The sequence below is a fragment of the Ranitomeya variabilis genome, chromosome 6 (genome assembly GCF_051348905.1).
Source record: "Ranitomeya variabilis isolate aRanVar5 chromosome 6, aRanVar5.hap1, whole genome shotgun sequence".
Lineage (NCBI taxonomy): Eukaryota > Metazoa > Chordata > Amphibia > Anura > Dendrobatidae > Ranitomeya > Ranitomeya variabilis.
Genome location: NC_135237.1, coordinates 577,559,892 through 577,848,249, shown reverse-complemented (window position 1 = coordinate 577,848,249; position 288,358 = coordinate 577,559,892). Strand labels below are relative to the sequence as shown.

Here is a 288,358-nt window from a genome sequence, read left to right as displayed (position 1 = left end):
AAGCCCGGGTGCCACACTGAATCAAAGGCCTTTTTAAAGTCCACAAAGCAGGCGTATATCTTCCCATTCTTTGTATTGTAGACGTGTCTCTGAATGAGGCTGTGCAGAGTGTAGATGTGGTCAGTGGTTCGGTGGTTCGGCATGAACCCTGCTTGGCTCTTGCTGAGGACGTTGTGCTCGGTGAGGAAGGTGAGGATCCTCTTGTTCAGGATACTGTTGAACAGTTTTCCCAGGTTGCTGCTGACACATATGCCTCTGTAGTTGGCTGGGTCATACCTGTCCCCACTCTTGTGGATGGGTGTGATGAGGCCTTGGTTCCAGGTACGAGGGAAGTAGCCAGCGCTCAGCACAATATTGAAGAGTTTAACCATTGCAGCCTGTATTTCTGGTGGGCTGTACTTCAGCATTTCTGGTAGGATTCCGTCCAGGCCACTGGCTTTTCTACATCTTATGGAGGAGAGTCTCTCGGCTACTTCCTGTAGTGTTATAGGTGTATCCACCGGGTTTTGGAAGTTTTTGATTTTTTCCTCCATTGCTTTTAGTTTCGCCATTATGTTTTCCTGTTCTTGGCTTAGCTCTTCCTTTGGAATGTCTTTATAGAGGTCTCTGAAGTATTGGAGCCAGAGGTTGCCATTTTGGATATGGGTGTTGTTTTTCTTGTCTTTGGTGCCCATGTGGTTCCATAGTTCCCAGAAGGAGTTGTCTTGGAGGGCGTCTCGGAGTTGGTTAAGCTTGGTAGAGATGTAACTCTGCTTCTTCCTCCTGAGGAGGGTTTTGTACTGCCTTTGTATGGAGTCATAGGCTTCCCTCAGACCCAGGTGGTTGGGGTCTCTGTGTTTCTTGTTGGAGGCTGTTCTCAGGGTCTTCCGTACAGCTTTACATTCTTTGTCAAACCAGCCATTGACCTGTGTTTCTTTTGGTCTCTTGTAGTCGACTTTTTTAAGGTCGGACAGTCTGGCCATTGCGTAGAATATATTGTTGAGGTCCTTTGCGGCTTGGCTCACTCCCTCTGGGTTTGGCTTGTACTTGAGGTTGTAGAAGTGGTGGAGCATCCGCTGTATTTCAGGTCTGCTGGAAGCTTCTTTATACTTTAGTGCCGACATTTTGGACCATTTATAGGATGGAGGCCGGGTGAAGAGGCCGCTCTGCTGTGGCTTCTGAGTGGATGGTTTCTCTGTAGATTTCATGTACAGAAGAAGTTGGCTGTGGTCTGACAGGTGCGTTTGTGGGGTGACTATGAGGGCGCTGACATCTGCCAGGTTCAGATCTGTAATGGCGTAGTCTACTACACTCCTCCCTACATGGGAGTTTAGTGTATACCTTCCTAAGGAGTCGCCCTTGCTTCGTCCATTAAGGATATGAAGTCCTAGACTTCTACATACATTCAGGAGCTTTCTGCCACTTTTGTTGACTGTAGTGTCATAGCTGTTTCTCTCAGTGTGTACAGGGTCTTGGTCGTCATTCTCTGCTCCAAGTATGTAGATGTTTCCATCCGTGGTCAGGAAGTCTCTCTCTCTCCCTGTTCTTGCATTGAGGTCTCCAAAGATGAGAACTTTGCCCAGGACCTGATAATGGGCGGCTTCTCTTTGTAAGATCTCGAAGCAGTCTGGATTGAAGTAGGGGGACTCTGGCGGTGGTATGTAGGTGGCACAGAGGTGGACATCAGACTGGCAGGTGAGGATGGAGCTGCTGATTCTGATCCATATGTGGCTGCCTCCTTTCTTCACCGGTTTGATGTACGGGTGGAGCTCCTCTTTATACCAGATCAATACTCCTCCTGAGCCCCGGCCCTGTTTGGTGTTTTTATTTTTCTGGGCATGGACCGAGAATTCCTTGTATCCAATAGGCACCAGGGATTCGTTTTCGGCTCTGGTCCATGTTTCCAGGAGGATCTGTATGTCTATATTTTTCAGTCTTTGTATAAAATCAGGGTCCTTTGTTTTAGATCCAAAGGTTGAGGCGTTGAGACCCTGAATATTCCAGCTGCTGATTGTAAGTGAAGACATTCTTCTGTGTATTTTGTGTGTATATACCTTGTAATGAGTATAGCTGTGTGGGACAAACTGGATTTCTGACTGTTTTATGGAAGTGCTTGGTTCCATCCAGTCACATTAGAATTCTGCACAGTGCATTGAGCAGGGTCTTTATCTCACCCCTATCTCTGCTCTGCATGTGTCTGTGCGGGCTCGGTGGTCCCCTCCATGGAGGTCTCCTCCTCTGATGGTCTGACACTGGGTGAAGAGCTTTGTTTCCAGCTTCAGGAGGTAGCATTGGGGTTTTCTGCTCTTTCGTTCTCGGGGGTCTTTCAGTGTGATTATGGCCACTGTTGGATCCAGGCCTGGGGTCTCTGTTTAGCACGATGTCCTTCAGCTCTTTGGCCAGGAGGCTGACCCCTTGTTTGTTGAGATGTTTATTATCGTGCAGGTGACTGGTGTTTATGGAGAGGTGTTGTGCCAGGGTCACGTTTGGCACAGTCTTGATCCATTCAGTCAGTTCTGTATTGATGGTTTGGGTGGTTTGCCTGGGTGTGTCCTTTCTTGGGAGCAGCGATGACAGAATGATTTTACTGTCCGGGAATTTTTGTTGTGCCATCCTTGCCAGGTTGATCAGTTGTTCTGCGATCTGCTGGTGCTGGTCTGGTAGATTGTTTGTACCCGTGTGTATAATAATGTGCGTTGGGTTGGTGAACCGTGGTTTACTGATGACCTCGGTCACCTGTTCAATATTCGCACAGCGGATTGTACGGACCTGTTTTCCTGGGAATAGCCGCTGTGTATTTAGGTACTTCCCATTTGAGTCCATTATTAGGACAATGTCAGGACTTTGTGATGTCTTGGGTGGGCTACGGTGCTGCTGTCGGGGGTCTGTGATGCTGGTGGCTGGTTCTCTTCTCTCTTCCATCTCTCTGGTTTCAGGATCAGTCATATTGTTGGTTATTATTTTAGTGCTAGTAGGTGTCCCTACATTCTGTTCAGTGGTGGCCATGTTGTCTGCTCTCTGGCTTGGTTCCATTGCCCCCTGCGGGTTCAGATGCCCAGGGCTATGGGCTTTTAATTCTGCAATCTCCTTTCTGAGTTCATCATTGTCTTTTTTCAGGTCACCCATTTCCTGTAGAGCTGCCTGGTGTTGACATTTCAGGTCACACATTTCTTCCCTTATTTTCTGTAGGGCTGTGTCATTTGTTGCTTGGTAATTTGCATTCCGTTGTGAGTTTCTTTCACATTCTAATTTCAGTTGGACCAAGTCTCTTTCTAATTGAGATAAGAAGTCTCTGATGTTATCCTGCGAGAGGTGTGAAGTGTCGGGGGATAGGCGGCTCTGTCTGGGAATCTCTATGTGAGCATTAGAGGTAGCATTGGAGGTAGCTGCTGGGGCTTGTAGTCCTTTAAAGGTTTGTGCCTGCTCTTTGATATCAGAAAAACAGTTTTCAAATTGCTGCAGAATCTCCTCCGTCCCCTGCACCATGACTGTGCCATTGTTGTACAGGCTTATGGTGAGCCCATTGGTGTCATCATCGGCTTGGCTGGTAATTTTAATCCGCTGGGCATTATTGGTGTTGGATTTAGTTACATGTTTATATCGATTGCACAGGGCAGTGTGCCAGGCTGAGAGCTGGTCTGTATAGAATAATACATTGGTTTTTCTTTTTGGTCCTTCCTTTGTGAAATCTGCATAAAGAGTCTCTGGATTCTCTCTAATATAGTCCTTCTTGGGTTTATTGCCCCACTGTGTTATCTCCAGATCTGACCCCAAGCATTCCTGTGTCTCTGGGCTTTGTTCCTTTACTTGTTCCAAATTTGTGTTCTCCATTTTGTAGTTATATGTTAATTATAATCCTTATTTCTAAGAAGATTAATTTGTAACAAGTCTATAGGTTGTGTTGTAGTTAAGGAATTCTCCTACCTTTTATAGGTCCAGGTATCAGGAGGTCAGATGTATGATGCCAGCTGTTTCCAGTCTGCTTCCTCCAGGGGATTCTTGTTTTCTCCTTTAAATCCTCCAATTCTTCCTTTTTTCATAAAGTTTAAAGTCCAGTTCGGTCCAGATCACTTTTATGTTCCACAGAGTTGAGTTTTTCCAGGATATGTCTTACAGTTGCCTCATTACAAGGTATAAAGTGATGGAAATTCAGGAGCTCATGTTCAGTGCTTCTTACTCCTAGGAATGGTCAGTATATATATATATGTGTGTACAGTATTATATATATATGTGTGTACAGTATTATATATATGTGTGTACAGTATTATATATATGTGTGTACAGTATTATATATATGTGTGTACAGTATTATATATATATGTGTACAGTATTATATATATGTGTGTACAGTATTATATATATATGTGTGTGTACAGTATTATATATATATGTGTGTACAGTATTATATATATGTGTGTACAGTATTATATATATATGTGTGTACAGTATTATATATATATATGTGTGTACAGTATTATATATATATATGTGTGTACAGTATTATATATATGTGTGTGTACAGTATTATATATATATGTGTGTACAGTATAATATATATATGTGTACAGTATTATATATATGTGTGTGTACAGTATTATATATATGTGTGTACAGTATTATATATATGTGTACAGTATTATATATATGTGTGTACAGTATTATATATATATGTGTGTACAGTATTATATATATATATGTGTGTACAGTATTATATATATATGTGTGTACAGTATTATATATATATGTGTGTACAGTATTATATATATATGTGTGTGTACAGTATTATATATATATATGTGTACAGTATTATATATATGTGTGTACAGTATTATATATATGTGTGTACAGTATTATATATATATATATGTGTGTACAGTATTATATATGTGTGTACAGTATTATATATATATATGTGTGTACAGTATTATATATATATGTGTGTACAGTATTATATATATGTGTGTACAGTATTATATATATGTGTGTACAGTATTATATATATGTGTGTACAGTATTATATATATATATGTGTACAGTATTATATATATGTGTGTGTACAGTATTATATATATGTGTGTACAGTATTATATATATGTGTGTGTACAGTATTATATATATGTGTGTACAGTATTATATATATGTGTGTGTACAGTATTATATATATGTGTGTGTACAGTATTATATATATATGTGTGTACAGTATTATATATATGTGTGTACAGTATTATATATATATATGTGTACAGTATTATATATATATGTGTGTACAGTATTATATATATGTGTGTACAGTATTATATATATGTGTGTACAGTATTATATATATATGTGTACAGTATTATATATATATATGTGTGTACAGTATTATATATATGTGTGTGTACAGTATTATATATATATGTGTACAGTATTATATATATGTGTGTACAGTATTATATATATATGTGTACAGTATTATATATATATGTGTGTACAGTATTATATATATATGTGTGTACAGTATTATATATATGTGTGTACAGTATTATATATATATATATGTGTACAGTATTATATATATGTGTGTACAGTATTATATATATGTGTGTGTACAGTATTATATATATGTGTGTGTACAGTATTATATATATGTGTGTACAGTATTATATATATATATATGTGTGTACAGTATTATATATATATATGTGTACAGTATTATATATATGTGTGTACAGTATTATATATATGTGTGTGTACAGTATTATATATATGTGTGTACAGTATTATATATATGTGTGTACAGTATTATATATATATGTGTACAGTATTATATATATATGTGTGTACAGTATTATATATATATGTGTGTACAGTATTATATATATGTGTACAGTATTATATATATGTGTGTACAGTATTATATATATGTGTACAGTATATATATGTGTGTACAGTATAATATATATGTGTGTACAGTATTATATATATGTGTGTACAGTATTATATATATATATATGTGTGTACAGTATTATATATATATGTGTACAGTATTATATATATATGTGTGTACAGTATTATATATATGTGTGTACAGTATTATATATATGTGTGTGTACAGTATTATATATATATGTGTGTACAGTATTATATATATATGTGTGTACAGTATTATATATATGTGTGTGTACAGTATTATATATGTGTGTGTACAGTATTATATATATGTGTGTGTACAGTATTATATATATATGTGTGTACAGTATTATATATATATGTGTGTACAGTATTATATATATGTGTACAGTATAATATATATGTGTGTACAGTATTATATATATGTGTGTACAGTATTATATATATGTGTGTGTACAGTATTATATATATATGTGTGTACAGTATTATATATATATGTGTGTACAGTATTATATATATGTGTGTGTACAGTATTATATATGTGTGTGTACAGTATTATATATATGTGTGTGTACAGTATTATATATATATGTGTGTACAGTATTATATATATATGTGTACAGTATTATATATATATGTGTGTACAGTATTATATATATGTGTGTGTACAGTATTATATATATATATGTGTGTACAGTATTATATATATATGTGTGTACAGTATTATATATATATGTGTACAGTATTATATATATGTGTGTACAGTATTATATATATATATATATGTGTGTACAGTATTATATATATGTGTGTACAGTATTATATATATATGTGTGTACAGTATTATATATATGTGTGTGTACAGTATTATATATATATATGTGTGTACAGTATTATATATATATGTGTGTACAGTATTATATATATATGTGTACAGTATTATATATATGTGTGTACAGTATTATATATATATATATATGTGTGTACAGTATTATATATATGTGTGTACAGTATTATATATATGTGTGTACAGTATTATATATATATATATATATGTGTGTACAGTATTATATATATGTGTGTACAGTATTATATATATGTGTGTACAGTATTATATATATGTGTGTACAGTATTATATATATGTGTGTACAGTATTATATATATGTGTGTACAGTATTATATATATGTGTGTGTACAGTATTATATATATATGTGTACAGTATTATATATATGTGTGTACAGTATTATATATATATATATATGGGTGTACAGTATTATATATATGTGTGTACAGTATTATATATATGTGTGTGTACAGTATTATATATATATGTGTACAGTATTATATATATGTGTGTACAGTATTATATATATATATATATATGTGTGTACAGTATTATATATATATGTGTACAGTATTATATATATGTGTGTACAGTATTATATATATGTGTGTGTACAGTATTATATATGTGTGTGTACAGTATTATATATATGTGTGTGTACAGTATTATATATATATGTGTGTGTACAGTATTATATATATATATATGTGTACAGTATTATATATATGTGTGTACAGTATTATATATATGTGTGTACAGTATTATATATATATATGTGTGTACAGTATTATATATATATGTGTGTACAGTATTATATATATATATGTGTGTACAGTATTATATATATGTGTGTACAGTATTATATATATGTGTGTACAGTATTATATATATATATGTGTGTACAGTATTATATATATATATGTGTGTACAGTATTATATATATGTGTGTGTACAGTATTATATATATGTACAGTATTATATATATGTGTGTACAGTATTATATATATGTGTGTGTACAGTATTATATATGTATGTGTACAGTATTATATATATGTGTGTACAGTATTATATATATATATATGTGTGTACAGTATTATATATATATATGTGTGTACAGTATTATATATATGTGTGTACAGTATTATATATATGTGTGTACAGTATTATATATATGTGTGTACAGTATTATATATATATGTGTGTACAGTATTATATATATATATGTGTGTACAGTATTATATATATATATGTGTACAGTATTATATATATGTGTGTACAGTATTATATATATGTGTGTACAGTATTATATATATATATATGTGTGTACAGTATTATATATATATATGTGTACAGTATTATATATATATATATGTGTGTACAGTATTATATATATGTGTGTACAGTATTATATATATATGTGTGTACAGTATTATATATATATATGTGTGTACAGTATTATATATATATGTGTGTACAGTATTATATATATGTGTGTACAGTATTATATATATGTGTGTGTACAGTATTATATATATATATATGTGTGTACAGTATTATATATATGTGTGTACAGTATTATATATATGTGTGTACAGTATTATATATATGTGTGTGTACAGTATTATATATATATGTGTGTACAGTATTATATATATGTGTGTACAGTATTATATATATGTGTGTACAGTATTATATATATGTGTGTGTACAGTATTATATATATATATATGTGTGTACAGTATTATATATATGTGTGTACAGTATTATATATATGTGTGTACAGTATTATATATATGTGTGTGTACAGTATTATATATATATGTGTGTACAGTATTATATATATCTGTGTACAGTATTATATATATGTGTGTACAGTATTATATATATGTGTGTACAGTATTATATATATATGTGTGTACAGTATTATATATATATATATGTGTACAGTATTATATATATGTGTGTACAGTATTATATATATATATATGTGTGTACAGTATTATATATATATATGTGTGTACAGTATTATATATATGTGTGTACAGTATTATATATATGTGTGTGTACAGTATTATATATATATATATGTGTGTACAGTATTATATATATATATGTGTACAGTATTATATATATATATATGTGTGTACAGTATTATATATATATGTGTACAGTATTATATATATGTGTGTACAGTATTATATATATGTGTGTACAGTATTATATATATATATGTGTACAGTATTATATATATATATATGTGTACAGTATTATATATATGTGTGTACAGTATTATATATATATATATGTGTGTACAGTATTATATATATATATGTGTGTACAGTATTATATATATGTGTGTACAGTATTATATATATGTGTGTACAGTATTATATATATGTGTGTACAGTATTATATATATATATATGTGTGTACAGTATTATATATATATATGTGTGTACAGTATTATATATATGTGTGTACAGTATTATATATATGTGTGTACAGTATTATATATATATGTGTGTACAGTATTATATATATATGTGTGTACAGTATTATATATATATATGTGTGTACAGTATTATATATATATGTGTGTACAGTATTATATATATGTGTGTACAGTATTATATATATATGTGTGTACAGTATTATATATATATGTGTGTACAGTATTATATATATGTGTGTACAGTATTATATATATATATGTGTACAGTATTATATATGTGTGTGTACAGTATTATATATATGTGTGTGTACAGTATTATATATATATGTGTGTACAGTATAATATATATATGTGTGTACAGTATTATTAATGGTGATGATTCTGCTGTTTTTTTGTTTCTTTTTTTGTCAGTTATAAATAAAGTTTGAACAAATCAGAAAAAATCAGCTCTCGCGCGTACGAATCTCGCGGGAGCAGCAGACACGTGACTTCCTTCTTCCTTCTCTCGTTGTTCTGCTGTAGATCTCGCGGTATCATGGATTTGCTGCTGTTAAGCCCGGAGCACCGGATGGCGGCCGCGGTAATGTTGGTGAGTGCGAACCGGAGACCTAACGTGAGGAGGACGGCGGGGAGAAGACGGGGGAGAGGGGAGACCGGGAGCAACGGAGAGGAGAGGAGAGCGGGGAGCGGGGGGAGACGGAGAGGAGTGAGGGGAGACCGGGTGGTGGTGACGGGACGATGGAGAGGAGCGATGGGGCGGGGTATCCTTGAGGGTAGACATGGTGGCTGGGAGAAGCGAGGGAGTGCTGGGGGCGGCTGCGGAGGTGATGGGTGAGAGAGGGGAGAGAGGGGGGATGGGCAATGTGAGGGGACATCGGGGAGGGAGGGAGGGCGGTGACAGGGGCAGTGGAGGGGAGACGAGGGGCGGCGGAGAGGGGCGACCGGGGGGCTGCACAGTGATTGGAGGGAGACCAGGGATGGAGAAGGAGTGAGGGGGCGCACTACCGTAGGGGGGGGGGCGCACTACCGTAGGGGGGGGGGCGCACTACCGTAGGGGGGGGGCGCACTACCGTAGGGGGGGGGCGCACTACCGTAGGGGGGGGCGCACTACCGTAGGGGGGGGGGGCGCACTACCGTAGGGGGGGGCGCACTACCGTAGGGGGGGGCGCACTACCGTAGGGGGGGGGGCGCACTACCGTAGGGGGGGGGGGGCGCACTACCGTAGGGGGGGGGCGCACTACCGTAGCGGGGGGGCGCACTACCGTAGCGGGGGGGCGCACTACCGTAGGGGGGGGGGCGCACTACTGTAGGGGGTGACGGGGTTGTTGCAGAGGAGGTGTGAGGGGAGGAGGCTGCAGTGATTCTGCCAGTGGCTGCTGCTCCTCTTGGTGCGCACTGACTAGCGGCTGTACCGGAGTCACATGATGTCGCCTGCGTTGTCACGTGCTGCCTGTGATGTCGCCTGCGTTGTCACGTACTGCCTGTGATGTCGCCTGCGTTGTCACATGCTGCCTGCGTTGTCACGTGCTGCCTGTGATGGCGTCCTGCGTTGTCACGTGCTGCCTGTGATGTCGCCTGCTTTGTCACGTGCTGCCTGTGATGTCGCCTGCGTTGTCACGTGCTGCCTGTGATGGCGGCCTGCGTTGTCACGTGCTGCCTGTGATGTCGCCTGCGTTGTCACGTGCTGCCTGTGATGTCGCCTGCGTTGTCACGTGCTGCCTGTGATGGCGGCCTGCGTTGTCACGTGCTGCCTGTGATGCCGCCTGCGTTGTCACGTGCTGCCTGTGATGTCGCCTGCGTTGTCACGTGCTGCCTGTGATGTCGCCTGCGTTGTCACGTGCTGCCTGTGATGTCGCCTGCGTTGTCCCGTGCTGCCTGTGATGCCGCCTGCGTTGTCACGTGCTGCCTGTGATGGCGTCCTGCGTTGTCACGTGCTGCCTGTGATGTCGCCTGCTTTGTCACGTGCTGCCTGTGATGCCGCCTGCGTTGTCACGTGCTGCCTGTGATGTCGCCTGCGTTGTCACGTGCTGCCTGTGATGTCGCCTGCGTTGTCACGTGCTGCCTGTGATGTCGCCTGCGTTGTCCCGTGCTGCCTGTGATGTCGCCTGCGTTGTCACGTGCTGCCTGTGATGTCGCCTGCGTTGTCACGTGCTGCCTGTGATGTCGCCTGCGTTGTCACGTGCTGCCTGTGATGTCGCCTGCGTTGTCACGTGCTGCCTGTGATGTCGCCTGCGTTGTTACGTGCTGCCTGTGATGTCGCCTGCGTTGTCACGTGCTGCCTGTGATGTCGCCTGCGTTGTCACGTGTTGCCTGTGATGGCGGCCTGCGTTGTCACGTGCTGCCTGTGATGTCGCCTGCGTTGTCACGTGCTGCCTGTGATGGCGTCCTGCGTTGTCACGTGCTGCCTGTGATGTCGCCTGCTTTGTCACGTGCTGCCTGTGATGCCGCCTGCGTTGTCACGTGCTGCCTGTGATGTCGCCTGCGTTGTCACGTGCTGCCTGTGATGTCGCCTGCGTTGTCCCGTGCTGCCTGTGATGTCGCCTGCGTTGTCACGTGCTGCCTGTGATGTCGCCTGCGTTGTCACGTGCTGCCTGTGATGTCGCCTGCGTTGTCACGTGCTGCCTGTGATGTCGCCTGCGTTGTCACGTGCTGCCTGTGATGTCGCCTGCGTTGTCACGTGCTGCCTGTGATGTCGCCTGCGTTGTCACGTGTTGCCTGTGATGGCGGCCTGCGTTGTCACGTGCTGCCTGTGATGTCGCCTGCGTTGTCACGTGCTGCCTGTGATGTCGCCTGCGTTGTCACGTGCTGCCTGTGATGTCGCCTGCGTTGTCACGTGCTGCCTGTGATGTCGCCTGCGTTGTCACGTGCTGCCTGTGATGTCGCCTGCGTTGTCACGTGTTGCCTGTGATGTCGCCTGCGTTGTCACGTGCTGCCTGTGATGTCGCCTGCGTTGTCACGTGCTGCCTGTGATGTCGCCTGCATTGTCACGTGCTGCCTGTGATGTCGCCTGCGTTGTCACGTGCTGCCTGTGATGTCGCCTGCGTTGTCACGTGTTGCCTGTGATGGCGGCCTGCGTTGTCACGTGCTGCCTGTGATGTCGCCTGCGTTGTCACGTGCTGCCTGTGATGTCGCCTGCGTTGTCACGTACTGCCTGTGATGTCGCCTGCGTTGTCACATGCTGCCTGCGTTGTCACGTGCTGCCTGTGATGGCGTCCTGCGTTGTCACGTGCTGCCTGTGATGTCGCCTGCTTTGTCACGTGCTGCCTGTGATGCCGCCTGCGTTGTCACGTGCTGCCTGTGATGTCGCCTGCGTTGTCACGTGCTGCCTGTGATGTCGCCTGCGTTGTCACGTGCTGCCTGTGATGTCGCCTGCGTTGTCCCGTGCTGCCTGTGATGGCGTCCTGCGTTGTCACGTGCTGCCTGTGATGTCGCCTGCTTTGTCACGTGCTGCCTGTGATGCCGCCTGCGTTGTCACGTGCTGCCTGTGATGTCGCCTGCGTTGTCACGTGCTGCCTGTGATGTCGCCTGCGTTGTCACGTGCTGCCTGTGATGTCGCCTGCGTTGTCCCGTGCTGCCTGTGATGTCGCCTGCGTTGTCACGTGCTGCCTGTGATGTCGCCTGCGTTGTCACGTGCTGCCTGTGATGTCGCCTGCGTTGTCACGTGCTGCCTGTGATGTCGCCTGCGTTGTCACGTGCTGCCTGTGATGTCGCCTGCGTTGTCACGTGCTGCCTGTGATGTCGCCTGCGTTGTCACGTGCTGCCTGTGATGTCGCCTGCGTTGTCACGTGCTGCCTGTGATGTCGCCTGCGTTGTCACGTGTTGCCTGTGATGGCGGCCTGCGTTGTCACGTGCTGCCTGTGATGTCGCCTGCGTTGTCACGTGCTGCCTGTGATGGCGTCCTGCGTTGTCACGTGCTGCCTGTGATGTCGCCTGCTTTGTCACGTGCTGCCTGTGATGCCGCCTGCGTTGTCACGTGCTGCCTGTGATGTCGCCTGCGTTGTCACGTGCTGCCTGTGATGTCGCCTGCGTTGTCACGTGCTGCCTGTGATGTCGCCTGCGTTGTCCCGTGCTGCCTGTGATGTCGCCTGCGTTGTCACGTGCTGCCTGTGATGTCGCCTGCGTTGTCACGTGCTGCCTGTGATGTCGCCTGCGTTGTCACGTGCTGCCTGTGATGTCGCCTGCGTTGTCACGTGCTGCCTGTGATGTCGCCTGCGTTGTCACGTGTTGCCTGTGATGGCGGCCTGCGTTGTCACGTGCTGCCTGTGATGTCGCCTGCGTTGTCACGTGCTGCCTGTGATGTCGCCTGCGTTGTCACGTGCTGCCTGTGATGTCGCCTGCGTTGTCACGTGCTGCCTGTGATGTCGCCTGCGTTGTCACGTGCTGCCTGTGATGTCGCCTGCGTTGTCACGTGCTGCCTGTGATGTCGCCTGCGTTGTCACGTGCTGCCTGTGATGTCGCCTGCGTTGTCACGTGCTGCCTGTGATGTCGCCTGCGTTGTCACGTGTTGCCTGTGATGTCGCCTGCGTTGTCACGTGCTGCCTGTGATGTCGCCTGCGTTGTCACGTGCTGCCTGTGATGTCGCCTGCGTTGTCACGTGCTGCCTGTGATGTCGCCTGCGTTGTCACGTGTTGCCTGTGATGGCGGCCTGCGTTGTCACGTGCTGCCTGTGATGTCGCCTGCGTTGTCACGTGCTGCCTGTGATGTCGCCTGCGTTGTCACGTGCTGCCTGTGATGTCGCCTGCGTTGTCACGTGCTACCTGTGATGTCGCCTGCGTTGTCACGTGCTGCCTGTGATGTCGCCTGCGTTGTCACGTGCTGCCTGTGATGTCGCCTGCGTTGTCACGTGCTGCCTGTGATGTCGCCTGCGTTGTCACGTGCTGCCTGTGATGTCGCCTGCGTTGTCACGTGCTGCCTGTGATGTCGCCTGCGTTGTCACGTGCTGCCTGTGATGTCGCCTGCGTTGTCACGTGCTGCCTGTGATGTCGCCTGCGTTGTCACGTGCTGCCTGTGATGTCGCCTGCGTTGTCACGTGCTGCCTGTTATGTCGCCTGCGTTGTCACGTGCTGCCTGTGATGTCGCCTGCGTTGTCACGTGTTGCCTGTGATGGCGGCCTGCGTTGTCACGTGCTGCCTGTGATGGCGTCCTGCGTTGTCACGTGCTGCCTGTGATGGCGGCCTGCGTTACTTTTGCTTCTAATGTGTCTTTTCCCTTCCTTACAGGGTGGTGACACCATTAAATTGGATAATGGACAGAGCACCTCGTCTAAGCTTGGTCTCCCCCCTCTCACCCCAGAGCAGCAGGAGGCGTTACAGAAGGTAAGCTCCCCCCCCCCCTATTAGGACAGACGTGAAGCCCCCCGCACGCTGTACCCTCTACTCATGGACGAGTTCCTGATTGCCGCCCCTGCTGGGTAGCGCTGGATGCGTTGTGCCCGTCTTTACAGCTCGGGAGATAACTTTCTACTTTGTGAAGTCTTCTGGGAAAATAATGAGAAAATAAATAATGGATGTTCTTGTCTGCGTCTCCTGGCTAATGTGCGGAGCTGGCGATACTGTGGAGCGTGATGAGGAGAGCAGCGCCTCTCTGCCGTTTGTTTAGGTTTTTCATTTGTCCCTTTCCCCCAAACCACAAGAGTAGTTCAGTCGTCTGATAACCGCAACAGATGTCTCCTGTGACTATTGTGAGTGGTCTCTGATATCGCCTCTGGTCGGCGGTGGTGCTGCGTCTCCTGCACGCCTCTGGTCGGCGGTGGTGCTGTGTCTCCTGCGCGCCTCTGGTCGGCAGTGGTGCTGCGTCTCCTGCACGCCTCTGGTCGGCAGTGGCGCTGCGTCTCCTGCACGCCTCTGGTCGGCGGTGGTGCTGCGTCTCCTGCGTGCCTCTGGTCAGCGGTGGTAATGCGTCTCCTGCACGCCTCTGGTCGGCGGTGGTGCTGCGTCTCCTGCGCGCCTCTGGTCAGCGGTGGTAATGCGTCTCCTGCACGCCTCTGGTTGGCGGTGGTGCTGCGTCTCCTGCACGCCTCTGGTTGGCGGTGGTGCTGCGTCTCCTGCACGCCTCTGGTCGGCAGTGGTGCTGCGTCTCCTGCACGCCTCTGGTTGGCGGTGGTGCTGCTTCTCCTGCAAGCCTCTGGTCGGCGGTGGTGCTGCACCGTCTCCTGCACGCCTCTGATCGGTGGTGGTGCTGCGCCGTCTCCTGCACGCCTCTGGTCGGTGGTGGTGCTGCGCCGTCTCCTGCACGCCTCTGGTCGGCGGTGGTGCTGCGCCGTCTCCTGCACGCCTCTGGTCGGCGGTGGTGCTGCGCCGTCTCCTGCACGCCTCTGGTCGGCGGTGGTGCTGCGCCGTCTCCTGCACGCCTCTGGTCGGCGGTGGTGCTGCGCCGTCTCCTGCACGCCTCTGGTCGGCGGTGGTGCTGCGCCGTCTCCTGCACGCCTCTGGTCGGCGGTGGTGCTGCGCCGTCTCCTGCGCGCCTCTGGTCGGCGGTGGTGCTGCGCCGTCTCCTGCGCGCCTCTGGTCGGCGGTGGTGCTGCGCCGTCTCCTGCACGCCTTTGATCATTGGTTCTGTGCTGACGTTCAGCTCTGCGTCTCCTGTCCAGGACAATGGATATAAGACGTCTGCGTGCGGCTCTTGCACTTTATTTGGGACTGAAAGGACTTGGTAAAATACGTTTTATTATTATTATTATTATTTTTTTGTATATAAATAATTGAAGGCTGAATACGATGTAAAGCTGCAGAAACCAAGTAATATATATTGTATACGGCATCGCGCCCATTACAGTCTCGTATACTCCTAAATATAGGGGGCTGGGTATTTTTTTTGGCGTTTGTCATGTCTGTCCTGCGGAGCGCACAGTACACGTGTGATCGCAGCGTACAGCAGTGCTCCGCCATTCACCGGTCATCTGTGCCTCTAGAGGTTCGGAGTGCGGAGGATTAACCTCTTCCCACAAATGCCGTACTGTAGGTGCCGTACTGTTGGGTCACGGATGGGACTGGCGCAGGAGTTGTGCCTGAGCATCCGCAGCAGAAGCCGAGCGAGCTCATCCCAGCACTGTGACCGCTCAGATGCTGCAGTCAGTCGTGATGTCGGCACAGGAGAAGGAGTCTCACAGAGGGAGGCAGCTGCCGACCCCGGTGATCACTGCCCTCAGTGACTGCCAATCAGACCCCACCCAATCTAATAGGATGTCAGACAATTCACTCACAACGTGTGTATTATCGGACACTAATGAAGAGAAAAACGTTCAATTCTGATTTTATTTCTATCAAAGGTTATTTTTTTTCCCCCTCCGTTTCATCTCCCAAAGAATGTATTAAAAAGTGAAAGCCCAAATCACCAGTGACAAAGTGGTAAACGTTCTGGGTTTATTCCAGATATGACCCATGTAGGTGCAGGATCACAATGCGCTAGGAAGAGAGTCTTGCGCTGGGAAGAGAGCCTTGCGCTGGAAACGCTCTGGGAAGAGAGCCTCGCTCTGGGAAGAGAGCCTCGCTCTGGGAAGAGAGCCTCGCTCTGGGAAGAGAGCCTTGCGCTGGGAAGAGAGCCTTGCACTGGAAACGCTCTGGGAAGAGAGCCTTGCGCTGGAAACGCTCTGGGAAAGAGCCTTGCGCTGGAAACGCTCTGGGAAGAGAGCCTTGCGCTGGAAACGCTCTGGGAAGAGAGCCTTGCGCTGGAAACGCTCTGGGAAGAGAGCCTTGCGCTGGAAACGCTCTGGGAAGAGAGCCTTGCGCTGGAAACGCTCTGGGAAGAGAGCCTTGCGCTGGAAACGCTCTGGGAAGAGAGCCTTGCGCTGGAAACGCTCTGGGAAGAGAGCCTTGCGCTGGAAAGAGAGCCTTGCGCTGGGAAGAGAGCCTTGCCCTGGAAACGCTCTGGGAAGAGAGCCTTGCCCTGGAAACGCTCTGGGAAGAGAGCCTTGCCCTGGAAACGCTCTGGGAAGAGAGCCTTGCGCGCTGGGAAGAGAGCCTTGCGCGCTGGGAAGAGAGCCTTGCGCGCTGGGAAGAGAGCCTTGCCCTGGAAATGCGCTGGGAAGAGAGCCTTGCGCGCTGGGAAGAGAGCCTTGCGCGCTGGGAAGAGAGCCTTGCGCGCTGGGAAGAGAGCCTTGCGCGCTGGGAAGAGAGCCTTGCGCGCTGGGAAGAGAGCCTTGCGCGCTGGGAAGAGAGCCTTGCGCGCTGGGAAGAGAGCCTTGCGCGCTGGGAAGAGAGCCTTGCGCGCTGGGAAGAGAGCCTTGCGCGCTGGGAAGAGAGCCTTGCGCGCTGGGAAGAGCCTTGCGCGCTGGGAAGAGAGCCTTGCGCGCTGGGAAGAGAGCCTTGCGCGCTGGGAAGAGAGCCTTGCGCGCTGGGAAGAGAGCCTTGCGCGCTGGGAAGAGAGCCTTGCGCGCTGGGAAGAGAGCCTTGCGCGCTGGGAAGAGCCTTGCGCGCTGGGAAGAGAGCCTTGCGCGCTGGGAAGAGAGCCTTGCGCGCTGGGAAGAGAGCCTTGCGCGCTGGGAAGAGAGCCTTGCGCGCTGGGAAGAGAGCCTTGCGCGCTGGGAAGAGAGCCTTGCGCGCTGGGAAGAGAGCCTTGCGCGCTGGGAAGAGAGCCTTGCGCGCTGGGAAGAGAGCCTTGCGCGCTGGGAAGAGAGCCTTGCGCGCTGGGAAGAGAGCCTTGCGCGCTGGGAAGAGAGCCTTGCGCGCTGGGAAGAGAGCCTTGCGCGCTGGGAAGAGAGCCTTGCGCGCTGGGAAGAGAGCCTTGCGCGCTGGGAAGAGAGCCTTGCGCGCTGGGAAGAGAGCCTTGCGCGCTGGGAAGAGAGCCTTGCGCGCTGGGAAGAGAGCCTTGCGCGCTGGGAAGAGAGCCTTGCGCGCTGGGAAGAGAGCCTTGCGCGCTGGGAAGAGAGCCTTGCGCGCTGGGAAGAGAGCCTTGCGCGCTGGGAAGAGAGCCTTGCGCGCTGGGAAGAGAGCCTTGCGCGCTGGGAAGAGAGCCTTGCCCTGGAAACGCGCTGGGAAGAGAGCCTTACGCTGGGAAGTGAGCCTTGCGCTGGAAACGCTCTGGGAAGTGAGCTTTGCGCTGGAAACGCTCTGGGAAGAGAGCCTTGCGCTTGGAAGAGAGCCTTGCCCTGGAAATGCTCTGGGAAGAGAGCCTTGCGCTGGGAAGAGAGCCTTGCCCTGGAAATGCTCTGGGAAGAGAGCCTTGCGCTGGGAAGAGAGCCTTGCCCTGGAAACGCTCTGGGAAGAGAGCCTTGCGCTGGGAAGAGAGCCTTGCCCTGGAAACGCTCTGGGAAGAGAGCCTTGCCCTGGAAACGCTCTGGGAAGAGAGCCTTGCGCTGGGAAGAGAGCCTTGCCCTGGAAATGCTCTGGGAAGAGAGCCTTGCTCTGGGAAGAGAGCCTTGCCCTGAAAACGCTCTGGGAAGAGAGCCTTGCTCTGGGAAGAGAGCCTTGCCCTGGAAACGCTCTGGGAAGAGAGCCTTGCGCTGGGAAGAGAGCCTTGCCCTGGAAACGCGCTGGGAAGAGAGCCTTGCGCTGGGAAGAGAGCCTTGCGCTTGAAACGCTCTGGGAAGAGAGCCTTGCGCTGGAAACGCGCTGGGAAGAGAGCCTTCCGCTGGGAAGAGAGCCTTGCGCTGGGAAGAGAGCCTTGTGCTTGAAACGCTCTGGGAAGAGAGCCTTGCGCTGGGAAGAGAGCCTTGCCCTGGAAACGCTCTGGGAAGAGAGCCTTGCCCTGGAAACGCGCTGGGAAGAGAGCCTTGTGCTGGAAACGCTCTGGGAAGAGAGCCTTACGCTGGGAAGTGAGCCTTGCGCTGGAAACGCTCTGGGAAGTGAGCTTTGCGCTGGAAACGCTCTGGGAAGAGAGCCTTGCGCTTGGAAGAGAGCCTTGCCCTGGAAATGCTCTGGGAAGAGAGCCTTGCGCTGGGAAGAGAGCCTTGCCCTGGAAACGCTCTGGGAAGAGAGCCTTGCGCTGGGAAGAGAGCCTTGCCCTGGAAACGCTCTGGGAAGAGAGCCTTGCCCTGGAAACGCACTGGGAAGAGAGCCTTGCGCTGGGAAGAGAGCCTTGCCCTGGAAATGCTCTGGGAAGAGAGCCTTGCGCTGGGAAGAGAGCCTTGCCCTGGAAACGCTCTGGGAAGAGAGCTTTGCGCTGGGAAGAGGGCCTTGCCCTGGAAACGCTCTGGGAAGAGAGCCTTGCGCTGGGAAGAGAGCCTTGCCCTGGAAACGCGCTGGGAAGAGAGCCTTGCCCTGGAAACGCTCTGGGAAGAGCCTTGCGCTGGGAAGAGCCTTGCCCTGGAAACGCTCTGGGAAGAGAGCCTTGCCCTGGAAACGCTCTGGGAAGAGAGCCTTGCGCTGGGAAGAGAGCCTTGCCCTGGAAACGCTCTGGGAAGAGAGCCTTGCGCTGGGAAGAGAGCCTTGCCCTGGAAACGCTCTGGGAAGAGAGCCTTGCGCTGGGAAGAGAGCCTTGCCCTGGAAACGCTCTGGGAAGAGAGCCTTGAGCTGGGAAGAGAGCCTTGCCCTGGAAACGCTCTGGGAAGAGAGCCTTGCGCTGGGAAGAGGGCCTTGCGCTGGAAACGCTCTGGGAAGAGAGCCTTGCCCTGGAAACGCTCTGGGAAGAGAGCCTTGCGCTGGGAAGAGGGCCTTGCGCTGGAAACGCTCTGGGAAGAGAGCCTTGCACTGGAAAGAGAGCCTTGCGCTGGAAACGTGCTGGAAAGAGAGCCTTGCGCTGGAAACGCTCTGGAAAGAGAGCCTTGCGCTGGAAACGCTCTGAAAAGAGAGCCTTGCCCTGGAAACGCGCTGGGAAGAGAGCCTTGCGCTGGGAAGAGAGCCTTGCGCTTGAAACGCTCTGGGAAGAGAGCCTTGCGCTGGAAACGCGCTGGGAAGAGAGCCTTCCGCTGGGAAGAGAGCCTTGCGCTGGGAAGAGAGCCTTGTGCTTGAAACGCTCTGGGAAGAGAGCCTTGCGCTGGGAAGAGAGCCTTGCCCTGGAAACGCTCTGGGAAGAGAGCCTTGCGCTGGGAAGAGGGCCTTGCGCTGGAAACGCGCTGGGAAGAGAGCCTTGCGCTGGGAAGAGAGCCTTGCGCTTGAAACGCTCTGGGAAGAGAGCCTTGCGCTGGAAACGCGCTGGGAAGAGAGCCTTCCGCTGGGAAGAGAGCCTTGCGCTGGGAAGAGAGCCTTGTGCTTGAAACGCTCTGGGAAGAGAGCCTTGCGCTGGGAAGAGAGCCTTGCCCTGGAAACGCTCTGGGAAGAGAGCCTTGCCCTGGAAACGCGCTGGGAAGAGAGCCTTGTGCTGGAAACGCTCTGGGAAGAGAGCCTTACGCTGGGAAGTGAGCCTTGCGCTGGAAACGCTCTGGGAAGTGAGCTTTGCGCTGGAAACGCTCTGGGAAGAGAGCCTTGCGCTTGGAAGAGAGCCTTGCCCTGGAAATGCTCTGGGAAGAGAGCCTTGCGCTGGGAAGAGAGCCTTGCCCTGGAAACGCTCTGGGAAGAGAGCCTTGCGCTGGGAAGAGAGCCTTGCCCTGGAAACGCTCTGGGAAGAGAGCCTTGCCCTGGAAACGCACTGGGAAGAGAGCCTTGCGCTGGGAAGAGAGCCTTGCCCTGGAAATGCTCTGGGAAGAGAGCCTTGCGCTGGGAAGAGAGCCTTGCCCTGGAAACGCTCTGGGAAGAGAGCTTTGCGCTGGGAAGAGGGCCTTGCCCTGGAAACGCTCTGGGAAGAGAGCCTTGCGCTGGGAAGAGAGCCTTGCCCTGGAAACGCGCTGGGAAGAGAGCCTTGCCCTGGAAACGCTCTGGGAAGAGCCTTGCGCTGGGAAGAGCCTTGCCCTGGAAACGCTCTGGGAAGAGAGCCTTGCCCTGGAAACGCTCTGGGAAGAGAGCCTTGCGCTGGGAAGAGAGCCTTGCCCTGGAAACGCTCTGGGAAGAGAGCCTTGCGCTGGGAAGAGAGCCTTGCCCTGGAAACGCTCTGGGAAGAGAGCCTTGCGCTGGGAAGAGAGCCTTGCCCTGGAAACGCTCTGGGAAGAGAGCCTTGAGCTGGGAAGAGAGCCTTGCCCTGGAAACGCTCTGGGAAGAGAGCCTTGCGCTGGGAAGAGGGCCTTGCGCTGGAAACGCTCTGGGAAGAGAGCCTTGCCCTGGAAACGCTCTGGGAAGAGAGCCTTGCGCTGGGAAGAGGGCCTTGCGCTGGAAACGCTCTGGGAAGAGAGCCTTGCACTGGAAAGAGAGCCTTGCGCTGGAAACGTGCTGGAAAGAGAGCCTTGCGCTGGAAACGCTCTGGAAAGAGAGCCTTGCGCTGGAAACGCTCTGAAAAGAGAGCCTTGCCCTGGAAACGCGCTGGGAAGAGAGCCTTGCGCTGGGAAGAGAGCCTTGCGCTTGAAACGCTCTGGGAAGAGAGCCTTGCGCTGGAAACGCGCTGGGAAGAGAGCCTTCCGCTGGGAAGAGAGCCTTGCGCTGGGAAGAGAGCCTTGTGCTTGAAACGCTCTGGGAAGAGAGCCTTGCGCTGGGAAGAGAGCCTTGCCCTGGAAACGCTCTGGGAAGAGAGCCTTGCGCTGGGAAGAGGGCCTTGCGCTGGAAACGCGCTGGGAAGAGAGCCTTGCGCTGGGAAGAGAGCCTTGCGCTTGAAACGCTCTGGGAAGAGAGCCTTGCGCTGGAAACGCGCTGGGAAGAGAGCCTTCCGCTGGGAAGAGAGCCTTGCGCTGGGAAGAGAGCCTTGTGCTTGAAACGCTCTGGGAAGAGAGCCTTGCGCTGGGAAGAGAGCCTTGCCCTGGAAACGCTCTGGGAAGAGAGCCTTGCCCTGGAAACGCGCTGGGAAGAGAGCCTTGTGCTGGAAACGCTCTGGGAAGAGAGCCTTACGCTGGGAAGTGAGCCTTGCGCTGGAAACGCTCTGGGAAGTGAGCTTTGCGCTGGAAACGCTCTGGGAAGAGAGCCTTGCGCTTGGAAGAGAGCCTTGCCCTGGAAATGCTCTGGGAAGAGAGCCTTGCGCTGGGAAGAGAGCCTTGCCCTGGAAACGCTCTGGGAAGAGAGCCTTGCGCTGGGAAGAGAGCCTTGCCCTGGAAACGCTCTGGGAAGAGAGCCTTGCCCTGGAAACGCACTGGGAAGAGAGCCTTGCGCTGGGAAGAGAGCCTTGCCCTGGAAATGCTCTGGGAAGAGAGCCTTGCGCTGGGAAGAGAGCCTTGCCCTGGAAACGCTCTGGGAAGAGAGCTTTGCGCTGGGAAGAGGGCCTTGCCCTGGAAACGCTCTGGGAAGAGAGCCTTGCGCTGGGAAGAGAGCCTTGCCCTGGAAACGCGCTGGGAAGAGAGCCTTGCCCTGGAAACGCTCTGGGAAGAGCCTTGCGCTGGGAAGAGCCTTGCCCTGGAAACGCTCTGGGAAGAGAGCCTTGCCCTGGAAACGCTCTGGGAAGAGAGCCTTGCGCTGGGAAGAGAGCCTTGCCCTGGAAACGCTCTGGGAAGAGAGCCTTGCGCTGGGAAGAGAGCCTTGCCCTGGAAACGCTCTGGGAAGAGAGCCTTGCGCTGGGAAGAGAGCCTTGCCCTGGAAACGCTCTGGGAAGAGAGCCTTGAGCTGGGAAGAGAGCCTTGCCCTGGAAACGCTCTGGGAAGAGAGCCTTGCGCTGGGAAGAGGGCCTTGCGCTGGAAACGCTCTGGGAAGAGAGCCTTGCCCTGGAAACGCTCTGGGAAGAGAGCCTTGCGCTGGGAAGAGGGCCTTGCGCTGGAAACGCTCTGGGAAGAGAGCCTTGCACTGGAAAGAGAGCCTTGCGCTGGAAACGTGCTGGAAAGAGAGCCTTGCGCTGGAAACGCTCTGGAAAGAGAGCCTTGCGCTGGAAACGCTCTGAAAAGAGAGCCTTGCGCTGGAAACGCGCTGCCTCTTTTTTTTTTTTTCTGTTTTTTTTTTTCCCTCTGCTCTTTGTTTCATATAGAAAATAAACCCAGAAGTTTTTGTGCCTTGTCACCCGCGGTGATGGGTTTTCTTACAATCTCTCATGATCTTGGCTTTCACAAGTCTCTGGTTAATCGGCCCCTGCAGAGGCGGTGAGAGCCGGGGTTTGCTGTAGACACAGTGACTGCAGCAGTGGTACGGCCGAGCGGAGTCAGTGCTCAGAGGGGCCGCTGACACTATTAATCAGGGGGCTCCCATCTTACAGGGCTTGTCCAGTTATTTCATATAGTTTTTATTTTATTGCGCTTTTATTGTCTCTCCTCAGGGGCCATGACGTTTTATTCTTTCAGCGACAGTCACACGAGGGTTTATATTTTCTGGACGCCTTGTATTTATCAGTGGACTCCTTTTTGGGCTTCGTCTAATGTGTAAGACTCGTCAATGCTCGGCACTTTCTTGTATTTTTATACAACAAATTTTGGTTTTATTTTAATCACAATCTTTATTAAAGAAGCAAAATGAGTTATCTTGTCATTTTCCCACTGGGGCTTTTTAGACTCATATTTCATATATTTTCTGGAAAAGGTTAGCACTAAGCTTCTCATTATCTGAGGCTGGAGAACAATGGCTGATGGCACCTTGTGTCACAGCTCATCTCCTCCTATATAATGACTGGTAACACCCGATCCACCATTCACAATAGGTGATGTCACAGCTCTCCTCCTCCTGTGCAATGACCGATAACATCTCTATATACAGGTGATAACACAGGATCCACCATTCACAATAGATATCACAGCTCCACTCCTCCTCCTGTACAATGACTGATAACACCTCAATATACAGTAGATAACACAGGATCCACCATTCACAATAGGTGATGTCACAGCTCACCTCCTCCTCCTGTACAATGACTGATAACACCTCTATATACAGTAGATAACACAGGATCCACCATTCACAATAGATGATGTCACAGCTCACCTCCTCCTCCTCCTGTACAATGACTGATAACACCTCTATATACAGTAGATAACACAGGATCCACCATTCACAATAGGTGATATCACAGCTCACCTCCTCCTCCTGTACAATGACTGATAACACCTCTATATACAGTAGATAACACAGGATCCACCATTCACAATAGATGATGTCACAGCTCACCTCCTCCTCCTGTACAATGACTGATAACACCTCTATATACAGGTGATAACACAGGATCCACCATTCACAATAGGTGATGTCACAGCTCACCTCCTCCTCCTGTACAACGACTGATAACACCCCTATATACAGCAGATAACACAGGATCCACCATTCACAATAGATGATGTCACAGCTCACCTCCTCCTGTACAATGACTAATAACACCTCTATATACAGTAGATGACACAGGATCCACCATTCACAATAGGTGATGTCACAGCTCACCTCCTCCTCCTGTACAATGACTGATAACACCTCTATATACAGCAGATAACACAGGATCCACCATTCACAATAGGTGATATCACAGCTCACCTCCTCCTCCTGTACAATGACTGATAACACCTCTATATACAGTAGATAACACAGGATCCACCATTCACAATAGGTGATGTCACAGCTCACCTCCTCTTCCTCCTGTACAATGACTGATAACACCTCTATATACAGTAGATAACACAGGATCCACCATTCACAATAGGTGATGTGACAGCTCACCTCCTCCTCCTGTACAATGACTGATAACACCTCTATATACAGTAGATGACACAGGATCCACCATTCACAATAGGTGATGTCACAGCTCACCTCCTCCTCCTGTACAATGACTGATAACATCTATATACAGGTGATAACACAGGATCCACCATTCACAATAGGTGATGTCACAGCTCACCTCCTCCTGTACAATGACTGATAACACCTCTATATACAGTAGATAACACAGGATCCACCATTCACAATAGATGATGTCACAGCCACCTCCTCCTCCTGTACAATGACTGATAACACATCTATATACAGGTGATAACACAGGATCCACCATTCACAATAGGTGATGTCACAGCTCACCTCCTCCTGTACAATGACTGATAACACCTCTATATACAGTAGATAACACAGGATCCACCATTCACAATAGATGATGTCACAGCTCACCTCCTCCTCCTCCTGTACAATGACTAATAACACCTCTATATACAGTAGATAACACAGGATCCACCATTCACAATAGGTGATGTCACAGCTCACCTCCTCCTCCTGTACAATGACTGATAACACCTCTATATACAGTAGATAACACAGGATCCACCATTCACAATAGGTGATGTCACAGCTCACCTCCTCCTCCTGTACAATGACTGATAACACCTCTATATACAGTAGATAACACAGGATCCACCATTCACAATAGGTGATGTCACAGCTCACCTCCTCCTCCTGTACAATGACTGATAACACCTCTATATACAGTAGATAACACAGGATCCACCATTCACAATAGGTGATGTCACAGCTCACCTCCTCCTCCTGTACAATGACTGATAACACCTCTATATACAGTAGATAACACAGGATCCACCATTCACAATAGATGTCACAGATCACCACCTCCTCCTGTACAATGACTGATAACATCTATATACAGGTGATAACACAGGATCCACCATTCACAATAGGTGATGTCACAGCTCACCTCCTCCTCCTGTACAACGACTGATAACACCCCTATATACAGCAGATAACACAGGATCCACCATTCACAATAGATGATGTCACAGCTCACCTCCTCCTCCTCCTGTACAATGACTAATAACACCTCTATATACAGTAGATGACACAGGATCCACCATTCACAATAGGTGATGTCACAGCTCACCTCCTCCTCCTGTACAACGACTGATAACATCTATATACAGTAGATAACACAGGATCCACCATTCACAATAGGTGATGTCACAGCTCACCTCCTCCTCCTCCTGTACAATGACTGATAACACTTCTATATACAGCAGATAACACAGGATCCACCATTCACAATAGATGATGTCACAGCTCACCTCCTCCTCCTGTACAATGACTGATAACACCTCTATATACAGTAGATAACACAGGATCCACCATTCACAGTAGGTGATGTCACAGCTCACCTCCTCCTCCTGTACAAGGACTGATAACACCTCTATATACAGGTGATAACACAGGATCCACCATTCACAATAGATGATGTCACAGCTCACCTCCTCCTCCTGTACAAGGACTGATAACACCCCTATATACAGTAGATAACAGGATTCACAATAGGTGATGTCACAGCTCACCTCCTCCCCTCCCTTCACAACAACCTTTGCACGCGCTCAGTAGAAGATGCCGTCTCTACATGACGTCTGATGTACATTTCCTGATACAGGGAAGTTGGGGTCTAAAATATCCACAGCAGTCGATGTGAAAATCGCAGGATTTCTGTTTTTTAGTTTAATACAGATTGTGATATCTAACAAAAAAAATAACAAATGAATAAAAAATAATTTGACACTAAAACCGAATATAAACAGGTTATTTACTGAAACAAACTTCCCTGTAATCACTACCAGGGCAGACTGAAGGGGAGGCAAAAAGAAACCTGGGAAGATGTATGTGGGGAGAGAGGAGGCCGGAGAGGCGTGAATGGGGGGAGAGGAGGCTGGAGAGGCGTGCATGGGGGGAGAGGAGGCTGGAGAGGCGTGCATGGGGGGAGAGGAGGCTGGAGAGGCGTGCATGGGGGGGAGAGGAGGCTGGAGAGGCGTGCATGGGGGGGGAGAGGAGGCTGGAGAGGCGTGTATGGGGGGAGAGGAGGCTGGAGAGGCGTGCATGGGGGGAGAGGAGGCTGGAGAGGCGTGCATGGGGGGAGAGGAGGCTGGAGAGGCGTGCATGGGGGCGGAGATGAGGCTGGAGAGGCGTGCATGGGGGGGAGAGGAGGCTGGAGAGGCGTGCATGGGGGGGGAGAGGAGGCTGGAGAGGCGTGCATGGGGGGAGAGGAGGCTGGAGAGGCGTGCATGGGGGGGAGAGGAGGCTGGAGAGGCGTGCATGGGGGGGAGAGGAGGCTGGAGAGGCGTGCATGGGGGGAGAGGAGGCTGGAGAGGCGTGCATGGGGGGGGAGAGGAGGCTGGAGAGGCGTGCATGGGGGGGAGAGGAGGCTGGAGAGGCTTGCATGGGGGGGGAGAGGAGGCTGGAGAGGCGTGCATGGGGGGGTGAGGAGGCTGGAGAGGCGTGCATGGGGGGGTGAGGAGGCTGGAGAGGCGTGCATGGGGGGGTGAGGAGGCTGGAGAGGCGTGTATGGGGGTGAGGAGGCTGGAGAAGCGTGCATGGGGGGGGAGAGGAGGCTGGAGAGGCGTGCATGGGGGGGAGAGGAGGCTGGAGAGGTGTGTATGGGGGCGGAGATGAGGAGGCTGGAGAGGCGTGCATGGGGGGGGAGAGGAGGCTGGAGAGGCGTGCATGGGGGGGAGAGGAGGCCGGAGAGGCGTGCTTGGGGGGGGGGGGACGAGAGGAGGCCGGAGAGGCGTGCATGGGAGGGACGAGAGGAGGCCGGAGAGGCGTGCATGGTGGGAGAGTAGGCTGGAGAAGCGTGTTTGGGGGAGATGAGAGGAAGATGGAGAAGCGTGTTTGGGGGGGGGACGAGAGGAGGCTGCAGAGACGTGCATGGAGGGGGAGGGGTTGAACGGAGCCCGGGGGGGGGGGGGGGGAGAGGACAAAAAGAGGCAGGAGAAGCACGTGCAGGTGTATGATGGGAGCCCAGGAAGATGTGCGCAAGGGGAGGGTGGAGGGTGAAAAGAACTTGTAGAGACAAAAGGGGTCTCGGGACCGAGGTGCCCAGGGAGGCGTGGGCTGTGACTGAGGGGCCCAGGGAGGCGTGGGCTGTGACTGAGGGGCCCAGGGAGGCGTGGGCTGTGACTGAGGGGCCCAGGGAGGCGTGGGCTGTGACTGAGGGGCCCAGGGAGGCGTGGGCTGTGACTGAGGGGTTCTTACAACTGGCCATCCTTATCACACAGTAGACTCCCAGGCTTTTGTCTCCGGCCACTTTAGAAGATCATCTCATGTGTGATGTGAATAGTGAGATCCTCAGATACAGGGAGATTAGATCAGAAATGTGCAGAAAAGCAGCGAGAGGCGAATCCAAAATCCCAGCAGATCCCCAGACTTCATTTCATACAGGAATTAACCCCTTTACCCCCGAGGGTGGTTTGCACGTTAATGACCGGGCCAATTTTTACAATTCTGACCACTGTCCCTTTATGAGGTTATAACTCTGGAGCTTCCACGGATCCTGGTGATTCTGACATTGTTTTCTCGTGACATATTGTACTTCATGATAGTGGTAACATTTTTTTAATATTACCTGCGTTTATTTGTGAAAAAAACGGAAATTTGGAGAAAATGTTGAAAATTTCGCAATTTTCCAACTTTGAATTTTTATGCCCTTAAATCACAGACATATGTCACACAAAATACTTAAGTAACATTTCCCACATGTCTACTTTACATCAGCACAATTTTGGAACCAACATTTTTTTGGGGTAGGGAGTTATAAGGGTTAAAAGTTGACCAGCGATTTCTCATTTTTACAACACCATTTTATTTTAGGGACCACATTTGAAGTCATTTTGAGGGGTCTATATGATAGAAAATACCCAAGTGTGACACCATTCTAAAAACTGCACCCCTCAAGGTACTCAAAACCACATTCAAGAAGTTTATTAACCCTTCAGGTGTTTCACAGGAATTTTTGGATTGTTTAAATAAAAATGAACATTTAACTTTTTTTCACAAAAAATTTACTTCAGCTCCAATTTGTTTTATTTTACCAAGGGTAACAGGAGAAAATGGACCCCAAAAGTTGTTGCACAATTTGTCCTGAGTACGCCGATACCCCATATGTGGGGGTAAACCACTGTTTGGGCGCATGGCAGAGCTTGGAAGAAAAGGAGCGCCATTGACTTTTCAATGCAAAATTGACTGGAACTGAGATGGGACATCATGTCGCGTTTGGTGAGCCCCTGATGTGCCTAAACATTGAACCCCCCCACAAGTGACACCATTTTGGAAAGTAGACCCCCTAAGGAACTTATCTAGATGTGTGGTGAGCACTTTGACCCATTAAGTGATTCACAGAAGTTTATAATGCAGAGCCGTAAAAATAAAAAATCATATTTTTTCACAAAAATGATCTTTTCTCCCCCAATTTTTTATTTTCCCAAGGGTAAGAGAAGAAATTGGACCCCAAAAGTTGTTGTACAATTTGTCCTGAGTACGCCGATACCCCATATGTGGGGGTAAACCACTGTTTGGGCGCATGGCAGAGCTCGGAAGGGAAGGAGCGCCATTTGACTTTTCAATGCAAAATTGACAGGAATTGAGATGGGACGCCATGTTGCGTTTGGAAAGCCCCTGATGTGCCTAAACAGTAGAAACCCCCCACAAGTGACACCAATTTGGAAAGTAGACCTCCTAAGGAACTCATCTAGATGTGTTGTGAGAGCTTTAAACCCCCAAGTGTTTCACTACAGTTTATAACGCAGAGCCGTGAAAATAAAAATTCTTTTTTTTTTCCACAAAAATTATTTTTTAGCCCCCAGTTTTGTATTTTTCCAAGGGTAACAGGACAAATTGGACAACTTTTGGGGTCCAATTTCAACTGAGTACGCTGATACCCCATATGTTGGGGTAAACCCCTGTTTGGGCGTACAGGAAAGCTCGGAAGGGAAGGAGCGCTGTTTTACTTCTTCAATGCAGAATTGGCTGGAATTGAGATCGGACGCCATGTCGCGTTTGGAGAGCCCCTGATGTGCCGAAACAGTGGAAACCCCCCAATTATAACTGAAACCCTAATCCAAACACACCCCTAACCCTAATCCCAGTGGTAACCCTAACCACACCCCTAACCCTGACACACCCCTAACCCTAATCCCAACCCTATTCCCAACCGTAAATGTAATCCAAACCCTAACTTTAGCCCCAACCCTAGCCCCAACCCTAGCCCCAACCCTAGCCCCAACCCTAGCCCCAACCCTAGCCCCAACCCTAGCCCCAACCCTAGCCCCAACCCTAGCCCCAACCCTAGCCCCAACCCTAGCCCCAACCCTAGCCCCAACCCTAGCCCCAACCCTAGCCCCAACCCTAGCCCCAACCCTAGCCCCAACCCTAGCCCCAACCCTAGCCCCAACCCTAGCCCCAACCCTAGCCCCAACCCTAGCCCCAACCCTAGCCCCAACCCTAGCCCCAACCCTAGCCCCAACCCTAGCCCCAACCCTAGCCCCAACCCTAGCCCCAACCCTAGCCCCAACCCTAGCCCCAGCCCTAGCCCCAACCCTAGCCCCAGCCCTAACCCTAGCCCTAGCCCCAGCCCTAACCCTAGCCCTAACGGGAAAATGGAAATAAATACATTTTTTTTTAAATGTTTCCCTAACTAAGGGGGTGATGATGGGGGGCTTGATTTACTTTTATAGTGGGTTTTTTAGCGGATGTTTATGATTGGCAGCCGTCACACACTGAAAGACGCTTTTTATTGCAAAAAATATTTTTTGCGTCTCCACATTTTGAGAGCTATAATTTTTCCATATTTTGGTCCACAGAGTCATGTGAGGTCTTATTTTTTGCGGAACAAGTTGACGTTGTTATTGGTAACATTTTCGGGCACGTGACATTTTTTGATCGCTTTTTATTCCGATTTTTGTGAGGCAGAATGACCAAAAACCAGCTATTCATGAATTTCTTTTGGGGGAGGCGTTTATACCGTTCCGCGTTTGGTAAAATTGATAAAGCAGTTTCATTCTTTGTGTCAGTACGATTACAGCGATATCTCATTTATATCATTTTTTTATGTTTTGGCGCTTTTATACGATAAAAACTATTTTATAGAAAAAATAATTACCGTATTTTCCGGCGTACAAGACGACTTTTTAACCCCTGAAAATCTTCTTAAAAGTCGGGGGTCGTCTTGTACGCCGGGAATCGCCTTGTACGCCGGGTGTATATGGTGGGTGGGGGGGGGAGTGATCCTGATGACGACGAGGGGGCGTCTCACAGGAAAGTGAGTATCCCCCATTACCTTATCATAGCGCTGCAGCGTGGGGTCTCTGTGCTGGGAGCGGCGGCTGCTGTGCTGTGCTGTGCTGTGGCGACTCCTCTTCTGCAGTGTGGGGCCTCTGGTGCTGTGGGGCGGTGGCAGCGGTGGCGTATCTTCATGCAGTCGGGGCTCCTCCGGCATCTCAAAGCCTAGAAGCCCCGCCGGCAACTCCATCGGTGTAATGCGCTGGCCTCCGGGAAAATGGCCGCTGCTTAGATTCAGATCTCGTGTCCCGAGATTTCGGGACGAGATCTGAATCTGAGCATGCACAGCCCCCAGCGGCCGGGCCACCGCATCGCACCTATTGAGCTGCCTCCGGGAAAATGGCCGCTGCTCAGATTCAGATCTCGTCTCCCGAGATCTCGGGACGAGATCTGAATCTGAGCAGCGGCCATTTTCCCGGAGGCCACCTGACCGCATTGTACCGATGGAGTTGCCGGCGGGGCTTCCAGGCTGAGATGCCGGAGGAGCCCCGACTGCATGAAGATACGCCGCCGCCACCCCACAGCACAGAGGCCCCACACTGCAGAAGAGGAGCCGCCACAGCACAGCAGCCGCCGCTCCCAGCACAGAGACCCCACGCTGCAGCGCTATGATAAGGTAATGGGGGATACTCACTTTCCTGTGAGACGCCCCCTCGTCCTCATCAGGATCACTCCCCCCCCCCCCCCCCCAAAAGGCACATATTCACCGGCCCTATAAGACGACATACGGTGTATAAGAAGACCCCCAACTTTTAAGAAGATTTTATTTTTTAACTGGTAAAGTTGGGGGGTCGTCTTATACGCCCAGTCGTCTTATACGCCGGAAAATACGGTATTTTTGCATCGCTTTATTCTGAGGACTATAACTTTTTTTATTTTTTCGCTGATGACGCTGTATGGCCGCTTGTTTTTGCGGGACAAGATGACGTTTCCAGCGGTACCATGGTTATTTATATCCGTCTTTTTGATCACATGTTATTCCACTTTTTGTTTGGCGGTATGATAATAAAGCGTTGTTTTTTTTTTTTGCCTTTTTTTTTTTTTTTTACGACCACTGAAGGGGTTAACTAGTGGGACCGTTTTATAGGTTGGTTCGTTACGGACGCGGCGATACTAAATATGTGTACTTTTATTGTTTGTTTTTTTTAGTTTAGATAAATGTATTTATAGGAACTAATAAATATAAATATATATATATAACACCACTCCTGTAATTTGCACAATTGTGTGTTATGGAATAAATGAGTTCTGGCTGCAGACAGGATGTTATCATGTATCTCTGTATACAGGGAGCTCCCCCTAGTGGTGGCTGCAGACAGGATCTTATCATGTATCTCTGTATACAGGGAGCTCCCCCTAGTGGTGGCTACAGACAGGATGTTATCATGTATCTCTGTATACAGGGAGCTCCCCCTAGTGGTGGCTGCAGACAGGATCTTATCATGTATCTCTGTATACAGGGAGCTCCCCCTAGTGGTGGCTACAGACAGGATCTTATCATGTATCTCTGTATACAGGGAGCTCCCCCTAGTGGTGGCTGCAGACAGGATCTTATCATGTATCTCTGTATACAGGGAGCTCCCCCTAGTGGTGGCTGCAGACAGGATCTTATCATGTATCTCTGTATACAGGGAGCTCCCCCTACTGGTGGCTGCAGACAGGATCTTATCATGTATCTCTGTATACAGGGAGCTCCCCCTAGTGGTGGCTGCAGACAGGATGTTATCATGTATATCTGTATACAGGGAGCTCCCCCTAGTGGTGACTGCAGACAGGATCTTATCATGTATCTCTGTATACAGGGAGCTCCCCCTAGTGGTGACTGCAGACAGGATCTTATCATGTATCTCTGTATACAGGGAGCTCCCCCTAGTGGTGACTGCAGACAGGATCTTATCATGTATCTCTGTATACAGGGAGCTTCCCCTAGTGGTGGCTGCAGACAGGATCTTATCATGTATCTCTGTATACAGGGAGCTCCCCCTAGTGGTGGCTGCAGACAGGATCTTATCATGTATCTCTGTATACAGGGAGCTCCCCCTAGTGGTGGCTGCAGACAGGATCTTATCATGTATCTCTGTATACAGGGAGCTCCCCCTAGTGGTGGCTGCAGACAGGATCTTATCATGTATCTCTATACAGGGAGCTCCCCCTAGTGGTGGCTGCAGACAGGATATTATCATGTATCTCTGTATATAGTGAGCTCCCCCTAGTGGTGGCTGCAGACAGGATCTTATCATGTATCTCTGTATACAGGGAGCTCCCCCTAGTGGTGGCTGCAGACAGGATCTTATCATGTATCTCTGTATACAGGGAGCTCCCCCTAGTGGTGGCTGCAGACAGGATCTTATCATGTATCTCTGTATACAGGGCGCTCCCCCTAGTGGTGACTGCAGACAGGATCTTATCATGTATCTCTGTATACAGGGAGCTCCCCCTAGTGGTGACTGCAGACAGGATCTTATCATGTATCTCTGTATACAGGGAGCTCCCCCTAGTGGTGACTGCAGACAGGATCTTATCATGTATCTCTGTATACAGGGAGCTTCCCCTAGTGGTGGCTGCAGACAGGATCTTATCATGTATCTCTGTATACAGGGAGCTCCCCCTAGTGGTGGCTGCAGACAGGATCTTATCATGTATCTCTGTATACAGGGAGCTCCCCCTAGTGGTGGCTGCAGACAGGATCTTATCATGTATCTCTGTATACAGGGAGCTCCCCCTAGTGGTGGCTGCAGACAGGATCTTATCATGTATCTCTATACAGGGAGCTCCCCCTAGTGGTGGCTGCAGACAGGATCTTATCATGTATCTGTGTATACAGGGAGCTCCCCCTAGTGGTGACTACAGACAGGATCTTATCATGTATCTCTGTATACAGGGAGCTCCCTCTAGTGGTGACTGCAGACAGGATCTTATCATGTATCTCTGTATACAGGGAGCTCCCCCTAGTGGTGGCTGCAGACAGGATCTTATCATGTATCTCTGTATACAGGGAGCTCCCCCTAGTGGTGGCTGCAGACAGGATCTTATCATGTATCTCTGTATACAGGGAGCTCCCCCTAGTGGTGGCTGCAGACAGGATCTTATCATGTATCTCTGTATACAGGGAGCTCCCCCTAGTGGTGGCTGCAGACAGGATATTATCATGTATCTCTGTATATAGTGAGCTCCCCCTAGTGGTGGCTGCAGACAGGATCTTATCATGTATCTCTGTATACAGGGAGCTCCCCCTAGTGGTGGCTGCAGACAGAATCTTATCATGTATCTCTGTATACAGGGAGCTCCCCCTAGTGGTGGCTGCAGACAGGATCTTATCATGTATCTCTGTATACAGGGAGCTCCCCCTAGTGGTGGCTGCAGACAGGATATTATCATGTATCTCTGTATACGGGGAGCTCCCCCTAGTGGTGGCTGCAGACAGGATCTTATCATGTATCTCTGTATACAGGGAGCTCCCTCTAGTGGTGACTGCAGACAGGATCTTATCATGTATCTCTGTGTACAGGGAGCTCCCCCTAGTGGTGGCTACAGACAGGATCTTATCATATATCTCTGTATACAGGGAGCTCCCCCTAGTGGTGACTGCAGACAGGATCTTATCGTGTATCTCTGTATACAGTGAGCTCCCCCTAGTGGTGGCTGCAGACAGGATCTTATCATGTATCTCTGATAGATAGCTCTCCCTAGTGTCCAGCATGTTCTGTTTTTAGTGCATTTCTCTTCTGGGCATTTATGTAATCGGCGCGGACCTGTCGCCCTTCTCCCTGTATATATGACTGGCGATACTTCCTGTTGACTCTCCGTGGGTGGAAGGTGTAGTACTTGCAGTTCTTGTCTTTATGCTGGGTCGTGCTGTGTCTCTGGTGGAGTTTGTTGGTTTCGTACTTGTCGGGAAGCTGTCAGGCCTCTGTCTGTTCTTGTTTCTGTGGGTACGGACCACCGACCATCATGTGAGAATCATAATGGGCTCATTATCACTAAAACCAGCGCCAGAACCTCCTTGGGCTTCTCCCGCTTCTATTTTATAGAGCTCGCCCCAGTGCTGGACGACCACCGTGAGTGGGACAGGTGACCCTCCTGGCCCAAGTCCTAGAGAGGTAAGGTGAGGGCGCTCTGTAGTGCAGCGTGACTCTGGACCGAAGCTGGCACTGCTGGACGTGGAGGCGTTTCGCCAGCCGTGGTACCCCCTCTGAAGTCTGGCTTCTTGTGCTGTCGGCTGCCCGTTTCGCCCTGTTCTCATGTTTGTTTATGGCTTCTTCACAGGCAAAGAAATATGCAATGGAGCAAAGTATCAAGAGCGTGTTGGTGAAGCAGACCATCGCCCACCAGCACCAGCAGCTCACCAACCTCCAGGTAGGTGGCGCCGCCTCCGTCCAGCTCCTCCTGGGCACTGTGCACACTGCTGTTACTCCGGACTTTTATTTCCTCCCTTTCTTTATTTACTGTGATGTGGATTATTTTTGAGTGAAGTGCTAGAACTCCGAGAGGTCCTCTCCCCTCCCCGACGGGTGAATGGCCACCTGTAGACTATTGTCTGGGGCTTGTTTTCCTCCCGAGGCTGTAAGCCCCCTGCCCCAATTGCGTAGCCAGTAAGCCCCTCTCGGAGGATGCGCAGACCCCCATTGTTTCTACAGGTTCTCTGTGACTTGTCTACTTGAATAGAGCGGAGCGCGGAGGAGCGGCGCGGACTGAACTCTGTCTTTACTGTCTTTCAGATGGCAGCAGTGACAATGAGCTTTGGAGATCCACTCTCACCTTTACAATCGGTCAATAGAAATATTCACTTCTTCTGGGGCACCATTCCTGTGTGGTGGGCGGCGGGGTGGGCTGGGTGTGGATACCTGAGGAGGAGAGGGGCTTAGACATGTACCCAAGGTGGAAGGTAAGGGGTCAGCACGCTCCGGTGCCGCCACTGCAGCAAAGATTCCATTGCACATCATAAGTGTTGGTGTAAGGGCGGCGGGTGATCAGGGGGCGAGCAGGGGCCACTCGTTCATCTGGCCATGTCCCCAGGGGGTGACAATGAGAGAGTGCACGGGGGAGGGGCCTGCACCCTCATATTCAACGCTGTGCGCAAGGCTCAGGCCGATGCAAGCTCCAGACACAGAAGGGTTAAAAGATCGTTATCAATTACCAAGCAATGAAAAGGAGTGAATTGTCAGTCTGGTGACCGCCCGTCACCTCCACCGTCGGGGTCTGGTAACCGCCCGTCACCTCCACCGTCGGGGTCTGGTAACCGCCCGTCACCTCCACCGTCGGGGTCTGGTAACCGCCCGTCACCTCCACCGTCAGGGTCTGGTGACCACCACCAGATACTGATGGAGGTGAAGGGCGGTCACCAGATACTGATGATGGAGGGGACGGAGGTCACCAGACACTGATGGAGGAGGAGACGGGCGGTCACCAGATACTGATGATGGAGGTGACGGGCGGTCACCAGATACTGATGATGGAGGAGACGGGCGGTCACCAGATACTGATGATGGAGGGGACGGAGGTCACCAGATACTGATAATGGAGGAGACGGACGGTCACCAGATACTGATGATGGAGAGGAAGGGCGGACACGAGATACTGATGATGGAGGGGAAGGGCGGTCACCAGATACTGATGATGGAGGGGACGGGCAGACACTAGATACTGATGATGGAGGGGACGGAGGTCACCAGATACTGATAATGGAGGAGACGGACGGTCACCAGATACTGATGATGGAGAGGAAGGGCGGACACGAGATACTGATGATGGAGGGGAAGGGCGGTCACCAGATACTGATGATGGAGGGGAAGGGCGGACACTAGATACTGATGATGGAGGGGACGGGCATTCACCAGATACTGATGATGGAGGGGACGGGCGGTCACCAGATACTGATGATGGAGGGGACGGGCGGTCACCAGATACTGATGATGGAGGGGAAGGGCGGACACTAGATACTGATGATGGAGGGGATGGGCGGTCACCAGATACTGATGATGGGAGGGGACGGGCGGTCACCAGATACTGATGATGGAGGGGACGGGCGGTCACCAGATACTGATGATGGAGGGGACGGGCGGTCACCAGATACTGATGATGGAGGGGACGGGCGGTCACCAGATACTGATGATGGAGGGGACGGGCGGTCACCAGATACTGATGATGGAGGGGACAGGCGGTCACCAGATTCACATTTCTCTTCACCCTTCGTGTTCTGGTCGCTGATAATGATATTAACCCTTCTGTGTCTGCAGCGTTTCTCCGCGGCGGCCTGAGCCGTCTGCACAGTGCTGTATGTGGGTAGATTTGCGGCGCCCCCTATAGGTTGTGGTGGTGATAGCCGGGCGGTGACCTGCAGGATGAGGCTCCTGTACACGCTGTGTGTGACTGTGCAGACGCTGCTGGCCGGGTTATGCTCTGGCCGGGTTATGCTCTGGCCGGGTTATGCTCTGGCCGGGTTATGCTCTGGCCGGGTTATGCTCTGGCCGGGTTATGCTCTGGCCGGGTTATGCTCTGGCCGGGTTATGCTCTGGCCGGGTTATGCTCTGGCCGGGTTATGCTCTGGCCGGGTTATGCTCTGGCCGGGTTATGCTCTGGCCGGGTTATGCTCTGGCCGGGTTATGCTCTGGCCGGGTTATGCTCTGGCCGGGTTATGCTCTGGCCGCTGTGATGAATGTGCGCTGTCCCATCAGTTACTTTACTCATTTTACCATTAGGTGGATTTCTGAGAGCAGCAGAGCGCAGGACAGCAGGGAGAGCGAATACCTGAGCGGGGCAGAGCCACCCGTCCGGGCCAGCACGAACCCTGCACGTGTCCCCGTGTGCTGTGAAGGTGCTGGGGAGATGGAGAAAAGCTCCAAGATAAAAGCCAAAAATAATTCTTGGGCTAAGTTCACACTGGGCGTTTTTTGCAGCGTTTTTTTATGCAAATGTTCAGCTGCGTTCTCCGGCCCCAGCAGAAGCCTCGTGCACACAGCTGGGTTTTATGTCATCCGGCTTTTGTGCTTTGTGTGGCTTTTTGCACAATGGTGCAGTCTGTTCAGCGGTTTTCACCCATTAAAATGAATGGATGGTGAAAAAAAAAAAAAAAAAAAAAACGCATCAAAAATGCAGGTATCGGGTTTGTTGCGGTTTTTTTGTGTGCGAAAACCTGTTTCTATAGAATAGGACTTAATTATCAGCATGCACAAGAGACAAATCTACCATTCCAAAACCGCCGCAAAAACGCAGGAAATTCCAACGAAAACATCAGGGTTTACTGCAGAAAAAATAAAAACGCACAGTGTGAACTTACCTGTAATCTCAGAACCTGTAACATGAAAATCAGAACGAGCAGCGGAGATCACAGGCTTCAACGTGTGCGGAATCGTCTCACCCGAAACCCCGGATATGTCATAAATGTCCAACAGATGCAAGTCCCATCAATGGGGACACATGGGGTCCTAATGGACATCTTCCAAAATGGAGCTGGGGGCCAAGTATAGATCAGCAATAGGAACATCTGTAAAAACATCAATGTCATCAGCTCCAACAAGCTGCACTCACTATTCTGCTGGTGCAGTCACTGTGTACATACATTACATTACTGACCCTGAGTTACATCCTGTATTATACCCCAGAGCTGCACTCACTATTCTGCTGGTTCAGTCACTGTGTACATACATTACTGATCCTGAGTTACCTCCTGTATTATCCTCCAGAGCTGCACTCACTATTTTGTGCTGGTGCAGTCACTGTGTACATACATTACATTACTGATCCTGAGTTACATCCTGTATTATACTCCAGAGCTGCACTCACTATTCTGCTGGTGCAGTCACTGTGTACATACATTACTGATCCTGAGTTACATCCTGTATTATACCCCAGAGCTGCACTCACTATTCTGCTGGTGCAGTCACTGTGTACATACATTACTGATCCTGAGTTACATCCTGTATTATACTCCAGAGCTGCACTCACTATTCTGCTGGTGCAGTCACTGTGTACATACATTACATTACTGATCCTGAGTTACCTCCTGTATTATACCCCAGAGCTGCACTCACTATTCTGCTGGTGCAGTCACTGTGTACATACATTACATTACTGATCCTGAGTTACATCCTGTATTATACTCCAGAGCTGCACTCACTATTCTGCTGGTGCAGTCACTGTGTACATACATTACATTACTGATCCTGAGTTACATCCTGTATTATACTCCAGAGCTGCACTCACTATTCTGCTGGTGCAGTCACTGTGTACATACATTACATTACTGATCCTGAGTTACATCCTGTATTATACTCCAGAGCTGCACTCACTATTCTGCTGGTGCAGTCACTGTGTACATACATTACATTACTGATCATGAGCTACATCCTGTATTATACCCCAGAGCTGCACTCACTATTCTGCTGGTGCAGTCACTGTGTACATACATTACATTACTGATCCTGAGTTACATCCTGTATTATACTCCAGAGCTGCACTCACTATTCTGCTGGTGCAGTCACTGTGTACATACATTACATTACTGATCCTGAGTTACATCCTGTATTATACTCCAGAGCTGCACTCACTATTCTGCTGGTGCAGTCACTGTGTACATACATTACATTACTGATCCTGAGTTACATCCTGTATTATACTCCAGAGCTGCACTCACTATTCTGCTGGTGCAGTCACTGTGTACATACATTACATTACTGATCCTGAGTTACATCCTGTATTATACCCCAGAGCTGCACTCACTATTCTGCTGGTGCAGTCACTGTGTACATACATTACATTACTGATGCTGAGTTACATCCTGTATTATACTCCAGAGCTGCACTCACTATTCTGCTGGTGCAGTCACTGTGTACATACATTACATTACTGATCCTGAGTTACATCCTGTATTATACCCCAGAGCTGCACTCACTATTCTGCTGGTGCAGTCACTGTGTACATACATTACATTACTGATCATGAGCTACATCCTGTATTATACCCCAGAGCTGCACTCACTATTCTGCTGGTGCAGTCACTGTGTACATACATTACATTACTGATCCTGAGTTACCTCCTGTATTATACCCCAGAGCTGCACTCACTATTCTGCTGGTGCAGTCACTGTGTACATACATTACATTACTGATGCTGAGTTACATCCTGTATTATACTCCAGAGCTGCACTCACTATTCTGCTGGTGCAGTCACTGTGTACATACATTACATTACTGATCCTGAGTTACATCCTGTATTATACCCCAGAGCTGCACTCACTATTCTGCTGGTGCAGTCACTGTGTACATACATTACATTACTGATCCTGAGTTACACCCTGTATTATACTCCAGAGCTGCACTCACTATTCTGCTGGTGCAGTCACTGTGTACATACATTACATTACTGATCCTGAGTTACATCCTGTATTTTACTCCAGAGCTGCACTCACTATTCTGCTGGTGCAGTCACTGTGCACATATATTACATTACTGATCCTGAGTTACATCCTGTATTTTACTCCAGAGCTGCACTCACTATTCTGCTGGTGCAGTCACTATGTACATACATTACGTTACTGATCCTGAGTTACATCCTGTATTATACCCCAGAGCTGCACTCACTATTCTGCTGGTGCAGTCACTGTATACATACATTACATTACTGATCCTGAGTTACCTGCTGTATTATACCCCAGAGCTGCACTCACTATTCTGCTGGTGCAGTCACTGTGTACATACATTACATTACTGACCCTGATTTACATCCTGTATTATACTCCAGAGCTGCACTCACTATTCTGCTGTTAGTCACTGTGTACATACATTACATTACTGACCCTGATTTACATCCTGTATTATACTCCAGAGCTGCACTCACTATTCTGCTGGTGCAGTCACTGTGTACATACATTACATTACTGATCCTGAGTTACATCCTGTATTATACCCCAGAGCTGCACTCACTATTCTGCTGGTGCAGTCACTGTGTACATACATTACATTACTGATCCTGAGTTACCTCCTGTATTATACTGCAGAGCTGCACTCACTATTCTGCTGGTGCAGTCACTGTGTACATACATTACATTACTGATCCTGAGTTACCTCCTGTATTATCCTCCAGAGCTGCACTCACTATTCTGCTGGTGCAGTCACTGTGTACATACATTGCATTACTGATCCTGAGTTACCTCCTGTATTATACTGCAGAGCTGCACTCACTATTCTGCTGGTGCAGTCACTGTGAACATACATTACATTACTGATCCTGAGTTACATCCTGTATTATATTCCAGAGCTGCACTCACTATTCTGCTGGTGCAGTCACTGTGTACATACATTACATTACTGATCCTGAGTTACACCCTGTATTATACTCCAGAGCTGCACTCACTATTCTGCTGGTGCAGTCACTGTGTACATACATTACATTACTGATCCTGAGTTACCTCCTGTATTATACCCCAGAGCTGCACTCACTATTCTGCTGGTGCAGTCACTGTGTACATACATTACATTACTGATCCTGAGTTACATCCTGTATTATACCCCAGAGCTGCACTCACTATTCTGCTGGTACAGTCACTGTGTACATACATTACATTACTGACCCTGATTTACATCCTGTATTATACCCCAGAGCTGCACTCACTATTCTGCTGGTGCAGTCACTGTATACATACATTACATTTCTTATCCTGAGTTATCTGCTGTATTATACCCCAGAGCTGCACTCACTATTCTGCTGGTGCAGTCACTCTGTACATACATTACATTACTGATCCTGAGTTATATCTTGTATTATACTCCAGAGCTGCACTCACTATTCGGCTGGTGCAGTCACTGTGTACATACATTACATTACTGATCCTGAGTTACATCCTGTATTATACCCCAGAGCTGCACTCACTATTCGGCTGGTGCAGTCACTGTGTACATACATTACATTACTGATCCTGAGTTACATCCTGTATTATACCCCAGAGCTGCACTCACTATTCTGCTGATGCAGTCACTGTGTACATACATTACATTACTGATCCTGAGCTACCTCCTGTATTATACTCCAGAGCTGCACTCACTATTCTGCTGGTGCAGTCACTGTGTACATACATTACATTACTGATCCTGAGTTACATCCTGTATTATACTCCAGAGCTGCACTCACTATTCTGCTGGTGCAGTCACTGTGTACATACATTACATTACTGATCCTGAGCTACCTCCTGTATTATACTCCAGAGCTGCACTCACTATTCTGCTGGTGCAGTCACTGTGTACATACATTACATTACTGACCCTGATTTACATCCTGTATTATACTCCAGAGCTGCACTCACTATTCTGCTGGTGCAGTCACTGTGTACATACATTACATTACTGATCCTGAGTTACATCCTGTATTATACTCCAGAGCTGCACTCACTATTCTGCTGGTGCAGTCACTGTGTACATACATTACATTACTGATCCTGAGCTACATCCTGTATTATGCTCCAGAGCTGCACTCACTATTCTGCTGGTGCAGTCACTGTGTACATACATTACATTACTGATCCTGAGCTACATCCTGTATTATACTCCAGAGCTGCACTCACTATTCTGCTGGTGCAGTCACTGTGTACATGCATTACTGATCCTGAGTTATCTCCTGTATTGTACCCCAGAGCTGCGCTCACTGTTCTGCCGGTGTATAGATGACATATTTCCTGATGTTTGCACTCTGCGAATGCTGAAGTAACAGGGGCTGCTGGGAGATTTCAGCAGTGGATTAGCTTTATGTGGAGCAGGTTTCCGTCCTGTCCGTTATGTTCTGCGCTTTGCCTGCTGTTTGCACCTTTAGTCCGACCATGACGAGACCCCCCTCATACTGCAGGGTCTGTGCTGTGCTCCGGATGGCGACTCCACACCACACACTATACAGTGATGGAGACAGCAGCACAGAGTATTTCAGCGCCGTGGCCTTTTATGAAGATGAGGGGAGGATTAGTGGCGCGATGCTGGATCTTGTCTGTGACGAGGGTGTTGTCACCCGCAGCCACGCTCTTCCTGCTGCCACTCCCTTTTCCACTGCCCCCATTGCGCCTTTTCTTTTTTATGAGGCGGTTTTTCCTTGGACATTTATGACAAATCCACATCCTCGTCGGCAAAGGTCTGCGGGGTCTGGGCGCTCATTCTCCAGGACTGGGCTTTATTAAACCGTGCCCAGAATGGAGAGGGGGTCGTGTAGGTGGGGACCTCTGGGTGGTCCCAGCGTCGGCCCGCATTCATGACACAATTCATGGGTGTCCGCTGTCAGACTACCCCTTTATATCTTGAGGATCGGAGGTTGCGTGCAGGAAAGTACCGGGAGACGAGGTCACAGATGTGTGGAGGACACAGGTTGTGGATGGCTTTGTATGTCATGGTTAGGGTTTTGTAGTGGAGTCTCTGGGTAATGGGGAGCCAGTGAAGGGATTGACAGAGGGGAGAGGCCGGGGAATAGCGGGCTGACAGGTGGCCTAGTCGGGCAGCTGAGTTTAGAATAGATTGGAGGGGTGCAAGAGTGTTAGAGGGGAGGCCACAGAGCAGGAGGTTTCAGTAGTCGAGGCGGGAGATGATGAGGGCATGGACTAGGGGTTTGTAGATTCTTGGTTGAGGAATGTATGGATCCGGGAAATATTTTTGAGTTGAAGTCGGCAGGAAGTGGAAAGGGCTTGGATATGTGGTTTGAAGGAGAGATCAGTGTCAAGGATTACCCTGAGGCAGCGAGCTTGTGGGACTGGGGAGAGTGGGCAGCCGTTTACTGTAATGGATAGGTCTGATGAAAAATGATGAATTCTTTTTAATCCATGTAAAGTTTTAGAAATCTAGCGGAGAAGGATGAAATAGCTGACAGACATTGTGGGATTCTGGTTAGTAGGGTGGTGATATCTGGGCCAGAGAGGTAGATCTGTGTCATCATCATAGTTCCTCGGGTTTCAGTATAACCTCTCTGAGGAGTCCCAGCCCAGAAGTGTAGATGGAGAAGAGCAGGTGTCCTAGAACTGAACCTTGAGGACACCAGCAGGGGCGAGATGAGGAGGTGGTCTGTGAGTGGGAGACGCTGAATGTCCGGTCTATTAGGTATGACGAGATCTAGGATAGGACCGAGTCCGCGATGCCAAGAGATGAGAGGGTCTGTAGTAAGGCTGGTGTCACACTTGCAACTGCAATGCGAGAATCTCGCGCCTCAATACCCGGCACTGCCGCTGGCTCTCGGGACCGGAGTGTGAGGCTGCAAGTATTTCTATGCAACTGAACGGTCCGAACCCCCAGGCGACAGTGCTGGGTATTGGGGCGAGAAACTCTTGCAAGTTTCTCGCATTGCAGTTGCAAGTGTGACCCCGGCCTAAGAAGGAATAGTCCCCTATGTCGAATGCAGATAACAGGAGGAGGAGGACCGATTAGTGTCTCTTGGTATTGGCAGTTAGGTCATTGGTGACTTTAATCAGGGCACTTTCGGGGGAACAATGCAGTCGGAAGCCAGATTATAAGGTGTCGAAGAGGGAGCAAGAAGAGAGATGGGAGGACAGTTCAAGATGGTCGAGTTGTTCCAGTAGTGTTGAGGCATGGGGAGAAGTGATATAGGGCGACAGCTAGACCGAGACGATGGGTCAAGAGAGGGCTTTTTGAGGATGGGTGATCAAGGCATGTTTGAAGCATGAGGGGAAGACACCAGTTGTTAGTGACAGGTTGAAGAGATGGCTTAGGATGAAGACTGGTGAGGTTTGGTATGAGGCGAGATTGAATTGGGTCAAGTGCACAGGTGGTGAGATGTGATCTGGAGAGTAGAGAGGAAAGTTGGTCTTCCATAATGGTGGAGAAGCTGGTTTTAGAGGAGGGGGCAGAGTAGTTATGATTAGGGGCAGTGGGGGACTTTAGGCAAAAGCTTTGTCTGATGTTGTCAAAGTCTTCAGCTGAGATGATAGGAGAGGAAGGGGCTACTGGGGGACGGAGGAGAGAATTGAAAGTGTTAAATAGCTGTTTAGGGTTGTGAGACAGAGATGATATGAGAGATGAGAAATGTTTATTTGCTGCAGTGAGTGTGGACTCGAAAATAGAGAGGGACTGTTTGAATGTTATGAAGTGCAGTTGGAATGGGATCTTTTCCATCTGCGCTGAGCAACCATGGGAGCCCGCCTCAGTTCTTTAGTCATGGCTGGTGTGCCAGGGTTGCCTGTTGATTGTGCAAGCTTTGATATGTGAGGGGAGCGTCCGATTCGAGAGCTGCAGGTGTTGTGATGTTATATAGAGCGGTATCCGCATCCGCATTGTGTAAGGATCTTACGTTTGCAAGTGGGAGAAGGAATTCGGAGAGTGAGTGTAAATCAAAGTGTTTTCTGTGAGGGTGTGCAAGTTTCTGGAGTGTGGCTTGTGCACTAGGAGGGGGAAGAGAATGTAAGTAGCATGTGGTCAGAAAGCGGGAGAGGTGAGTTAGAGAGGTTAGATAGGGAGCAGAGACGGGTGAAGATTGAAGTTGAGGTCCAGTGCGTGGCCATCTTGTGAGTAGCTGCGGAAGACCATTGAGCGAGGCCGAAGGAGGAAGTACTGTGTCATGGTCGTGTCTGACCGTGATCCTGTGCTGTAATGTTTGTAGACTCTTCTTTGTCCTCCCCTGCCCAGGAGATGTGGTATGATCAGACCATGACCCTGTACGGTCGGACACGACCATTACACAGAACATAGAGACACATGTATAAGATTATCTCGGCACAGGAACATTTTATTTACATATCCAATTGTGGAAATGATTATTATTCCAACATTAATTGATTAAAATATACTTTTTTTCGTGGGGAAACACCTGTAAATATAGGGGTCCACTTACCGTACTGCATTGTGGATGATTGCTCAATGTGCTCATTACAATAAATGATTGGGTCCGCTGTCTGTATAATAGGAGCCTGCAGAAATAACGGGCTGAAGAAGTAATTCCTCTGTGATTCCATGTAACGAGTGTCGGACCTGCTGCTTGGGACCTCGTCCTAACGGAGGTTCACATGGGGTCTGCACCGACTGCAGTAGTTGTGGCTGTGACTCCACGTTCGAGTGGACCCCACATCTACGAACCTTCATCTCTGCTGTATGAGCTGCCGGACAGATTTCGTAGAGCGCGGCCCTTGGACCTCTGTCTACACTGTGCAGAATCCTCAGCAGTGCGCATGTCACCAGATCATCATTCCCTGCAGATTTCCCACCTCCACCTGTATAAACCTTTATGCTGATTGGATGAAGCAGGTCAGGTGATGGGCAGTTGTGTAATGAGGGGGTGTAGCCTCAGGATGCCTCTCCCTTTTAGAAGAATGAATAGAATTATTAGGAGCTTGTTCTCCAAAATGGGCCAAAAAATAAATGTAATGTCTTGCAAAAGTCTTAATGGATTTTATTGGGATATTCTGTGACGCAAACCTTAAAAAACATGGATTTATGACTTGTAAAAGAAATGATACAAGGTTTTGTAAATATTGTAAAAATATAACTCTGAATATTCTGATGTGCATTAGTATTGATCCCGAGGCAGTATGTTGTAGGACCACCTTTCACTGTAGTTACTGCTGCAGTCTTTTGGTGATATTTTGCACACTCGCTCTCGCTCAGTGACATTGGATGGAGACGTCGGTGGTCAGTAATTTTCACGTCTTGTTACAGATTCCCTGAGATTTGGGTCTGGACTGTGAATGGGCCGTTCACACACAGGAATATTCTCTGATCTAAAACCTCCATTGTAGGTATTGCGGGATATTGAGTCGTCCTGCTGAAAGGTGAACCTGTATTTATCTCCATCCATCTTCCCATCAATTCTGAGAAGCTTCCCTGCCCCTGCGGAAGAAGTCTCCCCACAGCAGCATGCCATGTGTGACAGTGGGCATGGTGTTTTCAGGGTGACGTTCAGTGTTAGTTTTCCACCACACATAGCGTTTTACATTTAGCCCAAAAGTTCTCCTTTGGTCTCATCTGACCAGAGCCCCTTTTTCCACATACTCGCTGTGTCACCTACATGGGACTTCTTATTTATTTCAAAAATGGCTTTTTCTTGCTGCTCTTCAGAAAGCCAAATTTGTGGAGTATACAACTAAAATCCGTCCTGTGGACAGATTCTCCCCACTGAGTTGTGAATCTCTTGAGCTCCTCCAGTGACCATGCTTCTCTAATTAGGGCTCTCCTTGCTTGGGATGTCTGGTTAGGTGGATGGCCATGTCTTGGTAGGTTTGCAGTTGTCATACTCCTTCCATTTTTGGATGATGGATTGAACTGTTCTCTGTGAGATGTCCACAGCTTGGGCTGTTTTTTTGTAACCTAACCCTGCTTTACTCTTTTCCACAGCTTTATCCCTGATCTGTCTGGTGAGCTCCTTGGTTTTCATGATGCTGTTTGCTCCCTAATGTTCTCACACAAACCTCTGAGGCCTTCACAGAACAGCTGTAGTTATACTGAGAAGAAATCACACCCAGGTGGATGCAGTGTACTAATTATGTGACTTCTAAAGGCGATTGGTCACTCAGGATTTTATTTAGGGGCATCAGACTACAGGGGGCTGAATACTAATACACAATGTTCAGATTTATATTTTTATAATGATTCGTAAACGTGGTATAATTTCCTTTACATGTCACAAATACTTGCTACTTTGTTTTGTATCACAGAAAATCCCCCAAAAATACATTTAAGTTTGTGGGTGTAACTGGAAAGAAGGTAGAAAAGATCAGATTATGAAGACTTCTTCAAGTCATTGTACCTGACTCTGAAAAGTCAGATTGTTCTCAGTCTGACAGAGAATGCTGCTCCTGAGATTGTCGGATATTGGGGTAATCACAAAACCAGCAAAAGTTTTGTTGCAAAAAGTCTCCAGAGGGCAAAAAACACGAGGAAAAAAAACTGTCAAAGGTACAAAAATCAGAGGCTAAGCGACCAGGAGCCATTATTCCCCAGTGCTGTCATATTCTAAATCTTCAGCCTCCCTGAAGGCCAGAAATACAAGGTGCTCGGAGACACGGCGGAGGTGTGGAGGCCGAGCCCTATGACCATTGAGCAAAGCACAGAAGTACAAGGTGATCAGTGCTCACATACATTGCCTAGTAATTGGACAATTATTTCAGATGCTCTTTACTAATCTACATGAACTTTTCCCTCATTAATCCATCATCTATTCAACAAGTAAAAGGTCTGGAGCTGATTCCAAGTGCGGCATTTGTATTTGGAAGCTGTTGCTGTGAACCCACAACATGCAGACAAATGAGCTCTCAATGGAGGAGAAACCGACCATCATTAAGCTGAAAAAAAGAAGAAATCCTTCAGAGAGAGCAGAAATGTTAGGAGCGACTAAATCTACAGTTTAGTACATTCTTTTAAAAAAAAAAAAAAGCGTCCTGGTGAGCAGGAATCTCAAAGGCCTTGATGACACCAGTTATGGATGTTCTCAAAACTTCCCACAGTGGAGAAAACACCTCACAACATCCCCCCACGAAACTCTCCAGGAAGTCTGGGTCTCATATCTAAGTTCACCATACCACATGGTGCAAACCATTAATCAGCCATAAAATGCTGTAGCATCTGGACACTGCAGGTTGGATGCTGCGGAGGAATGCAGCGTCTAGCCCGCAGCGTTTACTGACTGTGTGCACCTACCCCTACAGTTTGCTGTTCTGTTACTTTGCAAAACAGGGCTGCGGGATCACTGAACAAAATATTTGCTGATATGTTGATTACACATTATACCAGGCCATGCAGTTTGTTAACTTGCAAACATTGAAGGATAAACTAAACGATCAATGCGAGTTAATCTCCTCACCCTTTCCCCTTGACCTGTGAATAATGACTTGAAGAACAGTTGTGAACTATAAATAGGGGATTTGCTTCTGTAACAATATACATCCAGACATCTAAGGCATCCAAAAGATCCAAAGAACTAGACTCTTTACAAAACCACAGCCAGGAACACTCTACAGGAAAGCTGTCAGATCATGAAAGACACAGATTTGACATTCTACAGGATGCCAGCTTTTGGGGCCACTGCCCGGCTGAAAGAATATAGATGTGCTCCATTGACCATTACTGAACTCATGGATACGTTTGGGGTAGTCAGGATTTGGACCCACCGGTCACCTGAACCCCACTGATACATTTAGGAAAGCCAGGTTTGGGATCCACCGGTCACGTGTCTCCATGGAATTGTTTGTAGAAGTCAGGTTGTGACCCTCTGGTCAACTGACCTTGTACCTGAATGGACTGTGCTCTTCCTAAACTTGTCGTTACCTTCTGTTTGTGCGTGCCACAGGTGGGGTAGTCGGCCCTGGAAGTTCCAGAGTCGCAGCTGCTCTTATCCTGGCGAGTCAGCGAGACTCTGTAATTTTGCACCATCTTGGGTATTTTGCTGGGACTATTCTATGTGGTTTTTGTCTGTTTTGTGGTTCAATAACGTTTTACTCTCACCCTGTGTTTTCTAAGTAGTATTAAGCCCACGGTGAAAGGAGAGCGGGCGCTTGGTAGGATGATCCCTGGTACATGCGGTTTCGGCCCACTGACCCTCGTGTCTTCACAGGTCACTAGTGGTTATTGATGATGAGACTGAAGACAGAAGCAGCTGGATGAATCCTGTGTGTACTGGGCGATACTTTTTGCTCAGATTCACCCAAATGCAGCAAGGATGATTGGTCGGAGCTCCACAGGACAGGCAGACAATGACCCAAAGCATCCTGCGAAAGCAAAGGAGTGGAATTTTCTGCAATGGCCGAGTCCTCACCAGACAAAACTTAAAGCAGAAAGAACCACAAGCAAGCGAGAATTGAAATCACTGCAGTAAAGCGCTGAGGACACCAGCGAGGGTGACATCCATGGCCTCTAGACTTCAGGCCTTTATTGCTGCAAAGCTTCCCACCGGAGAGACCAGCTATGACAGGGGTGGGCAATTAATTTTGCCATGGGGCCGCATGAGAAATTGGGATGGTTTTAGAGGGCCGGACTAATATAATTACCGTATTTTACGGACTATAAGACGCACCGGACCATAAGGTGCACCCCAAATTTGGGGTGAAAATTGCAGAAAAAAAGATTTTTTATAAGATGGGGGTCCGTCTTATTGTCCGAATTTACAGTATCTTACCTGAGGGCTGGCGGTGGCAGAGCAGGGTCACAGGAGGCATGGTGTCGGCAGAGGTGGGGTGATGCGGTGTGGCGTGCACCTGAGCAGGGTCCCTTCCTGCTTAGGTGGGTGACGCCATGGCCTGGTGTCCATGGGGGGGGGGGGGTTTGCGGCAGAGGTGCGGTATGGTGTGCGCAGGGTCCCTTCCACCGGTGAGGTGATGCAGCGGCCCGGAATGCAATGTGAGCAGCAGAGCCGGGTTGAATATCGGTGGCGGCGGCGGCGGCCATCTTCCTGAGGCCGCGCGTGCGCAGATGGAGTGCTCTGCTTCACGGGGCTTCAGGAAAATGGCCGCGGGAGGCCGCGCATGTGCAGATGAAGATCGTGGCGGCCATTTTCCTGAAGCCAAGATCTAAATCTGCAAACTCGGCTTCAGGAAAATGGCCGCCACGATCTCCATCTGCGCACGCGCGGCCTCCCGCGGCCATTTTCCTGAAGCACCGTGAAGCAGAGCACTCCATCTGCGCACGCGCGGCCTCGGGAAGATGGCCGCCGCCACCGATAAACCGGTGATCAACCCGGCTCTGCTGCTCACAGGCAGGCAGCTGGCGGGCCGTTTAAAATCATCAGGTGGGCCGGATGCGGGCCGCATCTTGCCCAGCTCTGAGCTATGATGATGGTGACAGCCATGGCCTCCAGACTTCAGGCCATCATTGCTGCGAAGGTTCACACAGGAGGACACCAGCGATGGTGATATCCATGGCCTCCAGACTTCAGGCCGTCATTTCCGGTATGAGGCTTTGCAGGCAGAGACCAGAGATGGTGACGTCCGTGGCCTCCAGACTTCAGGCCAGCTTTGCCTGCAAATGATTCTATACAAAAGCTTAAACATGAACATTTTATTATGGAAAAGTGAATTTGTCCATTTACTTCTGAGCTCCTGAAATGAGGAGGATTTCGAGAAAAATGGCTGCAATTCCCTAACATTTCACAGGAAATCTCTGTTCAACCCCTTTAATTAACCCTGAAAGTCTCCACTTCAATTGCGGCCTTCAGAGCTGAAATCATGAGGATTCGTTAGTGGACAAAGATTTCTGGACGTAACTGTAGATGTCGTCTCTGTAGCATGAGGCGCTCGCTCCGACTACTGTACCCCTGTCCTTTTTGTATGATGAGACACTCGCTTCATCCTTTATACCCATTCCTCTCTGTCGGCTGAGGTACTCGCTCCATCCGTTATTCTCCATCCTCTCTGCAAGCTGAGGCGCTCACTTTGTCTGTTATACCCCCATCCTCTCTGTAGGCTGATGCGCTTGCTCCGTCCATTATACATTATACCCCCTTCCTCTCTGTCGGCTGAGGCGCTCGCTCCATCCGTTATACCCCCATCCTTTCTGTAGGCTGAGGCGCTCACTCCGTCCATTACACCCCCTTCCTCTCTGTAGGCTGAGGCGCTCGCTCCGTCCGTTATACCCCCTTCCTCTCTGTAGGCTGAGGTGCTCACTCCGTCCGTTATACCCCCTTCCTCTCTGTAGGCTGAGGCGCTCGCTCCATCTGTTATACCCCCTTCCTCTCTGTAGGCTGAGGCGCTTGCTCTGTACGTTATACCCCCTTCCTCTCTGTAGGCTGAGGTGCTCGCTCCGTCCGTTATACCCCCATCCTCTCTGTAGGCTGAGGTGCTCGCTCTGTATGTTATACCCCCATCCTCTGTAAGCTGAGGCGCTCGCTCCATCCGTTATACCCCCATCCTCTCTGTAGGCTGAGGTGCTCGCTCTGTACGTTATAGCCCCATCCTCTCTGTAAGCTGAGGCGCTCGCTCCGTCCGTTATACCCCCATCCTCTCTGTAGGCTGAGGCACTCGCTCCATCTGTTATACCCCCATCCTCTCTGTAGGCTGAGGTGCTCGCTTTGTACGTTATAGCCCCATCCTCTCTGTAAGCTGAGGTGCTCGCTCCGTCCGTTATACCCCCATCCTCTCTGTAGGCTGAGGCGCTCGCTCCATCCGCTATACCCCCATCCTCTCTGTAGGCTGAGGTGCTCGCTCCGTCCGTTATACCCCCATCCTCTCTGTAAGCTGAGGTGCTCGCTCCGTCCGTTATACCCCCATCCTCTCTGTAGGCTGAGGCGCTCGCTCCATCCGCTATACCCCCATCCTCTCTGTAGGCTGAGGTGCTCGCTCCATCCGTTATACCCCCATCCTCTCTGTAGGCTGAGGCGCTCGCTCCATCCGCTATACCCCCATCCTCTCTGTAGGCTGAGGCGCTCGCTCCATCCGCTATACCCCCATCCTCTCTGTAAGCTGAGGTGCTCGCTCCATCCATTATACTCCCATCCTCTCTGTAGGCTGAGGCGCTCGCTCTATGTTATACCCCCATCCTCTCTGTAAGCGGAAGCGCTCGCTCCATCCGTTATACCCCCATCCTCTCTGTAGGCTGAGGTGCTCGCTCTGTACGTTATAGCCCCATCCTCTCTGTAAGCTGAGGTGCTCGCTCCGTCCGTTATACCCCCATCCTCTCTGTAGGCTGAGGCACTCGCTCCATCCGTTATACCCCCATCCTCTCTGTAGGCTGAGGTGCTCGCTCTGTCCGTTATACCCCCATCCTCTCTGTAGGCTGAGGTGCTCGCTCTGTACGTTATAGCCCCATCCTCTCTGTAAGCTGAGGCGCTCCCTCCGTCCGTTATACCCCCATCCTCTCTGTAGGCTGAGGCGCTCGCTCTGTCCGTTATACTCCCATCCTCTCTGTAGGCTGAGGTGCTCGCTCTGTCCGTTATACCCCCATCCTCTCTGTAGGCTGAGGTGCTCGCTCCGTCCGTTATACCCCCATCCTCTCTGTAAGCTGAGGCGCTCGCTCCATCCGTTATACCCCCATCCTCTCTGTAGGCTGAGGCACTCGCTCCATCCGTTATACTCCATCCTCTCTGTAGGCTGAGGCGCTCACTCTGTACGTTATACCCCCATCCTCTCTGTAGGCTGAGGCGCTCGCTCCATCCGTTATACCCCCATCCTCTCTGTAAGCTGAGGCGCTCGCTCCATCCATTATAGCCCCATCCTCTCTGTAAGCTGAGGCGCTCGCTCCGTCCGTTATACCCCCATCCTCTCTGTAGGCTGAGGCGCTCACTCTGTACGTTATACCCCCATCCTCTGTAAGCTGAGGCGCTCGCTCTGTACGTTATACCCCCATTCTCTCTGTAAGCTGAGGCGCTCGCTCTGTACGTTATACCCCCATTCTCTCTGTAAGCTGAGGTGCTCGCTCCGTCCATTATACCCCCATCCTCTCTGTAAGCGGAAGCGCTCGCTCCGTCCGTTATACCCCCATCCTCTCTGTAGGCTGAGGCGCTCACTCTGTACGTTATACCCCCATCCTCTGTAGGCTGAGGCGCTCACTCTGTACGTTATACCCCCATCCTCTCTGTAAGCTGAGGCGCTCGCTCCGTCCGTTATACCCCCATCCTCTCTGTAAGCGGAGGTGCTCGCTCCGTCCGTTATACCCCCATCCTCTCTGTAAGCGGAGGTGCTCGCTCCGTCCGTTATACCCCCATCCTCTGTAGGCTGAGGCGCTCACTCTGTACGTTATACCCCCATCCTCTCTGTAGGCTGAGGCGCTCACTCTGTACGTTATACCCCCATCCTCTGTAGGCTGAGGCGCTCACTCTGTACGTTATACCCCCATCCTCTCTGTAAGCTGAGGCGCTCGCTCCGTCCGTTATACCCCCATCCTCTCTGTAAGCGGAGGTGCTCGCTCCGTCCGTTATACCCCCATCCTCTCTGTAAGCGGAGGTGCTCACTCTGTCCGTTATACCCCCATCCTCTCTGTAAGCGGAGGTGCTCGCTCCGTCCGTTATACCCCCATCCTCTCTGTAGCGGAGGTGCTCGCTCCGTCCGTTATACCCCCATCCTCTGTAGGCTGAGGCGCTCACTCTGTACGTTATACCCCCATCCTCTCTGTAAGCTGAGGCGCTCGCTCCGTCCGTTATACCCTCATCCTCTCTGTAAGCGGAAGCGCTCGCTCCCGTCATTGCCGCTCAGGTGTTATAGTAGCTCAGTGATGGCTGCTCCTGTATCTGCTGCAGTTACCCTTTGTTGACCATGACTATATTATCTCGGGCAGGTAGCAGATGCCCACTCGGGAAGGGGGAAGGGTCCATTTTTAGGCTGGTAGTTCTCTTGCTCGGCCGGCTGAGGAGGTGCGGAGACTGGAGGTAACGAGCCCTGGTCCTGTGATTTCTCACGTGTCTCTAACCAGTTTCCTCCTCCTGCAGGTCGGGAAGGGCTGTCCGCGGCCTCCGCTGGCAGCACTCACAATTGGGCGGTGGTGAGATATTGGGGTTAATTGTCCTGTGGATGGGGGAGGTGGTCAGGGTCAAGGATGATGAGATTTCAGTGTTTTGCTGATGGCTCCTGTCGGTGGCGCTGCTCCTGATTTCTGGCTTTCCCTTCTAGGTCGCTGCCCAGCGGCAACGTGCCCTCGCCATAATGTGCCGCGTCTATGTGGGCTCTATCTACTATGAGCTGGGAGAAGACACCATTCGACAGGCGTTTGCACCTTTTGGACCTATTAAAAGTATTGACATGTCCTGGGACTCTGTCACAATGAAGCACAAGGTAAGGAAACCTAAAAGTGTAAGTAGTCAGTGGTCCTCGCCCCGGACGTGCCTTCCATGGTCCACGTACGTCGATCTGCAGCTACATTCACTGTTGTCAGCTGGGAACACTCTCCGGAGACGTCCCCTTTATTATGGGGCAGTTAGTGTTCTCCTTATCCAGATTCTGACAACTTGCAGGATGTGGTCGCCATCTTGGCCGCCTGACGGAGTTGCATCTTCATTCTAATCTTGTTTTCCTTCAGGGATTTGCATTTGTAGAGTACGAGGTCCCAGAAGCTGCACAGCTAGCGCTCGAGCAGATGAACTCCGTCATGTTGGGCGGAAGGAACATAAAGGTGAGAGGATGGCGGCTTATATCGATGCGGATCCCATGTTATAGCAGCCTGTGCAGACTCTGGTCCGGGCAGCCGGTGGTTTCCATCATTGTGTGCCCTGGCACAGCTTCATGCAGTCCCCCACAAACAATGTCACCGCACAAAACATCATGGACCCCCACCCTCTGCAGGTTACTTGTCTTCACATGTTGTGACGTCTGGTCTCTCTCCCTCCAGGTGGGCAGACCCAGTAACATTGGCCAGGCGCAGCCCATCATCGATCAGCTGGCGGAGGAGGCACGTTCCTTCAACAGGATCTACGTGGCCTCTGTCCACCAGGACTTGTCCGACGACGACATCAAGAGCGTGTTTGAGGCCTTCGGAAAGATTAAGTCGTGTATGTTAGCCCGGGACCCCACGACCGGCAAACACAAAGGTTACGGCTTTATAGGTGAGTGCTTCCGTAGGGCGAGCTGTGGGTATCGGATGCTTTACGGGTGACATATTTGTCTGCAGCCGGGACTGAGCTGCGTTACCAGACACGGGTGCTGTCGAGAGCCATGCAATGTCTGCACTTACCGCTGAGGTGAATGCCCCCAGAGAACAGACATTGGTGCATTCTGCAGCACCCATGCATCTCATTGTCTGTACCACATGTGAAATAAAGGGGGTCCCTGCCCCGAGAGCTCACCAGTACTTCCTCCTCTACTTCCAGAGTATGACAAGGCGCAGTCCTCGCAGGATGCAGTTTCCTCCATGAACTTGTTTGATTTGGGCGGTCAATATCTCCGAGTAGGAAAAGCAGTAACGCCGCCCATGCCCCTGCTGACGCCCGCCACACCTGGTGGTCTGCCACCTGCTGCTGCGGTAGCTGCCGCCGCTGCCACCGCCAAGATCACAGCTCAGGTGAGGAGGACTATGGTTTCTGAGGTTGGAGGCTCAGGTTCCCTCTTGTGTCCTTTCAGTGGCCGATGCGTCCTGTATCGAGCTGCTCCCTACAGCCGCTCTTTCACTACGTTGTTTCTTGAACACAGATGTTTATTTGACCTTGTGTCGCTTCTGTATCTCCGGTAGGAAGCAGTAGCTGGAGCGGCGGTCCTCGGCACGCTGACCAGTCCTGGGCTTGTCACACCGACACTAACCCTGGCACAGCCACTTGGTGTATTACCTCAGGCAGTGATGGCAGCACAAGCCCCAGGGGTTATTACAGGTAGGTGACCGGTGTGAGATGGGGAACAGATTGTACTGCCACAGGGGGCTCTAATCAGTGCTGTACCAGAAGATGGGGGCACAAAACTGATTTGTAGAACAGTTATTTGATACCCGTTGGGTGGCTCAGTCCTGTCCTCTGTTTGTCGGGCAGCTCAGTTGCTCGGATCTCTGTCCGTCTGGCAGCTCAGTTGCTTGGTCCTCTGCCCATCAGGTGGCTCAGTTGCTCAGTCCTCTGCTCGTCGGGCGGCTCAGTCCTATTCTTTGACCCGTCGGGTGGCTCAGTTGCTCAGTCCCCTGCCCGTCGGGCGGCTCAGTCCTATTTGACCCGTCGGGTAGCTCAGTTGCTCAGTCTTCTGCCCATCGGATGGCTCAGTTGCTCAGTCCTCTGCCCGTCGGGCGGCTCAGTTGCTCAGTCCTCTGCCCGTCGGGTGGCTCAGTTGCTCAGTCTTCTGCCCATCGGATGGCTCAGTTGCTCAGTCCTCTGCCCTTCGGGCGGCTCTGTTGCTCAGTCCTCTGCCCGTCGGGCGGCTCTGTTGCTCAGTCCTCTGCCCGTCGGGCGGCTCTGTCCTATTCTTTGACCCCTTGGCTGGCTGAGTTGCGCAGTCCTCTGCCCGTTGGGCGGCTCAGTTGCTCAGTCCTCTGCCCGTCGGGTGGCTCAATTGCTCAGTCCTCTGCCCGTCGGGTGGCTGAGTTGCTCAGTCCTCTGCCCGTCGGGTGGCTGAGTTGCTCAGTCCTCTGCCCGTCGGGTGGCTGAGTTGCTCAGTCCTCTGCCCGTCGGGTGGCTGAGTTGCTCAGTCCTCTGCCCGTCGGGTGGCTGAGTTGCTCAGTCCTCTGCCCGTCGGGTGGCTGAGTTGCTCAGTCCTCTGCCCGTCGGGTGGCTGAGTTGCTCAGTCCTCTGCCCGTCGGGTGGCTGAGTTGCTCAGTCCTCTGCCCGTCGGGTGGCTGAGTTGCTCAGTCCTCTGCCCGTCGGGTGGCTGAGTTGCTCAGTCCTCTGCCCGTCGGGTGGCTGAGTTGCTCAGTCCTCTGCCCGTCGGGTGGCTGAGTTGCTCAGTCCTCTGCCCGTCGGGTGGCTGAGTTGCTCAGTCCTCTGCCCGTCGGGTGGCTGAGTTGCTCAGTCCTCTGCCCGTCGGGTGGCTGAGTTGCTCAGTCCTCTGCCCGTCGGGTGGCTGAGTTGCTCAGTCCTCTGCCCGTCGGGTGGCTGAGTTGCTCAGTCCTCTGCCCGTCGGGTGGCTGAGTTGCTCAGTCCTCTGCCCGTCGGGTGGCTGAGTTGCTCAGTCCTCTGCCCGTCGGGTGGCTGAGTTGCTCAGTCCTCTGCCCGTCGGGTGGCTGAGTTGCTCAGTCCTCTGCCCGTCGGGTGGCTGAGTTGCTCAGTCCTCTGCCCGTCGGGTGGCTGAGTTGCTCAGTCCTCTGCCCGTCGGGTGGCTGAGTTGCTCAGTCCTCTGCCCGTCGGGTGGCTGAGTTGCGCAGTCCTCTGCCCGTCGGGTGGCTCAGTTGCTCAGTCCTCTGCCCGTCGGGTGGCTCAGTTGCTCAGTCCTCTGCCCGTCGGGTGGCTCAGTTGCTCAGTCCTCTGCCCGTCGGGTGGCTCAGTTGCTCAGTCCTCTGCCCGTCGGGTGGCTCAGTTGCTCAGTCCTCTGCCCGTCGGGCGGCTCTGTTGCTCAGTCCTCTGCCCGTCGGGCGGCTCTGTCCTATTCTTTGACCGCTCGGCTGGCTGAGTTGCGCAGTCCTCTGCCCGTCGGGTGGCTGAGTTGCGCAGTCCTCTGCCCGTCGGGTGGCTGAGTTGCGCAGTCCTCTGCCCGTCGGGTGGCTGAGTTGCGCAGTCCTCTGCCCGTCGGGTGGCTGAGTTGCTCAGTCCTCTGCCCGTCGGGTGGCTGAGTTGCTCAGTCCTCTGCCCGTCGGGTGGCTGAGTTGCTCAGTCCTCTGCCCGTCGGGTGGCTGAGTTGCTCAGTCCTCTGCCCGTCGGGTGGCTGAGTTGCGCAGTCCTCTGCCCGTCGGGTGGCTGAGTTGCGCAGTCCTCTGCCCGTCGGGTGGCTGAGTTGCGCAGTCCTCTGCCCGTCGGGTGGCTCAGTTGCTCAGTCCTCTGCCCGTCGGGTGGCTCAGTTGCTCAGTCCTCTGCCCGTCGGGTGGCTCAGTTGCTCAGTCCTCTGCCCGTCGGGTGGCTGAGTTGCTCAGTCCTCTGCCCGTCGGGTGGCTCAGTTGCTCAGTCCTCTGCCCGTCGGGCGGCTCTGTTGCTCAGTCCTCTGCCCGTCGGGCGGCTCTGTCCTATTCTTTGACCGCTCGGCTGGCTGAGTTGCGCAGTCCTCTGCCCGTCGGGTGGCTGAGTTGCGCAGTCCTCTGCCCGTCGGGTGGCTGAGTTGCGCAGTCCTCTGCCCGTCGGGTGGCTCAGTTGCTCAGTCCTCTGCCCGTCGGGTGGCTCAGTTGCTCAGTCCTCTGCCCGTCGGGTGGCTCAGTTGCTCAGTCCTCTGCCCGTCGGGTGGCTCAGTTGCTCAGTCCTCTGCCCGTCGGGTGGCTCAGTTGCTCAGTCCTCTGCCCGTCGGGTGGCTCAGTTGCTCAGTCCTCTGCCCGTCGGGTGGCTCAGTTGCTCAGTCCTCTGCCCGTCGGGTGGCTCAGTTGCTCAGTCCTCTGCCCGTCGGGTGGCTCAGTTGCTCAGTCCTCTGCCCGTCGGGTGGCTCAGTTGCTCAGTCCTCTGCCCGTCGGGTGGCTGAGTTGCTCAGTCCTCTGCCCGTCGGGTGGCTCAATTGCTCAGTCCTCTGCCCGTCGGGTGGCTGAGTTGCTCAGTCCTCTGCCCGTCGGGTGGCTCAGTTGCTCAGTCCTCTGCCCGTCGGGTGGCTCAGTTGCTCAGTCCTCTGCCCGTCGGGTGGCTCAGATGCTCAGTCCTCTGCCCGTCGGGTGGCTGAGTTGCTCAGTCCTCTGCCCGTCGGGTGGCTCAGTTGCTCAGTCCTCTGCCCGTCGGGTGGCTCAGTTGCTCAGTCCTCTGCCCGTCGGGTGGCTCAGTTGCTCAGTCCTCTGCCCGTCGGGTGGCTCAGTTGCTCAGTCCTCTGCCCGTCGGGCGGCTCAGTCCTATTCTTTGACCCGTCGGGTGGCTCAGTTGCTCAGTCCTCTGCCCGTCGTGCGGCTCAGTCCTATTTGACCCGTCGGGTAGCTCAGTTGCTCAGTCCTCTGCCCGTCGGGTGGCTCAGTTGCTCAGTCCTCTGCCCGTCGGGTGGCTGAGTTGCTCAGTCCTCTGCCCGTCGGGTGGCTGAGTTGCTCAGTCCTCTGCGTCGGGTGGCTGAGTTGCTCAGTCCTCTGCCCGTCGGGTGGCTGAGTTGCTCAGTCCTCTGCCCGTCGGGTGGCTCAGTTGCTCAGTCCTCTGCCCGTCGGGCGGCTCTGTTGCTCAGTCCTCTGCCCGTCGGGCGGCTCTGTCCTATTCTTTGACCGCTCGGCTGGCTGAGTTGCGCAGTCCTCTGCCCGTCGGGTGGCTGAGTTGCGCAGTCCTCTGCCCGTCGGGTGGCTGAGTTGCGCAGTCCTCTGCCCGTCGGGTGGCTGAGTTGCTCAGTCCTCTGCCCGTCGGGTGGCTCAGTTGCTCAGTCCTCTGCCCGTCGGGTGGCTCAGTTGCTCAGTCCTCTGCCCGTCGGGTGGCTCAGTTGCTCAGTCCTCTGCCCGTCGGGTGGCTCAGTTGCTCAGTCCTCTGCCCGTCGGGTGGCTCAGTTGCTCAGTCCTCTTCCCGTCGGGTGGCTCAGTTGCTCAGTCCTCTGCCCGTCGGGTGGCTCAGTTGCTCAGTCCTCTGCCCGTCGGGTGGCTCAGTTGCTCAGTCCTCTGCCCGTCGGGTGGCTCAGTTGCTTAGTCCTCTGCCCGTCGGGTGGCTCAGTTGCTCAGTCCTCTGCCCGTCGGGCGGCTCAGTCCTATTCTTTGACCCGTCGGGTGGCTCAGTTGCTCAGTCCTCTGCCCGTCGGGCGGCTCAGTCCTATTCTTTGACCCGTCGGGTGGCTCAGTTGCTCAGTCCTCTGCCCGTCGGGTGGCTGAGTTGCTCAGTCCTCTGCCCGTCGGGTGGCTGAGTTGCTCAGTCCTCTGCCCGTCGGGTGGCTGAGTTGCTCAGTCCTCTGCCCGTCGGGTGGCTGAGTTGCTCAGTCCTCTGCCCGTCGGGTGGCTCAGTTGCTCAGTCCTCTGCCCGTCGGGCGGCTCTGTTGCTCAGTCCTCTGCCCGTCGGGCGGCTCTGTCCTATTCTTTGACCGCTCGGCTGGCTGAGTTGCGCAGTCCTCTGCCCGTCGGGTGGCTGAGTTGCGCAGTCCTCTGCCCGTCGGGTGGCTGAGTTGCGCAGTCCTCTGCCCGTCGGGTGGCTCAGTTGCTCAGTCCTCTGCCCGTCGGGTGGCTCAGTTGCTCAGTCCTCTGCCCGTCGGGTGGCTGAGTTGCTCAGTCCTCTGCCCGTCGGGTGGCTCAGTTGCTCAGTCCTCTGCCCGTCGGGTGGCTCAGTTGCTCAGTCCTCTGCCCGTCGGGTGGCTCAGTTGCTCAGTCCTCTGCCCGTCGGGTGGCTCAGTTGCTCAGTCCTCTGCCCGTCGGGTGGCTCAGTTGCTCAGTCCTCTGCCCGTCGGGTGGCTCAGTTGCTCAGTCCTCTGCCCGTCGGGTGGCTCAGTTGCTCAGTCCTCTGCCCGTCGGGTGGCTCAGTTGCTCAGTCCTCTGCCCGTCGGGTGGCTGAGTTGCTCAGTCCTCTGCCCGTCGGGTGGCTGAGTTGCTCAGTCCTCTGCCCGTCGGGTGGCTCAGTTGCTCAGTCCTCTGCCCGTCGGGTGGCTCAGTTGCTCAGTCCTCTGCCCGTCGGGTGGCTCAGTTGCTCAGTCCTCTGCCCGTCGGGTGGCTCAGTTGCTCAGTCCTCTGCCCGTCGGGTGGCTCAGTTGCTCAGTCCTCTGCCCGTCGGGTGGCTCAGTTGCTCAGTCCTCTGCCCGTCGGGTGGCTGAGTTGCTCAGTCCTCTGCCCGTCGGGTGGCTGAGTTGCTCAGTCCTCTGCCCGTCGTGCGGCTCAGTCCTATTTGACCCGTCGGGTGGCTCAGTTGCTCAGTCCCCTGCCCGTCGGGCGGCTCAGTCCTATTTGACTCGTCGGGTAGCTCAGTTGCTCAGTCTTCTGCCCGTCGGGCGGCTCTGTCCTATTCTTTGACCCCTCGGCTGGCTGAGTTGCTCAGTCCTCTGCCCGTCGGGTGGCTGAGTTGCTCAGTCCTCTGCCCGTCGGGTGGCTGAGTTGCTCAGTCCTCTGCCCGTCGGGTGGCTGAGTTGCTCAGTCCTCTGCCCGTCGGGTGGCTGAGTTGCTCAGTCCTCTGCCCGTCGGGTGGCTGAGTTGCTCAGTCCTCTGCCCGTCGGGTGGCTGAGTTGCTCAGTCCTCTGCCCGTCGGGTGGCTGAGTTGCTCAGTCCTCTTCCCGTCGGGTGGCTGAGTTGCTCAGTCCTCTGCCCGTCGGGTGGCTGAGTTGCTCAGTCCTCTGCCCGTCGGGCGGCTCTGTTGCTCAGTCCTCTGCCCGTCGGGCGGCTCTGTCCTATTCTTTGACCGCTCGGCTGGCTGAGTTGCGCAGTCCTCTGCCCGTCGGGTGGCTGAGTTGCGCAGTCCTCTGCCCGTCGGGTGGCTGAGTTGCGCAGTCCTCTGCCCGTCGGGTGGCTCAGTTGCTCAGTCCTCTGCCCGTCGGGTGGCTGAGTTGCTCAGTCCTCTGCCCGTCGGGTGGCTGAGTTGCTCAGTCCTCTGCCCGTCGGGTGGCTCAGTTGCTCAGTCCTCTGCCCGTCGGGTGGCTCAGTTGCTCAGTCCTCTGCCCGTCGGGTGGCTCAGTTGCTCAGTCCTCTGCCCGTCGGGTGGCTCAGTTGCTCAGTCCTCTGCCCGTCGGGTGGCTCAGTTGCTCAGTCCTCTGCCCGTCGGGTGGCTCAGTTGCTCAGTCCTCTGCCCGTCGGGTGGCTGAGTTGCTCAGTCCTCTGCCCGTCGGGTGGCTGAGTTGCTCAGTCCTCTGCCCGTCGGGTGGCTGAGTTGCTCAGTCCTCTGCCCGTCGGGTGGCTGAGTTGCTCAGTCCTCTGCCCGTCGGGTGGCTGAGTTGCTCAGTCCTCTGCCCGTCGGGTGGCTGAGTTGCTCAGTCCTCTGCCCGTCGGGTGGCTGAGTTGCTCAGTCCTCTGCCCGTCGGGTGGCTGAGTTGCTCAGTCCTCTGCCCGTCGGGTGGCTGAGTTGCTCAGTCCTCTGCCCGTCGGGTGGCTGAGTTGCTCAGTCCTCTGCCCGTCGGGTGGCTGAGTTGCTCAGTCCTCTGCCCGTCGGGTGGCTGAGTTGCTCAGTCCTCTGCCCGTCGGGTGGCTGAGTTGCTCAGTCCTCTGCCCGTCGGGTGGCTGAGTTGCTCAGTCCTCTGCCCGTCGGGTGGCTGAGTTGCTCAGTCCTCTGCCCGTCGGGTGGCTGAGTTGCTCAGTCCTCTGCCCGTCGGGTGGCTGAGTTGCTCAGTCCTCTGCCCGTCGGGCGGCCTGTCCTATTCTTTGACTTCTCGGCTGGCTGAGTTGCTCAGTCCTCTGCCCGTCGGCAAGCTGAGTTGCTCAGTCCTCTGCCCGTCGGGTGGCTCAGTTGCTCAGTCCTCTGCCCGTCGGGCGACTCAGTGTCCGTTGGGCGGCTTGTAAAGTAGTCTATTTGTGAAGTGCGTGCACTAATGATTTGGTGTTCGTTGTTGCACCTCACATTTTAGGGGTTCTCAGGATTTTCCGTGGCTCAATCTGGCAAATAAAGCGCTGGGTGGTCTGGTTGGTCTCCTTAAATTCTCCTGCTGCGGTTATTTTGGTGTCTGCACTTTTTTAGTGTTTTTTTGTTAATGGTCTTGCCTTTGCTTTAGGTGTGACCCCAGTACGACCGACACTGCCAGTGACTATCCCCCAGGTGGGACTGGTGAACCCCATACTGTCCAGTCCCCCAGCCCTGGCGCAGATGGAAGTGAAGAAGGAGAAGGAAGAGGAGGAGCTGGCGCCGGAGTCAGAGCGGCCGGAGATGCTGAGTGAGCAGGAGCACATGAGCATCTCTGGGAGCAGCGCACGGCACATGGTCATGCAGAAGCTCATGCGCAAGCAGGAGGTGAGAGGGGCTCTGTGGCATCATCTGAGGGGCCCATCTAGGGCAACGGTTGTCATCCATGTCTCTTCTCTCCTCCACAGTCCACAGTCATGGTTTTACGTAACATGGTGGATCCCAGAGATATTGATGACGACTTGGAGGGGGAGGTAACAGAAGAATGTGGCAAGTTTGGCGCTGTGAACCGGGTGATCATTTATCAGGAGAAGCAGGGCGAGGAGGAAGACGCCGAAATCATTGTTAAAATATTTGTGGAGTTCTCCATGGCCAGCGAAACGCACAAAGCCATCCAGGCGCTGAATGGACGCTGGTTCGCCGGACGCAAAGTGGTGGCGGAAGTTTATGACCAAGACAGGTTCGACAACAGTGATCTATCAGCGTGAGTCCTGGACTATCACCCCCATCCTCCCTCATCTGTCCACGTACTGTTTATTTTTAATGATTGTGAATTTGTCCTTATTCTGCTGCGTAGAATTCTGGGTAATAAAATGTCTGTTTTTTTTTTTTTTTTTGTCGTTGTCTATTTCACTGAGAATCCCAGCTGCTTGTACTGAGGGAAGTGTTCACTATGGATTCCCCAGTATCAGTACTGAACCTTGTAATACTATATCTTCCACACAGCTCATAAGGGGTTAATGCCTTCCCAGCATGCACCTGACCTGTACTGCACAGGTGGGCGCAGAGGTCGGACCAGGAGCTGTTACGCATCCAGGGTCTACAGCAGCCCTGACCAAAGCAAAGGTCCGAATCCTGCCGTGAGTGACCCGGAAACCAGGAATCGAAGCACGTGCCTTCTGGGAAGAGTGAAAAGTCGCTACGAGTCTGAGGATCTTTGGTGTAGCCGGATCAAGCTGCTTGGAGGATATCCTCAAACCGGCAATTCCACAGACATTTTAGTTCATTATGGTGCTGCAATGTGCTTACAGACTTGCTAGAGGAGAAGACAAACTTTACGATCCAGAAATACAAGCTTGTGACTCTTAGAGGAATAGGTGCAAAGTCTTCAGGAGAGAAGAGCTGCACTGAAGCTCATCACGGAAGATGAGGATTTCCTGACAGAAGAATCTCTTCAGAATGTTCCAAGAGAAGAACTTCTCAATGTTCCTGCAGAAGGTAATGACAGAGTAGAGATAAGTGTTCAGAACGTTGGAAGAGAAGCAGCCTTCAATGTGTCTGCAGAAGAAGAGAACTGGAGCATGTGACCCAAAGAAGCAGGAGGATGAGGAGGCTGTCACCACCCATACATAATTTACCTGATGGATTGGTACTGGGGTTTCCATGGTTGCAGATTCACAATCCAGTTATTGATTGGTGGCAGAAGGAGATCATGCCCCAATTGTTACACGAAATGTCTAAAAAATGTACAGATATGCTCCTCTAATCTGGAGGGTCTTCCAGGGAACCTGAAGGACTTCAGAGATGTGTTCTCGGAAAAAGAGTCGGCGATATTACCTCCCCATCATCCCTATGATTGTGCTATTGATCTTTTTCTTAGCGCCAAATTGGCAAAAGTTTGCCTTTACAATTTGTCGGGGCCTGAACGGACCGCCATGAAAGAATGTTAGCGAAAGTTTACGGAAGGGTCATATCGTCCTTCCTCCTCCCCTATAGCTGCTGGATTTTCTTTGTTAAAAAGAAAGATGTTGGCCTCCATCCTTGCCTTCATTACCAAGAACTAAATAAGATCACGGTTAAAAATACTTACCCACTTCCACTCATCCCCAACCTATATAATCAGCTTCTGGGGCCAGGGTGTTTTCTTGATCTTAGAGGGCTTACAATTTGATACGCATCCGGAAGGGTGATGAGTGCAAAACAGCGTTTTTAATGTCTGAGGGTCTTTTTGAAAACCTTGTCATGCCTTTTGGATTATCTAATTCACCCGCTGTGTTTCAAAACTTTATGAAATTTTTTCTCTGATTGCATTGGAAGATTTGTCGTGTTTTACCTCGATGACATTCTAATTTCCTCGAAAGACTTGGACACTCACCAGGAACATGTCCTTGTTGTGTTACAGAGATTGAGGGAGAACTCGCTGTTTGCTAGATTATAGAAATGTGTTTTTTCTGTTCAGGAAATCTTTCTTGGGGTTTATCTTGTCAGCAGAAGAGTTTAAGATGGACCCTGGGAAGGTGCAGGCCATAATTGATTGGGTTCAACCTCATGATCTTAAGGCTTTGCAGCATTTTCTGGGATTCGCCAAGTATTATAGAAAATTATTCAAGGGGTTTTCACAGATTGCTAAACCACTTCCTGACCTTACACGTAAGGGGGCGAATCTCAAGGTTTGGTTGCCGGGTGCTATCAGGGCTTTCAAAAGATTCTGATCCAACCTGATCTCCAAGAACCATTCATTGTGGAGGTGGATGCGTCGGACATTGGAGTGGGGGCAGTCTTATTGCAAAACTCTGACTAACCTGCATCCATGTGCATTTTATTCTAAAATAATTTCACCGGCGGACAGAAATTATGATATTGGGAATCGGGAGTTACTTGCTGTCAAATTGGCCTTTGAGGAATGGGGGCATTTTTTTGGAGGGGGAGGTTCATCCAGTTACAATGATCACTGATCACAAGAATTTAGCTTGCATTGAATCAACTAAAAGGTTAACTCCTAGACAGGCCAGATGGTCCTTGTTTTTCTCTCGGTTTAATTTTTCTATTGCATTCAGGCCAGGGTCTAAGAATGGGAAAGCTCATGTCGTAGTCTACATTCAATTTCAACTCCAGAACCTCCATCCTCCATTATTCCTCAGGGTATTGTGGTTTCTTTGGAAATCTCAGAATTGGAAGTGGAGATTCATAAAGTCCAGTCGTTGGCTTCTTTTGCTTCTCCCCGGTCCAAAGTAGTTGTGCCAGTGTACCTAAGATTGCGGGTTTTACAGGAATTTCATGATTCTGTTTTAAGTGGACATCCTGGGATTACTGCTACGTGGAAAGCTGTTGCTAGACTTTTGGTGGCTGTTCATGGATAATGATTTTAAAGATTTTGTATCTGCTTGTGAAGTCTGCACGCGCCAAAGTCAGTCATAGCCGGCCAGCTGGGGAATTGGCTCCATTGCCAATTCCAGAAAGACCATGGGTTCTTTTGTCCATGGATTCATTACAGATTTGCCCCTGTCTGATGGGAAGACTGCTATTTGAGTGGTAGTTGATAGATTCAGCAGATGAGCTCATTTTGTTCTTTTGTCAGGATTACATAATGCAGAGACTCTCAAGACTGTTTATTTCTCATATTGTAAGGTTACATGGGATCCCTCTGAATATGGTGTCTGATAAGGGAGTACAATTTGTCTCTAAATTTTGGAGAGCTTTTTGTAGTAAACTCAGGATTGACTTGTCATTTTCATCTGCTTATCACCCTGAAAGCACTGGTCAGACTGAGAGGACAAATCAATCTTTGGAACAAGTTTCAAGGTGCCTTGTGGCAGCTGAGCAGGAGGACTGGTCTTTGCTCATCGAGAGGTAAAAGCGGTCTACTGGAACCTCCCCATTATTCTGTAATTATGGTTTTCATCCCCATTTTCGTAAATTTTCTAGGATTAGTTCTGAATATCCTGGGGTGGAGGTTGCCGTACAGAGACTTGGGGATGTTTGGAGGGAGGTTCAAAAGAATATTGGGACTGCTCAGATTCGCCAAAAACAAAAGGCCAATAGACGTTTGATGGGTCCTGTTTTTAAGATTGGGGATAAGGTTTGGTTATCATCTTGGAACATTAAACATCTAGGATCATTAAAGTGCCGTCGGCGAATTTGGGTCCAAAATGTATTGATCCATATGAGATCCTAGAGGTGTCCCATCCTGTAGCATTTAGTTTCCTCCATCGTTTTGCATCCCTAACGTGTTCCATAAATCCCTATTAAAGTAGTATTTACCTTCTGCATTCTCCCTCATCCCCACCTCCGCTTTCAGTAGACCGTATGAGGTTCAAAGGGTTGTGGATTCTCATAGGGTCTGTAATTCCCTCCAATACCTCATCCACCGGAGGGGATACGGACCAGAGGAGAGATCCTGAGTCCCTGCTCGAGATTTGAAGGCTGATCAGTTAGTCAGGGCTGTCACAGGGTCCTTCTTTGATACCACACAATCAACAGAGCGAGGGAAGTGTGTATAATCCCAAGACCTTTATTATAGGCAAAACTAAAAGGTCCATAAACAATCCACCACACTCACTGAGGATACAATAGTCCAGAACACGAATGCAGTTTAGTAACAGGATAAAATGTCCAAGGAGATGAGTCCACTAATCCAGTAGACAGAGGATAAAAAAATCCATATGCTTCCCTTTCTCTCTGACATGCTGTGTTCACACCATCCTCACCACACAGGAACTGACTTCCCAGCTCCTTTCCTCCCCAGCCCCCTCCTTCTGGCCGGGGTAGTCAGACAGGTTGGGGTGGTTTTCAGGCCTCCCAGACCTGACAAAGGTGCCTCGGGGATTAAGGCACTATAGGGGGTCATCAAGAGGCATAGATACAGTCAGGCTGCAGACAGTAAGTGAGCTAATTCAATTATCAGCCTTTTGGAAGGTAATTGATACTCTAGACAATATGGGGAATACACGGAATGATACAGGGCAACAAGAGAACACTATGAAAATTAGTAAAACATAAATATACACAAAATGATACCCACATAACATATCACACCATCACAACCTCTCCACCCTCATAATAAGTGAGCACACCTTGAGGTCTACACAGACCTCTTGCCTGCTCAGTTTTGTCCACATTGATCAATCGTTTAGTTCCTTGTACAGTGGCAGGGTAGGTCGGCCTGGGGAGCCTATGGTTCTTCTTGTCGAGACAGCCCATCAGCGTTCTGGTGTTGGCTTCCCCGCTTGTATTGGATGGAGAAGCTGTAGGGTTGTAAGGACAAGCTCCACCGCAGCAATCTTCCATTGTCCCCTGATACGCGGTTCAGCCATGTGAGGGGGTTGTGGTCTGTAACAATTGTAAAGTCTCTGCCATACAAGTATGGCTGCAATTTTTTTAGCACCCATACGATGGCAAGGCATTCCTTTTCAATAGTAGCATAGGCAACTTCCCGATCCAGTAGTTTCCAACTGGCAAAAGCAACAGGATGTTCTTCTCCGGCGGCGTTCAATTGGCTAAGTACTGTCCCAATCCAAAAGGTGGATGCATCTGTCTGCACAAGGAACCTGCGCTTATAATCAGGGGCAGCCAAGACAGGAGCAGTTTTGGTCTTTAAAGTTGAAAAGGCATCCTCGTATGCCGTCGTCCACGTCACATTCCTAGGCATGTTCTTGCGGGTTAGGTCGGTTAGGGGCTTGGCCAAGGTGCTGAAGTTAGAAACAAATTTTCGATAGTAACCAGCAGTTCCTAAAAATGCAAGTACCTGCTTTTTAGTCTGGGATCTACACCAGTTGCTAATGGCTTCCACCTTGGCAGGCTCAGGCCTTAGGGTCCCACCCCCTACTCTATGCCCGAGGTCCTGCACCTCAGCCATCCCTATTTGGCATTTATCAGGGCGAATGGTCACTCCTGCAGTAAGGATACAGTCTAGTACTATGCCCAAGTGTTTAAGATGTTCCAGGTGGTGCTAAAAATGGCAATGTCATCCAAGTAAGCACAGGCAAAGTCCTGACATTGTTCTAACAGTCAACCTACCAGTCTCTGGAAAGTAGCAGGGGCATTTTTCATCCCAAAGGGCATTCCCAGGAACTCAAAAAGCCCAAATGGAGTAATGAAGGCCGAGCATACTCTGTTAGGGGTATCTGCCAGTACCCCTTGTTCAAGTTTAACATGGTTACAAATTGGGCACTGGCCAGACGATCCAATAGATAATCAATCCTGGGCATGGGGTAAGCATCACTCTTGGTGGCATAATTTAATTGTCTGTAATCAACGCAGAATCGTGCTGTACCATCCTTCTTGGGGACCAGGACGACTGGAGAGGCGCAAGAACTGTAAGATGGCTGAACAACTCCCAGTAGTTTCATCTTCTCCAGTTCGTTCTTTATCATACCTTGAACAGCCTCTGGAACCCGGTAGGCAGCCTGCTGGATGGGGCGTTGTCTGGGGGTTTCCACATGGTGGCTGGTAAGAGTAGCCTTCCCCGGCTTTGAGGAGAAAGCAGCAGCCCTCGGCCTTAGTACGGCGAAAATATCATCCTTTGTATATCCGATAAATGGGAGCCCAGGGGCACTTGTTCCAGTGATCCTCCTGCTTGGGCGACCTGGAGAAGATCGGGGATATACTCGGCGGCGGTGGTATCACTAGGGGGTGGCAGAGGGCTAGAACAGGCAGAGATCGGTCGTGGTAGTCTTTCAGCATGTTAATGTGGACGGTTTTCTGTCGTCGACCACTAGAGTCCGGGGCCATAACGTAGTTAGTGTCATTAATTTTCTTGACAACCTGATAAGAGCCTTCCCACACTGCTTGAAGCTTGTTGGCAGCGGAAGCAGTAATCATGAGCACTTGTTGTCCTTCCATAAATTCCCGGGTCCTGGCATTACGGTCATACCAGGTTTTTTGTCTGGACTAGGCCATTCGCTGATGTTCTTTAGCCAAGGTAGCTAGCTGGGCGAGACGGTCTATGAATTCTAGAATGTAGGGAATGATGGGCATTCCGGTGTCTGAGATATCTCCTTCCAAATGTTCTTTCAGATGATTAAGAGGCCCACGGACCTTCTGGCTAAACAGTAGTTTGAAGGGAGAGAACCCTGTGGACTCTTGGGGAACCCTCCCGATAGGCGAAGAGGAGATGTGGCAGGTATTTTTCCCAGTCTTTTTAACTTCAACAAAAGCCCTCAGCATATTTTTTAGGGTTCCTTTAAAGCATTCATATAGTCCATTGGTCTGCGGGTGGTATGGGGTGGTGCGAATAGCTCGAACACCACAGGTATGCCATAGGGACTGGACCAGATCTGACATGAACTGAGTGCCTTGATCCGATAATATTTCACTAGGAAACCCTACCCGGGTAAAGATGGTAACAACGGCCTTGGCTACCTTTACTGCTGTAATACTGGATAGGGCCACAGCTTCAGGATACCGAGTGGCATAGTCCACCACTGTCAGGACATATTTTTTCCCTAACCTGCTCGGGTGGGCCAGAGGACCTATGATGTCGACAGCTATACGTTGAAATGGTTCTTCAATTGTGGGCAGGTATTGCAGGGGTACCTTATGTCGAGCTCCTGGATGCCGCATTCACTGGCACACATCGCAGGTGCGGCAATAATGGGCTACCGACTGCGACATGCCAGGCCAGTAAAAACTTTGGGCGAGTCTCTTTTCAGTCCTTTTCCTCCCTTGATGCCCAGCCAAGGGGATGTCATGGGCCAGTTGGACTAGCTGTGCTCTGTACTTCTGAGGGACAATGAGTTGCCTGGTCGTTGCATCAGGGTTGCCCTTGTCACTGACTTTTGTTACACAATAATACAGTCCATTTTTTTTGAGTGAAGCCATCCCCATTATCTCCCATGTGTCCAGTTTCTACCCTTAGCCTAAGGGCTGCTAAGGTAGCGTCATCCTCTATTTCTCTCCTAAACTCCTCTCTATCCCAAGACTCTCCCAATGTAGTAGCAGCGAACGTATTGCTTACCAACTCTGATGCAGTTCGTCGTGGTTGCTTCCCGGTGAGGTCCGGATGGCGTAGTGCTTGAAGGGCCTGTAGTCGGGTGACTGCTCCCATAATTTGGCACTGTAACTCCCCAATGTCATTCCCAAGGAGGATATCTGCAGGAAGTCCTCCCATAACTCCAATCCAACACAGTTTTTCTCCACAATCATAATCCAAACGCACAGAAGGTCGCTGTACATATTTGTAGGCATCCCCTGCCAGGACAATGGAAATTCCCGGACCCTGGTGACTTGCCTCTTGTTGAACCACACGGGGGTCAGTGGTAGTCAGAAATGCCCCCGTGTCTCTAAATCCTGACACATTATATCCATCAATGAAGACATCCTGCAGGTGGCATTGCCCCTTCTCTGGGTAGCTAGAGGCCGAAGGCTAGAGTCCGTACACTCAAGGAGGGGGTATCTTTGGTGCCGTGGACGAGGTGGGGCTCCCTCCGAATCCTTGATGGACAGCCAGACTGCAAATGTCCAGGTTGCCCACACCCATAACATCTCTCTGTGATACCCCCAGGTCGTGGTCGGAACCGTTGGGGCTCAGGATTGTGAGGCGTGATTGTCATCGGCTTGTGACTAGGTGGAAGGGCCGATATAATCGGAGGGGGACGGGGTGCTGGAGCAGGTTGTGGTTCATTGTCCAGAAGCCTCCTCCATTGCGGTCGGATAGTAAGGGCTTCATCGGCCAGGGCTGCAGCTCTATCCATGGTACACGGCGTGTGCTCCTGGACCCATTCCCATACCTCTGCGGGGCACTTGGCAAGAAGTTGTTCTATAAGGAACGCCTGTATAACATCTTCCACAGTAAAGGTGTTTTCTGCTTTTAGCCATCTCCGACATGCCTGGGACATCTTATGTGCATACATCCTAAACGATCCCCCCGAGGTGCATGGGAGCTCTCGGAAATTGGCCCTATATGAGTCTGGGTTGATAGCATGGTAATCCAGGATAGTCCGCTTTACAACGTTATAATCCCGATTCCTCTGTGAGTCAATGGTTCGGTAAGCCTCCACCATGCTACCGTTCAGGATTCCCACTAACAAATGCATTCAGCCAGAGTGGGGCACCTTCATCACAGCACACTGCTGCTCAAAGTCCTTGAAGAACCCCTCCACATCTCCGGAAGCCTCATCAAATGGATTAAACTCTGTCCGGGTGATCCGTACAGGCTACCAGATCGTTGGGTTTACACTCCACATTGCATTACTCCCTCTTTCAAGCTCCATTGCTTCTTATCTCCGCTGGGCCCGGCAGGCAGCGTCCACCTTATACTTCTGAGAGCTTTTTTTGCGGTGGGGATCCCTGTCTCCAGTGCTTGTCCTTCAGACATCTGGGAGGAGGTGGCCGTGCTAGCACCCACCAGTAGGTCAATTAAGGCTTCTTTAGTCAGTCCCTGATAGTTCAGGCCCAGGTCTCTGACTCTCTCCTGTAAACTGGATACAGTCCAATTTCTGTACTCACTGTGTGTGGTTCTCCATTGGGTTACACTCTGTTGATCGCACTGCTGCCACCAGTTGTCACGGGGTCCTTCTCCGATACCACACAATCAACAGAGAGAGGGAAGTGTGAACAATCCCAAGACCTTTATTATAAGCAAAACTAAAAGGTCCATAAACAATCCATCACATTCACTGAGGATACAATAGTCCAGAACATGAATGCAGTTCAGTAACAGGATAAAATGTTCAAGGAGATGAGTCCAATAATCCAGCACAGGATAAAAAATCCATATGCTTCCCTTTCTCTCTGACGTGCTGTGTTCACACCATTCTCACCACACAGGACTGACTTCCCAGCTCCTGTCCTCCCCAGCCCCCTCCTTCTGTCCAGGGGTAGTCAGGCAGGTTGGGGTGGTTTTCAGGCCTCCCAGACCTGACAAAGGTGCCTCGGGATTAAGGCACTACAGGGGGTCATCAAGAGGCATAGATACAGCTAGCCTGCAGACAGTAAGTGTGCTCATTCAATTATCAGCCTTTTGGAAGGTAATTGAGACTCTAGACAATATGGGGAATACACGGAATGATACAGGGCAACAAGAGAACACTATGAAAATCAGTCAAATATAAATATACACAAAATGATACCCCCATAACATATCACACCATCACAAGGGCCTTCCACCTATTATTGCCTGGGAAGCCTAGAGGTCTGGTGGCCCCCTAGAAGAGTGGGTACTGTCACAGTTCCACCCCTCCGTGTGTCGGGGATGCAGTTAGGATGGCTCAGCTGTCAATATCTGGTACAGGGGTGTGCTGAGCTGTCAGTGTGTTGATTGACAGCTCAACTATCCAATCAGACTGGGAGGCATCGGCTGTTTCCAATTGTTCATTATCCCAGGTGATTGCCGTGACACTTAACTGAGCTGTTTCTACCAAAACTGTGCCAAATTTACATTCAGCCTGTGAGGCTTGTGCTTCCTGTGCGTTGAGTTCTGTATGCTTGATCATTTGCTGCCTGACCTTGGACTTCCTTTAATCCCTTCTGCTCTGATCCGCTATTTTCCTGGTATTCTGACCTTGGAACGTTACCTGACCACGCTTTTGTCTCTTCATTCTGTTTGATGTACCCTGCTGGCTTCTGACCTTTGACTCCTTGACTATTCTGACTTGCAGCTTGGCCGTGAAAAGTGAGAAGTGACTAGCCTCACAAGACGACATAGAAGACCTCGATTGTATCATCACTATATATAACATTATTACTATACTGCATATTATAATATAACTCCATTACTAACCCCAGGGCTTGATGTCTGATAGACCCCTGTTGTGAATTCTGCTCTTGGGTTCCCTCCGGTGGTTGTTGGTAGTAATGCAGTTGTCCCTGGGTTGCAATCCTGGGCAGGTGTCCCTGCTGATTGCAGCTCTGACTGGGATATTTAGGTGTGCAGGATTCATTAGCCCTTGCCAGTTGTCCATTGTTCTTGGAGGTTTTGCATCTCTGTCTTGTTCCTCCTGCCCTGCTGCCAAATCAGCAAAGATAAGTGTCTGGTTTTGTTTCTACAGCATACATGCTGTGTGCTTTAGGCTAGGGTCACATTGTGTTAGGGCAATCCGTTAAGCGCATAGCGCTAGCGCAATGCTTCTCTAGGGTCCGCGTTAGGCGTCCCCGCTAGCGCAGATCCCCGATCTGCACTAGCAAGGAATGGACCTCGGGCGCGCCAAGCAGCGTCCGAGGTCCGTCACTCAAATGACGGCACATCGCTAGCGCACGCCCAATGTGGGCGGGCGCTAGCGACGCGTTCACCATTACAGGCTATGGCGACGTTAACGGACTACGTTAACACCGCGTTATGCCGCGGTGTAACGTAGTCCGTTAAATGCGGTCACATAACGCAATGTGACCCTAGCCTTACAATTCAGTACTATTCAATGTTTTTTCTTGTCCAGCTTAGACTGTGTTTGGATATTTCAGTCAAGTTGGATTCTCAGGAGATGCAGATATACATTCCATGTCTTTAGTTAGATGGTGGAATTTTTGTATTATCTGCTGTGGATATTTTTAGGGTTTTAATACTGACCGCTTAGTATTCTGTCCTATCCTTTCCTATTTAGCTAGCGTGGCCTCTTTTGCTAAATCCTGTTTTTCTGCCTGCGTGTGTCTTTCCTCTTATACTCACAGTCAATATTTGTGGGGGGCTGCCTATCCTTTGGGGTTCTGCTCTGAGGCAAGATAGAATTCCCATTTCCATCTATAGGGGTATTTAGTCCTCCGGCTGTGTCGAGGTGTCTAGGATGTGTTAGGCACACCCCACGGCTACTTCTAGTTGCGGTGACAGTTCAGGGTTTGCGGTCAGTACAGGTACCACCTACTCCTGAGAAAGTCTCATGCGGCTCCAAGGTCACCGGATCATAACAGACCCCTCTCCATTACTAACCCCCCAGGGCTTGATGTCTGATAGACCCTTCCTTATGGGTTGATAGACCCCTAACCTTATGGGTTGATGCCTGATAGACCCCTCTCCCTTACTAACCCCAGGGGTTGATGTCTCATAGACACCGCTCTATTACTAACCCCAGGAGTTGATGTACGATAGACCCCTCTCCATTACTTAACCCAGGGGTTAATGTCCGATAGACCCTTCTATGTTACTAACCCCAGGGGTTGAGGTTCGATAGACGTCTCTCCATTACTAACCCGAGGGCTTGAGGTCTGATAGACGCCTCTCTTACTAACCCCAGGGTTTTAGGTCCGATAGACGTCTCTCCATTACTAACCCCATGGCTTGAAGGCAGCTATGATTTTTGGCAAATCATAGCTGCCAGCAACTCTACTGCCATTACCATGATAGTCACCGCACTATGGCAATCAGGAAAGCGCCAGAATCTCATGTCTTTTGCCATTTCTGGTGTGGCTGCTGGCTGGTATTTTTAGTCTGGGAAAGGCCCAATAACCAGGGACTTTTCCAGCCTGATAATTTAAGCCCGCAGCTGTCTGCTTTACCTTCGCTGGTTATCAAATATAGGGAAGACCCCTCGTGGTTTTATTTTAATTATTTAATACTAGATGGCAGCCCGATTCTAAAGAATCGGGAGTCTAGAATCCATATATACTTTATTTATTCAAATGTAAGAATAATACAATTAATAAATAATAGTAAGAAAGAACAAAAAATGGCTGCACTCATCAGCTCTTGACAATTCTTGACAGTACGGCACATTTCTGATTGGTCGCTCGCGGCAGGCGGCAACCAATCAGAAAAGTGCCGCGCACCACGAAGGCATATATCTTTGTCCACCCTGAGCGGGTGTAGGACGCTGGTGACGTCACTTATCTCCGGACATTATCTCCGGACAAAGCCACGGAAGTTGGCACAAATTGCCGGAAGTAGTATTCTAGGCAATTATATATTAGATTTTAATGTTATCAGTGTTTACCTTTGAACGTTTATATTGTATTGTCCTGTCACCAGCCATGTGTACGATTATCGGCCGAAAGCCTCTCTGGAACCAATAATCACCCCATGTAAAGGTATCTTTATAAGTTAAAGATTCAGAATACTATGACTTTTATCATATCCTGAACAGTCAAGTTTTTTTATGAACCGTTAAGGTTTTCTGGTTGAAGTAAAAAAAACTCTGAGTGTTTACAGTTTGAAACCATAAAATGTTGAAAAATTATGTCATTCTTGAGTATATCACTCAATGGTGCTCATAAACGTGTCAAATTTGATCTATAATATACTTTAATATACGTTACTTTAATCTTTAATATACTTAAGAACAGGGCCCCAGACATCACACAGGGGGTCTGAAACACCGCACAGTGGTCCAAAATATCGCTGTGCTCTGCCTGGGGCCCCATATGCTGCCTGGGGCCCCTGTGCTCTGCCTGGGGCCCCATATGCTGCCTGGGGCCCCTGTGCTCTGCCTGGGGCCCCTGTGCTCTGCCTGGGGCCCCTGTGCTCTGCCTGGGGCCACTATGCTCTGCCTGGGGCCTCATATGCTGCCTGGGGCCCCTGTGCTCTGCCTGGGGCCCCATATGCTGCCTGGGGCCCCTGTGCTCTGCCTGGGGCCCCATAGGCTGCCTGGGGCCCCTGTGCTCTACCTGGGACCACTGTGCTCTGCCTGGGGCCCCATATGCTGCCTGGGGCCCCTGTGCTCTGCCTGGGGCCCCATGTTCTGCCTGGGGCCACTGTGCTCTGCCTGGGGCCCCATAGGCTGCCTGGGGCCCCTGTGCTCTGCCTGGGGCCCCTGTGCTCTGCCTGGGACCACTGTGCTCTGCCTGGGGCCCCATATGCTGCCTGGGGCCCCTGTGCTCTGCCTGGGGCCACTGTGCTCTGCCTGGGGCCCCATATGCTGCCTGGGGCCCCTGTGCTCTGCCTGGGGCCCCATATGCTGCCTGGGGCCCCTGTGCTCTGCCTGGGGCCCCTGTGCTCTGCCTGGGGCCCCATGTTCTGCCTGGGGCCCCTGTGCTCTGCCTGGGGCCCCTGTGCTCTGCCTGGGGCCACTGTGCTCTGCCTGGGGCCCCATGTTCTGCCTGGGGCCACTGTGCTCTGCCTGGGGCCCCATAAGCTGCCTGGGGCCCCTGTGCTCTGCCTAGGACCACTGTGCTCTGCCTGGGGCCCCATTTGCTGCCTGGGGCCCCTGTGCTCTGCCTGGGGCCACTGTGCTCTGCCTGGGGCCCCATATGCTTCCTGGGGCCACTGTGCTCTGCCTGGGGCCCCATATGCTGCCTGGGGCCCCTGTGCTCTGCCTGGGGCCCCTGTGCTCTGCCTGGGGCCCCATGTTCTGCCTGGGGCCCCTGTGCTCTGCCTGGGGCCACTGTGCTCTGCCTGGGGCCCCATATGCTGCCTGGGGCCCCATATGCTGCCTGGGGCCCCTGTGCTCTGCCTGGGGCCCCATATGCTGCCTGGGGCCCCTGTGCTCTGCCTGGGGCCCCATAGGCTGCCTGGGGCCCCTGTGCTCTGCCTGGGACCACTGTGCTCTGCCTGGGGCCCCATATGCTGCCTGGGGCCCCTGTGCTCTGCCTGGGGCCACTGTGCTCTGCCTGGGGCCACTGTGCTCTGCCTGGGGCCCCATATGCTGCCTGGGGCCCCTGTGCTCTGCCTGGGTGTAGGACACTGGTGACGTCACTTATCTCCGGACATTATCTCCGGACATTAGCTCCGGACAAAGCCACGGAAGTTGGCACAAATTGCAGGAAGTAGTATTCTAGGCAATTATATATTCCTGAAGGAAATACATGGTGCTTGAACAGCGCTACCAGCTTTACAGCAGCACTTTTCACACGGGACTGGGGGGCGCGCTTACTTTTGCACCCGGGGCCGGGGGCGCGCTTACTTTTGCACCCGGGGGCGCGCTTACTTTTGCACCCGGGGGCGCACTTACTTTTGCACCCGGGGGCGCACTTACTTTTGCACCCGGGGGCGCACTTACTTTTGCACCCGGGGGCGCACTTACTTTTGCACCCGGGGGCGCACTTACTTTTGCACCCGGGGGCGCACTTACTTTTGCACCCGGGGGCGCACTTACTTTTGGGGCCGCACTTACTTTTGGTGGGCGGGGCTCCTCGGCCTCCGATTTGGTTGGTGGGGCCCCTCGTCCTCCGATTTGGTGGGTGGGGACCCTCGGCCTCCGATTTGGTGGGCGGGACCGGCCTCCGATTTGGTGGGCGGGGACCCTCGGCCTCCGATTTGGTGGGTGGGGTCCCTCTGCCTCCGATTTGGTGGGCGGGGACCCTCGGCCTCCACTTTGGTTGGCGGGGCCCCACGGCCTCAGATTTGGTGGGCGGGGCCGCTCGGCCTTCGATTTGGTGGCAGGGGCTCCTCGGCCTCCGATTTGGTTGGTGGGGCCCCTCGGCCTCCGATTTGGTGGGCGGGGCCCCTTATCCTCCGATTTGGTGGGCGGGGACCCTCGGCCTCCGATTTGGTGGGCGGGGCCCCTCGGCCTCCGATTTGGTGGGCGGGGCCCCTCGGCCTCCGATTTGGTTGGCGGGGCCCCTCAGCCTCCGATTTGGTGGGCGGGGTCCCTCTGCCTCCGATTTGGTGGGCGGGGACCCTCGGCCTCCGCTTTCGTGGGCGGGGCCCCTCGACCTTCGATTTGGTGGGCGGGGCTCCTCGGCCTCCGATTTGGTGGGCGGGGACCCTCGGCCTCCGATTTGGTGGGCGGGGACCCTCGGCCTCCGATTTGGTGGGCGGGGACCCTCGGCCTCCGATTTGGTGGGCGGGGACCCTCGGCCTCCGCTTTGGTGGGTGGGGCCCGTCGGCCTCTGATTTGGTGGGCGGGGCCCCTCGGCCTCCGCTTTGGTGGGCGGGGACCCTCGGCCTCCGATTTGGTGGGCGGGGACCCTCGGCCTCCGATTTGGTGGGCGGGGACCCTCGGCCTCCGATTTGGTGGGCGGGGACCCTCGGCCTCCGATTTGGTGGGCGGGGACCCTCGGCCTCCGATTTGGTGGGCGGGGCTCCTCGGCCTCCGATTTGGTTGGCGGGGCCCCTCGGCCTCCGATTTGGTGTGTGCTCTGCCTGGGGCCACTGTGCTCTGCCTGGGGCCCCATATGCTGCCTGGGGCCCCTGTGCTCTGCCTGGGGCCCCTGTGCTCTGCCTGGGGCCACTGTGCTCTGCCTGGGTGTAGGACACTGGTGACGTCACTTATCTCCGGACATTAGCTCCGGACATTAGCTCCGGACATTAGCTCCGGACAAAGCCACGGAAGTTGGCACAAATTGCAGGAAGTAGTATTCTAGGCAATTATATATTAGAGGTTTAATAAAGCAAAACACCCTTTAGTGTCACATGAAAGGCGCTAAGGGGGTGAGTTTATTACATGTAGGGGGCTTGTGACATTATATACCTACAGGATATATATATATATTTTATCTTGTCATCTTAACATGACATAGAGAATGACATTATGTAAAAGCCAATGTTAACACATTGCATATGAATGTCATACGGATGGTTGGCGGGAAAACCTCATGACACTCGTCCTACTTTTCTGGACCAACATCGGAGCGATTTTTCCCACAGATGCGAGTGAGACCTTAGGGGAAAGTTTTCTCCTTCTGATTATAAGAGTCGTTTATTCACCAAAACATACAAATGAAATGTGGCCGTAGACTGTGTGACCGAAAGAACGGCATCATACTCCACCAAGCGCTGACTGTGCGTCCTTATGCTCCAGTCACAGCCAGAACTGCACTCACCAATCGGTTGTTTCTTTCTTGTGAACATACAGTAGTTGTCATCGTGCTGTTAGAGGTTTTGTGATTGCACGGCTCAGATGACAGCCAACCTAAAAGCCCAAAGAAAGGTGAATGCAGCTCTGGTAGTGACTGGAGTAGACTGCAAGATGAAAGCATCTTCTGACTGGTCATTATTACTGCGCCCTCTGCACCTAATGATGTCAAACCAGAGTGACGCCACTTCACATTATAGACGTCAGTGGTGCCAGGCGAGTGTGCACCGACACTGCTGCAATCACGTAGGACTGACTGCACCGGTACGATAAGTCCTCAATAATGGCCGCCCTACAAGAGATTGAAGATGAGCAAACACCTGTACAAGAGTGAGGAGCACATACTTATCTCCAGATACTGGACAAATATTACTAACACAAGGGCAAAACAATCAGCTGAAGCCCCCCGGGGTCAGCGCAGTCATCAGACAGAAGAGCAGATGTCAGGGTATGAAATATTGACGAGAAATGGAAGGTCGGTATCAATATTTCATGTTGTCGTGTTTCCATCTCACCTCTGATCAACCACTGTGGAGGGAGAAGATACAGACATCGAGGGGTTAAAGCATTGTGAGGCTCCCACCACCTTCAGAATCCTCCTCCCCACAGCATAAATGCCGAGTATTAGTAAAATGGGGAAACAGTCAGCAATAAACCAATGAGAGAAGAAAGGAAATATCGGAGCACAAGGAATAGAACGAGTCAGTCGGATCTCCTGCAGTCTCGGGGTCAGGACCCCTTCACCCCGAAGCCTGTTTTCACCTTCCTGACCACTGTCACTTTATGAGGTCATAACTCGGGAGCTTCAATGGATCCTGGTGATTTTGAGATTATTATTTTTTGTGACATATTGTACTTTATGTTACTGGTAACATTTCTTCTATATGACTTGCATTTATTTGTAAAAAAAAATCTAAAATTTGGCGAAATTTTAAATCTTTTAATTTTTATGCCCTTAAATCCGTCCTATCTCACAAAATAGTTAATGAATAACATTCCCCACATGCCTACTTTACATCAGCACATTTTTTGAAACATAATTTTATTTTAGGAAGTTATAAGAGTTAAAAATTGACCAGCAATTTCTCATTTTTGCAAAAAAAATTGCAAAACCCTTTTTTTTTTAGAGACCACCGCACATTTGAAGTGACTTTGAGGGGCCTATATGACAGAAAATACCCCAAATTGACACCATTCTAAAAACAACAACCAAAACCACATTCAAGAAGTTTATTAACCCTTCAGGTGCTTCACAAGAATTAATTGAATGTGAAAGGAAAAAAAATTAAATTTTTCACCCAAAAATTCCTTTCGATTGAAATTTTTTATTTATTTTGCAAGGATAACAGGATAAAATGGACCATACAGCTTGTTGTGCAATTTGTCCTGAGCACATTGCCACCACATATGTGGGGGAAATCTACTGTTTGGGCGCATGGCAGAGCTCAAAAGGGAAGGAGCGCCGTTTGACTTTATGAATGTAAAATTTGCTTGCATAATTAGCTAATGCCAGGTCATGTTTGGAGAACCCCTGATGTACCTAAACAGTGAAAACACCCCCACAAGTGACCCAATTTTAGAAACAAGACCCCTTATGAAACTTATCCAGATGTGTGTATTGAGCACCTTGAATCCACAGGTGCTTCACAAAAGCTTAAAATGTTGACCTTGAAAATTAAAAAAAAACAATTTTTTCACAGATAAATCTTTTTTCGCTCCAAATTTTGCATTTTCATAAGGGTAACAAGAGAAATTGTTCCATAGAATTTGTTGTGCTATTTCTCCTGAGTACGCCAATAACCAATATGTGGAGGAAAACCACTGTTTGGGCGCACAGCAGAGCTCGGAAGGGAAGGAGCGCCGTTTGACGTTATGCACATTCCTAAACCAAGAATCTGCAAAAACCCTAGTCCATGCCATCATCATCTCCCACCTCGACTACTGCAACCTCCTGCTCTGTGGCCTTCCCTCAAACACTCTCGCACCCCTCCAATCTATTCTAAACTCTGCTGCCCGACTAATCCATCTGTCCCCCCGCTATTCCCCAGCCTCTCCCCTCTGTCAATCCCTTCACTGGCTCCCCATTGCCCAGAGACTACAGTACAAAACCCTAACCATGACATACAAAGCCATCCACAACCTGTTTCCTCCATACATCTGTGACCTCATCTCCCGGTACTTTCCTGCACGCAACCTCCGATCCTCACAAGATCTCCTTCTCTACTCCCCTCGTATCTCCTCTTCCCACAATCGCATACAAGATTTCTCTCGCCCATCACCCCTACTCTGGAACTCTCTACCACAACACATCAGACTCTCACCTACCATCGAAACCTTCAAAAAGAGCCTGAAGACCCACCTCTTCCGACAAGCCTACAACCTGCAGTAACCACCGATCAACCAACCGCTGCATGACCAGCTCTATCCTCACCTACTGTATCCTCACCCATCCCTTGTAGATTGTGAGCCTTCACGGGCAGGGTCCTCTCTCCTGTACCAGTTATGACTTGTATTGTTCAAGACTATTGTACTTGTTTTTTTATTATGTATACCCCTCCTCACATGTAAAGTGCCATGGAATAAATGGCGCTATAATAATAATGAATGTAAAATTTGCTTGCATAATTAACTAATGCCATGCCATGTTTGGAGAGCCCCCTGATGTACCTAAACTGTGAAAACCCCCCACAAGTGACCCTATTTTAGAAACTAGACCCCTTATGAAACTTATCCAGATGTGTGTATTGAGCAACTTGAATCCACAGGTTCTTCACAGAAGCTTAAAATGTTGAGCCGTGAAAATTTAAAAAAAAAAACTAAATTTTTTCACAGATAAATATTTTTTCGCTCCAAATTTTGCATTTTCAAAAGGGTAACAAGAGAAATTGCTCCATTCAATTTGTGCCATTTCTCCTGAGTATGCCAATAACCAATAATAATAATAATTTTATTTATATAGCGCCAACATATTCCGCAGCGCTTTACAAATTATAGAGGGGACTTGTACAGACAATAGACATTACAGCATAACAATAATAACAGATCAAAACAGATACCAGGAGGAATGAGGGCCCTGCTGCTCGCAAGCTACAGACTATGAGGAAAAGGGGAGACACGAGAGGTGGATGGTGACAATTGCTTTAGTTATGTGGACCAGCCATAGTGTAAGGCTCGGGTGTTCATGTAAAGCTGCATGAACCAGTTAACTGCCTAAGTATGTAACAGTACAGACACAGAGGGATAGTCAGGTTAAGGCAGTAGGCCAGTCTGAAAATATTAACCTGGGTAGTGCATTCCAAAGAATTGGCGCAGCATGTGAAAAGTCTTGGAGACGGGAGTGGGAGGTTCTGATTATCGAGGATGCTAACCTGAGGTCATTAGCGGAGCGGAGGGCACGGGTAGGGTGGTAGACTGAGACCAGAGAGGAGATGTAGGGTGGTGCTGAGCCATGGAGTGCTTTGTGGATGAGGGTAGTAGTTTTGTACTGGATTCTGGAGTGGATGGGTAGCCAGTGTAATGACTGGCACAGGGTAGAGGCATCGGTGTAACGGTTGGTGAGGAATATGATCCTGGCAGCAGCATTCAGGACAGATTGGAGCTGGGAGAGTTTGGTAAGAGGAAGGCCGATTAGTGGAGAGTTACAATAGTCCAGACGAGAATGAATGAGTGAAACAGTTAAGGGTACTGTCACACAGTGCCATTTTAATCGCTACGACGGTACGATTCGTGACGTTCTAGCGATATCCATACGATATCGCAGTGTCTGACACGCAGCAGCGATCAGGGACCCTGCTGAGCATCGTACGTCGTAGCAGATCGTATGGAACTTTCTTTCGTCGCTTGATCACCCGCTGACATCGCTGGATCGTTGTGTGTGACAGCGATCCAGCGATGTGTTCGCTTGTAACCAGGGTAAACATCGGGTAACTAAGCGCAGGGCCGCGCTTAGTAACCCGATGTTTACCCTGGTTACCAGCGTAAACGTAAAAAAAACAAACAGTACATACTCACATTCCGGTGTCTGTCCTCCGGCGTCTCAGCTTCTCTGCACTGTGAGCGCCTGCCGGCCGGAAAGCGAGCACAGCGGTGACGCGGTGACGTCACCGCTCTGCTTTCCGGCCGCTGTGCTTACACAGTGGAGAGAAGCAGAACGCCGGGGGACAGACACCGGAATGTAAGTATGTACTGTTTGGTTTTTTTACGTTTACGCTGGTAACCAGGGTAAACATCGAGTTACTAAGCGCGGCCCTGCGCTTAGTTACCCGATGTTTACCCTGGTTACCGGGGACTTCGGCATCGCTCCAGCGCCGTGATTGCACAGTGTGACCGCAGTCTACGACGCTGGAGCGATAATCATACGACGCTGCGACGTCACGAATCGTGCCGTCGTAGCGATCAAAATTGCACTGTGAGACAGTACCCTAAGAGTTTTTGCAGAGTTGAAAGTAAGAAAAGGGCAAATTCTAGAAATGTTTTTGAGATGCAGATATGTGGAGGAAAACCACTGTTTTGGCGCACAGCAGAGCTCGGAAGGGAAGGAGCGCCATGTCACTTTGAATGCAAAATTTGATGGAATAATTAGCGATTGCCATGTCGCATTTGGAGAGCCCCTGATGTGCCTAAACAGTGGAAACACCCCCACGAGTGACACCATTTTGGAAACTAGACCCCTTTGGGATGGCCGATGGCACTTTCATGCAATCCTAAAAAGACAGACACCGCTGGATCATAGGTCCTTTGGCGTCCACAGTGCCTCCATCTGCCTCATTAAAGGGAATCTTCCTCCATGAGTTCCGTCTGAATCACTTATTTCAGAGATTTACCCGGAAATCCCAATTGCAAGCGCTCAACGTAGAGCACAGGATAAATGTGCACCGAGCCTTACTATGATCTTTGGGAGGCAGAATGAAAAAATCAACAGAATGTGAAGAATTGTTTTTATTTTTTACCCCGTTCCTTGTGCGGTATAAGTGATTAGGCGACTTTATTCTTCGGGTCGGTGTGATTGCAGCGATACCAGATTTACAGCGGGTTTTTATGTTTGGCTGCTGTCACACTCCAGAAGATGCTTTTTATTGCATAAACTAGTTTTTGCATCACCACATTTTGAGAGTTATAATTTTTCCATATTCCGGTCGACAGTCACGTGAGGGCTTGTTTTTTGCGGGATGAGCTGACATTTTTATTGCTACCAATTTCGGCACATGACATTTTTGATCACTTTCTATTCCGATTTTTGGGAGACAGAATCAACAAACACTGCAATTCAGGATTTTTTTTTTTTTTTTTTTCATACCGTTCCGAATGTGGTAAAACTGGTAAAGCAGCTTTAGTCTTCGGGTCAGGACGATTACAGCAATACCTCCTTTATAAAAATGTTTTAAAGCTTTTCAGCAATAATTATTTTTGCATCGGTTTATTGTGAGCGCTATAACTTTTATTTTTCTGGTGACAGATCTGTATGGCAGATTGTTTTTTTGCGGGACAAGGAGACATTTTCAGCAGTACCATTTTTATTTACATTGGTCTTTCTAATCGCGTTTTATTGCACTTTTTATTCATCGGTATGATGATAAAGCATTGGTTTTTTGTCTCGTTTTTCATTTATTTTTTTTAAGGTGTTCAAAGAAGGGGTTAACTAGTGGGCCATTACGGTCGTTACGGATGTGGCGATACCAAATATATGTACTTTTATTATTTTTTATTTACATAAATAAATGTATTTATTGGTAAAATATGTATTTTTTGGTCTTTATTTATTTGGGGATTTAAAAAAAAATAGTTTTATACTTTTTAATTTTTTTTTACATTATTCCATCCTGGGACATCACTGTATGGTGTCAGATCGCTGAAAAGCCACCTTCCCTGCAGGACCAGGAATGACGCCAGGACCATCAGAACAACGCGAACATATTGCGATGTCCTGATGGATTCACGCAAGAAGCCCAATCCCTACGCGATGCTCCTCTGTCGCTATCACTACCAACAGCAGCATCAGAGGGGTTAAATACCCGAGAACGGTGCTAGACGAGGCACTCAGAGTGGGGCAGCACGAATGCAGCACCGTATATATACTACTGTTTGCAGGAACGCCGCTCCCACAGAAAAGAATATGTATGGCACATGATGGTAAGGAGTTAATGAGCAGTGTCTTTAGTAGACGAAGCTTCCAGTATTCAGAGATAGGTAATAAAGGTATGTCTGCAGCCACCACTAGGGGGAGCTCCCTGTATACAGAGATACATGATAAGATCCTGTCTGCAGCCACCACTAGGGGGAGCTCCCTGTATACAGAGATACATGATAAGATCCTGTCTGCATCCACCACTAGGGGGAGCTCCCTGTATACAGAGATACATGATAAGGTCCTGTCTGCAGCCACCACTAGGGGGAGCTCCCTGTACACAGAGATACATGATAAGATCCTGTCTGCAGCCACCACTAGGGGGAGCTCCCTGTATACAGAGATACATGATAAGATCCTGTCTGCAGCCACCACTAGGGGGAGCTCCCTGTATACAGAGATACATGATAAGATCCTGTCTGCTGCCACCACTAGGGGGAGCTCCCTGTATACAGAGATACATGATAAGGTCCTGTCTGCAGCCACCACTAGGGGGAGCTCCCTGTACACAGAGATACATGATAAGATCCTGTCTGCAGCCACCACTAGGGGGAGCTCCCTGTATACAGAGATACATGATAAGATCCTGTCTGCAGCCACCACTAGGGGGAGCTCCCTGTATACAGAGATACATGATAAGATCCTGTCTGCTGCCACCACTAGGGGGAGCTCCCTGTATACAGAGATACATGATAAGATCCTGTCTGCAGCCACCACTAGGGGGAGCTCCCTGTATACAGAGATACATGATAAGATCCTGTCTGCTGCCACCACTAGGGGGAGCTCCCTGTATACAGAGATACATGATAAGATTCTGTGCAGCCACCACTAGGGGGAGCTCCCTGTATACAGAGATACATGATAAGATTCTGTGCAGCCACCACTAGGGGGAGCTCCCTGTATACAGAGATACATGATAAGATCCTGTCTGCAGCCACCACTAGGGGGAGCTGCCTGTTTACAGAGATACATGATGAGATTCTGTCTGCAGCCACCACTAGGGGGAGCTCCCTGTATACAGAGATACATGATAAGACCCTGTCTGCAGTCACCACTAGGGGGAGCTCCCTGTATACAGAGATACATGATAAGATCCTGTCTGCAGTCACCACTAGGGGGAGCTCCCTCTATACAGAGATACATGATAAGATCCTGTCTGCAGCCACCACTAGGGGGAGCTCCCTGTATAGAGAGATACATGATAAGATCCTGTCTGCAGCCACCACTAGGGGGAGCTCCCTGTATACAGAGATACATGATAAGATCCTGTCTGCAGTCACCACTAGGGGGAGCTCACTGTATACAGAGATACATGATAAGATCCTGTCTGCAGCCACCACTAGGGGGAGCTGCCTGTTTACAGAGATACATGATGAGATCCTGTCTGCAGTCACCACTAGGGGGAGCTCACTGTATACAGAGATACATGATAAGATCCTGTCTGCAGCCACCACTAGGGGGAGCTGCCTGTTTACAGAGATACATGATGAGATTCTGTCTGCAGCCACCACTAGGGGGACCTCCCTGTATACAGAGATACATGATAAGATCCTGTCTGCTGCCACCACTAGGGGGAGCTCCCTGTATACAGAGATACATGATAAGATCCTGTCTGCAGTCACCACTAGGGGGAGCTCCCTCTATACAGAGATACATGATAAGATCCTGTCTGCAGTCACCACTAGGGGGAGCTCCCTGTATACAGAGATACATGATAAGACCCTGTCTGCAGTCACCACTAGGGGGAGCTCCCTGTATACAGAGATACATGATAAGATCCTGTCTGCAGTCACCACTAGGGGGAGCTCCCTCTATACAGAGATACATGATAAGATCCTGTCTGCAGTCACCACTAGGGGGAGCTCCCTGTATACAGAGATACATGATAAGATCCTGTCTGCAGCCACCACTAGGGGGAGCTGCCTGTTTACAGAGATACATGATGAGATCCTGTCTGCAGTCACCACTAGGGGGAGCTCACTGTATACAGAGATACATGATAAGATCCTGTCTGCAGCCACCACTAGGGGGAGCTGCCTGTTTACAGAGATACATGATGAGATTCTGTCTGCAGCCACCACTAGGGGGAGCTCCCTGTATACAGAGATACATGATAAGACCCTGTCTGCAGTCACCACTAGGGGGAGCTCCCTGTATACAGAGATACATGATAAGATCCTGTCTGCAGTCACCACTAGGGGGAGCTCCCTGTATACAGAGATACATGATAAGATCCTGTCTGCAGTCACCACTAGGGGGAGCTCCCTGTATACAGAGATACATGATAAGATCCTGTCCGCAGCCACCACTAGGGGGAGCGCCCTGTATACAGAGATACATGATAAGATCCTGCCTGCAGTCACCACTAGGGGGAGCTCCATGTTTACAGAGATGCATGATAAGATCCTGTCTGCAGTCACCACTAGGGGGAGCTCCATGTTTACAGAGATGCATGATAAGATCCTGTCTGCAGCCACCACTAGGGGGAGCTCCCTGTACACAGAGATACATGATAAGATCCTGCCTGCAGCCACCACTAGGGGGAGCTCCCTGTATACAGAGATACTGTAATAATTATAGGGGATAATTCAGGAGACTCTTTGCGTGGAAGAAGACAACAGGACACAGTTTTATAAGTGGTAAAGTCTATATTATCACACGGTGATTCAAGCAGGTGCAGAGAGAAACTCAAGTCCACAACACTTGGTGCAAATAATAAACGCAGCTTAGCAGTCAATAGGAAACTTCAGAGGTAGATGCAAACAAACCGAAAGTCTATGAAGCACAGTTATTCTTGAGGAAACTTGACACGAATAAATCCTTGTCTTAGTCCAGACACAGATAGATATGCTTATAGGCAGTTCAAGTCATATCTTAGCTCAACCAGGGAGGCCTGGTTAATAGTCTCAGGTTTTGCAGAGCAGCAAACAGCTTACATGTCCAGCAAATGCAGATGGAAGTAACACGAGCAGCAGATGAAGGAGGATTACTGAACACTGGTGTATGCAGCAGGAACTCAGAGCAGAGTGGCAGGATCTCCAACACAGGTTCACAGGAGCAGGTGCAGGTGCAAGGCCAGGGAGTAATCAGGAGCTGGATGCAAAGCAGAATACTCTAGCACAGACTGAAGGCTGAAGGAGACACAGTGCACATGAGACCAAAGACGCCATCTTGAAAAAGGGCAGTAATGCACAAAAGGTAAAAAATGTTCAGAGTCCTGACATTACTCCCTCCTTAAAAGCGGCCTCAGGACGATCCTGGACCTGGTTTCTCAGGGAATCTCTGATGAAAACGAGAAATCTTCTGTTGGGCATTGATGTTTTCCACAGGTTCCCAAGAGTCTTCCTCAGGGGGATATCCCTGCCATCTTATCAGATATTGGAGCCGATTCCTGCGAATCCTGGAATCAATAATTTCCTCCACCACGAATTGTTCTTGCCCATCAATCACCACAGGCTGCGGAGGTGGCACAACACGTCCCTGGAAGGTATTAGGAGATACAGGCTTTAAGGTACCGTCACATTAAGCGACACTGCAGCGATATCGACAACGATGCCGATCGCTGCAGCGTCGCTGTGTGGTCGCTGGAGAGCTGTCACACAGACCGCTCTCCAGCGACCAACGATGCCGAGGTCCCCGGGTAACCGCGCTTAGTAACCCGATGTTTACCCTGGTTACCAGTGTAAATGTAAAAAAAACAAACAGTACATACTTACATTGTCGTGTCTGTCGCGTCCCTCGCCTTCAGCTTCCCTGCACTGTGTAAGCGCCGGCCCTAACAGCAGAGCGGTGACGTCACCGCTGTGCTCTGCTTTACGGCCGGCACTGACACAGTCAGTGCAGGAAGCTCTGAGCAGCAGCGCGGACGCCGGGGGACGTGACAGACATCAGAGGGTGAGTATGTAGTGTTTTTTTTTACATTTACACTGGTAACCAGGGTAAATATCGGGTTACTAAGCGCGGCCCTGCGCTTAGTAACCTGATATTTACCCTGGTTACCATTGTAAAACATCGCTGGCATCGTTGCTTTTGCTGTCAAACACAACGATACACGCCGGTCTGACGACCAAATAAAGTTCTGAACTTTATTCAACGACCAGCGATATCACAGCAGGATCCTGATCGCTGCTGCGTGTCAAACACAACGATATCGCTATCCAGGATGCTGCAACGTCACGGATCGTTGTCGTTATCGTTGCAAAGTCATTTAGTGTGAAGGTACCTTTAGTAAAGATACATGAAAAACTGGGTGTACCTTCATAGTCCTAGGCAGCTTCAGCCGGCAGGCCACAGAGCTCACAATACCGTTGATCTTGAAAGGGCCAATGAATTTCTGTCCAAGTTTTTGTGAAGGAACATTTAACTTCAGATTCTTAGTTCTTAGAATCTCCTACCTTGAACATGGGTGCAGGCTTACGGAATCTATCAGCCGATCTCTTATAACGTTCTTGAGCCGTGGTCAGGGATTCCTTCAGAACCTCCAGATCTTGTCTCATCGCAGTCAGCCTTTCCTCCACTGCCGGAACCGGAGAATTAATTGGAGACCTAGGTAAGATACACAGATGATAACCCAGATTGGCAAAGAAAGGTGTAAATTTAGTGGAGGCGCTCTGAGAATTATTATATGAAAATTCAGCTAACGGCAACAACTCCAACCAATCATCCTGGAGATGGCTGACATAACATCTTAGATATTGTTCCAACGTCTGGTTGGTACGCTCAGTCTGACCATTTGTCTGGGGATGGTAAGCGGAAGAGAGACAGACATTAATATTGAGTGCAGAGCAAAACCCTTTCCAGAATCTTGAAGTGAACTGTACTCCACGGTCAGAGATGATCTCATCAGGAACTCCGTGCAACCGAAAGACATCCTGTAGAACCAAGTTCACTGTATCTTTAGCTGAGGGGAGGCCGGTGCACGGAACAAAATGAGCAGCTTTAGTCAGGCGATCAACTACCACCATGATTGTATTCATGCCCCCCGATGTAGGCAGCTCCACAATAAAGTCCATTGATATAGACCCCCAAGGGCGGGATGGAACAGGTAATGGTTGTAGAAGACCTGTAGGTGCCACATGAGGAGTCTTGTAACGAGCACATACCTCGCAAGAGAGAACATAGTCCTTGGTATCCTTCAGGCAAGTTGTCCACCAGAAGAATCGGCTCAGGAACTCTTGTGTCTTCTGTACCCCCCTGTGACCAGCCAACTTGGAGTCATGTACCAACTTGAGGATCTGCAGACGGACGACCTCCGGGACGTAGATACGTCGATCTCTGAACCACATGCCATCCTTAAAGACAAGATTAATATCCACAGGTGGGTTGGCCACAAATACATCACCTTCATAGGCCTCCCTGCACTCCTTCCACAAGTCCTGATCATGGATAACTCCGATGAAATTGGCATCAGATAGATGGTCTTGGACGGGGCTCCAGGTACGGAATCCGCAGCATGGATTCAGTATAAAGTATCAGCCTTCCCATTACGAGAACCTGGACGGTACGAGATAACAAAGTTAAATTGATTTAAGAATAAGTTCCAATGAGCCTGATGAGGAGAAAGACATCTAGCGGATCTAAGGAACTCTAAATTGCGATGGTCAGTAAGCACTACGATCTGTTGTGCAGCTCCTTGCAGATGATGCCTCCATTCTTTGAAAGCCGCAATAATAACCAGCAATTCCTTGTCTCCCACGTGGTAATTCTTCTCTGCTGAGGTTAGTCTACGGGAAAAGAAAGCACAAGGATGTAGCAGACCCTTCTCTCCAGTTCTTTGGGAGAGAATATCCCCCAAAGCATTATCAGAAGCGTCCACCTCCACAATGAAAGGATGTGTTGGATCTGGGTGTATCAACAGCGGTGCTGATGTGAAACAGATCTTCAGCCGATCAAAAGCTTCTTGAGCCTGTGATGACCACTTAAAGGGCTATTCCTTCTTTGTCAAGGAAGTAATGGGACGGACAATATCAGAAAAATTTCGAATGAAGCGTCTGTAGAAATTTGCAAAACCAATAAAACGTTGGACCTCCTTAACGTTCTTGGGTGCCGGCCAGTCAAGGATAGCCTGAATCTTACCAGATTCCATGTTCAGCCCCTGGGGAGAGATGATATAACCTAAGAACTGTATCTCAGAACGATGGAACTCGCATTTCTCCGGCTTAATATAAAGATGGTTCTCTTTCAGATGTCTTAAAACAGTTTTGACATGTTCTTCATGTTCCTGTAGAGAGTCAGAAAAGATTAGTATATCGTCCAAATAGATCACCACAAACTGGTCCAACAAATCTCTGAAGATGTCATTAACAAGGTGTTGAAATGTTGCAGGGGCGTTACAAAGCCCGAAGGTCATCACAAGAGATTCAAAGTGTCCATACCGGCATCTGAATGCTGCCTTCCACTCATCCCCTGGACGAATACGCACCAAATTATAAGCCCCACAAAGATCCAGTTTAGAGAACACCTTAGCATGGCGGACTCTTTCCAGTAATTCGGGAATCAGAGGCAAAGGGTAACAGTTTCGTTTGGTTACCTTATTGAGTTCCCGATAGTCAACACAGGGTCTCAGGGTCCCATCCTTCTTCTTTACAAAAAAATGGGTGACCCTGCTGGTGAGGAAGAAGGACGTTTGAAGCCTTTGGCCAGATTTTCATCAATATACTCCTTTAAGGCTTGAAGCTCAGGTGCCGCCAAAGGGTATACGTGACCTAAAGGAATATCTGCCCCAGGAAGCAGCTCAATGGGACAGTCATAATGCCTGTGTGGAGGAAGCTGATCTGCATTCTTCTTGTCACAGATGTCAGAGAACTCTTTATATGCTGGAGGTAAAGAAAATACCTGTACATGTGGTTCCGTAGCCGTGGACTCAGGGACAGCTTCTGTTAACGCTGAGTTGCTTCTTGTTGGAAAGATAATCTCCTTTATCTCCCAGTTGATAATTGGGTTCTGAGAACGCAACCAAGGAATGCCTAAAATCACAGGAAAATGAGGAGAAGAAATTAGCAAGAAAGAAAGTTGCTCCTGATGATTAGGCTCCAACAAAATTTCAAGGGGTGCGGTCTCCTGATCCACAGGCCCAGATATTAAAGGTGACCCATCCACTGTTTCCATGGTAATTGGAGAGGCTCTTTGCTGAATTTTAACACCATGTTCCTTGGCAAATGCGATATCCATGAAATTGCCACCTGCACCAGAGTCAATCATAGCTGCACTGGAAATTCACTGTCCTGAACACAGGATCTTAATAGGGAGAGAACAGTGAGAGTTCTTCTCCTTCAGCTCCTTGGGGGGTGAAGTCATAGAAAGTGAATGGAATACAGCGTTTAAAGGCAGGCTACATTCAGAGATGTCAGATTCATCATCACAGTTGTCATACTCCCCTACTGCTGCTAGCACCTTGTTAGGCCGTCTAGGACACTTAGGACAATTGATCAAGAAGTGGTCAGACTGGCCGCAGTAGAAACATAGACTTTCACGAAGGGGATGCTCCCGGCGCTCATTGATCTCGCATCTCTGAACGGAATCAATTTGCATGGGCACCTCCTCCACTTCTCGAGATGTTTTACCTGCAGGCTCTTTGGAAGGAAGGGAAAAGTTAGAAATACGGTTATATGCAGCAAATTTCTCCTGCCTACGCTCAGTAAGGCGAATGTCTATGCGCACACAATGCTGTATAAATGTCTCTAGCTCTTGTGGTGACTCAGAGCGAGCTAGTTCATCTTTTACAATACTAGACAGACCCCTTTTAAAAATAGGCAATTGTGCATAACTGTCCCAATTTGTATCTACCGCTAATCTCCTGAATTCAGTGGCATACTCAATACGGTACGTTGTCCAGGTTGGGCTCCCTGGCTTTGGACGTGCGCCCTTGTGTCCACTGAGACCTTTTGTCTACAAAGAAAAGGGTGCGGTTTTGATTTTTTTCTGTTGTGACTCTCATGCCCATCTGGTGATGATCAGGCCTGCTTGGTGAATTCGCCTGAGCACCTCCTGGAGATGCTGCAGGTGTTCCTTCCAGGAGAGACTGAGGACAGCAATGTCATCCAGGTACGCCACCGCATACTTCTCCAGTCCCTGAAGCAGGAGGTTGACCATCCGCTGGAAAGTGGCAGGGGCATTCTTCATGCCGAATGGCATGACCATGGACTCATACAGTCCGAAGGGGGTGATAAAGGAGGACTTCTCCTGTGCCTCGTGGCTCAGGGGAATCTGCCAGTATCCCCGACTCAGATCCATTATGGCCAGATATTTTGTGCCAGCTAACCACTCAAGCAGCGTGACCACATACTGTAGGTGACCGGGTTGAGCTGTTGGTGGACGATGTACGGGCCATCCCAGACTGCCCACACCATCTGACCCACCTGGTAGGTCCGCTTCCAGACATTCTCGTCATACCAGGGCTTCTGATCAGCCTGGGCCATGTTGTCATGCACCAACTCCGTCAAGGTCTGCATTTTGTCATGGAAGCACATGACATACTCCACTATGGACACTTCAGAAGGGTTCTGCTCCTCTTCCCAGGATTCTCTTACCAACCCAAGGGGTCCCCGGACTCACCTGCCGTACAGGAGCACGAAGGGGGAGAACCCCTGTCGAGGCCTGCAGAACCTCTCGGTAAGCGAATAACAGGCGTGGGAGGTACCGCTCCCAGTCGAGTCCTGGGGTCTAAACCAGCATGCGTAGCATCTGTTTGAGGGTGCCATTGAAGCGTTCACACAAGCCATTGGTCTGTGGGTGATACGCACTCGATACCAGGTGCTTCACCTGCATTTTCTTACAGAGAGCCTCCGTTAGGCGAGACATAAATTGGGTCCCTTGATCAGTAAGCATTTCCCTGGGAAATCCTACCCGTGCAAAGATAGCCAACAGGGCATCCGCCACCTTATCCGCCCTAGTTGACGACAGAGCTACTGCCTCTGGGTACCGGGTAGCGTAGTCTACCACAGTAAGGATGTATTGCTTTCCAGAGCTGCTGGAGACGGCCAGCGGACCCACAATGTCCACTGCGATTCCTGACGAAGCCTCTCAGGTGAAACGCGCGTCGAGGCTTTCCTCTCTGCCTGCAGTACCTGCTATTCATTGCGAACATGTCTCAAGGTAATGGTATAACGTTCTTACTATACACATTGCATATGTAATTGCATTACCTAGATTACGTCATACATTCCCTGTCACCTTATCATACTTAGGGGATGATTATGGGGGCTCACTCAACTTTATATCCTGCGCACATTTAGGAGTGTTACCCCATTTTTGACTATCTAGCATTTATTGGTCTGCAGTCAGAGTAGGACGCTCAAAACTGTTTTTCATGTTATCTTTAGCATTGTTTTTCTGCCATCTTTACATGCTATCTTTTAGCTGTTTTTTTGCTACAACCTTTTGTTCATGTATTGTTATACTCTATAGTATGTTTTTGTATATTTAATACTCTAATAAACTAATTTTTGCATATATTATTCTCTATACCTCTATTTCTCAAGCTCAGACCCTTGGTCTATGACCATTTCTAGTAAACACTGAGCTCGTTCTTCAAAACTTTTTGCACAGAGTCCTCACAAGAACTGTGCTAGTTTTTAGTGAGAGGAATGATTGCTCAAACCCGATCAGTAATGCTCTATTATCCCACCGCTGCCACCAATATGTCATGAACCGGGGTTGTTTGGTTGCCCCCAGTTCTTCCTCAGGGATTTATTTATCCCACTTCCCAGTTCCGGTTTGGAACTTGCAGCTCTCTGGCACCCCCTTTACCCTCAGGTCAGTCAGGGAACTGCACCTAGGATAATTAGTCGCCAGACAGGATGCCGTCCGTCGCTGCCAATTTTCCCCAAAAGCTCAGGATGCTGCGCTGCCACCAGCTCCTATTCCTATGATTAATATCGGGTCAGGAGCCAACCTTGGAAAGGTATGGAAAACCTTCTAATAGCTCATAGCCATCCTAACTCGGTCTGTGAGGGTCGTAGACGGACGACAAAATTATCATTTTTCTCAGCATGACATTGGCGTTCATTTAAGTCCAAACATGACTTGGCTATGTGCCTCGGTTAAGCAGTAATGCATTTCTCAAATTCTGCCAGGCGCTGAGCTTAGAAAAAGCACTTGTGTGTAGCGCTATCGTCGCGCATTTCAAACATGTAATTTTCACACCTATATCGCTACTTGGGGTCGAGTTATTTCATCTTGAATAACTTTCTCGTACACACATGGAGCACATGGCTGCAGACACAGAGCTGGGTTTCTGCTCACTCACGTGTTCCTGAGGGAGGGGGGAATGAGTGGTTTAGAGTTACACAAGGCGGCAGAGTGAGGGGGAAAAGCTATTTAGTTCAGGGAGAAGAAGGAGGGGCTGTGAGGGGGACCACGGCTGCAACATGTGTACGTTATACAGACCTAATGGATGTAGCAGAGCTATAGAATCAAATACGTCCCCGCCTAAACACAAGCTGACGCGTTTGTGGTGCAGTGTGCTCCCTCAGGCTAAGGTCACATTAGCGTTTGTGTCCTCAGCCTGGTGCTGCAGACTTTTTTCCTTAGCTCCGCCTACTTCCGCATGCGTCCTGCGTACCTATCTTTAACATTGGGTACGCAGGGACATGCGTTGTATGCAGATGCGTTCACGTGCGTTGCTTTGACGTGCCCGCCGAATGCAAGAAAATGCAAAACGACGCAGGCGGACACATCTGCATATAACGCATGTCCCTGCGTACCCGATGTTAAAGATAGGTACGCAGGACGCATGCAGAAGTAGGCGGAGCTAAGGAAAAAAGTCCGCAGCACCACGCTGTCGACTCAAACGCTAATGTGAGCCTGGCCTTAGTCATATGTTTCTCTGACATCACCTTGTTTTTATGCGTTTTTTCTTTCAACCATGGACTAAATAAACTTGTGCGGATTGTACCTGGACGTGCGGCGTCCTCCTACCTCCTCCTCCAGCGCTCAGGCGCGACCACCCCTCCAGCTTCACCACCGCCACCTCTCAGAATCTGCACCGCAGCCTTCAGACTCCTCACCTTCCTCTCTGTCATTTTCAGACAGTGGCTCAGTGAGGCAGAGCGAGATTTGTCTCCTATGATCTTGTTCCACCTGTGAAGCTTCGGACAAAATTCTTTATAAAGAAAAAAAATGTAAAAGGAATTATAAATGATAAAACATTAAAAGAATAAATCACCTGTTTGCCTTTAGGTAAAAAATAAGTAAATAATAGATATAGTTGCTGTCATCCGGTTTAAAGAAACATCTTTTATTTTATATAGTACAATGCTGACCACTGAGCCAGCGTGCTGCCCTATATATAGTACAGTGCTAACCACTGAGCCAGCGTGCGCTACTATATATAGTACAATACTGACCACTGAGCCACCGTGCTGCCCTATCTATAGTACAGTGCTAACCACTGAGCCACCGTGCTGCCCTATATATAGTACAATGCTGACCACTGAGCCAGCGTGCTCTACTATATATAGTACAATCCTGACCACTGAGCCACCGTGCTGCCCTATATATAGTACAATGCTGACCACTGAGCCACCGTGCTGCCCTATATATAGTACAATGCTGACCACTGAGTCAGCGTGCTGCCCTATATATAGTACAGTGCTAACCACTGAGCCAGCGTGCTCTACTATATATAGTACAATCCTGACCACTGAGCCACCGTGCTGCCCTATATATAGTACAGTGCTAACCACTGAGCCAGCGTGCTCTACTATATATAGTACAATCCTGACCACTGAGCCACCATGCTGCCCTATATATAGTACAATCCTGACCACTGAGCCACCGTGCTGCCCTATATATAGTACAATACTGACCACTGAGCCACCGTGCTGCCCTATCTATAGTACAGTGCTAACCACTGAGCCACCGTGCTGCCCTATATATAGTACAGTGCTAACCACTGAGCCAGCGTGCTCTACTATATATAGTACAATCCTGACCACTGAGCCACCGTGCTGCCCTATATATAGTACAATGCTGACCACTGAGCCACCGTGCTGCCCTATATATAGTACAATGCTGACCACTGAGCCAGCGTGCTGCCCTATATATAGTACAGTGCTAACCACTGAGCCAGCGTGCTCTACTATATATAGTACAATCCTGACCACTGAGCCACCGTGCTGCCCTATATATAGTACAATGCTGACCACTGAGCCACCGTGCTGCCCTATATATAGTACAATGCTGACCACTGAGCCAGCGTGCTGCCCTATATATAGTACAGTGCTAACCACTGAGCCAGCGTGCTATACTATATATAGTACAATCCTGACCACTGAGCCACCGTGCTGCCCTATATATAGTACAATGCTGACCACTGAGCCAGCGTGCTGCCCTATATATAGTACAATGCTGACCACTGAGCCACCGTGCTGCCCTATCTATAGTACAGTGCTAACCACTGATCCACCGTGCTGCCCTATATATAGTACAGTGCTAACCACTGAGCCAGCGTGCTCTACTATATATAGTACAATCCTGACCACTGAGCCACCGTGCTGCCCTATATATAGTACAATACTGACCACTGAGCCACCGTGCTGCCCTATATATAGTACAATGCTGACCACTGAGCCAGCGTGCTGCCCTATATATAGTACAATGCTGACCACTGAGCCACCGTGCTGCCCTATCTATAGTACAGTGCTAACCACTGAGCCAGCGTGCTGCCCTATATATAGTACAATGCTGACCACTGAGCCACCGTGATGCCCTATATATAGTACAGTGCTAACCACTTAGCCACCGTGCTCTACTATATATAGTACAATACTGACCACTGAGCCACCGTGCTGCCCTATATATAGTACAATGCTGACCACTGAGCCACCGTGCTGCCCTATATATAGTACAATGCTGACCACTGAGCCAGCGTGCTGCCCTATATATAGTACAATACTGACCACTGAGCCAGCGTGCTGCCCTATATATAGTACAATGCTGACCACTGAGCCAGCGTGCTGCCCTATATATTGTACAATGCTGACCACTGAGCCAGCGTGCTGCCCTATATATTGTACAATGCTGACCACTGAGCCTCTGTGCTGCCCTATATACAGTACAATACTGACCACTGAGCCACAGTGCTACGCTTTAAAGTACAGCCCAACCCACCGAGCAACCCTGCTCTATGTATAGTTCAGTGCTAGCCCCTGACGCACCGTGCTGCCCTATATATAAAGTGCAGACCACTGAGCCTCCGTGCTGCCCTATAAACAGTAGTGCTAGCCACAGAGCCACCCTAATGCTTTACATATAAAACAGTGCTAACCACTGAGCCACCATAATAATAATAATCTTTATTTTTATATAGCGCTAACATATTCCGCGGCACTTTGCACACATTATCAGTATGTCTTTGGAATGTGGGAGGAAACCGGAGAACCTGGAGGAAACCCACGAAACCCGGGGAGAACATACAAACTCCTTGCAGATGTTGTCCCAGGTGGGATTTGAACCTAGGACTCCAGCGCTGTAAGACTGCAGTGCTAACCACTGCGCCACCGTTCTGCCCTATATACTGCTTTGTGCTAACCATTGAGCCACTGTGCTACCTAATATACTGTACATTTCTGACCACTGAATGCTGAACACTGAACCACATGCTGCCCTATATATAGTATAGTGCTAACCAGCCACTATAATTCACTATAAATAGTACAGTGCTAACCACTGAGCCAGCATGCTGCCCTCTGTATAGTAAATTGCAAACCACAGTGCTAACTACTGAGCCACTGTACTGCTCTCTTTATAGTACAGTGCTAACCACCGAGCCAACATTCTGCCTATATATAGTTCTAACCACTGAGCCACCATGCTGCTCTATGTATAGTGCTAACCACTGAGCCAACATGCTGTTCTATGTATAGTGTTAACCAGAGCCACTGTACTGCTCTCTTTATAGTACAGTGCTAACCACCGAGCCAACATTCTGCCTATATATAGTTCTAACCACTGAGCCACCATGCTGCTCTATGTATAGTGTTAACCAGAGCCACTATACTCCACTATAAATAGTACAGTGCTAACCACTGTGACATCATGCTGCCCTATGTATAGTATAGTGCTAACCACTGAGCCACCATGCTGTTCTATGTATAGTGTTAACCACTGAGCCACTATACTCCACTATAAATAGTACAGTGCTAACCACTGTGACATCATGCTGCCCTATGTATAGTATAGTGCTAACCACTGAGCCACCATGCTGTTCTATGTATAGTGTTAACCACTGAGCCACTATACTCCACTATAAATAGTACAGTGCTAACCACTGTGACATCATGCTGCCCTATGTATAGTATAGTGCTAACCACTGAGCCACCATGCTGTTCTATGTATAGTGTTAACCACTGAGCCACTATACTCCACTATAAATAGTACAGTGCTAACCACTGTGACATCATGCTGCCCTATGTATAGTATAGTGCTAACCACTGAGCCACCATGCTGCTCTATGTATAGTGCTAACCACTGAGCCAACATGCTGTTCTATGTATAGTGTTAACCAGAGCCACTGTACTGCTCTCTTTATAGTACAGTGCTAACCACCGAGCCAACATTCTGCCTATATATAGTTCTAACCACTGAGCCACCATGCTGCTCTATGTATAGTGTTAACCAGAGCCACTATACTCCACTATAAATAGTACAGTGCTAACCACTGTGACATCATGCTGCCCTATGTATAGTATAGTGCTAACCACTGAGCCACCATGCTGTTCTATGTATAGTGTTAACCACTGAGCCACTATACTCCACTATAAATAGTACAGTGCTAACCACTGTGACATCATGCTGCCCTATGTATAGTATAGTGCTAACCACTGAGCCACCATGCTGTTCTATGTATAGTGTTAACCACTGAGCCACTATACTCCACTAGAAATAGTACAGTGCTAACCACTGTGACATCATGCTGCCCTATGTATAGTATAGTGCTAACCACTGAGCCAACATGCTGCTCTATGTATAGTGTTAACCACTGAGCCACTATACTCCACTATAAATAGTACAGTGCTAACCACTGAGCCACCATGCTGCCCTATGTACAGTGCTAACCACTGAGCCACCATGCTGCCCTATGTACAGTGCTAACCACTGAGCCACCATGCTGCCCTATGTACGGTGCTAACCACTGAGCCACCATGCTGCCCTATGTACAGTGCTAACCACTGAGCCACCATGCTGCCCTATGTACGGTGCTAACCACTGAGCCACCATGCTGCCCTATGTTGTGCAGCCCTCCCTGCAGGCTGTGGCCCCTTGTCTTTCCTGTGGCCCTTGTTGCTATCCATAGCTCCTACTCCAGGCTGCGCAGCAATTTCCGGCTCTTCGCTGTGGACTGTTGTACAGTGGCATTCCCCTTTAAATGCTTTAAGGGGCGGGCCATGAGTCAGGGCAGTGCCCGGATGTAGGTGTGAGGCATGCCGGGTTATGTAGTCTGCAGAAGAAACAGACAGCACAACGGGCAGACGAAAAAAACCCGTCTGGCCCTCTCCCGGCATCCACTGCGGCAGGGCGCTATGTGTCCTGGGAATCATAAATTCCCACTCACTTTTATAAGACTTTCTATTGTTCATGGAAATGTCCGCCGCGGCATTCCGGGAGTTGTAGTTTACAGGGGGCATTTTAGTTGTGAGTTATTTATTACTACAACTCCCGTCGCTCCTCACGCGCTGTGTGGTAGGCCTACGTACATGGAGTCGGACTCGGCAAAGTGCACTGCGCATGCGGAGAGAGGCATGATGGGAAATGTAGTTTTCTCCGGGTTCCAAGCCGTCTGTGACTACAGCTCCCGGCAGGCTCGGCGGCCGCGTCCCTTCGCTGTGTGCAGTGACCCGCGGGCTGGGAGCTGTTCTGTGAGCACCGGGCAGTGAGCACCGGGCAGTGACCGGGGAGTGACCGGGGGCAGCGGCGGCGGCGCCATGCTGAAGTGCATCCCGCTGTGGCGCTGCAACCGCCATGTGGAGTCTGTGGACAAGCGGCACTGCTCCCTGCACGCCGTGCCCGACGACATCTACCGGTACAGCCGCAGCCTGGAGGAGCTGCTCCTGGACTCCAACCAGCTGCGGGAGCTGCCAAAGGTGGGAGGCCGCCGCGGGGAGGCCGGGGAGAAGAGGGGAGGCTGGGAGGAAGGAGAGAGGCCGGGGAGAAGAGGGGAGGCTGGGAGGAAGGAGAGAGGCCGGGGAGAAGAGGGGAGGCTGGGAGGAAGGAGAGAGGCCGGGGAGAAGAGGGGAGGGAGGCCGGGAGAAGGAGGGAGGCCGGGGAGAAGAGGGGAGGCTGGGAGGAAGGAGAGAGGCCGGGGAGAAGAGGGGAGGCCGGGGAGAAGAGAGGAGGGAGGCCGGGAGAAGGAGGGAGGCCGGGGAGAAGGAGGGAGGCCGGGGAGAGGGAGGGAGGCCGGGGAGAGAAGGGAGGAGGCCGGGGAGAAGAGGGGAGGGAGGCCAGGGAGACAGGAGGCCGGGAGAAGGAGGGAGGCCGGGGAGAGAAGGAGGCCGGGGAGAGAAGGAGGCCGGGGAGAAGAGGGGAGGCTGGGAGGAAGGAGAGAGGCCGGGGAGAAGAGGGGAGGCTGGGAGGAAGGAGAGAGGCCGGGGAGAAGAGGGGAGGCCGGGGAGAAGAGGGGAGGCTGGGAGGAAGGAGAGAGGCCGGGGAGAAGAGGGGAGGGAGGCCGGGAGAAGGAGGGAGGCCGGGGAGAAGGAGGGAGGCCGGGGAGAGGGAGGGAGGCCGGGGAGAGGAGAGGAGGCCGGGGAGAAGAGGGGAGGGAGGCCGGGAGAAGGAGAAAGGCCGGGGAGAGGGAGGGAGGCCGGGGAGAGAAGAGAGGAGGCCGGGGAGAGGGAGGGAGGCCGGGGAGAGAAGAGAGGAGGCCGGGGAGAAGAGGGGAGGGAGGCCAGGGAGACAGGAGGCCGGGAGAAGGAGGGAGGCCGGGGAGAAGAGGGGAGGCCGGGGAGAGAAGGAGAGGAGGCCGGGGAGAGGGAGGGAGGCCAGGGATACAGGAGGCCGGGGAGAAGAGGGGAGGGAGGCCGGGAGAAGGAGGGAGGCCGGGGAGAAGAGGGGAGGCTGGGAGGAAGGAGAAAGGCCGGGGAGAAGAGGGGAGGGAGGCCAGGGAGACAGGAGGCCGGGAGAAGGAGGGAGGCCGGGGAGAAGAGGGGAGGGAGGCCAGGGAGACAGGAGGCCGGGAGAAGGAGGGAGGCCGGGGAGAAGAGGGGAGGCCGGGGAGAGGGAGGGAGGCCAGGGATACAGGAGGCCGGGGAGAAGAGGGGAGGGAGGCCGGGAGAAGGAGGGAGGCCGGGGAGAAGAGGGGAGGCTGGGAGGAAGGAGAAAGGCCGGGGAGAAGAGGGGAGGGAGGCCAGGGAGACAGGAGGCCGGGAGAAGGAGGGAGGCCGGGGAGAAGAGGGGAGGGAGGCCAGGGAGACAGGAGGCCGGGAGAAGGAGGGAGGCCGGGGAGAAGAGGGGAGGGAGGCCAGGGAGACAGGAGGCCGGGAGAAGGAGGGAGGCCGGGGAGAAGAGGGGAGGGAGGCCAGGGAGACAGGAGGCCGGGAGAAGGAGGGAGGCCGGGGAGAAGAGGGGAGGGAGGCCAGGGAGACAGGAGGCCGGGAGAAGGAGGGAGGCCGGGGAGAAGAGGGGAGGGAGGCCAGGGAGACAGGAGGCCGGGAGAAGGAGGGAGGCCGGGGAGAAGAGGGGAGGCCGGGGAGGGAAGGAGAGGAGGCCGGGGAGAGGGAGGGAGGCCAGGGATACAGGAGGCCGGGGAGAAGAGGGGAGGGAGGCCGGGAGAAGGAGGGAGGCCGGGGAGAAGAGGGGAGGCTGGGAGGAAGGAGAGAGGCCAGGGAGAAGAGGGGAGGCCGGGGAGAAGAGAGGAGGCCGGGGAGAAGGAGGGAGGCCGGGGAGAGGGAGGGAGGCCAGGGAGGAAGGGAGGAGGCCGGGGAGAAGAGGGGAGGGAGGCCAGGGAGAAGAGGGGAGGCCGGGGAGAGAAGGAGAGGAGGCCGGGGAGAGGGAGGGGAGGCCGGGGAGAAGAGGGGAGGAGGCCGGGGAGAAGAGGGGAGGGAGGCCAGGGAGACAGGAGGCCGGGAGAAGGAGGGAGGCCGGGGAGAGAAGGAGGCCGGGGAGAGAAGGAGGCCGGGGAGAAGAGGGGAGGCTGGGAGGAAGGAGAGAGGCCGGGGAGAAGAGGGGAGGCTGGGAGGAAGGAGAGAGGCCGGGGAGAAGAGGGGAGGCCGGGGAGAAGAGGGGAGGCTGGGAGGAAGGAGAGAGGCCGGGGAGAAGAGGGGAGGGAGGCCGGGAGAAGGAGGGAGGCCGGGGAGAGGGAGGGAGGCCGGGGAGAGGAGAGGAGGCCGGGGAGAAGAGGGGAGGGAGGCCGGGAGAAGGAGAAAGGCCGGGGAGAGGGAGGGAGGCCGGGGAGAGAAGAGAGGAGGCCGGGGAGAAGAGGGGAGGGAGGCCAGGGAGACAGGAGGCCGGGAGAAGGAGGGAGGCCGGGGAGAAGAGGGGAGGCCGGGGAGAGAAGGAGAGGAGGCCGGGGAGAGGGAGGGAGGCCAGGGATACAGGAGGCCGGGGAGAAGAGGGGAGGGAGGCCGGGAGAAGGAGGGAGGCCGGGGAGAAGAGGGGAGGCTGGGAGGAAGGAGAAAGGCCGGGGAGAAGAGGGGAGGGAGGCCAGGGAGACAGGAGGCCGGGAGAAGGAGGGAGGCCGGGGAGAAGAGGGGAGGGAGGCCAGGGAGACAGGAGGCCGGGAGAAGGAGGGAGGCCGGGGAGAAGAGGGGAGGCCGGGGAGAGGGAGGGAGGCCAGGGATACAGGAGGCCGGGGAGAAGAGGGGAGGGAGGCCGGGAGAAGGAGGGAGGCCGGGGAGAAGAGGGGAGGCTGGGAGGAAGGAGAAAGGCCGGGGAGAAGAGGGGAGGGAGGCCAGGGAGACAGGAGGCCGGGAGAAGGAGGGAGGCCGGGGAGAAGAGGGGAGGGAGGCCAGGGAGACAGGAGGCCGGGAGAAGGAGGGAGGCCGGGGAGAAGAGGGGAGGGAGGCCAGGGAGACAGGAGGCCGGGAGAAGGAGGGAGGCCGGGGAGAAGAGGGGAGGGAGGCCAGGGAGACAGGAGGCCGGGAGAAGGAGGGAGGCCGGGGAGAAGAGGGGAGGGAGGCCAGGGAGACAGGAGGCCGGGAGAAGGAGGGAGGCCGGGGAGAAGAGGGGAGGGAGGCCAGGGAGACAGGAGGCCGGGAGAAGGAGGGAGGCCGGGGAGAAGAGGGGAGGCCGGGGAGGGAAGGAGAGGAGGCCGGGGAGAGGGAGGGAGGCCAGGGATACAGGAGGCCGGGGAGAAGAGGGGAGGGAGGCCGGGAGAAGGAGGGAGGCCGGGGAGAAGAGGGGAGGCTGGGAGGAAGGAGAGAGGCCAGGGAGAAGAGGGGAGGCCGGGGAGAAGAGAGGAGGCCGGGGAGAAGGAGGGAGGCCGGGGAGAGGGAGGGAGGCCAGGGAGGAAGGGAGGAGGCCGGGGAGAAGAGGGGAGGGAGGCCAGGGAGAAGAGGGGAGGCCGGGGAGAGAAGGAGAGGAGGCCGGGGAGAGGGAGGGGAGGCCGGGGAGAAGAGGGGAGGAGGCCGGGGAGAAGAGGGGAGGGAGGCCAGGGAGACAGGAGGCCGGGAGAAGGAGGGAGGCCGGGGAGAGAAGGAGGCCGGGGAGAAGAGGGGAGGCTGGGAGGAAGGAGAGAGGCCGGGGAGAAGAGGGGAGGCTGGGAGGAAGGAGAGAGGCCGGGGAGAAGAGGGGAGGCCGGGGAGAAGAGGGGAGGCTGGGAGGAAGGAGAGAGGCCGGGGAGAAGAGGGGAGGGAGGCCGGGAGAAGGAGGGAGGCCGGGGAGAAGGAGGGAGGCCGGGGAGAGGGAGGGAGGCCGGGGAGAGGAGAGGAGGCCGGGGAGAAGAGGGGAGGGAGGCCGGGAGAAGGAGAAAGGCCGGGGAGAGGGAGGGAGGCCGGGGAGAGAAGAGAGGAGGCCGGGGAGAAGAGGGGAGGGAGGCCAGGGAGACAGGAGGCCGGGAGAAGGAGGGAGGCCGGGGAGAAGAGGGGAGGCCGGGGAGAGAAGGAGAGGAGGCCGGGGAGAGGGAGGGAGGCCAGGGATACAGGAGGCCGGGGAGAAGAGGGGAGGGAGGCCGGGAGAAGGAGGGAGGCCGGGGAGAAGAGGGGAGGCTGGGAGGAAGGAGAAAGGCCGGGGAGAAGAGGGGAGGGAGGCCAGGGAGACAGGAGGCCGGGAGAAGGAGGGAGGCCGGGGAGAAGAGGGGAGGGAGGCCAGGGAGACAGGAGGCCGGGAGAAGGAGGGAGGCCGGGGAGAAGAGGGGAGGCCGGGGAGAGGGAGGGAGGCCAGGGATACAGGAGGCCGGGGAGAAGAGGGGAGGGAGGCCGGGAGAAGGAGGGAGGCCGGGGAGAAGAGGGGAGGCTGGGAGGAAGGAGAAAGGCCGGGGAGAAGAGGGGAGGGAGGCCAGGGAGACAGGAGGCCGGGAGAAGGAGGGAGGCCGGGGAGAAGAGGGGAGGGAGGCCAGGGAGACAGGAGGCCGGGAGAAGGAGGGAGGCCGGGGAGAAGAGGGGAGGGAGGCCAGGGAGACAGGAGGCCGGGAGAAGGAGGGAGGCCGGGGAGAAGAGGGGAGGGAGGCCAGGGAGACAGGAGGCCGGGAGAAGGAGGGAGGCCGGGGAGAAGAGGGGAGGGAGGCCAGGGAGACAGGAGGCCGGGAGAAGGAGGGAGGCCGGGGAGAAGAGGGGAGGGAGGCCAGGGAGACAGGAGGCCGGGAGAAGGAGGGAGGCCGGGGAGAAGAGGGGAGGGAGGCCAGGGAGACAGGAGGCCGGGAGAAGGAGGGAGGCCGGGGAGAAGAGGGGAGGCCGGGGAGGGAAGGAGAGGAGGCCGGGGAGAGGGAGGGAGGCCAGGGATACAGGAGGCCGGGGAGAAGAGGGGAGGGAGGCCGGGAGAAGGAGGGAGGCCGGGGAGAAGAGGGGAGGCTGGGAGGAAGGAGAGAGGCCAGGGAGAAGAGGGGAGGCCGGGGAGAAGAGAGGAGGCCGGGGAGAAGGAGGGAGGCCGGGGAGAGGGAGGGAGGCCAGGGAGGAAGGGAGGAGGCCGGGGAGAAGAGGGGAGGGAGGCCAGGGAGAAGAGGGGAGGCCGGGGAGAGAAGGAGAGGAGGCCGGGGAGAGGGAGGGGAGGCCGGGGAGAAGAGGGGAGGCTGGGAGGAAGGAGAGAGGCCGGGGAGAAGAGGGGAGGGAGGCCGGGGAGAAGAGGGGAGGGAGGCCGGGAGAAGGAGGGAGGCCGGGGAGAAGAGGGGAGGCTGGGAGGAAGGAGAGAGGCCGGGGAGAAGAGAGGAGGGAGGCCGGGGAGACAGGAGGCCGGGGAGAGAAGGAGGGAGGCCGGGGAGAAGAGGGGAGGCCGGGGAGAAGAGGGGAGGCCGGGGAGAGGAGAGGAGGCCGGGGAGAGGAGAGGAGGCCGGGGAGAGGAGAGGAGGCCGGGGAGAGGAGAGGAGGCCGGGGAGAGGAGAGGAGGCCGGGGAGAGGAGAGGAGGCCGGGGAGAAGAGGGGAGGCCGGGGAGAGAAGGAGAGGAAGCCGGGGAGAGGGAGGCCAGGGAGACAGGAGGCCGGGAGAAGGAGGGAGGCCGGGGAGAAGAGGGGAGGCCGGGGAGAGAGAGGGAGGCCGGGGAGAGAAGGAGAGGAGGCCGGGGAGACAGGAGGCCGGGAGAAGAGGGGAGGCCGGGGAGAGAAGGAGAGGAGGACGGGGAGAGGGAGGGAGGCCGGGGAGAGAAGGAGGGAGGCCGGGGAGAGGGAGGGAGGCCAGGGATACAGGAGGCCGGGGAGAAGAGGGGAGGGAGGCCGGGAGAAGGAGGGAGGCCGGGGAGAAGAGGGGAGGCTGGGAGGAAGGAGAGAGGCCGGGGAGAGAAGGAGAGGAGGCCGGGGAGAGGGAGGGAGGCCGGGAGAAGGAGGGAGGCCGGGGAGAAGAGGGGAGGCCGGGGAGAGAAGGAGAGGAGGCCGGGGAGAGGGAGGGAGGCCAGGGATACAGGAGGCCGGGGAGAAGAGGGGAGGGAGGCCGGGAGAAGGAGGGAGGCCGGGGAGAAGAGGGGAGGCTGGGAGGAAGGAGAGAGGCCGGGGAGAGAAGGAGAGGAGGCCGGGGAGAGGGAGGGAGGCCAGGGAGACAGGAGGCCGGGAGAAGGAGGGAGGCCGGGGAGAAGAGGGGAGGCCGGGGAGAGGAGAGGAGGCCGGGGAGAGGGAGGGAGGCCGGGGAGAGAAGGAGAGGAGGCCGGGGAGAGGGAGGGAGGCAGGGAGACAGGAGGCCGGGGAGAGAAGGAGAGGAGGCCGGGGAGAGAAGGAGAGGAGGCCGGGGAGAGAAGGAGAGGAGGCCGGGGAGAGAAGGAGAGGAGGCCGGGGAGAGAAGGAGAGGAGGCCGGGGAGAGAAGGAGAGGAGGCCGGGGAGAAGAGGGAGGGAGGCCGGGGAGAGAAGGAGAGGAGGCCGGGGAGAAGAGGGAGGGAGGCCGGGGAGAGAAGGAGAGGAGGCCGGGGAGAAGAGGGAGGGAGGCCGGGGAGAGAAGGAGAGGAGGCCGGGGAGAGAAGGAGAGGAGGCCGGGGAGAGAAGGAGAGGAGGCCGGGGAGAGAAGGGGAGGGAGGCCGGGGAGAGAAGGAGAGGAGGCCGGGGAGAAGAGGGGAGGCCGGGGAGAGAAGGAGAGGAGGCCGGGGAGAAGAGGGAGGGAGGCCAGGGAGACAGGAGGCCGGGAGAAGAGAGGAGGCCGGGGAGAGAAGGAGAGGAGGCCGGGGAGAGAAGGAGAGGAGGCCGGGGAGAGAAGGAGAGGAGGCCGGGGAGAGAAGGAGAGGAGGCCGTGGAGAAGAGGGAGGGAGGCCGGGGAGAGAAGGAGAGGAGGCCGGGGAGAAGATAGAGGGAGGCCGGGGAGAGAAGGAGAGGAGGCCGGGGAGAGAAGGAGAGGAGGCCGGGGAGAGGGAGGGGAGGCCGGGGAGAGAAGGAGAGGAGGCCGGGGAGAGGGAGGGGAGGCTGGGAGGAAGGAGAGAGGCCGGGGAGAAGAGGGGAGGGAGGCCAGGGAGACAGGAGGCCGGGAGAAGGAGGGAGGCCGGGGAGAAGAGGGGAGGCCGGGGAGAGAAGGAGAGGAGGCCGGGGAGAAGAGGGAGGGAGGCCGGGGAGAGAAGGAGAGGAGGCCGGGGAGAAGAGGGAGGGAGGCCGGGGAGAGAAGGAGAGGAGGCCGGGGAGAGAAGGAGAGGAGGCCGGGGAGAGAAGGAGAGGAGGCCGGGGAGAGAAGGAGAGGAGGCCGGGGAGAAGAGGGAGGGAGGCCGGGGAGAGAAGGAGAGGAGGCCGGGGAGAAGAGGGAGGGAGGCCGGGGAGAGAAGGAGAGGAGGCCGGGGAGAGAAGGAGAGGAGGCCGGGGAGAGGGAGGGGAGGCCGGGGAGAGAAGGAGAGGAGGCCGGGGAGACAGGAGGCCGGGGAGAAGAGGGGAGGCCGGGGAGAGGGAGGGAGGCCAGGGAGACAGGAGGCCAGGAGAAGGAGGGAGGCCGGGGAGAAGAGGGGAGGCCGGGAGGAAGGAGAGGAGGCCAGGGAGACAGGAGGCCGGGAGGCCGGGGAGAAGAGAGGAGGGAGGCCGGGGAGACAGGAGGCCGGGAGAAGAGAGGAGGCCGGGGAGAGAAGGAGGGAGGCCGGGGAGAAGGAGGGAGGCCGGGGAGAAGAGAGGAGGCCGGGGAGAGAAGGAGGGAGGCCGGGGAGGCCGGGAGGGAGGCCGGGGAGAGGGAGGAGGCCGGGGAGAGAAGGAGGGGAGGCCGGGGAGGCTGGGAGGAGGCCGGGGAGAGAAGGAGGGGAGGCCGGGGAGAAGAGAGGAGAAGAGGGGAGGCTGGGAGGAAGGAGGGAGGCCGAGGAGGCCGGGGAGAGAAGGAGGGGAGGCCGGGGAGAAGAGAGGAGAAGAGGGGAGGCTGGGAGGAAGGAGAGAGGCCGAGGAGGCCGGGAGGGAGGCCGGGGAGAGGGAGGAGGCCGGGGAGAAGAGAGGAGGCCGGGGAGAGAAGGAGGGAGGCCGGGGAGAAGAGGGGAGGCTGGGAGGAAGGAGGGAGGGAGGCCGGGGAGAAGAGAGGAGGCCGGGGAGAAGAGGATGGGCCGGGGAGAGAAGGAGAGGAGGCCGGGGAGAGAAGGAGAGGAGGCCGGGAAGGAGAGGAGGCCGGGGAGAAGAGAGGAGGCCGGGGAGAGAAGGAGGGAGGCCGGGGAGAAGAGGGGAGGCTGGGAGGGAGGCCGGGGAGAGAAGGAGGTAGGCCGGGAAGGAGAGGAGGCCGGGGAGAGAAGGAGAGGAGGCCGGGAAGGAGAGGAGGCCGGGGAGAAGAGGGGAGGCCGGGGAGAAGAGAGGAGGCCGGGGAGAAGAGAGGAGGCCGGGGAGAAGAGAGGAGGCCGGGGAGAAGAGAGGAGGCCGGGGAGAAGAGAGGAGGCCGGGGAGAGAAGGAGAGGAGGCCGGAGAGAAGAGGGGAGGCCGGGGAGAAGAGAGGGGGCCGGGGAGAAGAGAGGAGGCCGGGGAGAAGAGAGGAGGCCGGGGAGAGAAGGAAGGAGGCCGGGGAGAGAAGGAAGGAGGCCGGGGAGAGAAGGAGGGAGGCCGGGGAGAAGAGAGGCCAGGGAGAGGAGAGGAGGCCGGGGAGAGAAGGAGAGGAGGCCGGGGAGAGGAGGCCGGGGAGAGGAGGCCGGGGAGAGGAGGCCGGGGAGAGAAGGAGAGGAGGCCGGGGAGAGAAGGAGAGGAGGCCGGGGAGAGAAGGAGAGGAGGCCGGGGAGAGAAGGAGAGGAGGCCGGGGAGAGAAGGAGGGAGGCCGGGGAGAGAAGGAGGGGAGGCTGGGGAGACAGGAGGCCGGGGAGAGAAGGAGAGGAGGCCGGGGAGACAGGAGGCCGGGGAGAGGGAGGGAGGCCGGGGACACAGGAGGCTGGGGAGAGGGAGGGAGGCCGGGGAGAGAAGGAGAGGAGGCCAAGGAGAGGAGGCCGGGGAGAGAAGGAGAGGAGGCCAAGGAGAGGAGGCCGGGGAGAGAAGGACAGGAGGCCGGGGAGACAGGAGGCCGGGGAGACAGGAGGCCGGGGAGACAGGAGGCCAGGGAGACAGGAGGCCGGGGAGAGAGGGAGGGAGGCCGGGGAGAGGGAGGGAGGCCAATGAGACAGGAGGCCGGGGAGAGAAGGAGAGGAGGCCGGGGAGAGGGAGGGAGGCCGGGGAGTGAAGGAGAGGAGGCCGGGGAGAGGGAGGGAGGCCGGGAGGAAGGAGGGAGGCCGGGTAGAGAAGGAGAGGAGGCCAGGGAGAGGGAGGGAGGCCGGGGAGAGAAGGAGAGGAAGCCAGGGAGAGGGAGGGAGGCCGGGAGGAAGGAGGGAGGCCGGGTAGAGAAGGAGAGGAGGCCAGGGAGAGGGAGGGAGGCCGGGGAGAGGAGGGGAGGCCGGGGAGAGAAGGAGAGAAAGCCGGGGAGACAGGAGGCCGGGGAGAGAAGGAGAGGAGGCCGGGGAGAAGGAGAGGGGGCCGGGGAGAAGGAGCAAAGAGGCTGGGGAGAAGGAGCAAAGAGGCTGGGGAGAAGGAGCAAAGAGGCTGGGGAGAAGGAGCAAAGAGGCTGGGGAGAAGGAGAGTGGAGGAGGGAGGCTGGGGAGAGGGGAAGGGAGGCCAGGGAGAGAAGGAAAGGAGGCCGGGGAGAGAAGGAGGGGAGGCCGGGGAGAAGGAGAGGAGGCCGGGGAGAAGGAGAGGAGGCCGGGGAGAAGGAGAGGAGGCCGGGGAGAAGGAGCAGAGAGGCTGGGGAGAAGGAGAGTGGAGGAGGGAGGCTGGGGAGAGGGGAAGGGAGGCCAGGGAGAGAAGGAGGGAGGCCGGGGAGAGGAGAGGAGGCCGGGGAGAGAAGGAGGGGAGGCCAGGGGGAGAAGGAGGGAGGCCAGGGAGAGGGAGGGAGGCCGGGGAGAGAAGGAGAGGAGGCCAGGGAGAAGAGAGGAGGCCGGGAGGAAGGAGGGAGGCCGGGGAGAGGAGAGGAGGCCAGGGAGAAGGGGAGACCGGGGGGAGAAGGAGGGAGGCCGGGGAGAAGGGGAGACCTGGGAGAGGAGGCCGGGGGGAGAAGGAGGGAGGCCGGGGAGATGGAAGGGTGGCCGCGGGGACAGGGGGGCGGCCGGGGAGAAGGGGGGAGGCCGGGGGGGGAGGAGGAAGGAGGCCGGGGAGGAGGAAGGAGGCCGGGGAGGAGGAAGGAGGCCGGGGAGAAGGAAGGAGGCCGTGGAGAAGAGGGGGGAGGCCGTGGAGAAGAGGGGGGAGGCCGGGGGGGAGAAGGGGGGAGGCCGGGGAGAAGGAGGGAGGCCGGGGAGAAGGAGGGGAGAAGGGGGGAGGCCGGGGGAGAAGGGGGGAGAAGGGAGGCCGGGGAGAGGAGGAGAGGCCGGGAAGAAGGGGAGGCCAGGGAGAAGGAGGGAGGCTGCGGGGACAGGGGGGAGGGAGGCCGCGGGGACCGGGGGGAGGGAGGCCGTGGGGACAGGGGAGGGGAGGCTGGGGAGAAAGAGGGAGGCCAGAGAGAGGAGGGGAGGCTGGGGAGTGGAGGCCGAGGAGAGGGAGGCTGGGGAGGGGAGGCCGAGGAGGGAGGCCGAGGAGGGGAGGCTGGGGAGAGGGGAGGCCAGGGAGAAGGAGGAGGGAGGCTGGGGAGAACGAGAGGGGAGGCCGGGGAGAAAGAGGGAGGCCGGGGAGAGGGGAGAAGGAGCAGGGAGGCCAGGGAGGAGGGAGGCTGGGGAGAGGGGAAGGGAGGCCGGGGAGAAGGAGAGGGGAGGAGGGGGAGGCCGGGGAGAGGCTAGGCCACGGAGAAGGAGGGCAGCCACGGGGACAGGAGAGGCCGGAGAGAGGAGGGGAGACAGGGGAGGGGAGGCGACGGGGAGGCCGAGAAGGAGGGAGGCCCGGGGAGAAGAATGGAGGCCGGGGAGAGGGAAGGGAGGCTGGGGACAAGGGAAGGGAGGCCGGAGAGAAGGAGGGAGGCCGGGGAGAGGAATGGAGGCCAGGTAGAGGGGAGGCTGAGGAGAGAGGAAGGGAGGCCAGGGAGAGGGGATAAGAAGGGAGGCTGGGGAGAAGGAGGGAGAGAGGGGAGGCCGGTGAGAGGGGCAGGAGGGAGGCCACAGGGAGAAAGAGGGAGGCCGGGGAGAAGGAGAAGAGTGGAGGGAGAAAAGAGAAGGAGGGAGGCCGGGGAGAGATTGAGGAGGGGAGAGTGCAGGGGGTGGTGGGTCGGAGGCCGGGTTTGCAGGTGAGTAGGGGTCTGGGGTCTGGGAGGAGGGTACAGGGCCAGTGTGGAGTTCTGCTCCTGAGGTGCCCGGGTGGCTGCCCTCTGGAGGACTGGCCTCACTGATCAGGTGTCTGCTGCCCGCGGTGCTGTCTCTCCTACCCCGGCTCTATGGCTGGCACTGCCTTGTTAATGTCAATGATTAATGGGGAGATGCTCCTGCTCTCGTCACTGGTCGGACAGGCCCGGGCGCTGCCACCGACGACGTGATCTCTGCTGTCTGCTTGTAAAAACTTTCATGAGATAATTGTCGTTCCTGACTGATGCAAAATCTCTGCCCACAACACTGCTGCCCTGTTCCCTGAGAGGGTCTGTCCTGCCCACAACACTGCTGCCCTGTTCCCTGAGAGGGTCCGTCCTGCCCACAACACTGCTGCCCTGTGCCTCCTGAGAGGGTCCGTCCTGCCCACAACACTGCTGCCCAGTGCCCCCTGAGAGGGTCTGTCCTGCCCCCAACACTGCTGCCCTGTGCCCCCTGAGAGGGTCTGCCCTGTCCACAACACTGCTGCCCTGTTCCCTGAGAGGGTCCGTCCTGCCCACAACACTGCTGCCCTGTGCTTCCTGAGAGGGTCCGTCCTGCCCACAACACTGCTGCCCTGTGCCTCCTGAGAGGGTCCGTCCTGCCCACAACACTGCTGCCCAGTGCCCCCTGAGAGGGTCTGTCCTGCCCACAACACTGCTGCCCTGTTCCCTGAGAGGGTCTGTCCTGCCCCCAACACTGCTGCCCTGTGCCCCCTGAGAGGGTCCGTCCTGCCCACAACACTGCTGCCCTGTGCCCCCTGAGAGGGTCTGTCCTGCCCACAACACTGCTGCCCTGTGCCCCCTGAGAGGGTCTGTCCTGCCCACAACACTGCTGCCCTGTGCCCCCTGAGAGGGTCTGTCCTGCCCACAACACTGCTGCCCTGTGCCCCCTGAGAGGGTCTGTCCTGCCCACAACACTGCTGCCCTGTGCCCCCTGAGAGGGTCTGTCCTGCCCACAACACTGCTGCCCTGTGCCCCCTGAGAGGGTCTGTCCTGCCCACAACACTGCTGCCCTGTGCCCCCTGAGAGGGTCTGTCCTGCCCACAACACTGCTGCCCTGTGCCCCCTGAGAGGGTCTGTCCTGCCCACAACACTGCTGCCCTGTGCCCTGAGAGGGTCTGTCCTGCCCACAACACTGCTGCCCTGTGCCCCCTGAGAGGGTCTGTCCTGCCCACAACACTGCTGCCCAGTGCCCCCTGAGAGGGTCCGTCCTGCCCACAACACTGCTGCCCTGTTCCCTGAGAGGGTCCGTCCTGCCCACAACACTGCTGCCCTGTGCCTCCTGAGAGGGTCTGTCCTGCCCACAACACTGCTGCCCTGTGCCCCCTGAGAGGGTCTGTCCTGCCCACAACACTGCTGCCCTGTTCCCTGAGAGGGTCTGCCCTGTCCACAACACTGCTGCCCAGTGCCCCCTGAGAGGGTCTGTCCTGCCCACAACACTGCTGCCCTGTTCCCTGAGAGGGTCTGTCCTGCCCACAACACTGCTGCCCTGTGCCCCCTGAGAGGGTCTGTCCTGCCCACAACACTGCTGCCCTGTGCCCCCTGAGAGGGTCTGCCCTGTCCACAACACTGCTGCCCTGTGCCCCCTGAGAGGGTCTGTCCTGCCCACAACACTGCTGCCCTGTGCCCCCTGAGAGGGTCTGTCCTGCCCACAACACTGCTGCCCAGTGCCCCCTGAGAGGGTCCGTCCTGCCCACAACACTGCTGCCCTGTGCCCCCTGAGAGGGTCTGTCCTGCCCACAACACTGCTGCCCTGTGCCCCCTGAGAGGGTCTGTCCTGCCCACAACACTGCTGCCCTGTTCCCTGAGAGGGTCTGTCCTGCCCCCAACACTGCTGCCCTGTGCCCCCTGAGAGGGTCTGTCCTGCCCACAACACTGCTGCCCTGTGCCCCCTGACAGGGTGCGTCCTGCCCCCAACACTGCTGCCCTGTGCCCCCTGAGAGGGTCTGTCCTGCCCACAACACTGCTGCCCTGTGCCCCCTGACAGGGTGCGTCCTGCCCCCAACACTGCTGCCCTGTGCCCCCTGAGAGGGTCTGTCCTGCCCACAACACTGCTGCCCTGTTCCCTGAGAGGGTCTGTCCTGCCCCCAACACTGCTGCCCTGTGCCCCCTGAGAGGGTCTGTCCTGCCCACAACACTGCTGCCCTGTGCCCCCTGAGAGGGTCTGTCCTGCCCACAACACTGCTGCCCTGTGCCCCCTGACCAGGTCTGTCCTGCCCACAACACTGCTGCCCTGTGCCCCCTGAGAGGGTCTGTCCTGCCCACAACACTGCTGCCCTGTGCCCCCTGACCGGGTCCGTCCTGCCCACAACACTGCTGCCCTGTGCCCCCTGACCGGGTCCGTCCTGCCCACAACACTGCTGCCCTGTGCCCCCTGAGAGGGTCTGTCCTGCCCACAACACTGCTGCCCTGTGCCCCCTGAGAGGGTCTGTCCTGCCCACAACACTGCTGCCCTGTGCCCCCTGAGAGGGTCTGTCCTGGCCACAACACTGCTGCCCTGTGCCCCCTGAGAGGGTCTGTCCTGTCCACAACACTGCTGCCCTGTGCCCCCTGAGAGGGTCTGTCCTGCCCACAACACTGCTGCCCTGTGCCCCCTGAGAGGGTCTGTCCTGCCCACCACACTGCTGCCCTGTGCCCCCTGAGAGGGTCTGTCCTGCCCACCACACTGCTGCCTTGCTGTGCCCCCTGAGAGGGTCTGTCCTGCCCACCACACTGCTGCCCTGTGCCCCCTGAGAGGGTCCGTCCTGCCCACCACACTGCTGCCTTGCTGTGCCCCCTGAGAGGGTCTGTCCTGCCCACCACACTGCTGCCCTGTGCCCCCTGAGAGGGTCTGTCCTGCCCACCACACTGCTGCCTTGCTGTGCCCCCTGAGAGGGTCTGTCCTGCCCACCACACTGCTGCCCTGTGCCCCCTGAGAGGGTCTGTCCTGCCCACCACACTGCTGCCTTGCTGTGCCCCCTGAGAGGGTCTGTCCTGCCCACCACACTGCTGCCCTGTGCCCCCTGAGAGGGTCCGTCCTGCCCACCACACTGCTGCCTTGCTGTGCCCCCTGAGAGGGTCTGTCCTGCCCACCACACTGCTGCCCTGTGCCCCCTGAGAGGGTCTGTCCTGCCCACAACACTGCTGCCCTGTGCCCCCTGAGAGGGTCTGTCCTGCCCACAACACTGCTGCCCTGTGCCCCCTGAGAGGGTCTGTCCTGCCCACCACACTGCTGCCTTGCTGTGCCCCCTTTGATGATGCGTCTGCTCTGTGTGGGCTCAGGGTGTCCTGTTTGTTTTCTGGGTGGTGTTGGGTGATCAGCCTTCCCTCTGTGGCCTCCACCTTGTGCCCGCTCGTCTGGCTGGTGCTGAGACTCGCGGAGGACGATGGCGTTTCACCCTGTATGATAACAGGAGGGTCGGTTGTACGGGATGAACTTGTTCTCCGTTGCCCTCTGTGGGGCGTGACTGGGGGGTTTCCCGGTATCTGGGTGTGATGGGCGACATGGAGTAGTAGTTGTCTTGTTGGCAGCGGATTCCAGCGATGTCTCACAAGTGGCCTTTGTTCTGGGAGCCTGACTATTAACCCCTGACTACCTCGTCTGCATTAGTGGCTCCCGCAGTCTTACTGCACTGATAATGGGTAGAGCCCACCTTCCTGCGGCCTGATATTAGGTGGCTCTCGCTGTTCTGCTGCCCTGACAGGTAGGGCCCACCATCCTGTGGCCTGATAATGGGTGGCGCTCACCGTCCTGGCTGCCCTGACAGGTAGAGCCCACCATCCTGGCGCCCTGACGATGGGTGGCGCTCGCCGTCCTGGCTGCCCTGACGATGGGTGGCGCTCGCCGTCCTGGCTGCCCTGATGATGGGTGGCGCTCGCCGTCCTGGCTGCCTTGACGATGGGTGGCGCTCGCCGTCCTGGCTGCCCTGACGATGGGTGGCGCTCGCCGTCCTGGCTGCACTGAGGATGGGTGGCGCTCGCCGTCCTGGCTGCACTGAGGATGGGTGGCGCTCGCCGTCCTGGCTGCCCTGACGATGGGTGGCGCTCGCCGTCCTGGCTGCCTTGACGATGGGTGGTGCTCGCCGTCCTGGCTGCCCTGACGATGGGTGGCGCTCGCCGTCCTGGCTGCACTGAGGATGGGTGGCGCTCGCCGTCCTGGCTGCACTGAGGATGGGTGGCGCTCGCCGTCCTGGCTGCCGTGACGATGGGTGGCGCTCGCCGTCCTGGCTGCCCTGACGATGGGTGGCGCTCGCCGTCCTGGCTGCCCTGACGATGGGTGGTGCTCGCCGTCCTGGCTGCCCTGACGATGGGTGGCGCTCGCCGTCCTGGCTGCACTGAGGATGGGTGGCGCTCGCCGTCCTGGCTGCACTGAGGATGGGTGGCGCTTGCCGTCCTGGCTGCCCTGACGATGGCTGGCGCTCGCCGTCCTGGCTGCCCTGACGATGGGTGGCGCTCGCCGTCCTGGCTGCACTGAGGATGGGTGGCGCTCGCCGTCCTGGCTGCACTGAGGATGGGTGGCGCTTGCCGTCCTGGCTGCCCTGACGATGGGTGGCGCTTGCCGTCCTGGCTGCCCTGACGATGGGTGGCGCTCGCCGTCCTGGCTGCCCTGACAATGGGTGGCGCTCGCAGTCCTGGCTGCCCTGACGATGGGTGGCGCTCGCTGTCCTGGTAGCCCTGACGATGGGTGGCGCTCGCCGTCCTGGCTGCCCTGACGATGGGTGGCGCTCGCCGTCCTGGCTGCCCTGACGATGGGTGGCGCTCGCCGTCCTGGTAGCCCTCAATATGAGTGGTGCTCGCCGTCCTGGCTGCCCTGACGATGGGTGGCGCTCGCCGTCCTGGTAGCCCTCAATATGAGTGGTGCTCGCCACCTTGCAGCCATCGTTTCCTCTATGTGATGATCGGCCGTTTTCTTGTTATCCGCTGGTTTCGCTGATTTTATTGTTGTCGTTTATAGATCTGCAGAGTCTGTTGTTTCGCCCCGGTTTGTCTGTAGCGCCAATGAGTTGTGTCCTGTGACGGCGACTGCTGCGTCGGGGACGTTTGTTTTTGGATCTGACTCCAGGGAAAGGAAGGAAACGTCCGGAATTGTGGAATGAGGAAGAGGCCGCTCTGCATTCCTGGAATTCACATCCTCCAGCCACAGCATCTCCGTCCTGCGCAGACCCCGCACTACCACTCTAGTGACAGCATGCTGCGCAAGGACATGCTACTACTCCCTGTTATCAGCCATTACTGGGGGAGGAGTCTGTAGGACAGCAGACTACAAGCTATTACTCCCTGCTGCCGGCTTGCAAAATGGACATATAATTGACCCATGGGCTCATATATTTGTTGAAACATATGTACAGTGTGTGTGTGTATATATATATATATATATATATATATATATATATATATATATATATATATATATATATATATATATATATATATATATACTGTGACTGCCCTCGCCTCCCGTGTGTGTATATATGTACACACATACACATATTCCTTCCTGTGGCTGGCCTCCATCTTCTGTGTGTGTATGTGTACAGAGTACAGAGCAAAAGTTTGAACACACCTTCTCATTTATAGATTTTTCTGTATTTTCATGACTATGAACATTGTACATTCACACTGAAGGCATCAAAGCTATGAAATAACACATGTGGAATTATATACTTAACAAAAAAGTGTGAAACAACTGAAATTATGTCTTATATTCTAGGTTCTTCAAAGTAGCCACCTTTTGCTTTGATGACTTCTTTGCACACTCTTGGCATTCTCTTGATGAGCTCCAAGAGGTAGTCACCGGGAATGGTCTTCCAACAATCTTGAAGGAGTTCCCAGAGATGCTTAACACTTGTTGGCCCTTTTGCCTTCACTCTGCGGTCCAGCTCACCCCAAACCATCTCGATTGGGTTCAGGCCTGGTGACTGTGGAGGCCAGGTCATCTGGCGTAGCACCCCATCACTCTCCTTCTTGGTGAAATATCCCTTACACAGCCTGGAGGTGTGTTTGGGGTCATTGTCCTCTTGAAAAATAAATGATGGTCCAACTAAACACAAACCGGATGGAATAGCATGCCGCTGCAAGATGCTGTGGTAGCCATGCTGGTTCAGTATGCCTTCAATTTTAAATAAATCCCCAACAGTGTCACCAGCAAAGCCCCCCCACACCACACCTCCTCCTCCATGCTTCACGGTGGGAACCAGGCATGTAGAGTCCATCCGTTCACCTTTTCTGTGTCGCACAAAGACACGGTGGTTGGAACCAAAGATCTCAAATTTGGACTCATCAGACCAAAGCACAGATTTCCACTGGTCTAATGTCCATTCCTTGTGTTCTTTAGCCCAAACAAGTCTCTTCTGCTTGTTGCCTGTCCTTAGCAGTGGTTTCCTAGCAGCTATTTTACCATGAAGGCTGCTGCACAAAGTCTCCTCTTAACAGTTGTTGTAGAGATGTGTCTGCTGCTAGAACTCTGTCTGGTATTGACCTGGTCTCTAATCTGAGCTGCTGTTAACCTGCGATTTCTGAGGCTGGTGACTTGGATAAACTTATCCTCAGAAGCAGAGGTGACTCTTGGTCTTCCTTTCTTGGGGCGGTCCTCATGTGAGCCAGTTTCTTTGTAGAGCTTGATGGTTTTTGCCACTGCACTTGGGGACACTTTCAAAGTTTTCCCAATTTTTCGGACTGACTGACCTTCATTTCTTAAAGTAATGATGGCCACTCGATTTTCTTTACTTAGCTGCTTTTTTCTTGCCATAATACAAATTCTAACAGTCTATTCAGTAGGACTATCAGCTGTGTATCCACCAGACTTCTGCACAACACAACTGATGGTCCCAACCCCATCTATAAGGCAAGAAATCCCACTTATTAAACCTGACAGGGCACACCTGTGAAGTGAAAACCATTCCCGGTGACTACCTCTTGAAGCTCATCAAGAGAATGCCAGGAGTGTGCAAAGCAGTCATCAAAGCAAAAGGTGGCTACTGTGAAGAACCTAGAATATAAGACATAATATCAGTTGTTTCACACTAAGAGTGTGTGTGTATGTATTTATATGTATTTATATATATATATATATATATATATATATATATATATATATATATATATATATATATATATATAATATTTCATAGAGAGTTAGATAGCTGAAAAGCTGATAATTCAATTGTCAGGTTGTGTAAAATCATTGCAGAACGCGGCAGGATATGAGGCATGGTTACATACAGTAAACCATTGCGTATCCGTTAGATTTTTATATATTCCTCACTAATAATGTTAGTACTATGTGTGTGTGTGTGTGTAAAGTTTTGGAGCTGTAGGTGTTAAATTAAAGGGTTAAATAGCGAAAAAACCTGGCGTGGGCTCCCGTGCAATTTTCTCCACCAGAGAGGAAGAGCCAGTGACTGAGGGCAGATATTAATAGCCTAGAGAGGAACCATGGTTATTGCCCCCCCTGACTACAAACATCTGCCCCCAGCCACCCCAGAAAAGGCACATCTGGAAGATGCTTAGCCTCTCTTCCCACTGCCCTGTAGCATTGGCATATGGGGTAATAAGGGGTTAATGTCACCTTTCTATTGTAAGGTGACATTAAGCCTGGTTAATAATGGAGAGATGTCAATAAGACACCTATCCATTATTAATCCAATAGTATGAAAGGGTTAAAAATACACACACCTTAGTCTTTTAATGAAATAATGAAACACAGGTTTTAACATCTTTATTACACTCTCAATCCAAGTAAAGCCCTCATTCGCCTGTAAAAAAAAAAAAAAAAAAAAAAAAAAAAAAAATCCAAAATAAAACAGCAACAATATCCCATACCTATCCCAAACAATAGCCTATATCACAGGCACTTCCAAAGTAAAGCAAATATCCCAAAAAATAGAGCCAAAACGGAAGCTTTGTGCCAATTAAAAAACATGAATTTTATTAATAATACATTAAAAATTCTAGTAAAGTCCAAATGACAATCAGTGGAGAAACATAAGACAAAATATACTGTCTGCTGAGGAAATACATATATAAATACACCTATGCAACATAAAGTGTTCCCTAATAAATAGAGCCCAGTAGAGAGAAATAAAGTATATAGATAGGTCAAGCAAATAATAGCCTAAGTGCTAGAATGAACAGTATTCCATATATGTGGGCTAGATGAAAGTGCATGGGTCATCGCTGCATGTCACATATAAACTGGGGCTACAAGAAATATATAATAGAATAAAGAGGTATATAAACCTAAAAAAGAGTAAATAAGCCCTAAAGATGTTGACAATAGTGTCACTGTATATAACTCAACATACTGACCACATAATAATGCTCAGATATAAGGCATAATGAAAGGTATGTAGGATAATGCCACTATGTATATCAATATAATGACCACATGCTAGATAATGCACAAACATTAGGCATAGAGAGAGGTGAAAGTATGTTTACCTATACCAGCAGAGCAGTAGATGGACCCCGACGCGCGTTTCACGGTTAAGCTTCGTCCAGGGGAGAGACTACTATACTCTATACTATACTCTATACTTTCACCTCTCTCTATGCCTAATGTTTGTGCATTATCTAGTATGTGGTCAGTATATTGATATACATAGTGGCATTATCCTACATACCTTTCATTATGCCTTATATCTGAGCATTAGTATGTGGTCAGTATGTTGAGTTATATACAGTGACACTATTGTCAACATCTTTAGGGCTTATTTACTCTTTTTTAGGTTTATATACCTCTTTATTCTATTATATATATCTTGTAGCCCCAGTTTATATGTGACATGCAGCGATGACCCATGCACTTTCATCTAGCCCACATATATGGAATACTGTTCATTCTAGCACTTAGGCTATTATTTGCTTGACCTATCTATATACTTTATTTCTCTCTACTGGGCTCTATTTATTAGGGAACACTTTATGTTGCATAGGTGTATTTATATATGTATTTCCTCAGCAGACAGTATATTTTGTCTTATGTTTCTCCACTGATTGTCATTTGGACTTTACTAGAATTTTTAATGTATTATTAATAAAATTCATGTTTTTTAATTGGCACAAAGCTTCCGTTTTGGCTCTATTTTTTGGGAAATATCCCATACCTGTCCGCTGTACAGTCAAGTCCCACGATGTAAATCCATCATAAAGGGTTAAATGGTTTACAACCAGGAGCGCTGCTAATGCTACTTCCCCGACTGAAAAAGACTGGGGAATAAATGAAAAGCTGCCTGTGCAGCCTCCCCACCTGACCGGACATGAACTCTGTAGTGTGGGAAAGTTTCTGAACATTTTCCCACGCTGTCCGTTCACTGCGGGTCAGGCGGGGAGTCTGCGCATGCTCAGTGACGTCAGCGGTAGTCGGCCCCGTCTGACCTGAAGTGCAACTTTCTCACGCTCCAGAGTTCATGTCCAGTCAGGCGTGGAGGCTGCGCAGGCAGCTTTTCATTCATTCCTCCGTGGTTTACAGCCCGACCTGTAGCATTAGCAGCGCTCCTGGTTGTAAACTATTTAACCCCTTGAGATGGATTACAACGTGGGACTTGACTGTATGGCGGAAAGGTATGGGATACTTTTCCTTTTTTATTTTGGATTTTTTACTGGACAGGGCTTCACATGGATTGAGCGTACAATAAAGATATTAAAACCTGCATGTTTCATTCTTTCATTAAAATACTTTATTCTTAATGTGTGTATTTTTAACCCTTTCATGCTATTGGATTAATAATGGATAGCTGTCTTATTGACATCTCTCCATTATTAACCAGGCTTAATATCGCCATACAATAGCAGGTGATATTAACCTCTTATTACCCCATATGCCAATGCTACAGGGCAGTGGGAATAGAGAGGCTAACTGCGCCTTTTCTGGGGTGGCTGAGGGGCAGATGTTTTTATCCAGGGGGGGGGGGGGGGCAATAACCATGGTCCCTCTCTAGGCTATCTAGTGGTTATTGATGATGAGACTGAAGACCAAAGCGGCTGATGAATCCTGTGTGTACAGGGTGAAACTTTATGCTCAGATCCAACCAAATGCAGCAAGGATGAGTGGACGGCGCTCCACAGGACAAGACGGACAATGACCCAAAGCATACTGTGAAAGAATAGAGCTGGAATATTCTGCAATGACCGAGTCCTCACCAGACCCCAGCCCATCGAGCCGCATTTCACTGGCTGAAAACAAAACTGAAGGCAGAAAGAGCAATAAAGAAGGCAAAGCCTCACTATGGAGGAGACCAGTGATGGTGATCTCCATGTCCTCCATACTTCAGGCCCTCATTGCTGGAAATCCTCACTGGAGGAGACCAGCGATGGTGATGGCCATGGCCTCCAGACTTCAGGCCCTCATTGCTGGAAACCCTCACTGGAGGAGACCAGCGATGGTGACGCCCATGGCCTCCAGACTCCAGGCCCTCATTGCTGAAATGCCTCACACTGGAGGAGACCAGCGATGGTGACGTCCATGGCCTCCAGACCCCAGGCCGTCATTGCTGGAAAGCCTCACACCGGAGGAGACCAGCGATGGTGACGTCCATGACCTACAGACTTCAGGCCATCATTGCTGCAAAGCCTCACACCGGAGACCAGCGATGGTGACGTCCATGACCTACAGACTTCAGGCCATCATTGCTGCAAAGCCTCACACCGGAGGAGACCAGCGATGGTGACGTCCATGGCCTACAGACTTCAGGCCATCATTGCTGGAAATCCTCACACTGGAGGAGACCAGCGATGGTGACGTCCATGACCTACAGACTTCAGGCCATCATTGCTGGAAATCCTCACACTGGAGGAGACCAGCGATGGTGACGTCCATGACCTACAGACTTCAGGCCATCATTGCTGAAATGTCTCACACTGGAGGAGACCAGCGATGGTGACGTCCATGGCCTCCAGACCACAGGCCGTCATTGCTGGAAAGCCTCACACCGGAGGAGACCAGCGATGGTGACGTCCATGGCCTACAGACTTCAGGCCCTCATTGCTGGAAAGCCTCACACTGGAGGAGACCAGCGATGGTGACGTCCATGGCCTCCAGACTTCAGGCCCTCATTGCTGGAAAGCCTCACACCGGAGGAGACCAGCGATGGTGACGTCCATGACCTACAGACTTCAGGCCATCATTGCTGCAAAGCCTCACACCGGAGGAGACCAGCGATGGTGACGTCCATGGCCTACAGACTTCAGGCCATCATTGCTGGAAATCCTCACACTGGAGGAGACCAGCGATGGTGACGTCCATGACCTACAGACTTCAGGCCATCATTGCTGAAATGCCTCACACTGGAGGAGACCAGCGATGGTGACGTCCATGGCCTCCAGACCACAGGCCGTCATTGCTGGAAAGCCTCACACCGGAGGAGACCAGCGATGGTGACGTCCATGGCCTACAGACTTCAGGCCCTCATTGCTGGAAAGCCTCACACCGGAGGAGACCAGCGATGGTGACGTCCATGACCTACAGACTTCAGGCCCTCATTGCTGGAAAGCCTCACACTGGAGGAGACCAGCGATGGTGACGTCCATGACCTACAGACTTCAGGCCATCATTGCTGGAAATCCTCACACTGGAGGAGACCAGGGATGGTGACGTCCATGGCCTCCAGACTTCAGGCCCTCATTGCTGGAAAGCCTCACACTGGAGGAGACCAGCGATGGTGACGTCCATGGCCTCCAGACTTCAGGCCCTCATTGCTGGAAAGCCTCACACTGGAGGAGACCAGCGATGGTGACGTCCATGACCTACAGACTTCAGGCCATCATTGCTGGAAACCCTCACACTGGAGGAGACCAGCGATGGTGACGTCCATGGCCTCCAGACTTCAGGCCCTCATTGCTGGAAAGCCTCACACTGGAGGAGACCAGCGATGGTGACGTCCATGGCCTCCAGACTTCAGGCCCTTATTGCTGGAAAGCCTCACACTGGAGGAGACCAGCGATGGTGACGTCCATGGCCTCCAGACTTCAGGCCCTCATTGCTGGAAAGCCTCACACTGGAGGAGACCAGCGATGGTGACGTCCATGGCCTCCAGACTTCAGGCTGTCATTGCTGCTGTGGATTTTCTACAAAGTTAAACATGGACATTTTATTTATGGGGAAGTGAATTTGTCCATTTACTTCTGAGCCCTGATATGAGGAGGATTTGTAGGAAAATGGCTGCAATTCCCTAACATTTCACAGGAGATTTCTGTTCAACCCCTTTAATTAACCCTGAAAGTCTCCACTTAAATAGCAAAATAGTGGCCTTCAGAGCTGAAATCACCAGGATTCATCACTGGACGAAGATATCTGGACCTAAATCTGTATCCATCACACAGGGTGTATCGTGTCCAGCGGTGGGTTTTGTTTATATATCTAACAATAGTGAATAACTCAATTACAGTATATACCACTCTACCGTGGATATAAAAAGTCTACACGCCCCTGTGTATGTCAGGTTTTTGTCATGTAACTACTTCGACCATGAGCGATCATCTCAGGACTCAAACCCCCCCCCTTTAATATCACCCTTAATCTGCATGAATATATTGAGGAACAAACCAAAATCATTTATGAGGGGAAATAAAAATAACTGCATTAATGTGGTTGCATAAGTGTGCACACCCTCCTATAATTGGGGCTTGGGAAGTGCGCAGAATCAGCCGATCACATTTCCCCCATGTTACATAGTAGTCAGCGCACGGCCGCCTTCATTTCCAGCTATTCTGATAGACCCCAGAGAAAGTGTCGCTGCTCTCGGAGGATTTTCCTGTAAACAGCTGACAACACAGCAAAGGATCTCCGTGTAGAAAGTTGTCAAGAGAAAGGACAAATACAGGGATCGGATCTACCATGGACTCTGAAGACGTCACAAGAAGGGGCTGAAAATGTGGCACCACAGTGACATTACCGGGAACTGGATGTCCCTCAGATATTGGGAAAAAGACAAGAAGGAGTATGCCCATGGAGGCCGACGGCAACATTAGAGGAGCTGCAGGGATTTCTGGCCAGTCCTAGTGGTGTTCTACAGGTGACCACAATCTCCCGTATTCCTCACATCTCCGGCCTGTGGGGTCAGGGGGAGACGGAGCCTTCTACTATGTAATTGTCTGAGTGACTTCCGTCTGTCTGTCACGGATATTCATTGGTTGCGGCCTCTGTCTGTCATGGAAATCCAAGTCGCTGATTGGTCATGGCAAAACGGCCACGACCAATCAGCGACGGGCACAGTCCGGCGGCAAAATGGCCGCTCCTTTCTCCCCGCTGTCAGTGCCCGCTCCGTAAAGCCCCCCCCCCCCCAGTCAGCGCTCACACAGGGTTAATGGCAGCGGTAACGGGCCGTGTTATGCCATGGTGTAACGCACTCCGTTACCGCCGCTATTAACCCTGTGTGACCAACTTTTTACTTTTGATGCTGCCTATGCGGCATCAATAGTTAAAAGATCTAATGTTAAAATAATAATTAAAAAAAAAATAGTGTTATACTCACCGTCCGTTGGCCCCCGGAACCAGAACCGGCCTTTCCCGCTCCTCGCGACGCTCCGGTGACCGCTCCATGGATTGTGGTCTCGCGACACCGCTACGTCATCATCTCGTGAGACTGCAATGCACTCTTGTGACTGGAGCGCGCGAGGAGCGTCGGTAACCGCTTCGCCTGGATCCGGGGCCAACGGAAGGTGAGTAAATAACTCTCTTTTATTTTAACCCCTTAGTGACGGAGCCACATTTTTTAAATCTGACCAGTGTCCCTTTATGTGGTAATAACTCTGGAACGCCTCAACAAATCCCAGTGATTTTGAGCTGTTTTTTTTGTGACACGCTATACTTTATGATAATGGTAAATTTAGGTCGATATGTTTTGTGTTTATTTATAAAAAAAAATCAGAAATTTGAGAAAAATGTTAAAAAAAGCAATTTTCAAACTTTGAATGATTCTCCCTTTAATCCAGATGGTCACACCACAGCAAACCATTAATAAATAACATTTCCCACATGTCGGCTTTACATCAGCACCGTTTGTAAAATGTTATTTTATTTTGGTAGCATTTTATGAGGTTTAAAAATGTAGCAGTAATTATTCATTTCTTCAAGGAAATTTACAAAATCTATTGTTTTAGGGACCTATCCATGTTTGAAGTGACTTTGGGGGTCCTATATAGTGGGATACCCCACAAGTTATACAGTTATAAAAACAGCACCCCCCGACATATTGAAAACTGCAGTCAGGTAGTTTATTAACCCTTCAGGTGCTTTTCAGGAATTAATGCAAAGTGGCATGACAGAAATGACAATGTGTATTTTTACCACCTAAATGTGTCTAACTTCTGAACAGATCACTACAGCCGTCAGACTCTAAAGGTCCCGTCACACTGAGCGACCTAACAACGAGAACGATCCGTGACGTTGCAGCGTCCTGGATAGCGATATCGTTGTGTTTGACACGCAGCAGCGATCTGGATCCTGCTGTGATATCGCTGGTCGTTGCTGAAAGTTCAGAACTTTATTTGGTCGTCCGATCGCCGTGTATCGTCGTGTTTGACAGCAAAAGCAACGATGCCAGCGATGTTTTACAGTGGTAACCAGGGTAAATATCGGGTTACTAAGCGCAGGGCCGCGCTTAGTAACCCGATATTTACCCTGGTTACCATTGTAAAATGTAAAAAAAAAACCACTACATACTCACCCTCTGATGTCCGTCACGTCCCTCGGCGTCCGCGCTGCTGCTCAGAACTTCCTGCACTGAATGTGTCAGCGCCGGCCGTAAAGCAGAGCACAGCGGTGACGTCACCGCTGTGCTTTAGGGCCGGCGCTTACACGGTGCAGGGAAGCTGAAGGCGAGGGATGCGACAGACACGACAATGTAAGTATGTAGTGTTTTTTTTTTTTTTACATTTACACTGGTAACCAGGGTCAACATCGGGTTACTAAGCGCGGCCCTGCGCTTAGTAACCCGATGGTTACCCGGGGACTTCGGCATCGTTTGTCGCTGGAGAGCTGTCTGTGTGACAGCTCTCCAGCGACCACACAGCGACGCTGCAGCGATCGGCATCGTCTGTATCGCTGCAGCGTCGCTTAATGTGACGGTACCTTAAGGCCGCTATTTGGTGGTGAATTGCCACAGCAAACATCAGGACCACACAATCAGGATCTGAGGGCACCAGTTGGGATAACTAGGAAGCCCCCACACTCTGTTAACCATTTATATGATGTAGTCACTATTGACAGCAGCATCTGAGGGGTTAAACAGAGTTGGAAGGTGCAAACCCTGATCATGGCTGATACAGCAAGTTGTCAGCTATAGTGGACAGCCGACAGCAGCCAGACTGTCACCTGTATGGGGAGGCTATGCTCTTATATCTCAGGTCAGTTAGAAGACGTATTGGTGGTCATTAAGGGGTTAATTCTTTTTTTCAACAGGAATATGCCCACATTGCTATATACTGCATGGGCTGTGCTATATGCTACGTGGGCTGTGCTATATGCTACGTGGTCTGTGCTATATACTACGTGGGCTGTGCTATATACTACGTGGGCTGTGCTATATACTACGTGGGCTGTGCTATATACTATGTGGGCTGTGCTATATACTATGTGGGCTGTGCTATATACTATGTGGGCTGTGCTATATACTATGTGGGCTGTGCTATATACTACGTGGGCTGTGCTATATACTCCGTGGGCTGTGCTATATACTCCGTGGGCTATGCTATATACTCCGTGGGCTGTGCAATATAATATGTGGGCTGTGCAATATAATATGTGGGCTGTGCTATATAATATGTGGGCTGTGCAATATAGTATGTGGGCTGTGCAACATAATACGTGGGCTGTGCAACAATACGTAGGCTGTGCAATATAATACGTAGGCTGTGCAACGTAATATGTGGGCTGTGCAATATAATATGTGGGCTGTGCTATATAATATGTGGGCTGTGCTATATAGTATGTGGGCTGTGCTATATAATATGTGGGCTGTGCTATATAATATGTGGGCTGTGCTATATAATATGTGGGCTGTGCTATATAATATGTGGGCTGTGCTATATAATATGTGGGCTGTGCTATATACTACGTGAGCTGTGCAATATAATACGTGGGCTGTGTTATACACTATGTGGCCTGTTAGGGTATGTGATTGACGCTGCGCTACACGCGGCGTCCAGATACAGCATAGTGGAGGGGATTTTATCAAATTCCGTCTCCACTATGAGTGGTAACACGCACCCGGCGGCCCTGCGATTCCGGACATGCTGCGCGTCTTTTAAGATCCCAGCATGTCCGTGTACCTGGCGGCGACGCTGCGCCACCACAAGGTGTATCACAGGGTCCTATGTGTGGGGTGCGATGATCCCGGATGTGCGCAATGAACATATCCGTCATCATCGTGTCACAGAAGGGGGCGGGGCTTAGGGCAGAGCGGGTTTGCCGCTCCGTCCAAACCGCCGGCCATCCTGAAAGTGGACAAGTACCCTTATACACTACGTGGCCTGTGTTATTCACTACGTGGCCTGTGTTATACACTACGTGGCCTGTGTTATACACTACGTGGCCTGTGTTATACACTACGTGGCCTGTGTTATACACTACGTGGCCTGTGTTATACACTACGTGGCCTGTGTTATACACTACGTGGCCTGTGTTATACACTACGTGGCCTGTGTTATACACTACGTGGCCTGTGTTATACACTACGTGGCCTGTGTTATACACTACGTGGCCTGTGTTATACACTACGTGGCCTGTGTTATACACTACGTGGCCTGTGTTATACACTACGTGGCCTGTGTTATACACTACGTGGCCTGTGTTATACACTACGCGGGCTGTTATAAAGTACGTGACTGTGTTATATGCTATGTGGGCTGTTATACACTTCGTGAGCTGTGCGATATACTACGTGGCTGTGCGATATACTACGTGGCTGTGCTATACGTGGCTGTGCTATATACTACATGGCCGGCCGCGAACAATCAGCGACAGGCGCAGTCCTGTGTATTCAATGTATTATTCTAAAATCTTCATAAATAAACTACATACATATTCTAGAATACCCGATGCGTTAGAATCAGGCCACCATCTAGTTTCTTACATATAAACCTCCAGGCCGGCGATGTTCTGCCAAATCCTCCATCACATCCGCCAGAAGTAGGAAACGTGATCTGTCTGAGGAAACAGAGGGGGAACTCTGTGGCCATAATCCCAGAAGGTGTAACGCCGACACCGGTCATCACCAGAAGACTCCCATCCCCACCGTGAAGCATGGTGGGGGCAGCATTGTGCTCTGAGGCATTAGCCAAGGGGGAGGGGATTATGGACAACTCACAGGGGACTGCAGCTAAATATTGATGTGCAGATTTGTGCAACCACATTATTATCCCAAACGTTTTCAGTTTGTTTGTCTCTGGATTTGTGCAGATTTTTGGCAACATTAAAGGGGAAGGAGTTCTGAAATAATTATTTTTGGTCCGATTCTTTACATGACATAAGCCTGGGGGTTTTATCAGGGGCGAGTAGACTTTTATATCCACCATATACCCCAGCTCTTGAATATCTGTGTGTTTCTCCAGCGCTCTGATTCCTTCCTGCTTCCTCCCGCTGTTTTGGGAAGTGGATGCTTCCTGTCTGCTGTGCGGCTGCCGCGTTACATTCCCCCCTCCTCTGTGCTCTGAGCACAGGAGCTGACACTCTGCAGTGTATGGAGGAGGCTCCTCTGCACTCACCTCTGTGTACGCCTTTCCAGCAGTGGGCCTTTATCGGCCTCGCTTGTATCCTGGTGCTTCCTGGACTGATACATTGTAACAAACCAGCAGAGATGAGTGGAGCTCGCAAAGCATTGACTGACTACACTCGATGCAATTGTCATAAGCTCTCGGCTGTGTCCACCTTCACTGATTGTCGCAGGGCTGCAGCTGGCGGCATACGTAGGGACCCCGGTTACCGGCGGGATATGTCGGGGCCCCCGTAGCTGGCGGGATATGTCGGGGCCCCCGTAGCTGGCGGGATATGTCGGGGCCCCTGTAGCTGGCGGGATATGTCGGGGCCCCCATAGCTGTCGGGATATGTCGGGGCCCCCGTTGCTGGCGGGATACGTCGGGGCCCCCGTTGCTGGCGGGATACGTCGGGGCCCCCGTAGCTGGCGGGATATGTCGGGGCCCCCGTAGCTGGCGGGATATGTCGGGGCCCCCGTAGCTGGCGGGATATGTCGGGGCCCCCGTTGCTGGCGGGATACGTCGGGGGCCCCCGTTGCTGGCGGGATACGTCGGGGGCCCCCGTTGCTGGCGGGATACGTCGGGGCCCCCGTTGCTGGCGGGATACGTCGGGGCCCCCGTTGCTGGCGGGATATGTCGGGGCCCCCATTGCTGGCGGGATACGTCGGGGCCCCCGTTGCTGGCGGGATATGTCGGGGCCCCCGTTGCTGGAGGGATACGTCGGGGCCCCCGTTGCTGGCGGGATACGTCGGGGCCCCCGTTGCTGGCGGGATACGTCGGGGCCCCCGTTGCTGGCGGGATATGTCGGGGCCCCCGTTGCTGGAGGGATATGTCGGGGCCCCCGTTGCTGGCGGGATATGTCGGGGCCCCTGTAGCTGGCGGGATATGTCGGGGCCCCCGTAGCTGGCGGGATATGTCGGGGCCCCCGTAGCTGGCGGGATATGTCGGGGCCCCCGTAGCTGGCGGGATATGTCGGGGCCCCCGTAGCTGGCGGGATATGTCGGGGCCCCCATTGCTGGCGGCATACGTCGGGGCCCCGTTGCGGCGGGATATGTCGGGGCCCCCGTTGCTGGCGGTGGGCTGAGCGCAGGGTCTTGACCCCGTCTTTTCTCTCTTCAGCCTTTCTTCCGGTTGCTGAATCTGAGGAAGCTCGGACTGAGCGACAATGAGATCCAGCGTCTGCCCCCCGAGGTGGCCAACTTCATGCAGCTGGTGGAGCTGGACATCTCCCGCAATGGTGAGTCCTCCTGCAATGGTGAGTCCTCCGCTGGGGGCCCGCGGGGCCCAATCTCCCTCCAGTCTTTCATTTTCTTTTTTTTTTTTCTCTTTTTTTTTTTTTTTTTTTCAGACATTCCTGAAATTCCTGAAAGCATCAAGTTTTGCAAATCGTTGGAGATTGCGGATTTCAGTGGGAACCCGCTGTCCAGGTAATAATACTGGCGGGAGGGGTGTTACCGGGACCCCAACCATTGGGCTCAATGAGGCGTGTGACCTGGTCCTGCTGAGGGTTTGTTACCCTGTGTCTGTGCCGACCTCCTCTGTGAGCTGAGCAATAACTGCACTGACACATTGTAACCAATCTCCAGCTGTGTGACTGCGGCTGTAGGTGCCAGGTCCTGAGTGTAAGCGAAAGGTCACCGCTCAGTGACGGAGAAGGGGCCGAACATGTGTAATGCATCACGAGACCCCCATACTAAAGGCGTGTGTATAGAGACCCCCGTATTAATGGTGTGTGTGTATAGAGACCCCCGTATTAATGGTGTGTGTGTATAGAGACCCCCGTATTAATGGTGTGTGTGTATAGAGACCCCCGTATTAATGGTGTGTGTGTATAGAGACCCCCGTATTAATGGTGTGTGTAGAGAGCCCCGTATTAATGGTGTGTGTGTATAGAGACCCCCGTATTAATGGTGTGTGTGTATAGAGACCCCCGTATTAATGGTGTGTGTGTATAGAGACCCCCGTATTAATGGTGTGTATAGAGACCCCCGTATTAATGGTGTGTGTGTATAGAGACCCCCGTATTAATGGTGTGTGTGTGTATAGAGACCCCCGTATTAATGGTGTGTGTGTATAGAGACCCCCGTATTAATGGTGTGTGTGTATAGAGACCCCCGTATTAATGGTGTGTGTGTATAGAGACCCCCGTATTAATGGTGTGTGTGTATAGAGACCCCCGTATTAATGGTGTGTGTGTATAGAGACCCCCGTATTAATGGTGTGTATAGAGACCCCCGTATTAATGGTGTGTGTATAGAGACCCCCGTATTAATGGTGTGTGTATAGAGACCCCCGTATTAATGGTGTGTGTATAGAGACCCCCATATTAATGGTGTGTGTAGAGACCCCCGTATTAATGGTGTGTGTGTATAGAGACCCCCGTATTAATGGTGTGTGTGTATAGAGACCCCCGTATTAATGGTGTGTGTGTATAGAGACCCCCGTATTAATGGTGTGTGTGTATAGAGACCCCCGTATTAATGGTGTGTATAGAGACCCCCGTATTAATGGTGTGTGTGTATACAGACCCCCGTATTAATGGTGTGTGTGTATAGAGACCCCCGTATTAATGGTGTGTGTGTATAGAGACCCCCGTATTAATGGTGTGTGTGTATAGAGACCCCCGTATTAATGGTGTATGTGTATAGAGACCCCCGTATTAATGGTGTGTGTGTATAGAGACCCCCGTATTAATGGTGTGTGTGTATAGAGACCCCCGTATTAATGGTGTGTATAGAGACCCCCGTATTAATGGTGTGTGTGTATAGAGACCCCCGTATTAATGGTGTGTGTGTATAGAGACCCCCGTATTAATGGTGTGTGTGTATAGAGACCCCCGTATTAATGGTGTGTGTGTATAGAGACCCCCGTATTAATGGTGTGTGTGTATAGAGACCCCCGTATTAATGGTGTATGTGTATAGAGACCCCCGTATTAATGGTGTGTGTGTATAGAGACCCCCGTATTAATGGTGTGTGTGTATAGAGACCCCCGTATTAATGGTGTGTGTGTATAGAGACCCCCGTATTAATGGTGTGTGTGTATAGAGACCCCCGTATTAATGGTGTGTGTGTATAGAGACCCCCGTATTAATGGTGTGTGTGTATAGAGACCCCCGTATTAATGGTGTGTGTGTATAGAGACCCCCGTATTAATGGTGTGTGTGTATAGAGACCCCCGTATTAATGGTGTGTGTGTATAGAGACCCCCGTATTAATGGTGTGTGTGTATAGAGACCCCCGTATTAATGGTGTGTGTGTATAGAGACCCCCGTATTAATGGTGTGTGTGTATAGAGACCCCCGTATTAATGGTGTGTGTGTATAGAGACCCCCGTATTAATGGTGTGTGTGTATAGAGACCCCCGTATTAATGGTGTGTGTGTATAGAGACCCCCGTATTAATGGTGTGGGTGTATAGAGACCCCCGTATTAATGGTGTGTATTGAGACCCCCGTATTAATGGTGAGTATAGAGACCCCCGTATTAATGGTGTGTGTGTATAGAGACCCCCGTATTAATGGTGTGTGTAGAGAGCCTCGTATTAATGGTGTGTGTGTATAGAGACCCCCGTATTAATGGTGTGTGTGTATAGAGACCCCCGTATTAATGGTGTGTGTGTATAGAGACCCCCGTATTAATGGTGTGTATAGAGACCCCCGTATTAATGGTGTGTGTGTATAGAGACCCCCGTATTAATGGTGTGTGTGTATAGAGACCCCCGTATTAATGGTGTATGTGTATAGAGACCCCCGTATTAATGGTGTGTGTGTATAGAGACCCCCGTATTAATGGTGTGTGTGTATAGAGACCCCCGTATTAATGGTGTGTGTGTATAGAGACCCCCGTATTAATGGTGTGTGTGTATAGAGACCCCCGTATTAATGGTGTGTGTGTATAGAGACCCCCGTATTAATGGTGTGTGTGTATAGAGACCCCCGTATTAATGGTGTGTGTGTATAGAGACCCCCGTATTAATGGTGTGTGTGTATAGAGACCCCCGTATTAATGGTGTGTGTGTATAGAGACCCCCGTATTAATGGTGTGTGTGTATAGAGACCCCCGTATTAATGGTGTATGTGTATAGAGACCCCCGTATTAATGGTGTGTGTGTATAGAGACCCCCGTATTAATGGTGTATGTGTATAGAGACCCCCGTATTAATGGTGTGTGTGTATAGAGACCCCCGTATTAATGGTGTGTGTGTATAGAGACCCCCGTATTAATGGTGTGTGTGTATAGAGACCCCCGTATTAATGGTGTATGTGTATAGAGACCCCCGTATTAATGGTGTGTGTATAGAGACCCCCGTATTAATGGTGTGTGTGTATAGAGACCCCCGTATTAATGGTGTGGGTGTATAGAGACCCCCGTATTAATGGTGTGTATAGAGAGCCTCGTATTAATGGTGTGTGTGTATAGAGACCCCCGTATTAATGGTGAGTATAGAGACCCCCGTATTAATGGTGTGTGTGTATAGAGACCCCCGTATTAATGGTGTGTGTAGAGAGCCTCGTATTAATGGTGTGTGTGTATAGAGACCCCCGTATTAATGGTATGTGTGTATAGAGACCCCCGTATTAATGGTGTGTGTGTATAGAGACCCCCGTATTAATGGTGTGTGTGTATAGAGACCCCCGTATTAATGGTGTGTGTGTATAGAGACCCCCGTATTAATGGTGTGTGTAGAGAGCCTCGTATTAATGGTGTGTGTGTATAGAGACCCCCGTATTAATGGTATGTGTGTATAGAGACCCCCGTATTAATGGTGTGTGTGTGTATAGAGACCCCCGTATTAATGGTGTGTGTGTATAGAGACCCCCGTATTAATGGTGTGTGTGTATAGAGACCCCCGTATTAATGGTGTGTATAGAGAGCCTCGTATTAATGGTGTGTGTGTATAGAGACCCCCGTATTAATGGTGTGTGTGTATAGAGACCCCCGTATTAATGGTGAGTATAGAGACCCCCGTATTAATGGTGTGTGTGTATAGAGACCCCCGTATGTACAGTGTATCTCCCTGAGCCGTGTTGGATATATTTGACTGTCGCCACCATGTGGTCAGTGTGGAGTACTGCAGGAAGACCCTGCGTTCTTTCACCCCTGGTGGCAGCACATTGCAGCGCCCTGATATACTGGGTGGTCCGCGTTCAGTCTGAGGGTCTTCAGATGCTGGTTGATGGTTTTCCACCCTTCTTGCAGGCTGCCCGATGGATTTACCCAGCTCCGCAGCCTGGCGCACCTGGCTCTGAATGACGTGTCCCTGCAGTCGCTGCCCAATGATATCGGCAAGTGAGTGGTCTCCGGTCTCCGCACCTCGCTGCCCACCATTTTGGGGGATTTTGCTGCTGAGTGAACGTTCGTCTCCGTTTCATGGAATTATTCTTATTTTTAGTTTGGCGAACTTAGTGACGTTGGAATTGCGAGAAAACCTCCTGAAATCTGTGCCTACGTGAGTATTCACCGGGGGTCCGGCCGTTGTGGGCTGTGCCCCCCATGACTGCCCTCGGGTCACACATGCTGGGGTATATTGTGCGGGGCCGGGACCATCCGAGCTCGGTCTGTGTGCTGCCGGGGGTCTGCCGATGCTCATAGTGTGTATAGAGCGCGTGCCACCTGTGCCAATCTCTGCTCTCAGACGGTGGATATAAAGTCTTCACACCCCGACTTGTGTCACCGAGAGGAATCATTTGAGAACCTTCATCCCTTTTTATAGTTGCCAAAATCTGCACAAATCCAAAGAAAGAGATATAAAGCCTTACAATAATGTGGTTGCATAAATCTGCACACCCGTACACTAATACTTGTTGCAGGCTCCTATGAGTTTCTGGCAGCGTTAAGTGTTTTTGAGTCGGGGTCGATCAGTCGGCACATGTCGGATTGGGGGGCATCTCCTGTGTACAGCGTCCTCTTCAGGTCACCAGAGATTGCGGGGACATCTCCTGTGTACAGCGCCCTCTTCAGGTCACCACAGATTGCGGGGACATCTCCTGTGTACAGCGTCCTCTTCAGGTCACCACAGATTGCGGGGACATCTCCTGTGTGCAGCGCCCTCTTCAGGTCACCACAGATTGCGGGGACATCTCCTGTGTGCAGCGCCCTCTTCAGGTCACCACAGATTGCGGTGACATCTCCTGTGTACAGCGTCCTCTTCAGGTCACCACAGATTGCGGGGACATCTCCTGTGTACAGCGTCCTCTTCAGGTCACCACAAATTGCGGGGACATCTCCTGTGTACAGCGCCCTCTTCAGGTCACCACAGATTGCGGGGGCATCTCCTGTGTACGGCGCCCTCTTCAGGTCACCACAAATTGCGGGGACATCTCCTGTGTACAGCGCCCTCTTCAGGTCACCACAGATTGCGGGGGCATCTCCTGTGTACGGCGCTCTCTTCAGGTCACCACAGATTGCGGGGACATCTCCTGTGTACGGCGCCCTCTTCAGGTCACCACAGATTGCGGGGGCATCTCCTGTGTACGGCGCCCTCTTCAGGTCACCACAAATTGCGGGGACATCTCCTGTGTACAGCGCCCTCTTCAGGTCACCACAGATTGCGGGGGCATCTCCTGTGTACGGCGCTCTCTTCAGGTCACCACAGATTGCGGGGACATCTCCTGTGTACAGCGCCCTCTTCAGGTCACCACAGATTGCGGGACATCTCCTGTGTACAGCGCCCTCTTCAGGTCACCACAGATTGCGGGGACATCTCCTGTGTACGGCGCCCTCTTCAGGTCACCACAGATTGCGGGGACATCTCCTGTGTACGGCGTCCTCTTCAGGTCACCACAGATTGCGGGGACATCTCCTGTGTACAGCGCCCTCTTCAGGTCACCACAGATTGCGGGGACATCTCCTGTGTACAGCGTCCTCTTCAGGTCACCACAGATTGCGGGGGCATCTCCTGTGTACGGCGCTCTCTTCAGGTCACCACAGATTGCGGGGACATCTCCTGTGTACGGCGCCCTCTTCAGGTCACCACAGATTGCGGGGACATCTCCTGTGTACAGCGCCCTCTTCAGGTCACCACAGATTGCGGGGACATCTCCTGTGTACAGCGTCCTCTTCAGGTCACCACAGATTGCGGGGACATCTCCTGTGTACGGCGCCCTCTTCAGGTCACCACAGATTGCGGGGACATCTCCTGTGTACGGCGCCCTCTTCAGGTCACCACAGATTGCGGGGCATCTCCTGTGTACGGCGCCCTCTTCAGGTCACCACAGATTGCGGGGCATCTCCTGTGTACAGCGTCCTCTTCAGGTCACCACAGATTGCGGGGGCATCTCCTGTGTACGGCGTCCTCTTCAGGTCACCACAGATTGCGGGGACATCTCCTGTGTACAGCGCCCTCTTCAGGTCACCACAGATTGCGGGGGCATCTCCTGTGTACAGCGCCCTCTTCAGGTCACCACAGATTGCGGGGGCATCTCCTGTGTACGGCGTCCTCTTCAGGTCACCACAGATTGCGGGGACATCTCCTGTGTACAGCGCCCTCTTCAGGTCACCACAGATTGCGGGGGCATCTCCTGTGTACGGCGTCCTCTTCAGGTCACCACAGATTGCGGGGACATCTTCTGTGTACAGCGCCCTCTTCAGGTCACCACAGATTGCGGGGACATCTCCTGTGTACAGCGTCCTCTTCAGGTCACCACAGATTGCGGGGGCATCTCCTGTGTACGGCGTCCTCTTCAGGTCACCACAGATTGCGGGGACATCTCCTGTGTACGGCGCCCTCTTCAGGTCACCACAGATTGCGGGGACATCTCCTGTGTACGGCGCCCTCTTCAGGTCACCACAGATTGCGGGGACATCTGTGTACAGCGTCCTCTTCAGGTCACCACAGATTGCGGGGCATCTCCTGTGTACAGCGCCCTCTTCAGGTCACCACAGATTGCGGGGCATCTCCTGTGTACAGCGCCCTCTTCAGGTCACCACAGATTGCGGGGGCATCTCCTGTGTACAGCGTCCTCTTCAGGTCACCACATATTGCGGGGACATCTCCTGTGTACAGCGTCCTCTTCAGGTCACCACAGATTGCGGGGGCATCTCCTGTGTACGGCGCCCTCTTCAGGTCACCACAGATTGCGGGGACATCTCCTGTGTACGGCGCCCTCTTCAGGTCACCACAGATTGCGGGGGCATCTCCTGTGTACGGCGCCCTCTTCAGGTCACCAGATTACAAGGGCATCTCCTGTGTACGGCGCCCTCTTCAGGTCACCACAGATTGCGGGGACATCTCCTGTGTACAGCGCCCTCCTCAGGTCACCACAGATTGCGGGGACATCTCCTGTGTACAGCGCCCTCTTCAGGTCACCACAGATTGCGGGGACATCTTCTGTGTACAGCGCCCTCTTCAGGTCACCACAGATTGCGGGGACATCTCCTGTGTACAGCGTCCTCTTCAGGTCACCACAGATTGCGGGGGCATCTCCTGTGTACGGCGTCCTCTTCAGGTCACCACAGATTGCGGGGACATCTCCTGTGTACGGCGCCCTCTTCAGGTCACCACAGATTGCGGGGACATCTCCTGTGTACGGCGCCCTCTTCAGGTCACCACAGATTGCGGGGACATCTCCTGTGTACAGCGCCCTCTTCAGGTCACCACAGATTGTGGGGACATCTCCTGTGTACAGCGTCCTCTTCAGGTCACCACAGATTGCGGGGGCATCTCCTGTGTACAGCGCCCTCTTCAGGTCACCACAGATTGTGGGGACATCTCCTGTGTACAGCGTCCTCTTCAGATCACCACAGATTGCGGGGGACATCTCCTGCGTACAGCGCCCTCTTCAGGTCACCACAGATTGCGGGGACATCTCCTGTGTACAGCGCCCTCTTCAGGTCACCACAGATTGCGGGGACATCTCCTGTGTACAGCGCCCTCTTCAGGTCACCACAGATTGCGGGGACATCTCCTGTGTACGGCGCCCTCTTCAGGTCACCACAGATTGCGGGGACATCTCCTGTGTACGGCGTCCTCTTCAGGTCACCACAGATTGCGGGGACATCTCCTGTGTACAGCGCCCTCTTCAGGTCACCACAGATTGCAGGTGTATCTCCTGTGTACAGCGTCCTCTTCAGGTCACCACAGATTGCAGGTGTATCTCCTGTGTACAGCGTCCTCTTCAGGTCACCACAGATTGCGGGGACATCTCCTGTGTACAGCGTCCTCTTCAGGTCACCACAGATTGCGAGGACATCTCCTGTGTACAGCGCCCTCTTCAGGTCACCACAGATTGTGGGGACATCTCCTGTGTACAGCGTCCTCTTCAGGTCACCACAGATTGCGGGGGCATCTCCTGTGTACAGCGCCCTCTTCAGGTCACCACAGATTGTGGGGACATCTCCTGTGTACAGCGTCCTCTTCAGATCACCACAGATTGCGGGGGACATCTCCTGCGTACAGCGCCCTCTTCAGGTCACCACAGATTGCGGGGACATCTCCTGTGTACAGCGCCCTCTTCAGGTCACCACAGATTGCGGGGACATCTCCTGTGTACAGCGCCCTCTTCAGGTCACCACAGATTGCGGGGACATCTCCTGTGTACGGCGCCCTCTTCAGGTCACCACAGATTGCGGGGACATCTCCTGTGTACGGCGTCCTCTTCAGGTCACCACAGATTGCGGGGACATCTCCTGTGTACAGCGCCCTCTTCAGGTCACCACAGATTGCAGGTGTATCTCCTGTGTACAGCGTCCTCTTCAGGTCACCACAGATTGCAGGTGTATCTCCTGTGTACAGCGTCCTCTTCAGGTCACCACAGATTGCGGGGACATCTCCTGTGTACAGCGTCCTCTTCAGGTCACCACAGATTGCGGGGACATCTCCTGTGTTCAGCGCCCTCTTCAGGTCACCACAGATTGCGGGGACATCTCCTGTGTTCAGCGCCCTCTTCAGGTCACCACAGATTGCGGGGGCATCTGTGTACAGCGCCCACTTCAGGTCACCACAGATTGCGGGGACATCTCCTGTGTACAGCGTCCTCTTCAGGTCACCACAGATTGTGGGGACATCTCCTGTGTACAGCGTCCTCTTCAGGTCACCACAGATTGCGGGGGCATCTCCTGTGTACAGCGCCCTCTTCAGGTCACCACAGATTGTGGGGACATCTCCTGTGTACAGCGTCCTCTTCAGGTCACCACAGATTGCGGGGGCATCTCCTGTGTACAGCGCCCTCTTCAGGTCACCACAGATTGTGGGGACATCTCCTGTGTACAGCGTCCTCTTCAGATCACCACAGATTGCGGGGGACATCTCCTGCGTACAGCGCCCTCTTCAGGTCACCACAGATTGCGGGGACATCTCCTGTGTACAGCGCCCTCTTCAGGTCACCACAGATTGCGGGGACATCTCCTGTGTACAGCGCCCTCTTCAGGTCACCACAGATTGCGGGGACATCTCCTGTGTACGGCGCCCTCTTCAGGTCACCACAGATTGCGGGGACATCTCCTGTGTACGGCGTCCTCTTCAGGTCACCACAGATTGCGGGGACATCTCCTGTGTACAGCGCCCTCTTCAGGTCACCACAGATTGCAGGTGTATCTCCTGTGTACAGCGTCCTCTTCAGGTCACCACAGATTGCAGGTGTATCTCCTGTGTACAGCGTCCTCTTCAGGTCACCACAGATTGCGGGGACATCTCCTGTGTACAGCGTCCTCTTCAGGTCACCACAGATTGCGGGGACATCTCCTGTGTTCAGCGCCCTCTTCAGGTCACCACAGATTGCGGGGACATCTCCTGTGTTCAGCGCCCTCTTCAGGTCACCACAGATTGCGGGGGCATCTGTGTACAGCGCCCACTTCAGGTCACCACAGATTGCGGGGACATCTCCTGTGTACAGCGTCCTCTTCAGGTCACCACAGATTGCGGGGACATCTCCTGTGTACAGCGTCCTCTTCAGGTCACCACAGATTGCGGGGGCATCTCCTGTGTACAGCGTCCTCTTCAGGTCACCACAGATTGCGGGGACATCTCCTGTGTACAGCGTCCTCTTCAGGTCACCACAGATTGCGGGGACATCTCCTGTGTACAGCGCCCTCTTCAGGTCACCACAGATTGCGGGGACATCTCCTGTGTACAGCGTCCTCTTCAGGTCACCACAGATTGCGGGGGCATCTCCTGTGTACAGCGCCCTCTTCAGGTCACCACAGATTGCGGGGGCATCTGTGTACAGCGCCCTCTTCAGGTCACCACAGATTGCGGGGACATCTCCTGTGTACAGCGTCCTCTTCAGGTCACCACAGATTGCGGGGACATCTCCTGTGTACAGCGCCCTCTTCAGGTCACCACAGATTGCAGGGGCATCTCCTGTGTACAGCGCCCTCTTCAGGTCACCACAGATTGCGGGGCATCTCCTGTGTACGGCGTCCTCTTCAGGTCACCACAGATTGCGGGGACATCTCCTGTGTACAGTGCCCTCTTCAGGTCACCACAGATTGCGGGACATCTCCTGTGTACAGCGCCCTCTTCAGGTCACCACAGATTGCGGGGCATCTACTGTGTACGGCGCCCTCTTCAGGTCACCACAGATTGCTCCTTGGTTCAGATCTGTGCTCGGCCGTTCCACAACTTGGTCTTCTCCAGGTGAAGCTGTTGTTTTGGTGATTTGGAGGTCTCTTTCGGTCATTGTCGCTGAGGTGAAATTCCTCCTCATCAGCTTTTCAGGAGAGGCCAAAGGTTTTGATGTGAAATTGTCTATTTGTTCTGTCCATAATCCCCTCCCCCTTGGCTATTTCCCCAGAGTACAATGCTGCCCCCACCATCTGGGATTATGGCCACAGAGTTCCCCCTCGGTCTCATCAGACAGATCACGTTTCCTACTTCTGGCGGATGTGATGAAGGATTTGGCAGAACATCGCCGGCCTGGAGGTTTATATGTAAGAAAAGGCTCCGTCTCCCCCCGACCCCACAGGCCGGAGATGTGAGGAATACGGGAGATTGTGGTCACCTGTAGGACACCACTAGGACTGGCCAGAAATCCCTGCAGCTCCTCTAATGTTGCCGTCGGCCTCCAGAGGCAAAGTCCTTCTTGTCTTTTCCCCAATATCTGAGGGACGTCCACTTCCGGTAATGTCGCTGTGGTGCCAGATTTCAGCCCCTTCTTGTGACATCTTCAGAGTCCATGGTAGATCTGATACCTGTATTTGTCCTTTCTCTTGACAACTTTCTACACTGAGATCCTTTGCTGTGTTGTCAGCTGTTTACAGGAAAATCCTCCGAGAGCAGGGACACTTTCTCTGGGATCAGAATCGCAGGAAATGATGGCGGCCGAGCGCTAACCTCTGTGTAACATGGGGGTCATGTGATCAGCTGATTCTGAGCACTACCCCAGCCCTGATTATGAGGGTGTGCACACTTATGCAATCACATTATTGTACTTTATTTCTCTTTAGCCACTGAAAAATATTTCAATATATCGTTCCTCAGTGGATTTGTACAGATTATTGGTTGATACTGAAGGAGGAAGAAGTCCTGAGAGGATTCTTCTTGGTAGAATTAGTTACATGACAAAAGCCTGTGCATCCGGGGCATGTAGACTTTCTGTACACTGCATGTTGGTGACCCCATAGCCTCTGGCACATGTCTCAGTTCTACGTTTGTGTTCCAGATCTCTATCATTCCTGGTTAAGTTGGAACATTTGGACCTGGGGAGCAATGATCTGCAGGTTCTGGTAAGGTTCCCATCCCTCGCTGGGTACGGGGCTGCGCAGATTTCCCATGGACAAATCCTTCTCCTTTTTCTCCCTTTATAGCCAGACACGCTCGGGGCGCTGCCCAACCTGAGGGAGTTGTGGCTGGATAGAAACCAGCTGTCTGCATTACCTCCGGTCAGTATTCCAGGGTCATGACATTAGGGGACGGGAGGACACTGCAGCATGGTGGTTGGTGGCAGTGCAGCTGGCATGGATGGTGGCGACTGCTCCAGTAGCATGTGAGCTTGGAGGAAGTGGTTGCCGGTATGGAGCATGTAGTCTTGAAGGTGGCTTCTCCTGTGGATCAGGCAATTGTGATGCTGGTGCTGGTGACTTTTTCCTCCTGTGGCTCAGGTGCTGGTGACTTTTTCCCCCTGTGGCTCAGGTGCTGGTGACTTTTTCCTCCTGTGACTCAGGTGCTGGTGACTTTTTCCTTTTGTGGCTCAGGTGCTGGTGACTATTTCCTCCTATGGCTCAGGTGCTGGTGACTTTTTCCTCCTGTGGCTCAGGTGCTGGTGACTTTTTCCTCCTGTGGCTCAGGTGCTGGTGACTTTTTCCTCTTGTGGCTCAGGTGCTGGTGAGTTTTTCCCCCTGTGGCTCAGGTGCGGGTGACTTTGTCCTCTTGTGGCTCAGGTGCGGGTGACTTTTTTTCCTCCTGTGGCTCAGGTGCTGGTGACTTTTTCCTCCTGTGGCTCAGGTGCTGGTGACTTTTTCCCCCTGTGGCTCAGGTGCGGGTGACTTTGTCCTCTTGTGGCTCAGGTGCGGGTGACTTTTTTTCCTCCTGTGGCTCAGGTGCTGGTGACTTTTTTCCCCCTGTGGCTCAGGTGCTGGTGACTTTTTTCCCCCTGTGGCTCAGGTGCTGGTGACTTTTTTCCTCCTGTGGCTCAGGTGCTGGTGACTTTGTCCTCTTGTGGCTCAGGTGCTGGTGACTTTTTTTTTCCCCCTGTGGCTCAGTAGCTGGTGACTTTTTCCTCCTGTGGCTCAGGTGCTGGTGACTTTTTCCTCTTGTGGCTCAGGTGCTGGTGACTTTTTCCTCTTGTGGCTCAGGTGCTGGTGACTTTTTCCCCCTGTGGCTCAGGTGCTGGTGACTTTTTCCCCCTGTGGCTCAGGTGCTGGTGACTTTTTCCCCCTGTGGCTCAGGTGCTGGTGACTTTTTCCCCCTGTGGCTCAGGTGCTGGTGACTTTTTCCCCCTGTGGCTCAGGTGCTGGTGACTTTTTCCTCCGGTGGCTCAGGTGCTGGTGACTTTTTCCTCTTGTGGCTCAGGTGCTGTGACCTTTTTCCCCCTGTGGCTCAGGTGCTGGTGACTTTTTCCCCCCTGTGGCTCAGGTGCTGGTGACTTTTTCCCCCTGTGGCTCAGGTGCGGGTGACTTTTTCCCCCTGTGGCTCAGGTGCGGGTGACTTTTTTTCCTCCTGTGGCTCAGGTGCTGGTGACTTTGTCCTCCTGTGGCTCAGGTGCTGGTGACTTTTTCCTCCTGTGGCTCAGGTGCTGGTGACTTTTTTTCCTCCAGTGGCTCAGGTGCGGGTGACTTTTTCCTCCTGTGGCCCAGGTGCTGGTGACTTTTTCCCCCTGTGGCTCAGGTGCTGGTGACTTTGTCCTCTTCTGGCTCAGGTGCTGGTGACTTTGTCCTCTTGTGGCTCAGGTGCTGGTGACTTTTTCCTCCTGTGGCTCAGGTGCTGGTGACTTTTTCCCCCTGTGGCTCAGGTGCTGGTGACTTTTTCCCCCTGTGGCTCAGGTGCTGGTGACTTTTTCCCCCTGTGGCTCAGGTGCTGGTGACTTTTTCCCCCTGTGGCTCAGGTGCTGGTGACTTTTTCCCCCTGTGGCTCAGGTGCTGGTGACTTTTCCCCCCTGTGGCTCAGGTGCTGGTGAATTTTCCCCCCTGTGGCTCAGGTGCGGGTGACTTTGTCCTCTTGTGGCTCAGGTGCTGGTGACTTTGTCCTCTTGTGGCTCAGGTGCTGGTGACTTTTTCCTCTTGTGGCTCAGGTGCTGGTGACTTTTTCCCCCTGTGGCTCAGGTGCGGGTGACTTTTTCCCCCTGTTGCTCAGCTGCTGGTGACTTTTTCCCCCTGTGGCTCAGGTGCGGGTGACTTTGTCCTCTTGTGGCTCAGGTGCGGGTGACTTTGTCCTCCTGTGGCTCAGGTGCTGGTGACTTTGTCCTCCTGTGGCTCAGGTGCTGGTGACTTTGTCCTCCTGTGGCTCAGGTGCTGGTGACTTTTTCCTCCTGTGGCTCAGGTGCGGGTGACTTTGTCCTCTTGTGGCTCAGGTGCTGGTGACTTTGTCCTCTTGTGGCTCTGGTGCTGGTGACTTTTTCCTCTTGTGGCTCAGGTGCTGGTGACTTTTTCCCCCTGTGGCTCAGGTGCTGGTGACTTTTTCCTCCTGTGGCTCAGGTGCGGGTGACTTTGTCCTCTTGTGGCTCAGGTGCGGGTGACTTTGTCCTCTTGTGGCTCAGGTGCTGGTGACTTTGTCCTCTTGTGGCTCAGGTGCGGGTGACTTTGTCCTCTTGTGGCTCAGGTGCTGGTGACTTTTTCCTCTTGTGGCTCAGGTGCTGGTGACTTTTTCCCCCTGTGGCTCAGGTGCGGGTGACTTTTTCCCCCTGTGGCTCAGGTGCTGGTGACTTTTTCCCCCTGTGGCTCAGGTGCGGGTGACTTTGTCCTCTTGTGGCTCAGGTGCGGGTGACTTTTTGTCCTGTGGCTCAGGTGCGGGTGACTTTGTCCTCCTGTGGCTCAGGTGCTGGTGACTTTGTCCTCCTGTGGCTCAGGTGCTGGTGACTTTGTCCTCTTGTGGCTCAGGTGCTGGTGACTTTGTCCTCTTGTGGCTCAGGTGCTGGTGACTTTTTCCCCCTGTGGCTCAGGTGCGGGTGACTTTTTTCCCCCTGTGGCTCAGGTGCGGGTGACTTTTTCCCCCTGTGGCTCAGGTGCGGGTGACTTTGTCCTCTTGTGACTCAGGTGCGGGTGACTTTTTTTCCTCCTGTGGCTCAGGTGCTGGTGACTTTTTCCTCCTGTGGCTCAGGTGCTGGTGACTTTGTCCTCCTGTGGCTCAGGTGCTGGTGACTTTGTCCTCCTGTGGCTCAGGTGCTGGTGACTTTTTCCTCCTGTGGCCCAGGTGCAGGTGACTTTTTTCTCCTGTGGTTCAGGTGCTGGTGACTTTTTCCTCCTGTGGCTCAGGTGCTGGTGACTTTTTGTCCCTGTGGCTCAGGTGCTGGTGACTTTTTCCCCCCTGTGGCTCAGGTGCTGGTGACTTTTTCCTCCTGTGGCTCAGGTGCTGGTGACTTTTTCCTCCTGTGGCTCAGGTGCTGGTGACTTTTTCTCCCTGTGGCTCAGGTGCTGGTGACTTTTTCCTCCTGTGGCTCAGGTGCTGGTGACTTTTTGTCCCTGTGGCTCAGGTGCTGGTGACTTTTTCCCCCCTGTGGCTCAGGTGCTGGTGACTTTTTCCTCCTGTGGCTCAGGTGCTGGTGACTTTGTCCTCCTGTGGCTCAGGTGCTGGTGACTTTGTCCTCCTGTGGCTCAGGTGCTGGTGACTTTTTCCTCCTGTGGCCCAGGTGCAGGTGACTTTTTTCTCCTGTGGCTCAGGTGCTGGTGACTTTTTGTCCCTGTGGCTCAGGTGCTGGTGACTTTTTCCTCCTGTGGCTCAGGTGCTGGTGACTTTTTGTCCCTGTGGCTCAGGTGCTGGTGACTTTTTCCTCCTGTGGCTCAGGTGCTGGTGACTTTTTCTCCCTGTGGCTCAGGTGCTGGTGACTTTTTCCTCCTGTGGCCCAGGTGTAGGTGACTTTTTCCTCTTCTGGCTCAGGTGCAGGTGACTTTTTCCTCTTCTGGCTCAGGCACTGGTGACTTTTTCCCCCTGTGGCTCCGGCCTCTCCTCCAGGGGTTCTGGTGGTGGCGGCCTCTCCCCGGGGGTTTCGGGCCATTGATGTGGGTCATGTCTGTGTTGCAGGAACTGGGGAATCTCCGGCGTTTGGTTTGTCTAGACGTGTCGGAGAATAAGTTGGAGCAGCTTCCTGCGGAGATCAGCGGCCTCATCTCCCTCACCGACCTGTTGCTCTCTCAGAACCAGCTGGGCAGCATACCGGCGGGCATCGGTCAGTGACCTGCGACGAGCCCTCATCTGCTCCTGCGTCCGCGGACTCACGTCTGTCATTCCCTCGCAGGTCAGCTGAAGCAGCTCTCCATCCTGAAGATCGACCAGAACCGGCTGCTCCAGGTCACAGAGGCCATCGGGGACTGTGAGAACCTGAGCGAGATTATCCTGACCGAGAACCTGCTGACGGTGCGTACCGGGGGGCCGACAACCTCACATGTACACAGGCGGGGTGCCAGTAATGGGCCGGGGCCGACAACCTCGCACACTATTTACAGTATGGTTGTCGGCTGTTTTCCCTCCAGCATCTCCCGAAGTCCATTGGAAACCTCACAAAATTGACCAACCTGAATGTGGATCGCAACCGTCTGTCGTCTCTGCCCGGGGAGATCGGCGGCTGCTCCAGTTTGAACATGCTGTGTCTGCGCGATAATCAGCTGAGCGCCCTCCCGCCAGAGCTCGCCAGCGCCACCGAGCTGCACGTGCTGGATGTGGCCGGCAACAGGTGTGTGGTAGACTGGGCCTCAATGCCAGAGCGGCCCATAGCAACCAATCACAGCACAGCTTTCATTTCTTACTGTGCTGTGCGAAACTGAAAGCTGCCCTTTGATTGGTCGCTATGGGCAACAAGTCTTAATAAATGAGGCCTAAAAGATTGTGGTGAGATGTCGTCACAGGATGGAAGGAGTACGAGGTGGGTGTCATGGGAGGAAGAGGTCACGGGATATGGGGGTATGATTGGACATGGGCAGCTGCAGGGGGTGTCACTCGATTGGGGCGATTGTGGGTGGTCTTTGCATCTTCTGCACCTCTCCCTCTGTTGTAAGTGGAGATTTTGTGTCCTCCTCAGGCTGCTGAATTTGCCCTTTGCTCTGACGAACCTCAACCTGAAGGCGCTGTGGTTGGCGGAGAACCAGTCACAGCCAATGCTCAAATTTCAGACGGAAGACGATGAGAAGACGGGATCCAAAGTGTTAACCTGTTACCTCCTGCCACAGCAGGCGTCCCCAAGCATCGGTACAGTCTGTCCGGCCGCCCGCCCTCCCTAGCTCCCTTTCTGGCCAGCCGCCCGCTCTGCCTCACTCCCGTTCCTGCCGCCCGCACTCGCTCCCATATTGGCCGCCCGCCCTCCCTAGCTCCCGTTCTGGCCGCCCGCCCTCCCTAGCTCCCGTTCTGGCCGCCCGCCCTCGCTCCCGTTCTGGCCGCCCGCCCTCGCTCCCGTTCTGGCCGCCCGCCCTCGCTCCCGTTCTGGCCGCCTGCCCTCGCTCCCGTTCTGGCCGCCCGCCCTCGCTCCCGTTCTGGCCGCCCGCCCTCGCTCCCGTTCTGGCCGCCCGCCTTCGCTCCCGTTCTGGCCGCCCGCCCTCGTCCTTGCTCGCTCCCTTTCTGGCTGCCCTTGTTCGCTCCCTTTCTGGCCGCCCGCCCTCGCTCCCGTTCTGGCCGCCCGCCCTCGCTCCCGTTCTGGCCGCCCGCCCTCGCTCCCGTTCTGGCTGCCCGCCCTCGCTCCCGTTCTGGCCGCCCGCCTTCGCTCCCGTTCTGGCCGCCCGCCCTCGTCCTTGCTCGCTCCCTTTCTGGCTGCCCTTGTTCGCTCCCTTTCTGGCCGCCCGCCCTCGCTCCCGTTCTGGCCGCCCGCCCTCGCTCCCGTTCTGGCCGCCCGCCCTCGCTCCCGTTCTGGCTGCCCGCCCTCGCTCCCGTTCTGGCCGCCCGCCTTCGCTCCCGTTCTGGCCGCCCTTGCTTGCTCTCGTTCTGGCCCCCCGCCCTCGCTCCCGTTCTGGCCGCCCGCCCTCGCTCCCGTTCTGGCCGCCCGCCCTCGCTCCCGTTCTGGCCGCCCGCCCTCGCTCCCGTTCTGGCCGCCCGCCCTCGCTCCCGTTCTGGCCGCCCGCCCTCGCTCCCGTTCTGGCCGCCCGCCCTCGCTCCCGTTCTGGCCGCCCGCCCTCGCTCCCGTTCTGGCCGCCCGCCTTCGCTCCCGTTCTGGCCGCACGCCTTCGCTCCCGTTCTGGCCGCCCGCCCTCCTTGTTCGCTCCCTTTCTGGCCGCCCTTGTTCGCTCCCTTTCTGGCCGCCCTTGCTCGCTCCCGTTCTGGCCGCCCGCCCTCGCTCCCGTTCTGGCCGCCCGCCCTCGCTCCCGTTCTGGCCGCCCGCCCTCGCTCCCGTTCTGGCCGCCCACCCTCGCTCCCGTTCTGGTCGCCCGCCCTCGCTCCCGTTCTGGCCGGACTCCCTGCCTCACTCCCTTTCTGGCCGGACGCCCGCTCTGCCAATCTCCCGCTCTGGCCGGCGCCTGCACTCCTTGCTCCTGTTCTAGGCAGCCGCCTGCCCTCGCTCCCGTATTGGCCGCCCGCCCTCCCTCGTTCCCGTTCTGCCGCCCTCGCTCCCGTTCTGGCCGCCCTCGCCCTTGCTCGCTCCCGTTCTGGCCGCCCTTGCTCGCTCCCGTTCTGGCCGCCCTTGCTCGCTCCCGTTCTGGCCGCCCTTGCTCGCTCCCGTTCTGGCCGCCCTTGCTCGCTCCCGTTCTGGCCGCCCTTGCTCGCTCCCGTTCTGGCCGCCCTTGCTCGCTCCCGTTCTGGCCGCCCTTGCTCGCTCCCGTTCTGGCCGCCCTTGCTCGCTCCCGTTCTGGCCGCCCGCCCTCGCTCCCGTTCTGGCGGCCCGCCCTCGCTCCCGTTCTGGCCGCCCGCCCTCGCTCCCGTTCTGGCCGGACGCCCTGCCTCCCTCCCTTTCTGGCCGGACGCCTGCTCTGCCAATCTCCCGCTCTGGCCGGCGCCTGCACTCCTTGCTCCTGTTCTAGGCAGCCGCCTGCCCTTGCTCCCGTATTGGCCGCCCGCCCTCCCTCGTTCCCGTTCTGCCGCCCTCGCTCCCGTTCTGGCCGCCCTCGCCCTTGCTCGCTCCCTTTCTGGCCGCCCTCGCCCTTGCTCGCTCCCTTTCTGGCCGCCCTTGCTTGCTCCCGTTCTGGCCGCCCTTGCTCGCTCCCGTTCTGGCCGCCCGCCCTCGCTCCCGTTCTGGCCGCCCGCCCTCGCTCCCGTTCTGGCCGCCCGCCCTCGCTCCCGTTCTGGCCGCCCGCCCTCGCTCCCGTTCTGGCCGCCCGCCCTCGCTCCCGTTCTGGCCGCCCGCCCTCGCTCCCGTTCTGGCCGGACGCCCGCTCTGCCAATCTCCCGCTCTGACAGGCGCTTGCCCTCCTTGCTCCTGTTCTGGCCAGCCGCCTGCCCTTGCTCCCGTATTGGCCGCCCGCCCTCCCTCGTTCCCGTTCTGCCGCCCTCGCTCCCGTTCTGGCCGCCCTCGCCCTTGCTCGCTCCCTTTCTGGCCGCCCTCGCCCTTGCTCGCTCCCTTTCTGGCCGCCCTTGCTCGCTCCCGTTCTGGCCGCCCTTGCTCGCTCCCGTTCTGGCCGCCCGCCCTCGCTCCCGTTCTGGCCGCCCGCCCTCGCTCCCGTTCTGGCCGCCCGCCCTCGCTCCCGTTCTGGCCGCCCGCCCTCGCTCCCGTTCTGGCCGGACGCCCGCTCTGCCAATCTCCCGCTCTGACAGGCGCCTGCCCTCCTTGCTCCTGTTCTGGCCAGCCGCCTGCCCTCGCTCCCGTATTGGCTGCCCGCCCGCCCTCGCTCCCGTTCTGGCCGGCCGCCCGCCCTCGCTCCCATTCTGGCCGGCCGCCCGCCCTGCCTCGCTCCCGTTCTGGCCGCTCTCGCTCCCGTTCTGGCCGCCCCCGCCCTTTCTCGCTCCCGTTCTGGCAGCCCCCGCCCTCTCTCGCTCCCGTTCTGGCCACCCGCCCTCGCTCCCTTTCTGGCCACCCTCGCTCCCGTTCTGGCCGCTCCCGCCCTCCCTCGCTCCGGTTCTGGCCGCCCGCCCTCGCTCTCGTCGGGCCTGAGTTTTTAGCTCTGCTCTCGTGTTCACAGAGAGTCCTGTTCTGCAGAACAGTATGGACGACAGCTGGATAGACGGGAACCTGAATCGCATCAGTGTCATTCAGTTCCAGGAGGAGCTGAAACCTGAGGAGGAGGATGACGAGGCTGCAGCAGAGCGTCGGGTAAGAGCTGGTGAGATGCTCTGCAGCCCTGGGGCATTCTCTGCTGGGCCCCTTTACTGTTGTCTTTCTCCTGGGTTTCTCAGGGTCTGCAGAGGAGAGCAACGCCGCACCCCAGCGAACTGAAGGTGATGAAGAGAGGAATCGAGGAGCGTCGCAATGAGGGCTACATCGCCAGAGCAGACACGACGTCCCCCAGTGATGAGGTGAGCCTGGGGTGCTCTGCTCTTGGGGGTGCCTCGTTTTTTTTCGTCGTCCGAGTGAGGTATGTGATTTCTCGCTGTAGGATAAGCGCCTCAGTGGAGTTTCCAGTCAGAGCGGAGATTCGCAGCATAGCGGCAGCACAATCTCTGCCGGATACCAAGAGGATCATCATCATCCCGCAGAACAGCACCGAGCAGAGCACCAACAGCCGGAGGAGGAGGAGGAAGACGAGACGCCGGCGGATGAGATGGAGGTGGAATACGTGGAGGTAGCTCAGTATAGATCTAGAAGATGGCGTGAGGAGGCAGGGGGCTTCTGCACACTCATGTCTTTCACCTCTCCCCCGCAGCACTCCGTGCACTTTGCTGAGGAGACTTTGGTACACTGCGATGATGAAGATGACGACTTTGACGAGGACCGGGGGTCTCTGGGGAAGAAACGTCTGATCCGCAAGGACACCCCCCATTATAAGAAGCACTCTAAGATCACCAAGCTGCCCAACACGGAGGCGGTGGTGGCACTTCTCCAGGGACAGAGCCCCCATGCCCTTGACGAAGATGTTGACCACAAAGGCTTCTTCAGGTGCTCGCAGCAAGAAGAGGACGAGGTAGAGGGATGGCCCCCAGAGGAGAGCAGGGAAGAGCGGCACCACAGCTCGCAGCAGAACGTCAAGGTACAGGGGATATCAGAAGCCTCAGACACTACATGACACCCCACTTGCATCACTGCACCATTGCCACATAAGTCGCTGGTTTCTGCACTTGCCGAGGCCTGTATCGTTCACTCATTCACCAGTGTGGGGTAGAAGATCCACACGTGAGGGGCACTGATATCTGGACAGTCAATCATCTCTTTACACCCCTGTCTCTATACATGGTCCATGCAGCCTCAGCCCACCACCAGAGAAGACGGGGGAGAGGTTATTGCCCTCAGACTAAGGGTTTACACCGGCTGGGCGGCTGGAAAGACCTAAATGTTTACCAAGCGGTGTTTAATGGCCCGTTCACACTGCAGAACATGTTGTGTGCCACCGCCTGTCATCTCCCTGACTGCACCTCTCTGCTATCGTGTTCCATCACCTGTCTTCTCCCAGACTGCACCTCTCTGCTATTGTGTGCCACCCCCATCACCTCCCAGACTGCACCTCTCCACTGTTGTGTTCCATCACGTCATCTCCCAGACTGCACCTCTCTGCTATCATGTGCCACTGCCAGCCATCTCCCAGACTGCATCTCTCTGCTATCGTGGTCCATCACCTGTCTTCTCCCAGACTGCACCTCTCTATCGTGTGCCACCCCCATCACCTCCCAGACTGCACCTCTCCACTGTTGTGTTCCATCACGTCATCTCCCAGACTGCACCTCTCTGCTATCATGTGCCACTGCCAGCCATCTCCCAGACTGCATCTCTCTGCTATCGTGGTCCATCACCTGTCATCTCCCAGACTGCACTTCTCTGCTATCGTGGTCCATTACCTGTCATCTCCCAGACTGCACTTCTCTGCTATCGTGTTCCATCACCTGTCATCTCCCAGACTGCACCTCTCCACTGCTGTGTTCCATCACCTGTCACCTCCCAGACTGCATCTCTCTACTATTGTGCCACCGCCCGTCATGTCCCAGACAGCATCTCTCTGCTGTTGTGCCACTGCCTGTCACCTCCCAGACTGCACCTCTCCATTGTAGTATTCCATCACCTGTCTTATCCCAGACTGCACCTCTCTGCTACGGTGTTCCATCACCTGTCACCTCCCATACTGCACCTCTCTGCTATCGTGTTCCATCACCTGTCATCTCCCAGTCTGCACCTCTCTGCTATCGTGTTCCATCACCTGTCATCTCCCAGTCTGCACCTCTCTATCGTGTTCCATCACCTGTCTTATCCCAGACTGCACCTCTCTGCTACGGTGTTCCATCACCTGTCACCTCCCATACTGCACCTCTCTGCTATCGTGTTCCATCACCTGTCATCTCCCAGTCTGCACCTCTCTGCTATCGTGTTCCATCACCTGTCATCTCCCAGTCTGCACCTCTCTATCGTGTTCCATCACCTGTCTTATCCCAGACTGCACCTCTCTGCTACGGTGTTCCATCACCTGTCACCTCCCATACTGCACCTCTCTGCTATCGTGTTCCATCACCTGTCATCTCCCAGTCTGCACCTCTCTGCTATCGTGTTCCATCACCTGTCATCTCCCAGACTGCATCTCTCTACTATTGTGCCACCGCCCGTCATGTCCCAGACAGCATCTCTCTGCTGTTGTGCCACTGCCTGTCACCTCCCAGACTGCACCTCTCCATTGTAGTATTCCATCACCTGTCATCTCCCAGACTGCACCTCTCTATCGTGTTCCATCACCTGTCTTATCCCAGACTGCACCTCTCTGCTACGGTGTTCCATCACCTGTCACCTCCCATACTGCACCTCTCTGCTATCGTGTTCCATCACCTGTCATCTCCCAGTCTGCACCTCTCTATCGTGTTCCATCACCTGTCTTATCCCAGACTGCACCTCTCTATCGTGTTCCATCACCTGTCATCTCCCAGTCTGCACCTCTCTGCTATCGTGTTCCATCACCTGTCATCTCCCAGTCTGCACCTCTCTATCGTGTTCCATCACCTGTCTTATCCCAGACTGCACCTCTCTGCTACGGTGTTCCATCACCTGTCACCTCCCAGACTGCACCTCTGTATCGTGTTCCATCCCCTGTCTTCTCCCAGACTGCGTCTCTCTATCGTGTTCCATTACCTGTCACCTCCCAGACTGCACCTCTCTGCTATCGTGTTCCATCACCTGTCATCTCCCAGTCTGCACCTCTCTATCGTGTTCCATCATTTGTCATATCCCAGACTGCACCTCTCTGCTATCGTGTTCCATCACCTCTCACCTCCCAGACTGCACCTCTCTATCGTGTTCCATCACCTGTCTTCTCCCAGTCTGCACCTCTCTATCGTGTTCCATCACCTGTCACCTCCCAGACTGCACCTCTCTGCTATCGTGTTCCATCACCTCTCACCTCCCAGACTGCACCTCTCTATCGTGTTCCATCACCTGTCTTCTCCCAGACTGCACCTTTACTATCGTGTTCCATCCCGTGTCACCTCCCAGACTGCACCTCTCTGCTATCGTGTTCCATCACCTGACTTCTCCCAGACTGCACCTGTCCACTGTCTTATTACATCATTTGTCATATCCCAGACTGCACCTCTGCTATCCTGTGCCATCTCCTGTCAACTCCCAGACTGCATCTCTCTATCATGTTCTATTGCCCATCACCTCCCAGGAGGCAACTTTCTATTTTGTGCCACTGCCCATCACCTCCCAGACTGCACCTCTTTGCTATTGTGTGCCACCGCCCTTCACCTCCCAGGCCGCACCTCTCAACTGTGCCATTACCCATCAGATAGTACCAATACTGTAGGAGAAAATAAAGTGCAAATAGGGTCTTATCCAAGGGAGATATCAAGACACACGATCCGTTTGCGCTCACCTGATGTATCTAGTCAAAAGGCATGTCGGTCGACAGTTGCCGCAGATCCACCGGTCAGACTAGTGACCGATCGCGTATAAACCGGCGCTACTGTACAATTAAACACCCAGGCAGGTAGAAGATAAAACTGGATGATTGATTCAGATTCTCAACGCGTTTCGAAGTCCAAACACTTCTTCCTCAGAAGATGACAGTCAGATCCCAGACTGCACCTCTCTGGTATCGCCCGTCACCTCCCAAACCACCTCTCCGCTGCCCTGTGCCACCGCCCATCACCTCCCAAACTGCACCTCTTCGCTGCCATGTGCCACCGCCCATCACCTCCCAAACTGCACCTCTCCACTGTAGTGTTCATTCACCTGTCTCCTCCCAGACTGCACCTCTCTATCGTGTGCCATCGCCCTTCACCTCCCAGACTGCAACTCTCCACGGTCATGTACCAAGGCTCGTTACCTCTCAGACTGCACCTCTCCGCTGCCATGTGCCACTACCCATCACCTCCCAGACTGCACCTCTATCAAGAGCAATGGCCCGTCACCTCCCAGACTGCACCTCTCCACTCTAGTGTCCATTCACCTGTCTCCTCTCAGACTGCACCTCTCTATCGTGTGCCATTGACCCTTCACCTCCCAGACTGCAACTCTCCACCGTCATGTAGCAAGGCTCGTTATCTCCCAGACTACAACTCTGCTGTTGTGTACCACGGCTTGTCACCTCCCAGACTGCACCTCTCTGCTGTTGTGTACCATGACTCTTCACCTCCCAGACTGCACTTCTCAGCTGTCGTGTGCCACTGCCCGTCAGCTCCCAGACTGCACCTCTCTGCTGTCATGTGCCGCCGCCCTTCACCTACTTACTATCGTCTTGCAGCTTTGCATCTCCTCCACGTTACCCCGCCAGTGCCAATGTCCTGTGTGCTCTTAAAGAGGACTTGCACCTGCAGTGCCCCGAGCCCTGTGATGACTCTTGGATGTTTTTCTGGTGTTGGTTCCCTTTAATTTAAGCTAATCCAGTGCTGGGCTCAGTGTGTTGCTTCTGTGCTGTTGTTCTCTGTTGTCTGCCCCGGAGGAGCCTCTCTACAGGTGGGTTCATGGTGTTGGGTATTTTTGGTCATTTTGCTCCACTAATCCGCATGCCTGTCTCTCTCTCCCGTCTCCTGCTCGTCTGTCTGCTGCTCTAACAGGGTGTGTCGTTTGATCAAGTGAATAATCTTCTGATTGAGCCTGCTCGGATAGAGGAGGAAGAGGTGTGTACCCAGCCTGGCACTGCCCGCGAGCCACCCCTGCCCTCCACTGCCCGCGAGCCTCCACTGCCCGCGAGCCACCCCTGCCCTCCAAACCCCCAAATCACTCAGCAAATCCAGCACACCCCCTGTAGGGTCCTCTGGTGACGTGCGTGGGGTCTGTCCTATTTCTCCGGGGTCTGAGTGTCTGATGTGTGCATGGAGAGAGTGATCTTGTGTGATATGAGGAAGAAGTGGTGCCATAAACGAGAATGCCGCCTAATCATGGCTAGAGATCAGCGGTGACATCACTGAGAATGCCTCCTATCCATCACCAGAGATCAGCGGTGACATCACTGAGAATGTCTCCTATCCACCACCAGAGATCAGCGGTGACATCACTGAGAATGTCTCCTATCCACCACCAGAGATCAGCGGTGACATCACTGAGAATGTCTCCTATCCACCACCAGAGATCAGCGGTGACATCACTGAGAATGCCTCCTATCCATCACCAGAGATCAGCGGTGACCTCACTGAGAATGTCTCCTATCCATCACCAGAGATCAGCGGTGACATCACTGAGAATGTCTCCTATCCATCACCAGAGATCAGCGGTGACATCACTGAGAATGCCTCCTATCCATCACCAGAGATCAGAGGTGACATCACTGAGAATGTCTCCTATCCATTACCAGAGATCAGCGGTGACATCACTGAGAATGCCTCCTATCCATCACCAGAGATCAGTGGTGACATCACTGAGAATGCCTCCTATCCATCACCAGAGATCAGCGGTGACATCACTGAGAATGCCTCCTATCCATCACCAGAGATCAGCGGTGACATCACTGAGAATGTCTCCTATCCACCACCAGAGATCAGCGGTGACATCACTGAGAATGTCTCCTATCCATCACCAGAGATCAGCGGTGACATCACTGAGAATGCCTCCTATCCATCACCAGAGATCAGAGGTGACATCACTGAGAATGTCTCCTATCCATTACCAGAGATCAGCGGTGACATCACTGAGAATGCCTCCTATCCATCACCAGAGATCAGAGGTGACATCACTGAGAATGTCTCCTATCCATTACCAGAGATCAGCGGTGACATCACTGAGAATGCCTCCTATCCATCACCAGAGATCAGCGGTGACATCACTGAGAATGCCTCCTATCCATCACCAGAGATCAGCGGTGACATCACTGAGAATGCCTCCTATCCATCACCAGAGATCAGCGGTGACATCACTGAGAATGTCTCCTATCCATCACCAGAGATCAGCGGTGACATCACTGAGAATGTCTCCTATCCACCACCAGAGATCAGCGGTGACATCACTGAGAATGTCTCCTATCCATCACCAGAGATCAGAGGTGACATCACTGAGAATGCCTCCTATCCGTCACCAGAGATCAGCGGTGACATCACTGAGAATGTCTCCTATCCATCACCAGAGATCAGCGGTGACATCACTGAGAATGTCTCCTATCCATCACCAGAGATCAGCGGTGACATCACTGAGAATGTCTCCTATCCATCACCAGAGATCAGCGGTGACATCACTGAGAATGCCTCCTATCCATCACCAGAGATAGGCAGTGACATCACTGAGAATGTCTCCTATCCATCACCAGAGATCAGAGGTGACATCACTGAGAATGCCTCCTATCCATCACTAGAGATCAGAGGTGACATCACTGAGAATGTCTCCTATCCATCACCAGAGATCAGAGGTGACATCACTGAGAATGCCTCCTATCCATCACCAGAGATCAGCGGTGACATCACTGAAAATGCCTCCTATCCATCACCTGAGATCAGCGGTGACATCACTGAGAATGTCTCCTATCCATCACCAGAGATCAGCGGTGACATCACGGAGAATGCCTCCTATCCATCACCAGAGATCAGAGGTGACATCACTGAGAATGTCTCCTATCCATCACCAGAGATCAGCGGTGACATCACTGAGAATGTCTCCTATCCATCACCAGAGATCAGCGGTGACATCACTGAGAATGCCTCCTATCCATCACCAGAGATAGGCAGTGACATCACTGAGAATGTCTCCTATCCATCACCAGAGATCAGAGGTGACATCACTGAGAATGCCTCCTATCCATCACTAGAGATCAGAGGTGACATCACTGAGAATGTCTCCTATCCATCACCAGAGATCAGAGGTGACATCACTGAGAATGCCTCCTATCCATCACCAGAGATCAGCGGTGACATCACTGAGAATGCCTCCTATCCATCACCTGAGATCAGCGGTGACATCACTGAGAATGTCTCCTATCCATCACCAGAGATCAGCGGTGACATCACGGAGAATGCCTCCTATCCATCACCAGAGATCAGAGGTGACATCACTGAGAATGTCTCCTATCCATCACCAGAGATCAGCGGTGACATCACTGAGAATGTCTCCTATCCATCACTAGAGATCAGCGGTGACATCACTGAGAATGCCTCCTATCCATCACCAGAGATTAGCGGTGACATCACTGAGAATGTCTCCTATCCATCACCAGAGATCAGCGGTGACATCACGGAGAATGCCTCCTATCCATCACCAGAGATCAGAGGTGACATCACTGAGAATGTCTCCTATCCATCACCAGAGATCAGCGGTGACATCACTGAGAATGTCTCCTATCCATCACTAGAGATCAGCGGTGACATCACTGAGAATGCCTCCTATCCATCACCAGAGATTAGCGGTGACATCACTGAGAATGTCTCCTATCCATCACCAGAGATCAGCGGTGACATCACTGAGAATGCCTCCTATCCATCACCAGAGATTAGCGGTGACATCACTGAGAATGTCTCCTATCCATCACCAGAGATCAGCGGTGACATCACTGAGAATGTCTCCTATCCATCACCAGAGATCAGAGGTGACATCACTGAGAATGCCTCCTATCCATCACCAGAGATCAGAGGTGACATCACTGAGAATGTCTCCTATCCATCACCAGAGATCAGCGGTGACATCACTGAGAATGTCTCCTATCCATCACCAGAGATCAGCGGTGACATCACTGAGAATGCCTCCTATCCATCACCAGAGATCAGCGGTGACATCACTGAGAATGCCTCCTATCCATCACCAGAGATCAGAGGTGACATCACTGAGAATGCCTCCTATCCATCACTAGAGATCAGCGGTGACATCACTGAGAATGCCTCCTATCCATCACCAGAGATCAGAGGTGACATCACTGAGAATGCCTCCTATCCATCACCAGAGATCAGCGGTGACATCACTGAGAATGTCTCCTATCCTTCACCAGAGATCAGCGGTGACATCACTGAGAATGCCTCCTATCCATCACCAGAGATCAGCGGTGACATCACTGAGAATGTCTCCTATCCATCACCAGAGATCAGCGGTGACCTCACTGAGAATGCCTCCTATCCATCACCAGAGATCAGCGGTGACATCACTGAGAATGTCTCCTATCCATCACCTGAGATCAGAGGTGACATCACTGAGAATGTCTCCTATCCATCACCAGAGATCAGCGGTGACCTCACTGAGAATGCCTCCTATCCATCACCAGAGATCAGCGGTGACATCACTGAGAATGTCTCCTATCCATCACCAGAGATCAGCGGTGACATCACTGAGAATGTCTCCTATCCATCACCTGAGATCAGAGGTGACATCACTGAGAATGCCTCCTATCCATCACCAGAGATCAGCGGTGACCTCACTGAGAATGCCTCCTATCCATCACCAGAGATCAGCGGTGACATCACTGAGAATGCCTCCTATCCATCACTAGATATCAGAGGTGACATCACTGAGAATGCCTCCTATCCATCACTAGAGATCAGAGGTGACATCACTGAGAATGTCTCCTATCCATCACCAGAGATCAGCGGTGACATCACTGAGAATGCCTCCTATCCATCACCAGAGATCAGCGGTGACATCACTGAGAATGCCTCCTATCCATCACCAGAGATCAGCGGTGACATCACTGAGAATGTCTCCTATCCATCACCAGAGATCAGAGGTGACATCACTGAGAATGCCTCCTATCCATCACCAGAGATCAGCGGTGACCTCACTGAGAATGCCTCCTATCCATCACCAGAGATCAGCGGTGACATCACTGAGAATGTCTCCTATCCATCACCAGAGATCAGAGGTGACATCACTGAGAATGTCTCCTATCCATCACCAGAGATCAGAGGTGACATCACTGAGAATACCTCCTATCCATCACCAGAGATCAGCGGTGACATCACTGAGAATGCCTCCTATCCATCACCAGAGATCAGCGGTGACATCACTGAGAATGTCTCCTATCCATCACCAGAGATCAGAGGTGACATCACTGAGAATGCCTCCTATCCATCACTAGATATCAGAGGTGACATCACTGAGAATGCCTCCTATCCATCACCAGAGATCAGCGGTGACATCACTGAGAATGCCTCCTATCCATCACTAGAGATCAGAGGTGACATCACTGAGAATGTCTCCTATCCATCACTAGAGATCAGAGGTGACATCACTGAGAATGTCTCCTATCCATCACCAGAGATCAGCGGTGACATCACTGAGAATGCCTCCTATCCATCACTAGAGATCAGCGGTGACATCACTGAGAATGCCTCCTATCCATCACCAGAGATCAGCGGTGACATCACAGAGAATGCCTCCTATCCATCACGTGAGATCAGAGGTGACATCACTGAGAATGCCTCCTATCCATCACCAGAGATCAGCGGTGACATCACTGAGAATGCCTCCTATCCATCACCTGAGATCAGAGGTGACATCACTGAGAATGTCTCCTATCCATCACCAGAGATCAGCGGTGACATCACTGAGAATGCCTCCTATCCATCACCAGTGATCAGCGGTGACATCACTGAGAATGTCTGCTATCCATCACCAGAGATCAGCGGTGACATCACTGAGAATGTCTCCTATCCATCACTAGAGATCAGCGGTGACATCACTGAGAATGTCTCCTATCCATCACTAGAGATCAGAGGTGACATCACTGAGAATGCCTCCTATCCATCACTAGAGATCAGCGGTGACATCACTGAGAATGCCTCCTATCCATCACCAGAGATCAGCGGTGACATCACTGAGAATGTCTCCTATCCATCACCAGAGATCAGAGGTGACATCACTGAGAATGTCTCCTATCCATCACCAGAGATCAGAGGTGACATCACTGAGAATGTCTCCTATCCATCACCAGAGATCAGCGGTGACCTCACTGAGAATGCCTCCTATCCATCACTAGAGATCAGAGGTGACATCACTGAGAATGCCTCCTATCCATCACCAGAGATCAGCGGTGACATCACTGAGAATGTCTACTATCCATCACTAGAGATCAGCGGTGACATCACTGAGAATGTCTACTATCCATCACTAGAGATCAGGGGTGACATCACTGAGAATGCCTCCTATCCATCACTAGAGATCAGAGGTGACATCACTGAGAATGCCTCCTATCCATCACTAGAGATCAGCGGTGACATCACTGAGAATGCCTCCTATCCATCACCAGAGATCAGCGGTGACCTCACTGAGAATGCCTCCTATCCATCACCAGAGATCAGAGGTGACCTCACTGAGAATGCCTCCTATCCATCACCAGAGATCAGCGGTGACATCACTGAGAATGCCTCCTATCCATCACCAGAGATCAGAGGTGACATCACTGAGAATGCCTGCTGTCCATCACTAGAGATCAGAGGTGACATCACTGAGAATGCTTCCTATCCATCACCAGAGATCAGAGGTGACATCACTGAGAATGTCTCCTATCCATCACCAGAGATCAGCGGTGACATCACTGAGAATGCCTCCTATCCATCACCAGAGATCAGCGGTGACATCACTGAGAATGCCTCCTATCCATCACCAGAGATCAGCGGTGACATCACTGAGAATGTCTCCTATCCATCACCAGAGATCAGCGGTGACATCACTGAGAATGCCTCCTATCCATCACCAGAGATCAGCGGTGACCTCACTGAGAATGCCTCCTATCCATCACCAGAGATCAGCGGTGACATCACTGAGAATGTCTCCTATCCATCACCAGAGATCAGAGGTGACATCACTGAGAATGCCTCCTATCCATCACCAGAGATCAGCGGTGACCTCACTGAGAATGTCTCCTATCCATCACCAGAGATCAGAGGTGACATCACTGAGAATATCTCCTATCCATTACCAGAGATCAGCGGTGACCTCACTGAGAATGTCTCCTATCCATCACCAGAGATCAGCGGTGACATCATTGAGAATGCCTCCTATCCATCACCAGAGATCAGCGGTGACCTCACTGAGAATGCCTCCTTTTCATCACCAGAGATCAGCGGTGACCTCACTGAGAATGCCTCCTATCCATCACCAGAGATCAGAGGTGACATCACTGAGAATGCCTCCTATCCATCACCAGAGATCAGCGGTGATATCACTGAGAATGTCTCCTATCCATCACCAGAGATCAGCGGTGACCTCACTGAGAATGCCTCCTATCCATCACCAGAGATCAGCGGTCTGTACATTTGCTGCAGATCAGATTTTTTACTGGACAGGACTGCAGCTCTGGAGGTGACTGGAGGATAAGACATGCTACAACAGTAGAATAGTGATTGCAACTCAGGAGGTGACTGAAGGACAATGTAACATTTGTTGCAGCTGTGGGTGTGACTGGAGCACGGTGGCTGCAGCTGTGGGTGTGACTGGAGCACGGTGGCTGCAGCTGTGGGTGTGACTGGAGCACGGTGGCTGCAGCTGTGGGTGTGACTGGAGCATGGTGCGTGATACTTATTAGTGGGGGCAGCTCTGAAGGAGACTGGTGGACGGCCGTCTGTACAATTGCTGGAGATCAGATTTTGGACAGGACTGCAGCTCTGGAAGTGACTGGTGAATAAGAGACTATGTAACAGCAGAATAGTGACCGCTGCTCTGGAGGTGACTGAAGCCCATGTAACATTAGTTGGTGCAGAAGTGGATGTGACTGGAGCACGGTGACTGACCGTGCTCCAGTCGCACGCAGAGCTGCAATGAGACCGATTAGTGGCTGCAGCTCTGGGTGTGACTGCAGCACGGTGGATGATATTCGTGGGTGCTGCTCTGGGTGTGACTGGAGCACGGTGGCTGCAGCTCTGGGTGTGACTGGAGTACGGTGGATGAGATCGATTAGTGGCTGCAGCTCTGGGTGTGACTGGAGCACGGTGGATGAGATCGATTAGTGGCTGCAGCTCTGGGTGTGACTGGAGCACGGTGGATGAGATCGATTAGTGGCTGCAGCTCTGGGTGTGACTGGAGCACGGTGGATGATATTAGTGGGTGCTGCTCTGAATGTGACGAGCGCGGTGGCTGCAGCTCTGGGTGTGACTGGAGCACAGTGGATGATATTAGTGGGTGCTGCTCTGGATGTGACGGGAGCGCGGTGGCTGCAGCTCTGGGTGTGTCTGGAGCACAGTGGATGATATTAGTGGGTGCTGCTCTGGATGTGACCGGAGCACGGTGGCTGCAGCTCTGGATGTGACCGGAGCACAGTGGATGATATTAGTCGGTGCTGCTCTGGATGTGACCGCAGCACGGTGGCTGCAGTTCTGGATGTGACCGGAGCACGGTAGCTGCAGCTCTGGGTGTGACTAGAGCACGGTGGATGATATTAGTGGGTGCTGCTCTGGATGTGACGGGAGCACGGTGGCTGCAGCTCTGGGTGTGACCGGAGCGCGGTGGCTGCAGCTCTGGGTGTGACCGGAGCACGGTGGCTGCAGCTCTGGGTGTGACTGGAGCACGGTGGATGATATTAGTGGGTGCTGCTCTGGATGTGACGGGAGCACGGTGGCTGCAGCTCTGGGTGTGACCGGAGCGCGGTGGCTGCAGCTCTGGGTGTGACCGGAGCACGGTGGCTGCAGCTCTGGGTGTGACTGGAGCACGGTGGATGATATTAGTGGGTGCTGCTCTGGATGTGACGGGAGCACGGTGGCTGCAGCTCTGGGTGTGACCGGAGCGCGGTGGCTGCAGCTCTGGGTGTGACCGGAGCACGGTGGCTGCAGCTCTGGGTGTGACTGGAGCACGGTGGATGATATTAGTGGGTGCTGCTCTGGATGTGACGGGAGCACGGTGGCTGCAGCTCTGGGTGTGACCGGAGCGCGGTGGCTGCTGCTCTGGGTGTGATCGGAGCGCGGTGGCTGCTGCTCTGGATGTGACCGGAGCACAGTGGATGATATTAGTGGGTGCTGCTCTGGATGTGACCGGAGCACGGTGGCTGCAGCTCTGGATGTGACCGGAGCACAGTGGATGATATTAGTGGGTGCTGCTCTGGATGTGACGGGAGCGCGGTGGCTGCTGCTCTGGGTGTGACGGGAGCGCGGTGGCTGCAGCTCTGGATGTGACCGGAGCACGGTGGCTGCTGCTCTTGGTGTGATCGGAGCGCGGTGGCTGCTGCTCTGGATGTGACCGGAGCACAGTGGATGATATTAGTGGGTGCTGCTCTGGGTGTGACCGGAGCGCGGTGGCTGCAGCTCTGGGTGTGACCGGAGCACGGTGGCTGCAGCTCTGGGTGTGACCGGAGCGCGGTGGCTGCTGCTCTTGGTGTGATCGGAGCGCGGTGGCTGCTGCTCTGGATGTGACCGGAGCACAGTGGATGATATTAGTGGGTGCTGCTCTGGATGTGACGGGAGCGCGGTGGCTGCAGCTCTGGGTGTGACCGGAGCACGGTGGCTGCAGCTCTGGGTGTGACCGGAGCACGGTGGCTGCAGCTCTGGGTGTGACCGGAGCGCGGTGGCTGCTGCTCTTGGTGTGATCGGAGCGCGGTGGCTGCTGCTCTGGATGTGACCGGAGCACAGTGGATGATATTAGTGGGTGCTGCTCTGGGTGTGACCGGAGCGCGGTGGCTGCAGCTCTGGGTGTGACCGGAGCGCGGTGGCTGCTGCTCTGGGTGTGATCGGAGCGCGGTGGCTGCTGCTCTGGATGTGACTGGAGCACAGTGGATGATATTAGTGGGTGCTGCTCTGGATGTGACCGGAGCACGGTGGCTGCAGCTCTGGATGTGACTGGAGCACAGTGGATGATATTAGTGGGTGCAGCTCTGGATGTGACGGGAGCGCGGTGGCTGCAGCTCTGGGTGTGACGGGAGCACGGTGGCTGCAGCTCTGGGTGTGACTGGAGCGTAGCACACAGCTGGATCAGCGTCCCCCTGCATTATTCGGGGTCTCGTGCACAGGATATCACGCGCCCCCTGGTCCTCTCTGCTTGGCTTATTTTCGGGGGTGCCCTGGCTTCCTTTCTGCCCCCTGTACCCCAGTAATGGGCTCTGTCTTCTGCTTGCAGCTTACTCTCACCATCCTGCGGCAGACGGGGGGTCTGGGCATCAGCATTGCAGGGGGCAAAGGGTCCACCCCCTACAAGGGAGATGATGAGGTGAGTGGTTGTGGGGGGGCGCTGTGTGATATCACACGGGGCACATGCTGCCTGCGTCCTCTGGGGGTGTTATACTCCGATCTGCCCGTCCTCTGATGGCAGATTTGGGGGTCACTCGGGGCGGCTCTGACGCCATCTGTCTGCTTACAGGGGATCTTCATCTCACGAGTAGCTGAGGAGGGTCCCGCGGCCCGTGCGGGGGTCAGAGTGGGGGACAAGCTCCTGGAGGTGAGTGACGGGCCGAGCAGGGGGCTCTGAGAAGCCTCCGGACACTTCCACGTCTCCTTCATGGAGGTGTAATTTCACTGTGTGTGAGTATGGACAGTGGCTTGTGAAAGTATTCACCCCCATTTGTTTTTACCTGTTTTGTTACATTACAACCTGTTATTGTTTTTGTAATTCGATTTGTGTGAGATGCATCAGCACTAAATAGTCTTAAGTTGATTTATTGAGAAAAATATAATCATAAAGTACATTTATAAAATAACTAAAAGATGTCATGTGCATATGTATTCACCCCTTTTGCAATGAAGCCCCTATAAATTTCTGGTGCAATCAATTCCCTTCATAAGTCCCATGCTTAGTGACAGATTGCACACAGGTGGACATCCTAAGTGTCACGTGTCTGTCACTATACACACTTTACCTTTTGTCAAAGGCCACAGAGGCTGCAACACCATTAACAAGAGGCACCACAAACCACCACCATGAAAACCAAGGAGACCTCCAAACAACACCATGAAGACCAAGGAGATCTCCAAACAACACCATGAAGACCAAGGAGATCTCCAAACAACACCATGAAGACCAAGGAGATCTCCAAACAACACCATGAAGACCAAGGAGATCTCCAAACAACACCATGAAGACCAAGGAGATCTCCAAACAACACCATGAAGACCAAGGAGATCTCCAAACAACACCATGAAGACCAAGGAGATCTCCAAACAACACCATGAAGACCAAGGAGATCTCCAAACAACACCATGAAGACCAAGGAGATCTCCAAACAACACCATGAAGACCAAGGAGATCTCCAAACAACACCATGAAGACCAAGGAGATCTCCAAACAACACCATGAAGACCAAGGAGATCTCCAAACAACACCATGAAGACCAAGGAGATCTCCAAACAACACCATGAAGACCAAGGAGATCTCCAAACAACACCAAGGAGATCTCCAAACAAGACCAAGGAGATCTCCAAACAAGACCAAGGTAATCTCCAAACAAGACCAAGGAGATCTCCAAACAAGACCAAGGAGATCTCCAAACAAGACCAAGGAGATCTCCAAACAAGACCAAGGAGATCTCCAAACAAGACCAAGGAGATCTCCAAACAAGACCAAGGAGATCTCCAAACAAGACCAAGGAGATCTCCAAACAAGACCAAGGAGATCTCCAAACAAGACCAAGGAGATCTCCAAACAACACCAAGGAGATCTCCAAACAACACCAAGGAGATCTCCAAACAACACCAAGGAGATCTCCAAACAACACCAAGGAGATCTCCAAACAACACCAAGGAGATCTCCAAACAACACCAAGGAGATCTCCAAACAACACCAAGGAGATCTCCAAACAACAAGTCAGGATTAGCTTTCAAAAAAATCTCCCAATCTATGATGATTCCCTGGAGCACCATCAAATCCATTATCATCAGATGGAAAGACCATGGTACCACAACAAGCCTGCCAAGAGAGGGTGTGCACCAAAACTCTCAACCCAGGCAACAAGGGCATTAGTCAGAGAGGCAGCACAGAGTCCAAAGGTAACCTTGAAGGAGCTGCAGAGTTCCCAAGCAAAGACTTGAGTATCTGTCCATACAACCACAATAAGCTGAACGCTTCATAGAGGGGGCCTTTAAAGAAGAGTGAGCAGAAAAAGACTTTACTTACACAGAAATTGTAAGGCTCATTTTGAGTTGGCCAGAACACATGCTGGAGAACCCAAATGTTTGGCTAAAGGTGCTGTGGTCAGAGGAGACCAAAAGTGAACTTTTTGGCCATGAAACTAAAAGCTATGTCTGGCACCAAACCACACAGCTCTCAACTCCAAGAACACCATCCCCACAGTGAATCATGTTGGTTGCAGTATCATGCTGTGCTGTGATTTTTTTCGACCTCGGGGATAGGGAACATGACCAGCCCAGACCTTAATACAATGGAGAATCTGTGATAAGACGTGAAGATCTCTGTTCACCAGAGGAAACATCTAACCTGAAGGAGCTGGAGCAGTTTTGCCTTGAGGAATGGGAAAAAATCCCAGTGACCAGATGTAGAAATCTCAGACACTTATCCAAAGTGACCTGCAGCAGTAATTGCCACAAAAGGAGGCTCTGCAAAGTACTGACTTTAGGGGGGTGAATAGTTATGCACACTGAAGTTTTCATTTATTTTGTCCTATTTGCTGTTTGCTTCATAATAAAAATAAAACCAAATGTTCACAGTTATCGACAAGTTCTCTACATGAACCGATGCAAAACCTCAAAAAAAAAAGTTTAAATTTCAGGTCGTCAGGTGTCAAAACTCGTAAAATGCCAAGAGCTGAATACTTTTGCAAGCCACTGTAGGTGTGTGTGTGTGTGTGTGTGTGTATGTGTGTATATATATATATATATATATATATATATATATATATATATATATATATATATGTATGTGTGTATATATATGTGTGTGTGTGTATATATATATATATATATATATATATATATATATATATATATATATATATATATATATATATATATATATATATATATACCATGAATAAGAATCTGAATGTTGTGACATTGTGCATTAGTATTCAGCCCCCTGTAGTCTGATGCCCCTAAATAACATCCTGAGTGACCAGTCGTCTCTAGAAGTCACATAATTAGTACACTGCGTCCACCTGGGTGTGATTTCTCCTCAGTATAACAGCTGTTCTGTGAAGGCCTCAGAGGTTTGTGTGAGAACATTAGGGATCAAACCGCATCATAAAAACCGAGGAGCTCACCAGACAGGTCAGGGATAAAGTGGTGGAGAGAAGGAAAGTAGGGTTAGTTTAATAAAAAATAGCTCAAGCTCTGACCTTCTCACAGAACATCAACCAATCATCCTACGAGTAAAATGGAAGGAGAATGGCACAACTGCAACCCTATTAAGACCTGGCCGTCCACCTAACTTGACCTCCCAAGCAAGGAGAGCCCTAATTAGAGAAGCAGCCTAGAGGCCCATGGTCGCTGTGGAGGATCTGCAGAGATCCACAGCTCATGGGGATAATCTGTCCACAGGACAACCATTAGGCCATGTTCACACGTTCAATATTTTACATCACTATTTGTAAGTGTCATGGATCCCTCTCCATGGTGTCACTAATTCGTCACGTATCCGCTCTCAGCACGTGACTTGGGGTTGTGCCTGCAAGGGTTAATCCATCTCCCCACTCTCAGTCCAGCATTCAACCTCTGTCCTATGCTGTAATGGGGGCATAAATCACACACTGACCCAGCCCACACACCCGCTCATACACGCTGCCACCACTCACCGAATACACGGGCGATGAGTCCCGGAAATATTAGTACTAATGTCTACCACTCATAAGGCTCACACACCGTAGGCTATGGATTCGTTAGAACATTCAAGGTTCAACTTGTTAAAGTTTTATACTTTAATACAAAAAGGTTCAGTGCTTACAGTAAGAAAAAGGTATAAAAACATGATAATAAAAAGACATGCAACTTATGCAAAACGGTATAAAATAAACAGGAGAAAACTTACAGAAATCATCAACTTGGTAGTCTGCCTTCTGCTCCCTGAGGGGGGGTGAATATGGAGTTGGTGGAACACATCAGCTTCTCAGGCTGCCCTCACATGTGAACACGATTCTAGGTATACAGGTCAAATTTATATCTTTGATCTGGAGGTCAGATTTCTAGACCAGCCCCTCAGGTTAATATCATAATTGCTTGTTTTTGATTGGACCACGGCTGCGCTACCAATGAATATATTATTTTCTCTTGAGATCCTTTGTGTAAAAGTTCTCACAGAGATACTATCAGGCCGTAATTGACATCTCTCTTCCAAGAGCTAGGAGGTGTCAAATGTTACCTTTCTTCTTGGTCCTAGCTAGACCCCCTGGTGAGATTTGGAGACAGAAGTTTGCTTGTCTCAGGAAAATACATATTAACACCTGGGTGAGACCTGCAGCCTTCAGGACAGATGTTCCTAGTCACACAATACCTATACATAGGTCACTACACACACACACACACACACACACACACACACACACACACACACACACACACACACACACACACATATATATATATATATACACACACACACACTTCACCACACCTCCCTCCTTATGAACGTGCATGGGGGTTGACTTACAGGTCAGCTCCCGAGAACGTATCTGGTTCCGCCCCACCTTGGTGAGATGGGCCATCAGCATTGCCATGATCGACTCCCTCCTTATGCTGAATTATGAAATTGTATTGTTGTAATATCAGACTCCATCTAAGCAATTTCCCGTTGTAACCAACTACTCTGTTGAGCCAACTCAGTGGGTTATGATCTGTGATCACGGTGAAGTTGTGCCCATAGAGGTATGGTTGCAGCTTCTGCAGAGTCCATACAATTGCCAAACATTCCTTTTCAATGGTGGCATGAGCCACTTCTCCGGGCAAGAGTATCTGCCAATATCCCCTACTCAGGTCCATGATGGTGAGGTACGATGCTTTAGCTAGCTGCTCTAACAGCTCGTCTATCCTCGGCATGGGGTAGACCTCACATGTACTCAGTACATTTAATTTCCTGTAGACTATAATATAATATAATCATACTCATACTCATAGTGCTATAGAATGGAACACATCAGTTCCCAGGCTGCCCCCACATGTGAACACGATTCTATGTATACAGGCCTAATTTATAGAGTTACTCTGGAGGTCAATTTTCTAGAGCAGCCCCTCAGGTTAATATCATAATTGCTTGTTTTTGATTGGAGCTCGGCCGCTCCCCCAATGAATATATTATTTGCTCTGAGATTCCCTGTGTAAAAGTTCTCACAGATAGATGGTGTCAGGCTGTAATTGACATCTCTCTTCCAAGAGCTAGGAGGTGTCAAATGTTTCCTTTTTTCTTGGTTCCCAGCACGACCCCCTGGCGAGAGTGGAGACAGTAGTCTGCCTTCTCAAGATATGTATGCTGTGACCTTTTGTGAGGCCTGCAGTTTCAGGACAGATGTTCAACTACTGCTAGTTACACATATAACCCTAGACATATGTCACTACACACCTATAGATATATACATATTTCACCAGAAGCAGCATTTAACTACCGCCATCACGTGATCAGGGGTCAGCGATGTGTCGGCATGACAACCAGAGGTCTCCTTGAGATCTGTATGGTTGTTGATGCCGGATTGCTATAATCGCCATCAGGGCATTACTGCCTTTACTACTGTATGGGGCCCGATGAACAGTAGCAAAAAGGGGGGCCCTGATACACTGGCAGCCAGGCCCTCCTCCCTTGCTACTGCTGGCCGAGCCCCAGGGGCAGTAGTTCATGGCCGCTGCAAGCCAGATGCATAACACTGCGGTGATTTAAGGATACAGCTACAGTGGTGTTAGTGCATCTGGCGTCCAGAAATGGTTGCTGTACCTTTAAGCAGCAGCAGGCCCAAGTGCATCATGGTCCTGACGCCGGTGACACGCTGCGCGCTCTTCTTAATGTAGGAGCAGACTGCAGAGCAGCATGTCATGTTTGTGGGAGACAGGAGATACTGAAGTCGGTGATGAGGAGGGAGAGGAGGCGGGCAGTGTGTGAGGAGAGGGGAGGCTGCAGAGGAGAGTGAGGAGACGGGAGGCTGCAGAGGAGTGAGGTGAGAGGAGACGGGAGTCTGCAGAGAGGAGTGAGGTGAGAGAGGGAATGGGAGGCTGCTGAGGTGAGAGGGGAGGCTGCTGAGGTGAGGAAAGGGGAGGCTGCTGAGGTGAGGAGAGGGGAGGCTGCTGAGGGGAGGCTGCTGAGGTGAGGAGAGGGGAGGCTGCTGAGGAGAGGGGAGGCTGCTGAGGTGAGGAGAGGGGAGGCTGCTGAGGTGAGGAGAGGGGAGGCTGCTGAGGTGAGGAGAGGGGAGGCTGCTGAGGTGAGGAGAGGGGAGGCTGCTGAGGTGAGGAGAGGGGAGGCTGCTGAGGTGAGGAGAGGGGAGGCTGCTGAGGTGAGGAGAGGGGAGGCTGCTGAGGTGAGGAGACGGGAGGCTGCTGAGGTGAGGAGACGGGAGGCTGCTGAGGAGTGAGGTGAGAGGAGACGGGAGTCTGCAGAGAGGAGTGAGGTGAGAGAGGGAATGGGAGGCTGCTGAGGTGAGAGGGGAGGCTGCTGAGGTGAGGAAAGGGGAGGCTGCTGAGGTGAGGAGAGGGGAGGCTGCTGAGGGGAGGCTGCTGAGGTGAGGAGAGGGGAGGCTGCTGAGGAGAGGGGAGGCTGCTGAGGTGAGGAGAGGGGAGGCTGCTGAGGTGAGGAGAGGGGAGGCTGCTGAGGAGAGGGGAGGCTGCTGAGGTGAGGAGAGGGGAGGCTGCTGAGGTGAGGAGAGGGGAGGCTGCTGAGGTGAGGAGACGGGAGGCTGCTGAGGTGAGGAGACGGGAGGCTGCTGAGGTGAGGAGACGGGAGGCTGCTGAGGTGAGGAGACGGGAGGCTGCTGAGGTGAGGAGAGGGGAGGCTGCTGAGGTGAGGAGAGGGGAGGCTGCTGAGGTGAGGAGAGGGGAGGCTGCTGAGGTGAGGAGAGGGGAGGCTGCTGAGGAGAGGGGAGGCTGCTGAGGTGAGGAGAGGGAGGGAAGGCTGCTGAGGTGAGGAGAGGGGAGGCTGCTGAGGTGAGGAGACGGGAGGCTGCTGAGGTGAGGAGACGGGAGGCTGCTGAGGTGAGGAGAGGGGAGGCTGCTGAGGTGAGGAGAGGGGAGGCTGCTGAGGTGAGGAGAGGGGAGGCTGCTGAGGTGAGGAGAGGGGAGGCTGCTGAGGTGAGGAGAGGGGAGGCTGCTGAGGTGAGGAGAGGGGAGGCTGCTGAGGTGAGGAGAGGGGAGGCTGCTGAGGTGAGGAGAGGGGAGGCTGCTGAGGTGAGGAGAGGGGAGGCTGCTGAGGTGAGGAGAGGGGAGGCTGCTGAGGTGAGGAGAGGGGAGGCTGCTGAGGTGAGGAGAGGGGAGGCTGCTGAGGTGAGGAGAGGGGAGGCTGCTGAGGTGAGGAGAGGGGAGGCTGCTGAGGTGAGGAGACGGGAGGCTGCTGAGGTGAGGAGACGGGAGGCTGCTGAGGTGAGGAGACGGGAGGCTGCTGAGGTGAGGAGACGGGAGGCTGCTGAGGTGAGGAGACGGGAGGCTGCTGAGGTGAGGAGACGGGAGGCTGCTGAGGTGAGGAGACGGGAGGCTGCTGAGGTGAGGAGACGGGAGGCTGCTGAGGTGAGGAGACGGGAGGCTGCTGAGGTGAGGAGAGGGGAGGCTGCTGAGGTGAGGAAATGGGAGGCTGCTGAGGTGAGGAGACGGGAGGCTGCTGAGGTGAGGAGACGGGAGGCTGCTGAGGTGAGGAGACGGGAGGCTGCTGAGGTGAGGAGACGGGAGGCTGCTGAGGTGAGGAGACGGGAGGCTGCTGAGGTGAGGAGACGGGAGGCTGCTGAGGTGAGGAGACGGGAGGCTGCTGAGGTGAGGAGACGGGAGGCTGCTGAGGTGAGGAGACGGGAGGCTGCTGAGGTGAGGAGACGGGAGGCTGCTGAGGTGAGGAGACGGGAGGCTGCTGAGGTGAGGAGACGGGAGGCTGCTGAGGTGAGGAGACGGGAGGCTGCTGAGGTGAGACGGGAGGCTGCTGAGGTGAGGAGACTGGAGGCTGCTGAGGTGAGGAAATGGGAGGCTGCTGAGGTGAGGAGACGGGAGGCTGCTGAGGTGAGGAGACGGGAGGCTGCTGAGGTGAGGAGACGGGAGGCTGCTGAGGTGAGGAGACGGGAGGCTGCTGAGGTGAGGAGACGGGAGGCTGCTGAGGTGAGGAGACGGGAGGCTGCTGAGGTGAGGAGACGGGAGGCTGCTGAGGTGAGGAGACGGGAGGCTGCTGAGGTGAGACGGGAGGCTGCTGAGGTGAGACGGGAGGCTGCTGAGGTGAGGAGACGGGAGGCTGCTGAGGTGAGGAGACGGGAGGCTGCTGAGGTGAGGTGAGGGGAGGCTGCTGAGGTGAGGAGACGGGAGGCTGCTGAGGTGAGGAGACGGGAGGCTGCTGAGGTGAGGAGACGGGAGGCTGCTGAGGTGAGGAGAGGGGAGGCTGCTGAGGTGAGAGGGGAGGCTGCTGAGGTGAGGAGAGGGGAGGCTGCTGAGGTGAGGAGAGGGGAGGCTGCTGAGGTGAGGAGAGGGGAGGCTGCTGAGGTGAGGAGAAGGGAGGCTGCTGAGGTGAGGAGACGGGAGGCTGCTGAGGTGAGGAGACGGGAGGCTGCTGAGGTGAGGAGACGGGAGGCTGCTGAGGTGAGGAGACGGGAGGCTGCTGAGGTGAGGAGACGGGAGGCTGCTGAGGTGAGGAAATGGGAGGCTGCTGAGGGGAGGAGAAGGGAGGCTGCTGAGGGGAGGAGAAGGGAGGCTGCTGAGGTGATTTTGATTTATGCACAGTTGAATGTTTAGATCTGCTTTAGGAAGTACTTACCGTCTTTAATCCTGCTTTCCTGTTCACTCCAGAAGTTCTGAGATTAATGCAGGCATTCCTTCCCTGTGTGTTTGTTATTTTTTCCCTTATCTGTAGAGGAGCCTCACTACTTATCATGAACCTAACCTGCAGCACAGATTCATCTCGGCTACAAGCCTAGACCGTAGATCAGGGATAGGACAGACATTTATAGGACAATTCATAAAGTTCCCAAATTCTTATGGAAAAAATACTCCCCACAAACTGCATTGAAGTACTGGACCCAATTTATTATATATTGTCGGAGTTGCTCCATTTTATACCGACTCTGACTCCCGACTCCACAGCCCTGCTTCAGACCCCGGTGATTCCCGCCGGCCTGGGGTCGTGTCCTTCATTCGGGGTCACCATCAGGCGCGCTGGTGTCACGCCCGGCACAGCGCGGTGTATTAATGTGAGTGCCGTCTGTCTCCGGCAGGTGAACGCGGTGGATCTGCACAATGCGGAGCACCACATGGCGGTGGAGGCGCTGCGCAGCTCCGGCAGCTCCGTGTCTATGACGGTGCTAAGAGAGCGGATGGTGGAGCCCGACAACCCGATCACAGTGACCCCGTTACGCCCCGAAGACGATTACAACCCACGGGAGAAACGCGCTGTCGCTCCATATCCGGAGGAAGAGGAGGAGCCGTCTCCACGCAGCCGCAACCCGCGCATCTCCACCTGTCTGATCCGCAACGACAAGGGCCTGGGGTTCAGCATCGCCGGGGGCGTCGGCAGCACCCCGTACCGCGTGGGCGACACTGTGAGTAAACGCCAGGGTGCAGGTGGAGCAGACCTCGTGCTCTCAGTGCATATACCAGGGCTGTGGCCAGTGATGATGGAGCGGACTCTGTGAGCAGATCATGTCTGTCTATCAGTAGTGCAGGGGGAGCAGACCTCATTGTCTTAGTATCTACCAGTCACAGTGGTGCAGTTGGAGCAGACCTCCTTGTCTTAGTATCTACCAGTCACAGTTGTGCAGTTGGAGCAGACCTCATTGTCTTAGTATCTACCAGTCACAGTTGTGCAGTTGGAGCAGACCTCATTGTCTTAGTATCTACCAGTCACAGTGGTGCGGTTGGAGCAGACCTCATTGTCTTAGTATCTACCAGTCACAGTAGTGCGGTTGGAGCAGACCTCATTGTCTTAGTATCTACCAGTCACAGTTGTGCAGTTGGAGCAGACCTCATTCTCTTAGTATCTACCAGTCATAGTTGTGCAGTTGGAGCAGACCTCATTGTCTTAGTATCTACCAGTCACAGTGGTGCAGTTGGAGCAGACCTCATTGTCTTAGTATCTACCAGTCACAGTTGTGCAGTTGGAGCAGACCTCATTGTCTTAGTATCTACCAGTCACAGTAGTGCAGTTGGAGCAGACCTCATCGTCTTAGTATCTACCAGTCACAGTTGTGCGGTTGGAGCAGACCTCATTGTCTTAGTATCTACCAGTCACAGTTGTGCAGTTGGAGCAGACCTCATTCTCTTAGTATCTACCAGTCACAGTTGTGCGGTTGGAGCAGACCTCATTGTCTTAGTATCTACCAGTCACAGTTGTGCGGTTGGAGCAGACCTCATTCTCTTAGTATCTACCAGTCACAGTAGTGCAGTTGGAGCAGACCTCATTCTCTTAGTATCTACCAGTCACAGTAGTGCAGTTGGAGCAGACCTCATTGTCATAGTATCTACCAGTCACAGTTGTGCAGTTGGAGCAGACCTCATTGTCTTAGTATCTACCAGTCACAGTAGTGCAGTTGGAGCAGACCTCATTGTCTTAGTATCTACCAGTCACAGTTGTGCAGTTGGAGCAGACCTCATCGTCTTAGTATCTACCAGTCACAGTTGTGCAGTTGGAGCAGACCTCATAACCTTGGTATCAACCAGTCACAGTTGTGCAGTTGGAGCAGACCTCATTCTCTTAGTATCTACCAGTCACAGTTGTGCGGTTGGAGCAGACCTCATTGTCTTAGTATCTACCAGTCACAGTTGTGCGGTTGGAGCAGACCTCATTGTCTTAGTATCTACCAGTCGCAGTTGTGCAGTTGGAGCAGACCTCATTGTCTTAGTATCTACCAGTCACAGTGGTGCAGTTGGAGCAGACCTCATTGTCTTAGTATCTACCAGTCACAGTTGTGCGGTTGGAGCAGACCTCATTGTCTTAGTATCTACCAGTCACAGTTGTGCGGTTGGAGCAGACCTCATTGTCTTAGTATCTACCAGTCACAGTTGTGCAGTTGGAGCAGACCTCATTGTCTTAGTATCTACCAGTCACAGTTGTGCAGTTGGAGCAGACCTCATCGTCTTAGTATCTACCAGTCACAGTTGTGCAGTTGGAGCAGACCTCATTGTCTTAGTATCTACCAGTCACAGTAGTGCAGTTGGAGCAGACCTCATTGTCTTAGTATCTACCAGTCACAGTTGTGCAGTTGGAGCAGACCTCATCTTCATGGTGTCTACCAGTCACAGTAGTGCAGTTGGAGCAGACCTCATTCTCTTAGTATCTACCAGTCACAGTTGTGCGGTTGGAGCAGACCTCATTGTCTTAGTATCTACCAGTCACAGTTGTGCAGTTGGAGCAAACCTCATTGTCTTAGTATCTACCAGTCACAGTTGTGCAGTTGGAGCAGACCTCATCGTCTTAGTATCTACCAGTCACAGTTGTGCGGTTGGAGCAGACCTCATTGTCTTAGTATCTACCAGTCACAGTTGTGCGGTTGGAGCAGACCTCATTGTCTTAGTATCTACCAGTCATAGTTGTGCAGTTGGAGCAGACCTCATCGTCTTAGTATCTACCAGTCACAGTTGTGCGGTTGGAGCAGACCTCATTGTCTTAGTATCTACCAGTCACAGTAGTGCAGTTGGAGCAGACCTCATTCTCTTAGTATCTACCAGTCACAGTTGTGCGGTTGGAGCAGACCTCATTGTCTTAGTATCTACCAGTCACAGTAGTGCGGTTGGAGCAGACCTCATTGTCTTAGTATCTACCAGTCACAGTTGTGCAGTTGGAGCAGACCTCATCGTCTTAGTATCTACCAGTCACAGTTGTGCAGTTGGAGCAGACCTCATCGTCTTAGTATCTACCAGTCACAGTTGTGCGGTTGGAGCAGACCTCATTGTCTTAGTATCTACCAGTCACAGTTGTGCAGTTGGAGCAGACCTCATTGTCTTAGTATCTACCAGTCACAGTTGTGCAGTTGGAGCAGACCTCATTGTCTTAGTATCTACCAGTCACAGTTGTGCGTTCGGAGCAGACCTCATAACCTTGGTATCAACCAGTCACAGTTGTGCAGTTGGAGCAGACCTCATCGTCTTAGTATCTACCAGTCACAGTTGTGCAGTTGGAGCAGACCTCATCGTCTTAGTATCTACCAGTCACAGTTGTGCAGTTGGAGCAGACCTCATCGTCTTAGTATCTACCAGTCACAGTTGTGCGGTTGGAGCAGACCTCATTGTCTTAGTATCTACCAGTCACAGTTGTGCAGTTGGAGCAGACCTCATTGTCTTAGTATCTACCAGTCACAGTTGTGCAGTTGGAGCAGACCTCATTGTCTTAGTATCTACCAGTCACAGTTGTGCGTTCGGAGCAGACCTCATAACCTTGGTATCAACCAGTCACAGTTGTGCAGTTGGAGCAGACCTCATCGTCTTAGTATCTACCAGTCACAGTTGTGCAGTTGGAGCAGACCTCATCTTCATGGTGTCTACCAGTCACAGTTGTGCAGGTGGAGCAGACCTCATTGTCTTAGTATCTACCAGTCACAGTAGTGCAGTTGGAGCAGACCTCATTGTCTTAGTATCTACCAGTCACAGTAGTGCAGTTGGAGCAGACCTCCTTGTCTTAGTATCTACCAGTCATAGTTGTGCAGTTGGAGCAGACCTCATCTTCATGGTGTCTACCAGTCACAGTAGTGCAGTTGGAGCAGACCTCATCGTCTTAGTATCTACCAGTCACAGTTGTGCAGTTGGAGCAGACCTCCTTCTCTTAGTATCTACCAGTCACAGTTGTGCGGTTGGAGCAGACCTCATTGTCTTAGTATCTACCAGTCACAGTAGTGCAGTTGGAGCAGACCTCATTCTCTTAGTATCTACCAGTCACAGTTGTGCGGTTGGAGCAGACCTCATTGTCTTAGTATCTACCAGTCACAGTTGTGCAGTTGGAGCAGACCTCATTGTCTTAGTATCTACCAGTCACAGTAGTGCAGTTGGAGCAGACCTCATCGTCTTAGTATCTACCAGTCACAGTTGTGCAGTTGGAGCAGACCTCATTGTCTTAGTATCTACCAGTCACAGTTGTGCAGTTGGAGCAGACCTCATCGTCTTAGTATCTACCAGTCACAGTTGTGCAGTTGGAGCAGACCTCATTGTCTTAGTATCTACCAGTCACAGTAGTGCGGTTGGAGCAGACCTCATCTTCATGGTGTCTACCAGTCACAGTTGTGCAGTTGGAGCAGACCTCATTGTCTTAGTATCTACCAGTCACAGTAGTGCAGTTGGAGCAGACCTCATTGTCTTAGTATCTACCAGTCACAGTAGTGCAGTTGGAGCAGACCTCATTGTCTTAGTATCTAACAGTCACAGTTGTGCGGTTGGAGCAGACCTCATAACCTTGGTATCAACCAGTCACAGTTGTGCAGTTGGAGCAGACCTCATCGTCTTAGTATCTACCAGTCACAGTTGTGCAGTTGGAGCAGACCTCATCTTCATGGTGTCTACCAGTCACAGTAGTGCAGTTGGAGCAGACCTCCTTGTCTTAGTATCTACCAGTCATAGTTGTGCAGTTGGAGCAGACCTCATCTTCATGGTGTCTACCAGTCACAGTAGTGCAGTTGGAGCAGACCTCATCGTCTTAGTATCTACCAGTCACAGTTGTGCAGTTGGAGCAGACCTCATTGTCTTAGTATCTACCAGTCACAGTTGTGCAGTTGGAGCAGACCTCATCGTCTTAGTATCTACCAGTCACAGTTGTGCAGTTGGAGCAGACCTCATCGTCTTAGTATCTACCAGTCACAGTTGTGCAGTTGGAGCAGACCTCATAACCTTGGTATCAACCAGTCACAGTTGTGCAGTTGGAGCAGACCTCATCGTCTTAGTATCTACCAGTCACAGTTGTGCGGTTGGAGCAGACCTCATTGTCTTAGTATCTACCAGTCACAGTTGTGCAGTTGGAGCAGACCTCATTGTCTTAGTATCTACCAGTCACAGTTGTGCTGTTGGAGCAGACCTCATTGTCTTAGTATCTACCAGTCACAGTAGTGCAGTTGGAGCAGACCTCATTGTCTTAGTATCTACCAGTAACAGTTGTGCAGTTGGAGCAGACCTCATTGTCTTAGTATCTACCAGTCACAGTTGTGCAGTTGGAGCAGACCTCATTGTCTTAGTATCTACCAGTCACAGTTGTGTGGTTGGAGCAGACCTCATAACCTTGGTATCAACCAGTCACAGTTGTGCAGTTGGAGCAGACCTCATTGTCTTAGTATCTACCAGTCACAGTAGTGCAGTTGGAGCAGACCTCATTCTCTTAGTATCTACCAGTCACAGTTGTGCGGTTGGAGCAGACCTCATTGTCTTAGTATCTACCAGTCACAGTTGTGCGGTTGGAGCAGACCTCATCGTCTTAGTATCTACCAGTCACAGTTGTGCAGTTGGAGCAGACCTCATTGTCTTAGTATCTACCAGTCGCAGTTGTGCGGTTGGAGCAGACCTCATCATCTTAGTATCTACCAGTCACAGTTGTGCAGTTGGAGCAGACCTCATTGTCTTAGTATCTACCAGTCGCAGTTGTGCGGTTGGAGCAGACCTCATTGTCTTAGTATCTACCAGTCGCAGTTGGAGCAGACCTCATTGTCTTAGTATCTACCAGTCGCAGTTGGAGCAGACCTCATTGTCTTAGTATCTACCAGTCGCAGTTGGAGCAGACCTCATTGTCTTAGTATCTACCAGTCGCAGTTGGAGCAGACCTCATCATCTTAGTATCTACCAGTCGCAGTTGGAGCAGACCTCATCGTCTTAGTATCTACCAGTCGCAGTTGGAGCAGACCTCATTGTCTTAGTATCTACCAGTCGCAGTTGGAGCAGACCCGGTGTTTTCCCTCTGGCTCATGTGTCTGGGGGCTGAGAATAACCCGTGCAGTCAGGTGACCCGGGAGTATTTTGGGAGCAGTGATGAGCGCGGCTCCGTCCAGTCTCTGCGCCGTCCATGGTGTGAAATCTCCCTTCTCTTTCAGGGCATATTCATCTCGCGGATCGCTGAGGGTGGAGCAGCCCACCGGGACGGGACCCTCAGAGTCGGTGACCAGGTCCTGTCAGTAAGTAGTGTGCGAGGGGTTAATGTTGGTGCAGTCCTCGGTGTCCCTGCCGCTCTGATAATGTGACTGCCTGCAGCGGTCAGTGGTGGTGGACGCCGTCTGTCTGGTGTCTGCTCAGACTGCCGACTGTGTGCTGTGCGGAGCAGGTGGAGCAGACCTCGTCTTCTCTAGATGTGAGGAGGGCAGTAGTGCAGATGGAGTGGTCTTTATTATCTCAGGCTCATGCAGGTGGGGAGGTCTTTATTATTTCAGGCTCATGCAGGTGGGGTGGTCTTTATTATCTCAGGCTCATGCAGGTGGGGTGGTCTTTATTATCTCAGGCTCATGCAGGTGGGGTGGTCTTTATTATCTCAGGCTCATGCAGGTGGAGTGGTCTTTATTATCTCAGGCTCATGCAGGTGGGGTGGTCTTTATTATCTCAGGCTCATGCAGGTGGAGTGGTCTTTATTATCTCAGGCTCATGCAGGTGGGGAGGTCTTTATTATTTCAGGCTCATGCAGGTGGGGTGGTCTTTATTATCTCAGGCTCATGCAGGTGGGGTGGTCTTTATTATCTCAGGCTCATGCAGGTGGGGTGGTCTTGGCTGCCGTTCAGTATATTAACGGTCTCTTCCTTCTCCGCTCTCCTCTGTCTCCTTCCTGTCTGACCCTCGGCCCCCCGGCCGGCGTTCTCTCTGGGGGGCTCCTCTGTCTCCTTCCTCTCTGACCCTCGGCCCCCCTGGCCGGCGTTCTCTCTGGGGGGCTCCTCTGTCTCCTTCCTCTCTGACCCTCGGCCCCCCGGCCGGCGTTCTCTCTGGTGGGGGGCTCCTCTGTCTCCTTCCTCTCTGACCCTCGGCCCCCCTGGCCGGCGTTCTCTCTGGGGAGCTCCTCTGTCTCCTTCCTCTCTGACCCTCGGCCCCCCGGCCGGCATTCTCTCTGGTGGGGGGCTCCTCTGTCTCCTTCCTCTCTGACCCTCGGCCCCCCGGCCGGCGTTCTCTCTGGGGGGCTCCTCTGTCCTCTTACGTTGCCGCCTTGGTAAGAGCGTGTACTGCCTCGTCAGCGCTGACCTCTGTGTGCCCGGCCCCGGCTGCTGCAGAGCCTCCCCTGACGCTGGACCCCAGTGACATTACTGCCCCTCCTGTTTTATCACGGCCCCCACACTTGGGTCAGGGGTGGTGGTCTTCGCTGACTCTGGCTCTGCACGTTGTTCTAGATCAATGGGGTAGACATGACAGAAGCCAGGCATGACCAGGCAGTAGCCCTGCTTACCAGCACCTCCCCCACCATCAGTCTGCTGGTGGAGAGAGAGCCCCCCGGGGCCGCCAGAGACCCCAGATCGTCACCGTCCCTGCACAGAGCTCGGCCACGCTCGCCACCGCCCCCTGCAGAACCAGAGAACGGAGAGGAGGACGGCGGCTCCCTGCGGAACCACGGCGAGGACGAGTATCCCACCGAGGTGAGGAGCATGGCGGGTCATGTGTGATGTCACCGCAGGGGGGATCACTGACCACAGGGTGGGCGCTGACCGCTGTCCCCCTAATTCTGTACAGGAAATCTCTCTGATCAAGTCTGGGGGTCCCCTGGGCCTCAGCATTGTGGGGGGCAGCGACCATTCCAGCCATCCCTTTGGAATTAATGAACCCGGAGTGTTCATCTCAAAGGTGAGTGCTGTTGCCGGGCGAGCCCCCGCTGTTGCCGTGCGAGCCCCTGCTGTTGCCGTGCGAGCCCCCGCTGTTGCCGTGCGAGCCCCCGCTGTTGCCGTGCGAGCCCCCGCTGTTGCCGTGCGAGCCCCCGCTGTTGCCGTGCGAGCCCCCGCTGTTGCCGTGCGAGCTCCCGCTGTTGCCGTGCGAGCTGTTGCCGTGCGAGCCCCCTCTGTTGCCGTGCGAGCCCCCTCTGTTGCCGTGCGAGCCCCCTCTGTTGCTGTGCTAGCCCCCCACGATGGTCAGGATCTCTGCGGTCGGTGTAAGGGTCACTCAGATGACGGTTCTTCACATGAGCGTCTGGCGGAGGCGATGACACGTTGCTGCATTGTATGTCGCCCGTCTCTCATTGCTTCCGTTCATCCCCCGCAGGTGATCTCTCACGGCGTGGCCGCTCACAGTGGTCTCAGGGTCGGGGACCGAATATTAGAGGCAGCAGGGGTCGACCTGAGACAAGCAACACACCAAGAAGCTGTGAAAGCTCTGCTGTGCCCTGCTCCGGAGCTCCACCTCCTGGTCAGGAGAGACCCGCCACCCCCCGGCATGCAGGTATAGTACCCCTGATTGATCTGCCCCTGAAAGTGCCCCTGTGATCAGGATTGTGCTCAGTGACTACAGACAGTGTCAGGTCGGTACCGTTATACTGATTACACTGATACCTGTGATCAGGATTGTGCTCAGTGACTACAGACAGTGTCAGGTCGGTGCTGTTATACTGATTACACTGATACCTGTGATCAGGATTGTGCTCAGTGACTACAGACAGTGTCAGGTCGGTACCGTTATACTGATTACACTGATACCTGTGATCAGGATTGTGCTCAGTGACTACGGGCAGTGTCAGGTCGGTGCCGTTATACTGATTACACTGATACCTGTGATCAGGATTGTGCTCAGTGACTACAGACAGTGTCAGGTCGGTGCCGTTATACTGATTACACTGATACCAGTGATCAGGATTGTGCTCAGTGACTACAGGCAGTGTCAGGTCGGTGCCGTTATACTGATTACACTGATACCTGTGATCAGGATTGTGCTCAGTGACTACAGACAGTGTCAGGTCGGTGCTGTTATACTGATTACACTGATACCTGTGATCAGGATTGTGCTCAGTGACTATAGACACTGTCAGGTCGGTGACGTTATACTGATTACACTGATACCTGTGATCAGGATTGTGCTCAGTGACTACAGACAGTGTCAGGTCAGTGCTGTTATACTGATTACACTGATACCTGTGATCAGGATTGTACTCAGTGACTACAGACAGTGTCAGGTCGGTGCCGTTATACTGATTACACTGATACCTGTGATCAGGATTGTGCTCAGTGACTACAGACAGTGTCAGGTTGGCGCCGTTATACTGATTACACTGATACCTGTGATCAGGATTGTGCTCAGTGACTACAGACAGTGTCAGGTCGGTGCAGTTATACTGATTACACTGATACCTGTGATCAGGATTGTGCTCAGTGACTACAGACAGTGTCAGGTCGGTGCCGTTATACTGATTACACTGATACCTGTGATCAGGATTGTGCTCAGTGACTACAGACAGTGTCAGGTCGGTGCCGTTATACTGATTACACTGATACCTGTGATCAGGATTGTACTCAGTGACTACAGACAGTGTCAGGTCGGTGCCGTTATACTGATTACACTGATACCTGTAATCAGGATTGTGCTCAGTGACTACAGACAGTGTCAGGTCGGTGCCGTTATACTGATTACACTGATACCAGTGATCAGGATTGTGCTCAGTGACTACAGGCAGTGTCAGGTCGGTGCCGTTATACTGATTACACTGATAACTGTGATCAGGATTGTGCTCAGTGACTACAGACAGTGTCAGGTCAGCGCCGTTATACTGATTACACTGATACCTATGATCAGGATTGTGCTCAGTGACTACAGACAGTGTCAGGTCGGTGCTGTTATACTGATTACACTGATACCTGTGATCAGGATTGTGCTCAGTGACTACAGACAGTGTCAGGTCGGTGCCGTTATACTGATTACACTGATACCTGTAATCAGGATTGTGCTCAGTGACTACAGACAGTGTCAGGTCGGTGCTGTTATACTGATTACACTGATACCTGTGATCAGGATTGTGCTCAGTGACTACAGACAGTGTCAGGTCGGTGCCGTTATACTGATTACACTGATACCTGTAATCAGGATTGTGCTCAGTGACTACAGACAGTGTCAGGTCGGTGCCGTTATACTGATTACACTGATACCTGTGATCAGGATTGTGCTCAGTGACTACAGACAGTGTCAGGTCGGTGCCGTTATACTGATTACACTGATACCTGTGAATAAGATTGTGCTCAGTGACTACAGACAGTGTCAGGTCGGTGCCGTTATACTGATTACACTGATACCTGTGAATAAGATTGTGCTCAGTGACTACAGACAGTGTCAGGTCGGTGCCGTTATACTGATTACACTGATACCTGTGATCAGGATTGTGCTCAGTGACTACAGACAGTGTCAGGTCGGTGCCGTTATACTGATTACACTGATACCTGTGAATAAGATTGTGCTCAGTGACTACAGACAGTGTCAGGTCGGTGCCGTTATACTGATTACACTGATACCTGTGATCAGGATTGTGCTCAGTGACTACAGACAGTGTCAGGTCGGTGCCGTTATACTGATTACACTGATACCTGTGAATAAGATTGTGCTCAGTGACTACAGACAGTGTCAGGTCGGTGCCGTTATACTGATTACACTGATACCTGTGATCAGGATTGTGCTCAGTGACTACAGACAGTGTCAGGTCGGTGCCGTTATACTGATTACACTGATACCTGTGAATAAGATTGTGCTCAGTGACTACAGACAGTGTCAGGTCGGTGCCGTTATACTGATTACACTGATACCTGTGATCAGGATTGTGCTCAGTGACTACAGACAGTGTCAGGTCGGTGCCGTTATACTGATTACACTGATACCTGTGAATAAGATTGTGCTCAGTGACTACAGACAGTGTCAGGTCGGTGCCGTTATACTGATTACACTGATACCTGTGATCAGGATTGTGCTCAGTGACTACAGACAGTGTCAGGTCGGTGCCGTTATACTGATTACACTGATACCTGTGAATAAGATTGTGCTCAGTGACTACAGACAGTGTCAGGTCGGTGCCGTTATACTGATTACACTGATACCTGTGATCAGGATTGTGCTCAGTGACTACAGACAGTGTCAGGTCGGTGCCGTTATACTGATTACACTGATACCTGTGAATAAGATTGTGCTCAGTGACTACAGACAGTGTCAGGTCGGTGCCGTTATACTGATTACACTGATACCTGTGAATAAGATTGTGCTCAGTGACTACAGACAGTGTCAGGTCGGTGCCGTTATACTGATTACACTGATACCTGTGATCAGGATTGTGCTCAGTGACTACAGACAGTGTCAGGTCGGTGCTGTTATACTGATTACACTGATACCTGTGATCAGGATTATGCTCAGTGACTACAGACACTGTCAGGTCAGCGCCGTTATACTGATTACACTGATACCTGTGATCAGGATTATGCTCAGTGACTACAGACACTGTCAGGTCAGCGCCGTTATACTGATTACACTGATACCTGTGATCAGGATTGTGCTCAGTGACTACAGACAGTGTCAGGTCAGTGCCGTTATACTGATTACACTGATACCTGTGATCAGGATTGTGCTCAGTGACTACAGACACTGTCAGGTCGGTGCCGTTATACTGATTACACTGATACCTGTGATCAGGATTGTGCTCAGTGACTACAGTGTCAGGTCAGTGCCGTTATACTGATTACACTGATACCTGTGATCAGGATTGTGCTCAGTGACTACAGTGTCAGGTCGGTGCCGTTATACTGATTACACTGATTCCTGTGATCAGGATTGTGCTCAGTGACTACAGACAGTGTCAGGTCGGTGCCGTTATACTGATTACACTGATACCTGTGATCAGGATTGTGCTCAGTGACTATAGACAGTGTCAGGTCAGTGCCGTTATACTGATTACACCGATACCTGTGATCAGGATTGTGCTCAGTGACTACAGACAGTGTCAGGTTAGTGCCGTTATACTGATTACACTGATACCTGTGATCAGGATTGTGCTCAGTGAATACAGTCAGTGTCAGGTCGGTGCCGTTATACTGATTACACTGATACCTGTGATCAGGATTGTGCTCAGTGACTACAGACAGTGTCAGGTCGGTGCCGTTATACTGATTACACGGATACCTGTGATCAGGATTGTGCTCAGTGACTACAGACAGTGTCAGGTCGGTGCCGTTATACTGATTACACTGATTCCTGTGATCAGGATTGTGCTCAGTGACTACAGACAGTGTCAGGTCGGTGCTGTTATACTGATTACACTGATACCTGTGATCAGGATTGTGCTCAGTGACTACAGACAGTGTCAGGTCAGTGCCGTTATACTGATTACACTGATACCTGTGATCAGGATTGTGCTCAGTGACTACAGACAGTGTCAGGTCGGTGCTGTTATACTGATTACACTGATACCTGTGATCAGGATTGTGCTCAGTGACTACAGTGTCAGGTAGGTGCTGTTATACTGATTACACTGATACCTGTGATCAGGATTGTCCTCAGTGACTACAGACAGTGTCAGGTCGGTGCCGTTATACTGATTACACTGATACCTGTGATCAGGATTGTGCTCAGTGACTACAGTGTCAGGTCGGTGCCGTTATACTGATTACACTGATACCTGTGATCAGGATTGTGCTCAGTGACTACAGGCAGTGTCAGGTTGGTGCCGTTATACTGATTACACTGATACCTGTGATCAGGATTGTGCTCAGTGACTACAGTGTCAGGTAGGTGCTGTTATACTGATTACACTGATACCTGTGATCAGGATTGTGCTCAGTTACTACAGGCAGTGTGAGGTCAGTGTCGTTATACTGATTACACTGATACCTGTGATCAGGATTGTGCTCAGTGACTACAGACAGTGTCAGGTCGGTGCCGTTATACTGATTACACTGATACCTGTAATAAGGATTGTGCTCAGTGACTATAGACAGTGTCAGGTCGGTGCCGTTATACTGATTACACTGATACCTGTGATCAGGATTGTGCTCAGTGAATACAGTCAGTGTCAGGTCGGTGCCGTTATACTGATTACACTGATACCTATGATCAGGATTGTGCTCAGCGACTACAGACAGTGTCAGGTCGGTGCCGTTATACTGATTACACTGATACCTGTGATCAGGATTGTGCTCAGTGACTACAGACAGTGTCAGGTCAGTGCCGTTATACTGATTACACTGATACCTGTGATCAGGATTGTGCTCAGTGACTACAGACAGTGTCAGGTTGGTGCCGTTATACTGATTACACTGATACCTGTGATCAGGATTGTGCTCAGTGACTACAGTGTCAGGTAGGTGCTGTTATACTGATTACACTGATACCTGTGATCAGGATTGTGCTCAGTTACTACAGGCAGTGTGAGGTCAGTGTCGTTATACTGATTACACTGATACCTGTGATCAGGATTGTGCTCAGTGACTACAGACAGTGTCAGGTCGGTGCCGTTATACTGATTACACTGATACCTGTAATAAGGATTGTGCTCAGTGACTACAGACAGTGTCAGGTCGGTGCCGTTATACTGATTACACTGATACCTGTGATCAGGATTGTGCTCAGTGAATACAGTCAGTGTCAGGTCGGTGCCGTTATACTGATTACACTGATACCTATGATCAGGATTGTGCTCAGCGACTACAGACAGTGTCAGGTCGGTGCCGTTATACTGATTACACTGATACCTGTGATCAGGATTGTGCTCAGTGACTACAGACAGTGTCAGGTCAGTGCCGTTATACTGATTACACTGATACCTGTGATCAGGATTGTGCTCAGTGACTACAGACAGTGTCAGGTCGGTGCTGTTATACTGATTACACTGATACCTGTGATCAGGATTGTGCTCAGTAACTACAGACAGTGTCAGGTCGGTGCCGTTATACTGATTACACTGATACCTGTGATCAGGATTGTGCTCAGTGAATACAGTCAGTGTCAGGTCGGTGCCGTTATACTGATTACACTGATACCTGTGATCAGGATTGTGCTCAGTGACTACAGGCAGTGTCAGGTCTGTGCCGTTATACTGATTACACTGATACCTGTGATCAGGATTGTGCTCAGTGACTACAGACAGTGTCAGGTCAGCGCCGTTATACTGATTACACTGATACCTGTGATCAGGATTGTGCTCAGTGACTACAGTGTCAGGTCGGTGCCGTTATACTGATTACACTGATACCTGTGATCAGGATTGTGCTCAGTGACTATAGACAGTGTCAGGTCAGTGCCGTTATACTGATTACACTGATACCTGTGATCAGGATTGTGCTCAGTGACTACAGACAGTGTCAGGTCGGTGCCGTTATACTGATTACACTGATACCTGTGATCAGGATTGTGCTCAGTGAATACAGACAGTGTCAGGTCAGCGCCGTTATACTGAATACACTGATACCTGGGGATGGAATCCGTCTTGTGGTTGTTGTGGAATCTGAGTTTCTGAGATTCTGGTGCTCTGGGGTGTGGCATGTGGGCGGTGCTGGGGTGTGTGGGTGGGGTGGGGGCGTGGCTTGTGGAGATAACCAGCACTATTTGCTGATAGATGCTTCTGCACATGAACTGCCGCTGTTTTGCTGGAGCCAATTTTTATTTTATTTTTTTTAACTTCAACAAAATGGCGGCAACGCATGAATCTATCAGCAAGTAATCTTCACAAGCCGCACCCCCACCCCGCCTACACACCCAAGCCCCGCCCTGAAGCACGAGAATCTCATTAACTGAAGACTACAGAGATTCCACCACAAGTCTCTGTCAGCCCCACCCCCGAGGTTCGGTTTCGCTCATCTCTCGGTTTCTTATAGGAAATCTGCATTGTGAAGGCTCCTGGTGAGAAGCTGGGGATCAGCATTCGTGGCGGAGCAAAGGGCCACCCTGGAAACCCTGCGGACCCCACAGACGAGGGCGTATTTATCTCTAAGGTGAGGGCTTGTGGGGTGTCACAGATGTGACCAGTAGGGGGCAGCAGACGTCTGATCCTCTGGATCCCCCCAGGTGAGTTCCTCGGGGGCGGCGGCTCGTGACGGGCGTCTTGCTGTGGGCCTGCGGATCCTGGAGGTGAATCAGCAGAGTCTGCTGGGGATGACGCACACGGAGGCGGTGCAGGCGCTGCGCGGCGTCGGGGACACGCTGCTCATCCTGGTCTGCGATGGCTTCGATCCGGTGTCCACTAACTCCATTGAGGTAAGAGACTGCGATCACCGTCCGCTCACCAGACGCCCCATGGGGGTTGTTATCTGGCTGATGCCCGTGCTCTCGTCCAGGCGTCTCCAGGAGTCATCGCCAATCCGTTTGCTGCTGTTCTTGGGAGGAAAAACAGTATGGAGAGCATCTCGTCCATCGACCGAGACATGAGCCCGGAGGAGATGGAGCGTCTGCAGAAGGTACGCAGCTCACGTGCCACGCGGATGTGCAGTGACCCGCGGCGCTGACTCTCTGCTCTTCTCTGACAGGAGATAGAAATGGGACGGGAGGTGAAGTGGGAGAGAGAGGACATGGAGAAAGTGGTGAGAAGCATGGCCGCTACGTCCAGTGCCTGCCACCAGGGGTCCCCACATCCAGTGCCTGCCACCAGGGGTCCCCACATCCAGTGCCTGCCACCGGGGGTCCCCACATCCAGTGCCTGCCACCGGGGGTCCCCACATCCAGTGCCTGCCACCGGGGGTCCCCACATCCAGTGCCTGCCACCGGGGGTCCCCACATCCAGTGCCTGCCACCGGGGGTCCCCACATCCAGTGCCTGCCACCGGGGGTCCCCACATCCAGTGCCTGCCACCGGGGGTCCCCACATCCAGTGCCTGCCACCGGGGGTCCCCACATCCAGTGCCTGCCACCGGGGGTCCCCACATCCAGTGCCTGCCACCGGGGGTCCCCACATCCAGTGCCTGCCACCAGGGGGGTCCCCACATCCAGTGCCTGCCACCAGGGGTCCCCACATCCAGTGCCTGCCACCAGGGGTCCCCACATCCAGTGCCTGCCACCAGGGGTCCCCACATCCAGTGCCTGCCACCAGGGGTCCCCACATCCAGTGCCTGCCACCAGGGGTCCCCACATCCAGTGCGTGCCACCAGGGTTCTCCTCATCCAGTGCCTGCCACCAGGGGTCCCCACATCCAGTGCCTGCCACCAGGGGTCCCCACATCCAGTGCCTGCCACCAGGGGTCCCCACATCCAGTGCCTGCCACCAGGGGTCCCCACATCCAGTGCCTGCCACCAGGGGTCCCCACATCCAGTGCCTGCCACCAGGGGTCCCCACATCCAGTGCCTGCCACCAGGGGTCCCCACATCCAGTGCCTGCCACCAGGGGTCCCCACATCCAGTGCCTGCCACCAGGGGTCACCTCATCCAGTGCCTGCCACCAGGGGTCACCTCATCCAGTGCCTGCCACCAGGGGTCCCCACATCCAGTGCCTGCCACCAGGGGTCCCCACATCCAGTGCCTGCCACCAGGGGTCCCCACATCCAGTGCCTGCCACCAGGGGTCCCCACATCCAGTGCCTGCCACCAGGGGTCCCCTCATCCAGTGCCTGCCACCAGGGGTCCCCACATCCAGTGCCTGCCACCAGGGGTCCCCACATCCAGTGCCTGCCACCAGGGGTCCCCACATCCAGTGCCTGCCACCAGGGGTCACCACATCCAGTGCCTGCCGCCAGGGGTCACCTCATCCAGTGCCTGCCACCAGGGGTCCCCTCATCCAGTGCCTGCCACCAGGGGTCCCCACATCCAGTGCCTGCCACCAGGGGTCCCCACATCCAGTGCCTGCCACCAGGGGTCACCTCATCCAGTGCCTGCCACCAGGGTTCACCTCATCCAGTGCCTGCCACCAGGGGTCCCCACATCCAGTGCCTGCCACCAGGGGTCCCCACATCCAGTGCCTGCCACCAGGGGTCCCCACATCCAGTGCCTGCCACCAGGGGTCCCCACATCCAGTGCCTGCCACCAGGGGTCACCACATCCAGTGCCTGCCACCAGGGGTCACCACATCCAGTGCCCGCCACCAGGGGTCACCACATCCAGTGCCCGCCACCAGGGGTCACTGTCACATACCCGCTCTCAGCACACGACTTGGGGTTGTGTCTGCAAGGGTTAATCTATCTCTATCTCAGTCCAGCATTCAACCTCTGTCCTATTCTGTAATGGGAGCATAAATCACACACCCACTCATACACGCTGCCACCACTCACAGACCCAGACCACACACCCGCTCATACACGCTGCCACCACTCACCGAAACACGGACGATGAGTCCCGGAAATATTACTACTACTGTCTGTCAATCATAAGGATCAAACACTTTAAGGCTATGGATTCTTTAGAACATCCAAGGTTCAACTATTTAACGTGTTATGCTTTAATACAAAAAGGTTCACTGCTTGCAATAAAGAAAAAGGTATAAAAATATGGTAATAAAAAGACGTACAAAGATGCAAAACAGTTATAAAAATAAACAGGAGAAAACTTACAGAAATAGCTAACTTTGTAGTCTGCTTTCTGCTCCCTGAGGGGGGGATGAATATGGACTGGAACATATCAGCTCGACTGCCATCAATCTGTAAACAACTTTGCATGCGTACAAGCCCATAGAGTTAACTTGGAGGTCAGATTTCTAGAACAGCCCCTCAGGTTAATATTATAATTGCTTGTTTTTGATTGGACCACGACCGCTCCCCCAATGAATATATTATTTTCTCTGAAATTCTCTGTGTAAGTTCTCACAGATAGAGTCAGGCTGTAATTGACATCTCCCTTCAAAAGAGCTAGAAAGTGTGAAATGTTTCCCCTTCCTCCTGGTTCCCAGCACGACCCCCTGGTGAGATTGGTGACAGTAGACTGCTTGCTCAGGATACCATATGCTGTGACCCCCTGTGAGACATGCAGTCACAGGACAGATGTTAAATTACTGCTAGTCACACATATATACCTATACGTATTTCACTACACTTTGTATAGCATTTCTCATAGATAGTGTCAAAGCTGTAATTGACATCTCTATTCAAAAGAGCCAGAAGGTGTGAAACGTTTGCCCTTCCTGGTTCTTAGCAAGGCCCCCTGGTGAGATTGGAGACTGCATTCTCAGGATAACATATGCTGTGCCCCCTGTGAGACCTGCAGTCTCAGGACAGATGTTAAATTACTGCTAGTCACACATTCATACCTATACATATTTCACTACACCCTATCTGCCAGGTCCAGTGCCTGCCATCAGTGGTCGTCACATCCAGTACCTGCCACGTCCAGTGTCCACCACCAGGGTGCCCCTCACTGCCCATAGTGCTCTAGTCCCATCCAGAGCTGCGGCAGCTCTGCACCACACCCAAGCTGCAGGGAACCGCCATTGTTGTAAGTGCAACTCTGGATGTGATGGAGTATGAGACGTAACAAGTCCAGGGAAGAAAGTACCTGGTGTGGAGACCGTCGCTCACACCACCGGCTGCACGCACAACCACTGCTTCACCCTCCATAATATTGGGGAACCGGCGTCTCTCCAGGGCATTGCATATAAAGGGGAATTCTACCCAAATGTATCTTCTCAGAATGTGGGGGGATCCCGGCCGCTCTCTGTTGGAGTTCCCCTTTAGCTTCCTCATCCGCTCTATGCACCCAACCCCTTCATTCTTCCTTCCTTCCTTCCCTACATCTCTCTTCTTCAGCCCCCGCTCCTCCCTTTCTTGCACATTTGTTTCCTCCTTTCACGTCTGCTTCTCTTTCCCTCGGCTCCTCTATCCTCGGCTCCGGCTTCTCTGACTTTCCTGTCTCTATGAAGGAGAAAATGCGTAAAGAACGCGAGGAGGCTACAAGGCTCCTCGAGGAACAGGCCAAGGTGAGAAACCTTCCAGAACATTATGCCAAGACATCAAGTGCTCCATGTACCAGAACGACCAGTTGTTGTTTTTTTTCATTTGTAATATACATTCAGTGAGAATAGTGAGTGCAGCTCTGGAGTATAATACAGGAGGAAAATCAGTATCAGTAATGTATGTACACAGTGATTGCACCAGCAGAATAGTGAGTGCAGCTCTGGAGTATAATACAGGAGGAAAATCAGTATCAGTAATGTATGTACACAGTGATTGCACCAGCAGAATAGTGAGTGCAGCTCTGGGGTATAATACAGGTTGTAACTCAGGATCAGTAATGAAATGTATGTACACAGTGACTACACCAGCAGAATAGTGAGTGCAGCTCTGGGGTATAATACAGGATGTAACTCAGGATCAGTAATGTAATGTATGTACACAGTGATTGCACCAGCAGAATAGTGAGTGCAGCTCTGGGGTATAATACAGGTTGTAACTCAGGATCAGTAATGAAATGTATGTACACAGTGACTACACCAGCAGAATAGTGAGTGCAGCTCTGGGGTATAATACAGGACGTAACTCAGGATCAGTAATGAAATGTATGTACATAGTGACTGCACCAGCAGAATAGTGAGTGCAGCTCTGGGGTATAATACAGGATGTAACTCAGGATCAGTAATGTAATGTATGTACACAGTGACTGTACCAGCAGAATAGTGAGTGCAGCTCTGGGGTATAATACATGAGTAAAATCAGGATCAGTAATGTGTATATATAGTGGGTACGGAAAGTATTCAGACCCTTTTTAGATTTTTCACTCTTTGTTTCATTGCAGCCATTTGGTAAATTCAGTAAAGTTCATTTTTTTCTCATTAATGTTCACTCTGCACCCCATCTTGTCTGAAAAAACAGAAATGTAGAAATTTTTGCAAATTTCTTAAAAAATAAAACCTGAAATCTCCCATGGCCATAAGTCTTCAGCCCCTTTGCTCAGTACTGAGGAGAAGCCCCTTTTGAGCTCGTACAGCCATGAGTCTTCTTGGGAATGATACAAGTTTTTCACCCCTGGATTTGGGGATTCTCTGCCATTTTTCCTTGCAGATCCTCTCCAGTTCCGTCAGGTTGGACGGTGAACGTTGGTGGACGCCATTTTCAGGTCTCTCCAGAGATGCTCCATTGGGTTTAGGTCAGGGCTCTGGCTGGGCCGGTCAAGAATGGTCACAGAGTTGCTCTGAAGCCGCTCCTGTGTTATTTTAGCTGTGTGCTTAGGGTCATTGTCTTGTTGGATGGTGAACCTTCGGCCAAGTCTGAGGTCCAGAGCACTCTGGTAGAGGTTTTCATCCAGGATATATCTCTGTACTTGGCCGCATTCATGTTTCCTTCAATGGCAACCAGTCGTCCTGTCCCTGCAGCTGAAAAACACCCCCATAACATGATGCTGCCACCACCATGATTCACTGTTGGGATTGTATTGGGCAGGTGATGAGCAGTGCCTGGTTTTCTCCACACATACCGCTTAGAATTATCACCAAAAAGGTCTATCTTCACATCATCAAACCAGGGAATCTTATTTCTCATAGTCTGGGAGTCCTTCATGTGTTTTTTAGTAAACTCTATTCAGCTTTCATATGTCATGCACTGAGGAGAGGCTTCCGTTGGGCCACTCTGCCATAAAGGCCTGACTGGTGGAGGGCTGCAGTGATAGTTGACTTTGTGGAACTTTCTCCAATCTCCCTACTGCATCTCTGGAGCTCAGCCACAGTGATCTTGGGGTTCTTCTTTACTTTTCTCACCAAGGCTCTTCTCCCACGATTGCTCAGTTTGGCTGGATGGCCGGGTCTAGGAAGACTTCTGGTGGTCCCAAACTTCTTCTATTTAAGGATTATGGAGGCCACTGTGCTCTTAGGAACCTTGAGTACTGCAGAAATTCTGTTGTAATCTTGGCCACATCTGTGCCTGGCCACGTCTGTGCCTTGCCACAATTCTGTCTCTGAGCTCCTTGGCCAGTTCCTTTGACCTCATGATTCTCATTTGGTCTGACATACACTGTGAGCTGTGAGGTCTTATATAGACAGGTGTGCGCCTCTCCAAATCAAGTCCTATCAGTTTAATTAAACACAGCTGAACTCTAATGAAGGAGTAGAACCATCTTAAGGAGGATCTCATGGAAATGGACAGCATGTGACTTAAATATGAGAGTCTGAGCAAAGGGGCTGAAGACTTATGGCCATGTGATATTTCATGTCACATACCCGCTTCTCAGCACGTGACTTGGGGTTGTGCCTGCAAGGGTTAATCTACTCTCACTCAGTCCAGCATTCAGCCTCTGTCCTATGCTGCGATGGGAGCATAACTCGCACACCGACACAGACCACACACCCCGCTCATACACGCTGCCACCACTCACTGAACACACGGGCGATGAGTCCCAGAAATACTACTACTGTCTGCCAACCAGCAGGATCACACACTATAAGGCTATGGATTCTTTAGAGCATGCAAGGTTCAAACTTATTAAAGTTTTAAGCTTTAATAGAAAAGGTACAGTGCTTACAATAAAAAGGGTATAAAAACATAGGAATAAAAAGTGACATACAAATATGCAAAAATAGTGATAAAATAAAAGGTATATAATATCTAAACTTTGCAGTCCAGCATTCTGCCTCCTGAGAGGGAGATGGATATGGAATGACTCTCATCACCTTGGCTGCCCCTCAATCTGTGAACAGTCTTTCTATGTTATTATTATTATTATTATTATTATTTATTTTTTATTATTATTATTATTATTATTATACATTTTTATAGTTCCATTTATTCCATGGCGCTTTACATGTGAAATACGGGGCAAATATAGACAAATACATTAAACATGAGCAAAAAACAAGGCACACAGGTACATAAGGAGGGAGGACCCTGCCCGCGAGGGCTCACAGTCTGCAGAGGATGGGTGATGATACACTAGGAGAGGGCAGAGCTGGTTGTGCGGCGGTTCAGTAGGTTCAGGATCACTGCAGGCTGTAGGCTTGTCGGAAGAGGTGGGTCTTCAGGTTCTTTTTGAAGGTTTCTATGGTAGGCGAGAGTCTGATGTGCTGGGGTAGAGAGTTCCAGAGTATGGGGGAAGCACGGGAGAAGTCTTGGATGCGGTTGTGGGAAGAAGAGATGAGAGGGGAGTAGAGAAGGAGGTCTTGAGAGGATCGGAGGTTGCGTGTTGGTAGGTACCGGGAGATCATGTCACAGATGTATGGAGGAGATAGGTTGTGGATGGCTTTGTAGGTCATTGTGAGGGTTTTGAACTGGAGTCTCTGGGCGATAGGAAGCCCCATTAATTCTATGGTGCTGTACATAAGAAGGGGTTACATACAGGGTTATAGATATCGTTTATAGTAAATAAATTTACGATGTCAGACTGGTACAGAGGGGAGAGGACCCTGTCCTTGTGTACTTACATTCTACGGGACATCGGGGAAGAGACAGTAGGTGGAGGGTGCGGCAGCTCTTGTGGTGGTGAGGCGGCAACTCTTGTGGTGGTGAGGCGGCAGCTCTTGTTGTGGTGAGGCGGCAGATCAGGTGGTGGTGAGGCGGCAGCTCGGGTGGTGGTGAGGCGGCAGCTCTGGTGGTGGTGAGGCGGCAGCTCGGGTTGTTGGTGAGGCGGCAGAGCTGTTATTGCAGGCTGTAGGCTTTCCTGAAGAGATGGGTTTTCAGGTTCTGTCTGAAGGATCTGAGGGTGGTGGATAATCGGACGTGTTTGGGCACAGAATTCCAGAGGATGGGGGATATTTGAGAGAAATCTTGGAGACGGTTGTGTGAGGAACGAATAAGCGTGGAGGAGAGGTCTTGGGTGGATCGAAGATTACGTGAGGGAAGATATTGGGAGATTAGTTCAGAGATATAGGGAGGGGACAGGTTGTGGATGGCTTTGTAGGTCAGTGTTAGTAGTTTGAACTGGATTTGTTTCTATGTGTAAAGGCCTAATTTATAGAGTCTACCTGGAGGTGAAACTACTGGACCAGCCTCTCGGGTTAATATTCTAATTCCTGGTGTGTGACTGGACTATGGTCACCTTGCCAATGAATGCGTTATTTTTCTCTGAACGCTGTTTGTATACTTTTCTTTCTCATAGTAAATATACAGTCAGGCTGCATTTGGCGTCATCCCATCAAAGGCACTAGGAGGTGTGAAATGTTTCCAATTCTGTGTATATTCTCAGGAAGGCCCCCTGGGGGGCCATCGGGACGAAAACACGTGCACCGCTGACCCCCATCACGTGATCGGGGGTTATCGGTTCGTCGGCATGACAACCAGAGGTCTCCTGCAGACTTCTATGGTTGTTGATGCTGGATTGCTGTGAGCGCCCCCTGTGGTCGGCACACATAGCAATGCTGGTATTCTGCTACATAGAGGCGTTCTGAGCATCACCTCTATGTAGCTGAGCCGATCAGGCTATGCCAGCTTCTAGACTCCCATGGAGACTTTTCAAACATGGCAAAAGTAAAAAAAAAAAAAAATTTAAAAATCTTTAAAAATATAAAAGTTCAAATCACCTCCTTTCGCTCCTTCAAAAAAAAAAAAAAAAATCAAACCTACACATATTTGGTATTGCTGTGATCAGAATCGCCCGATCTATCAATAATAAGTAAAAAAAAATTAACCTGCTCACTAAATTGACGTAGTGAGAAAAAAATCAAAACGCCATAATTACGTTTTTTTTTGTCTCCGTGACATTGCATTAAAATGATGTAACAGGTGATCATAAGAACGTATCTGCACAAAATGCTATCATTAAAACGCCAGCTCGGCACGCCAAAAATAAGCCCTCAGCCGACCCGAGATTCCGAAAAATGGAGACGCTGCCAGTCCTGGAAAATGGCGCTTTTTTTTTTTCTTAGCAAAGTTTGGAATTTTTTTTCACCACTTAGATAATTAATAACCTGGACATGTTAGGTGTCTATGAACTCGTAATGACCTGGAGAATCATAATGGCAGGCTAGTTTTAGAATGTAGTGAACCTAGCAAAAAAGCCAAGTGCTGCACTTTTTTTGCAATTTCGCCACACTTGGAATTTTTTTCCCGTTTTCTAGTACTCGACATGGTAAAACCAATGATGTCGTTCAAAAGTACAACTCGTCCTGCAAAAAATAAGCCCTCACATGGCCATATTGACGGAAAAATAAAAGCTGTATGGCTCTGGGAAGGAGGGGAGCGAAAAACGAACACGGAAAACCGAAATAAGTTTTGGTAATGAAGGGGTTAAATAATAGCAGCGGTTCCATCATTTGTATAAGAACAGACATGGATGTGGGTGGTGATACATGCATCATTCCTAGGAGAGGGCAGAATAAGGCAGGAAGTGTTGTCATAGGGGCTGAGGCGCTGTGCCTGTGCAGAGACTGTGGCGTCCTCACCCTTCTCTCCTCTCGTCATCTGCAGGGATTTACTACGACGACGGTGACAGCTGCTGAACCCATCAAACTCGACTACAAGACCCTGGCAGCGCTACCAAGCAGCGGGCTGCCCAAAGGGAACAGGGTAAGTGGGCACCACCACTGTGCAAGGCGGAATCTTACAGGTCGGGGTCCACAGGTGGCATCGGACTCGTCTGCTGTACTGATGACTGGCATTGAGCTGATGGATGCTGGGTCTCGGTGTGAGGTTGGCACTGGGCAGTGATGGTCTCTTGTGCTCTGGTTGGCACTGGGCAGTGATGGTCTCTTGTGCTCTGGTTGGCACTGGGCAGTGATGGTCTCTTGTTCTCTGGTTGGCACTGGGCAGTGATGGTCTCTTGTGCTCTGGTTGGCACTGGGCAGTGATGGTCTCTTGTGCTCTGGTTGGCACTGGGCAGTGATGGTTTCTTGTTCTCTGGTTGGCACTGGGCAGTGATGGTCTCTTGCGCTGTGGTTGGCACTGGGCAGTGATGGTCTCTTGTGCTCTGGTTGGCACTGGGCAGTGATGGTCTCTTGTGCTCTGGTTGGCACTGGGCAGTGATGGTCTCTTGCGCTGTGGTTGGCACTGGGCAGTGATGGTCTCTTGTGCTCTGGTTGGCACTGGGCAGTGATGGTCTCTTGCGCTGTGGTTGGCACTGGGCAGTGATGGTCTCTTGTTCTCTGGTTGGCACTGGGCAGTGATGGTCTCTTGCGCTGTGGTTGGCACTGGGCAGTGATGGTCTCTTGTGCTCTGGTTGGCACTGGGCAGTGATGGTCTCTTGTGCTCTGGTTGGCACTGGGCAGTGATGGTCTCTTGCGCTGTGGTTGGCACTGGGCAGTGATGGTCTCTTGTGCTCTGGTTGGCACTGGGCAGTGATGGTCTCTTGTGCTCTGGTTGGCACTGGGCAGTGATGGTCTCTTGCATTCTGGTTGGCACTGGGCAGTGATGGTCTCTTGCTCTCTGGTTGGCACTGGGCAGTGATGGTCTCTTGTGCTCTGGTTGGCACTGGGCAGTGATGGTCTCTTGCTCTCTGGTTGGCACTGGGCAGTGATGGTTTCTTGCTGTCTGGTTGGCACTGGGCAGTGATGGTCTCTTGTGCTCTGGTTGGCACTGGGCAGTGATGGTCTCTTGTGCTGTGGTTGGCACTGGGCAGTGATGGTCTCTTGCTCTCTGGTTGGCACTGGGCAGTGATGGTCTCTTGTGCTGTGGTTGGCACTGGGCAGTGATGGTCTCTTGTTCTCAGGTTGGCACTGGGCAGTGATGGTTTCTTGTGCTCTGGTTGGCACTGGGCAGTGATGGTCTCTTGTGCTCTGGTTGGCACTGGGCAGTGATGGTCTCTTGCGCTGTGGTTGGCACTGGGCAGTGATGGTTTCTTGTTGTCTGGTTGGCACTGGGCAGTGATGGTCTCTTGCTCTCTGGTTGGCACTGGGCAGTGATGGTCTCTTGTGCTCTGGTTGGCACTGGGCAGTGATGGTCTCTTGCGCTGTGGTTGGCACTGGGCAATGATGGTTTCTTGTTGTCTGGTTGGCACTGGGCAGTGATGGTTTCTTGCTGTCTGGTTGGCACTGGGCAGTGATGGTCTCTTGTGCTCTGGTTGGCACTGGGCAGTGATGGTCTCTTGCGCTGTGGTTGGCACTGGGCAGTGATGGTCTCTTGCTCTCTGGTTGGTACTGGGCAGTGATTTTTTTTCTCTCTGGTTGGCACTGGGCAGTGATGGTGTCTTGCGCTGTGGTTGGCACTGGGCAGTGATGGTCTCTTGTTCTCTGGTTGGCACTGGGCAGTGATGGTCTCTTGCGCTGTGGTTGGCACTGGGCAGTGATGGTCTCTTGTTCTCTGGTTGGCACTGGGCAGTGATGGTCTCTTGCGCTGTGGTTGACACTGGGCAGTGATGGTCTCTTGCTCTCTGGTTGGCACTGGGCAGTGATGGTCTCTTGTTCTCTAGTTGGCACTGGGCAGTGATGGTCTCTTGCGCTGTAGTTGGCACTGGGCAGTGATGGTCTCTTGCGCTGTGGTTGGCACTGGGCAGTGATGGTCTCTTGCTCTCTGGTTGGCACTGGGCAGTGATGGTCTCTTGTTCTCTGGTTGGCACTGGGCAGTGATGGTCTCTTATGCTCTGGTTGGCACTGGGCAGTGATGGTCTCTTATGCTCTGGTTGGCACTGGGCAGTGATGGTCTCTTGTTCTCTGGTTGGCACTGGGCAGTGATGGTCTCTTATGCTCTGGTTGGCACTGGGCAGTGATAGTCTCTTATGCTCTGGTTGGCACTGGGCAGTGATGGTCTCTTGCATTCTGGTTGGCACTGGGCAGTGATGGTTTCTTGCTCTCTGGTACTGGGCAGTGATGGTCTCTTGCTCTCTGGTTGGCACTGGGCAGTGATGGTCTCTTGCATTCTGGTTGGCACTGGGCAGTGATGGTCTCTTGCTCTCTGGTTGGCACTGGGCAGTGATGGTCTCTTGTGCTCTGGTTGGCACTGGGCAGTGATGGTCTCTTGCTCTCTGGTTGGCACTGGGCAGTGATGGTTTCTTGCTGTCTGGTTGGCACTGGGCAGTGATGGTCTCTTATGCTCTGGTTGGCACTGGGCAGTGATGGTCTCTTGTTCTCTGGTTGGCACTGGGCAGTGATGGTCTCTTATGCTCTGGTTGGCACTGGGCAGTGATGGTCTCTTGCATTCTGGTTGGCACTGGGCAGTGATGGTTTCTTGCTCTCTGGTACTGGGCAGTGATGGTCTCTTGCTCTCTGGTTGGCACTGGGCAGTGATGGTCTCTTGCATTCTGGTTGGCACTGGGCAGTGATGGTCTCTTGCTCTCTGGTTGGCACTGGGCAGTGATGGTCTCTTGTGCTCTGGTTGGCACTGGGCAGTGATGGTCTCTTGCTCTCTGGTTGGCACTGGGCAGTGATGGTTTCTTGCTGTCTGGTTGGCACTGGGCAGTGATGGTCTCTTGTGCTCTGGTTGGCACTGGGCAGTGATGGTCTCTTGTGCTGTGTTTGGCACTGGCCAGTGATGGTCTCTTGCTCTCTGGTTGGCACTGGGCAGTGATGGTCTCTTGTTCTCAGGTTGGCACTGGGCAGTGATGGTTTCTTGTGCTCTGGTTGGCACTGGGCAGTGATGGTCTCTTGTGCTCTGGTTGGCACTGGGCAGTGATGGTCTCTTGTGCTCTGGTTGGCACTGGGCAGTGATGGTCTCTTGCGCTGTGGTTGGCACTGGGCAGTGATGGTTTCTTGTTCTCTGGTTGGCACTGGGCAGTGATGGTCTCTTGCTCTCTGGTTGGTACTGGGCAGTGATTTTTTTTCTCTCTGGTTGGCACTGGGCAGTGATGGTGTCTTGCGCTGTGGTTGGCACTGGGCAGTGATGGTTTCTTGTTCTCTGGTTGGCACTGGGCAGTGATGGTCTCTTGCGCTGTGGTTGGCACTGGGCAGTGATGGTCTCTTGTTCTCTGGTTGGCACTGGGCAGTGATGGTCTCTTGCGCTGTGGTTGGCACTGGGCAGTGATGGTTTCTTGTTCTCTGGTTGGCACTGGGCAGTGATGGTTTCTTGCTCTCTGGTTGGCACTGGGCAGTGATGGTCTCTTGCGTTGTGGTTGGCACTGGGCAGTGATGGTTTCTTGTTCTCAGGCTGGCACTGGGCAGTGATGGTTTTCTCTCTGGTTGGCACTGGGCAGTGATGGTTTTCTCTCTGGTTGGCACTGGGCAGTGATGGTCTCTTGCTCTCTGGCACTGGGCAGTGATGGTGTCTTGTTCTCAGGTTGACACTGGGCAGTGATGGTCTCTTGCGCTGTGGTTGGCACTGGGCAGTGATGGTTTCTTGTTCTCTGGTTGGCACTGGGCAGTGATGGTTTTCTCTCAGGTTGGCACTGGGCAGTGATGGTTTCTTGCTCTCTGGTTGGCACTGGGCAGTGATGGTCTCTTGCGTTGTGGTTGGCACTGGGCAGTGATGGTTTCTTGTTCTCAGGCTGGCACTGGGCAGTGATGGTTTTCTCTCTGGTTGGCACTGGGCAGTGATGGTTTTCTCTCTGGTTGGCACTGGGCAGTGATGGTCTCTTGCTCTCTGGCACTGGGCAGTGATGGTGTCTTGTTCTCAGGTTGACACTGGGCAGTGATAGTCTCTTGTTCTCAGGTTGGCACTGGGCAGTGATGGTTTTCTCTTTGGTTGGCACTGGGCAGTGATGGTCTCTTGCTCTCTGGCACTGGGCAGTGATGGTGTCTTGTTCTCAGGTTGACACTGGGCAGTGATGGTCTCTTGTTCTCTGGTACTGGGCAGTGATGGTGTCTTGTTCTCAGGTTGACACTGGGCAGTGATAGTCTCTTGTTCTCAGGTTGGCACTGGGCAGTGATGGTTTTCTCTTTGGTTGGCACTGGGCAGTGATGGTTTTCTCTTTGGCTGGTACTGGGCAGTGATGGTCTCTTGTTCTCAGGCTGGCACTGGGCAGTGATGGTGTCTTGTTCTCTGGTTGGCACTGGGCAGTGATGGTCTCTTGTTCTCTGGTTGGCACTGGGCAGTGATGGTCTCTTGCTCTGGTTGGCACTGGGCAGTGATGGTCTCTTGTTCTCTGGCACTGGGCAGTGATGGTCTCTTGCTCTCTGGTACTGGGCAGTGATGGTCTCTTGCTCTGGTTGGCACTGGGCAGTGATGGTGTCTTGCTCTCAGGTTGGCACTGGGCAGTGATGGTCTCTTGTTCTCTGGTTGGCACTGGGCAGTGATGGTGTCTTGTTCTCTGGTTGGCACTGGGCAGTGATGGTCTCTTGTTCTCTGGTTGGCACTGGGCAGTGATGGTCTCTTGCTCTGGTTGGCACTGGGCAGTGATGGTCTCTTGTTCTCTGGCACTGGGCAGTGATGGTCTCTTGCTCTGGTTGGCACTGGGCAGTGATGGTCTCTTGCTCTGGTTGGCACTGGGCAGTGATGGTCTCTTGTTCTCAGGTTGGCACTGGGCAGTGATGGTCTCTTGTTCTCAGGTTGACACTGGGCAGTGATGGTCTCTTGCTCTGGTTGGCACTGGGCAGTGATGGTCTCTTGTTCTCTGGCACTGGGCAGTGATGGTCTCTTGTTCTCAGGTTGGCACTGGGCAGTGATGGTTTTCTGTCTGGTTGGCACTGGGCAGTGATGGTCTCTTGTTCTCAGGTTGACACTGGGCAGTGATGGTCTCTTGCTCTGGTTGGCACTGGGCAGTGATGGTCTCTTGTTCTCTGGTTGGCACTGGGCAGTGATGGTCTCTTGCTTTCTGGTTGGCACTGGGCAGTGATGGTCTCTTGTTCTCTGGTTGGCACTGGGCAGTGATGGTCTCTTGTTCTCTGGTTGGCACTGGGCAGTGATGGTCTCTTGCTCTGGTTGGCACTGGGCAGTGATGGTGTCTTGTTCTCTGGCACTGGGCAGTGATGGTCTCTTGCTCTGGTTGGCACTGGGCAGTGATGGTCTCTTGTTCTCAGGTTGGCACTGGGCGGTGATGGTCTCTTGCTCTCTGGTGGGCACTGGGCAGTGATGGTCTCTTGTTCTCAGGTTGGCACTGGGCAGTGATGGTCTCTTGTTCTCAGGTTGGCACTGGGCAGTGATGGTCTCTTGCTCTCTGGTGGGCACTGGGCAGTGATGGTCTCTTGCTCTCTGGTTGGCACTGGGCAGTGATGGTCTCTTGTTCTCAGGTTGGCACTGGGCAGTGATGGTCTCTTGTTCTCAGGTTGGCACTGGGCAGTGATGGTCTCTTGCTCTCTGGTGGGCACTGGGCAGTGATGGTCTCTTGCTCTCTGGTTGGCACTGGGCAGTGATGGTCTCTTGTTCTCTGGTACTGGGCAGTGATGGTCTCTTGCTCTCTGGTTGGCACTGGGCAGTGATGGTCTCTTGTTCTCAGGTTGACACTGGGCAGTGATGGTCTCTTGCTCTGGTTGGCACTGGGCAGTGATGGTCTCTTGTTCTCAGGTTGGCACTGGGCAGTGATGGTCTCTTGTTCTCAGGTTGGCACTGGGCGGTGATGGTCTCTTGCTCTCTGGTTGGCACTGGGCAGTGATGGTCTCTTGTTCTCAGGTTGGCACTGGGCAGTGATGGTCTCTTGCTCTCTGGTGGGCACTGGGCAGTGATGGTCTCTTGCTCTCAGGTTGGCACTGGGCGGTGATGGTCTCTTGCTCTCTGGTGGGCACTGGGCAGTGATGGTCTCTTGCTCTCTGGTGGGCACTGGGCAGTGATGGTGTCTTGCTGTGCGCTTGGTATGGTTGAGTGGTGGCTTTGGGGTGGGGGATGGTTGTGGAATGTGGTGGGTTTTTTGGGAATGTGTCATTCCTTGTGTCAGGATCTATTCCTGCCTTGCTGGCAGCTGCCATCCCCAGCGCCCCCTCCTCCTCCTCCTCCGGTCACTATTTCTGGCCGCCCTCATCCCTTCCTGGCAGTGTGAGGGGCACAGAGCCCACCGCGGACATCAGAGCTGTGAGTAGCGGCCGCGTCTCCTTCCCTTCTGTCTGTGTGTGTGGTGACCGGCGTCCGGCTGCGGGGATCATCCTGGGGGGCTGCACTTTCAGGGGTGCTGTCATTACAGGGAGCCCGTGCAGGGTCCGCTCCCCTGGTCTGCGCCATCTATAGTAGGCACAGAAATGTCCCTCCTTTCCAGCTGCTGTTCCCTGTTATCAGCCATGTCATCCTGGGAAGATGCAGATGTACCATAGGGAATGTCTCTTGATCTCTGCTGACGGCCGATGTAGGTTAGTTGGGGGCTCGGGGGTCCGCAGTAACCTTTCCTTCCCTGAGCAGGAGCTTCTGGTTGTGTGTGAGCTCTTAGGAGTCCTGGTGGGCTGTGGGTGGGCACACGCGGGGGTTATCCGGGGTGTAATCTGTAAGGGCTGGCGCTGTCTTCCATAAATATCAAATGGAAAACTTGTACAACTTGGTCTGTCAGTTCTCATGATCACTGCTTGCTGTCAGTGAAGGGTTCACAGAAATCGCCCCAACCCCATCCTGCCAACAACGCTGATCTATTGGCATGATGTATCGGCATTATGGGCTCAGCTTGAAAATGTGCAGCAGAGATTGGGACGCCGCGCTCCATGTACTGACAGCAAGCAGAGCTCCTGACTATAGTAAGGAATAGAGGGATCTGTTACATCAGATGAAGGATGGCGGTGGCCACCATGGAGATCACGCACTGCGCCGCCGGTCACCGCTCTGCACTATCCTCATTCCCCCATTCCTGTCTTATTGTCCCCTCCATTTTCTTCCCCCCCCCCCCCTTTTTCTTGTCACACCCCACCCCTTGTTTGTTGTCTTGATGCCCCCTCCTCTTCTTGTCTTGATGCCCCCTCCTCTTCTTGTCTTGATGCCCCCTCCTTTTCTTGTCTTGAGGCCCCCTCCTCCCTTCTTGTCTGGAGGCCCCCTCCTCCCTTCTTGTCTGGAGGCCCCCTCCTCCCTTCTTGTCTGGAGGCCCCCTCCTCCCTTCTTGTCTGGAGGCCCCCTCCTCCCTTCTTGTCTGGAGGCCCCCTCCTCCCTTCTTGTCTGGAGGCCCCCTCCTCCCTTCTTGTCTGGAGGCCCCCTCCTCCCTTCTTGTCTGGAGGCCCCCTCCTCCCTTCTTGTCTGGAGGCCCCCTCCTCTTCTTGTTTCGATGCCCCTCCCCCCATCTTCTTGTCTTGATGCCCCTCCCCCATCTTCTTGTCTTGATGCCCCTCCCTTCTCCATCCTTTTGTTTTGATGCCCCCTCCCCCCTGTTCTTGTCTTGATACCTCCTCCCTTCTCCCTTTTTTTTGTGCCCCATCCCCCTTCTTTTCTCCTGTTACCCTCTTCCCCTCGTGTCTTGTTGCCCCTTCACCCCTTGTCTTGATGCCCCTCCCCTTTTCTTGTTGACCCTCCCCCTAGTGTCTTGATGACCCTCCCCCTCTTGTCTTGTTGCCCCTCCCCATCTTATCCTGATGCCCCATCCCCCCTCTTTTTGTCTTGATGCTTCCTCCCTCTTCTGGTATTGTTTCCCTCTCTTGCCTTGTCTTGTTGCCCCCTCCCCACCTCTCTAGGTTCTCTCCTTTTTTACCCTTTCCTCTGTTGATCTTGCAGCTTCCCCTGGGAATGGACATCTCCTGCCCTCCCGCCTCCTCCTGCCCTCCCGCCTCCTCCTGCCCTCCCGCCTCCTCCTGCCCTCCCGCCTCCTCCTGCCCTCCCGCCTCCTCCTGCCCTCCCGCCTCCTCCTGCCCTCCCGCCTCCTCCTGCCCTCCCGCCTCCTCCTGCCCTCCCGCCTCCTCCTGCCCTCCCGCCTCCTCCTGCCCTCCCGCCTCCTCCTGCCCTCCCGCCTCCTCCTGCCCTCCCGCCGCCTCCTGCCCTCCCGCCGCCTCCTGCCCTCCCGCCTCCTCCTGCCCTCCCGCCTCCTCCTGCCCTCCCGCCTCCTCCTGCCCTCCCGCCTCCTCCTGCCCTCCCGCCGCCTCCTGCCCTCCCGCCGCCTCCTGCCCTCCCGCCGCCTCCTGCCCTCCCGCCGCCTCCTGCCCTCCCGCCTCCTCCTGCCCTCCCGCCTCCTGCCCTCCCGCCTCCTGCCCTCCCGCTTCCTGTCCTCCCGCCTCTTGCCCTCCCGCCTCTTGCCCTCCCACCTCTTGCCCTCCCACCTCTTGCCCTCCCACCTCTTGCCCTCCCACCTCCTGCCCTCCCGCCTCTTGCCATCCCACCTCCTCCTACCCTCCCGCCGCTGCCTACTGCCCTCCCGCCTCCGCCTACTGCCCTCCCGCCTCCTACCCTCCCGCCTCCGTCCCCATGGCCTTCGTCCACTCTGTCCCCACAGTTGTAGCCAATGGCCCGGTCTGGCTTCCAGCCCCTCCGGTTACCCCGCCACCTCCAGTCCTGCCCTCCCACCCGGCAGCACCCCCTTCATGTCAGGCGGAGGAGGCGCTCGTGGACTGCCAGTCCATCCTATTCAGTGAAAACCCCTTTGTGTTGGCGAACAAGAAGCGGCCGGGCTCCAGGGGCATCTCTCTGGGTGGTCCTCCCACGGGATATGGCAGCTCTGGGGTCCTGAAGACCACTGTGTACTCTAAGAAGGCAAGAGGCAGCGTGTGTGTGGTGTTCTGCCCGTGTGTGCTGTTCCCACGTGTGAGCTTGCACTGTTTCCTGGCGGTGGGCGGCCGGCGACAGGCACGGTGCCCTCAGTCTCTGTGCAGCATGCGGTGCTAATCTGTGCCCGGCTCGTCATGATGGGCGCTGCTGTCTACATTGTCACGTCTGTGCCCCACATGCTTCTGGCTGCAACAATCAACTCACCCGTCCGTCATGTGTGTGCCCAGTGTTCTCAGTCCGGAGGGGGATGCACGGAGGCCGTCGCTCGCCCAGGGTAGCATTGGCATGTAGCGGCAGTGTGGCAGCAGTGACGTCGGCCTGGTGCTGCCCAGGTATGTACGCCCCCTGTCACGTACCTACTTCTCAGCACGCGACTTGGGGTTGCGCCTGCAAGGGTTAATCTATCTCCTCTCTCTGTCCAGCATTCAGCCTCTGTCCTATGCTGTAATGGGAGCATAAATCACACACCGCCCCAGGCCACACACCCGCTCATACACGCTGCCACCACTCACCGAATACACGGGCGATGAGTCCCGGAAATATTACTACTACTGTCTGCCAATCACAAGGCTCACACAGTTTAAGGCTATGGTTTCTTTAGAACATACAAGGTTCAACTTGTTAAATTTTTATGCTTTAATACAAAAAAGTACAGTGCTTACAGTAAGAAAAGGTATACAAATATGGTAATAAAAAGACATACAAATATGCAAAACAGTTATAAAATAACAAGAGAAAACGTACAGAAATATCTAACTTTGTAGTCTGCTTTCTGCTCCATGAGGGGGGGTGAATATGGAATGGAACACATCAGCTCGGCTGCCCCTCAGTCTGTGAACCTCTTTCTTTGTGTGTAGGCCTAATTTATAGAGTTACCTTGGAGGTCAGATTTCTAGACCAGCCTCTCAGGTTAATATAATTGCTTGTTTTTCATTGGACCATGGCCACTCCACCAATGAATATATTATTTCCTCTGAAATTCTCTGTGTAATGTTTCTCACAGATAGATAGTGTCAGGCTGTAATTGACATCTCTATTCAAAAGAGCCAGAAGGTGTGAAACGCTTCCCCTTCCTGGTTCTTAGCAGACCCCCTGGCGAGATTGGAGACAGTAGACTGCTTTCTCAGGAGAACACATGCTGTGCACCCTGTGAGTCCTGCAGTCTCAGGACCGATGTTAAAGTACTGCTAGTCACACATTCATACCTATACATATTTCACTACACCCGGACCTGTATGTGAGCGGGAAGACCACTGAGATGTTACGCCCTGACCCCGATGTGAGCGGGGAGACCACTGAGACGTGTTACACCCGGACCCCTATGTGAGAGGAGAGACCACTATGAGACGTGTTACACCCTGACCCCGATGTGAGTGGGGAGACCACTATGAGACGTGTTACACCCGGACCCCGATGTGAGTGGGGAGACCACTATGAGACGTGTTACACCCGGACCCCGATGTGAGCGGGGAGACCACTATGAGACGTGTTACACCCGGGCTCCGATGTGAGTGGGGAGACCACTATGAGACGTGTTACACCCGGACCCTGATGTGAGTGGGGAGACCACTATGAGACGTGTTACACCCGGACCCCGATGTGAGTGGGGAGACCACTATGAGACGTGTTACACCCGGACCCTGATGTGAGTGGGGAGACCACTATGAGACGTGTTACACCCGGACCCCGATGTGAGCGGGGAGACCACTGAGAGACGTGTTACACCCGGACCCCGATGTGAGTGGGGAGACCACTATGAGACGTGTTACACCCGGACCCTGATGTGAGTGGGGAGACCACTGTGAGACGTGTTACACCCGGACCCTGATGTGAGCGGGGAGACCACTGTGAGACGTGTTACACCCGGACCCTGATGTGAGTGGGGAGACCACTATGAGACGTGTTACACCCGGACCCTGATGTGAGTGGGGAGACCACTATGAGACGTGTTACACCCAGACCCCGATGTGAGTGGGGAGACCACTATGAGACGTGTTACACCCGGACCCTGATGTGAGTGGGGAGACCACTGTGAGACGTGTTACGCCCGGACCCTGATGTGAGTGGGGAGACCACTATGAGACGTGTTACACCCGGACCCCGATGTGAGTGGGGAGACCACTATGAGACGTGTTACACCCAGACCCCGATGTGAGTGGGGAGACCACTATGAGACGTGTTACACCCGGACCCCGATGTGAGTGGGGAGACCACTATGAGACGTGTTACACCCGGACCCTGATGTGAGGGGGGAGACCACTGTGAGACGTGTTACACCCGGACCCTGATGTGAGTGGGGAGACCACTATGAGACGTGTTACACCCGGACCCTGATGTGAGCGGGGAGACCACTATGAGATGTGTTACACCCGGACCCTGATGTGAGTGGGGAGACCACTATGAGACGTGTTACACCCGGACCCTGATGTGAGTGGGGAGACCACTATGAGACGTGTTACACCCGGACCCCGATGTGAGTGGGGAGACCACTATGAGACGTGTTACACCCGGACCCCTATGTGAGTGGGGAGACCACTATGAGACGTGTTACACCCGGACCCTGATGTGAGTGGGGAGACCACTATGAGACGTGTTACACCCGGACCCTGATGTGAGGGGGGAGACCACTGTGAGACGTGTTACACCCGGACCCTGATGTGAGTGGGGAGACCACTATGAGATGTGTTACACCCGGACCCCGATGTGAGCGGGGAGACCACTGAGAGACGTGTTACACCCGGACCCTGATGTGAGCGGGGAGACCACTATGAGACGTGTTACACCCAGACCCCGATGTGAGTGGGGAGACCACTGAGAGACGTGTTACACCCGGACCCCGATGTGAGTGGGGAGACCACTATGAGACGTGTTACACCCGGACCCCGATGTGAGTGGGGAGACCACTATGAGACGTGTTACACCCGGACCCCGATGTGAGCGGGGAGACCACTGAGAGACGTGTTACACCCGGACCCCGATGTGAGTGGGGAGACCACTATGAGACGTGTTACACCCGGACCCCGATGTGAGTGGGGAGACCACTATGAGACGTGTTACACCCGGACCCCGATGTGAGTGGGGAGACCACTATGAGACGTGTTACACCCGGACCCCGATGTGAGCGGGGAGACCACTGAGAGACGTGTTACACCCGGACCCCGATGTGAGTGGGGAGACCACTATGAGATGTGTTACACCCGGACCCTGATGTGAGCGGGGAGACCACTATGAGACGTGTTACACCCGGACCCTGATGTGAGTGGGGAGACCACTATGAGATGTGTTACACCCGGACCCCGATGTGAGTGGGGAGACCACTATGAGACGTGTTACACCCAGACCCCGATGTGAGTGGGGAGACCACTATGAGACGTGTTACACCCAGACCCTGATGTGAGCGGGGAGACCACTATGAGACGTGTTACACCCGGACCCCGATGTGAGTGGGGAGACCACTATGAGACGTGTTACACCCAGACCCCGATGTGAGCGGGGAGACCACTGTGAGACGTGTTACACCCAGACCCCGATGTGAGTGGGGAGACCACTATGAGACGTGTTACACCCGGACCCTGATGTGAGTGGGGAGACCACTATGAGACGTGTTACACCCGGACCCTGATGTGAGTGGGGAGACCACTATGAGACGTGTTACACCCGGACCCCGATGTGAGCGGGGAGACCACTATGAGACGTGTTACACCCGGACCCTGATGTGAGGGGGGAGACCACTGAGAGACGTGTTACACCCGGACCCTGATGTGAGTGGGGAGACCACTGAGAGACGTGTTACACCCGGACCCTGATGTGAGTGGGGAGACCACTATGAGACGTGTTACACCCGGACCCCGATGTGAGTGGGGAGACCACTATGAGACGTGTTACACCCGGACCCCGATGTGAGTGGGGAGACCACTATGAGACGTGTTACACCCGGACCCTGATGTGAGTGGGGAGACCACTATGAGACGTGTTACACCCGGACCCTGATGTGAGTGGGGAGACCACTATGAGACGTGTTACACCCGGACCCCGATGTGAGTGGGGAGACCACTATGAGACGTGTTACACCCGGACCCCGATGTGAGCGGGGAGACCACTATGAGACGTGTTACACCCAGACCCTGATGTGAGTGGGGAGACCACTATGAGACGTGTTACACCCGGACCCTGATGTGAGCGGGGAGACCACTATGAGACGTGTTACACCCGGACCCCGATGTGAGTGGGGAGACCACTATGAGACGTGTTACACCCGGACCCCGATGTGAGTGGGGAGACCACTATGAGACGTGTTACACCCGGACCCTGATGTGAGCGGGGAGACCACTATGAGACGTGTTACACCCGGACCCTGATGTGAGCGGGGAGACCACTATGAGACGTGTTACACCCGGACCCCGATGTGAGTGGGGAGACCACTGTGAGACGTGTTACACCCGGACCCCGATGTGAGCGGGGAGACCACTATGAGACGTGTTACACCCGGACCCCGATGTGAGTGGGGAGACCACTATGAGACGTGTTACACCCGGACCCTGATGTGAGTGGGGAGACCACTGTGAGACGTGTTACACCCGGACCCCGATGTGAGTGGGGAGACCACTATGAGACGTGTTACACCCGGACCCTGATGTGAGTGGGGAGACCACTGTGAGACGTGTTACACCCGGACCCTGATGTGAGGGGGGAGACCACTATGAGACGTGTTACACCCGGACCCTGATGTGAGTGGGGAGACCACTGTGAGACGTGTTACACCCAGACCCCGATGTGAGCGGGGAGACCACTGTGAGACGTGTTACACCCAGACCCCGATGTGAGCGGGGAGACCACTATGAGACGTGTTACACCCAGACCCCGATGTGAGTGGGGAGACCACTATGAGACGTGTTACACCCGGACCCTGATGTGAGGGGGGAGACCACTATGAGACGTGTTACACCCGGACCCTGATGTGAGTGGGGAGACCACTGTGAGACGTGTTACACCCAGACCCTGATGTGAGTGGGGAGACCACTGTGAGACGTGTTACACCCAGACCCCGATGTGAGCGGGGAGACCACTATGAGACGTGTTACACCCAGACCCCGATGTGAGCGGGGAGACCACTGTGAGACGTGTTACACCCGGACCCCGATGTGAGCGGGGAGACCACTATGAGACGTGTTACACCCGGACCCTGATGTGAGCGGGGAGACCACTATGAGACGTGTTACACCCGGACCCTGATGTGAGTGGGGAGACCACTGAGAGACGTGTTACACCCGGACCCCGATGTGAGCGGGGAGACCACTATGAGACGTGTTACACCCGGACCCCGATGTGAGCGGGGAGACCACTATGAGACGTGTTACACCCAGACCCCGATGTGAGTGGGGAGACCACTGTGAGACGTGTTACACCCGGACCCTGATGTGAGCGGGGAGACCACTATGAGACGTGTTACACCCGGACCCCGATGTGAGTGGGGAGACCACTGTGAGACGTGTTACACCCGGACCCTGATGTGAGCGGGGAGACCACTATGAGACGTGTTACACCCGGACCCTGATGTGAGCGGGGAGACCACTATGAGACGTGTTACACCCGGACCCTGATGTGAGTGGGGAGACCACTGTGAGACGTGTTACACCCGGACCCTGATGTGAGTGGGGAGACCACTGTGAGACGTGTTACACCCGGACCCTGATGTGAGGGGGGAGACCACTATGAGACGTGTTACACCCGGACCCCGATGTGAGTGGGGAGACCACTGTGAGACGTGTTACACCCGGACCCTGATGTGAGCGGGGAGACCACTATGAGACGTGTTACACCCGGACCCTGATGTGAGCGGGGAGACCACTATGAGACGTGTTACACCCGGACCCTGATGTGAGTGGGGAGACCACTGTGAGACGTGTTACACCCGGACCCTGATGTGAGTGGGGAGACCACTGTGAGACGTGTTACACCCGGACCCCGATGTGAGTGGGGAGACCACTATGAGACGTGTTACACCCGGACCCTGATGTGAGTGGGGAGACCACTGTGAGACGTGTTACACCCGGACCCCGATGTGAGTGGGGAGACCACTATGAGACGTGTTACACCCGGACCCTGATGTGAGTGGGGAGACCACTGTGAGACGTGTTACACCCGGACCCTGATGTGAGGGGGGAGACCACTATGAGACGTGTTACACCCGGACCCTGATGTGAGTGGGGAGACCACTGTGAGACGTGTTACACCCAGACCCCGATGTGAGCGGGGAGACCACTGTGAGACGTGTTACACCCAGACCCCGATGTGAGCGGGGAGACCACTATGAGACGTGTTACACCCAGACCCCGATGTGAGTGGGGAGACCACTATGAGACGTGTTACACCCGGACCCTGATGTGAGGGGGGAGACCACTATGAGACGTGTTACACCCGGACCCTGATGTGAGTGGGGAGACCACTGTGAGACGTGTTACACCCAGACCCTGATGTGAGTGGGGAGACCACTGTGAGACGTGTTACACCCAGACCCCGATGTGAGCGGGGAGACCACTATGAGACGTGTTACACCCAGACCCCGATGTGAGCGGGGAGACCACTGTGAGACGTGTTACACCCAGACCCCGATGTGAGTGGGGAGACCACTGTGAGACGTGTTACACCCGGACCCTGATGTGAGCGGGGAGACCACTATGAGACGTGTTACACCCGGACCCCGATGTGAGTGGGGAGACCACTGTGAGACGTGTTACACCCGGACCCTGATGTGAGCGGGGAGACCACTATGAGACGTGTTACACCCGGACCCTGATGTGAGCGGGGAGACCACTATGAGACGTGTTACACCCGGACCCCGATGTGAGTGGGGAGACCACTATGAGACGTGTTACACCCGGACCCTGATGTGAGCGGGGAGACCACTATGAGACGTGTTACACCCGGACCCTGATGTGAGTGGGGAGACCACTGTGAGACGTGTTACACCCAGACCCCGATGTGAGCGGGGAGACCACTATGAGACGTGTTACACCCAGACCCCGATGTGAGTGGGGAGACCACTATGAGACGTGTTACACCCGGACCCCGATGTGAGTGGGGAGACCACTATGAGACGTGTTACACCCGGACCCTGATGTGAGTGGGGAGACCACTGTGAGACGTGTTACACCCGGACCCTGATGTGAGGGGGGAGACCACTGTGAGACGTGTTACACCCGGACCCTGATGTGAGTGGGGAGACCACTATGAGACGTGTTACACCCGGACCCTGATGTGAGGGGGGAGACCACTGTGAGACGTGTTACACCCGGACCCTGATGTGAGTGGGGAGACCACTGTGAGACGTGTTACACCCGGACCCCGATGTGAGTGGGGAGACCACTATGAGACGTGTTACACCCGGACCCTGATGTGAGCGGGGAGACCACTGTGAGACGTGTTACACCCGGACCCTGATGTGAGCGGGGAGACCACTGTGAGACGTGTTACACCCGGACCCTGATGTGAGTGGGGAGACCACTGTGAGACGTGTTACACTCGGACCCCGATGTGAGTGGGGAGACCACTATGAGACGTGTTACACCCAGACCCCGATGTGAGTGGGGAGACCACTATGAGACGTGTTACACCCGGACCCTGATGTGAGCGGGGAGACCACTATGAGACGTGTTACACCCGGACCCTGATGTGAGTGGGGAGACCACTATGAGACGTGTTACACCCGGACCCTGATGTGAGCGGGGAGACCACTGTGAGACGTGTTACACCCGGACCCTGATGTGAGTGGGGAGACCACTGTGAGACGTGTTACACCCGGACCCCGATGTGAGTGGGGAGACCACTATGAGACGTGTTACACCCGGACCCTGATGTGAGTGGGGAGACCACTATGAGACGTGTTACACCCGGACCCTGATGTGAGTGGGGAGACCACTGTGAGACGTGTTACACCCGGACCCTGATGTGAGTGGGGAGACCACTGTGAGACGTGTTACACCCGGACCCCGATGTGAGTGGGGAGACCACTATGAGACGTGTTACACCCGGACCCTGATGTGAGTGGGGAGACCACTATGAGACGTGTTACACCCGGACCCCGATGTGAGCGGGGAGACCACTGTGAGACGTGTTACACCCGGACCCTGATGTGAGTGGGGAGACCACTATGAGACGTGTTACACCCGGACCCTGATGTGAGGGGGGAGACCACTATGAGACGTGTTACACCCGGACCCTGATGTGAGTGGGGAGACCACTATGAGACGTGTTACACCCGGACCCTGATGTGAGTGGGGAGACCACTATGAGACGTGTTACACCCGGACCCCGATGTGAGTGGGGAGACCACTATGAGACGTGTTACGCCCAGACCCCGATGTGAGTGGGGAGACCACTATGAGACGTGTTACGCCCGGACCCTGATGTGAGTGGGGAGACCACTATGAGACGTGTTACACCCGGACCCCGATGTGAGCGGGGAGACCACTATGAGACGTGTTACACCCGGACCCTGATGTGAGCGGGGAGACCACTATGAGACGTGTTACACCCGGACCCTGATGTGAGTGGGGAGACCACTATGAGACGTGTTACGCCCGGACCCCGATGTGAGTGGGGAGACCACTATGAGACGTGTTACACCCGGACCCTGATGTGAGTGGGGAGACCACTGTGAGACGTGTTACACCCGGACCCTGATGTGAGGGGGGAGACCACTATGAGACGTGTTACACCCGGACCCTGATGTGAGCGGGGAGACCACTATGAGACGTGTTACACCCGGACCCTGATGTGAGTGGGGAGACCACTATGAGACGTGTTACACCCGGACCCTGATGTGAGTGGGGAGACCACTGTGAGACGTGTTACACCCGGACCCTGATGTGAGGGGGGAGACCACTATGAGACGTGTTACACCCGGACCCTGATGTGAGTGGGGAGACCACTATGAGACGTGTTACACCCGGACCCCGATGTGAGCGGGGAGACCACTGTGAGACGTGTTACACCCGGACCCTGATGTGAGTGGGGAGACCACTATGAGACGTGTTACACCCGGACCCCGATGTGAGTGGGGAGACCACTATGAGACGTGTTACACCCAGACCCTGATGTGAGTGGGGAGACCACTATGAGACGTGTTACACCCGGACCCTGATGTGAGTGGGGAGACCACTGTGAGACGTGTTACACCCGGACCCTGATGTGAGGGGGGAGACCACTATGAGACGTGTTACACCCGGACCCTGATGTGAGTGGGGAGACCACTATGAGACGTGTTACACCCAGACCCCGATGTGAGTGGGGAGACCACTATGAGACGTGTTACACCCGGACCCTGATGTGAGTGGGGAGACCACTATGAGACGTGTTACACCCAGACCCCGATGTGAGTGGGGAGACCACTATGAGACGTGTTACACCCAGACCCCGATGTGAGTGGGGAGACCACTATGAGACGTGTTACACCCGGACCCTGATGTGAGTGGGGAGACCACTGTGAGACGTGTTACACCCGGACCCTGATGTGAGTGGGGAGACCACTATGAGACGTGTTACACCCAGACCCCGATGTGAGTGGGGAGACCACTATGAGACGTGTTACACCCGGACCCTGATGTGAGCGGGGAGACCACTATGAGACGTGTTACACCCAGACCCCGATGTGAGTGGGGAGACCACTATGAGACGTGTTACACCCGGACCCTGATGTGAGTGGGGAGACCACTGTGAGACGTGTTACACCCGGACCCTGATGTGAGGGGGGAGACCACTATGAGACGTGTTACACCCGGACCCTGATGTGAGTGGGGAGACCACTGTGAGACGTGTTACACCCAGACCCCGATGTGAGCGGGGAGACCACTGTGAGACGTGTTACACCCAGACCCCGATGTGAGCGGGGAGACCACTATGAGACGTGTTACACCCAGACCCCGATGTGAGTGGGGAGACCACTATGAGACGTGTTACACCCAGACCCCGATGTGAGCGGGGAGACCACTGTGAGACGTGTTACACCCAGACCCCGATGTGAGTGGGGAGACCACTATGAGACGTGTTACACCCGGACCCTGATGTGAGCGGGGAGACCACTGAGAGACGTGTTACACCCGGACCCCGATGTGAGTGGGGAGACCACTGTGAGACGTGTTACACCCGGACCCCGATGTGAGGGGGGAGACCACTATGAGACGTGTTACACCCGGACCCTGATGTGAGGGGGGAGACCACTGTGAGACGTGTTACACCCGGACCCTGATGTGAGTGGGGAGACCCCTGGGAGATGTGTTACACCCGGACCCTGATGTGAGGGGGGAGACCACTGTGAGACGTGTTACACCCGGACCCTGATGTGAGCGGGGAGACCACTGAGAGACGTGTTACACCCGGACCCCGATGTGAGTGGGGAGACCACTATGAGACGTGTTACACCCAGACCCCGATGTGAGCGGGGAGACCACTATGAGACGTGTTACACCCGGACCCCGATGTGAGCGGGGAGACCACTATGAGACGTGTTACACCCGGACCCTGATGTGAGTGGGGAGACCACTGAGAGACGTGTTACACTCGGACCCTGATGTGAGTGGGGAGACCCCTGGGAGATGTTACACTCGGACCCTGATGTGAGTGGGGAGACCCCTGGGAGATGTTACACTCGGACCCTGATGTGAGTGGGGAGACCCCTGGGAGACGTGTTACACCCGGACCCCGATGTGAGTGGGGAGACCCCTGGGAGATGTTACACTCGGACCCTGATGTGAGTGGGGAGACCCCTGGGAGATGTTACACTCGGACCCTGATGTGAGTGGGGAGACCCCTGGGAGATGTTACACTCGGACCCTGATGTGAGTGGGGAGACCCCTAGGAGATGTTATGCCCGGACCCCGATGTGAGTGGGGAGACCCCTGGGAGATGTTACACTCGGACCCTGATGTGAGTGGGGAGACCCCTGGGAGATGTTACACTCGGACCCTGATGTGAGTGGGGAGACCCCTGGGAGACGTGTTACACCCGGACCCCGATGTGAGTGGGGAGACCCCTGGGAGATGTTACACTCGGACCCTGATGTGAGTGGGGAGACCCCTAGGAGATGTTATGCCCGGACCCCGATGTGAGTGGGGAGACCCCTGGGAGATGTTACACTCGGACCCTGATGTGAGTGGGGAGACCCCTGGGAGATGTTACACCCGGACCCCGATGTGAGTGGGGAGACCCCTGGGAGATGTTACACTCGGACCCTGATGTGAGTGGGGAGACCCCTGGGAGATGTTACACTCGGACCCTGATGTGAGTGGGGAGACCCCTGGGAGATGTTACACTCGGACCCTGATGTGAGTGGGGAGACCCCTGGGAGATGTTACACCCGGACCCTGATGTGAGTGGGGAGACCACTATGAGACGTGTTACACCCGGACCCCGATGTGAGTGAGGAGACCACTATGAGACGTGTTACACCCGGACCCTGATGTGAGTGGGGAGACCCCTGGGAGATGTTATGCCCGGACCCTGATGTGAGTGGGGAGACCCCTGGGAGATGTTATGCCCGGACCCCGATGTGAGTGAGGAGACCACTATGAGACGTGTTACACCCGGACCCCGATGTGAGTGAGGAGACCACTATGAGACGTGTTACACCCGGACCCCGATGTGAGTGAGGAGACCACTATGAGACGTGTTACACCCGGACCCTGATGTGAGAGGAGAGACCCCTGGGAGATGTTACACTCGGACCCTGATGTGAGTGGGGAGACCCCTGGGAGATGTTATGCCCGGACCCCGATGTGAGTGGGGAGACCCCTAGGAGATGTTATGCCCGGACCCCACATTTGGAGAGTGCGGCGCTCATCTCTCCTCATTCCGGGTATTCTCAGTCAGTTCTCCCATCACCCGTCAGGAATCAGACTGTCGGCAGGTGGGGGGCCGCAGGTGGGGGGCCGCAGCTGTCCTCCTCGTCACTGATCTGTACCAAGGCCCTGACGTCAGGTCATAGACAATCACCCCCATCATCCAAGGAGAATCACATAATCACAATCCTCAGCAGTCCTCAGATTGATCTGTGAGAGCGAGATCCTGGGATCCTGCGCTAGATTAGATTGTGATCCCCTCCGCATACGGATGATGGGAGTCATACATTGTCACTCCCATCATCCCAGGATCTCACAATCTTCCATCATTCTGCTCCATCCAGTAGATTCCCGCAGTCATTGTGTCCCTATCTGTAGATAGATGCAGGATCACTGTTCTCTGCCCTGGAATGCTGGGAGTTGTAGTTCTGATGGTTCAGTAAATATTTGTGTTGTCTCCGTCCTTCCAGCAATGAGATTCTTGTACAGCGTCTTTGGCTGCATTTCCTCCTCCGACCTTCAGGGGCAGTGTCACCACGGCTGTTTTGTGCTGCATTTCCTCCTCCGACCTTCAGAGGCAGTGTCACCACGGCTGTTTTGTGCTGCATTTCCTCCTCCGACCTTCAGAGGCAGTGTCACCACGGCTGTTTTGTGCTGCATTTCCTCCTCCGACCTTCAGGGGCAGTGTCACCACGGCTGTTTTGTGCTGCATTTCCTCCTCCGACCTTCAGGGGCAGTGTCACCACGGCTGTTTTGTGCTGCATTTCCTCCTCCGACCTTCAGGGGCAGTGTCACCACGGCTGTTTTGTGCTGCATTTCCTCCTCCGACCTTCAGGGGCAGTGTCACCACGGCTGTTTTGTGCTGCATTTCCTCCTCCGACCTTCAGAGGCAGTGTCGCCACGGCTGTTTTGTGCTGCATTTCCTCCTCCGACCTTCAGGGGCAGTGTCGCCACGGCTGTTTTGTGCTGCATTTCCTCCTCCGACCTTCAGAGGCAGTGTCACCACGGCTGTTTTGTGCTGCATTTCCTCCTCCGACCTCCAGAGGCAGTGTCACCACGGCTGTTTTGTGCTGCATTTCCTCCTCCGACCTTCAGGGGCAGTGTCACCACGGCTGTTTTGTGCTGCATTTCCTCCTCCGACCTTCAGAGGCAGTGTCACCACGGCTGTTTTGTGCTGCATTTCCTCCTCCGACCTTCAGGGGCAGTGTCACCACGGCTGTTTTGTGCTGCATTTCCTCCTCCGACCTTCAGAGGCAGTGTCACCACGGCTGTTTTGTGCTGCATTTCCTCCTCCGACCTTCAGGGGCAGTGTCGCCACGGCTGTTTTGTGCTGCATTTCCTCCTCCGACCTTCAGGGGCAGTGTCGCCACGGCTGTTTTGTGCTGCATTTCCTCCTCCGACCTTCAGGGGCAGTGTCGCCACGGCTGTTTTGTGCTGCATTTCCTCCTCCGACCTTCAGGGGCAGTGTCGCCACTGCTGTTTTGTGCTGCATTTCCTCCTCCGACCTTCAGGGGCAGTGTCACCACGGCTGTTTTGTGCTGCATTTCCTCCTCCGACCTTCAGAGGCAGTGTCGCCACGGCTGTTTTGTGCTGCATTTCCTCCTCCGACCTTCAGAGGCAGTGTCACCACGGCTGTTTTGTGCTGCATTTCCTCCTCCGACCTTCAGGGGCAGTGTCCCCACGGCTGTTTTGTGCTGCATTTCCTCCTCCGACCTTCAGGGGCAGTGTCACCACGGCTGTTTTGTGCTGCATTTCCTCCTCCGACCTTCAGAGGCAGTGTCACCACGGCTGTTTTGTGCTGCATTTCCTCCTCCGACCTTCAGGGGCAGTGTCCCCACGGCTGTTTTGTGCTGCATTTCCTCCTCCGACCTTCAGGGGCAGTGTCACCACGGCTGTTTTGTGCTGCATTTCCTCCTCCGACCTTCAGAGGCAGTGTCACCACGGCTGTTTTGTGCTGCATTTCCTCCTCCGACCTTCAGAGGCAGTGTCACCACGGCTGTTTTGTGCTGCATTTCCTCCTCCGACCTTCAGGGGCAGTGTCGCCACGGCTGTTTTGTGCTGCATTTCCTCCTCCGACCTTCAGGGGCAGTGTCACCACGGCTGTTTTGTGCTGCATTTCCTCCTCCGACCTTCAGAGGCAGTGTCACCACGGCTGTTTTGTGCTGCATTTCCTCCTCCGACCTTCAGGGGCAGTGTCGCCACGGCTGTTTTGTGCTGCATTTCCTCCTCCGACCTTCAGGGGCAGTGTCACCACGGCTGTTTTGTGCTGCAGTGCCTCCTCCGACCTTCAGGGGCAGTGTCACCACGGCTGTTTTGTGCTGCATTTCCTCCTCCGACCTTCAGAGGCAGTGTCGCCACGGCTGTTTTGTGCTGCATTTCCTCCTCCGACCTTCAGAGGCAGTGTCACCACGGCTGTTTTGTGCTGCATTTCCTCCTCCGACCTTCAGAGGCAGTGTCTCCACGGCTGTTTTGTGCTGCATTTCCTCCTCCGACCTTCAGGGGCAGTGTCACCACGGCTGTTTTGTGCTGCATTTCCTCCTCCGACCTTCAGAGGCAGTGTCCCCACGGCTGTTTTGTGCTGCATTTCCTCCTCCGACCTTCAGGGGCAGTGTCACCACGGCTGTTTTGTGCTGCATTTCCTCCTCCGACCTTCAGGGGCAGTGTCACCACGGCTGTTTTGTGCTGCATTTCCTCCTCCGACCTTCAGGGGCAGTGTCACCACGGCTGTTTTGTGCTGCATGCCCAGTTCTGTACAGCTGGAGATGGTGGAGCAGTGACATCTGTGCTGGATGCTGTAATCTGGCGCCGCTGTTTCCTCATTGTCCTTTCTTTGCAGACACCATCTGCGGACTTCACGACTGGAAGCAAAAGAGACAGCCCGCCTTCTCCTTCCCCGTCCGTTCCGCAGCAGGTAAGGCGGGAGCCATCATGGCAGCAGTAAATATCCCAGCAGATGTGCTGTTACTGTAAAGACCCCTCTCCTGTTAGGCTACTTTCACACTAGCGTCGGGCCGAGGTTCCCGACGCTAGCGTTGTCTCCGCCGCACAACGGGGGCAGCGGATGCATTTTTCCAGCGCATCTGCTGCCCCATTGTGAGGTGGCAGGGAGGTGGGGGCGGAGTTCCGGCCGCGCATGCGCGGTCGGAAAAAGTGGACCGTCGTGAGCAAAAAACGTTACATGTAGCGTTTTTTGGTTCTGACGGTCCGCCACAACACGGCGCAACCGTCGCACGACGGTTGCGACGTGTGTCAATACATTGCTTAATGTAAGTCTGTGGGGAAAAAACGCATCCTGCAAGCACTTTTGCAGGATGCGTTTTTTCAGCAAAACGACGCATTGTGGCGGATTGCAGTTAACGCTAGTGTGAAAGTAGCCTAAGTCTGACGTCATCATTTCCGGTAATAGCAGTTGGGCAATGTGACAGTTTTCATGCTGTTACTGTAAAGAATCCTTTCCAGTATTTCTGCTCTTCAGGCCTCGTATATAGTTTTACACTGTGTTGTTTTCAGGCCCCAGGTCGCTCCTGTCACTTCACGGGCAGGGAGACTCGATTTGTAAGTGCCGCGGTCTGCCTCTGCTTTCTGCTTCCAGCGGCCTCTGCCTGACGCTGGCTGCCGTAACCCTAATACTGGTATAACGGGGGAGGGGCTGCTCTGCTGTGTCCTGCATGATCCATAACTGAGCAGAGCTGCCCCCCAGTACCCACTATTTGCACATGGTCTTGGCCAAAAGTGTTTCTTATACTCAGGTTTATTTCTTTTGTCTGTATTGGAACAACGCAAACAAAATTAGAAAAAAAAAGGCAAATTAGACATAATGTTACACAAAACCCCAAAATATGCCAGACAAAATTGTTGGCGCCCTCCTTAATATTTTGTCACACCCTTTGGAATAAATGCAGCCAATCGCTTCCTATAACCATCCACAAGCTTCTTACTCCTCTCAGCCGGGATCTTGGACTCTTCTATAACCATCCACAAGCTTCTTCCTCCTCTCAGCTGGGACCTTGGACTCTTCTATAGCCATCCACAAGCTTCTTCTTCCTCTCAGCCGGGATCTTGGACTCTTCTATAGCCATCCACAAGCTTCTTCTTCCTCTCAGCTGGGATCTTGGACTGTTCTATAGCCATCCACAAGCTTCTTACTCCTCTCAGCCGGGATCTTGGACTCTTCTATAGCCATCCACAAGCTTCTTACTCCTCTCAGCTGGGATCTTGGACTCTTCTATAACCATCCACAAGCTTCTTCCTCCTCTCAGCTGGGACCTTGGACTCTTCTATAGCCATCCACAAGCTTCTTCTTCCTCTCAGCCGGGATCTTGGACTCTTCTATAGCCATCCACAAGCTTCTTCTTCCTCTCAGCTGGGATCTTGGACTGTTCTATAGCCATCCACAAGCTTCTTACTCCTCTCAGCCGGGATCTTGGACTCTTCTATAGCCATCCACAAGCTTCTTACTCCTCTCAGTTGGGATCTTGGACTCTTCTATAACCATCCACAAGCTTCTTACTCCTCTCAGCCGGGATCTTGGACTCTCCTATAACCATCCACAACCTTCTTACTCCTCTCAGCCGGGATCTTGGACTGTTCTATAGCCATCCACAAGCTTCTTCTTCCTCTCAGCCGGGATCTTGGACTCTTCTATAGCCATCCACAAGCTTCTTCCTCCTCTCAGCCGGGATCTTGGACTCTTCTATAGCCATCCACAAGCTTCTTACTCCTCTCAGCCGGGATCTTGGACTCTTCTATAGCCATCCACAACCTTCTTACTCCTCTCAGCCGGGAACTTGGACTGTTCTATAGCCATCCACAAGCTTCTTCTTCCTCTCAGCCGGGATCTTGGACTCTTCTATAGCCATCCACAAGCTTCTTACTCCTCTCATCAGGATCTTGGACTGTTCTATAGCCATCCACAAGCTTCTTCTTCCTCTCAGCCGGGATCTTGGACTCTTCTATAACCATCCACAAGCTTCTTCTTCCTCTCAGCCGGGATCTTGGACTCTTCTATAGCCATCCACAAGCTTCTTACTCCTCTCAGCCGGGATCTTGGACCCTTCTATAGCCATCCACAAGCTTCTTACTCCTCTCAGTTGGGATCTTGGACTCTTCTATAACCATCCACAAGCTTCTTCCTCCTCTCAGCCGGGATCTTGGACTCTTCTATAACCATCCACAAGCTTCTTCCTCCTCTCAGCCGGGATCTTGGACTCTCCTATAACCATCCACAAGCTTCTTCCTCCTCTCAGCCGGGATCTTGGACTCTTCTATAGCCATCCACAAGCTTCTTCCTCCTCTCAGCCGGGATCTTGGACTCTTCTATAACTATCCACAAGCTTCTTACTCCTCTCAGCTGGGATCTTGGACTCTTCTATAACCATCCACAAGCTTCTTACTCCTCTCAGCTGGGATCGTGGACTCTTCTATAACCATCCACAAGCTTCTTCCTCCTCTCAGCCGGGAACTTGGACTCTCCTATAACCATCCACAAGCTTCTTACTCCTCTCATCAGGATCTTGGCCTCTTCTATAACCATCCACAAGCTTCTTCCTCCTCTCAGCTGGGATCTTGGACTCTTCTATAACCATCCACAAGCTTCTTCCTCCTCTCAGCTGGGATCTTGGACTCTCCTATAACCATCCACAAGATTCTTACTCCTCTCAGGCAGGATCTTGGACTCTTCTTACAATCTGCTCCCGGCCTCATATTTCGCCTTCTCCCAACAGTGATTGTAAGATCTCTCCACAGGGGATCAATGGGATTTAGATTCGAACTCATTGCTGCCACTTAAGAACTCTTTTTGTTTCCATCCATTTCTGGGGGCTTCTTGAAGTATGTTTGGGGTAATTGTCCTGCTGGAAGACCCATGACCTAGGATGCACTCCCACCTTTCTGACACCGGGCCCTACATTGCCACCCAAACTCCATTGGTAATCGTCAAATTTCATGATGCCTTGTGCATTGTCAAAGCACCCAGTGCCAGAGGGAGCAAAACAACCCCAAAACATCTGTGACCTTCCACTGTATCTGACTGTAGGTACTGTGTTGTTTTCTTTGTAAGCCTCATTCTGTTTTTGGTAAACAGAAGAATGATGTGCTTTACCAAAAAGCTTATTGTGGTCTCACCTGTCCACAAGACACTTTTTCCAAAGGATTTTGGCTTGCTCACATTTTGCCAAATTGCAGTTTAGCTTTTTTATGTCACTGTGTCAGCAGTGGGGTTCTCCAGGGTCTCCTGCCATAGCGTGTCATTTCATTCACATGTAGATGGATAGTCTGTGCTGACATTGATGTCCCTTGAGTCTGCAGGACAGCTTGGATTTCTTTGGACCTTGATTGGGGCTTATCCACCATCCAGACTATCCTGCGTTACAACTTTTCATCAATTTTTCTCTGCCGTTCAGGGAGATTAGCTACAGTGCCAAGGGTTGTAAACTTCTTGATAATGTGCATTGTGGACAAAGGAGCATAAGATCTCTGGAGATGGACTTGTTCTCTTCTCTTTTTGTTCTCCATGCTTAGTGTCGCACACACAGACCCACAATGCAAAGATTGGGGCAGCTTCTCCCCTTTTATCTAGTTTCAGGTGGGATTTTCATGTTGCCCACAACTGTTACTTGCCACAGGTGAGTGCGAACGAGCATCACATGCTGGAAACCAAGATGTTTACCCTCAATTTTGGAAAGGTGCTAACAATTTTTTCCATATTTAGGGTTTTGTGTGAAATTATGTCCCTTTTGCCCTTTTTCTCAGTTTTTTAGTGGTATTCCAATACATATAAAGGAAATAAACCTGAGTGTAACAAAACCTGGAGAATTGTGAGAATTCTCTAGGAGAAATACTTCATTTCCTGGAACCATTTCAAGGGTGCCAATACTTTTGGCCGCGGCTATATACTGTGAGATCTGCTGGGCGTAGGGGCAAGGAGTTGTCCTCTCAGAATAACTTACCCTAAGATAAGTGGCGACAGAAAGTCTGATGTCCCCTCCTCAGCGTAGAGATGAAGTGGTCGTATCAGGGTGGCGACAGAACAGGAAGGTCAGCGCACAGGCAGGCAACATCTCAGGGGGGGGTGGAGGTGGGCATATGGGCAGGCTACAACTCAGCGGGGGAGGGGGGAGGTGGGCACAGGCAGGAGACAGCTCAGTGGGGGGTTAGGTGGGCACACAGGCAGGAGACAGCTCAGTGGGGGGTTAGGTGGGCACACAGGCAGGAGACAGCTCAGTGGGGGGTTAGGTGGACACACAGGCAGGAGACAGCTCAGTGGGGGGTTAGGTGGGCACACAGGCAGGAGACAGCTCAGTGGGGGGTTAGGTGGGCACACAGGCAGGAGACAGCTCAGGGGGGTTAGGTGGGCACACAGGCAGGAGACAGCTCAGTGGGGGGTTAGGTGGGCACACAGGCAGGAGACAGCTCAGTGGGGGGTTAGGTGGGCACACAGGCAGGAGACAGCTCAGTGGGGGGGTTAGGTGGGCACATAGACAGGAGACAGCTCATCGGGGGGTAGGTGGGCACACAGGCAGGAGACAGCTCAGGGGGGTTAGGTGGGCACACAGGCAGGAGACAGCTCAGGGGGGTTAGGTGGGCACACAGGCAGGAGACAGCTCAGTGGGGGTAGGTGGGCACACAGGCAGGAGACAGCTCAGTGGGGGTAGGTGGGCACACAGGCAGGAGACAGCTCAGTGGGGGGTTAGGTGGGCACACAGGCAGGAGACAGCTCAGTGGGGGTAGGTGGACACACAGGCAGGAGACAGCTCAGTGGGGGGTAGGTGGGCACACAGGCAGGAGACAGCTCAGTGGGGGGGTTTGGTGTACACACAGGCAGGAGACAGCTCAGTGGGGGGTAGGTGGGCACACAGGCAGGAGACAGCTCAGTGGGGGGGTTTGGTGTACACACAGGCAGGAGACAGCTCAGTGGGGGGTTAGGTGGGCACACAGGCAGGAGACAGCTCAGTGGGGGTAGGTGGACACACAGGCAGGAGACAGCTCAGTGGGGGTAGGTGGGCACACAGGCAGGAGACAGCTCAGTGGGGGGTTAGGTGGGCACACAGGCAGGAGACAGCTCAGTGGGGGGTAAGTGGGCACACAGGCAGGAGACAGCTCAGTGGGGGGGTTAGGTGGGCACACAGGCAGGAGACAGCTCAGTGGGGGGTAAGTGGGCACACAGGCAGGAGACAGCTCAGTGGGGGGGGTAGGTGGACACACAGGCAGGAGACAGCTCAGTGGGGGGTTAGGTGGGCACACAGGCAGGAGACAGCTCAGTGGGGGGTTAGGTGGGCACACAGGCAGGAGACAGCTCAGTGGGGGGTAGGTGGGCACATAGACAGGCGACAGCTCAGTGGGGGGTTAGGTGGGCACACAGGCAGGAGACAGCTCAGTGGGGGTAGGTGGGCACACAGGCAGGAGACAGCTCAGTGGGGGGTTAGGTGGGCACACAGGCAGGAGACAGCTCAGTGGGGGGTAAGTGGGCACACAGGCAGGAGACAGCTCAGTGGGGGGGTTAGGTGGGCACACAGGCAGGAGACAGCTCAGTGGGGGGTAAGTGGGCACACAGGCAGGAGACAGCTCAGTGGGGGGGGTAGGTGGACACACAGGCAGGAGACAGCTCAGTGGGGGGTTAGGTGGGCACACAGGCAGGAGACAGCTCAGTGGGGGGTTAGGTGGGCACACAGGCAGGAGACAGCTCAGTGGGGGGTAGGTGGGCACATAGACAGGCGACAGCTCAGTGGGGGGTTAGGTGGGCACACAGGCAGGAGACAGCTCAGTGGGGGGTAGGTGGGCACACAGGCAGGAGACAGCTCAGTGGGGGTAGGTGGGCACACAGGCAGGAGACAGCTCAGGGGGGTTAGGTGGGCACACAGGCAGGAGACAGCTCAGTGGGGGGGTTAAGTGGGCACACAGGCAGGAGACAGCTCAGTGGGGGGTAAGTGGGCACACAGGCAGGAGACAGCTCAGTGGGGGGGGTAGGTGGGCACACAGGCAGGAGACAGCTCAGTGGGGGGTTAGGTGGACACACAGGCAGGAGACAGCTCAGTGGGGGGGTTAGGTGGGCACACAGGCAGGAGACAGCTCAGTGGGGGGTAGGTGGGCACACAGGCAGGAGACAGCTCAGTGGGGGGTAGGTGGGCACACAGGCAGGAGACAGCACAGTGGGGGGTTAGGTGGGCACACAGGCAGGAGACAGCTCAGTGGGGGGTTAGGTGGGCACACAGACAGGAGACAGCTCATCGGGGGGTAGGTGGGCACTCAGGCAGGAGACAGCTCAGTGGGGGGTTAGGTGGGCACACAGACAGGAGACAGCTCATCGGGGGGTAGGTGGGCACACAGGCAGGAGACAGCTCAGGGGGGGTAGGTGGGCACACAGGCAGGAGACAGCTCAGTGGGGGGTTAGGTGGGCACACAGGCAGGAGACAGCTCAGTGGGGGTAGGTGGGCACACAGGCAGGAGACAGCTCAGTGGGGGGTAGGTGGGCACACAGGCAGGAGACAGCTCAGTGGGGGGGTTTGGTGTACACACAGGCAGGAGACAGCACAGTGGGGGGTTAGGTGGGCACACAGGCAGGAGACAGCTCAGTGGGGGTAGGTGGGCACACAGACAGGAGACAGCTCATCGGGGGGTAGGTGGGCACACAGGCAGGAGACAGCTCAGTGGGGGGGTAGGTGGGCACACAGGCAGGAGACAGCTCAGTGGGGGTAGGTGGGCACACAGGCAGGAGACAGCTCAGTGGGGGGTTAGGTGGGCACACAGGCAGGAGACAGCTCAGTGGGGGGGTTAGGTGGGCACACAGGCAGGAGACAGCTCAGTGGGGGGTAAGTGGGCACACAGGCAGGAGACAGCTCAGTGGGGGGTAGGTGGACACACAGGCAGGAGACAGCTCAGTGGGGGGGGTAGGTGGACACACAGGCAGGAGACAGCTCAGTGGGGGGTTAGGTGGGCACACAGGCAGGAGACAGCTCAGTGGGGGGGTTAGGTGGGCACATAGACAGGAAACAGCTCATCGGGGGGTAGGTGGGCACACAGGCAGGAGACAGCTCAGTGGGGGGTTAGGTGGGCACACAGGCAGGAGACAGCTCAGGGGGGTTAGGTGGACACACAGGCAGGAGACAGCTCAGTGGGGGGTTAGGTGGGCACACAGGCAGGAAACAGCTCAGTGGGGGGTTAGGTGGGCACACAGGCAGGAGACAGCTCAGTGGGGGGTTAGGTGGGCACACAGGCAGGAGACAGCTCAGTGGGGGGTAGGTGGACACACAGGCAGGAGACAGCTCGGGGGGTAGGTGGACACACAGGCAGGAGACAGCTCAGTGGGGGGTAGGTGGGCACACAGGCAGGAGACAGCTCAGGGGGGTAGGTGGACATACAGGCAGTCGGCAGCTCGGGGGGTAGGTGGGCACACAGGCAGGAGACAGCTCAGTGGGGGGTAGGTGGGCACATAGACAGGAGACAGCTCAGTGGGGGGTTAGGTGGGCACACAGGCAGGAGACAGCACAGTGGGGGGTTAGGTGGGCACACAGGCAGGAGACAGCTCAGGGGGGTTAGGTGGACACACAGGCAGGAGACAGCTCAGTGGGGGGTAGGTGGACACACAGGCAGGAGACAGCTCAGTGGGGGGTTAGGTGGGCACACAGGCAGGAGACAGCTCAGTGGGGGGTTAGGTGGGCACACAGGCAGGAGACAGCTCAGTGGGGGGTTAGTTGGGCACACAGGCAGGAGACAGCTCAGTGGGGGGTTAGGTGGGCACACAGGCTGGCGGCAGCTCAGTGGGGGGTAGGTGGGCACACAGGCAGGAGACAGCTCAGTGGGGGGTAGGTGGGCACACAGACCGGAGACAGCTCAGGGGGGTTAGGTGGACACACAGGCAGGAGACAGCTCAGTGGGGGGTAGGTGGACACACAGGCAGGAGACAGCACAGTGGGGGGTTAGGTGGGCACACAGGCAGGAGACAGCTCAGTGGGGGGTTAGGTGGGCACACAGGCAGGAGACAGCTCAGTGGGGGTAGGTGGGCACACAGGCAGGAGACAGCTCAGTGGGGGGTAGGTGGGCACACAGGCAGGAGACAGCTCAGTGGGGGTAGGTGGGCACACAGGCAGGAGACAGCTCAGTGGGGGGTAGGTGGGCACACAGGCAGGAGACAGCTCAGTGGGGGGTAGGTGGGCACACAGGCAGAAGACAGCTCTGGGGGGTAAGTGGGCACACAGGCAGGAGACAGCTCAGTGGGGGTAGGTGGACACACAGGCTGGCGGCAGCTCAGTGGGGGGTAGGTGGGCACACAGGCAGGAGACAGCTCAGTGGGGGGTAGGTGGGCACACAGGCAGGAGACAGCTCAGTGGAGGGTTAGGTGGGCACACAGGCAGGAGACAGCTCAGTGGGGGGTAGGTGGGCACACAGGCAGGAGACAGCTCAGTGGGGGGGTTAGGTGGGCACACAGGCAGGAGACAGCTCAGTGGGGGGGTTAGGTGGGCACACAGGCAGGAGACAGCTCAGTGGGGGGTTAGGTGGGCACACAGGCAGGAGACAGCTCAGTGGGGGGTTAGGTGGGCACACAGGCAGGAGACAGCTCAGTGGGGGGTTAGGTGGGCACACAGGCAGGAGACAGCTCAGTGGGGGGGTAGGTGGACACACAGGCAGACAGCTCGGGGGGTAGGTGGGCACACAGGCAGACGGCAGCTCGGGGGGTAGGTGGGCACACAGGCAGGAGACAGCTCAGTGGGGGTAGGTGGGCACACAGGCAGGAGACAGCTCAGTGGGGGGTAGGTGGGCACACAGGCAGGAGACAGCTCAGTGGGGGGTTAGGTGGGCACACAGGCAGGAGACAGCTCAGTGGGGGGGTAGGTGGGCACACAGGCAGACGGCAGCTCGGGGGGTAGGTGGGCACACAGGCAGACGACAGCTCATCGGGGGTTAGGTGGACACACAGGCGGCAGCTCGGCTGGGACGGGCAGGTGGTCACGCGGGGCAAGCAGCTCAGCTCTGAATGTGGTGGGGTGCGGGGTGGTAGTGACACGTATGTAGCGGTGCATGGTTACTGATCAGGTGACACCACTAGTCCGGCGGTCCTGCCGCACATGTATGGTGGTCTCGCTCATACATGTCTGTGGCGTGCTGGCTGCTCCTCTGGGATGGGTGCTGGTATCTTCCTCTCCTTTGGATGATTGGGATAGTAGTAGTGTCGGCCTCTGTGCTCCGGGGGGCGCTGCGGATCTATTACTAACCGTTCTCTGTTTTATTTCAGGCGTCAATTAACTTTTTGAGCCAAAGTGACAGCCGGCCGGTAAGTGAGGTGACATGGCAGCGCCGTGTACGCAGCTCTCCTGTCGTCCGCTGACATTTGTGAGGTTTTCTCCGCCATCTTGCACTTACGCTTGGTTACTCCCCCAGACTACTCCATCCTCCCCCAGCGATGGCCTCCATGCCAGCACCAGGCACGTATACAAGACATTGGCGGCCATCCCCTCCGCGCACCCCGAGCAGCAGGTCGGTGTCTCGCCAGCGGCTCCACGCGGTTACTTCCAGTCAGGTGACCTCGCCATATTGTGTGACTGAACGCTCTCTTCTCTCCTCCAGGACCCCTCAAGTCCCCGGACCCCCGACCGTTCTTGTGTGACTCCGGAGGTGAGTGTGCCCACCTCAGTGGAGGATAAGTGGGTGCACTATGGGGCTGCAGACAGTTGGGGTGTTGTGCCCGTTATGTGACCCCCATGTCTATTTTCAGGGTCTGGACAGCCCCGAGCAGCGCTCCTTCCGAGAGAGACAGAAATACTTTGAGATGGACGTGAAGCAGCAGCCGGGCGACCGACCTCCGAAGCGCGTGTCCCTGGTGGGGGAGGACGACCTGCGGAAAATGAAGGAAGAGGAAGGTGGGTGCTGGGGCTCAGAGGTCCGTCCGTGTGACACCAGCGCCTCCCATCGTCTCTGGGGGCCGTACAGACCCCCTATGTGACACCAGCTCCTCCCATCCTCTATGGAGGCCGCACAGACCCCCTATGTGACACCAGCACCTCCCATCCTCTATGGAGGCCGCACCGACCCCCTATGTGACACCAGCACCTCCCATCCTCTATGGAGGCCGTACAGACCCCCTACGTGACACCAGCGCCTCCCATCCTCTATGGAGGCCGCACAGACCCCCTACGTGACACCAGCTCCTCCCATCCTCTATGGGGGCTGTGCAGACCCCCTACGTGACACCAGCTTCTCCCATCCTCATTGCAGGCTGTACAGACCCCCTATATGACACCAGTGCCTCCCATCCTCTATGGAGGCCGTACAGAACCCCTACGTGACACCAGCTCCTCCCATCCTCTATGGAGGCTGTGCAGACCCCCTACGTGACACCAGCTCCTCCCATCCTCTATGGGGGCTGTGCAGACCCCCTACGTGACACCAGCTCCTCCCATCCTCTATGGGGGCTGTGCAGACCCCCTACGTGACACCTGCACCTCCCATCCTCTATGGAGGCCGTACAGACCCCCTACATGACACCAGCGCCTCTAATCCTCTCTGGGGGGCGTACAGACGCCCTACGTGACACCAGCGCCTCCCATCCTCTATGGAGGCTGTACAGACCCCCCTACGTGACACCAGCTCCTCCCATCCTCTCTGGGGGGCCGTACAGACCCCCTACATGACACCAGTGCCTCCAATCCTCCCTGGGGGGGCATACAAACCCCCTACGTGACACCAGCTCCTCCCATCCTCTATGGAGGCTGTACAGACCCCCTACGTGACACCAGCTCCTCCCATCCTCTATGGAGGCTGTACAGACCCCCTACGTGACACCAGCGCCTCCCATCCTCTATGGGGGCTGTGCAGACCCCCTAAGTGACACCTGCGCCTCTTGTCCCTTGTGGGAGCAGCTCGGCTCTTCTATATGACACCTGCGCCTTTCATCCCTCCTGGAGGCGGCTCGGTCCCTCTACGCGACACATGCTCCTCTCATCCCTCCTGGAGGCGGCTCGGTCCCTCTACGCGACACTTGCGCCTCTCATCCCTCCTGGAGGCGGCTCGGTCCCTCTACGCGACACTTGCGCCTCTCATCCCTCCTGGAGGCGGCTCGGTCCCTCTACGCGACACATGCTCCTCTCATCCCTCCTGGAGGCGGCTCGGTCCCTCTACGCGACACTTGCGCCTCTCATCCCTCCTGGAGGCGGCTCGGTCCCTCTACGCGACACTTGCGCCTCTTGTCCCTCCTGTGGGCGGCTCGGCCCCTCTATGTGACACTTGCGCCTCTTGTGTCTCCTGAGGGCGGCTCGGACCCTCTATGTGACACCTGCGCCTCTCGTCCCTCCTAGGGGCAGCTCAGTCCCTCTACGCGACACATGCTCCTCTCATCCCTCCTGGAGGTGGCTCGGTCCCTCTACACGACACTTGCGCCTCTTGTCCCTCCTGTGGGCGGCTCGGCCCCTCTATGTGACACTTGCGCCTCTTGTGTCTCCTGAGTGCGGCTCGGCCCCTCTATGTGACACCTGCACCTCTCGTCCCTCCTGTGGGCGTCTCGGACCCTCTATGTGACACCTGCGCCTCTCGTCCCTCCTGTGGGCGGCTCGGACCCTCTATGTGACACCTGCGCCTCTCGTCCCTCCTGGAGGCGGCTCGGTTCCTCTACGTGACACTTGCGCCTCTTGTCCCTTCTGGAGGTGGCTCGTCCCCTCTACGTGACACCTGCTCCTCTTGTCCCTCCTGAGGGCGGCTCGGCCGCTCCACGTGACACCTGCTCCTCTTGTCCCTCCTGGGGCGGCTTAGCCTCTCTACGTGTGACACCTGCGCCTCTCGTCCCTCCTAGAGGCAGCTTAGCCTCTCTACGTGTGACACCTGCGCCTCTCGTCCCTCCTGGGGGTTGGCTCGGTCCCTTTACGTGACACATGCGCCTCTCGTCCCTCCTGGGGGTTGGATCGGTCCCTCTACGTGACACCTGCTCCACTAGTCCCACCTGTGGGCGGCTCGGCCCCTCTACGTGACACCTGCGCCTCTCAACCCTCCTGGGGGATGGCTCGGTCCCTCTACGTGACACCTGCTCCACTAGTCCCACCTGTGGGCGGCTCGGCCCCTCTACGTAACACCTGCTCCTCTTGTCCCTCCTGTGGGCGGCTCGGCCCCTCTACGTGACACCTGCTCCTCTCGTCCCTCTTGTGGGCGGCTCGGCCCCTCTACGTGACACCTGCTCCTCTCGTCCCTCCTGGGGGTTGGCTCGGTCCCTTTACGTGACACATGCGCCTCTCGTCCCTCCTGGGGGTTTGCTCTGCTCGGTCCCTCTACGTAACACCTGCTCCTCTTGTCCCTCCTGTGGGCGGCTCGGCCCCTCTACGTGACACCTGCTCCTCTCGTCCCTCTTGTGGGCGGCTCGGCCCCTCTACGTGACACCTGCTCCTCTCGTCCCTCCTGGGGGTTGGCTCGGTCCCTTTACGTGACACATGCGCCTCTCGTCCCTCCTGGGGGTTTGCTCTGCTCGGTCCCTCTACGTGACACCTGCGCCTCTCGTCCCTCCTGGGGGATGGCTCGGTCCCTGTACGTGACACCTGCTCCACTAGTCCCACCTGTGGGCGGCTCGGCCCCTCTACGTAACACCTGCTCCTCTTGTCCCTCCTGTGGGCGGCTCGGCCCCTCTACGTGACACATGCGCCTCTCGTCCTTCCTGGGGGTTGGATCGGCCCCTCTACGTGACACCTGCGCCTCTCGTCCCTCCTGGGGGCTGCTCGGCACTTTTGAAACACCACCGCCTCTTATTTTCCCTGGAGGCAATACGGACCCCCCATGTGACACCAGCGCCTCTCGTCATCCATCTTTATTTTCTCTTGTGTCTTTATTTCTCAGCCCGTAAGATCCAGATGAAACGGGAGCAGCTCCTACGAGAGGAGGAGGAGGGAACCCCGGGGGACTCCAGTCCTAGGACAGTGGGACCCAGCACCCCGACCAGCGTGTTCATAGAGGGTGTGGAATACAAGGTGGAGCGTGTGGATGGTGGGAGTCTGTCCTCGCTGACCGGGTGAGAGTCCTCCTCTGTCTTGGGTGGTGCTGGCTGTGGCCCGGTGGGTTTGGGTTGTCGGGGGGTCGCTGCTGACATCGTCTCTGTATTTGACAGGTTCTCCCCGTCGGAGTCTCAGAGGAATTCCCTGGAGGACGCCTTCCGTCTGGAGCAGCGGCCGAGCTCCATGTCGGGGTCAGACATGTCCTTCATCATTGGGTTGTCATTGTGGGGGCTCAGCCTGGAGGAGACCTAATATTATCCCCCTAGTGGCAGAAGTTTATCCCGGCGGCCCCCTTCTGATCTCTGCCCTTTCTGCCCCTGTAGGCTGAGTCCAATATACCCCGGCGGCACGGACGGGGCGGCTCCGGTGCGCACTGCCAAGGCGGAGAGACGTCTGCAGGAGCGGCTGAGGGTGCAGAGCCCGGAGCTCACCGAGCAGGAGATGCAGCTGTCGCCTGCGGAGCGCAGAGCACTACAGGCCGAGAAGAGAGCCATGTGGAGAGCGGCCAGGTGAGAGCCGCGGAGGAGCCGGCGGGGGAGGAGTCAGCCTCGCGGCTGATCCCAGGGCATTGTGGGTGTGGTTACCGTAGGCGATATACAGTGGATGAGGAGTGAGTGGTCTATGGTCCTGCCTGCTGTACAGAGCAGACGAGACCACCACCCCATCATCATGCGCCCTCGTTATCTTTCCTCCATCCCTCTGCCTCTCATGTGCCCCCTGCTTTCTAACGTATTGGAGGTCTCTCCCCTCTGTGGCCGGATGCACGGGGGTCTCTCTCCTCTGTGACTGGATGCACAGGGGTCTCTCCCCTCTGTGGCTGGATGCACGGGGGTCTCCTTTGTGGCTGGATGCACGGCGGTCTCTCTCCTCTGTGGCTGGATGCACGGGGGTCTCTCTCCTCTGTGGCTGGATGCACGGGGGTCTCTCTCTGTGGCTGGATGCACGGGGGTCTCCTCTGTGGCTGGTTGCATGGGGGGGGGATCTGTCCCCTCTGTGGCTGGATGCACGGGGGTCTCCCTCCTCTGAGTGGATGCACGGGGGTCTCTCCCTTCTGTGAGTGGAAGCAAGGGGGGTCTCTCCCTTCTGTGAGTGGATGCACGGGTCCCTCTCTGGTGTCACTAATTCGTCACGTGCCCGCTCTCACACGTGACTTGGGGTTGTGCCTGCAAGGGTTAATCTATCTCCCCTCTCTCAGTCCAGCATTCAACCTCTGTCCTATTCTGTAATGGGAGCATAAATCACACACCCGCTCATACACGCTGCCACCACTCACCGAATACACGGGCGATGAGTCCCGGAAATATTTGTACAAATAATGTCTACCACTCATAAGGATCAAACACCTTAGGCTATGGATTCTTTAGAACATACGAGGTTCAACTTATTAAGTTTAAAACTTTAATATAAAAAGGTACAGTGCTTACAGTAAAGAAAAATGTATACAAATACGGTAATAAAACGACATACAGGTATGCAAAACAGTATAAAATAAACAGGAGAAACTTACAGAAATAGCTAACTGGTAGTCTGCTTCTGCTCACTGAGGGTAGGATGAATATAGATTGGATCACATCAGCTTCCCAGGGGCTGCCCTCACATGTGAACACGGTTCTATGTACACAGGCCTAATTTATAGATTTACTCTGGAGGTCAAATTTCTAGAGCAGCCCCTCAGGTTAATATCATAATTGCTTGTTTTTGATTGGACCTCGGCCGCTCCCCCAATGAATATATTAATTGCTCTGAGATTCCCTGTGTAAAAGTTCTCACAAATAGATGGTGTCAGGCTGTAATTGACATCTCTCTTCAAAGAGCTAGGAGGTGTCAAATGTTTCCCTTTTTTCATGATTCCCAGCACGACCTCCTGGCGAGAGTGGAGACAGTAGACTGCCTTCCCAAGATATGTATGCTGTGACCTTTGTGAGCCTGCAGTTTCAGGACAGATGTTCAACTACTGCTAGTTACACATATAACCCCAGACATACAGGTCCTTCTCAAAAAATTAGCATATAGTGTTAAATTTCATTATTTACCATAATGTAATGATTACAATTAAACTTTCATATATTATAGATTCATTATCCACCAACTGAAATTTGTCAGGTCTTTTATTGTTTTAATACTGATGATTTTGGCCTACAACTCCTGATAACCCAAAAAACCTGTCTCAATAAATTAGCATATCAAGAAAAGGTTCTCTAAATGACCTATTACCCTAATCTTCTGAATCAACTAATTAACTCTAAACACATGCAAAAGATACCTGAGGCTTTTAAAAACTCCCTGCCTGGTTCATTACTCAAAACCCCCATCATGGGTAAGACTAGCGACCTGACAGATGTCAAGAAGGCCATCATTGACACCCTCAAGCAAGAGGGTAAGACCCAGAAAGAAATTTCTCAACAAATAGGCTGTTCCCAGAGTGCTGTATCAAGGCACCTCAATGGTAAGTCTGTTGGAAGGAAACAATGTGGCAGAAAACGCTGTACAACGAGAAGAGGTGACCGGACCCTGAGGAAGATTGTGGAGAAGGACCGATTCCAGACCTTGGGGAACCTGAGGAAGCAGTGGACTGAGTCTGGTGTGGAAACATCCAGAGCCACCGTGCACAGGCGTGTGCAGGAAATGGGCTACAGGTGCCGCATTCCCCAGGTAAACAGCGGCAGAAGCGCCTGACCTGGGCTACAGAGAAGCAGCACTGGACTGTTGCTAAGTGGTCCCAAGTACTTTTTTCTGATGAAAGCAAATTTTGCATGTCATTCGGAAATCAAGGTGCCAGAGTCTGGAGGAAGACTGGGGAGAAGGAAATGCCAAAATGCCTGAAGTCCAGTGTCAAGTACCCACAGTCAGTGATGGTGTGGGGTGCCATGTCAGCTGCTGGTGTTGGTCCACTGTGTTTCATCAAGGGCAGGGTCAATGCAGCTAGCTATCAGGAGATTTTGGAGCACTTCATGCTTCCCTCGGCTGAAATGCTTTATGGAGATGAAGATTTCATTTTTCAGCACGACCTGGCACCTGCTCACAGTGCCAAAACCACTGGTAAATGGTTTACTGACCATGGTATTACTGTGCTCAATTGGCCTGCCAACTCTCCTGACCTGAATCCCATAGATAATCTGTGGGATATTGTGAAGAGAAAGTTGAGAGACGCAAGACCCAACACTCTGGATGAGCTTAAGGCCGCTATTGAAGCATCCTGGGCCTCCATAACATCTCAGCAGTGTCACAGGCTGATTGCCTCCATGCCACGCCGCATTGAAGCAGTCATTTCTGCCAAAGGGTTCCCGGCCAAGTATTGAGTGCATAACTGAACATTATTATTTGATGGTTTTTTTGTTTGGTATTAAAAAACACTTTTATTTGATTGGACGGTTGAAATATGCTAATTTATTGAGACAGGTTTTTTGGGTTATCAGGAGTTGTAGGCCAAAATCATCAGTATTAAAACAATAAAAGACCTGACAAATTTCAGTTGGTGGATAATGAATCTATAATATATGAAAGTTTAATTGTAATCATTACATTATGGTAAATAATGAAATTTAACACTATATGCTAATTTTTTGAGAAGGACCTGTATGTCACTACACACATATAGATATATATACATATTTCACTACAGAGTGGATTCACGGGGGGGGGGTCTCTCCTCTGTGGCTGCATGCACGGGGGTCTCTCTCCTCTGTGGCTGGATGCACGGGGGTCTCTCCCCTCTGTGGCTGGATGCACGGGGGTCTCTCCCCTCTGGCTGGATGCACGGGGGTCTCTCTCCTCTGTGGCTGGATGCACGGGGGTCTCTCCCCTCTGTGGCTGCATGCACGGGGGTCTCTCTCCTCTGTGGCTGCATGCACAGGGGTCTCTCTCCTCTGTGGCTGGATGCACGGGGGTCTCTCCCCTCTGTGGCTGGATGCACGGGGGTCTCTCTCCTCTGTGGCTGGATGCACGGGGGTCTCTCCCCTCTGGGGCTGGATGCACGGGGGTCTCTCTCCTCTGTGGCTGGATGCACGGGGGTCTCTCTCCTCTGTGGCTGGATGCACGGGGGTCTCTCCCCTCTGTGGGTGGATGCTCGGGGGTCTCCCTCCTCTGTGGCTGGATGCACTGGGGGTCTCCCTCATCTGTGACTAGATGCACTGGGGGTCCCTCTCCTCTGGCTGGATGCACGGGGGTCTCTCCCCTCTGTGGCTGGAAGCACGGGGGTCTCTCTCCTCTGTGGCTGGATGCACGGGGGTCTCCCCTCTGTGGCTGAATGCACGGGGGTCTCTCCCTTCTGTGGCTGGATGCACGGGGGTCTCTCCCCTCTGTGGCTGGATGCACGGGGGTCTCTCCCCTCTGTGGCTGGATGCACGGGGGTCTCTCCCCTCTGTGGGTGGATGCTCGGGGGTCTCCCTCCTCTGTGGCTGGATGCACGGGGGTCTCTCTCCTCTGTGGCTGGATGCACGGGGGTCTCTCTCCTCTGTGGCTGGATGCACGGGGGTCTCTCTCCTCTGTGGCTGGATGCACGGGGGTCTCTCTCCTCTGTGGCTGGATGCACGGGGGTCTCTCTCCTCTGGCTGGATGCACGGGGGTCTCTCCCCTCTGTGGGTGGATGCTCGGGGGTCTCCCTCCTCTGTGGCTGGATGCACTGGGGGTCTCCCTCATCTGTGACTAGATGCACTGGGGGTCCCTCTCCTCTGGCTGGATGCATGTGGGTCTCTCTTCCTCACTCTGTCTCCTTTCTCTCCTCTCGCCCTCCGGGCAGTTCTTTGGAGGACAGTATTAGGCAGTATGAACAGTCCTTGGCTAAGAAGCTTTACCTATCCCGACAGCAGCGGCCGCGAACCCCTGAGGACGGCAGCAGGTGTGAGCTGAACCCCCTCACTGTGCACCGTGCCCGGCTTGTAGCATGTCCAGCAGGGGGCAATCGGGGCACGACGTCCGCACACAGCATGCACATTACTGGGAAGCACACGGCGTGCACGAAGACCCCTCATCTGTCTGTTGTGGTGTGTGCCCATAACTACCGGGCTGCCTTAGTCTGCTCACCGGACGGTGACGCCGGCACTAGACTCCGGTCGTGTGCTCTTAAAAGGATGGCACCTAAGTTACTCCAGTTATTGCAGACTGTCCCTACCGAGATCTCTTAAGGAGCAGCAAAGCTTCCTAGAGGAACATGTAGTCGGTGCATGAGAGGACACATTGCATGGGAGATATATACACCGTGTGTGCGCCATCTGTCATCATTGTGGCACCAGAGCGGAGTGTGCTCCATCCGGCTGTCATAGACCATTAGGTGAACCCGCCCCGTACCATGCACCGTCTCTGCGTTTACGCCCCGTACCATGCACCGTCTCTGCGTTTACGCCCCGTACCATGCACCGTCTCTGCATTTACGCCCCGTACCATGCACCGTCTCTGCGTTTACGCCCCGTACCATGCACCGTCTCTGCATTTACGCCCCGTACCATGCACCGTCTCTGCATTTACGCCCCGTACCATGCACCGTCTCTGCGTTTACGCCCCGTACCATGCACCGTCTCTGCGTTTACGCCCCGTACCATGCACCGTCTCTGCATTTACGCCCCGTACCATGCACCGTCTCTGCGTTTGCGCCCCGTACCATGCACCGTCTCGGCGTTTGCGCCCCGTACCATGCACCGTCTCTGCGTTTACGCCCCGTACCATGCACCGTCTCTGCGTTTACGCCCCGTACCATGCACCGTCTCTGCATTTACGCCCCGTACCATGCACCGTCTCTGCGTTTACGCCCCGTACCATGCCCTGTCTCTGCGTTTACGCCCCGTACCATGCACCGTCTCTGCATTTACGCCCCGTACCATGCACCGTCTCTGCGTTTGCGCCCCGTACCATGCACCGTCTCGGCGTTTGCGCCCCGTACCATGCACCGTCTCGGCGTTTGCGCCCCGTACCATGCACCGTCTCGGCGTTTGCGCCCCGTACCATGCACTGTCTTGGCGTTCCTCTCACACAGGAATCAATGTTTCAGGATGAAGTCTCTGGAGCAGGACGCTCTGAAGGCACAGGTAGTCATCGCTCGCTCCAAGGAAGGCAGAAAACGCAGCACTTTGGAGCAGCTGGCAGAGTCCCCGTCCCCAGCTCCCACCCCATCACCCACCCCTCTGGAGGGTAAGTGACCGTGGTGTGACCACAGGAGGCCCTAATGGGGCCGGTGACTGTGACTTACCTTTACCTCTGTCCACAGATTACAGCCCCCGGCTCCTCACATCTCCTGGAAGATTGGTGAGTAACCCTCTTCATCTGCTGTGCATAAGTCACTAATAATCCCCAGATGACTGCTGTATCCTGCATAATCCTTGTGTATTCACTTCACCTCTGACCCTCCTCATCGTCGCCTTCACCTCTGGCCCTCCCCATCGTCACCTTCACCTCTGACCCTCATCGTCACCTTCACCTCTGACCCTCCCCATCGTCACCTTCACCTCTGACCCTCATCGTCACCTTCACCTCTGACCCTCCCCATCGTCACCTTCGCCTCTGACCCTCATCGTCACCTTCACCTCTGACCCTCCCCATCGTCACCTTCACCTCTGACCCTCATAGTCACCTTCACTTCTGACCCTCCTCATGGTCGCCTTTTTTGTTTAACCCTCCCCGTGGTCTCCTTTACGTTTGACCCTCCCCGTGGTCTCCTTTACGTTTGACCCTCCCCGTCATCACCATCGCCTCTGAGCCTCCTCATCGCCGCCATAGCCTCTGACCCTCCTCTTCCTCCTCAACGTCTTGGCCTCTGAATCCTCCACCTCATCGTCGCCATCGCTTCTTACCCTCCACCTCCTCCTCATCGTCTTGGCCTTTGAATCCTCCTCCTCATTGTCGCCATCGCCTCTGAACCTTCCTCATCGTCGTTGCCATTGCCTCTGAATCCTCCTCCTCATAGTCCCCATCGCCTCTGACCCTCCTCCTCATAGTCCCCATCGCCTCTGACCCTCCTCCTCATAGTCCCCATCGTCTCTGACCCTCCTCCTCATAGTTCCCATCGCCTTTGACCCTTCTCCTCATAGTCCCCATCGCCTCTGACCCTCCTCCTCATAGTCCCCATCGCCTCTGTCCCTCCTCCTCATAGTCCCCATCGCCTCTGACTCCTCCTCCTCATAGTTCCCATCGCCTCTGAATACTCCTCATAGTTCCCATCGCGTCTGACCCTCCTCCTCATAGTCCCCATCGCCTCTGACCCTCCTCCTCATAGTTCCCATCGCCTTTGACTCTTCTCCTCATAGTCCCCATCGCCTCTGACCCTCCTCCACATTGTCGCCATCGCCTCTGAATCCTCCTCCTCCTAATAGTCCCCATCGCCTCTGACCCTCCTCCTCATCGTCGCCATCGCCTCTGAATCCTCCTCCTCATAGTCCTCATCGCCTCTGACCCTCCTCCTCATAGTCCCCATCGCCTCTGACCCTCCTCCTCATAGTCCCCATCGCCTCTGACCCCTCCTCCTCATAGTCCCCATCGCCTCTGACCCCTCCTCATAGTCCCCATCGCCTCTGACCCTCCTCCTCATAGTCCTTATCGCCTCTGACCCTCCTCATAGTCCCCATCGCCTCTGAATCCTCCTCATAGTCACCATCGCCTCTGACCCTCCTCCTCATAGTCCCCATCGCCTCTGACCCCTCCTCCTCATAGTCCCCATCGCCTCTGACCCTCCTCCTCATAGTCCTTATCGCCTCTGACCCTCCTCATAGTCCCCATCGCGTCTGACCCTCCTCCTCATAGTCCCCATCGCCTCTGACCCCTCCTCCTCATAGTCCCCATCGCCTCTGACCCTCCTCCTCATAGTCCTTATCGCCTCTGACCCTCCTCATAGTCCCCATCGCCTCTGAATCCTCCTCCTCATAGTCCCCATCGCAACTGACCCTCCTCCTCATAGTCCCCATCGCCTCTGACCCTCCTCCTCCTCATCATCATCGCCTTCTCTCCTGACTGTACTGACCCATCAGCTCCAGTCACGTTTCCTTTTCATGGTCTTTGCCTCGGCTGTTGCCATGTTTTATGTTTCCTCCACCCTCACCAGTCACCGGGAGGTTACAGGTTTGCAGGCAGTTATGTGCAGGGGTCTCAAGACATTACATCCCTGCCTGCACTGGACGTAATGTGTATGATTGGTGGGCACGGACCTCCCGTGCTCATGCTGCTGGTCGGACCACTGTCCCCCTCAGTCATTTGAGCTGCTCTGTGACAGTTGTTGTGTTGCATGAAGTTCTGGTGTCAGATCCTCCACCTTCCCCTCCTCATTGGGGTGTTACTAGGCAGGGTCCTGAGTACGGCCAGTCCTCTGCCCTCCTCCCTTGTGCCTCTCTTCCCCCCCAGCCGCCTCTGTGTTTCTTATTTCTTGCCCCTGTGTGTTGTTTTTGCTCCATACCCCTTGTATCCTTTTCTAGCTGAATGTGTTTTGCTCGCTCCTTTGTGTCACCCATTCCCTTCTACTGAGTGATTGCTTTCGGCTTGCTCCTTTAAATGCTTCTCTATCATTTTTTTGTGTGCTTCCCAATGTCCTTCTTCTGTGTGACTGCTTCCCGCTCACTCCTTTTCTTACTTCCCCATGCCATTCTTCTGTGTGACTGCTTCCCGCTTGCTCCTTTGCTTACTTCCCCATGCCATTTTTCTGTGGGACTGCTTCCCGCTCGCTCCTTTGCTTACTTCCCCATGCCATTCTTCTGTATGACTGCTTCCCACTCACTTTTTTGGGAGCTTTCCCATGCCATTCTTCTGTGTGACTGCTTCCCACTCACCTTCTTTGGGTGCTTCCCCATGCCCTTCTTCTGTGTAACTGATTTCCGCTTGCTTCTTTGTGTGCTTCCCCATGCCATTCTTTTGAGTGACTGCTTCCCACTCGCTCCTTTGCTTACTTCCCCATGAGGTTCTTCTGTGTGGCTGCTTCCCGCTTGCTTCTTTGTGTGCTTCCTCATGCCTGTGTGACTGCTTCTCACTCGCTCCTTTGCGTGCTTCCTCATGCCCTTTTTCTGTGTGACTGCTTCCCGCTCGCTCCTTTGCATGCTTCCTCATGCCCTTCTGTGTGACTGCATCCTGCTCGCTCCTTTGCGTGCTTCCTCATGCTCTTCTTCTGTGTGACTGCTTTCCGCTCACTCCTGTACATGCTTTCTGCTCGCTCCTTTAAATGCTTGCTCATGCCCTTCTTCGGTGTGACTGCTTCCCGTTCGCTCCTTTCTGTGCTTCTTGATCACTCCTTTGCATGCTTTCCTGCTCACTCCTTTGCATGCTTCCCAATCGCTCCTGTACATGGTTCCCGCTCACTCCTTTGCATGCTTCCTCATGCCCTTCTTCTGTGTGACTGCTTCCCGCTCGCTCCTTTGCATGCTTCCTCATGCCCTTCTTCTGTGTGACTGCTTCCCGCTCGCTCCTTTGTGTGCTTCCTCATGCCCTGCTTCTGTGTGACTGCTTCCAGCTCGCTCCTTTGCATGCTTCCTGATCGCTCGTGTACATGCTTCCCACGTGCTCCTTTGCATGCTTCCTCATGCCCTTCTTCTGTGTGACTGCTTCCCACTGGCTCCTTTGCATGCTTCCCGCTCGCTCCTTTGCGTGCTTCCTCATGCCCTTCTGTGTGACTGCTTCCCGCTCGCTCCTTTGCATGCTTCCTCATGCCCTTCTTCTGTGTGACTGCTTCCCGCTCGCTCCTTTGCGTGCTTCCTCATGCCCTTCTTCTGTGACTGCTTCCCACTTGTTCCTTTGCATGCTTCCCGATCGCTCCTGTACATGCTTCCCAATCGCACTTGTACATGCTTCCTGCTCGCTCCGTTGCATGCTTCCTGATCGCTCATGTACATGCTTCCCACGTGCTCCTTTGCATGCTTCCTCATGCCCTTCTTCTGTGTGACTGCTTCCCGCTCGCTCCTTTGCGTGCTTCCTCATGCCCTTCTTCTGTGTGACTGCTTCCCACTGGCTCCTTTGCATGCTTCCTCATGCCCTTCTGTGTGACTGCTTCCCACTTGTTCCTTTGCATGCTTCCCGATCGCTCCTGTACATGCTTCCCAATCGCACTTGTACATGATTCCTGCTCGCTCCGTTGCATGCTTCCTGATCGCTCTTGTACATGCTTCCCACGTGCTCCTTTGCATGCTTCCTCATGCCCTTCTTCTGTATGACTGCTTCCCACTTGTTCCTTTGCATGCTTCCCGCTCACTCCTTTGCGTGCCTCCTCATGCCCGTCTTCTGTGTGACTGCTTCCCACTGGCTCCTTTGCATGCTTCCCGCTCGCTCCTTTGCGTGCTTCCTCATGCCCGTCTTCTGTGTGACTGCTTCCCACTGGCTCCTTTGCATGCTTCCCGCTCGCTCCTTTGCGTGCTTCCTCATGCCCTTCTTCTGTGTGACTGCTTCCCGCTCGCTCCTTTGCGTGCCTCCTCATGCCCGTCTTCTGTGTGACTGCTTCCCACTGGCTCCTTTGCATGCTTCCTGCTCGCTCCTTTGCGTGCCTCCTCATGCCCGTCTTCTGTGTGACTGCTTCCCACTGGCTCCTTTGCATGCTTCCCGCTCGCTCCTTTGCGTGCTTCCTCATGCCCGTCTTCTGTGTGACTGCTTCCCACTGGCTCCTTTGCATGCTTCCCGCTCGCTCCTTTGCGTGCTTCCTCATGCCCTTCTTCTGTGTGACTGCTTCCCGCTCGCTCCTTTGCGTGCTTCCTCGTGCCCTTCTTCTGTGTGACTGCTTCCCGCTCGCTCCTTTGCGTGCCTCCTCATGCCCGTCTTCTGTGTGACTGCTTCCCACTGGCTCCTTTGCATGCTTCCTGCTCGCTCCTTTGCGTGCCTCCTCATGCCCGTCTTCTGTGTGACTGCTTCCCACTGGCTCCTTTGTATGCTTCCCGCTCGCTCCTTTGCGTGCTTCCTCATGCCCGTCTTCTGTGTGACTGCTTCCCACTGGCTCCTTTGTATGCTTCCCGCTCGCTCCTTTGTGTGCCTCCTCATGCCCGTCTTCTGTGTGACTGCTTCCCACTGGCTCCTTTGCATGCTTCCTGCTCGCTCCTTTGCGTGCCTCCTCATGCCCGTCTTCTGTGTGACTGCTTCCCACTGGCTCCTTTGTATGCTTCCCGCTCGCTCCTTTGTGTGCCTCCTCATGCCCGTCTTCTGTGTGACTGCTTCCCACTGGCTCCTTTGTATGCTTCCCGCTCGCTCCTTTGTGTGCCTCCTCATGCCCGTCTTCTGTGTGACTGCTTCCCGCTCGCTCCTTTGCGTGCCTCCTCATGCTCTTATTCTTTATAACTGCGTCCCGCTCGCTCCTTTTCATGTTTGCCCATTCCCTTCTCCGTGTTGTGTGCCGCCTCCTCCATGCTTGTCGCCTTCTCTTACCGCTTGCTCTGCCTTCCAGTCTCTCTCAGACAAGAAGTTTGACTACAGACAGTTTGCTGCTATCCCGTCTTCCAAACCAGTGTATGAGATCCAGGTACCGTGCTGCTGCATGTTCTCACACAATTGGACCGGAACCAGTCTGCGTCTGGTGCCCTCCTCTCCTGGTGGTCAGGGCCAGCACTGGGGGTTGTGGTGATGGATGATGGGAGTTGTGGTGTCTGGGTTTGGCTTTCTCATTTTAATAACACTTCTTGATGACCTCACTTAAGATGAAGCCAAGAGAGTTCCGACCCGTCCAGAATCTCCACTGATGGCTCCTCTGCACTCCACTCACATCCAGAGCTGCAGTCCCAATCGTTCCAGTTTTCTCTTTGTTCTCAGGATCACAGATCTCATGGCCTGTCTGATGCTTTGTGGTCACTGTGGACGTATCCTCTCCATCTGGCAGCTCAGCTCGTCAGTGAGCACGACTGTGATCGCAGCTTTGGATGTGACTGGAGAGTATAAGATGCAGCTCAGAACAAGGGAGGTAGTGCACAGATCCTGAAAGTCACATCTTTGGGTGATTCCGCCATCGGTGGAGTAAACGTGTCAGTGTATAGGTCGCTGTGCACATGGTGACATTTTGTGCTGTGCTTTCTGCTTCATTGCTGCTTGTGGTGTGTTTCTCTGACGTGTCTGCATGCACCCCCCACCGGCCTGGGTCCCTCACCAATGATCACCCCTTTGTGGTTTCTAGTCCCCAGATGCAACATCGGTCTCAAAATACACAGAGGATAGCAGAATATCAGGTAAGGGTGTGAATACTTATGAACGGTGTTGGGTCTTTATAGATACTGGAGACGCTGTCTGTCCTGCCTTATTCCTGACTAGATGACATGTACAGCTCCTGGTACAGAGGAGACGCCGTCTATCCTGCCTTATTCCTGACTAGATGCCATGTACAGCTCCTGGTACAGAGGAGACGCCGTCTATCCTTCCTTATTCCTGACTAGATGACATGTATAGCTCCTGGTACAGAGGAGACGCCGTCTATCCTGCCTTATTCCTGACTAGATGACATGTACAGCTCCTGGTACAGAGGAGACGCCGTCTATCCTTCCTTATTCCTGACTAGATGACATGTATAGCTCCTGGTACAGAGGAGACGCCGTCTATCCTGCCTTATTCCTGACTAGATGCCATGTACAGCTCCTGGTACAGAGGAGACGCCGTCTATCCTTCCTTATTCCTGACTAGATGACATGTACAGCTCCTGGTACAGAGGAGACGGCGTCTATCCTCCCTTATTCCTGACTAGATGACATGTACAGCTCCTGGTACAGGGGAGACGCCGTCTATCCTGCCTTATTCCTGACTAGATGACATGTACAGCTCCTGGTACAGGGGAGACGGCGTCTATCCTGCCTTATTCCTGACTAGATGACATGTACAGCTCCTGGTACAGAGGAGACACCGTCTATCCTGCCTTATTCCTGACTAGATGCCATGTATAGCTCCTGGTACAGAGGAGATGCCGTCTGTCCTGCCTTATTCCTGACTAGATGCCATGTACAGCTCCTGGTACAGGGGAGACGCCGTCTATCCTGCCTTATTCCTGACTAGATGCCATGTACAGCTCCTGGTACAGAGGAGACGCCGTCTGTCCTCCCTTATTCCTGACTAGATGACATGTACAGCTCCTGGTACAGAGGAGACGCCGTCTGTCCTCCCTTATTCCTGACTAGATGCCATGTACAGCTCCTGGTACAGAGGAGACGCCGTCTATCCTCCCTTATTCCTGACTAGATGCCATGTACAGCTCCTGGTACAGAGGAGACGCCGTCTATCCTGCCTTATTCCTGACTAGATGACATGTACAGCTCCTGGTACAGGGGAGACGCCGTCTATCCTGCCTTATTCCTGACTAGATGCCATGTACAGCTCCTGGTACAGAGGAGACGCCGTCTGTCCTCCCTTATTCCTGACTAGATGACATATACAGCTCCTGGTACAGAGGAGACGCCGTCTATCCTACCTTATTCCTGACTAGATGACATGTATAGCTCCTGGTACAGAGGAGACGCCGTCTATCCTGCCTTATTCCTGACTAGATGCCATGTATAGCTCCTGGTACAGAGGAGTCGCCGTCTATCCTGCCTTATTCCTGACTAGATGACATGTACAGCTCCTGGTACAGAGGAGACGCCGTCTATCCTGCCTTATTCCTGACTAGATGACATGTACAGCTCCTGGTACAGAGGAGACGCCGTCTATCCTGCCTTATTCCTGATTAGATGACATGTACAGCTCCTGGTACAGAGGAGACGGCGTCTATCCTGCCTTATTGCTGATTAGATGACATGTATAGCTCCTGGTACAGAGGAGACGCCGTCTATCCTTCCTTATTCCTGACTAGATGACATGTACAGCTCCTGGTACAGAGGAGACGCCGTCTATCCTGCCTTATTCCTGACTAGATGACATATACAGCTCCTGGTACAGAGGAGACGCCGTCTGTCCTCCCTTATTCCTGACTAGATGACATGTATAGTTCCTGGTACAGAGGAGTCGCCATCTATCCTCCCTTATTCCTGACTAGATGACATGTACAGCTCCTGGTACAGAGGAGACGCCGTCTATCCTGCCTTATTCCTGACTAGATGACATGTACAGCTCCTGGTACAGAGGAGATGCCGTCTATCCTACCTTATTCCTGACTAGATGCCATGTACAGCTCCTGGTACAGAGGAGACGCCGTCTATCCTGCCTTATTCCTGACTAGATGACATGTATAGCTCCTGGTACAGAGGAGACGCTGTCTATCCTCCCTTATTCCTGACTAGATGACATGTACAGCTCCTGGTACAGAGGAGACGGCGTCTATCCTGCCTTATTCCTGACTAGATGCCATGTATAGCTCCTGGTACAGAGGAGACGCCGTCTGTCCTGCCTTATTCCTGACTAGATGACATGTACAGCTCCTGGTACAGAGGAGACGCCGTCTATCCTGCCTTATTCCTGACTAGATGACATGTACAGCTCCTGGTACAGAGGAGATGCCGTCTATCCTACCTTATTCCTGACTAGATGCCATGTACAGCTCCTGGTACAGAGGAGACGCCGTCTATCCTGCCTTATTCCTGACTAGATGACATGTATAGCTCCTGGTACAGAGGAGACGCTGTCTATCCTCCCTTATTCCTGACTAGATGACATGTACAGCTCCTGGTACAGAGGAGATGCCGTCTATCCTCCCTTATTCCTGACTAGATGCCATGTACAGCTCCTGGTACAGGGGAGACGCCGTCTATCCTGCCTTATTCCTGACTAGATGACATGTACAGCTCCTGGTACAGAGGAGACGGCGTCTATCCTGCCTTATTCCTGACTAGATGCCATGTATAGCTCCTGGTACAGAGGAGACGCCGTCTGTCCTGCCTTATTCCTGACTAGATGACATGTACAGCTCCTGGTACAGAGGAGACGCTGTCTATCCTGCCTTATTCCTGACTAGATGCCATGTACAGCTCCTGGTACAGGGGAGACGCCGTCTATCCTGCCTTATTCCTGACTAGATGACATGTACAGCTCCTGGTACAGAGGAGACGCCGTCTATCCTCCCTTATTCCTGACTAGATGCCATGTACAGCTCCTGGTACAGAGGAGACGCCGTCTATCCTGCTTTATTCCTGACTAGATGCCATGTACAGCTCCTGGTACAGAGGAGACGCTGTCTATCCTGTCTTATTCCTGACTAGATGACATGTACAGCTCCTGGTACAGAGGAGATGCCGTCTATCCTACCTTATTCCTGACTAGATGACATGTACAGCTCCTGGTACAGAGGAGACGTCGTCTATCCTGCCTTATTCCTGACTAGATGCCATGTACAGCTCCTGGTACAGGGGAGACGGCGTCTATCCTGCCTTATTCCTGACTAGATGACATGTACAGCTCCTGGTACAGAGGAGACGCCGTCTATCCTACCTTATTCCTGACTAGATGCCATGTACAGCTCCTGGTACAGGGGAGACGGCGTCTATCCTGCCTTATTCCTGACTAGATGACATGTACAGCTCCTGGTACAGAGGAGACGCCGTCTATCCTACCTTATTCCTGACTAGATGACATGTACAGCTCCTGGTACAGAGGAGACGCCGTCTATCCTGCCTTATTCCTGACTAGATGACATGTATAGCTCCTGGTACAGAGGAGACGCCGTCTATCCTGCCTTATTCCTGACTAGATGACATGTACAGCTCCTGGTACAGAGGAGACGCCGTCTATCCTACCTTATTCCTGACTAGATTACATGTACAGCTCCTGGTACAGAGGAGACGGCGTTTATCCTGCCTTATTCCTGACTAGATGACATGTATAGCTCCTGGTACAGAGGAGACGTCGTCTATCCTCCCTTATTCCTGGCTAGATGCCATGTACAGCTCCTGGTACAGAGGAGACGCCGTCTATCCTGCCTTATTCCTGACTAGATGACATGTACAGCTCCTGGTACAGAGGAGATGCTGTCTGTCCTACCTTATTCCTGACTACATGCCATGTACAGCTCCTGGTACAGAGGAGACGCCGTCTATCCTGCCTTATTCCTGACTAGATGCCATGTACAGCTCCTGGTACAGAGGAGATGCCGTCTATCCTCCCTTATTCCTGACTAGATGCCATGTACAGCTCCTGGTACAGAGGAGATGCCGTCTATCCTCCCTTATTCCTGACTAGATGCCATGTACAGCTCCTGGTACAGGGGAGACGGCGTCTATCCTGCCTTATTCCTGACTAGATGACATGTACAGCTCCTGGTACAGAGGAGATGCCGTCTATCCTCCCTTATTCCTGACTAGATGCCATGTACAGCTCCTGGTACAGGGGAGACGGCGTCTATCCTGCCTTATTCCTGACTAGATGACATGTACAGCTCCTGGTACAGAGGAGATGCCGTCTATCCTCCCTTATTCCTGACTAGATGACATGTACAGCTCCTGGTACAGAGGAGATGCCGTCTATCCTCCCTTATTCCTGACTAGATGCCATGTACAGCTCCTGGTACAGAGGAGACGCCGTCTATCCTGCTTTATTCCTGACTAGATGCCATGTACAGCTCCTGGTACAGAGGAGACGGCGTCTATCCTGCCTTATTCCTGACTAGATGACATGTACAGCTCCTGGTACAGAGGAGACGCCGTCTATCCTCCCTTATTCCTGACTAGATGACATGTACAGCTCCTGGTACAGGGGAGACGGCGTCTATCCTGCCTTATTCCTGACTAGATGACATGTACAGCTCCTGGTACAGAGGAGACGCCGTCTGTCCTCCCTTATTCCTGACTAGATGACATGTATAGCTCCTGGTACAGAGGAGACGCCGTCTGTCCTCCCTTATTCCTGACTAGATGACATGTACAGCTCCTGGTACAGAGGAGACGCCGTCTGTCCTCCCTTATTCCTGACTAGATGACATGTACAGCTCCTGGTACAGAGGAGATGCTTTCTGTCCTGCCTTATTCCTGACTAGATGACATGTATAGCTCCTGGTACAGGGGAGACGCCGTCTATCCTGCCTTATTCCTGACTAGATGACATGTACAGCTCCTGGTACAGGGGAGACGGCGTCTATCCTGCCTTATTCCTGACTAGATGACATGTACAGCTCCTGGTACAGAGGAGACGCCGTCTGTCCTCCCTTATTCCTGACTAGATGACATGTACAGCTCCTTGTACAGGGGAGACGCCGTCTGTCCTCCCTTATTCCTGACTAGATAACATGTATAGCTCCTGGTACAGAGGAGACGCCGTCTATCCTCCCTTATTCCTGACTAGATGACATGTATAGTTCCTGGTACAGAGGAGACGCTGTCTATCCTGCCTTATTCCTGACTAGATGACATGTACAGCTCCTGGTACAGGGGAGACGGCGTCTATCCTGACTTATTCCTGACTAGATGACATGTACAGCTCCTGGTACAGAGGAGACGCCGTCTATCCTGCCTTATTCCTGACTAGATGACATGTACAGCTCCTGGTACAGAGGAGACGCCGTCTATCCTGCCTTATTCCTGACTAGATGACATGTACAGCTCCTGGTACAGGGGAGACGCCGTCTATCCTGCCTTATTCCTGACTAGATGACATGTACAGCTCCTGGTACAGGGGAGACGCCGTCTATCCTGCCTTATTCCTGACTAGATGACATGTATAGCTCCTGGTACAGAGGAGACGGCGTCTATCCTGCCTTATTCCTGACTAGATGACATGTATAGCTCCTGGTACAGAGAAGACGCCGTCTATCCTCCCTTATTCCTGACTAGATAACATGTACAGCTCCTGGTACAGGGGAGACGCCGTCTATCCTCCCTTATTCCTGACTAGATGCCATGTACAGCTCCTGGTACAGGGGAGACGCCGTCTATCCTGCCTTATTCCTGACTAGATGACATGTACAGCTCCTGGTACAGAGGAGACGCCGTCTATCCTGCCTTATTCCTGACTAGATGACATGTACAGCTCCTGGTACAGAGGAGACGCCGTCTATCCTGCCTTATTCCTGACTAGATGACATGTATAGCTCCTGGTACAGAGGAGACACCGTCTATCCTCCCTTATTCCTGACTAGATGACATGTATAGCTCCTGGTACAGAGGAGACGGCGTCTATCCTGCCTTATTCCTGACTAGATGACATGTACAGCTCCTGGTACAGAGGAGACGCCGTCTATCCTCCCTTATTCCTGACTAGATGACATGTATAGCTCCTGGTACAGAGGAGACGCCGTCTATCCTCCCTTATTCCTGACTAGATGCCATGTACAGCTCCTGGTACAGAGGAGACGCCGTCTATCCTCCCTTATTCCTGACTAGATGACAAGTATAGCTCCTGGTACAGAGGAGACGGCGTCTATCCTGCCTTATTCCTGACTAGATTCCATGTACAGCTCCTGGTACAGAGGAGACGCCGTCTATCCTCCCTTATTCCTGACTAGATGACAAGTATAGTTCCTGGTACAGAGGAGTCGCCATCTATCCTCCCTTATTCCTGACTAGATGACATGTACAGCTCCTGGTACAGAGGAGACGCCGTCTATCCTGCCTTATTCCTGACTAGATGACATGTACAGCTCCTGGTACAGAGGAGATGCCGTCTATCCTACCTTATTCCTGACTAGATGCCATGTACAGCTCCTGGTACAGAGGAGACGCCGTCTATCCTGCCTTATTCCTGACTAGATGACATGTACAGCTCCTGGTACAGGGGAGACGCCGTCTATCCTGCCTTATTCCTGACTAGATGCCATGTACAGCTCCTGGTACAGAGGAGACGCCGTCTGTCCTCCCTTATTCCTGACTAGATGACATATACAGCTCCTGGTACAGAGGAGACGCCGTCTATCCTACCTTATTCCTGACTAGATGACATGTATAGCTCCTGGTACAGAGGAGACGCCGTCTATCCTGCCTTATTCCTGACTAGATGCCATGTATAGCTCCTGGTACAGAGGAGTCGCCGTCTATCCTGCCTTATTCCTGACTAGATGACATGTACAGCTCCTGGTACAGAGGAGACGCCGTCTATCCTGCCTTATTCCTGACTAGATGACATGTACAGCTCCTGGTACAGAGGAGACGCCGTCTATCCTGCCTTATTCCTGATTAGATGACATGTACAGCTCCTGGTACAGAGGAGACGGCGTCTATCCTGCCTTATTGCTGATTAGATGACATGTATAGCTCCTGGTACAGAGGAGACGCCGTCTATCCTTCCTTATTCCTGACTAGATGACATGTACAGCTCCTGGTACAGAGGAGACGCCGTCTATCCTGCCTTATTCCTGACTAGATGACATATACAGCTCCTGGTACAGAGGAGACGCCGTCTGTCCTCCCTTATTCCTGACTAGATGACATGTATAGTTCCTGGTACAGAGGAGTCGCCATCTATCCTCCCTTATTCCTGACTAGATGACATGTACAGCTCCTGGTACAGAGGAGACGCCGTCTATCCTGCCTTATTCCTGACTAGATGACATGTACAGCTCCTGGTACAGAGGAGATGCCGTCTATCCTACCTTATTCCTGACTAGATGCCATGTACAGCTCCTGGTACAGAGGAGACGCCGTCTATCCTGCCTTATTCCTGACTAGATGCCATGTACAGCTCCTGGTACAGAGGAGATGCCGTCTATCCTCCCTTATTCCTGACTAGATGCCATGTACAGCTCCTGGTACAGAGGAGATGCCGTCTATCCTCCCTTATTCCTGACTAGATGCCATGTACAGCTCCTGGTACAGGGGAGACGGCGTCTATCCTGCCTTATTCCTGACTAGATGACATGTACAGCTCCTGGTACAGAGGAGATGCCGTCTATCCTCCCTTATTCCTGACTAGATGCCATGTACAGCTCCTGGTACAGGGGAGACGGCGTCTATCCTGCCTTATTCCTGACTAGATGACATGTACAGCTCCTGGTACAGAGGAGATGCCGTCTATCCTCCCTTATTCCTGACTAGATGACATGTACAGCTCCTGGTACAGAGGAGATGCCGTCTATCCTCCCTTATTCCTGACTAGATGCCATGTACAGCTCCTGGTACAGAGGAGATGCCGTCTATCCTCCCTTATTCCTGACTAGATGACATGTACAGCTCCTGGTACAGGGGAGACGGCGTCTATCCTGCCTTATTCCTGACTAGATGACATGTACAGCTCCTGGTACAGAGGAGACGCCGTCTGTCCTCCCTTATTCCTGACTAGATGACATGTATAGCTCCTGGTACAGAGGAGACGCCGTCTGTCCTCCCTTATTCCTGACTAGATGACATGTACAGCTCCTGGTACAGAGGAGACGCCGTCTGTCCTCCCTTATTCCTGACTAGATGACATGTACAGCTCCTGGTACAGAGGAGATGCTTTCTGTCCTGCCTTATTCCTGACTAGATGACATGTATAGCTCCTGGTACAGGGGAGACGCCGTCTATCCTGCCTTATTCCTGACTAGATGACATGTACAGCTCCTGGTACAGGGGAGACGGCGTCTATCCTGCCTTATTCCTGACTAGATGACATGTACAGCTCCTGGTACAGAGGAGACGCCGTCTGTCCTCCCTTATTCCTGACTAGATGACATGTACAGCTCCTGGTACAGGGGAGACGCCGTCTGTCCTCCCTTATTCCTGACTAGATAACATGTATAGCTCCTGGTACAGAGGAGACGCCGTCTATCCTCCCTTATTCCTGACTAGATGACATGTATAGTTCCTGGTACAGAGGAGACGCTGTCTATCCTGCCTTATTCCTGACTAGATGACATGTATAGCTCCTGGTACAGAGGAGACGCCGTCTATCCTTCCTTATTCCTGACTAGATGACATGTACAGCTCCTGGTACAGAGGAGACGCCGTCTATCCTGCCTTATTCCTGACTAGATGACATATACAGCTCCTGGTACAGAGGAGACGCCGTCTGTCCTCCCTTATTCCTGACTAGATGACATGTATAGTTCCTGGTACAGAGGAGTCGCCATCTATCCTCCCTTATTCCTGACTAGATGACATGTACAGCTCCTGGTACAGAGGAGACGCCGTCTATCCTGCCTTATTCCTGACTAGATGACATGTACAGCTCCTGGTACAGAGGAGATGCCGTCTATCCTACCTTATTCCTGACTAGATGCCATGTACAGCTCCTGGTACAGAGGAGACGCCGTCTATCCTGCCTTATTCCTGACTAGATGACATGTACAGCTCCTGGTACAGGGGAGACGCCGTCTATCCTGCCTTATTCCTGACTAGATGCCATGTACAGCTCCTGGTACAGAGGAGACGCCGTCTGTCCTCCCTTATTCCTGACTAGATGACATATACAGCTCCTGGTACAGAGGAGACGCCGTCTATCCTACCTTATTCCTGACTAGATGACATGTATAGCTCCTGGTACAGAGGAGACGCCGTCTATCCTGCCTTATTCCTGACTAGATGCCATGTATAGCTCCTGGTACAGAGGAGTCGCCGTCTATCCTGCCTTATTCCTGACTAGATGACATGTACAGCTCCTGGTACAGAGGAGACGCCGTCTATCCTGCCTTATTCCTGACTAGATGACATGTACAGCTCCTGGTACAGAGGAGACGCCGTCTATCCTGCCTTATTCCTGATTAGATGACATGTACAGCTCCTGGTACAGAGGAGACGGCGTCTATCCTGCCTTATTGCTGATTAGATGACATGTATAGCTCCTGGTACAGAGGAGACGCCGTCTATCCTTCCTTATTCCTGACTAGATGACATGTACAGCTCCTGGTACAGAGGAGACGCCGTCTATCCTGCCTTATTCCTGACTAGATGACATATACAGCTCCTGGTACAGAGGAGACGCCGTCTGTCCTCCCTTATTCCTGACTAGATGACATGTATAGTTCCTGGTACAGAGGAGTCGCCATCTATCCTCCCTTATTCCTGACTAGATGACATGTACAGCTCCTGGTACAGAGGAGACGCCGTCTATCCTGCCTTATTCCTGACTAGATGACATGTACTGCTCCTGGTACAGAGGAGATGCCGTCTATCCTACCTTATTCCTGACTAGATGCCATGTACAGCTCCTGGTACAGAGGAGACGCCGTCTATCCTGCCTTATTCCTGACTAGATGCCATGTACAGCTCCTGGTACAGAGGAGATGCCGTCTATCCTCCCTTATTCCTGACTAGATGCCATGTACAGCTCCTGGTACAGAGGAGATGCCGTCTATCCTCCCTTATTCCTGACTAGATGCCATGTACAGCTCCTGGTACAGGGGAGACGGCGTCTATCCTGCCTTATTCCTGACTAGATGACATGTACAGCTCCTGGTACAGAGGAGATGCCGTCTATCCTCCCTTATTCCTGACTAGATGCCATGTACAGCTCCTGGTACAGGGGAGACGGCGTCTATCCTGCCTTATTCCTGACTAGATGACATGTATAGCTCCTGGTACAGGGGAGACGCCGTCTATCCTCCCTTATTCCTGACTAGATGACATGTACAGCTCCTGGTACAGAGGAGATGCCGTCTATCCTCCCTTATTCCTGACTAGATGACATGTACAGCTCCTGGTACAGAGGAGATGCCGTCTATCCTCCCTTATTCCTGACTAGATGCCATGTACAGCTCCTGGTACAGAGGAGATGCCGTCTATCCTCCCTTATTCCTGACTAGATGACATGTACAGCTCCTGGTACAGGGGAGACGGCGTCTATCCTGCCTTATTCCTGACTAGATGACATGTACAGCTCCTGGTACAGAGGAGACGCCGTCTGTCCTCCCTTATTCCTGACTAGATGACATGTATAGCTCCTGGTACAGAGGAGACGCCGTCTGTCCTCCCTTATTCCTGACTAGATGACATGTACAGCTCCTGGTACAGAGGAGACGCCGTCTGTCCTCCCTTATTCCTGACTAGATGACATGTACAGCTCCTGGTACAGAGGAGATGCTTTCTGTCCTGCCTTATTCCTGACTAGATGACATGTATAGCTCCTGGTACAGGGGAGACGCCGTCTATCCTGCCTTATTCCTGACTAGATGACATGTACAGCTCCTGGTACAGGGGAGACGGCGTCTATCCTGCCTTATTCCTGACTAGATGACATGTACAGCTCCTGGTACAGAGGAGACGCCGTCTGTCCTCCCTTATTCCTGACTAGATGACATGTACAGCTCCTGGTACAGAGGAGACGCCGTCTATCCTCCCTTATTCCTGACTAGATGACATGTATAGTTCCTGGTACAGAGGAGACGCCGTCTATCCTGCCTTATTCCTGACTAGATGACATGTACAGCTCCTGGTACAGAGGAGACGCCGTCTGTCCTCCCTTATTCCTGACTAGATAACATGTATAGCTCCTGGTACAGAGGAGACGCCGTCTATCCTCCCTTATTCCTGACTAGATAACATGTATAGCTCCTGGTACAGAGGAGACGGCGTCTATCCTGCCTTATTCCTGACTAGATGACATGTATAGCTCCTGGTACAGAGAAGACGCCGTCTATCCTCCCTTATTCCTGACTAGATAACATGTACAGCTCCTGGTACAGGGGAGACGCCGTCTATCCTCCCTTATTCCTGACTAGATGCCATGTACAGCTCCTGGTACAGGGGAGACGCCGTCTATCCTGCCTTATTCCTGACTAGATGACATGTACAGCTCCTGGTACAGAGGAGACGCCGTCTATCCTGCCTTATTCCTGACTAGATGACATGTACAGCTCCTGGTACAGAGGAGACGCCGTCTATCCTGCCTTATTCCTGACTAGATGACATGTATAGCTCCTGGTACAGAGGAGACACCGTCTATCCTCCCTTATTCCTGACTAGATGACATGTATAGCTCCTGGTACAGAGGAGACGGCGTCTATCCTGCCTTATTCCTGACTAGATGACATGTACAGCTCCTGGTACAGAGGAGACGCCGTCTGTCCTCCCTTATTCCTGACTAGATGACATGTATAGCTCCTGGTACAGAGGAGACGCCGTCTATCCTCCCTTATTCCTGACTAGATGCCATGTACAGCTCCTGGTACAGAGGAGACGCCGTCTATCCTCCCTTATTCCTGACTAGATGACAAGTATAGCTCCTGGTACAGAGGAGACGGCGTCTATCCTGCCTTATTCCTGACTAGATGACATGTAAAGCTCCTTGTACAGAGGAGACGCCGTCTATCCTGCCTTATTCCTGACTAGATGACATGTACAGCTCCTGGTACAGAGGAGACGCCGTCTATCCTCCCTTATTCCTGACTAGATGACATGTACAGCTCCTGGTACAGAGGAGACGCCGTCTATCCTCCCTTATTCCTGACTAGATGACAAGTATAGCTCCTGGTACAGAGGAGACGGCGTCTATCCTGCCTTATTCCTGACTAGATGACATGTACAGCTCCTGGTACAGAGGAGACGCCGTCTATCCTCCCTTATTCCTGACTAGATGACAAGTATAGCTCCTGGTACAGAGGAGACGGCGTCTATCCTGCCTTATTCCTGACTAGATGACATGTACAGCTCCTGGTACAGGGGAGACGCCGTCTATCCTCCCTTATTCCTGACTAAATGACATGTATAGCTCCTGGTACAGAGGAGACGCCGTCTGTCCTCCCTTATTCCTGACTAGATGCCATGTACAGCTCCTGGTACAGGGGAGACGCCGTCTATCCTGCCTTATTCCTGACTAGATGACATGTAAAGCTCCTTGAACAGAGGAGATGCCGTCTATCCTGCCTTATTCCTGACTAGATGACATGTACAGCTCCTGGTACAGGGGAGACGGCGTCTATCCTGCCTTATTCCTGACTAGATGACATGTACAGCTCCTGGTACAGAGGAGACGCCGTCTATCCTGCCTTATTCCTGACTAGATGACATGTACAGCTCCTGGTACAGAGGAGACGCCGTCTATCCTGCCTTATTCCTGACTAGATGACATGTATAGTTCCTGGTACAGAGGAGACGCCGTCTGTCCTGCCTTATTCCTGACTAGATGACATGTACAGCTCATGGTACAGAGGAGACGCCGTCTATCCTCCCTTATTCCTGACTAGATGACATGTATAGCTCCTGGTACAGAGGAGACGCCGTCTGTCCTGCCTTATTCCTGACTAGATGACATGTACAGCTCCTGGTACAGGGGAGACGCCGTCTATCCTGTCTTATTCCTGACTAGATGACATGTACAGCTCCTGGTACAGAGGAGACGCCGTCTGTCCTGCCTTATTCGTGACTAGATGACATGTACAGCTCCTGGTACAGAGGAGACGCCGTCTATCCTCCCTTATTCCTGACTAGATGACATGTACAGCTCCTGGTACAGGGGAGACGCCGTCTATCCTGTCTTATTCCTGACTAGATGACATGTATAGCTCCTGGTACAGAGGAGATGCCGTCTATCCTGCCTTATTCCTGACTAGATGACATGTACAGCTCCTGGTACAGAGGAGACGCCGTCTATCCTGCCTTATTCCTGACTAGATGCCATGTATAGCTCCTGGTACAGAGGAGACGTCGTCTATCCTCCCTTATTCCTGACTAGATGACATGTACAGCTCCTGGTACAGGGGAGACGCCGTCTATCCTGCCTTGTTCCTGACTAGATGACATGTATAGTTCCTGGTACAGAGGAGGCGCCGTCTATCCTCCCTTATTCCTGACTAGATGACATGTACAGCTCCTGGTACAGAGGAGACGCCGTCTATCCTGCCTTATTCCTGACTAGATGACATGTACAGCTCCTGGTACAGGGGAGACGCCGTCTATCCTGCTTTATTCCTGACTAGATGACATGTACAGCTCCTGGTACAGAGGAGACGCCGTCTATCCTTCCTTATTCCTGACTAGATGACATGTACAGCTCCTGGTACAGGGGAGACGCCGTCTGTCCTCCCTTATTCCTGACTAGATGACATGTACAGCTCCTGGTACAGGGGAGACGGCGTCTATCCTGCCTTATTCCTGACTAGATGACATGTATAGCTCCTGGTACAGAGGAGACGGCGTCTATCCTGCCTTATTCCTGACTAGATGACATGTACAGCTCCTGGTACAGGGGAGACGGCGTCTATCCTGCCTTATTCCTGACTAGATGACATGTACAGCTCCTGGTACAGGGGAGACGGCGTCTATCCTGCCTTATTCCTGACTAGATGACATGTACAGCTCCTGGTACAGAGGAGACGCCGTCTATCCTGCCTTATTCCTGACTAGATGACATGTATAGCTCCTGGTACAGAGGAGACGGCGTCTATCCTGCCTTATTCCTGACTAGATGACATGTATAGCTCCTGGTACAGAGAAGACGCCGTCTATCCTCCCTTATTCCTGACTAGATAACATGTACAGCTCCTGGTACAGGGGAGACGCCGTCTATCCTCCCTTATTCCTGACTAGATGCCATGTACAGCTCCTGGTACAGGGGAGACGCCGTCTATCCTGCCTTATTCCTGACTAGATGACATGTACAGCTCCTGGTACAGAGGAGACGCCGTCTATCCTGCCTTATTCCTGACTAGATGACATGTACAGCTCCTGGTACAGAGGAGACGCCGTCTATCCTGCCTTATTCCTGACTAGATGCCATGTATAGCTCCTGGTACAGAGGAGACACCGTCTATCCTCCCTTATTCCTGACTAGATGACATGTATAGCTCCTGGTACAGAGGAGACGCCGTCTGTCGTGCCTTATTCCTGACTAGATGCCATGTATAGCTCCTGGTACAGAGGAGATGCCGTCTATCCTCCCTTATTCCTGACTAGATGCCATGTACAGCTCCTGGTACAGAGGAGACGCCGTCTGTCCTGCCTTATTCCTGACTAGATGCCATGTACAGCTCCTGGTACAGGGGAGACGCCGTCTATCCTGCCTTATTCCTGACTAGATGCCATGTACAGCTCCTGGTACAGAGGAGACGCCGTCTATCCTGCCTTATTCCTGACTAGATGACATGTACAGCTCCTGGTACAGAGGAGACGCCGTCTATCCTGCCTTATTCCTGACTAGATGACATGTACAGCTCCTGGTACAGAGGAGACGCCGTCTATCCTGCCTTATTCCTGACTAGATGACATGTATAGCTCCTGGTACAGAGGAGACACCGTCTATCCTCCCTTATTCCTGACTAGATGACATGTATAGCTCCTGGTACAGAGGAGACGGCGTCTATCCTGCCTTATTCCTGACTAGATGACATGTACAGCTCCTGGTACAGAGGAGACGCCGTCTATCCTCCCTTATTCCTGACTAGATGACATGTATAGCTCCTGGTACAGAGGAGACGCCGTCTATCCTGCCTTATTCCTGACTAGATGCCATGTACAGCTCCTGGTACAGAGGAGACGCCGTCTATCCTCCCTTATTCCTGACTAGATGACAAGTATAGCTCCTGGTACAGAGGAGACGGCGTCTATCCTGCCTTATTCCTGACTAGATGACATGTAAAGCTCCTTGTACAGAGGAGACGCCGTCTATCCTGCCTTATTCCTGACTAGATGACATGTACAGCTCCTGGTACAGAGGAGACGCCGTCTATCCTCCCTTATTCCTGACTAGATGACAAGTATAGCTCCTGGTACAGAGGAGACGGCGTCTATCCTGCCTTATTCCTGACTAGATGACATGTACAGCTCCTGGTACAGAGGAGACGCCGTCTATCCTCCCTTATTCCTGACTAGATGCCATGTACAGCTCCTGGTACAGGGGAGACGCCGTCTATCCTGCCTTATTCCTGACTAGATGACATGTAAAGCTCCTTGTACAGAGGAGATGCCGTCTATCCTGCCTTATTCCTGACTAGATGACATGTACAGCTCCTGGTACAGAGGAGATGCCGTCTATCCTCCCTTATTCCTGACTAGATGCCATGTACAGCTCCTGGTACAGGGGAGACGGCGTCTATCCTGCCTTATTCCTGACTAGATGACATGTACAGCTCCTGGTACAGAGGAGATGCCGTCTATCCTCCCTTATTCCTGACTAGATGCCATGTACAGCTCCTGGTACAGGGGAGACGGCGTCTATCCTGCCTTATTCCTGACTAGATGACAGGTACAGCTCCTGGTACAGAGGAGACGCCGTCTATCCTGCCTTATTCCTGACTAGATGACATGTACAGCTCCTGGTACAGAGGAGACGCCGTCTATCCTGTCTTATTCCTGACTAGATGACATGTATAGTTCCTGGTACAGAGGAGACGCCGTCTATCCTGCCTTATTCCTGACTAGATGACATGTACAGCTCCTGGTACAGAGGAGACGCCGTCTATCCTGCCTTATTCCTGACTAGATGACATGTACAGCTCATGGTACAGAGGAGACGCCGTCTATCCTCCCTTATTCCTGACTAGATGACATGTATAGCTCCTGGTACAGAGGAGACGCCGTCTATCCTCCCTTATTCCTGACTAGATGACATGTACAGCTCCTGGTACAGGGGAGACGCCGTCTATCCTGTCTTATTCCTGACTAGGTGACATGTATAGCTCCTGGTACAGAGGAGACGCCGTCTATCCTCCCTTATTCCTGACTAGATGACATGTACAGCTCCTGGTACAGGGGAGACGCCGTCTATCCTGTCTTATTCCTGACTAGATGACATGTATAGCTCCTGGTACAGAGGAGATGCCGTCTATCCTGCCTTATTCCTGACTAGATGACATGTATAGCTCCTGGTACAGAGGAGACGCCGTCTATCCTGCCTTATTCCTGACTAGATGCCATGTACAGCTCCTGGTACAGAGGAGACGCCGTCTGTCCTCCCTTATTCCTGACTAGATGACATATACAGCTCCTGGTACAGAGGAGACGCCGTCTATCCTACCTTATTCCTGACTAGATGACATGTATAGCTCCTGGTACAGAGGAGACGCCGTCTATCCTGCCTTATTCCTGACTAGATGCCATGTATAGCTCCTGGTACAGAGGAGTCGCCGTCTATCCTGCCTTATTCCTGACTAGATGACATGTACAGCTCCTGGTACAGAGGAGACGCCGTCTATCCTGCCTTATTCCTGACTAGATGACATGTACAGCTCCTGGTACAGAGGAGACGCCGTCTATCCTGCCTTATTCCTGATTAGATGACATGTACAGCTCCTGGTACAGAGGAGACGGCGTCTATCCTGCCTTATTGCTGATTAGATGACATGTATAGCTCCTGGTACAGAGGAGACGCCGTCTATCCTTCCTTATTCCTGACTAGATGACATGTACAGCTCCTGGTACAGAGGAGACGCCGTCTATCCTGCCTTATTCCTGACTAGATGACATATACAGCTCCTGGTACAGAGGAGACGCCGTCTGTCCTCCCTTATTCCTGACTAGATGACATGTATAGTTCCTGGTACAGAGGAGTCGCCATCTATCCTCCCTTATTCCTGACTAGATGACATGTACAGCTCCTGGTACAGAGGAGACGCCGTCTATCCTGCCTTATTCCTGACTAGATGACATGTACTGCTCCTGGTACAGAGGAGATGCCGTCTATCCTACCTTATTCCTGACTAGATGCCATGTACAGCTCCTGGTACAGAGGAGACGCCGTCTATCCTGCCTTATTCCTGACTAGATGCCATGTACAGCTCCTGGTACAGAGGAGATGCCGTCTATCCTCCCTTATTCCTGACTAGATGCCATGTACAGCTCCTGGTACAGAGGAGATGCCGTCTATCCTCCCTTATTCCTGACTAGATGCCATGTACAGCTCCTGGTACAGGGGAGACGGCGTCTATCCTGCCTTATTCCTGACTAGATGACATGTACAGCTCCTGGTACAGAGGAGATGCCGTCTATCCTCCCTTATTCCTGACTAGATGCCATGTACAGCTCCTGGTACAGGGGAGACGGCGTCTATCCTGCCTTATTCCTGACTAGATGACATGTATAGCTCCTGGTACAGGGGAGACGCCGTCTATCCTCCCTTATTCCTGACTAGATGACATGTACAGCTCCTGGTACAGAGGAGATGCCGTCTATCCTCCCTTATTCCTGACTAGATGACATGTACAGCTCCTGGTACAGAGGAGATGCCGTCTATCCTCCCTTATTCCTGACTAGATGCCATGTACAGCTCCTGGTACAGAGGAGATGCCGTCTATCCTCCCTTATTCCTGACTAGATGACATGTACAGCTCCTGGTACAGGGGAGACGGCGTCTATCCTGCCTTATTCCTGACTAGATGACATGTACAGCTCCTGGTACAGAGGAGACGCCGTCTGTCCTCCCTTATTCCTGACTAGATGACATGTATAGCTCCTGGTACAGAGGAGACGCCGTCTGTCCTCCCTTATTCCTGACTAGATGACATGTACAGCTCCTGGTACAGAGGAGACGCCGTCTGTCCTCCCTTATTCCTGACTAGATGACATGTACAGCTCCTGGTACAGAGGAGATGCTTTCTGTCCTGCCTTATTCCTGACTAGATGACATGTATAGCTCCTGGTACAGGGGAGACGCCGTCTATCCTGCCTTATTCCTGACTAGATGACATGTACAGCTCCTGGTACAGGGGAGACGGCGTCTATCCTGCCTTATTCCTGACTAGATGACATGTACAGCTCCTGGTACAGAGGAGACGCCGTCTGTCCTCCCTTATTCCTGACTAGATGACATGTACAGCTCCTGGTACAGAGGAGACGCCGTCTATCCTCCCTTATTCCTGACTAGATGACATGTATAGTTCCTGGTACAGAGGAGACGCCGTCTATCCTGCCTTATTCCTGACTAGATGACATGTACAGCTCCTGGTACAGAGGAGACGCCGTCTGTCCTCCCTTATTCCTGACTAGATAACATGTATAGCTCCTGGTACAGAGGAGACGCCGTCTATCCTCCCTTATTCCTGACTAGATAACATGTATAGCTCCTGGTACAGAGGAGACGGCGTCTATCCTGCCTTATTCCTGACTAGATGACATGTATAGCTCCTGGTACAGAGAAGACGCCGTCTATCCTCCCTTATTCCTGACTAGATAACATGTACAGCTCCTGGTACAGGGGAGACGCCGTCTATCCTCCCTTATTCCTGACTAGATGCCATGTACAGCTCCTGGTACAGGGGAGACGCCGTCTATCCTGCCTTATTCCTGACTAGATGACATGTACAGCTCCTGGTACAGAGGAGACGCCGTCTATCCTGCCTTATTCCTGACTAGATGACATGTACAGCTCCTGGTACAGAGGAGACGCCGTCTATCCTGCCTTATTCCTGACTAGATGACATGTATAGCTCCTGGTACAGAGGAGACACCGTCTATCCTCCCTTATTCCTGACTAGATGACATGTATAGCTCCTGGTACAGAGGAGACGGCGTCTATCCTGCCTTATTCCTGACTAGATGACATGTACAGCTCCTGGTACAGAGGAGACGCCGTCTGTCCTCCCTTATTCCTGACTAGATGACATGTATAGCTCCTGGTACAGAGGAGACGCCGTCTATCCTCCCTTATTCCTGACTAGATGCCATGTACAGCTCCTGGTACAGAGGAGACGCCGTCTATCCTCCCTTATTCCTGACTAGATGACAAGTATAGCTCCTGGTACAGAGGAGACGGCGTCTATCCTGCCTTATTCCTGACTAGATGACATGTAAAGCTCCTTGTACAGAGGAGACGCCGTCTATCCTGCCTTATTCCTGACTAGATGACATGTACAGCTCCTGGTACAGAGGAGACGCCGTCTATCCTCCCTTATTCCTGACTAGATGACATGTACAGCTCCTGGTACAGAGGAGACGCCGTCTATCCTCCCTTATTCCTGACTAGATGACAAGTATAGCTCCTGGTACAGAGGAGACGGCGTCTATCCTGCCTTATTCCTGACTAGATGACATGTACAGCTCCTGGTACAGAGGAGACGCCGTCTATCCTCCCTTATTCCTGACTAGATGACAAGTATAGCTCCTGGTACAGAGGAGACGGCGTCTATCCTGCCTTATTCCTGACTAGATGACATGTACAGCTCCTGGTACAGGGGAGACGCCGTCTATCCTCCCTTATTCCTGACTAAATGACATGTATAGCTCCTGGTACAGAGGAGACGCCGTCTGTCCTCCCTTATTCCTGACTAGATGCCATGTACAGCTCCTGGTACAGGGGAGACGCCGTCTATCCTGCCTTATTCCTGACTAGATGACATGTAAAGCTCCTTGAACAGAGGAGATGCCGTCTATCCTGCCTTATTCCTGACTAGATGACATGTACAGCTCCTGGTACAGGGGAGACGGCGTCTATCCTGCCTTATTCCTGACTAGATGACATGTACAGCTCCTGGTACAGAGGAGACGCCGTCTATCCTGCCTTATTCCTGACTAGATGACATGTACAGCTCCTGGTACAGAGGAGACGCCGTCTATCCTGCCTTATTCCTGACTAGATGACATGTATAGTTCCTGGTACAGAGGAGACGCCGTCTGTCCTGCCTTATTCCTGACTAGATGACATGTACAGCTCATGGTACAGAGGAGACGCCGTCTATCCTCCCTTATTCCTGACTAGATGACATGTATAGCTCCTGGTACAGAGGAGACGCCGTCTGTCCTGCCTTATTCCTGACTAGATGACATGTACAGCTCCTGGTACAGGGGAGACGCCGTCTATCCTGTCTTATTCCTGACTAGATGACATGTACAGCTCCTGGTACAGAGGAGACGCCGTCTGTCCTGCCTTATTCGTGACTAGATGACATGTACAGCTCCTGGTACAGAGGAGACGCCGTCTATCCTCCCTTATTCCTGACTAGATGACATGTACAGCTCCTGGTACAGGGGAGACGCCGTCTATCCTGTCTTATTCCTGACTAGATGACATGTATAGCTCCTGGTACAGAGGAGATGCCGTCTATCCTGCCTTATTCCTGACTAGATGACATGTACAGCTCCTGGTACAGAGGAGACGCCGTCTATCCTGCCTTATTCCTGACTAGATGCCATGTATAGCTCCTGGTACAGAGGAGACGTCGTCTATCCTCCCTTATTCCTGACTAGATGACATGTACAGCTCCTGGTACAGGGGAGACGCCGTCTATCCTGCCTTGTTCCTGACTAGATGACATGTATAGTTCCTGGTACAGAGGAGACGCCGTCTATCCTCCCTTATTCCTGACTAGATGACATGTACAGCTCCTGGTACAGAGGAGACGCCGTCTATCCTGCCTTATTCCTGACTAGATGACATGTACAGCTCCTGGTACAGGGGAGACGCCGTCTATCCTGCTTTATTCCTGACTAGATGACATGTACAGCTCCTGGTACAGAGGAGACGCCGTCTATCCTTCCTTATTCCTGACTAGATGACATGTACAGCTCCTGGTACAGGGGAGACGCCGTCTGTCCTCCCTTATTCCTGACTAGATGACATGTACAGCTCCTGGTACAGGGGAGACGGCGTCTATCCTGCCTTATTCCTGACTAGATGACATGTATAGCTCCTGGTACAGAGGAGACGGCGTCTATCCTGCCTTATTCCTGACTAGATGACATGTACAGCTCCTGGTACAGGGGAGACGGCGTCTATCCTGCCTTATTCCTGACTAGATGACATGTACAGCTCCTGGTACAGGGGAGACGGCGTCTATCCTGCCTTATTCCTGACTAGATGACATGTACAGCTCCTGGTACAGAGGAGACGCCGTCTATCCTGCCTTATTCCTGACTAGATGACATGTATAGCTCCTGGTACAGAGGAGACGGCGTCTATCCTGCCTTATTCCTGACTAGATGACATGTATAGCTCCTGGTACAGAGAAGACGCCGTCTATCCTCCCTTATTCCTGACTAGATAACATGTACAGCTCCTGGTACAGGGGAGACGCCGTCTATCCTCCCTTATTCCTGACTAGATGCCATGTACAGCTCCTGGTACAGGGGAGACGCCGTCTATCCTGCCTTATTCCTGACTAGATGACATGTACAGCTCCTGGTACAGAGGAGACGCCGTCTATCCTGCCTTATTCCTGACTAGATGACATGTACAGCTCCTGGTACAGAGGAGACGCCGTCTATCCTGCCTTATTCCTGACTAGATGCCATGTATAGCTCCTGGTACAGAGGAGACACCGTCTATCCTCCCTTATTCCTGACTAGATGACATGTATAGCTCCTGGTACAGAGGAGACGCCGTCTGTCGTGCCTTATTCCTGACTAGATGCCATGTATAGCTCCTGGTACAGAGGAGATGCCGTCTATCCTCCCTTATTCCTGACTAGATGCCATGTACAGCTCCTGGTACAGAGGAGACGCCGTCTGTCCTGCCTTATTCCTGACTAGATGCCATGTACAGCTCCTGGTACAGGGGAGACGCCGTCTATCCTGCCTTATTCCTGACTAGATGCCATGTACAGCTCCTGGTACAGAGGAGACGCCGTCTATCCTGCCTTATTCCTGACTAGATGACATGTACAGCTCCTGGTACAGAGGAGACGCCGTCTATCCTGCCTTATTCCTGACTAGATGACATGTACAGCTCCTGGTACAGAGGAGACGCCGTCTATCCTGCCTTATTCCTGACTAGATGACATGTATAGCTCCTGGTACAGAGGAGACACCGTCTATCCTCCCTTATTCCTGACTAGATGACATGTATAGCTCCTGGTACAGAGGAGACGGCGTCTATCCTGCCTTATTCCTGACTAGATGACATGTACAGCTCCTGGTACAGAGGAGACGCCGTCTATCCTCCCTTATTCCTGACTAGATGACATGTATAGCTCCTGGTACAGAGGAGACGCCGTCTATCCTGCCTTATTCCTGACTAGATGCCATGTACAGCTCCTGGTACAGAGGAGACGCCGTCTATCCTCCCTTATTCCTGACTAGATGACAAGTATAGCTCCTGGTACAGAGGAGACGGCGTCTATCCTGCCTTATTCCTGACTAGATGACATGTAAAGCTCCTTGTACAGAGGAGACGCCGTCTATCCTGCCTTATTCCTGACTAGATGACATGTACAGCTCCTGGTACAGAGGAGACGCCGTCTATCCTCCCTTATTCCTGACTAGATGACAAGTATAGCTCCTGGTACAGAGGAGACGGCGTCTATCCTGCCTTATTCCTGACTAGATGACATGTACAGCTCCTGGTACAGAGGAGACGCCGTCTATCCTCCCTTATTCCTGACTAGATGCCATGTACAGCTCCTGGTACAGGGGAGACGCCGTCTATCCTGCCTTATTCCTGACTAGATGACATGTAAAGCTCCTTGTACAGAGGAGATGCCGTCTATCCTGCCTTATTCCTGACTAGATGACATGTACAGCTCCTGGTACAGAGGAGATGCCGTCTATCCTCCCTTATTCCTGACTAGATGCCATGTACAGCTCCTGGTACAGGGGAGACGGCGTCTATCCTGCCTTATTCCTGACTAGATGACATGTACAGCTCCTGGTACAGAGGAGATGCCGTCTATCCTCCCTTATTCCTGACTAGATGCCATGTACAGCTCCTGGTACAGGGGAGACGGCGTCTATCCTGCCTTATTCCTGACTAGATGACAGGTACAGCTCCTGGTACAGAGGAGACGCCGTCTATCCTGCCTTATTCCTGACTAGATGACATGTACAGCTCCTGGTACAGAGGAGACGCCGTCTATCCTGTCTTATTCCTGACTAGATGACATGTATAGTTCCTGGTACAGAGGAGACGCCGTCTATCCTGCCTTATTCCTGACTAGATGACATGTACAGCTCCTGGTACAGAGGAGACGCCGTCTATCCTGCCTTATTCCTGACTAGATGACATGTACAGCTCATGGTACAGAGGAGACGCCGTCTATCCTCCCTTATTCCTGACTAGATGACATGTATAGCTCCTGGTACAGAGGAGACGCCGTCTATCCTCCCTTATTCCTGACTAGATGACATGTACAGCTCCTGGTACAGGGGAGACGCCGTCTATCCTGTCTTATTCCTGACTAGGTGACATGTATAGCTCCTGGTACAGAGGAGACGCCGTCTATCCTCCCTTATTCCTGACTAGATGACATGTACAGCTCCTGGTACAGGGGAGACGCCGTCTATCCTGTCTTATTCCTGACTAGATGACATGTATAGCTCCTGGTACAGAGGAGATGCCGTCTATCCTGCCTTATTCCTGACTAGATGACATGTATAGCTCCTGGTACAGAGGAGACGCCGTCTATCCTGCCTTATTCCTGACTAGATGCCATGTATAGCTCCTGGTACAGAGGAGACGTCGTCTATCCTCCCTTATTCCTGACTAGATGACATGTACAGCTCCTGGTACAGGGGAGACGCCGTCTATCCTGCCTTATTCCTGACTAGATGACATGTATAGTTCCTGGTACAGAGGAGACGCCGTCTATCCTGCTTTATTCCTGACTAGATGACATGTACAGCTCCTGGTACAGAGGAGACGCCGTCTATCCTTCCTTATTCCTGACTAGATGACATGTACAGCTCCTGGTACAGGGGAGACGCCGTCTGTCCTCCCTTACTCGTGACTAGATGACATGTACAGCTCCTGGTACAGAGGAGACGGCGTCTATCCTGCCTTATTCCTGTCTAGATGACATGTACAGCTCCTGGTACAGAGGAGACGCCGTCTATCCTCCCTTATTCCTGACTAGATGACATGTACAGCTCCTGGTACAGAGGAGACGCCGTCTATCCTCCCTTATTCCTGACTAGATGCCATGTATAGCTCCTGGTACAGAGGAGACGCCGTCTATCCTCCCTTATTCCTGACTAGATGACATGTATAGCTCCTGGTACAGAGGAGACGGCGTCTATCCTGCCTTATTCCTGACTAGATGACATGTACAGCTCCTGGTACAGAGGAGACGCCGTCTATCCTCCCTTATTCCTGACTAGATGACATGTACAGCTCCTGGTACAGAGGAGACGCCGTCTATCCTCCCTTATTCCTGACTAGATGACATGTATAGCTCCTGGTACAGAGGAGACGCCGTCTATCCTGCCTTATTCCTGACTAGATGACATGTATAGCTCCTGGTACAGAGGAGACGCCGTCTGTCCTCCCTTATTCGTGACTAGATGACATGTACAGCTCCTGGTACAGAGGAGACGGCGTCTATCCTGCCTTATTCCTGTCTAGATGACATGTACAGCTCCTGGTACAGAGGAGACGCCGTCTATCCTCCCTTATTCCTGACAAGATGACATGTACAGCTCCTGGTACAGAGGAGACGCCGTCTATCCTCCCTTATTCCTGACTAGATGCCATGTATAGCTCCTGGTACAGAGGAGACGCCGTCTATCCTCCCTTATTCCTGACTAGATGACATGTACAGCTCCTGGTACAGAGGAGACGGCGTCTATCCTGCCTTATTCCTGACTAGATGCCATGTACAGCTCCTGGTACAGAGGAGACGCCGTCTATCCTCCCTTATTCCTGACTAGATGACATGTACAGCTCCTGGTACAGAGGAGACGGCGTCTATCCTGCCTTATTCCTGACTAGATGCCATGTACAGCTCCTGGTACAGAGGAGACGCCGTCTATCCTCCCTTATTCCTGACTAGATGACATGTATAGCTCCTGGTACAGAGGAGATGCCGTCTATCCTGCCTTATTCCTGACTAGATGACATGTACAGCTCCTGGTACAGGGGAGACGGCGTCTATCCTGCCTTATTCCTGACTAGATGACATGTACAGCTCCTGGTACAGAGGAGACGCCGCCTATCCTCCCTTATTCCTGACTAGATGACATGTACAGCTCCTGGTACAGAGGAGACGCCGCCTATCCTCCCTTATTCCTGACTAGATTACATGTACAGCTCCTGGTACAGAGGAGACGCCGTCTATCCTGCCTTATTCCTGACTAGATGACATGTACAGCTCCTGGTACAGGGGAGACGCCGTCTATCCTGCCTTATTCCTGACTAGATGACATGTACAGCTCCTGGTACAGAGGAGACGCCGTCTATCCTCCCTTATTCCTGACTAGATGACATGTATAGCTCCTGGTACAGAGGAGATGCTTTCTGTCCTGCCTTATTCGTGACTAGATGACATGTACAGCTCCTGGTACAGAGGAGACGCCGTCTATCCTCCCTTATTCCTGACTAGATGACATGTACAGCTCCTGGTACAGAGGAGACGTCGTCTGTCCTCCCTTATTCCTGACTAGATGACATGTACAGCTCCTGGTACAGGGGAGACGCCGTCTATCCTGCCTTATTCCTGACTAGATGACATGTATAGTTCCTGGTACAGAGGAGACGCCGTCTATCCTGCTTTATTCCTGACTAGATGACATGTACAGCTCCTGGTACAGGGGAGACGCCGTCTATCCTTCCTTATTCCTGACTAGATGACATGTACAGCTCCTGGTACAGGGGAGACGCCGTCTGTCCTCCCTTATTCCTGACTAGATGACATGTACAGCTCCTGGTACAGAGGAGACGCCGTCTATCCTGCCTTATTCCTGACTAGATGACATGTATAGCTCCTGGTACAGAGGAGACGCCGTCTGTCCTCCCTTATTCCTGACTAGATGACATGTACAGCTCCTGGTACAGGGGAGACGGCGTCTATCCTGCCTTATTCCTGACTAGATGACATGTACAGCTCCTGGTACAGAGGAGACGCCGTCTATCCTGCCTTATTCCTGACTAGATGACATGTACAGCTCCTGGTACAGGGGAGACGCCGTCTATCCTGCCTTATTCCTGATTAGATGACATGTACAGCTCCTGGTACAGGGGAGACGCCGCCTATCCTCCCTTATTCCTGACTAGATGACATGTACAGCTCCTGGTACAGGGGAGACGGCGTCTATCCTGCCTTATTCCTGACTAGATGACATGTATAGCTCCTGGTACAGGGGAGACGCCGTCTATCCTGCCTTATTCCTGATTAGATGACATGTACAGCTCCTGGTACAGGGGAGACGCCGCCTATCCTCCCTTATTCCTGACTAGATGACATGTACAGCTCCTGGTACAGGGGAGACGGCGTCTATCCTGCCTTATTCCTGACTAGATGACATGTATAGCTCCTGGTACAGAGAAGACGCCGTCTATCCTCCCTTATTCCTGACTAGATGACATGTACAGCTCCTGGTACAGAGGAGACGGCGTCTATCCTCCCTTATTCCTGACTAGATGACATGTATAGCTCCTGGTACAGGGGAGATGCCGTCTATCCTGCCTTATTCCTGACTAGATGACATGTACAGCTCCTGGTACAGAGGAGACGCCGTCTGTCCTCCCTTATTCCTGACTAGATGACATGTACAGCTCCTGGTAAAGAGGAGACGCTGTCTATCCTGCCTTATTCCTGGGTAGATGACATGAATAGCTCCTGGTACAGGGGAGACGCCGTCTATCCTCCCTTATTCCTGACTAGATGACATGTACAGCTCCTGGTACAGGGGAGACGGCGTCTATCCTGCCTTATTCCTGACTAGATGACATGTACAGCTCCTGGTACAGAGGAGACGCCGTCTATCCTGCCTTATTCCTGACTAGATGACATGTACAGCTCCTGGTACAGGGGAGACGCCGTCTATCCTGCCTTATTCCTGACTAGATGACATGTACAGCTCCTGGTACAGAGGAGACGCCGTCTGTCCTCCCTTATTCCTGACTAGATGACATGTACAGCTCCTGGTACAGAGGAGACGCCGTCTGTCCTCCCTTTTTCCTGACTAGATGACATGTATAGCTCCTTATTCCTGACTAGATGACATGTACAGCTCCTGGTACAGAGGAGACGCCGCCTATCCTCCCTTATTCCTGACTAGATGACATGTACAGCTCCTGGTACAGAGGAGACGCCGTCTATCCTGCCTTATTCCTGACTAGATGACATGTACAGCTCCTGGTACAGGGGAGACGCCGTCTATCCTGCCTTATTCCTGACTAGATGACATGTATAGTTCCAGGTACAGAGGAGACGCCGTCTATCCTGCCTTATTCCTGACTAGATGACATGTACAGCTCCTGGTACAGGGGAGACGCCGTCTATCCTGCCTTATTCCTGACTAGATGCCATGTACAGCTCCTGGTACAGAGGAGACGCCGTCTATCCTGCCTTATTCCTGACTAGATGACATGTACAGCTCCTGGTACAGAGGAGACGCTGTCTATCCTGCCTTATTCCTGGGTAGATGACATGTATAGCTCCTGGTACAGGGGAGACGCCGTCTATCCTCCCTTATTCCTGACTAGATGCCATGTTCAGCTCCTGGTACAGAGGAGACGGCGTCTATCCTCCCTTATTCCTGACTAGATGACATGTATAGCTCCTGGTACAGAGGAGACGTCGTCTATCCTCCCTTATTCCTGACTAGATGCCATGTACAGCTCCTGGTACAGAGGAGACGCCGTCTATCCTCCCTTATTCCTGACTAGATGCCATGTACAGCTCCTGGTACAGGGGAGACGGCGTCTATCCTGCCTTATTCCTGACTAGATGACATGTACAGCTCCTGGTACAGAGGAGACGCCGTCTATCCTGCCTTATTCCTGACTAGATGACATGTACAGCTCCTGGTACAGAGGAGACGCCGTCTATCCTGCCTTATTCCTGACTAGATGCCATGTACAGCTCCTGGTACAGGGGAGACGCCGTCTATCCTGCCTTATTCCTGACTAGATGACATGTATAGCTCCTGGTACAGAGGAGACGCCGTCTATCCTCCCTTATTCCTGACTAGATGACATGTATAGCTCCTGGTACAGAGGAGACGCCGTCTATCCTCCCTTATTCCTGACTAGATAACATGTACAGCTCCTGGTACAGAGGAGATGCCGTCTATCCTCCCTTATTCCTGACTAGATGCCATGTACAGCTCCTGGTACAGGGGAGACGGCGTCTATCCTGCCTTATTCCTGACTAGATGACATGTACAGCTCCTGGTACAGAGGAGACGCCGTCTATCCTGCCTTATTCCTGACTAGATGACATGTACAGCTCCTGGTACAGAGGAGACGCCGTCTATCCTGCCTTATTCCTGACTAGATGACATGTACAGCTCCTGGTACAGAGGAGACGTCGTCTATCCTACCTTATTCCTGACTAGATGACATGTACAGCTCCTGGTACAGAGGAGACGCCGTCTATCCTGCCTTATTCCTGACTAGATGACATGTACAGCTCCTGGTACAGAGGAGACGCCGTCTTTCCTACCTTATTCCTGACTAGATGACATGTATAGCTCCTGGTACAGAGGAGACGCCGTCTATCCTGCCTTATTCCTGACTAGATGACATGTACAGCTCCTGGTACAGAGGAGACGCCGTCTATCCTGCCTTATTCCTGACTAGATGACATGTATAGCTCCTGGTACAGAGGAGACGCCGTCTATCCTCCCTTATTCCTGACTAGATGACATGTACAGCTCCTGGTACAGGGGAGACGCCGTCTATCCTCCCTTATTCCTGACTAGATGACATGTATAGCTCCTGGTACAGAGGAGACGCCGTCTATCCTGCCTTATTCCTGACTAGATGACATGTACAGCTCCTGGTACAGAGGAGACGCCGTCTATCCTCCCTTATTTCTGACTAGATGACATGTATAGCTCCTGGTACAGGGGAGATGCCGTCTATCCTGCCTTATTCCTGACTAGATGACATGTACAGCTCCTGGTACAGAGGAGATGCCGTCTATCCTCCCTTATTCCTGACTAGATGACATGTATAGCTCCTGGTACAGGGGAGACGCCGTCTGTCCTGCCTTATTCCTGACTAGATGACATGTACAGCTCCTGGTACAGAGGAGACACCGTCTATCCTGCCTTATTCCTGACTAGATGACATGTATAGCTCCTGGTACAGGGGAGACGCCGTCTATCCTGCCTTATTCCTGACTAGATGACATGTATAGCTCCTAGTACAGAGGAGACGCCGTCTATCCTGCCTTATTCCTGACTAGATGACATGTATAGCTCCTGGTACAGGGGAGATGCCGTCTATCCTGCCTTATTCCTGACTAGATGACATGTACAGCTCCTGGTACAGAGGAGACACCGTCTATCCTGCCTTATTCCTGACTAGATGACATGTATAGCTCCTGGTACAGGGGAGACGCCGTCTATCCTTCCTTATTCCTGACTAGATGACATGTATAGCTCCTGGTACAGAGGAGACGCCGTCTATCCTGCCTTATTCCTGACTAGATGACATGTACAGCTCCTGGTACAGGGGAGATGCTGTCTGTCCTACCTTATTCCTGACTAGATGACATGTACAGCTCCTGGTACAGAGGAGACGCCGTCTATCCTGCCTTATTCCTGACTAGATGACATGTACAGCTCCTGGTACAGAGGAGACGCTGTCTGTCCTACCTTATTCCTGACTAGATGACATGTACAGCTCCTGGTACAGGGGAGATGCCGTCTATCCTGCCTTATTCCTGACTAGATGACATGTATAGCTCCTGATACAGAGGAGACGCCGTCTATTATGCCTTATTCCTGACTAGATGACATGTACAGCTCCTGATACAGAGGGGATGCCGTCTGTCCTGCCTTATTTCTGACTAGATGACATGTACAGCTCCTGGTACAGAGGAGACACCGTCTATCCTGCCTTATTCCTGACTAGATGCCGTGTACAGCTCCTGGTACAGAGGAGACGCCGTCTATCCTGCCTTATTCCTGACTAGATGACATGTACAGCTCCTGGTACAGAGGAGACGGCGTCTATTCTGCCTTATTCCTGACTAGATGCCATGTATAGCTCCTGGTACAGAGGAGATGCCGTCTGTCCTGCCTTATTCCTGACTAGATGACATGTATAGCTCCTGGTACAGAGGAGACGCCGTCTATCCTGCCTTATTCCTGACTAGATGCCATGTATAGCTCCTGGTACAGAGGAGACGCCGTCTGTCCTACCTTATTCCTGACTAGATGACATGTACAGCTCCTGGTACAGAGGAGTCGCCATCTATTCTGCCTTATTCCTGACTAGATGACATGTATAGCTCCTGGTACAGAGGAGACGCCGTCTATCCTGCCTTATTCCTGACTAGATGACATGTACAGCTCCTGGTACAGAGGAGATGCCGTCTATCCTGCCTTATTCCTGACTAGATGACATGTATAGTTCCTGGTACAGAGGAGACGCCGTCTATCCTGCCTTATTCCTGACTAGATGCCATGTACAGCTCCTGGTACAGAGGAGTCGCCGTCTATCCTACCTTATTCCTGACTAGATGACATGTATAGCTCCTGGTACAGAGGAGACGCCGTCTGTCCTACCTTATTCCTGACTAGATGACATGTACAGCTCCTGGTACAGGGGAGACGCTGTCTATCCTGTCTTATTCCTGACTAGATGCCATGTACAGCTCCTGGTACAGAGGAGTCGCCATCTATCCTGCCTTATTCCTGACTAGATGACATGTATAGCTCCTGGTACAGAGGAGACGCCGTCTGTCCTACCTTATTCCTAACTAGATGACATGTATAGCTCCTGGTACAGAGGAGACGCCGTCTGTCCTACCTTATTCCTGACTAGATGACATGTACAGCTCCTGGTACAGAGGAGACGCCGTCTATCCTGCCTTATTCCTGACTAGATGACATGTACAGCTCCTGGTACAGAGGAGACGCCGCCTATCCTCCCTTATTCCTGACTAGATGACAGGTACAGCTCCTGGTACAGAGGAGACGCCGTCTATCCTGCCTTATTCCTGACTAGATGACATGTACAGCTCCTGGTACAGAGGAGACGCCGTCTATCCTGCCTTATTCCTGACTAGATGACATGTACAGCTCCTGGTACAGAGGAGACGGCGTCTATCCTGCCTTATTCCTGACTAGATGACATGTATAGCTCCTGGTACAGAGGAGACGGCATCTATCCTGCCTTATTCCTGACTAGATGACATGTATAGCTCCTGGTACAGAGGAGACGCCGTCTATCCTGCCTTATTCCTGACTAGATGACATGTATAGCTCCTGGTACAGAGGAGTCGCCATCTATCCTGCCTTATTTCTGACTAGATGACATGTACAGCTCCTGGTACAGGGGAGACGCCGTCTATCCTGCCTTATTCCTGACTAGATGACATGTATAGCTCCTGGTACAGAGGAGACGCCGTCTATCCTGCCTTATTCCTGACTAGATGACATGTATAGCTCCTGGTACAGAGGAGACGCCGTCTATCCTCCCTTATTTCTGACTAGATGACATGTACAGCTCCTGGTACAGAGGAGTCGCCATCTATCCTGCCTTATTCCTGACTAGATGCCATGTACAGCTCCTGGTACAGAGGAGACGCCGTCTATCCTCCCTTATTCCTGACTAGATGACATGTATAGCTCCTGGTACAGAGGAGACGCCGTCTATCCTGCCTTATTCCTGACTAGATGACATGTATAGCTCCTGGTACAGAGGAGACGCCGTCTATCCTCCCTTATTCCTGACTAGATGCCATGTACAGCTCCTGGTACAGAGGAGACGCCGTCTATCCTGCCTTATTCCTGACTAGATGACATGTACAGCTCCTGGTACAGAGGAGACGCCGTCTATCCTCCCTTATTCCTGACTAGATGACATGTATAGCTCCTGGTACAGAGGAGACGCCGTCTATCCTGCCTTATTCCTGACTAGATGACATGTATAGCTCCTGGTACAGAGGAGACGCCATCTTTCCTTTCTCCTTGCTGTCTGCCTACTCCCTTACAGGTCTTTCTCTTTTTCTGCCGTCTTGTTAGGTTTGGGGGGGGGGTCTGATTTTTCTTTGTCCTAATTCTCCTTCTACTCTGACAGATTGAGCCCGTTCCTCTGTTTGCTCTTCCTGGCAGTTCGGCCTTCTGGGTAGGATTTACCGTGTGCTGCTTTCAGCATGGAGTGATACTAACTTTCTGGCCGCATGTCCCCTCGTTCAGATAGCGGACCCTCATTTATATCAGCACCTCATACTGACCACCTCAGGAAGTGTCTGCTCATGCTCCCCTGACAGGCCTGTGGCCGGGCCAGATGTGTGACTTACCTTCCTGTGCCCTCGCACCCTGTCGTCAGTTCCCATCAACTCACGCTCGCTTTCTTCCCCCTTTGCAGCGCCGTACGCCTTTGAGGAGGAGGACCAGAGAGAGGCTCTGGAAGATTTTGGGGAGGAACAGGACGGCCTCCTCCCAGCCCCCAATACATCTGCACTGGAGGAAATGGCCAATTACAGCAACAAGCGGAAGCTGCGGCACACCCGGCGGAGCCTCGAGACCGCCGTTCCCACCTAGAGGGTCTCCCTCAGCCAGCACTGTGAACACTCACTATACACAGACTGCACATGCGGGGACGCCACTGAATACTCTGCCACCCGCAACGCTGAGCCAGGCACGGACCACTTCCATCAGAGACACTGTGATACCAGCCGTTCACCCGCCGCTGATTTTTTTGGGTTCTTGTGCTTTTCCCCGCTCGGTGAAGGGACACGCTCTGACTCCAGCTTCTGGTGCGGCCATTACTTGCTCTTTTCCTGGTGGCAGTTTCACAATCTCCGTGTGGTGGATGGACGACTCGAAGAAACCGTCAGTCACTGGCTGTGTAGTGTCTGATAACCAGCAGCGTCGTCACCCCAGGTCCACTGAATGGGGGCGCTCTCGGCCTTCTTACTGACTGTTCTCATTGGACTTTCAATCAGATGACCGAAAAAAATGAAAAACACTTTGTTTTGGGGAGGGGCGTGGATTGCAGTATGAGACCTTTGTGTGTATGATGATTTGGGGGCTCCCAATGCCATTTCCTGCTGAGACTTGAGGTGCATGTGATTGGGTGAGGACCGCAGGGCGTTTCTCGGTGAGGACCGAGGTGCGTGTGACTGGGTGAGGACCGCAGGGCGTTTCTCGGTGAGGACCGAGGTGCGTGTGACTGGGTGAGGACCGCAGGGCGTTTCTCGGTGAGGACCGAGGTGCGTGTGACTGGGTGAGGACCGAGGTGCGTGTGACTGGGTGAGGACTGCAGGGCTTTTCTCGGTGAGGACCAAGGAGCGTGTGACTGGGTGAGGACCGCAGGGCGTTTCTCGGTGAGGACCGAGGTGCGTGTGACTGGGTGAGGACCGCAGGGCGTTTCTCGGTGAGGACCGAGGTGCGTGTGACTGGGTGAGGACCGCAGGGCGTTTCTCGGTGAGGACCGAGGTGCGTGTGACTGGGTGAGGACCGCAGGGCGTTTCTCGGTGAGGACCGAGGTGCGTGTGACTGGGTGAGGACCGCAGGGCGTTTCTCGGTGAGGACCGAGGTGCGTGTGACTGGGTGAGGACCGCAGGGCGTTTCTCGGTGAGGACCGAGGTGCGTGTGACTGGGTGAGAACCGAGGTGTGTGTGGCTAGGTGAGCAATGCGGGGACGTTTCTTGTGAGAACTGAAGTGATGTGGCTGGGTGAGGACCTCAGGGGCGTTACTTGGTGAGAAGCGAGGTGCATGTGACTGGGTGAGGACCCTAGGGGCGTTTCTCGGCGAGAAGCGAGGTGCATGTGGCTGGGTGAGGACCCTAGGGGTGTTACTTGGTGACAACCACAGTGGTGTTACTTAATGGGGGCCGCAGGGGCATTACCCAGTTAGGACCGAGGCGGCTGTTGCCAGATGAAGGCCACAGGAGGCATTACCTGGATAAGCCTGAGGTGGGGTTTTCAGGATGAGGGCAATAGTGCAACTACCTGTAGATGGTGGTGACTCTGAAGCCGATGTACGGTGGGGCCGCAGTGGGATTACCGTGTGCTCCGATTATCAGACGGCAGCCTTTGTGGCCATTACCAGATGGAGGCACCCGTGGGCTGGTGGTAGGAGAGATTACGTAGGCGTTAGCTTTGGGGAGGAATTGCCGAGCCTGGTCCTTGGATGGTATTGTCTGACTCGGGGGGAGCATTGCCAGACTGTGGTCTCGGTGGAGGAACATTGATAGACGGCGGTTTCGAGGGTGGGTGGGGCAGTAGCCTTGCTTTTCCAGTCTATAGGAAGCAGTGTCGGGGGCCCATTACCCGGCCCTTGATGTTTTTAGAGGGACTGTTTTTAGGGTGGGTGTTTTTTAGCCCGTGTTCGCGGACACTGATCTCTGATTTTAGAGCTTCTCGTAGACGAGTCTTCCATTAATGGTGATATATATAATATAATTTTTTTTTTTCTTTTTTAATATTTTTTTATTGGGTCCAGGATGGAGTTCACAGCGAGGTGAGCGTGGCTTGTACAGGTGTGTGTGTGACTGGGCGAGGATGGTGACCGTGTCGGGTGTGAATATTTATGGGTGACTGAGTTTATTTATAGTGTGTGAGTGCAACTGGCGATCTCCCTGCCTTCCCATAGGGCGCTGGGGCCCTTGTCACTGGCGGTGGGGCCCGGCATAGTCCGCGGGGGATGTATGGTGCATTCTGACACCAGCCGCTGATCATGCCCTTCCGCCGCAGACGTGGCAGACACTGCCCGCATGATGCCAGCATGGTCAATGCACTGCCCCCATCCTGGGGGTGAGGATCAGGATATGGCCTGTAGGGGGGGGGGGGGGGGAGCACTTTTTGCAACACTAATAAACAATACATTAAAGTTATTTCCAATCGACCGTTTTGTGTTTCCAGCACCGATGTGTTTCCATGGTGACTGACTACAAACAAGCCATACGTGTTGTCTGTGGCTTACATTCCCTGGGAGGAGCCACGGCATCAGACTACGCTGTGGTTGTAGTCTGTAACCATGGAGACGCATAGCTCTGCATAGGAGCTGTGGACACAGAACAAGTGCAGACGCTGAGGATAACTAGGACCGTTTTTAGGGATTCTTCTTTTAGATGCATTTTTGAGATATCTGGGCAGATTTATTCCCACTAACCACATAGATGGCACGAAGCGAGACCAGAGAGGCGGAAATGCTGTCAAGTTTAGGCCGGTGCTTCCCTGTCGGCCATTGCTCTGTTACACTGCCGCCCGGCACAATTATTTCAGAATGTCAGGAAATCTGCCGCCTTTTGGCATCGCCCTTATCCTCCCCCATAGCAGGACCATGTGACGTGGCACTGGGGGTCCTTGAGGGGTGAATTTTTCTGCATTTTTATTAGTAAATTTTCCCCACTGTTGCAAAAGTATACACATCCAACAAATCCTCCCCACTGGTCAGCCAGGGGGTGCGGTGGTGTCCATTAGGGGTCACTGCCGGCCGCCCGAGCCGCCCCCCAAGTCTCATTCTTCGAGGAACATTTGTTATCTTACTGGAATGTTTGTTTTTTTTCTTGCTCCTCATCCAGGAGATGTAGAACTCCAACTCTCACTATGCTTGCTAAGGTCTGCTGGGAGTTGTAGTTTTACTACACCACTGTAGTAGGGCCAAGATAGCGGCCATCACGTATACCCCTCCCCCACAAGCCACAGACATGATTCCTCTGCTCGGGGCCCGCCCCGTTCACCTCCGTATGTCCCTATGGGGCCACAGCAGGAGGTCGGTCGGAGGGCGGCAGACACGGGGGTCTGGTATCATTCATGTTGCCCCCCAGGATCATCCCCACACCCACTGCTGCCGAGGCGAGAGCCGCTGCCCGCGTGGTGCCTTATTGCAGCCATGGACCAGGCGAGTGAATGACGATGGGGTCTGAAGTTACCGACGTCTCTTCTGGGGGTTTTCTATGAATTCTTATTACTGAGCCTCTCGTATTGGGGTGATGTTATGGGGTCTCTCTCGCCTCTTCTTGGGCACTAAGCGCTGGAGGCGTCGGGCGCCGAGGCTGTAACTAGTGATATTTGTACAACCAAAGAACTTTATTTTGTGGCTCACAAACAATAAAGTTTACTTTACATTACATCGCTGCTTGGCGAGTCTTTGGATTTGAAGAGGCAAATAGTGCCGCCACATCATGTTTATCCTTCAGAGCTGCACTCCCTATTCTACTGGTATATCATGTCTTATCCTTCAGTCACCTCCAGAGCTTCAATCACTATTCTGCTGTTACATTGTGTCTTATCCTCCAGAGCTGCACTCATGATTTGCACCACGTCTGGACTGTGTTGGCTCAGGCTATGCAAAAGAACATATTGCACCAGGGCAGCATTTCCATGGCTAACAGATTGGAGATGATGGATGTGAGGGACGAGGGAGACTCCATTTTGGATACATGAATTCAGGCCCCATAGATTCAGGAGATCTCCCTCCACTCTGGAAATGTGGCCCCACTCTTGGGAAAAGCACACAGATTCCCACCAGAGTAGGACTTTTGCCAAATGGCCAGCGAATTAGAGGCCATTTGTTAATTGAAGACGAGGAGCAGAGCTGGGACCCCCTGCTGTCTTTTGTGCAAAGCAGCCCACATCCTATCAAATGTCTGATATACCACCAGAACCCTGGGAGCTCCCTGCACGCACCCCTGCATCTCATACCTCTCTAGCTGTCTCGGATACTGAGCTATGAAGACTGGCCCTCCAAAACCACTTCGCCGACCCAAGTTTGGACTCTGTATTGGTCCATCTCCAATCAACCCGTTCAGACATCAGTCATCCTGTTTGGACTTCCCCCTGGGAAGTAATGACCCTTCCCAGATATTGGGAATTATTTCGGCTAGGAGGTCAAGGGAGAAATAAATACATCCCAGATGGGAGGTGGCAAATATAGGAGAGGCAAGCTAGGGGCTAAAAGCTACACACTTTTAGCCCCGTCTTCGTTCTGCCTTGGAAGCCACGTCGCGTTACGTATGGAGACAGACCAGGAACTAAGGACATACTTGTGGACTCAGCGCTACCCTGGGGCCACATGCTATAAGACACGGTAATGGGACAGATAGAGCTAACTGCTATTCCCAACCCGTACCCTAGTTTTAATCTGTACCTCTGACTGTAATATCTGTATATATTTGCAGTTTGTAAGTCAGCTTTCGGAAACTAAAGATAATTTAATTTTGGGCTGCTCTTTTATCTCGAAACCTGATCTCCCACGTCCGTCAGTCCAGGCAGTCCTTATACACTACCTGGGGTTGGTTTCTGACCCGATTATAGGCTTGTTAACAGACCAGGCTTATATCTAATGAGGAACTGGTGGCAGCATACCGTTCTGGTGTTATTGGGGTTCTTGCCTGGCAGTGATGGGTTGGAGATAATAAATAAATAAATATATATATATATATATATGTACACTGTGTTCCAAATTATTATGCACAAAGAGTTTAGGAGTGATAAGGTTAGAATTTTCTTGTTTGTCATGTAAACTCATTGATGGTGCTGTGTGTCAGGGCTCTTTATATCACTGAAAGCAATTGCAGATACCTGTGCAGATTATTTTGGCAGGTGTGTCCAAATAAAGGCAAGACTACTTAAGAACGCTGTTCCACATTATTAAGCAGCCTACATTTTTTGCCAAAATGGGAAAGAAAAAGGATGTGTCGGCTGCTGAGAAGCAACAAATTGTGGAGTATTTAGGTCAAGGCATGACTACAATCAACATTGCCAAGACACTTCATCGTGATCATCGCACAATCAAGAAGTATGTAGCTGATTCCCAGCACACACGTGTGCGTGCTGATAAGGAAAAATTGAGGACCCTTTCCAACAGGCAATTGCGTAAGGTTAAAAGAGTAGCTGCTAAAATGCCTTGTCATAGCAGCAGACAAGTTTTTGAAGCTGCTGGTGCCTCCAACGTCCCCAGAACAACAAGATGCAGGGTCCTACAGAGGTTTGCAGCTGTGCGTAAGCCATCCTGTCGACCACCTCTATCCACTGCACACAAGCAGAAACGGCTCCAGTGGGCCAAACGATACATGAAGACTGACTTCCAAACTGTTTTGTTCACCGATGAGTGCCGTGCAACGCTCGATGGTCCAGATCGATGGAGCGGAGGATGGCTGGTTGATGGACACCCCACGAAAACACGGCTAAGGCACCAACACGGAGGAGGTGGAGTAATGTTTTGGGCTGGAATCATGGGGAGAGAGATTGTCGGCCCCTTTATGATCCCTGAAGGGGTAAAGAGGAACTCCATAATCTACGTGGAGTTTCTAAAACAACACTTCCTGCCATGGTTCAAGAGGAAGAACCGTGCTTTCCGCAGCAAGATCATTTTCATGCAGGATAATGCACCGTCTCATGCTGCAAAAAACACATCTGCATCTCTGGCTGCTATGGGCATAAAAGAGGACAAACTTATGGTGCGGCCACCATCTTCCCCTGACCTCAACCCAATTGAGAACCTCTGGAGCATCATCAAAAGGAGTGTCTATGATGGCGGGAGGCAGTTCACATCTAAGCAACAGCTCTGGGAGGGTATTCTGTCCATATGCAAAACAATTGGAGCAGAAACCATCCAAAAACTGACAAATTCAATGGACGAGAGAGTTCAGAAGCTTCTTTCCAACAAGGGGTCCTATGTGCAAATGTAACATCACCAGGAATAAAGGTTTCACTTGATAACTGTTTGATTTCATTTTGTAATAAGCTGATAATGCTTATAACTTCACAATTGACCATTTTTTTGTTCAAAATAAAAAAAAAAAGGTTAAACTCTGCTGAGCATAATAATTTGCAACATGCATTTTGAGTGTTTATTTTTTTTTTAAAGATTCTGTTTTCATAGGCAGTTTGTTCCAAAACATTGCAATTATACTAGAATAGTAGATGACTGGAAAATAACAATGACTGCAATTCCGATAGGTAATTTAGGGAAAATAGGAGGAAATATTATTTGCATAATAATGTGTGTATATGTGTGTGAATGTGTATGTATGTGTGTGTGTGTGTGTGTATGTATGTGTGTGTATGTATGTGTGTGTGTGTGTGTGTATATGTGTGTGTGTGTATATGTGTATATGTGTGTGTGTGTGTGTATATGTGTGTGTGTGTGTGTGTATGTATGTGTGTGTGTATGTGTGTGTGTATGTGTGTGTGTGTATGTATGTGTGTGTGTGTGTATGTATGTGTGTGTGTGTTGTCACAATCCCTTAGCCGCTGCCACCAATTGGTCACGAAATCCACAGGGATTCCTGACCACTGCCACCAATATGTCACGGATTGGGGTGACTTTAGACCAACAGACGGCTATCACATGTGCAGGGGGCTTATCTTAGTTATCCCTCCACTGCCACAATGTGATGAAAAAAGAAACACACACAAGGCTATTGACCTCTTAGTTTACAGCAGGGGCTTATTTTAGGTATCCCACTGCTCTTCAATATACCACGAACTGCAGGGATTTTTGTGTATCCCGCTTACGGTTCCACTTAAACCTTGCAGCTCTCTGGCGCCCCCCTTTCTGTCAGGTCAGATTAGGTACTGCACCTAGGGTAATTAGTCGCCAGAAAGGCTACCTGCTATGTACTGGCTATTGGGCACGCTGCAGCGACGCGATAACTTCTCCCACTCAGGCAGGAACAATAATTATCAATGCCGCAGTCGCTGCAATGTCACCCAAAGGCCTGCACACGGTAGTGCCGCCACCAGCTTTGATTAAACGGGTCCGAAGCTAACCCAAAACAGTAGCGTAAATTCCCTTCAGAAGGCTTAGGGTACGTTTTAGAACAGGAAGAACGAACTAGTATTAAATATTATACTCATAAAGTTTATGCAGTGTTTATAAAGAGTTCTATAAAGATGTTATAACGTGAGACAATTGCAAATAGGTACAAAGTAATTACAAAAAAAAACAAGGAGAATAACACTTACAGTTGTTCAAAGCATTGCAGGCAACCAGGCTAGTGGAGTTCCCATATGTCAAAATGCATCAGTAGGTCTGGATAGACAGCAGACAGACAGCTCAGGTAAAAACGGAAAAACTCCCCCACTTGGACGCCTGCCAGCACTTAAAACCTACAGCCGGTGACCTCACAGAAAGGGCTGGCTTTCCCAAACCCTCCTACCTCTTCAGTTCTCGTAACTGTGCATTAAATATATCTGATGCCCGTAACTTCGCTACAGAACATGTCATAATCCTACCACATCCAGCATTCATCTCGGATTAATGTGGGCATTCTAATGAGATCAAATATGTCCTATCTGTTATGCATATTGACAGAGAAATCCCTACTTCTTTACAGGATGGAGTTAGAAGTTCATGTTTAGAGTGCTGGATAGATAGAGATTAAGAATATATATTTTCGTGTTCCTATCTTAAATGGTTGGCCTAATATCTTACAAAAACAGAACAAAGGACTTTCATGATTCTGGAAGTTTCTCATCCAGTTAAAGCTGGT

General features: G+C 52.8%; 2 protein-coding genes across 17 annotated transcripts; both read left to right on the top strand.

The window, feature by feature from the left end:
* Positions 1-9,617: 9,617 nt before the first annotated feature.
* Positions 9,618-63,780, top strand: PUF60 (poly(U) binding splicing factor 60). Of its 2 annotated transcripts, XM_077271500.1 has the most exons (11): positions 9,618-9,758; positions 14,389-14,484; positions 35,317-35,406; positions 35,769-35,819; positions 54,548-54,709; positions 54,954-55,046; positions 55,263-55,476; positions 55,741-55,931; positions 56,100-56,235; positions 63,041-63,276; positions 63,357-63,780. In XM_077271500.1, exons 1-11 carry the CDS (start codon positions 9,705-9,707, stop codon positions 63,654-63,656), a joined length of 1,623 nt encoding a protein of 540 aa, XP_077127615.1. In that variant the 5' UTR covers positions 9,618-9,704; the 3' UTR covers positions 63,657-63,780. The 2 variants fall into 2 exon arrangements, with proteins under 2 accessions (XP_077127615.1, XP_077127616.1); XM_077271501.1 differs by lacking the exon at positions 35,769-35,819.
* Positions 63,781-101,529: 37,749 nt separating this feature from the next.
* SCRIB (scribble planar cell polarity protein) lies at positions 101,530-284,002 on the top strand. 15 transcript variants are annotated; one of them, XM_077271494.1, is made up of 45 exons: positions 101,530-101,750; positions 131,681-131,798; positions 131,910-131,988; positions 135,762-135,851; positions 135,955-136,011; positions 143,162-143,225; positions 143,307-143,381; positions 147,175-147,319; positions 147,389-147,507; positions 147,624-147,823; positions 148,169-148,335; positions 151,188-151,318; positions 151,402-151,521; positions 151,602-151,787; positions 151,869-152,192; positions 156,193-156,255; positions 165,584-165,673; positions 165,824-165,901; positions 174,780-175,103; positions 180,561-180,641; positions 181,833-182,075; positions 182,170-182,280; positions 182,692-182,868; positions 189,261-189,377; positions 189,451-189,639; positions 189,720-189,839; positions 189,909-189,962; positions 193,217-193,273; positions 198,684-198,782; positions 222,345-222,419; positions 223,019-223,063; positions 231,735-231,773; positions 231,881-231,976; positions 232,067-232,114; positions 232,215-232,359; positions 235,313-235,484; positions 235,581-235,658; positions 235,791-235,976; positions 240,206-240,304; positions 241,451-241,590; positions 241,667-241,704; positions 246,797-246,871; positions 247,517-247,568; positions 279,988-280,035; positions 280,279-280,417. In XM_077271494.1, exons 1-44 carry the CDS (start codon positions 101,592-101,594, stop codon positions 279,990-279,992), a joined length of 5,130 nt encoding a protein of 1,709 aa, XP_077127609.1. In that variant the 5' UTR covers positions 101,530-101,591; the 3' UTR covers positions 279,993-280,035; positions 280,279-280,417. The 15 variants fall into 15 exon arrangements, with proteins under 15 accessions (XP_077127609.1, XP_077127614.1, XP_077127599.1 ...); XM_077271484.1 differs by lacking the exon at positions 279,988-280,035 and having other exon boundaries at positions 101,531-101,750; positions 280,279-284,002; XM_077271488.1 differs by lacking the exons at positions 156,193-156,255; positions 279,988-280,035 and having other exon boundaries at positions 101,531-101,750; positions 280,279-284,002.
* Positions 284,003-288,358: the final 4,356 nt, after the last annotated feature.

Bases quoted from the DNA above. Each gene is read 5' to 3' on its own strand.
- SCRIB (XM_077271484.1), top strand. From the start codon at position 101,592: ATGCTGAAGTGCATCCCGCTGTGGCGCTGCAACCGCCATGTGGAGTCT. The intron at 165,902-174,779 runs GTGAGTGACGGG...TGTCTCCGGCAG, and splicing joins TGGGGGACAAGCTCCTGGAG to GTGAACGCGGTGGATCTGCA. The intron at 180,642-181,832 runs GTAAGTAGTGTG...ACGTTGTTCTAG, and splicing joins TCGGTGACCAGGTCCTGTCA to ATCAATGGGGTAGACATGAC.
- PUF60 (XM_077271500.1), top strand. From the start codon at position 9,705: ATGGATTTGCTGCTGTTAAGCCCGGAGCACCGGATGGCGGCCGCGGTA. The intron at 55,047-55,262 runs GTGAGAGGATGG...CTCTCCCTCCAG, and splicing joins TGGGCGGAAGGAACATAAAG to GTGGGCAGACCCAGTAACAT. The intron at 55,932-56,099 runs GTGAGGAGGACT...TATCTCCGGTAG, and splicing joins CCGCCAAGATCACAGCTCAG to GAAGCAGTAGCTGGAGCGGC.